The sequence below is a fragment of the Coregonus clupeaformis genome, chromosome 3 (assembly GCF_020615455.1).
Source record: "Coregonus clupeaformis isolate EN_2021a chromosome 3, ASM2061545v1, whole genome shotgun sequence".
NCBI lineage: Eukaryota > Metazoa > Chordata > Actinopteri > Salmoniformes > Salmonidae > Coregonus > Coregonus clupeaformis.
This window is the reverse complement of record NC_059194.1, coordinates 43246594-43534951: the sequence shown is the minus strand read 5'-3', so window position 1 is coordinate 43534951 and position 288358 is coordinate 43246594. Positions and strand designations below refer to the sequence as shown.

General features: G+C 43.7%; 2 protein-coding genes across 6 annotated transcripts; one reads left to right on the top strand and one right to left on the bottom strand.

Annotated features, from left to right (window-relative positions):
- The first annotated feature begins 7766 nt into the window (after nucleotides 1–7766).
- On the top strand, nucleotides 7767–24660 carry LOC121579074 (src substrate protein p85). 5 transcript variants are annotated; one of them, XM_041893348.2, is made up of 17 exons: nucleotides 7767–7903; nucleotides 9579–9662; nucleotides 9914–9987; nucleotides 10270–10399; nucleotides 11136–11246; nucleotides 11617–11671; nucleotides 12410–12520; nucleotides 14195–14305; nucleotides 16185–16295; nucleotides 18075–18185; nucleotides 20367–20422; nucleotides 20512–20581; nucleotides 20693–20955; nucleotides 21230–21244; nucleotides 21346–21496; nucleotides 22313–22381; nucleotides 22617–24660. In XM_041893348.2, the coding sequence occupies exons 2-17, from the start codon at nucleotides 9579–9581 to the stop codon at nucleotides 22751–22753; spliced, it is 1659 nt and encodes a 552-aa protein (XP_041749282.1). In that variant the 5' UTR covers nucleotides 7767–7903; the 3' UTR covers nucleotides 22754–24660. The 5 variants fall into 5 exon arrangements, with proteins under 5 accessions (XP_041749282.1, XP_041749277.1, XP_041749281.1 ...); XM_041893343.2 differs by lacking the exon at nucleotides 18075–18185; XM_041893347.1 differs by lacking the exon at nucleotides 18075–18185 and having other exon boundaries at nucleotides 21346–21519; nucleotides 22617–22707.
- A 27059-nt stretch (nucleotides 24661–51719) lies between these two features.
- LOC121580062 (SH3 and multiple ankyrin repeat domains protein 2-like) lies at nucleotides 51720–221550 on the bottom strand. Its single transcript, XM_045208952.1, has 23 exons — nucleotides 221347–221550; nucleotides 210039–210242; nucleotides 202666–202737; nucleotides 190109–190217; nucleotides 185397–185548; nucleotides 184774–184941; nucleotides 177367–177483; nucleotides 175426–175503; nucleotides 172078–172144; nucleotides 146408–146834; nucleotides 142050–142183; nucleotides 141065–141178; nucleotides 129738–129819; nucleotides 115687–115769; nucleotides 111203–111327; nucleotides 77307–77442; nucleotides 77007–77087; nucleotides 74660–74668; nucleotides 72865–72885; nucleotides 70670–70776; nucleotides 70405–70532; nucleotides 67287–69887; nucleotides 51720–53076 (listed from the first exon to the last, which is right to left on the bottom strand). The coding sequence occupies exons 1-23, from the start codon at nucleotides 221548–221550 to the stop codon at nucleotides 52533–52535; spliced, it is 5763 nt and encodes a 1920-aa protein (XP_045064887.1). The 3' UTR covers nucleotides 51720–52532.
- Nucleotides 221551–288358: the final 66808 nt, after the last annotated feature.

Below are 288358 nucleotides of genomic sequence, written 5' to 3'. Positions count from 1 at the left end.
CGTCTGCCCAACGGGGCCTGAACTGTCCGTCTGCCCAACGCCGTCTGAACTGCCCGTCTGCCCAACGGCGCCTGAACTGCCCGTCTGCCCAACGCCGTCTGAACTGTCCGTCTGCCAAGCGCCGCAGGAACTGCCCGTCTGTACTGAGCCTGCAAAGCCGCCCGTCTGCCATGAGCCTTCAGAGCCGTCCGCCAGACCGGAGCCGCTAGAGCTCTCCGCCAGACAGGAGCAGCCAGAGCCTTCCGCCAGACAGGATCAGCCAGAGCCTTCCGCCAGACAGGAGCAGCCAGAGCCTTCCGCCAGACAGGATCAGCCAGAGCCTTCCGCCAGACAGGATCAGCCAGAGCCTTCCGCCAGACAGGATCAGCCAGAGCCTTCCGCCAGACAGGATCAGCCAGAGCCTTCCGCCAGACAGGATCAGCCAGAGCCTTCTGCCAGACAGGATCAGCCAGAGCCTTCCGCCAGCCAGGATCCGCCAGAGCCGTCCAGCCAGGATCCGCCTGAGCCAGCCAGCCAGGATCTGCCCCTCAGTCCGGTGCTGCCCCTTAGTCAGGTACTGTCCCTTAGCCCGGTGCTGCCCCTTAGTCCGGTGCTGCCCCTTAGTCAGGTGCTGCCCCTTAGCCCGGTGCTGCCCCTTAGTCCGGTGCTGCCACTTAGTCCGGTGCTGCCCCTTAGTCAGGTGCTGTCCCTTAGTCCGGTGCTGCCTATTAAGCAGTTTGTGACTGTGGTGGGGTGGGGATCACGACCGGGGCCAGAGCCGCCACCGTGGACAGACGCCCACCCAGACCCTCCCCTAGTCTTTATGTTGGTGCGTCCGGGGTTCGCACCTTTAGGGGGGTACTGTCACGCTCTGGTTCCGGGACGTTGTGAATGAACCAGGGTGTGTTTGTTTTGTTGGGTATTTGTTGTGGGGTTGGTTGTAAGGGTGTATTCGGTTGGTTGTGTTTTGGGTGTGTTAATTGTGGTGTCGTGTGACTCCCAATCGGAGGTAACGAGTGTCAGCTGTCGGCTCGTTATCTCTGATTGGGAGCCATATTTATTCTGTCTGTGTTCTCATGTGGGTTGTGGGTTTTTGTTCCATGTTTCAGTCATTGCGACTGTGGACTTCACTTCGTCATTTGTTTGTTGTTTTTTCGTGGTTGCTTTAATAAATAAAGTAATCATGTTCACTCCACGCGCTGCGTATTGGTCCGCTCCTTTCGACGATCGTGACAGAAGGTCATAGCAGAATTGTTAAACTACAAGGATATATATTTTGACTAAGTCGATGTCCCAGGGACAGTTAGAAAAACATATGTCAATCCAACCCGATTGTGGTAAGATATATGGAAACAATGGTTAACATTGAGAGATTTATTTACCTCTAACTCTACAGTTCCCTTGTGTATGTGTGTGTATTTTTGATACTCACTCCCGTTGATTATAACCTTTTGATTGTAGATTTTAGCTATATTATGATTCATTATAATGACGTAGTTAATAGAAGTATAACCTTTATTATTATTTATTATAGTGATGAAATTTGATAAAACCTTTTGATAGAAGCTCAAAATGCTCAAAAAGCTAAAAAAATCTAATGCTTACTTTAAAATGCAATTATTATTATCACACAAGTAATAAAAGGATGGAATGTAAAGGAAATGTTACTTTGGTGTCATAAACAATCTTTGGTTCCTGCCTGTGTCTGGTCAAGATATGAGAGGGGGGCCGTCATGGCCCCCTCCAGAGGAACATCTGGCAGAACGCCCAGAATATATTCTTTAAGTTAAGATAGGAGACGGAGCCAGTCACATGTAGGAACCAATCCAATGAATCATGTTTATGTAGGTTTAGGTAGCCGTATATAAGGCTCTATGTACGGAACGCCCTTTTACAGCTCACCTCAGACCGGTACTTTATGCATCTAAGTTTGACTGTGACCTCTCCAGCTTGCTGACAATAAAGAGTTATTTCTTTAAGATTGACTTCCGAGTGTCCCTGTGTAAGAATTTCCACAACAAGCTCATCTTCGTCAACTGCAGTAAGTCCAGGTAGTGCTGGTGATGGAACGGACAGGTTATCTGCTTCTGCTTCGATTGCAATCAGAATGCGCTGCTGGAAAGGGGTCTAGTGGTTTGGTGTTTCTGGGTATGGGTTCTAGTGGGTTGGGTGGCTTGAGAGGTGCTTGGGGTCGGAGGTCTGGTAGCTTGAGTGGTGCTCAGGGTCAGCATAGGGTTACTCTGAAGACATAGGCTCTTCCCAGATAGCGACCTCGAGTGTTCACCTGTCCCGTTCTAGCTGGGTGTTTTCTACCTCTCCCTGCACCTGGCTGTCTTTGTCTGTCATATTCCCACTTGTGGGACGTGATTTTACAAATGAATGACATGATTGGGATAAAATGCCAGAGACAGTGGTTGCTGGCTGCAGTCTCACTCCTCTTTCTGTCCTCTGCCCTTTTCTCCTTTATGTTCTCTCTCTCTCTCTCTCTCTCTCTCTCTCTCTCTCTCTCTCTCTCTCTCTCTCTCTCTCTCTCTCTCTCTCTCTCTCTCTCTCTCTCACACACACACCCACACACAAACTAAGGTGGCAAGCTAGAAATGTGGTCTTTCTTAATTCTATAGCCTATTAACCAACCTGGCATGCAATATCGATCACCACATTCTTTTGGAGAGACTGGAAACCCAAATTGGTCTACACGGACAAGTTCTGGCCTGGTTTAGATCTTACCTGTCGGAAAGATATCAGTTTGTCTCTGTGAATGGTCTGTCCTCCGACAAATCAACTGTACATTTCGGTGTTCCTCAAGGTTCCGTTTTAGGACCACTATTGTTTTCACTATATATTTTACCTCTTGGGGATGTTATTCGAAAACATAATGTTAACTTTCACTGCTATGCGGATGACACACAGCTGTACATTTCAATGAAACATGGTGAAGCCCCCAAAATTGCCCTCGCTAGAAGCCTGTGTTTCAGACATAAGGAAGTGGATGGCTGAAAACTTTCTACTTTTAAACTCGGACAAAACAGAGATGCTTGTTCTAGGTCCCAAGAAACAAAGAGATCTTCTGTTAAATCTGACAATTCATCTTGATGGTTGTAAAGTCGTCTCAAATAAAACTGTGAAGGACCTCGGCGTTACTCTTGACCCTGATCTCTCTTTTGACGAACATATCAAGACTGTTTCAAGGACAGCTTTTTTCCATCTACGTAACATTGCAAAAATCAGAAATTTTCTGTCCAAAAATGATGCAGAAAAATTAATCCATGCATTTGTTACTTCTAGGTTAGACTACTGCAATGCTTCTACTTTCCAGCTACCCGGATAAAGCACTAAATAAACTTCAGTTAGTGCTAAATACGGCTGCTAGAATCCTGACTAGAACCAAGAAATTTGATCATATTACTCCAGTGCTAGCTTCCCTACACTGGCTTCCTGTTAAGGCAAGGGCTGATTTCAAGGTTTTACTGTTAACCTATAAAGCGTTACATGGGCTTGCTCCTACCTATCTTTCCGAGTTGGTCCTGCCGTACATACCAATACGCACGCTACGGTCACAAGACGCAGGCCTCCTAATTGTCCCTAGAATTTCTAAGCAAACAGCGGGAGGCAGGGCTTTCTCCTATAGATCTCCATTTTTATGGAACAGTTTGCCTACCCATGTGAGAGACGCAGACTCGGTCTCAACCTTTAAGTCTTTACTGAAGACTTATCTCTTCAGTAGGTCATATGATTGAGTGTAGTCTGGCCCAGGAGTGTGAAGGTGAACGGAAAGGCTCTGGAGCAACGAACAGCCCTTGCTGTCTCTGCCAGGCCGGTTCCCCTCTCTCCACTGGGGTTCTCTGCCTCTAACCCTGTTACAGGGGCTGAGTCACTGGCTTGCTGGTGCTCTTTCATGCCGTCCCTAGGAGGGGGTGCGTCACTTGAGTGGGTTGAGTTACTGACGTGATCTTCCTGTCTGGGTTGGCGCCCCCTTGGTTTGTGCTGTGGTGGAGACCTCTGTGGGCTATACTCGGCCTTGTCTCAGGATTGTAAGTTGGTGGTTGAGGATATCCCTCTGGTGGTGCGGGGGGCTGTGCTTTGGCAGAGTGGGTGGGGTTATATCCTTCCTGTTTGGCCCTGTCCGGGGTTTCTTCGGATGGGGCCACAGTGTCTCCCGGACCGCTCCTGTCTCAGCCTCCAGTATTTATGCTGCAGTAGTTTATGTGTCGGGGGCTGGGGTTAGTTGGTTATACCTGGAGTACTTCTCCTGTCTTATCCAGTGTCCTGTGTGAATTTAAGTATGCTCTCTCTAATTCTCTCGTTCTCTCTTTCTCTCTGAGAACCTGAGCCCTAGGACCATACGTCAGGACTACCGGGCATGCTGACACCTTGCTGTCCCCAGTCCGCCTGGCCTTGCTGCTATTCCAGTTTCAACTGTTCTGCCTGCGGTTACGAAACCCCTACCTGTCCCAGACCTGCTGTTTTCAACTCTTAATGATCGGCTATGAAAAGCCAACTGAGAGACCTGAGCCCTAGGACCATACGTCGGGACTACCGGCCGTGGTGACTCCTTGCTGTCCCCAGTCCGCCTGGCCTTGCTGCTATTCCAGTTTCAACTGTTCTGCCTGCGGTTATGGAACCCCTACCTGTCCCAGACCTGCTGTTTTCAACTCTTAATGATCGGCTATGAAAAGCCAACTGAGATTTATTCCTGATTATTATTTGACCATGCTTGTCACTTATGAACATTTTTGAACATCTTGGCATGGTTCTGTTATAATCTCCACCCGGCACAGCCAGAAGAGGACTGGCCACCCCTCATAGCCTGGTTCCTCTCTAGGTTTCTTCCTAGGTTTTGGCCTTTCTAGGGAGTTTTTCCTAGCCACCGTGCTTCTACACCTGCATTACTAGCTGTTTGGGGTTTTAGGCTGGGTTTCTGTACAGCACTTCGAGATATTAGCTGATGTAAGAAGGGCTATATAAAATAAAATTGATTGATTGATTGAATAAGCTGCAATAAGTTGCAATAAGTTTCCATGCTGCATTTTGGGAATTTTGGTCACAGTATACATCAGAAGTTGTATCGAATAGCGCGGGGTACCCTGACAGGGACAAAATGAGTCTCTCCCCCATGTTTTTGCATGATCACTTCTTCTTCTTCTTCTTCTTCTTCTATTTCTTATTCTCTGATATAATGGCACTAATTTAATGTGCATGCCGCCACCAACTGTACAGGTAATGAACTAGTTTTTTTTTTTTTACCATTGCGCAAAGGGAAAATAAATACAACATCATACAAATGACAAAAAATAGATTAATCAAAAAACCATCCCACACCTTCAGTCATAGTCCAATCCAAATCACACCCCTACACAGGCTCAGGAGCCTGGGAGGGGATCATCTTCAGTCAGTATTCCCCGCAATGTTTCAGCTGTTAATTCCTGAATACCCAATAACCTTGCAGCTGCAGATACAATTATGTCCAGCTTCTTGGACTTCTTGCTCATTCAGGCAGTACAATTAAATCCACCTTCTTCACTATCAATGTATCTGTATCCTTCAACTGATGAATGACATTCTGAATCTCAACTGGCTGCTGGGCATCCACTGCCATAGTTTCCTCAGCTCCACTCGCTCCTTCAACAATTTCCTGCGCCTCCATTTAGGAGACCTGCTGTACAGCCCAGATTCGTGCTACTTCAAACTCCTCCACCCTAGCAGGGCACTCCGGGAATTCAGCAACGTGATTTCCACCACAATTACAACACCGTAGATCATCACCTTCTTCACCAACATATTGCTTCCGTTGGCATAGACTTGATAAATGACCAAACCTTTCGCAATTCGACACTGCAAATGTTTATTCACAAATGCTCTCATGTATCCCAGCTTCACATGAGTAGGCAAATACTCTTCTTCAAACATCAGTAACATGATTGACTTTCCTCCTTTCTATCTGCTACACGGTTTAGGCGACGTGCTCCAACCACTCCTGGAATCTGTTTCGTCAGATAACTAGTCACAATGTCCAACGAGACTCTAGATATAACACCTTTTATCAGTGCTTTGCTCCGAAAAGCAAAACTCTCCTGATAGTTTATATAGCCACAATGCCTTCTCCTTCTCCTCTTTTGAGAAGTAGGAAATCAAAACAAAACCACTCCTGGTCACTCTGACTGGCTCTACCTTTCCTAATGCCTCCTTAACCATCTTCGTGACCTCAAATGGATCTCCCAGAAATACATCATTGTTGATGAATCACACTCCTACAAGAAACTGATGTTTGTTTACAACTTTCACTATTTTTGCTCAATTTTCCGTTGTAACCGTCTTCCATTCATTCTCACCAACTTTACTCAACGGCATGCCATCAACCAGCACTCCCCCTTCCGCCATCTTCTTCTTCTTCTTCTTCTTCTTCTTCTTCTTCTTCTTCTTCTTCTTCTGCTTCTTCTTCTTCTTCTTCTTCTGCTTCTTCTTCTTCTTCTTCTGCTTCTTCTTCTTCTTCTTCTTCTTCTTCTTCTTCTTCTTCTTCTTCTATGATATCATGGAGGTCTGCAAACAATCGTTTAAGTGCATGCCGCCACCTACTGTGCTGGAATGTACAATCAATCATGATCTGTCCAATTCTGTACTACCATGAAAATAAAATAAAAACCAAATAAATCCCTACTAACTTCTACCACACCCTCCCCTTCCCCCCCAAAACCCCTCCCCAACCCCCCTACCCCATTAAACTTTATCTATATTATGCTGAAACACTCCACCCTTAGGATTGTTCAGCATGTCAACAACCATTTCAACAGTAATATCAGTTACCCTCTTTTGCCGTCTCCACAATAACCTTCAACCTGGCATTTCTGCTTTCCACAACCCGAGTCGTATTGATAACCTTACCAATAAAAGCTATGAAGTCAACTTTGTTCATTATTAAAGTGTCCTTTGACACCGCACATTCATGAGCACAATATTTCTGAACAGGCCTCGAAACCATGCCAGGACCAGCAGAAACACCAGCCCCGACAGTAGGTCCACTTAGTAAAGGAACAGCCATGGAAGCTCCATCATTACACAATGTAGTTCCACCAATCTGTCTTACAGCCTCTGTATACGATACATCATGACTAATTCTATATCTCTGAGCCTCTTCACCCTCTCTCTGCACCTGGCATCCACCAAATGCTGCACTATGTTCCCCACCACATTTTCAACACTTCAACACCTTCAAATTGCTCCCACATTCACCATAATCATGTTCCCCTCCACACTTGGCACATCTTTTCCTTCCTTTCTTTGGTATTTAAAACACTGCAATGGGGATGGGACAAATTCTCTGACATTGAAACTAAGGAATCCTATCTGCACTTTTCCAGGCAAAACTTTCTCAAATCTCAGCAGCACTGATAGGCTTTCACTTCTTTGACCCTCTTTCCTACTGATCAACCTTTTGGCCTCAATCACGCTTCCTCCCTTCACATTTTCTTTAATATCATCCATGGACATAGATATAGGGACCCCAGTGATGACTCCCGTCAATCTAGCATAAGCACCAGGAACATGGCTTTTAATCTTCTGTCTATGATTGAGTCTTTGAATTAAGAGATGGAGATAAATCTGTTCAGTTTGAGTGTTTTTTGCAGCTCAGTAGGTGGAGGCAATACACCAATAGGTTCTAGTCTGCCATAAAAATAATTTTTTCCCAGTCGGAGCTCGTTTTTTCCCGAGCTCCCAGTTGTTCTGAACGCGGCAAACGCAGCAAAAGATGAGTCCTCTGTCTAGCTCTATGAGACTGCGTCACTCCCCAAGCAGGAAGTGGGATATTGGGAGAGCCGGAAGAGTTCGGGCCTAAAAGGAATGTTCCATCACACCCCGAGGACTGTCAAGAGCTGCATTATTTTCACATCTCAAATATATTTTTGACAACAGGGAATTTTCATAAAAAGTAAGTAATTTCGATAAACATGAAAGTATCTCTAACTACTACGCGCTCGATCGCTTTGCAGGATGGAATGCAGGCTGAATTGGCAGTCCGAGCTCGACTAGTGCCAGTGGCTAAATCATTTTCGAGACAAGGCAGAGCTAGCTAACTGGAACAGGAAATACAATTACTATGAACCTCTTCATGTTTAGTAGGTATAAATCTAGCTAGGCTTGAAATTCATTTCTGTAATTTTCTAATAGAAATATATCGTTCCCTTTTCTGATTCCACTGTTAAACCACTGCAAATTAAAATATGTCGCAAGGTTTGATAAAGATCAACAATCAAGAAAATGCAAAAACTGTAGCTTCTTTACAAGCTAGTTATGCCAGTGTTATTTGTTTGTAATCTCTCACATGTGCACTTGACAAGGCAGCACATTTGAATGGCTGTTGTTGCTGCATTGTCCCTGTGCAGTGGTCCAGTCCAACAGTCCAGTTAGCTACATTATGAAAACACAGCTGCTTGGAAAAACATTTCTAGCTAGCTAATTAAGCCAATTGTCTTGCATTTGTATCATGGACGTAGCTTTTCTAACTAAACACTAAATCTGGTGTGGCTGGCAGCCTTCAATACTATGACTACTCATCATCAATGTGCAATACAAGAGGGACTTTTGTGGTTAACTTGGAATAGCTTAAATGGATCGTTTAGCTGACAAAGTCAATGAGCACGTTTCTATGGGGTAGACGTCCGTGTGTAGTTGTGATGCTGGATGGCCAGATGGCTAACAAGAAACTGCGATGTGGGGAATCGTAAGTGGCTCGTTTAAGCTAGTTTCGTCTTGTTCTGGACTTGATACCATGTCTTATTTCCACGGGTTTGATGTCAATGCTATGGCTAAAATTCGCTAGCTAGCTAACCAACAATTGTAACTATGTATTTGAGAAAGAAGTGTTTATTGTGCAAATGTTTTCAATAAACATTGGAGATGAAATATCGTTTATATGTTGTCAACATTCTAAGCCAACCCCGTCTGTTTTGCCCCATAGTTGCGCACACGTCGGTTTTGTAGCTAAACAACCAACCCGTCAATGGTCGCACCTCTTTCTTATTTGATACGTTTTTTAAGGGGCTTTGTTATATATGGGGTGTGGTATGTATGTATGTCACAACAGCGCCAGACGGAAGACATCCTTTTGTTGTTGTTACAGAAAGAGTCCCATGTTGTAACGGGGTGCATCCTCCCTCCGTTTCCCCTCGGAATGAATGGAGCCACGTTGTGTACTAGCCGCTCATTGAACACAGAATCCACTCTTGTGCTGAGTTAGGCCTTAGTTAAAAGTTGCCCTTCTTGCTGAGACTTGGGTGCTGGATGATGGCCAAAGGCAGCCTCAAAAAATCCAAATACACCACAATAACCCCATCCCAGCTTTTTAAAGACTTCTTACTGGTTGATGATTATTAGGTTATTCAATTGTCTGCTCATGTTTTATGACATTCAGATGGGTTTCAGGTCCTATCAAATTCATAGGAAGATGCATGTTTGAATATTGATATACCAACGCAATGTTAGAAACTAATAGCTCACAGGAAATTTGGAGCGATCATTTCCGGCAGTCACATTATCTGACATAAGTAGCTAATTGTGTGTATGTTTGAGCATGCAAGCCAGTATAACAAGCGTATTCTCCCCAGATGTGGAAGGCAGCAGCAGGTCAGTCCGTTACCGTGGCGGTGGATGATGGAGGTGACGACTGGGAGACAGACCCAGACTTTGAGGTAAGTCAACCACGGTAATGAAGTCCCACTTTGGTTTCAGTCCAGAGCAATGGATGTTTTTCACCTGTTTCTGCTATTTCCTCTCATCTTATTAACACCTCACCATATCCTCTCCTCCCGTGCCCACTCTTTCTTTTACTATTCCTCCTCTTCCTCTCCATGTTCCTCTGCCCCCCCCCTTTTCCCTATTATATCTTCCTCTTTCCTCTCCTTCCCCACTGACCCCTTGCTCCTTGTTTCCGTGCTAACAGAATGACATTTCAGAGAAGGAGCAGCGGTGGGGGGCCAAGACGGTGGAAGGCTCCGGTCACCAGGAACACATTAAGTGAGTACCACTGCTGCCTTCATCATCCTTATCAACAACAGTTTTCATCATCAGCGTCAGTACCATTTCAAACATGATCATCTCAACGTCATTGTAATCATGATCTTCACATTGTCTACCTGTCTGATCATACGTCTTTGGTCATTTCATTATTCAGTTAACTTTTTTTGTTTGTTGACCTTTCATAAGGTTTTTGAGGATGGTCAGTGAAGCCCACAGTCATTCTTACCCCATTATTTCTCTCCCTCCTCCCCCTCTTTTCCCTCCTACCCCCCTCTCCAGTATCCACCAGCTGCGTGAGAACGTGTCGTCGGAGCACAGTGACCTGAGGCAGAAGGAGCAGGCCACCATGCCCAAGGCCTCGGACGGCTATGGGGGCAAGTTTGGAGTGCAGCAGGACCGCATGGACAAGGTGAGTGTTGACCATAGTAATAGAATTACTAGAATGGGAAATGCCCCTCAGGCCACAGCAATTTGATTATATTTTTATTATCTGTAGAAAAGCTGCTTATCCAATGATTCAAAGCCCAGGACCCAACAGCTGATCGATATTACAACAGTCTCCAGAGGGAGGGCGGGAACATTCTTTTGGAATGGAATTAGTTTAACCTGATCTGATTGGCATAACATTGGCAATTGCATTTCAGTCTTCTACTGATATGTTTACTTTTACACACACACAGGAATGTTGCCGTGCGTTGACAGGGATTTGTGGCAAAAGCAGCTGAGCTAATCATTGCTGTTTGAGTCTTGTGTTGTTATCCACAATGCTCTAGCCCTCTCTTAACTATCTCTCTCTCTCTCTCTGTTTGTGTGCACTGTTTTACCGTGTGTGCGTGTATATGTATGCATATGTGTGAAGAGGGTGTGACGGTGAGCAGGCAGTGGGCCATTTGACCCCCCTCACTCTGCCAGCACACTGGTCAGTGTGTTGTGAATGTTTTGACCCAGCACTGTTTACCCCACTGTGTCTGTGTGTGAGTCAGCTGTCAACACCTGATCAAAACCACTGCATACCCTGCAGTCAGCCTCACACTGTTTGCATTTATTCCCCTCTCTCTCCCTCTTTCTCTCTCTCTTTCCCTCTCTCCCTCTTTCTCTCGGTGTCCCTCGGTCTCTTTGACTCCCTCTCTCTCTCCCTCTCCAAGTCTGCGGTGGGCCATGAGTACCAGAGTAAGCTGTCCAAGCACTGCTCTCAGACGGACACATCCAAAGGCTTCGGGGGGAAGTTTGGAGTGCAGGACGACCGCGTCGACAAGGTATGCTCATCACGGTCACATTGGGCTCTCACGGTCAGGTCACATGGTCAGGAAAAAACTCCTGAGTCTACTCATGACTACACAGTGATTTTAGGTCTGAATGCTAACTTGACATCTGTATGATGTGGCATTTTGGGACATATCTCCCTTGTAAGATATAGTTTGAGGGACCCAATAGGAATACCCAATTTATAGGATGAATGAAAATAATAGAATTTGAGTAAGTGCCCATCTCTCAAGGTGTGTCATTTTGATGAGAATATTTGAATAGCAAGAAAAGATACTGGATGATGGTGCTGAGAAATGCTGCGTTCTCCTTTGGCTGGTGACTTTGCTAACATCAACATGGAGATCTCCTCTCCCTTTTCAGTCCGCCGTCGGGTTTGACTATGCCGGGAAGACTGAGAAACACGCGTCGCAGAAAGGTGATTTTACACGGTCTGTTAAAACGGGCAAACAACACAAGTTGAACAGTTCAATGTTTTGTAACTCTGGGTAGAAGTTGCACAATTTGCTCTGATCTAAGATCAGCTCACCATCCTTAGTCCCCACAAATCCTAACTGTATCCATCAGGGGGTAAAAGGCCAAACTGACGTGAGCATTCTGAATACACCCTAGTTGTTTCGACACTTCACATAGTTTCGAAGTTTCTGCTCTGTAGACCATCTGGATGTAATAGTATCTGGCCCAGCCAGACCTTTATGGTATAAGGATGGGTGTGAGTGGCATCCGATGCTGTGTGAGCGAGTAGGCTCCTGGCTCTTAGCTCTCAGTGCTCCCCACTCCAGCTGCACCCCCGTGATTCCGTGCTGTGACCACCATTGTTCCTTACCCCCCTCTAGTTGCTAGCGCTATGTGCCCAATCCCAAATGAACCCCTAGCTCCTACTGCGTAAGGCACTTGATCTAAAATGACTACATAGGTGTAAGCAAGATGACAACAGCTCCACCTTGCCCTCTGATAGGCTAGGTGGAAATGTACCCATATTGCTCACACCTATCCTATTAAACACTGAATCTGAATTTTACACCAGACCTACTGTACATTAAGTGCCTAGATGATATGGGCTAGGGGTTGATTTTGGATTGAGTATTCATCACTGCAGCCACCACTCCCTGCTTCATTCTTGACCTTTGACCCCTCCCCCTGCTTTGATGTGCAGACTACTCCACAGGGTTTGGGGGGAAATACGGGGTGCAGGCAGACCGCGTGGACAAGACTGCAATGGGCTTTGAATACCAGGGCAAAACTGAAAAACACGACTCCCAGAAAGGTTTGTGTAGCGAGTAAAACACACATCATTTGTACATGGGCACACCCACACATGCATTCGTGAGGAAAAAATATAGCGAAAGTTACGTCCGAGAAAGGTTTGTATAGCATATCATGAGTACACACACACACTGAGGGCAAAGTAGGGAAACACAGTCTGTCCTGGTGTCTCGCACACATATTCACACACACAGTATTTATGAAGGCAAAACCTGCTACAGAGTATGTATCATTGACTTGCTGCACCCCCCTACCCACACAAACACCCGCCCACGCTCTGTGTGTGTGTGCGTGCGCAGGTCAAAGCCAGCCACATTGATGACTGAGCTTTTTTTTTACTCCTTGATTACATTATTTTACAGCAGTGGTCAGCAACCCTGGTCCTGGAGAGCTACTGGGTCGATCCACCAATTCAGTGCCTTTTTTATTTCTCCTCATTTTAGCATTCTGTCATAAAGAACACATGTTAAACTTAATAACAAACAGGTTTTCCCATCTCAAGAGGTTACATAAAAAAATGACTATAGAAAGTGCCTATTAAGTGTCAAATAAAGTAACAGTGTTGACCGTAACAGGGTTGACGATTTCATCGTAAATCAGCCATGAATCCCTTTGTGACAGTGGGAATGGAAGCTTGTTATGTGCAACGGGGAGGGGCAATTGAATGCAAGCTTCACAAAAAACTATTCTGGCCTGGATGTGTAACAGGGTTGACATGACTATTGGATGTTTAGTGTTTCTATAAAAAATAAAACATTAATATGTGTGTGTGTATGTATATATATATATATATATAAAGAAATAGTTTCACCATATTCACGTAATGCCGTTAACCTTAAAATGAGAGACAGACGTACATTAACCACATGAAATAAATAATCTTCAGAAATGACTTTGTCAAAGCAACAATATAACTAGGGCTTTACAGTGATGGTGGAACTTGGGTAAAAAAAGTAATTACGTGAGTTGAAATCTTCCTAGAAGTGACACAGGGTTGACAGAGGGACATATCAAAATGCTGAATTTGGCACTTTAGCAAGCCTTTATTCATAAAAAAAAAAAGATTAATTGAAGCCATTATTCAAATAAAAAATTTTATTAATTGAATTTTCCATGTGGTCTATTTTAAAAGGCACTTCTAAATATAAGGCACATTTTTATATAACAAGCTTTTAAAAATCAATATTTGTGCCCAATTTCTACTTAAAATATTGAAGGGATGCAAAAGGCAGACATTTCGTGGAACAACCCTACAGGATGTGCAGGCTTTAGTTCCGGCCTAGATCTGACACACCTAATTCGGCTTATTAAGGTTTTGATGATATGTTGTTTTTTATTGCTGGGCTGGAACAAATACCTGCACGTCCTGTAGCTCTCCACAACCACGGTTGAAGCCCACCGGTTTACAGTGTTCTTGCTAAATATTAGGCTGCCAAAATCATGGCTTTGTTGTGCTTTAGCTTGATCAGCTGCTGTACAGTGTTTACTAAACATGGTTTTTGGACTGTATGACAGTGAATAACACTTGCCTGTGTATATAGGGTATAGAATGGGTATTCAGATGGGACTTTGACTGAACTCTGAATTCTCTGCCTTGGGGGGCAAGCCCAACAATTTTTTTCCTATGAATAACTATATCTGCTATTTTCCCAACCACTTTCCCGGGTATCACCAGATTACACCAAAGGTTTTGGCGGGAAGTTTGGAGTGGAGACGGACAAGGTGGACAAGAGCGCCTTGGGCTTTGAGTACCAGGGCAAAACAGAGAAGCACGAGTCTCAGAAAGGTGTATGTCCCTTTGTCTCTCACACACACACACACACACACACACACACAAGGCTTGGGCGGTATCCAGATTGTCATACCTTCATACCGACCTTGTGCAATACCGGGATATTCAGTATTACCGGCACTGAACACAAGGGGCGCTGTTTTCAAATCCCACTGATACTCTGTAATCCGAAAGGTTAGAAATGCTAATAAGTACATTTAAATCCCATAGACAATGCTAACTAAATGCTAACAAGCGCATTGCGAACATTGTATACAGTCTCTGACCTAAACAAAACAAGTAACAAAAAAATGCTGCTCACAGTTTGCTGCATGCACAAAACAAATATTAGACAGCAAGGCTCTTGATCCAGGAGGTGATTCTCTGCTGTTATTCTCCTTGATTTTGGAGGAAGGTAGTCAGTTAGGCAGATAGCGAACTAGCTACTAATTTAGCACATTAAATTTACAACTGCAGAGCATTTATCACATTTTAGACAGTTAACTTAATAGTTATAAGATATCTAGCTGGCAAACATTTAGTTATGAATTCCATACTGTAATTAGATCACCTGGAGCATGCTGCACAACAGTGAGTGATACACAAGGCTCCGGTCTCGTTGTTCTGTGCTTGTAAACAAACACCACGTGACTGTGGACTACTGGTAAGTTTCATAATGAAAAATGATGTGACAGGTAAAATGAAGAACGCAATCTTTATCTCCTAACATATTGCACAAGTTAACTGCAGATATTTACTTAAAAAGTAGCTACAAAATTAATTTATGAAAACACAAAAATAGATTAAATGGTATTGACAAACCATCCAGTGGTGTACCGCCCAAGCCTTATGCACACACACACACATTAACTTGTTTTTCTATCTATTGTGCAAGTGGGATGAGGAGAGACTGTGTGGGGCTGTAGATATCTGACAAACATGTACTATACCCCCTTCAGCTCTGATCAGACTTGTTTCTCTCTTCCAGGCTTTTCTCTACAGTGCCCCAAATATCCTACTAGCTAAATAGTTCTGCTTGTAGGATCTTGTTTTCAAGCTCTCCCGAAGGCCTGGAAACATGTTGCCTTATCATTAGCTTTCCCTCACTGATTACGCAATCCCAGGCTGAGTGTATCAGCAGGTATCAGAGGGAGGGAAAGGTAATCTTCCATTGTTACCCATACTGCACCAAGGCGGTGTTTACAGCCCAGGTGTTGGTCACATGATGGTTGAGATAGTGGCTCAGACACAGGTCCCAGAATCCCTACACAGTAGCCATTTTGTAGTGCAGAATGTTATCACATGTTATCCGGTATTGTACTGTATGCCAATCAGCCATTGGAATTATCCAGACTGAATTATCCAACTTCGGCCTACCTACATTGTACTTTTATTTGTATTTTACTTCCAATTTCATGATGTCCAATTGTGATCCAATTACGATCTTGTCTCATCGCTACAACTCCCCAACGGGCTCGGGAGAGGTGAAGGTCGAGTCATGTGTCCTCCGAAACATGACCTGCCAAACCGCGCTCCTTAACACCCAGGTTAAGCGGGAGGAAGCCAGCTGCACCAATGTGTCAGAGGAAACATTGTTCAACTGACGACAGCCTGCAGCCGCCCGGCCCGCCACAAGGAGTTGCTAGAGCGCAATGAGCCAAGTAAAGCCCCTCCGGCCAAACCCTCCCCTAACCCGGACGACGCTGGGCCAGTTGTGCACCGCCCTATGGGACTCCCGGTCACGGCTGGTTGTGACCCAGCCCGGGATCGAACCCGGGTCTGTAGTGACGCCTCAAGCACTATGATGCAGTGCCTTAGAACGCTGCGCCACTCGGGAGACACTTCCTACTTTGCACTTTAGTATCCATGCTGATATTCTCCGTGTCCTTCACAGATTACGTGAAGGGCTTTGGTGGCAAGTTTGGCGTGCAGACGGACAGACAGGACAAGTCGGCCTTGGGATGGGACCACCAGGAGAAACTGCAGCTCCACGAGTCGCAGAAAGGTACCCGTGTTTGACCTGTGTTTACATGCGTTTTATTCCACCTAACACCTAACCTTAGTAGCAGGAAAACGCTCACAGGAAATGTGTTCACATCCTAACCCACCCACCCAACATACTTTTTTTACTGATGTGGTTATTTTGTGGTTTTACTATTGAGTCATTGAGGTTAAAGTATTTCCTTTGTCTGGTGCCGTGGCATCTGCCACAGGCTCATAATAGAAGAAGTGAGACCAGACAGCGCTAGACAGAGGACTGATCAGTCTAGCGCTCAGGCTGGACTTACTGGACGTGCATAGCACCTTGGTTCTTTTGGTTTAAGTTGTTGACAAAGTTTTTCATTTGATGTGTGTTTTATGTACTGTAATTCTGTATGTTTCTATTCTGTGTGTGAATGCTTTTATATACTGTATGTAGTAAGTAAGGCACGATCGCTATGTGTGTGTGTGCGTACGTCTCTGTGTGTGTGTGTGTTTGGTCTGAGTGCGGCAGGACCCGTGTACTTGTTTAAATCTGTATGTAAAAGTCTGTTTGTGCCTATACAGTTGAAGTCTGAAGTTTACATACACCTTAGCCAAATACATTTAAACTCAGTTTTTCACAATTCCTGACATTTAATCCTAGTAAAAATTCCTTGTCTTAGGTCAGTTAGGATCACCACTTTATTTTAAGAATGTGAAAGTCAGAATAATAGTAGAGAATTATTTATTTCAGCTTTTATTTCTTTCATCACATTTCCAGTGGGTCAGAAGTTTACATACACTCAATTAGTAAAAAGTAAGATCTTTGTCCCCATGTGCAGTTGCAAACTGTAGTCTGGCTTTTTTATGGCGGTTTTGGAGCAGTAGCTTCTTCCTTGCTGAGCGGTCTTTCAGGTTATGTCGATATAGGACTCATTTTACTGTGGATATAGATACTTTTGTACCTGTTTCCTCCAGCATCTTTACAAGGTCATTTGCTGTTGTTCTGGGATTGATTTGCACTTTTCGCACCAAAGTACATTCATCTCTAGGAGACAGAACGCGTCTCCTTCCTGAGCGTTATGACGGCTGTGTGGTCCCATGGTGTTTATACTTACACGCTATTGTTTGTACAGATGAACGTGGTACCTTCAGGCGTTTGGAAATTGCTCCCAATGATGAACCAGACTTGTGGAGGTCTACAATTTTTTTTCTGAGGTCTTGGCTGATTTCTTTTGATTTTCCCATGATGTCAAGCAAAGAGGCACTGAGTTTGAAGGTAGACCTTGAAATACATCCACAGGTACACCTCCAATTGACTCAAATGATGTAAATTAGCCTATCAGAAGCTTCTAAAGCCATGACCATTTTCTGGAGTTTTCCAAGCTGTTTAAAGGCACAGTCAACTTAGTGTATGTAAACTTCTGACCCACTGAATTTGTGATACAGTGAATTATAAGTAATAATATAATAATATGCCATTTAGCAGACGCTTTTATCCAAAGCGACTTACAGTCATGTGTGCATACATTTTTATGTATGGGTGGTCCCGGGGATCGAAACCACTACCCTGGCGTTACAAGCGCCGTGCAATAATGAAATAATCTGTCTGTTGTGTCATGCACAAAGTAGATGTCCCAACCGACTTGCCAAAACTATAGTTTGTTAACAATACATTTGTGGAGTGGTTGAGTGGTTGAAAAACGAGTTTTAATGACTCCAACCTAAGTGTATGTAAACTTCCGACTTCAACTGTATATACTCTGTGTTTGTATGTGTGTGTCTATATTTGTATATGTTTGTGTGTATTGTATTGTTTCAGACTATAAGCGTGGGTTCGGAGGGCAGTATGGGGTAGAGCTGGAGAAGCAAGACCAGTGTGCCCTGGGTTATGAGCACAAGGAGAGGCTGGCCAAGCACGAGTCTCAGCAAGGCACAGCACCCACCGTCCCTCCTTTTCTTTCCAAAGTTTATTCTCCTCCCTTTTGCCCCACAACTGTTTTGGAATGTCTAAAGCGCCTTTGCCCTTTACCCGTCCCCCTTCAAAACATCACCCCTGCTGTACAAACCTACCCCCAGGGCCGGACGATATCGACAAAAATAGAAATTCATCACCAATAGCAATAATATACATTCATTCTTTCATTCATTCATTACCAGTCAAAAGTTTGGACACACCTACTCATTCCAGGGTTTTTCTTTATTTTTACTATTTTCTACACCGGTGCAAATTTGGACACATTTCCACCTATCTAATGTCCATTGCTCGTGTTTCTTGGCCCAAGCAGGTCTCTTCTTATTATTGGTGTCATTTAGTAGTGGTTTCTTTGCAGCAATTCGACCATGAAGGCCTGATTCACACAGTCCCCTCTGAACAGTTGATATTGAGATGTGTCTGTTACTTGAACTCTGTGAAGCATTTATTTGGGGTGCAATTTCTGAGGCTGGTAACTCTAATGAACATATCCTCTGCAGCAGAGGTAACTCTGGGTCTTCCATTCCTGTGGCAGTCCTCATGAGAGCCAGGTTCATCATAGTGCCTGATCAATTTTGCGACTGCACTTGAAGAAACTTTTGGTATTGACTGACCTTCGTGTCTTAAAGTATTGATGAACTGTTTCTCTTTGCTTATTTGAGCTGTTCTTGCCATAATATGGACTTGGTCTTTACCAAATAGGGCTATCTTATGTATACCCCCCTATCTATACCCCCCCTACCTTGTCACAACACAACTAATTGGCTCAAACGCATTAAGAAGGATATAAATTCCACAAGCCTAATGAGAGCTGTTCAATGGGGTTGAGGTCAGGGCTCTGTGCAGGCCAGTCAAGTTCTTCCACACCGATCTCAACAAACCATTTCTGTATGGACCTCGCTTTGTGCACGGGGGCATTGTCATGCTGAAATGGCTAAGGGCCTTCCCCAAATTGTTGCCACAAAGCTGGAAGCACAGAATTGTCAAGAATGTCTTTGTATGCTGTAGCGTTAAGATTTTCCTTCTCTGGAACTAAGGGGCCTAGCCTGAACTTTACAGTTGGCACTATGCATTGGGGCAGGTAGCGTTCTCCTGGAATCCTTCAAACCCAGATTCATCTGTCGGACTGCCAGTGATTCATCACTCCAAAGAACGCATTTCCACTGCTCCAGAGTCCAATGACGGCGAGCTTTACACCACTCCAGCCGACGCTTGGCATTGCGCATGGTGATATTAGGCTTGTGTGCGGCTGCTCGGCCATGGAAACCCATTTCACGAATCTCCCGACGAACAGTTATTGTGCTGACGTTGCTTCCAGAGGCAGTTTGGAACTCGGTAGTGAGGGTTGCAACCGAGGACAGACAATTTTTATGTGCTACGTGCTTCAGCACTCGGCGCTCCCGTTCTGTGAGCTTGTTTGGCCTACCATTTTACGGCTGAACCGTTGTTGCTCCTAGATGTTTCCACTTAATAACAGCACTTACAGTTGATCGGGGCAGCTCTAGCAGGGCAGAAATTTGACTTGTTGGAAAGGTGGCATCCTATGACGGTGCCATGTTGAAAGTCACTGAGCTCTTCAGTAAGGCCATTCTATGGCTAATGTTTGTCTATGAAGATTTCATGGTTGTGTGCTCGATTATATACACCTGTCAGCAATGAGTGTGGCTGAAATAGCCGAATCAACTAATTTGAAGGGATGTCCACATACTTTTGTGTGTATATTAGAAAGATAGAACGAACTTATAGGATCCTAGGATATAATTGGTATTATAAATACATTTAAATACATTCCTATTGTATGGTAACGCAACCATACATAAATCCAAGTTGGCTACAATGGCTACAGATTGTAGCCAACTTGTATTCCACGATATTCACGCTACAACTGCAAAATACTTATCAGTGCACATCTGTATCGCGATACCGACAAATACACAATGATCACCCAGCCCTACCCTTCCTCCATTGTCAGCATTTTTATTTTATTTGATGCTCTTTCACAGGTCTGCATGCCATGAGCTTCATTCGTTTTGTACTTTAACCCTTTCTTAAATTTAAGCGATAGTGATTCTTTAGGGAACTATCACTTGAATTTGTGAATTAAAGGCATACTAACTATTTATTCTCTGCTGTTTACAGACTACTCCCATGGGTTCGGAGGGAAGTTTGGCGTCCAGAAGGACAGAATGGATAAGGTACATTGTCTCTATACCTAATATCTGAAGACTGGGGATTTCTGATCTATTGTGTGTAGTTACACTCCTCCCTCTCATTTGAATGGCAGAGTGCAGGTAACTTTGAGGATGTGGAGAAACCAAGCCCTGCCTACCAGAGGACCAAGCCTGTGGAAACTGGTAAGTAACCACAAAACCAGCGTGTGTGTGTTAATGTGCGATATGTTTGTCAAGATCATTGCAAAATATGAATTTGAACCACTGGTTTTGATTATGATCCGCCCTCCCTAGCTGGCAGCAGCACGGGCAGCATCAAGGCCCGCTTCGAGAACATCGCCAAGCAGAAGGAGGAGGAGGACAAGAAGCGGGCGGAGGAGGAGAGAACCCGCCGCCAGGCCAAGGAGAAGCAGGAGCAAGAGGAGGCGCGGCGCAAGATAGAGGAGACGGCCAAGGCCAAGCCTGCCTCCCCGGCTCCTGAGCCCAGCCCTACCATTCGCCCTGCCCAGCAAGCCGCACCTTCGCCTGTAGCTGCAGCCGCCGACCCAGTTTACCAGGTGAATGACAACAGGTTCCACCAATCACTGCACTCCCCCCTGTTTGCTTAACACGCCTACATGCTCATCACTTTTTTTTGCCGGTAGTTAGTTTGCTGAGTAAAATATGGATGAGTACATCCTTCAAAAATGGATGAATCAATCCTTCATGCAGTTTAGTGACATTGGCGTGAACAAGGATGGTCTGATTTTATTCCAATGCCGCAGTCTTCTTCTCGCTTTTCCTTTGTGACTTTCCTTCCTTCTTACCATGCTTTCTGTGATGTTTTCATAGAGGAAGAAAAAGAAGGTAAAGTCCCCAAAATTGAAAAACATTCAGTTAAGGAGGAATTTGAATTGACCCAGGGAGCTATTATCTGACGGTGTTTCTCCCTCTGCTGGCTGAGTCAGGACTCTGGTGTGTACGAGGATCCTGCAGCAGCGGAGAATGGGGAGGAGCTGTACGAGGCGGAGCCTTTCTCCCGGCCCTCTGCCGAGCAGATGTATGAGGAGCCTCCCGCCCAGGAGGAAGCGCTATACCAGAATCCTGATGAGACAGGAGGTGAGAGAATGAGAGTGAACGAGGTGAGATGGGGAGGAGCAGGACATGCCATTTTCTGAGTCACTGTCCCCTCCTCTCCTTCATTGCACTGATCTGAAAGAACTGACCAGGTGAAAGCCAGCCTAATGAGAGCTTCTACCTTCTTGTTTTCACCTGTCAAGTATTTTCCAATCAATGCAAATTTAAGGGGAGAGGATGAGAAAAGAACATATTTTTAAGCAATTGAGATTGAGCCATTGGGAGAATCTTGATTGGGTCTGCTCAATTCCTTGCATCCTCTCCTCGATTACCTTTGACCTTTTTCAGAAGGAAGTGCGGAGGGGAATAGAGGAAACGTGGAAACAAATGCATGAAATGACTCTCCTTCTCCAGTAGCGCGTTTCAGGCAAATGACGTTTACAGAGGAGGAATCCCAAAATATGTGTAAAGTACTAAAAACAGGAGAGCTAGTGCCAGACATGTTATTGATCAAAAGATTACTAGAGTATTGTTTTTAATGGTGTGCATGTGTTCATCCTACGTGAAAACAACAGCTGATTCAAAGGGGGTGTGGCGGATTGCAACACTTTTCCCGATAGGATACACTGAAGTGTCCTCGGCCGGAAAAGGCTATCGAGGAGAGGCACAAACTCCTCCGTTCACCTATTAATGAATTGACACTCCCACATATGTGGACCACTTATCGGTTTCCGGGCCAAGAGGGCGAGGAGGACGGAGGAGTCAAGGAGAGGACCGAATGTTGCCCAATTGACAATCTCCCATTGTGTTTTGTCTTCCTGTGTCCTCTGTGAATGAACTGTGACCTTTTCCCTGCAGACGCCAAGACATATGAGTACGGGGAGGACTTGGGGGTAACCGCAGTGGCCCTGTATGACTACCAAGCAGGTGAGTGGGGGCAAGCCCTCTATAGTCTATACTTTGATCATCACATCTATCAAAACCCTCATTTTTAAGATCAATATCTCCTCATAATTACCCCAAAAATACAGTACTACAATAGATACAATATATAATACAATACTCAGACACATTCATGATATAAACAAACCCTTTTGACATTCTTTATAATATGAGGGCAGTGGAATGCAAAGTCAACTGATATGGAATGTCTGCCTTCCAGCTGGTGATGACGAGATCTCCTTCGACCCTGATGACATCATCACTAACATTGAGATGATTGACGAGGGCTGGTGGAGGGGCGTGTGCCGGGGTGCCTACGGCCTCTTCCCAGCCAATTACGTTGAGGTTCGGCAATGAGCCCGCCCACTACACCAAACTGTCTCTCCCCATCCCTCCATCACTTCTGATTCCTCTTTCTCTCGCGCTCCGTCATTCTATTGATCACGGTGCTTCTTTCAAATGTGCTGGACATTCTCAGGTCTTTCAGCTGTCACTGTCTGTCTTCCTTTCTCTCGCTCCTCTCCTTGGGAAGAGGCTTCAGCCTGATAAAGGACTCCGAATAAAAGAGTCACGGACAAACACTCACCCTGGCTCGGCTACGCAATAGAGCGAGATAAAGAGAGTGGGCGGGCGAACCCTGCTATGACAGAAAGGCCTTTCATTGTAAAGCAGGACATCCGAAAAATACTACTCCCATTCTAATAGCTAGTTAAATTCTTGGTTCTGTTAGCTGCCAGGAACTCTTGCTGCTTTGCCCCACTTGCACCTGTTAGTTAATTTACTTTAAATTGAAATATTCCCTCTGACATGTATTCAAACTTCCATGGTATCGATTGAGACCTGGCGGCTACAGTATCACTCGCAGTATAGATATTAAGATCACTAAGGATAGAGGTGACGTAGAAATGAACCCCAGGCTTTATGTGCGTATGGTGACGTTGTGGTCCTCTATTTATGACTGCTTAAAGTAACTTTTAGACCAAGTTTGGAACTAGCATGATGACAAACACAACTGGACATTTATTATGTTTTGATTAAATAATGCCACCTCCAGAAGTTGTTTGACATTGATTGGGGAACTAGCACTTTGGATCAGTTTGGTAATAGTACAGTACCAGTGGTGAATTGATTGGTGTGTAGCTGGTTCGGATTGAACTCTGACACGGTTTGAGCTGCAGTGATTTCTTTCTCTTTGGAACACTATTGTTTGCTTTAGTTAGCAGAGATCAGATAATGCTAAGAAACCCGAATCGGGATGGTTTTGAAGATGTGTTATTGAAAACAGTATTTTTGCCTGGGGTTACCCACATTTTTGGTGTAACGCCTGCATTTGCTTAATCATGGGGCCAATACGATCACCGTAGATGTTGTAAATCTCTGTTGCTTCTTCTAGTCTCCTCCTTTTCTCATTGTCATGAAAGAAGACACCAGAAAGCAGCAGAAGAAAATAAATGATGTAACTGTCTTTTTAATCACCCGCCCATAGTCCTGCGGTAGATCATGTCAGATAGGACGCTGAAAATAAATGATGTACAGAAATGTTTTTATGATGCTCTAACCCATCGCTGCGTGTTCGACGTAGACAAGACCTTTATATTTTTGTCGCAGGCGTGATGTCACGCTGCCTGTGACAGGAGTCTGTCACGTGTTCATGTACTGTATGTGTCATGTCTGCCGCGTGTTCATGTACTGTATATTATTATGTCTGGGGCCACATTGACATCCTTATCATGACCAACATGTGTACTGTTGACTGAAGTGATATTTATCTATAGGGGGCTATAAGTACTAAAATAATGCTCTGTAACAATATTGGGCTATAAGGGGATTCTGACTGTGGTCGTTTCTAAAACGCAGAGTGATTATTTTAACCGATGATAATCTCACCCCAACGTCACGGCGATCTAATGCAGTAGTGTAGCTTCAGTAGGTGTGGGTGAGTGGTGATGGGATCTCATCAAATAAATTATTTGGGGTTTTATAATAAAAAGTGACCTTTTTTATATTTGTTTATTTTTATCTGTACTTCTGCTTGCTCAAGTCACCACATTACCTGCTTGTTCTTTTTTTTGTAAGTAAATAGTTTCAAAAAACAATGTATGGATAGTGTTTTGGTTACTTTGATTAATTTTTACACCTGCTATGTACATCCTGAAATGAACAGCTTCTGTATAACAAATCCTCAACCTTATGAAGGTGCGTAACGGGCTTTGCAGGCGTGGTTCTCTTGCGCGCGCTGAATAAATGTAATTCAACCACTGAAACCGTCCCACTTGCCGGCCAACAGATTTTCTTGTGGAGTTTTCATTCAATAGTGTTTTCAGTACATTTATCTTAAGCCATTTTAAATGCGGTGTACCTTTTTTAGTTTGAATTTTGTCCACAGATTCAATAGAATATATATAGAGAGAATGGGTTCAGAATATTAGGGATCAATGAAAGGAAGCCATCAGAAAATATGCATATTCGTTGACGTTTACAGAGGAATCAATGTAATGAAATGGAATAATAATGTAGATCATGAGAAAGTATTCACCCCCTTTGGCATTTTTCCTATTTTGTTGCCTTACAACCTGGAATTAAAATTGATTTTGGGGGGGGGTTGGATCATTTAATTTACACAACATGCCTACCACTTTGAAGATGGAAAATATTTTTTCTTGTGAAACAAACAAGAAATAAGACAAAAACAGAACTTGAGCGTGCATAACCCCCCATCTAGCCACTGGAATGTTTGCCCATTCTTCAAGGCAAAACTGCTCCAGCTCCTTCAAGTTGGATGGGTTCCGCTGGTGTACAGCAATCTTTAAGTCATACCACAGATTCTCAATTGGATTGAGGTCTGGGCTTTGACTAGGCCATTCCAAGACATTTAAATGTTTCCCCTTAAACCACTCGAGTGTTGCTTTAGCAGTATGCTTAGGGTCATTGTCCTGCTGGAAGGTGAACCTCTGTCCCAGTCTCAAATCTCTGGAAGAATGACACAGGTTTCCCTCAAGAATGTCCCTGTATTTAGCGTCATCCATCATTCCTTCAATTCTGACCAGTTTCCCAGTCCCTGCCGATGAAAAACATCCCCACAGCATGACGCTGCCACCACCATGCTTCACTGTGGGGATGGTGTTCTCGGGGTGATGAGAGGTGTTGGGTTTGCGCCAGACATAGCGTTTTCCTTGATCTTCATGGAGCCACTTGCTTGGTGGTGCCCCTTGCTTAGTGGTGTTGCAGACTCTGGGGCCTTTCAGAACAGGTGTATATATATATATATACTGAGATCATGTGACGGATCATGTGACATTTAGATTGCACACAGGTGGACTTTATTTAACTAATTATGTGACTTCTGAAGGTAATTGGTTGCACCAGATCTTATTTAGGAGCTTCATAGCAAAGGGGGTGAATACATATGTATGCACCACTTTTCTGTTATTTATTTTTTAGAATTTTTTGAAACAACTTATTTTTTTCATTTCTCTTCACCAATTTGGACTATTTTGTGTATGTCCATTACATGAAATCCAAATAAAAATCAATTTAAATTACAGGTTGTAATGCAACAAAATAGGAAAAACGCCAAGGGGGATGAATACTTTTGCAAGGCACTGTATACCAACTGAAGGGAACAACAGTAGTTGAATGTGTTGTTATTAGGCCTACTGATGGTCGATACTGATAGTGGCTAATATTTTACTTGATAGAAATAAACAGTGGTGGAAAAAGTACCCAATTGTCATACTTGAGTAAAAGTAAAGATACCTTAATAGAAAATGACTCAGTGAAAGTCACCCAGTAAAATACTACTTACATTTTTACATTTACAGTCATCCTTATCCAGAGCGACTTACAGTTAGTGCATACATTATAATTTTTTTTATACTGGCCCCCCATGGGAATCGAACCCACAACCCTGGCGTTGCAACCGCCATGCTCTACCAACTGAGCTCCAGAAAATGGTCATGGCTTTAGAAGCTTCTGATAGGCTAATTGACATCATTTGAGTCAATTGGAGGTGTACCTGTGGATGTATTTCAAGGGCTACCTTCGCTTGACATGGGAATATCAAAAGCAATCAGCCAAGACCTCAGAAAAAAATTTGTAGACCTCCACAAGTCTGGTTCATCCTTGGGAGCAATTTCCAAATGCCTGAAGGTACCAAGTATAAACACCATGGGACCACGCAGCCGTCATACCGCTCAGGAAGGAGACGCGCTCTGTCTCCTAGAGATGAACGTACTTTGGTGCGAAAAGTGCAAGTAAATCCCAGAACAACAGCAAAGGACCTTGTGAAGATGCTGGAGGAAACAGGTACAAAAGTGTCTATGCCCACAGTAAAACGAGTCCTATATCGACATAATCTGAAAGGCCGCTCAGCAAGGAAGAAGCCACTGTTCCAAAACCGCCATAAAAAAGCCAGACTACGGTTTGCAACTGCACATGGGGACAAAGATTGTACTTTTTGGAGAAACGTCCTCTGGTCTGATGAAACAAAAATAGAACTGTTTGGCCATAATGACCATCGTTATGTTTGGAGGAAAAAGTGGGATGCTTGCAAGCAGAAGAACACCAGCCCAAACGTGAAGAACGGGGGTGGCAGCATCATGCTGTGGGGGTGCTTTGCTGCAGGAGGGACTGGTGCACTTCACAAAATAGATGGCATCATGAGGAAGGAAAATGATGTGGATATATTGAAGCAACGTCTCAAGACATCAGTCAGGAAGTTAAAGCTTGGTTGCAAATGGGCCTTCCAAATGGACAATGACCCCAAGCATACTTCCAAAGTTGTGGCAAAATGCCTTAAGGACAACAAAGTCAAGGTATTGGATTGGCCATCACAAAGCCCTGACCTCAATCCTATAGAAAACTTGTGGGCAGAACTGAAAAAGCGTGTGCGAGCAAGGAGGCCTACAAACGCTTTTTCAGTTCTGCCCACAAATGTTCTATAGGCTTGAGGTCAGGGCTTTGTGATGGCCACGAGTTATATTTTAGTAATTTAGCAGACGAGACATACAGTAGTGAGTGCATATATTTTTTCTTCATACTTGTCCCTGTGGGAATCAAACCCACAACCCTGGCGTTGCAAGCTCCATGCTCTACCAACTGAGCTACATGGGACTATACTATACTATTAGTGATTTTGTTTGAGGGTAAAATGAAGAGAGAAGATTCAAGTTCATGTCAAGTTTATTCAGCTATTGCTATACCATCAAGTTCTTAAAAGAACTCCAGCACAGAGAAGAGAAAGGAGCCTTGAATAATTAAACAATAAATAAACCTCAACATGAATTCAGGAATTAATTCAACTGTTTTTAATCTTGGCTGTACTAAAGACTTTGAAACCTTTTTTGTTAGAACAGACCATATGGGATTGATTTTAATTAATTAAATTATTATTTTATTTATGTTTTTTACACTGTTCAGAATGGTCAGAAAAGATTCATCACACTATACTGTAATAAGCATGCAGAGCTTGCTCCTCCTACCCTCCTTGATGTCCTTCACGTCATTATAATTGGTAGGCAAACATCATTAAACATCCATTCATACATTTCAAGTCCCTAAAAATAGATATCAACTTGGCAAGAGTCTATTGTTCTGCTAATAGCCCACAATGGGTGGATGGCTTCTTTTGTATTCCAATGTATTGAATGAATGTATTAATTAGGAATTTACCATTCTCATTCTTGGAGTGGAAACATTGTTTGCACAGTTCACAACCTGCTACACTTGTGAAAAACAAGTGTGTGAAAACATGTTTTCAAAATGCCTCCAACTCACATTGTAAAGTGGTGGGTGACGCGCTGATAGCCTGTTGCCTGCACTTGAATGGTGAATGGGAGACGTGCTTCAATTACCAGTTGAGAAATACAATTATGCTAATTATTCTATAGACCAATAAGCATCAATCAATCAAATTGTATTTATTTATAAAGCTTTTTACATCAGCAGATGTCACAAAGTGCTTATACAGAAACCCAGCCTAAAACCCCAAACAGCAAGCAATGCAGATGTAGAAGCACGGTGGCTAGGAAAAACTCCCTAGAAAGGCAGAAAGCAAGGAAGAGGAACCAGGCTCTGAGGGGTGGCTGCTTCTGGCTGTGCCGGGTGGAGATTATAACAGTACATGGTCATTAAAGGCCAGATTTTTCTCCAAGATGTTCAAACATTCATAGATAACCAGCAGGGTCAAATAATAATCACAGTGGTTGTAGAGGTTGCAACAGGTCAGTACATCAGGAGTAAATGTCACTTGGCTTTTCATAGCCGGGCATTTAGAGGTTGAAATAGCAGGTGCGGTAGAGAGAGAGAGTTGAAAACAGCAGGTCTGGGACAAGGTAGCACATCCGGTGAACAGGTCAGGGTTCCATAGCTACAGGCAGGAGAGTGGAAACTGGAGCAGCAGCACGACCAGGTGGACTGGGGACAGCAAGGAGTTATCAGGCCAGGTAGTCCTGAGGCATGCTTCTAGGGCTCAGGTCCTCTGGGATGGGAGGGAGAGAGGGAGAGCATGACAGTCAAATGTATTTACACCCAGAAATTAGAGCCAGAAATTGGGGGATTTTTGTAGGGTGAATTATTATATGGATTATAATAAATTGACATATCTGTAGGGGTTGTTGCATTTGTCATTGTATCTGGATGGCCAGATACAAATTAGTTTAGATCACCAATTTGCTATTATGAGGGTTTCGGCTGGCTATTGTCCAATTTAATGGCTCGTCAATGCGTGAACTGTGACCAATGTCCATCACTACTGTAAACCGAGAACTGTATTCTAAAAATAAAAACACAGCATCTACAGTGGTAGAAATATATTATTGAATTAGATGTTTTATTTTAAAAACTGTTTCAAAATGCATATGTTTGTTAGGCTACCGTGCAGTGTGCCAAAAACCAACAGGACAATGAGATGTTTACTGGAGCCTACATATACTGTATGCTTAATTCCTTAGATAAGGGAGAGCAGGCCATGTCCAGACTTTCTCGGCAACCTCAAGTACTCATTAACTTTGTCTTTAATGCTTTTTCGGGTTGCATCACTCATGGACAGAAACATCTGAGACACAGTATTCATGATGAATACTCTGAGGTTCACAGGTAAGCCAAATTTGCCTCGGGATCCATCCCAGTTGTGCCCACTCGTGGTATCACTTGTGGTGAGCAGTTCATCAAGTTCTGGTGTCAGAAGAAGAGGAATAGAAAGGTCAGGGTGAACCGACGACCTGACGAACCCGCCACAATTGTTGCCTCTGCCTGTCGGAGTTCCAGAGCTCACAGGTATGCCTGGCATGGATTGTGACTCCGTTATCTCGTCCCTCACCCTCTTCAGCGCGTCATTCTCCTGACTGACTCCGTATCGCCCGTATCTCTGGAACGGGTAGCACCATAGAAAGAAGCTGGCTTGCTGAAAACTATGTCCATTCCGTCTGTTCTCTTTGGTCTCAATGAAAACATTCTGAGATAAAAAGTATCATTTTTGAATGGTAACTGTGTTAATGGCAGAGTTTATGGTAGGGTGAGGAGTACTGGAAAGGGGTGACTCCAGGTTACAATAGGCCATAAGTATACAGCAGACCGCCCACTGTCTTCACTTTGCTTATGCTGTAGCACATACTGTAGCTATGATGATGAGCAATCTCTCTCAAATGCGGACAATGACCCAAAACACACTGCCGCCAGGGTTTGCATTGCAAATGAGGGCATAAACTGGGTCAAGACGCCAGCAGAGTAAGTAGACCTACAGTACAACACTTTTTCACAGCACATTACTCAACACTAGTGAGCCTCACCTCGCCTACGGTAGGCCTACACTACAGTATATCTACATGTAGGTCTCCTGATTTAAACCCGATCGAATTTGTTTGGCATCAACTGAAAACATTCATCCGTAACTTTGCCAAGCTTACGAGCAAAGATGAACGGGTGAAGGCCATCAAGACGTTTTGTCTTGAGAAACTCACGACACAACAATGCAACAAATACATTGATCATCTCAGCAGGGTTTTACCCGTGGTCGTGGATCTGGGGGGAAGTGCAACTACAGTTGAAATAAACATCTGCATTCTGAAAGTCTTTTTTATCATTATTTATTAACGAAAACATAAAGATGTTGATGAACAAATACTATATATGTGTCTTTCTTTTGGAAATATATAAATCATGACCTATTATAAGGTTGATTAGATTATTATGTGGATTATAATAAATGGACATATTTTTAGGGGGCTGATGCCATTTTTGTTAGGGCAAATAAGGTCTGTGATATTGATACATTGCTAACTTTAGTCTTGTATCAGGTGAACTGTTGTGTCTTCACATTTGGTCTGATAATTTCCCCATCATCTCCAAAGTGTTCTCTTTCAATTGCTACTTCAATATATATCATTCATTCGTTCAAGCATTATATTTATTTGAAAGAAAACGAAATAACACAGGGAGCCTTGAATAATGAAACAATAAATGAAAGGCAACACGTGAGTCTCGTGTTTATGCTGTATGTTCACAACCTCTGCGGGCGTTTGGAGTTGCCTACACAATTGAGCAAAATAATATTCTAATATTATTATTATTATTATTATTATTATTATTATTATTTTGTATTCCAATTTATTGGAAAGGCTGCTAAACCATTTCCACCTGGCCCACAGCGTACTTTCACTCCATGCTCCACCAGATGTTTATTTATATTGTTGTTATCTATTCGGTAGTAATAATAATAATAATAATAATAATAATAATAATAATAAAATAATAATAACATTCCACAAGTAAATGTAATAAATAAAACAAATCAATTCAATAGCTCAGGTCTGTATTTTGAGTTGTATTTTATATGTGCCTGCCTAGTAGCCAAGGCTATATGACTGCGCAATCAACTTGTTTATTTAGCAGACATCACTTCCTGCTTATATTCAGTCAACACATATATTTTAAGAATATCATGGAATATAACAGACCATTTTAGTTTCTCTTAGAAGAAAAACCTTACAGTGTAACAACAGTTTTAGTAAGTAATAAGCTACGGTCCAGTTAGAGCTTCTTCTGACAAAGTAGAAACAAAGAAAGTGTATTTCTTTCACGTGTGCGTGCGGGACAGAGGAATAGCAATTCTTACACTATTGTTCTAAATTCAATCACCCTGTTCTTCTTCATCCTCATCATTCAGTTAATTCAAATTCAATTTTGAAGTCATGGGCAATTATCCGTTTTTATTTGGTTTATATCGCCCATTCATTGACAGCATTACAGTTTTTCTCCATTGGTTTGGCTCATTTCTTGAAACAGAAATTACATTCTCAAAACTACATGGACAAACCTCCAAACCACTTGGCAATTGTTCACAACAGAATTGAATTTCTCATTCATTTCATCAAATTGCAAATGTCTAAGTACATGTCTCAATGTCTCAGTACATCTTTGCAAATGATTAAGTACAGGTAGCCTACATTTAGCACAATTTCCAAGTGAATAGATCTTGTTGATCTAAACTGATTGTTGATTCTCAGTCTAATGGTTGTTCGCTCCAAAACGTGTCAGCGTCATTTCATTGTATAAGTCATCACATGCACAATAGTCTGTTCAATTGTCAAAATTAGTCAAGAACATAATACCATGAATACCATATATGAATCCCTTGGAACATTTGATAAATTTATTACAGCAATTGACAGTCAGGTGAAACTAGAACTTGACTAACGAAGGAGGAGTTTCACACATCTCAGATGACCAATCAAACAGTATGTTTAGTTACCTGACAGGTGCTGTCCATGACTGTGAATGCTGCCAAACATGTATGTAAAGAGCTTGACCATGCAGGACCAGTACAATTTCTGAACATGGAGGCACCTGGCCAAGTAAATGAACAAGGGCAACTGCCTGCTCGAGGAAGAGGAAGAAGAAGAAGAGGAGGAGGAGGAGTAAGGGTGCGTGGTGGTGGAATAGGGGAAGAGGCCGAGGAGCACGAAGACACCATGCTGTCCCGGATGAAATTCGGGCCACAATTATAGACCATGTCATCAACCATGGCCTCACAATGGCGGAGGCAGGTCGCCGAGTGCAGCCTAATGTGCCTCGCTCAACAGTCTCCTCCATCATCCAAACCTTTCGCAGGGAAAACAGGTATGTAGTCAGTCAATGATGGAATTATATGTTGTATAGGACAGGACACTGTGCATAGAGCAAGAAATATATTTATTTACATATTTACCTATTCATTTAGTGTGTGTGTGTGATAGGCCTACAGTAATATCTTACCTCAATGGGATGTTATGATACTAAAAATGACAAGAAAAACATTGGAGAAAATAAACTATGGAATAGTTTATTTTCTACAGTATTGATGATACAGTTTACAGTAGTATTCCAGTCACTGTGCAGTGATGCATTAGAATTGTGGTAAAGTTACTGTAAGTAAAACAACAATACAATTACATAGGTAACTCATTCTGTAAGGAATACATAAGGTATACATTACGAATGGAGTGTTGTCCTTTGACTTCTATATCTAGGATTGGACGACAACCTTGCACAGGTGGCAGAGGAAAACTTCTCAATGAACAACAAGAACAAGAGATCTGTAACATGGTGATGGCAAATAATGCCATCACATTGAGACAGATCCGCGCTGCAATCCTACAAGACAATGCCATATTCCAAAATGTCAACTCTATAAGCATCTCCACAATAGACCGGATATTGAAGAAGCATCAGATGACAATGAAGCAAATTTACAGGGTACCATTTGAGAGGAACTCTGATAGAGTGAAAGAGCTGCGGTACCAGTATGTACATGTAAGTCAGTTACTGGTTGTCCATCATTATAACATTTTTACAATTAAGCAGTGGTTCCCAAACTTTTTTGGCTTCAGTACCCACTTTACCTGATTTGTGTATCCAGGTAATCCAGGTATGGAAGTATTTGATTTATCTGACTTCAACATTTCGCCTAAAAACTGCAGCTTACTGTATGATGCAATTATCATTATAATCCTTATTTTGAAGAATATAACATACAATAAGAAAAGGGGTCAAAGAGCTGCAATTAGTGCCTCCCATGTAAATCTATCTAATACTGTGGGTTTTACTGTAACATGTCAGTAAGTCTAGTCATTGATGATTTCCCCCTCCCCTTTCTGTCAAATACCCCCTGTAGTACCTCTGCATAGGGGTACATGTACCCCAGGTTTGGAACCACTGGAGTAGTGGCCAGTAGTATATTGAACTTGTGGAGAACATAGAACATTCCTATGTAATTGTCTGTAACTGTAGTGTATGACTCTTCTGTATGACTGATTTGATGTTTTCTTTTTTTACGCTATTGTAGAGAATAATGGCATTGGAAGGAAACGAGACCCATCACATCCTCGTGTTTGTGGATGAAGCTGGCTTCAACCTGGCCAAGGGCCGAAAGACGTGGCCGTAATATTATTGGCCACCGGGCCATGGTGGATGTCCCAGGCCAGCGAGGGGGCAATATAACTATGTGTGCTGCCATATCGGAGAATGGTGTGGCCACTCACATCCCCAGTCTTGGCCCATACAATACACAGAAGCTCCTCATCTTCTTGGACCGCCTTCATGTTGATTTGATCCCTGAAAATGAGAGCGGTCTCGTAGGGCCTCACCTACCACAATATGTCATTGTATGGGACAATGTGAATTTCCACCGTGGCCCGCTCATCAGGGCCTGGTTCACTACTCATCCAAGGATGGTCATGGTGTTCCTACCACCTTACTCTCCTTTCCTCAATCCTATTGAGGAGTATTTCTCCGCTTGGAGGTGGAGAGTGTATGAGCATCGGGCTCAAGATCAGAGGTCCCTGCTCCATGCAATGGACGCTGCGTGTGAGGATATTACAGGAGATCAGTGTAGGGGATGGTTGCGACATGCACGCCGTTTCTTCCCTCGTTGCATCGCAAGGGAGAATATACGCTGTGATGTGGACGAGAATCTGTGGCCAGACAGACAGCAGCGTGTGGATGGCCAGGAGGGTGAGGACAGCGACCAGTGAAGAACTGTTAGTTGTGAAACTCCAGCTTTATTTACAGCACTGTAGGCTGCATATAATTTTCATTGTTTTTTGTTTGTGTGTTTATATTACAGTATATTATGCTGTATACATTTTCTTTTTACTCTGATGTATGGAAGTTACTTTATGTGTGTGAATGATAATGGTTACAATTTCCTTGGCAGTATGAGTGCAATGTGTGATGTCAAACCTTGGAGGCTACTCTTACCCTAAAATCCTATTTATTTTTTTCAGTTTTATACACAATTGTATTCTGTTAGCTAGACAAAAAACAGTACAGTAACCATTGTCAATGAAGGACTGGGCTAAGACTGAAAGGTGGACATGAGGGATATTTCAATGGTCCTCTGCCATAGTGACAAAACATCTAAACATTTTGACTTGCAGTGCTTACACAATGCCAAAGGGACGAAGCATTTTGGGGGCACTGACTGTTTAAATGAGTAGGAAATTTAGTTTTGACACATGCGTGAACTGTTTTGGGAGAGGTATGAGCTTTTGCAGGTGAACCATGGTGTTGTGCCGAACCATCCACGTTATTTTGGCTAAAGCACCAAGAGTGTTGAGAACGTCCGGTCTGTTTCAAGAAATGAGCCAAAGCAATTGAGAAGGATCTTTGCCATTTTCGTGGCACTGACTCCTTATATGGGAAAGGAATTTAGTTTTGAAGCATGAGTGAACAGTTTTAGGAGAGATATGAGCTTTTGCAAGTGAGCTATAGTGTTGTGCTGAACTGTAAGACTGTTTTGCCAAATGATCTTAGAGTTTTGAGAATGTAATTTCTGTTTCAAGAAATGAGCCAAACCAATGGAGAAAAACTGTAATACAGGTAGAGACACATTAGCGCCTTGGGACTTAAAAGCACAATCAGCGCTCTAACTCCCCCTTGTGGTGGTCTGGAGCAATGAAGCAGTGACGCAGAGTAATGTACTAAACCACAAATTACCTCTAAATCCCACTGCATAATCTCAAAATGTTTAATTGAGGAATCACTGTACAGCGACAGAATTCAGAACATGGGCCATTCTTACAGTATTCTCCCTGTACACCAAGTCAGAACCGTAGGATAAATAAAGGGGGAATATAAGCAGACAATGAAAGCTCTTACAATATTATATGATTACATTTCTCTAAAACAGGCTATAGGCTACATGTGCACCAAGTCAGAACAGTAGGCTAAATAATGAGGGGGAAAGGGGCCAAATTATTAGGGTGAGGTACATGGGCTACTAACAGCTTACTACACAACATACACTTAGTATTTATTTCTTAGCTACAGTATACTGTACATATATCCCTGGAATATTACATAATTTATGCAGCAGCATACAATACATTTTTGGACTCATCTTGTTGTGCTGTGCGCCCTTGAACAGGAAGGTGGCGCGGCGGTCCATGTGGGCAAACTTTGTCATCAAAGTCTGGAATTCTCTGGATTTATGGTGCTTTCAGAACTCAGAAAAAAACAAGATCGAATCATGACGTCAGTGATCTTCAGGTTGGAGCTCTAGAAAGAGGCCCGAGTTCCCGACTTCCCGACTTGGAGTTGGATGACCATTCAAAACATATTTGTTGAATTTGCGATTTCCAACTTGTTGTGTAATGTTTAAGTCCAACGGTCGATGAGCACCGATACGTTTTATTTATAATTTCTCTTCATATGACAACCCTGGATTGTAAACTGTCATGGTCAAAGCATATTGATACAACAGTAGCTAGGATGGGGAGACGTATGTCCATAATGAAGCGCTGCTCTACCTTCTTAACAGCACTATCAACAAGGCAGGTCCTACAGGCCCTAGTTTTGTCACACCTGGACAACTGTTCAGTCGTGTGGTCAGGTGCCACAAAAAAGGACTTAGAAAAATTGCAATTGGCTCAGAACAGGGCAGCACGGCTGGCCCTTGGATTTACACAGAGAGCTAATATTAATAATGTGCATGTCAATCTCTCCTGGCTCAAAGTGGAGGAGAGAATGACTTCATCACTACTTGTATTTATGAGAGGTATTGACATGTTGAATGCACCGAGCTGTCTGTTTGAACTAATGGTGTACAGCTCGGACACCCATGCATACCCCACAAGACATGCCACCAGAGGTCTCTTCACAATCCACAAGTTCAGAACAGACTGTGGGAGGCGCACAGTACTACATAGAGCCATGACTACATGGAACTCTATTCCAGATCAAGTAACTAATGCCAGCAGTAAAATTAGATTAAAAAAACTGATAAAAATACACCATATGGAACAACGGGCACTGTGAAGCAACACAAACATAGACACGTGCATACACACACGTACACATGGATTTTTTGTTATAGATATGTGGTAGTAGAGTAGAGGCCTGAGGGAACACACTTAATATGTTGTGAAATCTGTTATGAATATATTGTAATGTTCTAAAAATGTATATGCCTTAATTTCGCTGGACCCCAGGAAGGGTTTTTGTCAAAAGAGTCAAAAATGTGGACACACCTACTCATTCCAGGGTTTTTCTTTATTTTTGCTATTTTCTACATTGTAGAATAATAGTGAAGACATCAAAACTATGAAATAACACATATGGAATCATGTAGTAACCAATTTTTTTTTAAACAAATCAAAATATATGTTATATTTGAGATTCTTCAATGTAGCCACCCTTTGCCTTGATGACAGCTTTGCACACTCTTGACATTCTCTCAACCAGCTTCATGAGGTAGTCACCTGGAATGCATTTCAATGAACATGTGTGCCTTCTTAAAAGTGAATTTGTGGAATTTCTTTCCTTCTTAATGCGTTTGAGCCAATCACTTGTGTTGTGACAAGGTGGGAGGGGGGTTACAGAAGATAGCCCTATTTAGTAAAAGTCCATATTATGGCAAGAACAGCTCAAATAAGCATAGAGAAACGACAATCCATCCTTACTTTAAGACATGAAGGTCAGTCAATACGGAAAATGTCAAGAACTTTGAAAGTTTCTTCAAATGCAGTCGCAAAAACCATCAAGCGCTATGATGAAACTGTCTCTCATGTGGACCACCACAGGAATGGAAGACCCAGAGTTACCTCTGCTGCAGAGGATATGTTAATTAGAGTTACCAGCCCAAATAAATGCTTCACAGAGTTCAAGTCACAGACACATCTCAACATCAACTGTTCAGAGGGGACTGTGTGAATCAGGCCTTCATGGTCGAATTCCTGCAAAGAAACCACTACTAATTCTTGTGCTTCTAGCTCCGACAGTGCAGTAATATCTAGCAAGTAATATCTAACATTTTCAGGACATATATCCAATACACACAAATCTAGTAAGGAATGGAATTTAAGAATATATACATATATGGACAAGCAATGACAGAGCGGCATGGACTAAGATACAGTAGAATATTATAGAATAGAATACAGTATATACATACGAGATGAGTAGTGCAAGATATGTAAACATTATTAAAGTGACTAGTGTTCCATTTCTTTGTGAGACGCGGTGTGGGTGAATGGATGATCTCTACATGTGTAGTTCCCACTATAAAGCATGGAGGAGGAGGTGTTATGGTGTGGGGGTGCTTTGCTGGTGACACTGTCTGTGATTTATTTAGAATTCAAGGCACACTTAGTTAAGACAGCTTAGTTCGACAATCATTTGTTTTTCAACAGGACAATGACCCAAAACACACCTCCAGGCTGTGTAAGGGCTATTTGACCAAGAAGGAGAGTGATGGAGTGCTGCATCAGATGACCTGGCCTCCACAATCACCCGACCTCAACCCAATTGAGATGGTGGGATGAGTTGGATCGCAGAGTGAAGGAAAAGCAGCCAACAAGTGCTCAGCATTTGTGGGAACTCCTTCAAGAGTGTTGGAAAAGCATTCCTCATGAAGCTGGTTGAGAGAATGCCAAGAGTGTGCAAAGCTGTCATCAAGGCAAAAGTGGCTACTTTGAAGAATCTCAAATATAAAATATATTTTGATTTGTTTAACATGTTTTTGGTTACTACATGATTCCATGTGTGTCATTTCATAGTTTTGATGTCTTCACTATTATTCTACAATGTAGAAAATAGTAAAAATAAAGAAAAACCCTTGAATGAGCAGGTGTGTTCCAGGTGACTACCTCATTAAGCTGGTTGAGAGAATGTCAAGAGTGTGCAAAGCTGTCATCAAGGCAAAAGTGGCTCCTTTGAAGAATCTCAAATATAACATATATTTTGATTTGTTTAACATGTTTTTGGTTACTACATGATTCCATGTGTGTCATTTCATAGTTTTGATGTCTTCACTATTATTCTACAATGTAGAAAATAGTAAAAATAAAGAAAAACCCTTGAATGAGCAGGTGTGTCCAAACTGGTACTGTATTCGGAAAGGATTCAGACCCCTTGACTTTTTCCACATTTTGTTATGTTACAGCCTTATTCTAAAATTGATTAAATAAATGTTTTTCCTCATCAATCTACATATAATACCCCATAATGACAAAGCGAAAACAGGTTTATAGAAATGTTTGCAAATTTTGAGAAAAAAACAAACAGAAATACCTTATTTACGTAAATATTCAGACCCTTTGCTATGAGACTCAAAACTGAGCTCAGGTGCATCCTGTTTCCATTGATCATCCTTAAAATGTTTCAACAACTTGATTGGAGTCCACCTGTGGTAAATTCAATTGATTGGACATGATTTGGAAAGGCACACACCTGTCTATATAAGGTCCCACAGTTGAAAGTGCATGTCAGAGCAAAAAACAAGCCATGAGGTCGAAGGAATTTTCCGTAGAGCTCCGAGACAGGATTGTGTCGAGGCACAGATCTGTGAAAGGGTACCAAAAAATGTCTGCAGCATTGAAGGTCCCTAAGAACACAGTGGCCTCCATCATTCTTAAATGGAAGACGTTTGGAACCACCAAGACTCTTCCTAGAGCTGGCCGCCAGACCAAACTGAGCAATCGGGGGAGAAGGGTCTTGGTCAGGGAGGTGACCAAGAACCCGATGGTCACTCTGGCAGAGCTCCAGAGTTCCTCTGTGGAGATGGGAAATATCTTCCAGAAGGACAACCATCTCTGCAGCAATCCACCAATGAGGCCTTTATGGTAGAGTGGCCAGACGGAAGCCACTCCTCACTAAAAGGCACATGACAGCCCGGTTGGAGTTTGCCAAAAGGCAACTAAGGGACTCAGACCATGAGAATTGAGGGAAAGATGAACTGAGCAAAGTACAGAGAGATCCTTGATAAAAACCTGATCCAGAGCGCTGAGGACCTCAGACTGGGGCGAAGGTTCACCTTCCAACAGGACAACGACCCTAAGCCCACAGCCAAGACAACGCAGGAGTGGCTTCGGGACAAGTCTCTGAATGTCCTTGAGTGGACAGCCAGAGCCCGGACTTGAAACCGATTGAACACCTCTGGATAGATCTGAAAATAGCTGTGCAGCGACACTCCCCATCCAACGTGACAGAGCTAGAGAGGATCTGCAGAGAAGAATTGGAGAAACTCCCCAAATACAGGTGTGCCAAGCTTGTAGCGTCATACCGAAGAAGACTCGAGGCTGTATTCGCTGCCAAAGGTGCTTCAACAAAGTACTGAGTAAAGGCTCTTAAGTTTTTTAATGTTTTTATAAAATGTGCAAAAATCTATAAAAAACTGTTTTTGCTTAGTCATTATGGGGTATTGTGCGTAGATTGATGAGGAAAACAAACAATTGAATCAATTTTAGAATAAGACTGTAAACATGACAAAATGTGTAAAAAGTCAACGGGTCAGAATACTTTCCGAATGCACTGTACATACACACACTCCGGACTCCGACATTTCTATATTTCTTAATTCCATTATTTTACTTTTGTATTTATTTGTGTGTAGTGATGTGTATTGTTAGATATTACTGCACTGTTGGAGCTAGGAACACAAGAATTTCACTACACCCGCTATAATATCTGCTAAATATGTGTATGCGACCAATAAAATGTGATTTGATTTTTATTTAAAGGTGGTGGAATTATTAGGGAATTAAGTCAATATGGAATATCTATAGATACACCTCCGCCACACCTTCATTTATTTGATCTCCACCCATTCTCACGCTTAAGTTCAAGGTAAGAATATGCATAGAGAGAAAAGCACATAAAGGAATTACGTTACATTTACGCACGCTTAGCTCGGGTCGGAATCAGGCCCTAGTGGCATTGTAGGCAATGTTTTAAGCAAACATTATTGTAGTTTGTATCAACATGTTGGCAGTATCAGTCTATTGAACGTCCAGTTTGCCAACAACTATTGAAAAACAGTGCTAGTGTAACTGAGTTGAATTGGTTAACCTCGCTCCTCAGCTTGCAATGCCACCACCCGTGCCATCAAATTGCTAGCTTTTCGGTGGCTTAGCTGGCTAAGGCGGTTGTCGAGAGGGTGTTCATGTGTAGTGAGAGGGTGTTCACGTGCAGTAGTAAGGGCTTGTGAGGAAGGAAGCTATACTCTTGAGCGGCAGCGTGACCCCCATTACAGTGGTGTCATGACTGGGATACCTTGTAGTGGACTCAGGAGGTGCCGCTCTTTTTCATGGTCCTGCGAGACGTATCCAAAGAAGCAAGATGCTTGAAACACAAACATAGGCACATCAGGAATTAAATTAATACAACCATAGTGCAATATTATATTTATTTCTTACAGTAACTTTTGGTTGCCATACAAGAAGTATTGAGGATTTGGGGGGAAGGAAGAGTGCAGTTACAAGGAACTTCTCTTTCTTTTTCATTTTAATAATTAGATAGTCGACTCTAAGTATGAGGAATTAGAACATAGAGAACATGAACACAAATATACACAAAAGAGCCGGAAACGTCTTAGTATTTATGTAGAATAAAACATTAAAATTAAAATTCAACCAAAGAAGAGAAAATAACAAAAGTATCCAAATACAGAGGGGAAAAAAGTATTTCATCCCCTGCTGATTTTGTACGTTTGCCCACTGACAAAGACATGATCAGTCTATAATTTAAATGGTAGGTTTATTTGAACAGTGAGAGACAGAATAACAACAAAAAAATACAGAAAAACGCATGTCAAAAATGTTATAAATTGATTTGCATTTTAATGAGGGATAAGTATTTGACCCCCTCTCAATCAGAAAGATTTCTGGCTCCCAGGTCTCTTTTATACAGGTAACGAGCTGAGATTAGGAGCACACTCTTAAAGGGAGTGCTCCTAATCTCAGTTTGTTACCTGTATAAAAGACACCTGTCCACAGAAGCAATCAATCAATCAGATTCCAAACTCTCCACCATGGCCAAGACCAAAGAGCTCTCCAAGGATGTCAGGGACAAGATTGTAGACCTACACAAGGCTGGAATGGGCTACAAGACCATCGCCAAGCAGCTTGGTGAGAAGGTGACAACAGTTGGTGCGATTATTCGCAAATGGAAGAAACACAAAATAACTAAATCACCCTCGGCCTGGAGCTCCATGCGAGATCTCACCTCGTGGAGTTGCAATGATCATGAGAACGGTGAGGAATCAGCCCAGAACTACACAGGAGGATCTTGTCAATGATCTCAAGGCAGCTGGGACCATAGTCACCAAGAAAACAATTGGTAACACACTACGCTGTAAAGGACTGAAATCCTGCAGCGCCCGCAAGGTCCCCCTGCTCAAGAAAGCACATATACAGGCCTGTATGAAGTTTGCCAATGAACATCTGAATGATTCAGAGGAGAACTGGGTGAAAGTGTTGTGGTCAGATGAGACCAAAATCGAGCTCTTTGCCATCAACTCAACTCACCGTGTTTGGAGGAGGAGGAATGCTGCCTATGACCCCAAGAACACCATCCCCACCATCAAACATGGAGGTGGAAACATTATGCTTTGGGGGTGTTTTTCTGCTAAGGGGACAGGACAACTTCACCACATCAAAAGGACGATGGACAGGGCCATGTACCGTCAAATCTTGGGTGAGAACCTCCTTCCCTCACCTAGGGCATTGAAAATGGGTTGTGGATGGCTATTCCAGCATGACAATGACCCAAAACACACGGCCAAGGCAACAAAGGAGTGGCTCAAGAAGAAGTACATTAAGGTCCTGGAGTGGCCTAGCCAGTCTCTAGACCTTCATCCCATAGAAAATCTGTGGAGGGAGCTGAAGGTTCGAGTTGCCAAACGTCAGCCTCGAAACCTTAATGACTTGGAGAAGATCTGCAAAGAGGAGTTGGACAAAATCCCTCCTGAGATGTGTGCAAACCTGATGGCCAACTACAAGAAACGTCTGACCTCTGTGATTGCCAACAAGGGTTTTGCCACCAAGTACTAAGTCATGTTTTGAAGAGGGGTCAAATACTTATTTCCCTCATTAAAATGCAAATCAATTTATAACATTTTTGACATGCATTTTTCTGGATTTATTTGTTGTTATTCTGTCTCTCACTGTTCAAATAAACCTACCATTAAAAGTATAGACTGATCATGTCTTTGTCAGTGGGCAAACGTACAAAATCAGCAGGGGATCAAATACTTTTTTCCCTCACTGTAGTTGCCGATGGGTAAGTGAAGGACTGTGTTGTGATGGTAGGGGGGATAGTGAGCCATGCCAGTCCTTATGTAGCATAGCCTTATAGTCACACAGTGATGATTAGTATAGCATCTTAATACTACTACACAGTTCTAAGATACCACATATAAATTATCTTAGTGATATGTTGTTTTTTCCATGAAGTCAACAGTCACAACTAGTCTTTTTACATTTCTATATACGTTCAGCATTAAAGTTTCATCGGGACAGTTTTCGATCCAGTGGACTGTGAGGTTATGTATTAATTTAAAGCGATTCAGTCATTTATACACACATTATACACAGACTAAGCGATTGGAATTGTCAAAAATTACAATATTCAAGATAGGCAGGTGATGGCCAGAGGATAGTATATAAAATATATTTTGATTGGACAAATGTCTTCTGTCCACTCCATCTATCAGTGTTCATAACATCAACAGGTGATACTATATCATGATAGATCATCTTAAAACTGGGATAAGCCACAACCAAGGAGATCCATTCAGTATAAATATTGCTTCTTAGTTTCCTCATAAATCTGATAATATTAATTTCTATTAATATATATTTATATATAATATAGTTGTTGTTGTTGTTGTTGTTGTTGTTCTTTCTTCACTTTTTGGCAAACCACACTTCAGAGTTGAACATTTTTGTCCAAATATCTTTTATAAAATTCCATATAATTCTATACAAATCATAAAAAATACTGTGCTTTTTTCTACGTCACTCTTTTGTTGTTTCTTTTAAAAGAAGTTATATTTAAAAATGAATGGATTATAGCAGCATTATAACTCCTGTAAGTCCTCTGTCAGGTTTTGGCCATGACTGTTCGGGTTTTGGTCACTAGATGTCCCCATTGCACCTTTTTTGTACCTTTTGTTTTTTCTTGATCTAATTATTGTTTGCACCTGTAGGTCATTCCCTTGTTAGTATTTAAACCCTGTGTGTTCCTCAGTTCCTTGCTCAGTGTTTGTAAGTTAGCACCCAGCCCCAGCCCAAGCCTTGTGTTATATGGATATTTCTCTGGTGGGATTTTTTACCACTTTGTGGAGTTTCTTTGTTTTTGGAGGTTTTCCTCTTTGTGCCTCTTGGCTTTATTTTTGGACATTGTGGATTTAGTTTCTTTGCCTGAGGATTTTGTTCTTTATTAAACCACCATCTCTAGTACTGCTGTGTCTGCCTCATCTTCTGGGTTCTGACAATTATTAGTGACTGTTTCTCGCACCGGGTCCTGACAGAAACACTGAGCCTTTATTATGAACCCAGAGGCAGCCAGTACCCAGGATCTTTTTTCCATGCTGTCCCACCATGAGGGGACTGTCCAACGCCACGAAGCTGCTCTGGTTCAGCAAGAGGCCTTAATGGCTAGACATTCTCAACTTCTGTCAGAGATGCTGACTTCCATAAAGCAGATTTTGGATCGACTTTCCCCGGCAACCGCTTCTGCTCCAGTTCATCCAATTCAAGGGCCCCTGGCAGTTAATCCCCTGGCTGAACCTCGTCTGCCGCCTCCCCAACGGTTCTCAGGGGATCCGAGTGTTTGTAAGGGGGTTTTTCACCCAATGTTCTCTCTCCTTTGAGCTGCAACCATCGTCGTTTCCCACCGACCGGTCCAAGATAGCATATATCATCACCCTGCTGTCGGAAAAGGCCCTAGCCTGGGCTACTGCTGTGTGGGATGCCCAAAGTCCCTGCTGTGCCAGCTACTCTACCTTTGCTGAAGAATTCAAGCGAGTGTTTCAAGGTCCTACCAACGGCCCTGACTCAGCCAAACAGCTCCTGACTCTCCGCCAAGGTCGGCGCAGCGTGACGGACTATGCCATCCAGTTCCGCACTGTGGCAGCAGCAAGTGGCTGGAACGACGAGGCGCTCACAGTGTGTTTTTGAAGGGTCTTTCTGACACCATCCAAGATGAACTGGCCACTCGGGAACCACCGGACAACCTCGAGTCCCTTATCAAGTTGGCTTCACGCATAGACCAGCGTCTGAGAGAGAGAGAACAAAACCATAGACCGCTCACCCTAGCTCCTATCGGTTCCAGCTCCGAGTCTCCACCTTTATCCTCGCTGGCTCCACCAGAACCCATGCAGGTTGGACGCATCTCCCAGGCTGAGAGAGACCGCCGGATGAGGGAGCGATGCTGTCTATATTGCGGCAAACCGGGCCATTTCCGCTCCACGTGTCCCGGGCTCCAGGGAAACGCACTCTCCCGTGCAGGCCTGGGAGGACTGTAACGGGAAACATAACCTCCTCCCATCCATCCAACTCCCGCCTGCTCATTCCAGTTACCCTTTCCTGGGACGACCACGAGTTTTCTCTTCAAGCCTTGGTAGACTCTGGAGCCGCAGGTAACTTCATGGATGGGATCTGGGCGAAGGAGAATGGCGTTCCTTCTGAACCTCTAAGTGACCCCATAAGGGTTACTACGTTGGATAGAAGTCCTTTGGGATCTGGACTTGTCACTCGTGCCACTACCCCCTTACGACTTTCAGTTTCCCAACACAAGGAAGTGATGAACTTTCATCTGATCGCCCGTTCCGAGTTTCCTCTCGTCCTTGGCTATCCCTGGCTTCACAGCCATAACCCTCACATCGACTGGTCTGTGGGCACTATCAAGCAGTGGGGTCCCACGTGCCAAGCCACTTGTATCTTCCCGAGTTCCCAGAGTTCTCCTTCCGAGTCTCTAGAATCCATCGACTTGTCCCGAGTTCCCGAGTGTTACCATGACCTCAAACTGGTATTTAGCAAACAGAGGGCCACCAAACTACCACCCCATAGACCTTACGATTGCACCATCGACCTGTTGCCAGGGACCTGCCCTCCCAGGGGTCGGATCTTGTCCCTTTCTCCTCCCGAACGAGCTGCTATGGATACCTACATCAAGGACGCTCTGACAGCAGGCCTCATGCGTCCATCTACCTCGCCCGGCGGGAGCAGGGTTTTTCTTTGTGGCCAAGAAAGACGGCGGATTACGACCTTGCATCGACTACCGGGGACTCAATGCCATAACCGTCCGTAACCGCTACCCGCTACCTCTTATGGCCACAGCCTTTGAGCTGCTCCAGGAAGCAGTTGTCTTCACTAAGCTTGACCTGCGGAACGCATACCATCTGGTGCGGATCAAACCCGGGGACGAGTGGAAGACCGCTTTCAACACGCCTACTGGTCACTACGAATACTCGGTGATGCCTTTCGGCCTGACCAACGCTCCGGCTGTGTTCCAAGCGCTCATAAACGATGTGCTTAGGGATATGCTTAACATCTTCGTGTTTGTGTACTTGGATGACATCCTCATCTTTTCGAGCTCCCTTCAAGAACACACTAAGCATGTCAGACAAGTGCTCAAACGCCTCCTAGACAGCCATTTGTACGTTAAGCCGGAGAAGTGTGAATTCCATTCCTCTCGAGTACAATTCCTGGGATTTATAGTGGAACCCGGACGAGTCCAGATGGACCCCAAGAAGGTAGAGGCGGTAGCGGATTGGCCCACCCCCAAGTCCGTTAAGGAAGTTCAACGTTTCCTGGGCTTCACCAACTTTTACCGCAAGTTCATCAAGAACTTCAGCTCGGTGGCAGCCCCTCTCTCGGCGGTAACCAAGGGTGGCAACACAAGGTTTCTGTGGGGAGGAGAAGCTGAGACGGCCTTCCAAGGACTCAAGCAGCGCATCCTCTCTGCTCCCATCCTGACACTACCAACGGCGGAGGAACCTTTTGTGGTGGAGGTAGACGCATCAGAGGTTGGGGTTGGAGCTGTCCTGTCTCAGAGGGGTGAAGACAAGAAGCTTCATCCTTGCGCCTTCTTCTCTCACCGGCTTACCCCGGCCGAGAGGAATTACGATGTGGGGGACCGTGAACTCCTAGCGGTTAAGATGGCATTGAAGGAATGGAGACACTGGCTCGAGGGGGCTTCTCAACCGTTTCAAGTGCTTACGGACCACAAGAATCTGGAGTATATCCAGCAGGCGAAGCGGTTGAACGCCAGACAGGCTCGATGGTCTCTTTTCTTCAGCCGATTTCAGTTTATCCTCACCTATAGACCCGGGTCGAAGAATCTCAAACCGGACGCCTTGTCACGAATCTACTCTCCTGCCATTCGAGAAGATACTGACAGGACTGTCCTTCCGGCCGCTAAGATCGTGGCTCCGATCTCGTGGCAAGTGGAGGATACCGTGAAACAAGCTCAAGCCATCGAACCGGGCCCTGGTGGAGGTCCTGCTAATCGGTTGTTTGTTCCCAAGGCAGCAAGGTCCCAAGTCCTTCGGTGGGGGCACTCCTCTCGCCTCACCTGTCACCCGGGCATAGGCCGCACCTTGGAGTTCATCCAGCGTAAGTTCTGGTGGCCCACCATGAAGGAAGACATTGCCACTTTCATCAAGGCCTGTTCCGTGTGCTGTCAGGGCAAATCTTCTCACCTTCGCCCTCAAGGACTCCTTCACCCTCTATCTATTCCCCACCGACCCTGGTCCCATATCTCATTGGACTTTATTACTGGCCTTCCTCCGTCCCATGGTAATACTACGATCCTAGTCATCATCGACAGGTTTTCTAAGGCGGCCAGGTTTGTTCCTTTGACCAAATTACCTTCTGCCAAGGAAACAGCTGAGTTGGTGATTAACCATGTGTTCCGAGTCTTTGGGATCCCGCAAGATATGGTTTCCGACAGAGGTCCCCAGTTCGCCTCAAGGTTTTGGAAGGCCTTCTGCCAACTCATAGGGGCCACGGCCAGTTTATCTTCCGGGTACCATCCGAGTCCAATGGCCAAACTGAGAGGATGAATCAGGAGCTGGAAACCACCCTCAGATGCATGGTTTCCAACAACCCGTCCACTTGGTCATCCTTCATTGTTTGGGCCGAGTACGCGCACAACACCTTGTGCTCCTCCTCCACTGGTATGTCCCCGCATGAGTGTCAGTTTGGCTATGCACCTCTATTGTTCCCGGACCAGGAGGCAGAAGTCAGAGTGCCTTCAGCCTCGAGGTTCATCAGACGCTGTCGGCTTACGTGGAAGAAGGCACGTCTTAATCTTCTGCGTTCCTCTCAGCAGTACCAACGACAAGCCAACAGAGGTCGCCGTCCCGGTCCTACCCTGTACCCCGGCCAGAGAGTATGGCTCTCAACTAAGAACCTACCGCTACGGGTGGAGTCTCGCAAGCTGTCCCAGAGGTTCATCGGTCCCTTTAAGATTGCCAGGAGAGTCAATCCCGTTACTTTTCGCCTGCACTTACCCAGATCCCTTAAGATCAATCCAACATTTCACATTTCTTTATTAAAACCTGTTGTTTTTTCTCCCCTTATTCCGGCAGGCAGACCTCCCCCTCCGCCCCGTGTCATCGGTGGCCAGTCGGCTTATACCGTCCACCGGATACTGGATTCCCGCCGGGTGCAGCGGTCCTGGCAGTATCTGGTGGACTGGGAAGGCTACGGTCCCGAGGAGCGCTCCTGGGTTCCTGCCAAGGACATACTGGACCCTGACCTCATTCGTCAGTTCAGGGCCCTCCACCCTGAGAAGGCTGGTAGGAACGTCAGGAGCCGTTCCTAGGAGGGGGATTCTGTCAGGTTTTGGCCATGACTGTTCGGGTTTTGGTCACTAGATGTCCCCATTGCACCTTTTTTGTACCTTTTGTTTTTTCTTGATCTAATTATTGTTTGCACCTGTAGGTCATTCCCTTGTTAGTATTTAAACCCTGTGTGTTCCTCAGTTCCTTGCTCAGTGTTTGTAAGTTAGCACCCAGCCCCAGCCCAAGCCTTGTGTTATATGGATATTTCTCTGGTGGGATTTTTTACCACTTTGTGGAGTTTCTTTGTTTTTGGAGGTTTTCCTCTTTGTGCCTCTTGGCTTTATTTTTGGACATTGTGGATTTAGTTTCTTTGCCTGAGGATTTTGTTCTTTATTAAACCACCATCTCTAGTACTGCTGTGTCTGCCTCATCTTCTGGGTTCTGACAATTATTAGTGACTGTTTCTCGCACCGGGTCCTGACATCCTCTCTTTCTGTCGGCCTGGTATTCCCTTTTTTTAATCATCCATTTGTCTTCCCTTCATCATCATACAGTTGCACTCAGGGACAGGGAGAGAGAGGAAGGAATCTCACCAAGGTAGCTTTTTTTTGTCCAACAGGAGACCCTAAATTGCAGACAATCCAAACAATCATGGTTATGTTCATAGAACATCACTGTGAACTGATAGAATCATGGAAATGTCTCGATTGACCACAAAATACTTTTCACTTTTTAGTGATATGGGTACAGTAGCATACATGGCTTCCACACTTCTCTTTGCAGTGCATTCTGGAGTAGTTCTAATCCATGTCAGAGGCAGAGAGGCCAGAAATGGGGCACTATGTAGAGGATAATGAGCTATCCAAAGATAAAACAGGGATAGAGTGACAAGGAAATAAGTTCTGAGGGTGGATGCAATGGTCATAGTCTTTCATAGAAATTCTCTCTCTAAACCTTTTAGAAATATTATACATATAATGATTCTATAGATATACTATTTTCTTTAAACCATTCCTTTATACACATTCAAAACAATAAATATATTCCATTTACTTAAAATCAATGCCACCAAACACTTCCTGGGTACTGACCTATCAGCAGTTCTCATAGTAACATTGGTGTAATGGTGTTTCATGAAAAGTGATGGGGACAATTGATGGGAGCTCTGATTGGAAGATATGCATGTTCTACCTGCTCATTGGTGTGAGAGCTTATCACTGGTGTTGAGAAAAGGACTCAGTAACACTTTACTTGAAGCCTGTAGTAATAATACTTTATAACTTTTTATAAGCAAGCCTTATAAAGGGTTATACCTGCAGGCTTAAGTAAAGTGTTACGGAGGACTCTCCCTCTCATTCTCAAATGAACAGGGACCAAATGCATAATCTAAAGCCTTTATCAGCTGGATCAAACCATACCCCTCTAATAGCTGCTCGGTCAGTGCTGCTGTCACACCTCTTTTCTTCCCTCTGGAAACATCAGTACAGGACTAACACCTCTTCTTGTCAATAATGACATCGGGCGATGCAAACACTGATTATACACAAACTTTGTAAACTTTCCTATAAATCTTTTTTAAATCCTCTTCGGTGATTGTGTGAATGTCTGGGTAGCAGATTTGAGTGAATTAATATTATTCCTAGTATTCTAGGCCCCTGCACTACACAGTATAGGTGAGCTGTCTAAAAACAAGCACACGGTCAACCACAGTGTCCTACGCTAACACAGATCACAAAGTAATGTCCGTTTTGCTCTCATCCTTTCAAAATGGTCGTCTTCAAATACTCGCCAAGAATCATTATGTCCCCCCAAAAAATCAACCCTCACCTATACCACAACAGCATACACTGGTATTAATATAGAAACAATGTTTGATCTGTGAAGGGAATCACTCAGTGATTAGAAATTATTAAAGATGGCTGAACAAAGAGGAGAAAGATGGCAATATTATGGAAGAAAAATGTGTTTCCCCAAGTTGTTGTGATAGGTGGATTATTTCTGTCATAGGCCTGAAGGGAAATTGGTGGGTTGGGGGGTAGGGAGTAGGGGGGTGGCATTCCACTCCTGTCAAGTGTGTGGAAGACGATGACAACACACATGACACCAACACTTAGGGCATATTCTATCAGATCCGCGCCAGCCAACACCCGCATAGTTTTGGCGGTGTCGGAGGTGGAACTGTGTTAGAGCTGTCAAGTCCACAAGCGGCTCCTGGCATTATACCTAAAGCGGACATTACCATTGGCTGCACGGAGTCGCATTAAGATAAATCCCATGCAGCCTTGTTTACAAGTTCGAACACTGGAATGTGAGATGCAATCCTCATTATTTTGTTTAATGATTTTCAATTTGAGCGTCATTATTTCTATATAGCATACAGTTTCTCTTTTTGAACTTCTAACATGAAAGGGACGGGTCTGGCTTCGTGACAATGATCACCGATTTGACAGCTCCAACACAGTTACACCTTCTACACCGCCAAAACATCAGCTATGCGGGTGTCGGCTAGCACGGGTTAACGCTTGATCTGATTGAATCTCCACCTTACACTCTCACTCATGTCTTTCTAAAACACCTTTAACAAACCTCCCACAGCGTGTGCATACAGTCGTGGTCAAAAGTTTTGAGAATGACACAAATATTGGTCTTCACAAAGTTTGCTGCTTCAGTGTTTTTAGATATTTTTGTCAGATGTTACTATGGTATACTGAAGTATAATTACAAGCATTCTATAAGTGTCAAAGGCTTTTATTGACAATTACATTAAGTTTATGCAAAGAGTCAATATTTGCAGTGTTGACCCTTCTTTTTCAAGACCTCTGCAATCCGCCCTGGCATGCTGTCAATTAACTTCTGGGCCACATCCTGACTGGTGGCAGTCCATTCTTGCATAATCAATGCTTGGAGTTTGTCAGAATTGACAAATAACAGAGGAAGAACAATGAGGAAGAACAATGATTTCACCCTCCTTTTAAAGCTTCCAGTCTGTTATTCTAACTCAATCAGCATGACAGAGAGATCTCCAGCCTTGTCCTCGTCAACACTCTCACCTGTGTTAATGAGAGAATCACTGACATGATGGCAGCTGGTCCTTTTGTGGCACGGCTGAAATGCAGTGGAAATGTTTTGGGGGGATTAAGTTCATTTTCATGGCAAAGAGGGACTTTGCAATTAATTGCAATTCATCTGATCACTCTTCATAACATTCTGGAGTATATGCAAATTGCCATCATAAAAACTGAGGCAGCAGACTTTGTGAAAATTAGTATTTGTGTCATTCTCAAACCTTTTGACCACGACTGTACACCTCACAAACATGTCTCTGACAAAACCCAAATCCACACACCTTCCACTGTGAACAGGGATGTGAAAGGGACAGTGGCGCCTGCTACAGTGGAGCCCCTCCAGCCATGCATTAGAGTGACCAACACATCGTCATGTTTCTCTCTCAGGAGAAGAAGGCCATCGCCGGATGTGTGTGTGGATTTGCTTGCAGCGAGTGATATGGTTTAGGATTCAGCTAAACATTTCGACAAAGGTTCTCGTTTCTAATGTTTTTCAAACGTCAGATGCGTTCATAAACATAACCCTTTTACTCTAGTGAATAAATATTCTCTGAAGAAACTCTAGCAAAGATAGAAAAGGAGCGCCAACCAGCTCAGCTGGTTTCAAACACCCACACTGGGGCAGCTTGAAAAAGTATTGAGTATTCCAAAGCGACTGGGAGTTGTAGTTTTGAGTATTCCAACAATGTCCGGGTTGGATGTTTGAGGGCTACGTTTCTAGAGTATTCCAAAGTGTGGTCTTTTGTGACATGAGCATCCCGAAAAAGATGCAGGATTTCTTCCACTCTTTCTCCATTCTGGATTCGGGAACGCCGCCTTTCTCCGGGCTATTCCCAGCAGTTCCTCCAGGATTCCAACATCCCCTGACACTCTGGAAGCAGAATGGGAACGATCAAACACAAACACAGAGGCGAGGCAGGAAGGGAGGAGTCAATGGCCGATTCCTAAATCGTCCCAGACTGTCCCAGACTGAGAAGGAGAACAGGTAGGAGAGAGAGTGTTCCAGATAAATCCACACCCCATGGCTTTATCTGTCCTGCAGCATTTTGAGGGCCCTCTCGATGTTCATGCGGTGGCCCACCCGCGTCACCCCCAGGTCAATCAGATCCTCTTTCTGCAGCGAGGGCAGGTGGGCGCCCTCGATCTCGTTGTCTAGGAAGGCGTCTTTATGCTCCGACAGATTCAGGCTGTCCAGCCAGTCGGCCACGTCCAGCTTGCTCCACAGCTCCACGGGCTTGGAGGCGAAGGGCTTGCCCGAGGCGGCTACGGCCTGCATTAGGGTGAGCGGCGAGGGGGAGCGCGAGCCACTGCACGAGGACCCTCCACCAAGGCTACCGCCCATGCTGCCGAAGCCACTCGCACTCCCCATGGGCGGGTTGGGCAGACCGAAGATGTCGCTGAGGCTGGGCGAGGCAGAGTGGGGTAAAGAGGAGGGGCAGGGGGGCGAGGAGAGGGACGAGGTGTCCGGGGGGCTGCAGAGGTGAGGGGGCAGGCTGGAAGGAGGGGTGCAGGAGGAGGGGGGCAGGCCAAAGGACACACTGGAGTTCCGCTGGCTTCCTGAGGCTGGAGAGCTGGAGAGAGCGAGAGAGAGAGAGAGAGAGAGAGAGAGTGAAAGAGAGAGAGAAAGAGAAAGAAAAAATAGAGGGAGAAAAGAGAGATCATGAGAACCTACCATTTGTACGGCACTGTGATGAACTATGGTATAGAGTGGCTGTACCAAACTAATCCAGACCATAATGACCAGAACATGGCAACCAAAGAGGACCATGGCAACCTAGAGAATCTTGGCCAGATAGAAACCTCCGGCAAGAAGCAGACTCCTCCCCCTCCACATGTGACTCACAACCCCCCAACTACAGCATATGTGTGTGGGTGTGTGTGTGTGTTCAGACCTGGCTGGTGTAAAATGGATGTAGTGTTCGCTGACCTTGACGTGTGGCAAACCTGCTGAGGCTTGGTGTGGAAGTGGGGATCGCCTAGAGCTTTCAAAATAAACACGAAGTTCATGAACATACAGTATTTTACTAATCTAAGCACAGAATTATAATGAAATACCTGAAAGAGCCACTAGGGTGCAGTGTTGTCAGTGGATTTTTACCTAAACCTTACTTTACTTCACTGGTATTTAACAGTCTCCTATGTACCAAGTAGGCGGTCCATATTTAGCCTTTTTCAAACACCTGAAAAAGCATTTTCCTGCAATCTAGAGCCATAATCATTATGCTTAATTTTTGGTAAAAAATATGTAAATTTTTCTGCATATCTAAGCATATCTCTTGAGCTGTCTGTATCCTCCTGACCGGTGGTCATTCTTTTAAAGAAACAGAATATTTTTTGCAAATGTATTAAAATGAAAAAATGAAATATGACATTTACAAAAGTATTCAGACCCTTTACTCAGTACTTTGTTGAAGCACCTTTGGCAGCATTTACAGCCTCGAGTCTTCTTGAGTATGACGCAACAAACTTCGCACACCTGTATTTGGGGAGTTTCTCCAATTCTTCTCTGCAGATCCTCTCAAGCTCTGTCAGGTTGGATGGGGAGTGTTGCTACACAGCTATTTTCAGGTCTCTCCAGTGATGTTCGATCGGGTTCAAGTCCGGGCTCTGGCTAGGCCACTCAAGAATATTCAGAGACTTGTCTCGAAGCCACTCCTGCGTTGTCTTGGCTGTGTGCTTAGGGTCGTTGTCCTGTTGGAAGGTGAACCTTCACCCCAGTCTGAGGTCCTGAGTGCTCTGGAGCAGTTTTTCATCAAGGATCTCTGTACTTTGCTCCATTCATCTTTCCCTCGATCCTTACTAGTCTCTCAGTCCCTGCCGCTGAAAAACATCCCCACAGCACGATGCTGCCACCAAAATGCTTCACCGTAGGGATGGTGCCAGGTTTCCTCCAGACGTGACGCTTGGCAATCAGGCCAAAGAGTTCAATCTTGGTCTCATCAGACTAGAGAATCTTGTTTCTCATGGTCTGAGAGTCCTTTAGGTGCCTTTTGGGAAACTCCAAGTGGGCTGTCATGTGCCTTTTACTGAGGAGTGGCTTCCGTCTGGCCACTCTACCATAAAGGCCTGATTGGTGGAGTGCTGCAGAGATGGTTGTCCTTCTGGAAGGTTCTCCCATCTCCACAGAGGAACTCTGGAGCTCTGTCAGAGTGACCATCAGGTTCTTGGTCACCTCCCTGACCAAGGCCCTTCACCCCCGATTGCTCAGTTTGGCCGGGCGGCCAGCTCTTGGAAGAGTCTTGATGGTTCCAAACTTCTTCCATTTAAGAATGATGGAGGCCACTGTGTTCTTGGGGACCTTCAATGCTGCAGAAATTTTGGTACCCTTCCCCAGATCTGAGCCTCGACACAATCCTGTCTCAGAGCTCTACGGACAGTTCTTTCGACCACATGGCTTGGTTTTTGCTCTGACATGCACGGTCAACTGTGGGACCTTATATAGACAGGTGTGTGCCTTTACAAATCATGTGCAATCAATTGAATTTACCACAGGTGGACTCCAATCAAGTTGTAGAAACATCTCAAGGATGATCCAGGCTCTGTCGCAGCCGGCCGCGACCGGGAGACTAATGGGCGGCGCACAATTGGCCCAGCGTCGTCCAGGGTAGGGGAGGGAATGGCCGGCAGGGATGTAGCTCAGTTGATAGAGCATGGCGTTTGCAACGCCAGGGTTGTGGGTTCGATTCCCACGGGGGGCCAGTATAAAAAATAAATAAATATATATATATATATATATATATATATATATATATGTATTCACTAACTGTAAGTCGCTCTGGATAAGAGCGTCTGCCAAATGACTAAAATGTAAATGTAAATGTAATGATCAGTGGAAACAGGATGCAACTGAGCTCAATTTCGAGTCTCATAGCAAAGGGTCTGAATTCTTATGTAAATAAGGTATTTCTGTTTTTATTTTTAATACATTTGCAAAAATGTCTAAAAACCTGTTTTTGCTCTGTCATTATGGGGTATTGTGTGTAGATTGATGAGGAAAATAATTAATTTAATCCATTTTAGAATACGTCTGTAACGTAACAAAATGTGGAAAAAGTAAATGGGTCTGAATACTTTCCCAATGCACTGTACACTAGACAACAGTAGTCGGCGCTGTGTTGAAGCCACCGTGCCTACATCTTGGCACTCCCTCATCATATTTTTTTTTTGAAGCTATAGAAATACATTTATTCATGTCTACATTCGTTTTGGACACATTTATTCTATTACAGACACCTTAATGCATACTTTTTAATTATATTATGGGAGCTAAACAGAAATAACATAGTAAACAATGAAAAAATATATTTACAAAAAATCCTTAAAGTATAGTTTTTGAGATTGCTAATGTTACTGTCCCCAGTACAGTGAGGGAAAAAAGTATTTGATCCCCTGCTGATTTTGTACGTTTGCCCCCTGACAAAGAAATGATCAGTCTATAATTTTAATGGTAGTGAGACACAGAATAACAAAACAAAAACCCATAAATATGCATGTCAAAAATGTTACAAATTGATTTGCATTTTAATGAGGGAAATAAGTATTTGACCCCCTCTCAATCAGAAAGATTTCTGGCTCTCAGGTGTCTTTTATACAGGTAACGAGCTGAGATTAGGAGCACACTCTTAAAGGGAGTGCTCCTAATATCAGCTTGTTACCTGTATAAAAGACACCTGTCCACAGAAGCAATCAATCAATCAGATTCCATACTCTCCACCATGGCCAAGACCAAAGACCTCTCCAAGGATGTCAGAGACAAGATTGTAGACCTACACAAGGCTGGAATGGGCTACAAGACCATAGCAAAGCAGCTTGGTGAGAAGGTGACAACAGGTGGTGCGATTATTCGCAAATGGAAGAAACACAAAAGAACTGTCAATCTCCCTCAGCCTGGGGCTCCATGCAAGATCTCACCTCGTGGAGTTGCAATGATCACGAGAACGGTGAGGAATCAGCTCCTACACAGGAGGATCTTGTCAATGATCTCAAGGCAGCTGGGACCATAGTCACCAAGAAAACAATTGGTAACACACTACGCCATGAAGGACTGAAATCCTGCAGCACCAGCAAGGTCCCCCTGCTCAAGAAAGCACATACAGTGGGGAAAAAAAGTATTTAGTCAGCCACCAACGGTGAGCAAAAATCCCAGAACCACACGGGGGGACCTAGTGAATGACCTGCAGAGAGCTGGGACCAAAGTAACAAAGCCTACCATCAGTAACACACTACGCCGCCAGGGACTCAAATCCTGCAGTGCAAGACGTGTCCCCCTGCTTAAGCCAGTACATGTCCAGGCCCGTCTGAAGTTTGCTAGAGTGCATTTGGATGATCCAGAAGAGGATTGGGAGAATGTCATATGGTCAGATGAAACCAAAATATAACTTTTTGGTAAAAACTCAACTCGTTGTGTTTGGAGGACAAAGAATGCTGAGTTGCATCCAAAGAACACCATACCTACTGTGAAGCATGGGGGTGGAAACATCATGCTTTGGGGCTGTTTTTCTGCAAAGGGACCAGGACGACTGATCCGTGTTAAGGAAAGAATGAATGGGGCCATGTATCGTGAGATTTTGAGTGAAAACCTCCTTCCATCAGCAAGGGCATTGAAGATGAAACGTGGCTGGGTCTTTCAGCATGACAATGATCCCAAACACACCGCCCGGGCAACGAAGGAGTGGCTTCGTAAGAAGCATTTCAAGGTCCTGGAGTGGCCTAGCCAGTCTCCAGATCTCAACCCCATAGAAAATCTTTGGAGGGAGTTGAAAGTCCGTGTTGCCCAGCGACAGCCCCAAAACATCACTGCTCTAGAGGAGATCTGCATGGAGGAATGGGCCAAAATGCCAGCAACAGTGTGTGAAAACCTTGTGAAGACTTACAGAAAACGTTTGACCTGTCTCATTGCCAACAAAGGGTATATAACAAAGTATTGAGAAACTTTTGTTATTGACCAAATACTTATTTTCCACCATAATTTTTTAATAAATTCATAAAAAATCCTACAATGTGATTTTCTGGATCTGATGAAAATTACAGGCCTCTCTCGTCATTTTAAGTGGGAGAACTTGCACAATTGGTGGCTGACTAAATACTTTTTTCCCCCACTGTATACATGGCTGTCTGAAGTTTGCCAATTAACATCTGAATGATTCAGAGGAGAACTGGGTGAAAGTGTTGTGGTCAGATGAGACCAAAATCGAGCTCTTTGGCATCAACTCAACTCAATTATCCTTTGGGGGTGTTTTTCTGCTAAGGGGACAGGACAACTTCACCGCATCAAAGGGACGATGGACAGGGCCATGTACCGTCAAATCTTGGGTGAGAACCTCCTTCCCTCAGCCAGGGCATTGAAAATGGGTCGTGGATGGGTATTCCAGCATGACAATGACCCAAAACACAAGGCCAAGGCAACAAAGGAGTGGCTCAAGAAGAAGCACATTAAGGTCCTCGAGTGGCCTAGCCAGTCTCCAGACCTTAATCCCATAGAAAATCTGTGGAGGGAGCTGAAGGTTTGAGTTGCCAAACGTCAGGCTCGAAACCTTAATGACTTGGAGAAGATCTGCAAAGAGGAGTGGGACAAAATCCCTCCTGAGATGTGTGCAAACCTGGTGGCCAACTGCAAGAAACGTCTGACCTCTGCGATTGCCAACAAGGGTTTTGCCACCAAGTACTAAGTCATGTTTTGCAGAGGGGTCAAATACTTATTTCCCTCATTAAAATGCAAATCAATTTATTACATTTTTTACATGCATTTTTTCTGGATTTATTTGTTGTTATTCTGTCTCTCACTGTTCAAATAAACCTACCATTAAAATTATAGACGGATCATGTCTTTGTCAGTGGGCAAACGTACAAAATCAGCAGGGGATCAAATACTTTTTCCCCCTCACTGTAATTTCGTCCTTGAAACAATTAATTGAAAAACTGTAGAATTCCCTTAATTCCTATGGATGACAGCTCCTTCTGGGGAGTGCCAATATGGCCGACCGGTGGCTTCAAAGCCTCTCAATGGCCAATACATAGCATCGGCAATCAAGGGTTTATATACATCATTGGTTAAAAAAAACACTGTCATTTGGATGTGGCTTATTTGACTGGGGAATTAATTTAAATTGAAATAAACCTATATCTCATGTGATTTTCACCATAGCATATTTCAGCTGGCATTTCCTCTAAGGTTCACAATACAGTATTTGTATTTGTATTTATTAGGGATCCGCATTAGCTGCTGTCAAGGCAGCAACTACTTTTCCTGGGGTCCAAACACATTAAGGCACTTACATCACACATAAAACAAAGGATAAAACAGTACATCATATAACATTATTACACCACTACCTATCTACAATACAAAATGTATAATACCACCATACAACAATATTACAATGTACTGTACGTGTGTGTAGAGTGCATGCGCTAGCGTTTGTGTGCGTGTGCGTGTGTCTGTACCTGTGTATGTGTGTCTCTTCACAGTACACACTGTTCCATAAGGTGTATTTTTATCTGTTTATTAAATCTGATTCTACTGCTTGCATCAGTTACCTGATGTGGAATAGAGTTCCATGTATTCATGGCTCTATGTAGTATTGTGCGCTTCCCATAGTCTGTTCTGGACTTGGGGATTGTGAAGAGACCTCTGGTGGCATGTCTTGTGGGGTATGCATTGGTGTGCTAGTGGTATAAACAGACAGCTCGGTGCATTCAGCTTGTCAACACTTCTTACAAAAATGAAGTCAATCTCTCCTCCACTCTCTCTCCACAGTCATGAGAGATTGACATGCGTATTATTAATGTTAGCTCTCTGTGTACATTTAAGGGCCAGCTGTGCTGCCCTGTTCTGAGCCAATTGTAATTTTCCTAAGTCCCTCTTTGTGGCACCTGACCACACGACTGAACAGTAGTCCATGTCCAACAAAACTAGGGCTTGTAGGACCTGCCTTGTTGATAGTGTTGTTAAGAAGGCAGAGTAGCGCTTTATTATGGACAGACTTCTCCCCATCTTAGCTACTGTTGTATCAACATGTTTTTACCATGACAGTTTACAATCCAGGGTGGCTCCATGCAGTTTAGTCACCTCAACTTGCTCAATTTCCACATTATAAGATTGAGTTGAGGTTTAGGATTTAGGGTTTAGTGAATGATTTGTCCAAAATACAATGCTTTTAGTTTTGGAAATATTTAGGACTATCTTATTCCTTGCCACCTATTCTGAAACTAACTGCAGCTCTTTGTTAAGTGTTGCAGTCATTTCAGTCGCTGTAGTAGCTGGCGTGTATATTGTTGAGTCATCCGCATACATAGACACACTGGCTTTACTCAAAGCCAGTGGCATGTCGTTAGTAAAGATTGAAAAAAGTAAGGGGCCTAGACAGTTGCCCTGGGGAATTCCTGATTCTACCTGGATTATGTTGGAGAGGCTTCCATTAAAGAACACCCTCTGTGTTCTGTTAGACAGGTAACTCTTTATCCACAATATAGCAGGGGGTGTAAAGGCATAACACATACATTTTTCCAGCACCAGACTATGATTGATAATGTCAAAAGCCACACTGAAGTCTAACAAAACAGTAACAGTAACAGTGACGAATTCTGTTTACGAGAAGAATGCCGACAACCAGGAACACACACGAACACACACACACACACACAATACATTGCATGTAGAAAAAAATACTCAGAGTGCACTGAGGCCGGAGGGAAGCTTGCAGCATTAAGTCCACAGAGCATGTCCTAATGTGATTCACTCTCTATCTCTGAGTGTGTGTGTGCGTGTTTAGAGAGTACATCTATGTGCATGCGTTCATACAAGTCTTTTGGTAGTTGAACTGTTCATAGAACAACAATGCAACATATCGAGGAAGAGGATTATACAGTATTTGAGGTCAGCTCAGCTGGGAATAATCATTATGAAGTGATTATTACTTTCATGTCCAGCAGTTAATTTCAGAAAAATACCATTTGACCATCTGGCTTCAGCATCACAGTATCCTCAACTCACAAAAAAATATACCTAACACAAACATGCAGTGGGCTTGAGACTCAACACAAGAGGGAGAGAAGACAGAACCTAGATCTGGTATGCAATCTAATGTAAATGTAACATTTTTACGAACAGTGTAGTGTGTAGTGTACATATCAGCCCCCCACGGACCACAGAGATTTGTGCAGCGTCAGATGGAGTGATGGATCGATGGGGAGATGGATGAAGAGGCGTATGGAGTGAGAGCAGGTACACACAGGGCAAACCCATCACCTCCCCCCAAAAACACACAAAACTATGCTCCATTCCATTCAGATTAACACCCTCATTCAATTCCCCCTCTAAACTTCCTTCTGTGGTTCCATACTGATTGGGCTCTGAAGGGCTGCAATGCCTGCTAATTCATCAACTAATATATGTGTAGAAGTCATTTAATATACTGTAATTACACTCCTAAGTATGGACAAAACCAGAAGACACAGCAGCCCTTGACGACCGGGTTGGTTGTCCCCTCTTTCCCTCGTACTATATGGATAACCCTGAGGGAAGTTAGGGAGGGGAAGTGAATTGGGCAAGGGCGTTATTTGGCCCAAATGGAATTGGGCCAATGTGAAAGCACTCAGTCCCTCCTCTGGACCTGTAGCACCATGGGTAAAACTTACAGCTTGTTTTTTCAGCACCAGCTTTTCCACAGGAAGTCATCGTGATGGAGTAAGGAGGATGGAGTGAGAGATTGAGTGAAACAGAGGACACATGAAAAGATGAGACACAACGACAAAACACATGGAGAGACACAATCACGCACGCACGCACACACACACACAGAAAGGGGAAAAAAGTGAGAAAGAAAATGTGACAAAATGCAGTGAAGAACGAACATACGTCCTTCTAAACTGACAACTCACGCCAATGTGATTCCCTGCTTGTGAAGATGGGAAACAAATAATTCACTTCACAGTCATAATTTCCTCTAACAGTCATAGTCTGGTCTATTTCACATATACTGTGCATGCCCCTGTACTGTATATGCCCAATGAATGCACTTGAGCAGCTTTGCATAATAAAAGTTGATGCTTCGTTATCTGACCCACTGATCCATTTCTAACAGATCAATACTTTGCTGTTGAACCTGTGATCACAATCAATACCATCAGGCTGACGAGGTAGGAGAGGGATGAGGGTGTCAATAGCCTACTGTGACAGAGCAAAACACACCCTTGACCACACACACGGGCACGCACACACACATGCAGACACACCACACACATATGCATGTGTGCGCTCATCGCGCACACACACCAAACATTATCCAGCAATGATACCAGAAATGATATTTTCTGACTTGCTTGCTTGCTTATCGAGTTTAGTGACCAAGCTATCACTCCAACCTTCCATATAACAGCCCAGAAGCTGAATGGTTTTACTGTGTATAAATGGCTCTGCTTTGACTGTGTCATTAGAGAGCATACACAGCATCATCTGAGCCATTTTCTACAGAGTTAGTACTGAATGCTTGAACTTATTAGTGCAGTGAAATGATATAAACATTTTTAGTTTGTACTTTGTACCCCTTTTTGTCCCCAATTTCGTGATATCCAATTGGTAGTTACAGTCTTGTCCCATCGCTGCAACTCTCGTACGGACTCGGGAGAGGCGAAGGTCGAGAGCCATGCGTACTCCGAAACACGACTCCACCAAGCCGCACTGCTTCTTGACCCACTGCTCGCTTAACCCGGAAGCCAGCATAATAATGTGTCGGAGGAAACACTGTACAGCTGGCGACCGAAGTCAGCGTGCATGCGCTCGGCTGCCACAAGGAGTCGCTAGAGCGCGATGGTACAAGGACATCCCAGCCGGCTCATGGGTCTCCCAGTCGCGGCCGGCTGCGACACAGCCTGGGATCGAACCCGGATCTGCAGTGCCTTAGACAGCTGTGCCACTTGGGAGGCCATAGTGCAGTGAATTTAACCATTATAGATATACTGTACTGTACACATGCATACACATACGAATGCACACACAAAAACAGTCAAGAGACTCTTTCTCCATCTCACCATACACCCTCACACATGCACGCCTGCATGCACTCACACACAGAATCACACACTTAGTCTCACAAACACTCCGATATGTTATGTAACCGTGGCCTAGTAAAGGAGGTTACACGTGATGTGAATGTGCACACTGTGATGACGCTGAACCCTACTGAGAGTTAGCCCCCAAGACCCTCCCCCCCCGACACTATAATCGGACTGACATCACTCCAGCGGGCCTCAAGGCTGCTCTCATCAACTCGTTGCTAGGCAACCCCTTTCATTCGCTGGCGCACTAATCTGTGAACCTAAAAGACGGGGATAAAATTGAAAGGTAAAAAAATGTACGAATGCTAAAAAGGAGGAAGTGCAAATCTAGGCTGGTTCTGCTGTGCTGAACGCTTAAGACGGAGAGAGACTGTTTCTTATGACCCTGTCGAAGTCAGAGAGAGAGAGGGGGAGAGAGAGAGAGAGAGAGAAGGGGGAGAGAAACTGAGACAAAAAGAAACAGACAGAGAGAGAGAGATACAGAGACATAAAGAGAGATGGAAGGCCCGAGAGAGAGACAGAGAGAGAGAAAGAGAGAGAGAGAGAGACAGAGAGAGAGAGACAGAGAGAGAGAAAAGAGAGAGAGAGAGAGAGAGAGAGAGAGAGAGAGAGAGAGAGAGAGAGAGAGATAATATAGGCCACCCTCTCTTTCATATCCATCTGCTCCATGTGCTCAGATACAGGGCACCTTGCCCCTTCTGCTACCTGCTCCCTCACACGCTTCCTCACCTCAACTGTTCTATATGATCTCTCTCCTTCCCTCAGGCTGTACTATGCAGTACAGTGCCACCTTTCCCTTTTACCTACAATATGTAGTGTATCGGTTTTCCATAAAACAAGTTTTTTGTTTTTTTTACTCAGGGAAACGGCACGTTGTCGCCTCTATCCAATCATGTGGACTCTGACTCAGTCAATATCATTGGTCCAACTTATTCCAATCAATCACCTTGAAATGGACAGAATATGCCAGTCCCAAACACCTAACTCTTCCCTGACCTCCAACCTTTCCTTAGCCCCTATCTCTTCTGTGTTTGCAGATCTGTGGGGAACCAGAAAGCTGTAAGCAATATAGCGGAAGGAAGCTCTGGTCAGTCCATTGGAGGGATAGCTGTAGTGTAAACCATCACCATATCATTTACTCATACCTAGTCCACAAACAGATCTGCAAACACTGGAGAAATATTAATATCCTGAAATAAATAAATAATCTCACTACAATACATTTTAATAGAAAGTTTGCAAAAATAGATAAGATCTTGCTACCATGGAAAGGACAATACCTGTCTATTTGTAGAAACATCACCCTGATTAACTCTTTAGTCATATCCCAGTACTTATGGCCCTGCCTACACCTAATGACTTGTTTTTTAAATTATATGAGCAAAATATATTCCACTTTATTTGGAACAGCAAGCCAGACAAAACTAAACAGGCCTATTTATATAATGAATATGAACTCGGAGAGCAGAAATGATTAAATATGAAAACATTGTACCTCTCACTAAAGGCTTCAGTCATACAAAAGCTATATTTAAATCCGAACTGGTTCTCTAGCAGATTAGTAAGAACGGCTTACCCCGTGTTTAAGAATCGCCCTTTTTCCCTTTATTCAGATTACAACCTCTCACTTTCGGTTATTTGAAAATGAAATCATCTCCAAAATATTGCTAGTTTTAAAACAAGCCATAGAAAGCTGGTTGCAATTTCCCTTTAATCCACCAGAAAAGAAAGAACAAATATTACAACAAATATTATGGTTAAACTCAAATAGACTAAATGATAAAAAAATCATTTTTGAATGAAAAAAGACAACTGTATAGTCTTTGTAAATTATATCATAAATAGGACTGGTGGAGTTATGTCACACATGCAGTTAGCAAAAATATATGGAAATGTCTGCTCTATCCAAAATTACAACCAACTGATTGCAGCATTACCGCAAAAAAGGAGGAGGCAAGTGGAAGGGGGAGAAGGTAAGGAACTTGTCTGTCGGCCCTGCATTAAACACCAAAATTGGTTAAAGAAAATGGTGATGAATAAAAATGTGTTCACTATTATTCTACAATGTAGAAAATAGTAAAAATAAAGAAAAACCCTGGAATGAGTAGGTGTGTTCAAACTTTTGACTGGTACTGTATATATACAAAACAATATATATGGGGGATTGGAAATGATGCAGACAATTACATTGATAGAAGCCACAGTCTATCTGCAATATTAAAGCTGATCTACCCCCTAAAAATAAAACTTGAATTTAAAATTAAAACACTGGAGAAGTAACTGCACTAGGCTGGGGGAGTGTTTTTTCAACCAGGTAGCTATATAGGCCACTCTCTCCCTTCTGGCTCTTTATTTATTTCACCTTTATTTAACCTTTATTTAACCAGGTAAGCCAGTTGAGAACAAGTTCTCATTTACAACTGCGACCTGGCCAAGATAAAGCAAAGCAGTGCGATAAAAACAACAACACAGAGTTACATATGGGGTAAAACAAAACATAAAGTCAAAAATACAACAGAAAATATATATACAGTGTGTGCAAATGTAGCAAGTTATGGAGGTAAGGCAATAAATAGGCCATAGTGCAAAATAATTACAATTAGTATTAACACTGGAATGATAGATGTGCAAGAGATGATGTGCAAATAGAGATACTGGGGTGCAAATGAGCAAAATAAATAACAATATGGGGATGAGGTAGTTGAGTGGGCTAATTTCAGATGGGCTGTGTACAGGTGCAGTGATCGGTAAGGTGCTCTGACAACTGATGCTTAAAGTTAGTGAGGGAGATAAGAGTCTCCAGCTTCAGACATTTTTGCAGTTCGTTCCAGTCATTGGCAGCAGAGAACTGGAAGGAAAGGCGGCCAAAGGAGGTGTTGGCTTTGGGGATGACCAGTGAGATATACCTGCTGGAGCACATACCATGGGTGGGTGCTGCTATGGTGACCAATGAGCTAAGATAAGGCGGGGATTTGCCTAGCAGTGATTTATAGATGGCCTGGAGCCAGTGGGTTTGGCGACTAATATGTAGTGAGGACCAGCCAACAAGAGCGTACAGGTCACAGTGGTGGGTAGTATATGGGGCTTTGGTGACAAAAACACATTCTCTAACACATTCCATAGTCAAACACTGAGGACTCTTTAATCTATTAGACCTAACAGCTCCCAGAAAGACCTCAACGCTACAGGGCACCCTCTTGTCTTATCTGTCATAATAAAAACCTATCACATGCCAATAAATAAATAAAGCTTCTTGAATTGAAATGTATTTTAATGGAATTCTCAGAGGCAACAGAAAAATATATTGTCTCTCTCTAGTCAGCAGGAAGCAGATTGTGCAGTCAACCTTTCTACCTGTTCTTGATTATGGGGATACTATTCAACAAGGTGCAGCTGCCTCTACTCTTAAACCTCTGGATGCCGATCCAATCGTTGATGACTTTGTTTTGTACAACACCCCTCATTTTGACGTCACCATTTGCTTCAATGATGGCAGTCTCAGACTGAATTATGTAGCAAACATAGAGTAGTGGAAGAATTCATTTTAAGTCGTCAGGCAACCATTTATTGTCAACACAAGTAGAGCAGAAACCCACCTCTAACCTCCTCTTAGAAATAGAGCAAAGAGCCAACCCCTCTTACTTAAATACTAACACCCCCTCCCATCCTCATCTTAATGAGATACAGACAGGGGGAAGAGGAGACAGAGATAAAGAGAAAGGAGGAGGACATATATATTTCTCTTTTTCCTCCCCTTTACACCTGAGCGATGAAGGATGGTCCATTTCATACAAAATGCATGTGACTCGTGAATAATTTAACATATTTTTTTATTCTTCATTATGAAAGAGGGAGGACAGTTTTAAAAAGCATGAGCTACCTGAAAGAATGCACACACACACACACACACGCACACACACACACACACACCAGGGTTGGGGTCAATTCGAAATGAAGGCTGTCAATTCAGGAAGCAAACTGAATTTATTAATTCATTGAAAAAATGACATCTATTTTCAATGACTTCTCAATAAAATGAAAATGAGAAGCTATTTATTTAAAGTTTTTCCATTTTTTATTTTAAATTCAAATCACTTTCGAATTGACTGCTTTCAATTAGAATTGACCACAACCCTGAGACGCAAACACAGTCTCATCACCTTGTTGTGATGTCTACTAAACACCTTCCCCTCTCAAATTGACAAAACAGGACATAGAACATCCAAGATAATGTAAAACTCAGCAGCATTCCACACCACGGCATGACCCTTGGCTGATTCTGCTGTGGAAGGCCTAGTATTTAGCACTACTAAGCCTACTACCACCATTACATCAACTACGGCATCAACCGTATTGGCAATGGCCAGAGCTCCAGCTGGCACAGCATGTTTATGCTCCCTCCTCAATAAGACCATTGACATCTCAGAGTCTTTCTGCCCATATGACAACTTGGCTAATGCCCCTTAATGGAGGTCCAACATAACATACACAATGCACGCATGACCTATGGCATGTTCCCAAATGACTATTGGTTGGTTGCGGTTTTAGAGGGAATATTTGATCAGTAAATGGATATATAAAAATAGAAAATATAGACATTCTAACATTCTTAATGCCCACAGTTTGGCTCTTTGGAGATGGAGGGTAGGGGTTTGTTTAAAGGTCAAAGGTTAGAGGTGTCAGCGTAAGTGCTAAAGGTCAAAGGTAAGGTAGATTTATGTGTTACCTGGTTCCAAAGCCGCCCCTGGCCCCTGTGGTGGGTGAGTCCAGGGAGTCCCCCGGTTTGGGCCGGTGCATCTGTGATAAGATGGAGCTCAGCTCGTTGATAACCGTGGCCTTGGGGTCGGGCGTGGGTGGGCTCCTTAGCTCCGGGGGTTCGCCCCACAGCTTGGACGACCGATGGGTGGGGGTCCAGGGGAGGTCCGGGGGGGACATGGACCCGGGTGGAGGGGGAGGGGGCGCCCCGAAGGAGTCCAGGGATTCCTCCATGAGGACGTCGTGGTAAAGTGCAGTGTTCTTGTTGATGACAGGCTTGTTTTTTGGCTTGGGGGGAACGGGTGGTCGGTCGTCAAGGTAAGCCTGGCCGTCAGTATAGACCATAGAAGTGTTCTCCTGGGCGTTGTTGTACCCACCCTCAGACGACAGTATAGAGATGCTGGAAACTGTGGAAACGGTGCTGGTAGTCTCCATATAGGGGTCTCCACTGCTGCGACTGTCTACCTCCTCGATGCCTGAGTCAGTGACACCTTGCTCAAAGCCACCATCGGGGGGTGGAGGGGGGTAGGAGGGTGGGGGCACGCAGTTGGACATCCCGCTCCCCCGTCTGAACTGGCCGACAGGGGGCGGGGCGTGGGTGTAGTAGGAAGGTGGATGTGGCCCCCTGGCCCCCATCCCGTTGCGTCTCTCTTGGTCCCGTTGCTTGAGCAACTCAGCGATGGTCGTTGCCTGGTCCTCAGGGATGTCGATGCTGTTGGCGAACTCCAGCGGCGGCGGCAGGGGCTCGGAGAAGACAAACTCCTCCACCTCCTCGATGTCCACCGAGACCAGTGGGGGAGGGGGCATGCGGAAGGGCAGCTTGACTGGCTCGTCCACCGATTCCCCAGCTGTGATGCTCTTCCCCCGCGGCACGGGGGGCAGGGGTTTGGTACTGTGGCTGTTGGTGGAGGGGTTTGGCTGGTTGGGGTCTCTCAGTTCGCTGGGGTTGCTGTTGTCCTGGGCTGGTGTGTTCTCCTGCCCCCTGTCGTCCCCCTCTGGGCTGTTTTTGGTGTGCACCATCAGCAGCCCGGCCGCTTTCTGCGGTTGTGACGTGTCCACAACGTCAATCTGTATGCTCTTCCCATCCTCCACCGCCTGCTGCCTCTCCTCCCTCGCTCCGTCCAACTCGTACTTCTGCTCCGTCATCTGCCTCCTAAGGCCCCCCCCTCTGCCTCGCCCCAGGGTTGTCGTGGAGGTGGCGAAGCCCGCCTCAATGCTGGAGCGGAGCTTGGTATCGATGAAGAGGGGCTGATTGAGGCCATGTTTGTGGGGGTTGGGGGGAAGGGACTGGGGGGCATCGCTCTTGGGACGTGGATGAGGTTGAGAAGGGGGTGGGGCTTGCGTCGCCATGGTCGTTTGCGTCTGCTCCTTCATGGCTCTGTCCCGGGCCGCCAGCGCCAGGGCGAGGGGCGAGTTAGGGTCCAGGGCCTTACCCGTGACGGGGTGCAGGTAGCCCCCTCCTCCGTTGGAGCTGTAGGTGGCCGGGAGACTGACGGGGCTGTCCAGGTTGGGGTACTGGCCGGTACGCGCGGTCAGGGGCTCCCTCACCACCTGGGCGGGCTCAGGGGTGTTGAAGTCTGTCACGTTACCCCCACGGTCACCGTCTTCTTGGGACCGCAGCAGGGTGGCGGCCGGTGGGGGCGCCATTATCCTCTGCAGGTGCTCGTCGTTGCTGAACATCCCCTCGTCGATGGACTTGGACTGGCGTAGGCGCGGGGCAGGGTCTCCCAAGTCCTCATCCTCCATGTCGGTGGAGAGGAAGCTGGGCGAGTTCCTCCGCGCCTCCAGCCTCTTCTCCCGGTCCCTCACTGCCCCTGCGATGGCAGCCGCAAAGGGGTTGTTGACAATGGGGTCTTCAGGCCTCAGCCCCCTGCCCCCTGCCCCAGGCGTTAATGTTGGGTGTTCGGGTGTGGTGGGCTCGATCTCCATACTGCTGCCCTGGCTGCTCTTTCCACTGCTACTGGTGGACGGCTCCTTGACGATGATGGTGGGGATGGGAATGGACGAGACGGTCCTCTCAGTGGGTGTGGTCGGCATGGAAACGGCACCTGAGTGCGGGGCGCAGCAGGTCTTCTCTGGGCTGTCCTCCACATTGGGCTGCTTGACCAGCATGCCCTTCCTCCTCGCTGGCTTGGCGGGCACGTACAGCGCCTTGTTGCCCACCTCCGAGTACGGGTTCTCGGGCACGGGCGCCCGTCCTCGGCTTCTACTATCGTACTGTTCTGAGCTCTGGCGGTGATAACCTCGCCTTAGCGTCCCTACATCTACCGTGCGGTTGCCTAGGGTAGTGGCGTTGGAACATTTTCCAGCGGAGTTGAGGGTGAGGCCCGGTCGGGTGGTGCCGTAGCCCCGTGGCGTGGGGGAGATGGAGGAAGAGTTGTAGGAGGAGGGGGGCGACGGGGGGGAGATGGCCGGGGGAGGGGGGATGTCCTCGGACGTGTCTGGCATGGAGAGGCTGCGGGTGAACTTGAGCGGGGGAGGGGTGAGGAGGGTCTTCTCCTCTTCTGTTATACCTGAGAGAGAGAGAAATAAAGAGAGAGAATGAGAGATGGACAGAGAGAGAAAGAGATATCTGTCAATTTTACATGTGTGATTCTATTCCATTTCACCTTTCTTATCGAGATACATTTTGGGGATAGTTCACTTAACTTTTTTTATTCTGTAATCAGTTTTAGGAAGTTGTCTATGGGTCAGGTGTGAGGATTGCCTTCTATGTTCCAGATATTACAAAGTATGCTCAAGCTACTGCATATACTGAAGTTACTAGCTACTGAAGCTAGTGCAGTCATAACACACAGACCTGCCTTTGGGCTACTATCGGCTCTGAGTGGCGTGATGAATTGGATGGACCATGAATAGAATTCGTTTCTATTAAATACTATTGCGTCATCATAGACTGTGGTTGCAGCGTATGGGTAATGGGTTATAATATTGTCGCCTCAGAGCACAATTTGGCAAGTGGATCACTCTAATTTCTCCATTATCACACTTAATGAAGCCAGTTACTCTCTGAAGTGAACTCTCTGGAAACGGTAATCATGGTAAAGTGGAGCCATACACTAGACACACACACACACACACACACACACACACCTATGGACTTCTGTCTCCTCATGGTGCCACCCTTGGCAAGTATGCCCAGGAATGCCCCCCCTCTAGGACTGCCTGGCACGGTGGGTGGTACCACTGCCACACCACCCTGGCGGTCGTACATGGACTGTAAACCAGAGTTGGGTAGGGTTAGAGTTTGACATATCCACAAAACAATAAGTATTGACCAATCCCGTACTGTACATTTCTTTAGATAGAAACGTCTGCTAAATGGCATATATTATATTGTGTGGAGTAACTCACATTCATGTCAGTAGGCGTGACCAAACAGCGGCTGGAGGGGCGTGGCTTAATGGTGGCCACCTTATTGTCCACGGCCTTCTGGGAAGGTGACACCTCGTCCACTTTATCTGCAAGACAAACCCCACCCCCTATGAGTGACAGGGTAAATAGGGCGGGACTTCATTAAGCCTAAAAATGTAATGGGTAAAATGCGTTCGCAAGCCAGTCATTTTCATGACCCCTTCCTCAATTTCTAAACTATACTGAGGCTGAAACTGAGAAAAAAGGAACACAATAAAATTAAATTAAAAAACATGTAATTTTGGGAAGAGGCCAGCCTTGGAAGCCGTGCAAGCCTTTAAGCTTATATTATGTAATATTTAGTTGTATTCGTTTTTGGAAAGCCTCCATGCATTTGGGGATGTTACTGTACTTAGAGTGACTTGAAAACATATCCTCTTCTTCTGACCATCTACACACAGAGGGAAAAGAGTGGATTCAGCCTTAACCAGGACTTATATTAGTAACAACCTCTAACACACACACACACGCACACACAGAGAAATGCGCACAAACACACACACACACACAGAATCATACAAACATATTCTTCTTCTATCTGCCCATGTTCTGAGGCAGGATGTGTATAGATTCTGTTTCCGATGCCACTTCAGTTAATGAAACCACTCTAAATTCATCCATACCCCATGCAATCTGTTATGCTGTCTAGATCCTGCTATATAACATCAATCTGTCCATTCATATGGGATTGAAGACTGCAGATTTATTCAGGATCAACAAAACAGATGGCATGAACTCATGTTTTTACAGACCAGGTTTGAGATGTGAAAACCTCTGACAAACTTTGATTTTGGGGTGAACTATCCCTTTAATAGTTCTTGAGTTACCTGAATAAACCAAAGTTCAAAGTTTCACCTATGTGACTATGCATATTTCAAACATAAGCAATGTTTGAAATACAATACCATGTTATCACGTTATTGAGTCTGTGATGCCCATTCAATATGCACAGAGATTAGACTGGAATAAAATAATGCATTCTCATTGGTGCAAACAACTCCATTCAATGACAAACCAATTTACTACTGTAAGTTACAGTACTTGTTGTCAGGGTTGGGGTCAAGTCCATTTAATTTCCAGTCAATTCGGGAAGTGCACTGATATTCCGAATTGGAATTTCGTTTACTTTCTGAATAGTCAGTCGGTATTCACGTAATAATCAGAAATTCCCCTCGACCACGGCCACAAATTGGGGTAAACCAACATTCTTTCCTATTGACCCCCATTGTAAAAGAGGCAACTTCGATGTTGATTTTTTGTTATACAGAAATAACAAAACATGCTGAAAAGCTGCTGTGTTGTTCAATGTACAGTACATGTAGCCAGGTCAAAAATCCCGACCTGCGGTTTCGCAATGCTCCCACTTGGGAAATAGAGAGTGGGAAATGTGGAGACGCGGTGTCCAAGTAGGCCACACGTAGCTATGTGTGCGGAAAACATTGAATCACAGGTAAGACATTTAACTTGTTTAGTACAGTCTGTATGTAACTCCACCCACTACTTGTAGCTGTATAGTCCGTTTGTTTGTGTTGTTGGTCTTGGCTAGCTTAATGTTCCGTTTGGTAGCTAGCTTGCACTAACTCACTCAAGTGGCTGCTAGCATCGTAATGAAAAGGTGCATGAGGGACGTTTTTCTAAGTAGTGAGAACGCTAGAGAGCAGGCAATGTTGAAAAGTAATCTTTAGACATGTTGTACTTTTCTTAAATGTAGTTTTGTAATTGACTAAAACAAGCAGACAACAAGAAAAATGTCATTTTTTTGCTGTGAGCCAATGGAGTAACCTAGGTATCCACAGGTTGTTTTCCTCACAGGCGGGCAGTATCACAACGTTCTAGCTAATACCGACTGGGTCTATTGACCGGAATTTTAATGGAACTGACACCAAACCCTGCTTGTTGTACCGACTTTATCATGCAAATGTTACCAGACAATGAATGACATACTGAGTAGGTATCTTTCTCAGGGGGAAAACACATTTGTAAATTATACAAAAACACTTTGTAAATATAATAACAAAATATTGTTAATACAGTCAATAAAACCAAGACACAAGTCAATGATTTGTGGGTTAGTGCTCAAGTCATCCATCCAACATACTGGACTTTGTGTGAAACATGCCTACGTAACTTACCACCTGTCTTTTTCCTTAGTGTGGCTTGGGAGGGATAGAGAAAGAGTGCTCTGTATTTGATATGTGTATTAGACACGGGTCTGATGAAAAGTACACTACATGGCCAAATGTTTGTGGACACCCCTTCAAATTAGTGGATTCGGCTATTTCAGCCACACCCGTTGCTGACAGGTGTATAAAATCGAGCACATAGCCATGCAATCTCCATAGACAAACGTTGGCAGTAGAATGGCCCGTACTGAAGAGCTCAGTGACTTTCAACGTGGCACCGTCATTGGATGCCACCTTTCCAACAAGTCAGTTCGTCAAACTTCTACCTTGTTAGAGCTGCCCCATGGGCAACTGTAAGTGCTGTTATTATGAAGTGGAAAAGTCTAGGAGCAACAACGGCTCAGCCGCGAAGTGGTAGGCCACACAAGCTCAAAGAACGGGACCGCTGAGTGCTGAAGCGCAATGCGCGTAAACATTTCTGTCCTCGGTTGCAACAGTTCCAAACTGCCTTTGAAAGCAACTTCAGCACAATAACTGTTCGTCGGGAGCTTCATGAAATGGGTTTCCATGGCCGAGCAGCCGCACACAAGCCTAAGATCACCATGCGCAATGCCAAGCGTCGGTTGGAGTGGTGTAAAGCTCGCCGCCATTGGACTCCGGAGCAGTGGAAACGCGTTATCTGGAGTGATGAATTACGCTTCACCATCTGGCAGTCCGACGGACGAATCTGGGTTTGGTGGATGCCAGGAGAACACTACCTGCCCAAATGCATAGTGCCAACGGTAAAGTTCGGTGGAGGAGGAATAATGGCCTGAGACTGTTTTTCATGTTTCGGGTTAGGCCCCTTAGTTCCAGTGAAGGAAAATCTTAACGCTACAGCATACAATGACATTCTAGACAATTCTGTGCCTTCAACTTTGTGGCAACAGTTTGGGGAAGGCCCTTTCCTGTTTCAGCATGACAATGCCCCTGTGCACAAAGCGAGGTCCATACAGAAATGGTTTGTCGAGATCGGTGTGGAAGAACTTGACTGGCCTGCACAGAGCCCTGACCTCAACCCCATCGAACACCTTTGGGATTAATTGGAATGCCGACTGCGAGCCAGGCCTAATCGTCCAACATCAGTGCCCAACCTCACTAATGCTCTTGTGGCTGAATGGAAGCAAGTCCCCGCAGCAATGTTCCAACATCTAGTGGAAAGCCTTCCCAGAAGAGTGGAGGCTGTTATAGCAGCAAAGGGGGGACCAACTCCATATTAATGCCCGTGATTATGGAATGAGATGTTCGACGAGCAGGTGTCCACATGCTTTTGGCCATATAGTGTATATTATATGCATGACAAGCATGTTATATGTGAATGTCAAGCAGCATTTTGTAAATGTAGTATTAGCATTTTGTAAATGTATATGCATGAAAAGCAAAATACCAAATTTGTAATGAGCAGCCATAGAGATAGTACTCTGACATGACAGCAATAAACAGCAAAATTAGTAGTAGAATTCATGCATGTGTCAACTGAGATCAGGGACGTACTGTACAATAGTGACATTGGCCTGACACGTTTCAGTTCAGCAAGAGCTCCCTCTCTCTCTCTCTCTCTTGCTCTCTCTTCACCTCTCCTCTTCTCTCTCTCTATCCCCAGCCGCTCCCCTGTCCCTTCATGTATCTGCTCCTCTCTTTCTCAATCTCTCTCTTCCTTTCCTCCCACTGTGTTCATTCAGTAGTGTTATTGATGTGTAAAGTGTTTCTCCTGTTTCCTACCTTGCACAGAGTGTTAATTTCGTCAACAATAACTATGAGGAAAGACACTTGTCAACTACCTATTTTCCTGACAAAAACTATGACAATAACGAGACGAGAGGCCCTAGAAAAAACTATGACAAGTTACTTTTCATTTTAGTCAATGAAAATGTGACGAGATGAGAATTCCACGTGAGACTAATGGACATTTATTTTGACATGAAGTTCAGTTTTATACTGTATGTTTTGTCCAATCCTAAGCATGCATGCATACAGAATATTTCATGCAATCCTCTCATTGGCAGAATTGACATCTTTCAGTTGCCCGGTCTGTTTGAGCTGATCTGCCCGGCTCTCCCACACAGCTCCCAGGCGGTCACTTCAGTCATTAGTCAATCTTTTGAAACTGATGCGAAGCAAGGACACTTGACTTGTAACCAACCTCCACTAGAAACAATGTTTACTCTCTCTTACTTTCATGTAGGCTATTTTTGCTTTGATCACATCAGAAGCTCTATTTTCCCATGTGCGCTGTTATTCATTCATCTGTGCTGCAGCTCTTGCGCCACGGTCCGCAAATGCGAGTTGCGGTTGCTTTTTTCCTATGGGAAAAACAAATACTAATTGTTGAATATTAGGAGTACAGTAATACTTCTGGCATTTTTGTAAAGCTCATTTTCCCCTTTTCAAGGAAACCGCTGTTATTTACCCCCTTGACAGTTATGATGGAGACAAAATCAGAGCTGTAAATTGTTAAACCTGTAGCCAAGGCTTTATAGCCTATATGGTTAATTATGAATGGCATTGGTTACAATCTGCCACAATATCAATGTTGCCAGCTAAGGTATATAAGGGGATAGTAGGCCTAGTTGGACACGACTATCTGAATGTGCACATGATGGAAGTTAGAGGTAGCCTAAATATTCACTATTTAAAAAGGTGCACTATGCCATTTCCTGGTTGCAAAAATTCTAATAGTTTGCCTAATTTCATTTTATGTGACAAAACAAGTATAGTGTAGAGAATCATTGTACCATCTATAACACTGTGAAATATATTTTCCATAACCAAAAATATTGTATTTTCAGCTGTTTGAAGCTGGTGTACAAAACCGAAAGTAAAAGACGCAAAAACTAAACTTAAGAACGGGAAGCATAGAAATAGCACACACAGAACAGATCTACTGCTTCATAGACTTGGTTTCAAAGCGAATGACAGATCTATATCTCAGTTTTCCATGTGAATTTGGTCGGGTAACCCAAATAGTTACATATTGCAGCTTTAATAGAGAAAAATGCACTGACTTATGTGACTAAAATGTCTGTGACTAAAACTACACTAAAATTGTCCCGAATTTAACTAATACTAACGAAGGATGAACTGACTAAAATGTGAAGGTATTTTAAGACTAAAACTACATCTAAAATAGCGGCCAAAATTAACACAGCAAGTTTCATCCCCATTCTCCCTCTCTCTGTTTCTCTCTCTCCCTATGCCCTGTCTTTCCTCCTGGTCTTCTCTCTCTCTCTTTTCTCTCTCCCTGGTTCCCTCCCATTTCCCCTGTCTGTTCCTCTCTCTTTCCTCCTCCTCCTCCTTTTCTTTCTCTGTCTCTCTTTCCCCTAGCTGAGTTAGCAGGGTGGTGCTATAGCGTAGCGTGCATCCCTAGCTGCCCACCAGGTCCTCCTCCTCTCACCAGTGTTCTAGAGCAACCTGTCTCAGAAGCGCTGACTGTTCCCTCTGTCAGAACACATTACCACCACACTGCACTCCCATTCCACACACGGGCCCTCAAATAAGATCTTAGGCCACCACACATTCACCCATACACACGTGCATACACACACACAAACGCAGACGCATATTCACACACGCAGATGCACGCTCTCACACACAGACACATACACACACACGCACACACAACCGTGTCTGTGTTTCTAACTCGAAGACACTAATGCAACTCTAATGGCATCTTTACAAATAGCCAGCTCCTCGTTTCCATGGTAGTTACGCAAAAAAAATCTGTGGAGGTATTTTCACAAACGACCACTCCTCATGCAATGATGCAGCAAATCACTGGGAGAAATCCGTAATAAATAATAGCAAAAACATGACAATCTAAAATAATACATGGTTAACATAATTAACAGCATGTCTTGGTTTAAACCAATGGGCTTGACACTACAGCTTAGCTTCACATGTTCAAAAAATGAATAAAACGTCAATGAATCAGCATGTTGAATTAGTTGAATATTAGATGTACTTCCCACACCAGTATGCAACATACTGTATGTTCAGCTCCACTCCTTACCTTTACTGATTCCCACTAAATAACAAACGAATAGGAACAGAAGGGAAAGATCGATAAGAGGGCGTGGTTAGAGAGGCTTGTGAGAGCCTATCAGATTGCTCCTTACCTAGTTCTTCCAATTCAGAGGTCATAGACTTGGAGCGCATAGACAGGGCGGTGGTGGGGGCTCTCTTTGGCGGTGGGGGGGCTAAGAGAAAGAGAGAGATGGAGAGACAGAGAGAGAGTGAGAGAGAGATAAAGAGAGAGAGAGAGAGAGACATAAAAAAGGAATTTGGCCTTATTGGCACATTTCAACACCCAAAATCCATTTAGCATTTTTGCATGAGCGTTGGTTGTTGGGGCAGCATTGTGCTACTACTGAGGTGGTGCGTACCTTTTTCTACCATAACGTGTAGGGGTGTAGTACCTTTTTTGCGTGCGGTATCCTCAGGGTCCATATTCCTGCTGACCGTTACCACTTTGATGATGAGGCTGTTCCCTGCATGACGGATCATGTTGACCACCTGCCTGTGGCCCACCTTCACCACATTCTCCTGGTTCACCTAACAACACACACAACACACACTCTTACAATACACATATTTATAAACTCAGCAAAAAAAGAAACATCCTCTCACTGTCAACTGCGTTTATTTTCAGCAAACTTAACATGTGTAAATATTTGTATGAACATCACAAGATTCAACAACTGAGACATAAACAGAACAAGTTCCACAGACATGTAACTAACAGAAATGGAATAATGTGTCCCTAAACAAAGGGGGGGGGGTCAAAATCAAAAGTAACAGTTAGTATCTGGTGTGGCCACCAGCTGCATTAAGTACTGCAGTGCATCTCCTCCTCATGGACTGCACCAGATTTGCCAGTTCTTGCTGTGAGATGTTACCCCACTATTCCACCAAGGCACCTGCAAGTTCACAGACATTTCTGGGGGGAATGGCCCTAGCCCTCACCCTCCGGTCCAACCGGTCCGAGACGTGTTCAATGGGATTGAGATCCGTGCTCTTCGCTGCCCATGGCAGAACACTGACATTCCTGTCTTGCAGGAAATCACGCACAGAATGAGCAGTATGGCTGGTGGCATTGTCATGCTGGAGGGTGATGTCAGGATGAGCCTGCAGGAAGGGTACCACATGAGGGAGGAGGATGTCTTCCCTGTAACGCACAGCGTTGAGATTGCCTGCAATGACAACAAGCTCAGTCCGATGATGCTGTGACACACTGCCCCAGACCATGACGGACCCTCCACCTCCAAATCGATCCCGCTCCAGAGTATAGGCCGCGGTGTAACGCTCATTCCTTCGACGATAAACGCAAATCCGACCATCACCCCTGGTGAGACAAAACCGTGACTCGTCAGTGAAGAGCACTTTTTGCCATTCCTGTCTGGTCCAGCGACGGTGGGTTTGTGCCCATAGGCAACGTTGTTGCCGGTGATGTCTGGTGAGGACCTGCCTTACAACAGGCCTACAAGCCCTCAGTCCAGCCTCTCTCAGCCTATTGCGGACAGTCGGAGCACTGATGGAGGGATTGTGCGTTCCTGGTGTAACTCGGGCAGTTGTTGTTGCCATCCTGTACCTGTCCCGCAGGTGTGATGTTCGGATGTACCGATCATGTGCAGGTGTTGTTACACGTGGTCTGCCACTGCGAGGACGATCAGCTGTACGTCCTGTCTCCCTGTAGCGCTGTCTTAGGTGTCTCACCTCTGCAGTCCTCATGCCTCCTTGCAGCATGCCTAAGGCATGTACACGCAGATGAGCAGGGACCCTGGGCATCTTTCTTTTGGTGTTTTTCAGAGTCAGTAGAAAGGCCTCTTTAGTGTCCTAAGTTTTCATAACTGTGACCTTAATTGCTTACCATCTGTAAGCTGTTAGTGTCTTAACGACCGTTCCACAGGTGCATGTTCATTAATTGTTTATGGTTCATTGAACAAGCATGGGAAACAGTGTTTAAACCCTTTACAATGAAGATCTATGAAGTTATTTGGATTTTTACTAATTATCTTTGAAAGACTGAGTTTATATCTGTGCTCTAACACACGCACACAACAGTATAACACAATACAGTTATGACAGTGTGAATTTGGTCTAGTAACCATGGAAACCTCATCAGAGAGAGAGAGAGAGAGAGAGAGAGAGAGAGAGAGAGAGAGAGAGAGAGAGAGAGAGAGAGAGAGAGAGAGAGAGAGAGAGAGAGAGAGAGAGAGAGAGAGAGAGAGAGAGAGAGAGAGAGAGAGAGAGAGAGAGAGAGAGAGAGAGAGAGAGAGAGAGAGAGAGAGAGAGAGAGAGAGAGAGAGAGAGAGAGAGAGAGAGAGAGAGAGAGAGAGAGAGAGAGAGAGAGAGAGAGAGAGAGAGAGAGAGAGAGAGAGAGAGAGAGAGAGAGAGAGAGAGAGAGAGAGAGAGAGAGAGAGAGAGAGAGAGAGAGAGAGAGAGAGAGAGAGAGAGAGAGAGAGAGAGAGAGAGAGAGAGAGAGAGAGAGAGAGAGAGAGAGAGAGAGAGAGAGAGAGAGAGAGAGAGAGAGAGAGAGAGAGAGAGAGAGAGAGAGAGAGAGAGAGAGAGAGAGAGAGAGAGAGAGAGAGAGAGAGAGAGAGAGAGAGAGAGAGAGAGAGAGAGAGAGAGAGAGAGAGAGAGATAGATAATCTGGGCCCTGCTCCTTTCAACTCTGCCAGACCAGGTAGACAACCATTATGACTGCAGAGAGACTGGGATAAAAAAAAAATATACAGTTAGGCATTTGCCCTACATATAGAGAGGAGGGGGAAAAGACAGTAGGGGAGAGAGTGAAGAGGAAGAAAGAGAGACGAGAGGGAGACTTAAGACAGGAGGATAGGAATAGAGGGAAGGAATCCCAGCAAACATGCCCACATTGGCACGATGTGGGCTAAAATATTGGCCCCATGTAGGCTGCCACCATTGGGCCAATGCGCCTTTGCGCATCAGCTCCACGTTGGCAACCAAGCCATTTGCTCAGTGTGGCCAACCCATATCTGGTGGTCAACCCTCACTTTAACTGAAATAAGCCCAAAATACACTGCTCAAAAAAATTAAGGGAACACTTAAACAACACATCCTAGATCTGAATGAATGAAATAATCTTATGAAATACCTTTTTCTTTACATAGTTGAATGTGCTGACAACAAAATCACACAAAAATTATCAATGGAAATCAAATGTATCAACCCATGGAGGTCTGGATTTGGAGTCACCCTCAAAATTAAAGTGGAAAACCACACTACAGGCTGATCCAACTTTGATGTAATGTCCTTAAAACAAGTCAAAATGATGCTCAGTAGTGTGTGTGGCCTCCACGTGCCTGTATGACCTCCCTACCATGCCTGGGCATGCTCCTGATGAGGTGGCGGATGGTCTCCTTAGGGATCTCCTCCCAGACCTGGACTAAAGCATCCGCCAACTCCTGGACAGTCTGTGGTGCAACGTGGCGTTGGTGGATGGAGCGAGACATGATGTCCCAGATGTGCTCAATTGGATTCAGGTCTGGGGAATGGGCGAGCCAGTCCATAGCATCAATGCCTTCCTCTTGCAGGAACTGCTGACAAACTCCAGCCACATGAGGTCTAGAATTGTCTTGCATTAGGAGGAACCCAGGGCCAACCGCACCAGCATATGGTCTCACAAGGGGTCTGAGGATCTCATCTCGGTACCTAATGGCAGTCAGGCTACCTCTGGCGAGCACATGGAGGGCTGTGTGGCCCCCCAAAGAAATGCCACCCCACACCATGACTGACCCACCACCAAACCGGTCATGCTGGAGGATGTTGCAGGCAGCAGAACGTTCTCCACGGCGTCGCCAGACTCTGTCACGTCTGTCACGTGCTCAGTGTGAACCTGCTTTCATCTGTGAAGAGCACAGGGCGCCAGTGGCGAATTTGCCAATCTTGGTGTTCTCTGGCAAATGCCAAACGTCCTGCACGGTGTTGGGCTGTAAGCACAACCCCCACCTGTGGACGTCGGGCCCTCATACCACCCTCATGGAGTCTGTTTCTGACCGTTTGAGCAGACACATGCACATTTGTGGCCTGCTGGAGGTCATTTTGCAGGGCTCTGGCAGTGCTCCTCCTGCTCCTCCTTGCACAAAGGTGGAGGTAGCGGTCATGCTGCTGGGTTGTTGCCCTCCTACGGCCTCCTCCACGTCTCCTAATGTACTGGCCTGTCTCCTGGTAGCGCCTCCATGCTCTGGACACTATGCTGACAGACACAGCATACCTTCTTGCCACAGCTCGCATTGATGTGCCATCCTGGATGAGCTGCACTACCTGAGCCACTTGTGTGGGTTGTAGACTCCGTCTCATGCTACCACTAGAGTGAAAGCACCGCCAGCATTCAAAAGTGACCAAAACATCAACCAGGAAGCATAGGAACTGAGAAGTGGTCTGTGGTCACCATCTGAAGAACCACTTCTTTATTGGGGGTGTCTTGCTAATTGCCTATAAGTTCCACCTGTTGTCTATTCCATTTGCACAACAGCATGTGACATTTATTGTCAATCAGTGTTGCTTCCTAAGTGGACAGTTTGATTTCACAGAAGTGTGATTGACTTGGAGTTACATTGTGTTGTTTAAGTGTTCCCTTTATTTTTTTGAGCAGTGTACATACCCACATTGGCACGATGTGGGCCCAATGCAGGCTAAATATTGGCCTTATGTATACTGCTCACTTTGGGCCAATGAGCTTTTGTCTATTTAATAGGAACTTATTTATTTAGAATTTGTTCATTACAATTTAATTCAATGCATAAATTGCATAATTTTCAAGCCTTAAAGGTATTTAGGGAATTTGATACATTGTATCAGAAAGACAACCAAGTTGTTACTATTATCCATTTTTACTGAAACTGTTGAGTTTTTAAAAATGTAAACAAATGGGGATCACACAATACTAAAACTGGAACGACATTCTCAGTAACGGTTGCACAAAAATAACTGTGTGCAACCACACCCCCCAGAATTTGAATGAGCGCCCGCCTCTAGCTGGGCTTGGTGTGGGCTATCCTGTGCTAGGCTTGGTCTGGGCTAGCTCCTGTTGGGCTTGGTGTGGGCTGGCCTGTGTAGGGCTGATATGGGCTAGCCTGGGTTTGGCTATTCTAGGCTAACCCGTGTCGGGCTGGTGTGAGCTTGGTGTGGGCTAACCCGCATTGGGCTTGGTGTGGGCTGGCCCATCTTGGGCTGGTGTGGGCTAGCCTGTGATGGGTTGGTGTACGCTATCCCTTGTTGGGCTGGTGTGGGCTGGCCTGTGTTGGGCTGATCTGGGCTAGCCCGTGTTGGGCTGGTTTGGGCTTGGTGTGGGCTACTGTGCCCACCTTGCCCATTGAATACCCACTTTGATGACACAGTGGTAGCAATACATGGTTATAACATCTACAGAAAAGACAGGAATGCCACTGGGGGTGGTGTTGCTGTCTATATTCAGTGCTGTCTATATTCAGTGCCACATTCCTGTAAAGCTTAGAGAGGATCTCATGTCAAATGCTGTTGAAGTAATATGGCTACAGGTTCACCTGCCTCACCTAAAGCACATTCTTGTGGGAAGCTGCTATAGACCACCAAGTGCTAACAGTCAGTATCTGAATAATATGTAAGAAATGCTTGATAATGTATGTGATATCAACAGAGAGGTATATTTTCTGGGTGACCTAAATATTGACTGGCTTTCATCAAGCTTCCGACTCAAGAAAAAGCTTCAAACTGTAACCAGTGCCTGCAACCTGGTTCAGGTTATCAGTCAACCTACCAGGGTATTTACAAACAGCCCAGGAATGAAATCATCCACATGTATTGATCACATCTTTACTAATGCTGCAGATATATGCTTTAAAGCAGTATCCAAATCCATGTAGTGATCACAATATAGTAGCCATATCTCGGAAAACCAAAGTTCCGAAGGCTGGGCCTAGTATAGAGCATAAGAAGCCATACAATATGTTTTGTATTGACTCCTGTGTTGATGATGTAAATCATATTTGCTGGTGTGTAATGAGGAGCAACCAAGATGCTGCACCTGACACATTTATAAAATTGCTTATTCCAGTTAGTAATAAGCATACACCCATTATGAAAATGAATGGATTAATAAGGATTTGAAAAATGGTATGGTTGTGAGGGAATGGCAAATAAGTCTGGCTGCACAACAGATTGGCAAAAGTACTGAAAATTGAGAAATCATGTGACAAAACTGAATAAAAAGAAGAAGCAACTACACTATGAAACAAAGATAAATGATATAAAGAATGATAGTAATAAGATTTCGAGCACCTTAAAATTAAATGTTGTGAAAAAAGGCAAACTCAGCTTCATCATTCATTGAATCAGATGGCTCATTCATCACAAAACCCACTGATATTGCCAAATACTTTTATGTTTTTTTAATAGGCAACATTAGCAAATTTAGGCATGGCATGCCAGCAACAAACACTGACCCTACACATCCAAGTATAACTGACCAAATTATGAAAGCTAAGCATTGTGTGTGGAAGAGGAGAAAAAAGTATTGTTAATAATTTTTTCAGGTTATTATTTTCGATATACAGAATAAACTAAATGGAAAATATTGACTTGTTGAGACCCCGACTGAGTCCCCCCGCCAAAAAAATTAAATAATATATTTTTATGTTTTAAATTGGTCCGCAGGCCTACAAAAGGGGCCGCCAGTTGCCTATCCCTGGCCTAGACTAACCAATTCTAAATGGAACTAGCAGTTCGCAAAGTAGCCAAGAGGAAAATAGACCGGACGCAATTATTTCAAAACTGCAGATCATTGTTAGAACACATACTGTATTTCCCTACTTCAATCAACCAGTGTATTTTGAATTTATGATAAAACTGACGTCATTTGTCAAGGAATGTAGCTTGTGTAGGATCCCATCAGTTAGGTACGTTTTGATAGGCATTTATTTCTGTAGGCCTAACGGGAGCTTGTGTACACACACATCACGCGTGTAGAGGGAGCGGTCGGAACGCAATACAGTGAGTGAGACACAGAGGGGAAAGGGAATTTAGGGAGAAGAACTGTGTAATGCTTGGCTTGGTTTCTTTTTCATCGCTTAAATGGAAAACTAGAATCAAAGCAAATGAACGTTGTCTTCAAGACAACATTTCTTTCTTTTTTGTAGACAAAATGTCACTTGCCCCAAATCACATTCCACTAAATAGTTTTACAGTATATAAAAAAAAAAAGTAATCTCTGGTTACAGATCTAGTTTTAATGTCCGTTTGAGTACTCGATTACTCATGCCCATCCCTAGCTGGGCCATTCTATTGTGTTGACCTTCCAATTCTAATCTCAAAATGGTATGTCCCCTATATCAGTCCACCGAATCCAAGCAGTCTTATCAGTCTACTCTGGCTTACCTGGAGTACACAGTGAGAGCATGCATCATTTACAAAGCAAAAAGACCAAGACGAATGGGTGCCCATGCTGCACGTTGTAAAAAATCTGAATGAAAACTACTCAGATGACATGACATCTCTGATGATATTTTTTCTGATTCTGAGTCTCAGGCACAAAAAAGCCAGAACGGTGCGCACTGAGCCAGTGCCCGCGCCACAACCAAATGAAACAGTGAGAGAGGAGAGAGGAAAGCTCCTGAGTGGCGTAGTGGTCTAAGGCACTGCATCGCAGTGCTAACTGTGCCACTAGAGATCCTGGTTCAAATCCAGGCTCTGTCACAGCCGGCCGCGACCGGGAGACTCATGGGCGGCGCACAATTGGCCCAGCGTTGTCCAGGGTAGGGGAGGGAATGGCCGGCAGGGATGTACCTCAGTTGATAGAGCATGGCGTTTGCAACGCCAGGGTTGTGGGTTCGATTCCCACGGGGGGCCAGTATAAAAAAAATGTATTCACTAACTGTAAGTCGCTCTGGATAAGAGCGTCTGCTAAATGACTAAAATGTAAATGTAAAAATGAAAGGACAGCACTGTTTGGATAGAACAAGCACAAAATGTAATCTCTGCGAGAGCAGACCCTACAACAGCATTTCTGTTATATTAATTATAAGTTTTGGTATTCTAATGTTACCTAAGACCTTCATAAACACAACCAAATGATTCTTTTTGCGATAGCATATCAGAATGACTGCTCAATAGCATGAAGGGGGGCCCCTTGAGGCACAGTCATTCTAGTGTAAAAGAAAACCGAACCATATATAATATAATATGCCATTTAGCAGACGCTTTTATCCAAAGCGACTTACAGTCATGCGTGCATGCATTTTTTTTTTGGTGTATGGGTGGTCCCGGGGATCGAACCCACTACCTTGGCGTTACAAGCGCCATGCTCTACCAGCTGAGCTACAGAGGACCACATAACCATAACAGTTTATCTTGGCCCATAGACTACTTTCAGAGTGAGGAACCATCTAACATTAAGTTCTAAAATCCTGTACTTGCCTTTAAGTCATCATTATGAGGAAGTTGGTTGTCCTGCAGGGAAGAACGGTTCATCTTTGAATGGGCTTGACCTAACACAGTCTATTCACACTAGTTTTATCTCCCTTATTACAGGAGCCAGGGGCATAGACCATAGTCAATGAGAGCGTACAGAAAAGCATACATACTACAGAACTGGCTTTAGATAACAAGTGAGGGATCAGTGTATGGGGGGGGGGGAGGAGGGGAGAGAGAGAGAGAGAGAATATATGAGTTTGTTATGTATGAGGGGCTACGGTTACTTGTTAAACCCATAGTGGAGGGGCTGTACATTTGTGGAAGATTACCCGCACAACCTCTTGTCTTGTGGTGTGTGTTTGTGTGTGTGCATATTCCCTTGATGAAATTGGGAACAGGGAGACTTCAAAGCAGGCTCATTAAACGTTACCTGCTCTCCAGAGTGCGTGAGTGCATCAGTGTATGTTTGAGTGTGTGTGTTTGTGTACCTAAGGGAGAGAAATTATGTGTGTGTAAATGTTTGGTGAGTACGCGTCGTGGCGTATTTGTTTGTGTATTTATGGTGAATCTTTCTGTGACTGAATGAGTGTGTTTGTAGTGATGACGCACAACTCCAGCTAGAATAATCTGGATTTTGATTAATCATGCTGCTGAGCACAGAGCTATCAAAGGTTGAGTACACTTTACACACACACACACTTTACACACACACAAACTGGATGGTTTCATGATGAGGGTGATGAGGGTGAATCTTTGTAGTTTCATTACATTATACATCAGGGTTCCATAACACATAATGGATTTTAATCAACGCTTTATAATTCTTACAGATTTGTACTTATTCATTAAAATGCATGATATCAGGTACAAAAGCAAAGACCATAGCTTCTGTAATGATAATACGTTAATGAACTATCAGCCAACATTTAAATGATCTATAATAAAAGAACAGGAGGCTGCTGAGGGGAGAATGGCTCATAATAATGGCCGGAACGGAGCAAATGGAATGGCATCAAACACCTGGAAACCATGTGTTTGATGTATTTGATCCTATTCCACCTATTCCGCTACAGTCATTAACACGAGCCCGTTCTCCCCAATTAAGGTACCACCAACCTCCTGTGAATAAAAGGTGTAGTGATACACAACAAACAAGGTTTGGACTGACGTGACATAACATCGGTCTACCCCGCCTTTATTTCCTTCCTCTGAGCACAGGGTTTCAGACCTGACCAATAAGGTTTGATTCGTGCGCTCTCTGCCGATGACCGAGTGTCTCTCTGGCGCACATGCTCAGAAGGCTTCTCCCTCTGCGTGCATCATTATCATCAGCATTATGCATGCAGGCCCAATGCGCCGACGGTTGCTGGATGACCGTTGCCCTGCGTAACCATTCTAAGTGGGAGTGCGGTGTTGCTGTATGAAAAAAGGGCAAGTACTATTTATTATTAAAGGGGTTGTGTTGACATTCTGGGTTTTTCGTCAATGGAGTGTTCACAAATGCACCCCTTTTTTTCTCTCGCAATACGACAGCCATCTTAAAATGTTATTATTACTCCAGGTTTTGACAGTGTGTGTTTTTGTTTTGGTGCCTTTTTGAAGAAGATGAAAGGAGTTCCCACAGCAGCAATGTGTTCATGCGGGATCTTGCTTGTATCTGTGTGACTAAATGATTTATGTGAGACGATCGTATCCACTCCCGATGCTATTTTAAGACTGTGTGTGTGTGTACTGTGTGTGAGCGCTCGCGCACGTGCATGCATGCATGTGTGTGTGACTCTCAGCTGTCTGATATTCCCTGAGAGCTACAGCATTGATCTGTGTAAAGGAAGGGGAGTGTAACTGAGGAGGGTGCATCCTGACCACATTTAAAACCACACCGCAACCACTAACAGTTACCCTGGGAGAGGTCAGTGGGTCAGAAGACTCTAGACCAGGATTGGGTTTCACAGAGATCAATACATTAGCCGGCTAACACTAATTTGAATATTAGTGAGGGAGTACCAAGTCTGGAATACCTGTACCATGCCAATTTTAAGTTAATAGCCATGTAGGGAGGGGATGAAAAGCTTCCAAACACAACCCTGTTTATGAAATCCCTATCTGGCAATAAACAGCATAACATCTTTGTCAACATCAACGCAACTAAGCCATTCCCACAACCCAGGTTCAAATGCTTTAGCTGAACCTCAGCTTGTGTCTAACAATGTTGTTGTCCAAACAGCCAAGACGTGACCCAATGCTAAGCGCTAAATACTAGATTCACCTGATTGTTTTCTTCATCTCTGATTCTCTCTGTGTGTGTGTGTGTGTGTGTGTGTGTGTGTGTGTGTGTGAGTTAACCTTTGTCGTCTCAATCTCCTCAGTAGTAGAGCTGCCTAAAGGAAAGGCTCCCCGCTGCTCCAGGTTCACCCTGGGTAACGAAGAGAACCTGTGTTCATTTCACACCCCTGTGCTTTGGCAGGGAAGCTACAAGCCCGCCTGATTGGCCCTCTAAATGGCGAGCGCAAACACACATCCTGTGTCACTTTGGGACATCTGTCTTGAGCTGGGACAGGCAGGAATTGTAAATGCTTTTTCCTGTTGATACTGTTTAAGTCATATTGTGTCTTGTTTTTTATACAGCATCTTCAACAGAATTTGAGCTTTAACAGAGCTCTTGTCTAAAGAGTCCAATATGACCTGATTTCCTGGAGTGTCTGTGTCATTTACGTCCTCAAACCTTACCACTAGGTTGGTAAAAGAAAAAGTACATTGTGTTGCAACTAAAACCCCATTTGCACGGGACTTGTATTACTATAGAACGTTGGTTATGTAATTATTACCCCAGCATGTTCGTTTTTCCAGTGGACGATTCAGACGGGATTAGTTTTACCAAACTGCCCCCTAGTAATTCTTATTTTTTTCTTATTCAAAATTGTGACTCGTTTCACAGTAGAAGCATTTGAACGTAAACATTTTTTAAAAATCTAAATATTATTTGTGGGGGGCAGAAATGCCTTCTGGAACATGTGAACTTTCATGTGCCTTAATAACAAATGTGTGTGCCATCTGTAAATACGAATTCAATTGTTAAATTACGAGCCTAGTTGGTTTAGCCACGGAAAAAGACAGGAACCTTCCTGCTACATTTACATTTTAGTCATTTAGCAGACGCTCTTATCCAGAGAGACTTACAGGAGCAATTAGGGTTAAGTGCCTTGCTCAAGGGCACATCGACACATTTTTCACCTAGTCGGCTTGGGGATTAGAACCAGCAACCTTTCGGTTACTGGCACAACGCTCTTAACCACTAAGCTACCTGCTAGCCATGATTGGCTGAGATAATGGATAGGCTAGACATGCCAAGAGATTAGTTCGAATTGGTCTGCAATGTAGCACGCTTCTGTCTAATGAGCTGCTCAGTATGTGTAGGTAATTATTTTTGAAAGATAGCTCTCCACTTTCTGGAGGACCGAGTTTTGAAATCAGTGGAATGCTTGGTGGAAGCAGAATATGATAGTTAAGGAAATTGAGAAAATGCAGGCGTTTGATTGCAAATGCGAAAAGAGAACACAGAAGGCTGTTGTATAAAACATCTGTCTCCGGATTACATCTTCAAACTAAGGGCAACCATGGCATCCGTGACAGAGGGAGAAGCGTTCATCCATGTACACGTGTAAGAGAGCCTATCTAGCTACATTTTCAGATATTATACGTTTCTAATTTTGTCAGAAAGTCGTTTTCATTGCAATTATAAGTGTACTGTTAGCTAGCTAGCTAACGTTAGCTGGCTGTTTGGCTCACTAGCTAACATTCCGTGTATGATCTGCGTAGTAATATTATTCATATCTCAGAGCCATTTCCATTGCTAGTTATAGCCTAATGTTAGCTAGATAGCTAACATTGAACATAGTTGGTTCGCTTTAGCTACCTGTAGATTCATGCATTATCTTGTTCCACCCCAATGGTGGAACAAGCTCCTCCACGACGCCAGGACAGCGGAGTCACTGACCACCTTCCGGAGACACTTGAAACCCTACCTCTTTAAAGAATACCTGGAATAGTATAAAGTAATCCTTCAACCCCCCTCACCCCCCCCCATAAAAAAATAAATAATAAGTTGAATGCACCAATTTGTAAGTCGCTCTGGATAAGAGCGTCTGCTAAATGATGTAAATGGGTAGTAACGTTATGGGTTGGGATTATGGTTAATTGTTTAGCCAGCTAGCTAGCTACATGTCTAAATAAAATACTCCACTATGCAAGTACCCATTTCACTGTACCGTTTACACCTTCTGTATCCTGTGTATGTGACAAATAAACTTAGATTTTATTTGTGTAGTGTGTGTTTACGTAAAGATGGTAATGTGAAGAACAACATGACCTGCACCAAAGTCAAATTAGGATATAACGTTAGGCCAACGAGACAGTGTCCAAGATCTAAAATTCTCCGGTAGAATGCCCTGCTTTTATTCCTTCACACTCTATTTTCTGTAATTAGCTAGCCATTAACTTGTAAATAGTGATCTTGTTGTGAGTTTATTTTCCTGTAATAATGAATGACAACTGTATACAGACATGTCAATAGATTTAGTATAACCAGCCTTTAGTCTTGAAATCTTTGGTTGTTTAGTACACAACCGTACTCTCTGTTTAGCACATGACCTCACGTGAATCCTTAAAGAGATGGGTGGGGCTAAGGCTTAAGAGGGTGTGAACGATGCTGAATGGGTGTAGACAAAGAAGAGCTCTCCAGTAGGTGTACCAAAACATTCAAGGGCCATTTTCTCAAAAGTGGGGTTACAAGTTTATCAACTTTCAAATCAGAATTACTTTCCCAATGTTCCTCAACTGTAGTGTATGATATACCATTTTCTAGCTCTGAGAATCAACTTTTATCCAATGTAAAAAACACAATTTCAAATTTAGCTACATAAGATCGAACCGGTCGGTCACAATTGACCGTTATAACGGAAACCTGGAGGCTGTTCCAGGCGTGAAGATATTTCAACTTGTCTAGGGATAACCTAATACTGGCTTTCAGTTTGGAGAAAGTCTAAATAATATCAATAAGAACTATTAACTGCATGCAGACATTTAATTAATTGACATATTTGGCAATTTATAAATTCATTGGCTCATTATCATTGGCTTAATCTTTTAAAAGAGAAGGCACTGGAAAAGTTTATATATGACAAAGTGTCATGAATGAGGCAATGGGCAAAAAACATAGCACTTAGTTTTAAGCATCAATTTGTTCCTATGTTATTACCCAAACTGCGTGCAGCACATGTTAAACTCTGTATGTCAAAAATATTTTCACGACTGTAAAAATGTCCCTTGTACTGTCAAATAATTGCCCCCCCCCACCCCCACCCTCATTGAATTAACAAAAAAAATATTATTAATACCAAAAATAACAATAACTGTAGCGACCTTGAGTTTCCTGTTTGGACCCCAGGAAGAGTAGCAGCTGCCTCAGCAGCAGCTAATTGGGGGATCCTAATAAATAGATGCTAAAATAAACGTGTACATCGACTTTACCACTTCACCATGCTTTTGTGGCACAGTCGATGCCACGCATGACTACGGGCCAGAAGGTAGATGGTTCACTGACCACAACGGACGAGCTCAATCTCCCTGCCTGTGTCATTACACTACAATCAGAGCTAGCTACAGACAATGATAAGCAAGGGTGAATTCAGATTCTCAACATTTTTATAAAATATATGCAATGAATTTTCCACCAACAGGTTCCTGTGCCAATGCTCCACACAACCAATAAGCAAAGCATAACTGCATACTGATTAGCGACTTCAGGCACTTCAACATCATGGTTTGCGTTTTCAACACCACAATCAAATAGAGTATGCCAATCTTGACAAAAAGAAAATACATCCCTCCTTACCTTGTACCCATTACAGAAGGCTTGGCTTGACATTCTCTGAATGTCATTAAGCTTTTTGGTGTTTTGTACCAGATGTCTCTTTCCATTCATCAAATGGACAGTTTGGATGCTGGAATTAGTGGAGTGGACGAACGTGCGCAGATAGCCTACAGAATACTTTTGAAGTAGCCTAATCAGATTAAAACATTGTGACTGGTTGTGTTTATGCCACACATAAAACTAAAAGGTAATAAATACATTTGCGAAACAACTCTAGGCTAAAGAATGGCCGGACCTCCTCAGCCATTGCACCAGCTGTCGTCATCGGCAATTATACGGTAAGAAACATAATGGTTCCCGGGGCAAAAACCCTGTGATATCCTGGAGCACGAGTACAGGACATTAAAAGGCTGCTTCCGACCGTTCTATGACAGCTGCCGGGAGCTGACGCTGTTGTAGTCCATGTGGGGTCAAACGACATTAGGAGGGCTAGCTCGGAACTTCTGAAAATGGATTTTAAAGAGCTGATTCTAGAACTGAAAGATTCCAAAAAGCGGCCAATTATTTCAGGACTGGTACCATCGTTGGGCCGCGGGTTTGAAAGATTCAGGCTACTGGCATTACACGTATGGCTGTCATCAAGGCAAACGGTGGCAATTTGAAGAATCTCAAATATAAAATATATTTTGATTTGTTTAACACTTTTTTGGTTACTACATGATTCCATATGTGTTATTTCATAGTTTTGATGTCTTCACTATTATTCTACAATTTAGAAAATAGTAAAAATAAAGAAAAACCCTTGAATTAGTAGGTGTTCTAAAACTTTTGACCGGTAGTGTACAGTGGGGGAAAAAAGTGTTTAGTCAGCCAACAATTGTGCAAGTTCTCCCACTTAAAAAGATGAGAGAGGCCTGTAATTTTCATCATAGGTACACATCAACTATGACAGACAAAATGAGGAAAAAAAATCCAGAAAATCACATTGTAGGATTTTTTATGAATTTATTTGCAAATTATGGTGGAAAATAAGTATTTGGTCAATAACAAAAGTTTCTCAATACTTTGTTATATACCCTTTGTTAGCAATGACACAGGTCAAACGTTTTCTGTAAGTCTTCACAAGGTTTTCACACACTGTTGCTGGTATTTTGGCCCATTCCTCCATGCAGATCTCCTCTAGAGCAGTGATGTTTTGGGGCTGTCGCTGGGCAACACAGACTTTCAACTCCTTCCAAAGATTTTCTATGGGGTTGAGATCTGGAGACTGGCTAGGCCACTCCAGGACCTTGAAATGCTTCTTACGAAGCCACTCCTTCGTTGCCCGGGAGGTGTGTTTGGGATCATTGTCATGCTGAAAGACCCAGCCACGTTTCATCTTCATTGCCCTTGCTGATGGAAGGAGGTTTTCACTCAAAATCTCACGATACATGGCCCCATTCATTCTTTCCTTTACACGGATCAGTCGTCCTGGTCCCTTTGCAGAAAAACAGCCCCAAAGCATGATGTTTCCACCCCCATGCTTCACAGTAGGTATGGTGCTCTTTGGATGCAACTCAGCATTCTTTGTCCTCCAAACACGACGAGTTGAGTTTTTACCAAAAAGTTATATTTTGGTTTCATCTGACCATATGACATTCTCCCAATCCTCTTCTGGATCATCCAAATGCAAACTTCAGACGGGCCTGGACATATATTGGCTTAAGCAGGGGGACACGTCTAGCACTGCAGGATTTGAGTCCCTGGCGGCGTAGTGTGTTACTGATTTTAGGCTTTGTTACTTTGGTCCCAGCTCTCTGCAGATCATTCACTAGGTCCCCCCGTGTGGTTCTGGGATTTTTGCTCACCGTTATTGTGATCATTTTGACCCCACGGGGTGAGATCTTGCGTGGAGCCCCAGATCGAGGGAGATTATCAGTGGTCTTGTATGTCTTCCATTTCCTAATAATTGCTCCCACAGTTGATTTATTCAAACCAAGCTGCTTACCTATTGCAGATTCAGTCTTCCCAGCCTGGTGCAGGTCTACAATTTTGTTTCTGGTGTCCTTTGACAGCTCTTTGGTCTTGGCCATAGTGGAGTTTGGAGTGTGACTGTTTGAGGTTGTGGACAGGTGTCTTTTATACTGATAACAAGTTCAAACAGGTGCCATTAATACAGGTAACGAGTGGAGGACAGAGGAGCCTCTTAAAGAAGAAGTTACAGGTCTATGAGAGCCAGAAATCTTGCTTGTTTGTAGGTGACCAAATACTTATTTTCCACCATAATTTGCAAATAAATTCATTAAAAATCCTACAATGTGATTTTCTGGATTTTTTTTCTTCTCATTTTGTCTGTCATAGTTGACGTGTACCTATGATGAAAATTACAGGCCTCTCTCATCTTTTTAAGTGGGAGAACTTGCACAATTTGTGGCTGACTAAATACTTTTTTCCCCCACTGTATATATGAAACATAAAGCTTTTTTTTCTTGAGTGGGCTTGATGAAAGCCAGTCAATATTTATATCACCCAGAAAATATACTGTTGATATCACACACGTTATTAAGCATTTCACACATGTTATCCAGATACTGACTGTTGGTGGTCTATAGCAGCTTCCCACCAGAATGGGTTTTAGGTGAGGCAGATGAACCTGTAGCCATATTACTTCAACAGTATTTATCATGAGATTCTCTCTAAGCTTTACAGGAATGTGGTTCTAAATATGAACGGCCACACCTCCACCTTTGGCATTTCTGTCTTTTCTGTAGATCTTATAACCATGTATTGCTACCACTGTATCATCAAAGGTATTATCTAACTGAGTTTCAGAGATTGTCACAATATGAATGTCATCTGTTACTAGCAAATTATTGATTTCATGAACCTTGTTTCTTAAGCTACATACGTTAACGTAGGCTATTTTTAACACTTTTCTGGGATGCTTGATTGTTTTCAAATCAAATCTATTTTTATTTGTCACATACACGTGTTTAGCATATGTTATAGCGGGTGTAGCGAAATGCTTGTGCTTCTAGCTCCGACGATGCAGTAATATCTAACAAGTAATTATCTCGGTCCCAGCATTGATGCACCTGTACTGACCTCGCCTTCTGAATGATAGCGGGGTGAACAGGCAGTGGCTCGGGTGGTTGATGTCCTTGATGATCTTTTTGGCCTTCCTGTGACATCGGGTGCTGTATGTGTTTTGGAGGGTGGGTAGTTTGCCCCCGGTACTGCGTTCGGCAAACCGCACCACCCTCTGGAGAGCCCTGCTGTTGTGGGCAGTGCAGTTGCCGTACCAGGCGGTGATACAGCCCGACAGGATGCTCTCAATTGTGCATCTGTAAAAGTTTGTGAGGGTTTAAGGTGCTAAGCCGAATTTCTTCAGCCTCCTGAGGTTGAAGAGGCTCTGTTGCGCCTTCTTCACCACACTCTGCGTGGGTGGACCATTTCAGTTTGTCGGTGATGTGTATGCCAAGGAACTTGAAGCTTTCCACCTTCTCCACTGCGGTCCCTGTTTCCTGAAGTCCACGATCATCTCCTTTGTTTTGTTGATGTTGAGTGAGAGGTTATTTTCCTGGCACCACACTCCCAAAGCCCTCACCTCCTCCCTGTAGGCAGTCTCGTCATTGTTGGTAATCAAGCCTACTACTGTTGTGTCGTCTGCAAACTTGATGATTGAGTTGGAGGCATGCTTGGCCACGCAGTCATGGGTGAACAGGGAGAACAGGAAGGGGCTGATAAAGAAATGTGTGAGTGAGATATCACTAAAATGTCACACCCTCATCTAAACTAATAATGTATGACTAATTAGTAGACTAGAGCTTAGAGAATTAATCAAATGTGTTTATATCCCAGCAAGAGTATAGACTGGTTCCCAAAACACACAGGGAAAGGGGAGTGAAAGGCTTGCAGGATATTGTGAGCAGGCGATAACTAAGGAATGCAGCCTATGATAAGAACGTGTGTGTGTGTGTGTGTGTGTGTGACCTGATGGTCAGGAGAGCAGTTTTCCAGTGGAAAACTACAGCCCGCCTAAAGAGGGGTGGGATTTGTCCTCTGACGTGTGCATATAGAAATATTGTACGACCATTTTGTTTCAGAACGTTCTCATGAATAAAGCCTGATGATTGTATGCTGGGTTGCTTGGTCTGATTATTAGAGATTTACAACCTCTGCGATACAGACTGAGTAATAAGTTCATTTTTGAAACATTGAGATAGAAATTCTCGTAACAGGGGCTGAGCATGCACCCTTGTGGGGCCCCAGTGTTGAGGATCAGCGAAGTGGAGATGTTGTTTCCTACCTTCACCACCTGCGGGCGGCCCTTCAGGAAGTCCAGGACCCAGTTGCACAGGGCAGGGTTCAGACCCAGGGCCTCGAGCTTAATGATGAGCTTGGAGGGTACTATGGTGTTGAATGCTGAGCTATAGTCAATGAACAGCATTCTTACATAGATATTTATCTTGTCCAGATGGGATAGGGCAGTGTGCAGTGTGATGGCGATTGCATCGTCTGTGGATCTATTGGGGCGGTAAGCAAATTGAAGTGGGTCTAGGGTGACAGGTAAGGTAGAGGTGATATGATCCTTGACTAGTCTCTCAAAGCACTTCATGATGACAGAGGTGAGTGCTATAGGGCGATAGTCATTTAGTTCAGTTACCTTTGCTTTCTTGGGTACAGGAACAATGGTGGCCATCTTGAAGCATGTGGGAACAGCAGACTGGGAAAGGGAGAGATTGAATATGTCCATAAACACACCAGCCAGCTGGTCTGCGCATGCTCTGAGGACGCGGCTAGGGATGCCGTCTGGGCCGGCAACCTTGCGGGGGTTAACATGTTTAAATGTCTTAATCACGTTGGCCATGGAGAAGGAGAGCCCACAGTCCTTGGTAGTGGGCCTCGTCAGTGGCACTGTGTTATCCTCAAAGCGGGCAAAGAAGGTGTTTAGCTTGTCTGGAAGCGAGACGTCGGTGTCGGCGACGTGGCTGGTTTTCCTTTTGTAGTTCGTGATTGTCTGTAGACCCTGCCACATACGTCTCGTGTCTGAGCCGTTGAATAGCGACTCCACTTTGTCTCTATACTGATGTTTTGCCAGTTTAATTGCCTTGCGGAGTGAGTAGCTACACTGTTTGTATTCTGCCATATTCCCAGTCACCTTGCCATGGTTGAATGCAGTGGTTCGCGCTTTCAGATTTACGCGAATGCTGCCATCTATCCACGGTTTCTGGTTAGGGTAGGTTTTAATAGTCACAGTGGGCACAACATCACCTATACACTTCCTGATAAACTCAGTCACTGTTTCAGTGTATTCGTCTAAATTATTTTCGGAAGCTACCCGGAACATATCCCAGTCCGCGTGATCAAAACAATCTTGAAGCATGGATTCCGATTGGTCAGACCAGCGTTGAATAGTCCTTCGCACGGGTACTTCCTGTTTGAGTTTCTGCCTATAGGAAGGGAGAAGCAAAATGGAGTCATGGTCAGATTTGCCGAAAGGAGGGCGGGGAGGGCCTGTTATAAGGGGGCCTATATTCGGAAGTTCGAATAGTAATGGTCGAGGATTTTGGCAGCGCGAGTACAGTCAATATGTTGATATTTCTTCAGCAGCCTAGTCCTCAAATTTGCTTTGTTAAAATCCCCAGCTACAATAAATGCAGCCTCATTTCATTGCTTTACTGGGAAGCTTAGCAGAAGTAGACATGCTCATGTTATTTATTTTAGTGCAGGGTGAACTGCACACAGTGGACATCCTACTAGGGCATACCACCTCAGTGCTAACAGTATAACTGTGGTTCATAGGCACATGATTACTGCATATAGATAGGGGGACATAAATTAGGTGATCCCATCCTCCTTATAAAATTAGCTTTTTTTCCAGAAGGTATCAAAATTGTCAATAAATGTTACACCCACAGAGCTGCAATAGTCTCGTAGCCATAGAGGGCTAAAAGTCTGCTGAAATGTTCAATGCCACGATTTAGGGAGGGCACAGGACCAGATATTATGGGGCGTTTGTTGGTGTCAATCAGTTCTTTAAAATCCATCTTAAGCTGTTCTGAGCTGCCCTTCATAATGGAATTGAATCCCACATGAACTATGAAAGACTACATTTCCTGATGCTGGTTTAAAATGTTTGGGAGCAGCTTATTGATGTCCTGTACTTGTGCTCTTGGATAGCACAATGTTTTTGCTCCAGGGACTGAGACATTTCTCACCATTGAACTGCCCAATACAATGGCTGGAGAAGGGGATGGAGAAATCTGCCTATTCCTACCCCTCACACAATTCGTTGAACCTTTCACAGGCCCACGAGAAGCAGGATAGCATACGCCCGCTGCTCCCAGCGATAGGTCCAGACCTCCCACAGCAGGCAGTGCCCGTCAGATCCAGAGAGAGGGAAAGGAGCCGAACTCGACGACAAAGCCGCTGCTGGAGTCAGCGTAGATGGAGTCAGCACAGCCGTCGCAGACACAGGCAATCCCAGCGATGAAGGCGCAGGTAGATCAGGCACCAGTGCGGCGAAGCTATTCCTTATGTCAATCTGCTCCAAACCTCTCGCAGACACTCCAATTCGCTTAGCAGCATGCCGCTGCTTTCGGTTTCCACGACTTGTGACATGGGACCAGCGCTGATTGGAACAATCCTCTTGCTGTTCTCCGTCTACTCCACTACAAGATGGAGGAGGAAAAGCAGATGGAGACAACTTCCTCTGCAGGCAAGTTCCAGGTAGCACAGGCCATTCGGATAGGGACAGATGACAAGGCGGGGATACATCCATCAGGCCCGAGCATCGTCCAGCCACAGGAGTTGAGAACGAGAAAGTTCCAATTTGCGTTTTCCCCATAAGTTCACACAGAATTGAAATTTGCTTGCTAAGGATAGCCACCTCATTCCTGAAATCCTCCACAAGCAAAAAACTGCCGCATTGGAACTCCAGATTGTCATATTGTCCTGGATAAGAGCGTAATAAACACAGTTTCTACAGCGCTGGAAACGTTTGTTAGCTATTCCAGGCGAAGCGGACTCCATTGCAATCCATCTAGCTAGCTGGCTAGTTGGTAGCAGGTGTTGACACAAACACTTATGAACAAAATCAAAATAAACAAAATAAAACTTCAGAAACAACAGGCCGAAATAACAGGTCGAAGTTCAGGAGGTTCCGATTTCGTGACAGGAGTTAAAAACGATTTAATGAAAACAATTTCATTAAAACAACAGACCGAGTGTAAACAGTACACTGATCTATGTGGAATAATGTGGAAATTGAGAAAGTTGAGGTGACTAAACTGCTTGGAGTAACCCTGGATTGTAAACTGTCATGGTCAAAACATGTTGACAACAGTAGCTAAGATGGGGAGAAGTCTGTCCATAATAAAGTGCTGCTCTGCCTTCTTAACAACACTATCAACAAGGCAGGTCCTACAGGCCCTAGTTTTGTCACACCTGGACTACTGTTCAGTCATGTGGTCAGGTGCCACAAAGAGGGACCTTGGAATATTACAATTGGCTCAGAACAGGGCGGCACGTTGGCCCTTAAATGTACACAGAGAGCTAACATTAATAATATAGATGTCAATCTCTCATGGCTCAAAGTGGAGGAGAGATTGACTCCATCACTACTTGTTTTTGTAAGAAGTGTTGACATGCTGAATGCACTGAGGTGTCTGTTTAAACTAGTAGCACAGAGCTTGGACACCCATGTATATGCCACAAGACATGCCACCAGAGGTCTCTTCACAATCCCCAAGTCCAGAACAGACTATGGGAGGCGCACATAGAGCCATGACTACATGGAACTCTATTCCACATCAGGTAACTGATGCAAGCAGTAGAATCATATAATAAAAAATTAACCATATGGAACAGCAGGGACTGTGAAGAGATACACACAGGTACAGACGTATGCATACGCACACACCTATATTGTAATATTTTTGTATGGTGGTATTATACATTTTGTATTGTAGATATGTAGTGGTGTAATAATGTTATATGATGCAGAAATGGAAACTCAAGTCTGAGACTCAGACTCGAGTCGCACTTAAGTCGCAAAGAAAATGACTTGCGACTTGACTTAGACTCTAGATGAGAGACTCGTGAACAATGCAAGTCAGTACTGGGATACGATTTTGTTGTGCATTCTGTCAGATAACATGGAACAGGCGGCATTGTAACACAGAGATAGTAGTTTAATACAGAGGGCTGAAAAGCGTTCTAGAACGGCTGCGTCAGTTGTACGTTACTGTAGTACTACAGCTAAACAATTGTAATCAGCAACAATGTCATCAGGTGGTGAGGCTTTCGTTATTAAATTTGGTTACAAGAACCTGCAGTATAATGCCAGTGGCAAAAAACGAAATGCTGTTTGCAAAACTTGTGGAATTAACATTAAAGATGCTGGTGCAACTACATCTAACTTCATTTGACATTTGAAAACTCACCGCTAAAGGTCAGTTAGGCTAGCTAGCTAACAACGTTACAATGTGGTTAGACTAATAATAGCCTGTTTAGCAGATGCCAGCTTGATATAGCTAGCTTTCTTGTGTGTCATCTTTTAGCTAACTGGAAATGTATTACTGTCGAATATTTCTCGAAAGGTTAAGAGGTGGGTTGTCAGATAGCTAGGCCTAGTTGTTAGCAGAGATTATTAAATTACATCTCAGCGCTATGCATATCACTATGGGATTTAATATACTTTCTGTTGTAGCCTGGTCCTAGGAAGTAACTTAGTATAAAACGAGAGTTCAAAGCATGCAACGTCTTGGACATTTCTGCTGAAAAATCCCATAGACCATACATATTTGTTTGTGTCCTTGTACTTCCATCTCAAGTCAGCAACAACTATCCATCATGTTGTTCATCTGTAGGTTCACTGAATTCTGCAAAGCAAAAGTGGCCAGCGCAGGGACAGAAGGACAGAGCAGCATTGACTCATTCTTGACCACCACAGGTGTCCATGTGTACAGCCAGGGCCACCCCAGGCAGAAGGCCATAACAGAAGCTATACTGCAAGACCTGATCATTTCCTGCAACCTGCCTATGTCCTTAGTGGACAACCCTCACTTTAGGCATTTAATGTCAGTGGTAGATGACAAATATAGACCAGTAAGTAGGCCCACGTTGACCAGGCGCCTGCATGACTTAACACTGAACAAAGAGGCTACAATCAAAATTGCCCTAGAGAAGACAGAATCAGTGTCTGTCACTGTAGATATATGGACTGACAGGACCATGAGGGGCTTCATGGGAGTAACAGCCCATTACATGGCCATGGACGAGAAAATTACTCCCAGACTGGAGGCAGTTCTGTTGAGCTGTGATAGATTCACAGGGTCACACACTGGGGAAAGAATCAGTGATACATTTGAAGTAATATGTGATAGTTTTGGCATAAAACATAAATGAGATTGTATCATATGTGATAACGCTGCAAATATGAAAAAGGCCTTCACAGTTTGTTTCCCCAAAGCAAGCAATGATCATGATGATGATGATGATGTGGATAACCCCAGCCTATGGGAAGAATTTGGTGAAGAGTACAATGCTGATGTTGAAGCTATCCAAACCAACTGCATGCAACAGCGCTTACAGTGCTTTGCCCATCCATTACAACTGGTGATTAGAGATGGACTAAAGGAAACAAAAATCATTAACAGTGTGTTGGCTAAGGTAACTAAACTTTGCAGCTTACTACATACAGTGGGGAAAAAAAGTATTTAGTCAGCCACCAATTGTGCAAGTTCTCCCACTTAAAAAGATGAGAGAGGCCTGTAATTTTCATCATAGGTACACGTCAACTATGACAGACAAAATGAGAAAAAAAAATCCAGAAAATCACATTGTAGGATTTTTAATGAATTTATTGGCATATGATGGTGGAAAATAAGTATTTGGTCAATAACAAAAGTTTCTCAATACTTTGTTATATACCCTTTGTTGGCAATGACACAGGTCAAACGTTTTCTGTAAGTCTTCACAAGGTTTTCACACACTGTTGCTGGTATTTTGGCCCATTCCTCCATGCAGATCTCCTCTAGAGCAGTGATGTTTTGGGGCTGTCGCTGGGCAACACAGACTTTCAACTCCCTCCAAAGATTTTCTATGGGGTTGAGATCTGGAGACTGGCTAGGCCACTCCAGGACCTTGAAATGCTTCTTACGAAGCCACTCCTTCGTTGCCCGGGCGGTGTGTTTGGGATCATTGTCATGCTGAATGACCCAGCCACGTTTCATCTTCAATGCCCTTGCTGATGGAAGGAGGGTTTCACTCAAAATCTCACGATACATGGCCCCATTCATTCTTTCCTTTACACGGATCAGTCGTCCTGGTCCCTTTGCAGAAAAACAGCCCCAAAGCATGATGTTTCCAACCCCATGCTTCACAGTAGGTATGGTGTTCTTTGGATGCAACTCAGCATTCTTTGTCCTCCAAACATGACGAGTTGAGTTTTTACCAAAAAGTTATATTTTGGTTTCATCTGACCATATGACATTCTCCCAATCCTCTTCTGGATCATCCAAATGCACTTCAGACGGGCCTGGACATGTACTGGCTTAAGCAGGGGGACACGTCTCGCACTGCAGGATTTGAGTCCCTGGCGGCGTAGTGTGTTACTGATGGTTGGCTTTGTTACTTTGGTCCCAGCTCTCTGCAGGTCATTCACTAGGTCCCCCGTGTGGTTCTGGGATTTTTGCTCACCGTTCTTGTGATCATTTTGACCCCACGGGGTGAGATCTTGCGTGGAGCCCCAGATCGAGGGAGATTATCAGTGGTCTTGTATGTCTTCCATTTCCTAATAATTGCTCCCACAGTTGATTTCTTCAAACCAAGCTGCTTACCTATTGCAGATTCAGTCTTCCCAGCCGGGTGCAGGTCTACAATTTTGTTTTTGGTGTCCTTTGACAGCTCTTTGGTCTTGGCCATTGTGAAGTTTGGAGTGTGACTGTTTGAGGTTGTGGACAGGTGTCTTTTATACTGATAATAAGTTCAAACAGGTGCCATTAATACAGGTAACGAATGGAGGACAGAGGAGCCTCTTAAAGAAGAAGTTACAGGTCTGTGAGAGCCAGAAATCTTGCTTGTTTGTAGGTGACCAAATACTTATTTTCCACCATAATTTGCAAATAAATTCATTAAAAATCCTACAATGGGATTTTCTGGATTTTTTTTTCTCAATTTGTCTGTCATAGTTGACGTGTACCTATGATGAAAATTACAGGCCTCTCTCATCTTTTTAAGTGGGAGAACTTGCACAATTGGTGGCTGACTAAATACTTTTTTTCCCCACTGTACTACCTGTGGTCTGAAAGAAGCATTTGAAGCTGAGTTCGGAGCCAATCGTAGTATCCCTGCTCCCTGCTGCTGCTCCTCCGGCTTGTTAAAGCAGTCACCAATCTGAATCAACAAAGCCTCAATACTCTACTTGAGGCCCAAGGACACAAGGAGCTCTGCTTATCACCAAGGGAATGGAGCCAGCTAATTGGAGCTAGTGAACATTTTGGACCCTTTTGTCCAGGCCACCAACCTTACTCAGGGGGAGAAAGTGGTGACTCTCAGTGCTGCCATTCCTTGTGTACTGTCACTCAACTATCATCTGCAAAGTATACTGAGCACAAGTCGTCACCTAGTCAGTCTAGTAAAAGCACTGCAGCAGTCCCTCAAACGCTGATTCCATGGGGATGAACAGGCAACAAAACTTCCATTTGGTGACAATGTATACATAATGGCTGCACTGCTGGACCCATCTTTCTGCCTGTTCTGGCTTGATCATGATGTCCTCATACCACATGAAGATAAAGCTGAATTGAAGGAGAGTCTGATTGGTAGGTACAATGCATTGCAACATGCAACATTTTTTCTATGCCACTTGCATTCAAATAATAATGATTTGTTTTCATGTATAATGTATCCTGTTATAATCTTGATTATATACATCATTTTATGAATTTTTTTCAGACCTTGTTTTGCTGAGGCACGGAAAGACACCGTTACGGAGAGCAGTAGTGGAGAAGAAGAATAACCACCTGCCAAACCCTCCAGACTGATCTCTGGCGACCGCAACAAGATCAGCAAGAAGTAAGGAGACATAAAGTCATCTGTCAGAGCAGAGATTATTCGCTACATTCAAGTATCTTCTGATGAAAATGAAGTTGATTGCTTGGATTTTTGGAGAATCCATGCGAAATACTTTCCAAGGCTCAAGCAGGTAGCAATGACAGTGTTGGCTGTGCCTGCCACCAGTGCCCCAGTGGAGAGAGTGTTTAGTCATGGAGGCCTCATCATGCGCCCTCATCATGCCAGGCTCAGTGCAAGAACGCTGACAGACTTGATCTTTCTGAAATGTAACCTGTCTGCAACAGAAATGTTCTCTGTCTTAGGGCACAGGATGTAATTTGCTACTTGTTACAGGAAATGGTGTTTCTGTTAAGTGTCCAGGTCAGTAAGTATATTCTAGGTATATAGAACACTTTAGTACTGCAGTTATTGAACAGTTGTCAGTCATTTTAGGTTACATTTATACTTGTCATTTATCTTCCCTCACCTCCAGATGTTCTGTTTGTGTGACAGAATGAAGTAAAATATAGACAATGTCTGCCACAAAATACCATGCACTTTAAAATGTTATGTTAGCTTTTTTTCATATCCGGTACAGTTACTTTTATTCATGTAAACTGTCTACATTTTAAAATGACATTTATTTTGATTTAAATAGTGCCTGATGTGCTTTCTTTCATACAAGTATGGACTAATGAAGGGAGTCTCTTCAAATCATTTACAAGGTTTATAGACCTAACCCACAGCAAGCAGAAAGCCATTGCCAAAAGGGACTTGTGACTTGACTTAGACTTGGCCCTAAAAGACTCTGTGCCTTCGCAGCAGCTAATGGGGATCCCTAATAAATACAAATACAAAATCATATTGACAAAGTTGGTGTGAAGATGGGAAGGGGTATGTCTGTTATAAAAATATGTAGTGCGTTTTTGACAAAAATCAACTGTACTAATTGTTCAGGCTCTGGTCCTGTCCCATCTTGATTACTGTCTGGTAATTTGGTCAAGTGCAGCAAAGAAAGACCTAGCAAAGCTGCAGCTGGCTCAAAACAGAGCACACCATGCCCTTACCTGCACATACAGAACCAACATCAACAACATGCATGCCAGTCTTTCCTGGTTGATGCGAGATTAACTGCTTCTCTTCTAGTTATTATGAGAAATATTACTGTGAGGAAAATTCCAGATTGTTCGCATAATTAAATAACATACAGCTCAGACACCCATACATACCCCACAAGACATGCCACCAGGGGTCTGTTCACAGTCCCCAAGTCCAAAACGAATTCACGGCAACGCACAGTATTATAGACAGAGCCATGATCGAATGGAACTCCCTTCCATCTCCAAGTACTCAAGCAAACAGCAAAATTCCCTAATTTATTTTTATAAAACAACATCTCATGGCACAATAGGGACTGTGAAATGACACACACAAACACTCTAACACACACAGTCTTCACACATTTTTCTTTAGTTGTATTGTTTGTATATCATTGTATTTTAAATTTGTGTGACTGTTCTAGTCTATCAGTGTTTTGTTACTTGTCGTGTTTTATGTTTTTGTGTGGACCCCAGGAAGAATAGCTGCTGCTTCGGCAAAAGCGAATGGGATTTTGAATAAACAAATAAACTCTCCCACCATGTGAAAATTACTGACATGGCAGATTCAGACGGGACTAAAATTACAAATGTGGTGTTTTGTGCTCGTGCATGTAATACATTACCTGACCACCCACAGTAAAACTAATCCCGGCCGAATAGGGCTATAGTGCCTTCTTCTAGCATTCTAAATCTCAAACATAGTCTGCTGAACACTGCATATCAATAGCTCTAAGTGGATGCAGCTTACAAGTTAACAGGTTGCAGTGCTAGCTATTCCAGACCCTCTAGCTATCATCACAATGCTGCTTGTCTGAGAGAAAATTGGCCACTCACTCAGGCATAATTGGGTCAAGGGCAATGGTTGTAATCCCATCAATATCACTGAGCACAGACCTGGGGGCTGTTGGGAAAGCATGGTTGACTGCTATATTAGCAGGGAACTGAGCTAGCTAGCAACGTAGCATTTTCACAGCGCTTCAACATCACAGACCAAAGCATTTATTATCAACGCGCTAAAATGGCGAAGACTTAGCTAGCTTTACTTGTTTGTTGTAACTAAGTGGGGAAAGAGCGTTAGCAGTCCACTGGTAGAATTATGGTATGGTAAGAGACTTTGTAATTTGTATCAGCTGTATTTGTGTAGCACTAGATAAGGACTGAGTTGACAGTAAGATGCTCAGAATATGCAGCAGTGGGGAAGAGATCTGACTGTCATGCACTCACACACACACACACACACACACACACACACACACACACACACACACACACACCTGGGGGTTGAGGGGAGCAGCTGCCTTTGCATACATACAGTGGTCACACACAGCACTCTCCTGACCCGGGAGAGAGGAGTGTTATATAACAGTCTTCCTCCCCATCTCTATATTTCTCGTCAAACACACACAGGCAGAGAGATACAGTAAGAACATCTGTGTACTGTACTGTACCATATTCAGTGTCCTGGATGCCAGAGATCTCCTTGAACTGCCATGGGTGAATTAGAGAGGAAGAGAGAGAGAGAGAGCGAGAAAGTGAAAGAGGGAGCTGCTATATTTGAGAAATGACTATGTACTGTAGCAATCTGCTAACGGTCTTGATCTGGGCTAACCACCCCAAGGTCCTCAAACTGCTGTGGCAGCCACTTGCAGTACAGTATACCCAAAATGCTTGGCTTGTATGGAGCGATTTCAGTGCCAACAGAAATTTTATTTTAATTCCATAATTTAAAATGTTGTATTAGGATATTGAATTTGAATTTAATATTTTTGAATTTGTATTGCACAAATTTAATCATTGAATTTATAAATTGAACTTGTATTTCATGATTTGAAACTAAATTGAATGAATATTGTATTCAGTTGTTACAGGAGGGGGTCTCAGTTCCGGAGCGACCCACTAGGTGTCATCCTCCGACAACCTTAGGCCCCTCCTCACTCACAGTCTGGACTAATCATTATCCTATTGGTGTCACCTGTGTCTACCTGTTCACCTGTGTATTTATGCCCTCACTTCCCTGTGTTCCCTTGCACTGTTTTCTCTGCTAGTTTCTCGATGCCAAACAGTACTAATCAGTGTATGATTGCGAGACGTATGTACAGGTACTTGAGAAGTGTTCTCCCTGTTTCATTGTTGTTTTTAGTCGTAGTTAGTATTTCGTATGTTTGCTGTCAGCCTGTTTATGGAGACCAATTTGCTCCTCCTTTATTTTATCGTGACAAGTCCGTTATTTTGTATCCTGGTTTTGGGACCACCATTAAAGATCTTTGTTTCACCATCTCTGCCTACTGTCTACTGTCTATCCTGCACCACACCTGGGTCACACCTCACACCAACCCTTACAGAAAACAGAGCCAATATGGACCCAGCGCCGGCAGCACAGTATCGTAGCACATTGGCAACGCAGGGAGCTATGCTGAACCAGCACGACCGCTGCCTGCAGCAGATCACAGAGAATCTCCACCAGCTGACGATCACCGTGCAGAGCCGGGTGGACACCCGACCAGCCCCAGCAGCCGGCGGAGCGGGAACCCAGCATACCACCTCCGGAGAGGTACGACGGATGTCCAGAGGGCTGCAGGGAATTCCTCACCCAGTGTTCCCTGGTATTCAGCCTACAACCCTCCTCCTTCCCAACGGAGCAGGGCCGGGTGGCCTACATTATCACTCTGTTGACGGGTCGGGCCCTTTCCTGGACTACCGGGGAGTGGGAGAGCCAAACTCTGGCGTGCCCCGACTCCTACCATTTCACCCGGGATCTATGCAAGGTGTTCGACACCTCTCGGGTGGTGTCGGGACACGAGGCCGGGAGGCGGATCACGGCCTGTGGGCAGGGTGACCGTTCGGTGGTGGACTACTCCGTGGAGTTCCGGACCCGGGCTCGATAGGCAGGATGGGCCCTGGTCGTCCTTTAAGCGCAGGGGCTATTGGAGGGTGATATGACGTGTTTTCACATTGTTGTAGGAACGAGGTTAAATTCATTAGATAGGTAACTCTTGGTGCCACAAAGTCTGAATAACAAGGATTCCGGGATGTCGAGGTAGCTCACTGGTGTTTATCTTAGAATGATTGATAGATGGAATATCTTGCCTGGGGTACAGGATGGTACCATCTCGGTTGGGAGGGTCCTCCAGTTATGGTTGCCAGATGTTGGTTAAAACTTGTTTATCTTAAAGTATATAAACTGAGAGATCTCTTTGTCTCTCATTCGGATAGTAAGATGCAACCTACATGCAGCTTGCTATGGTGATTCCGGTACCATATATGAAATACATGTATCAACTCTCTATCTAAGGGTTAAGTACCTTCTTGCATATTGAATTCCTTGATACCAGAGAACTCATCATAACAATTTGGCGTATACGAACAGGATACAGTTTACAGTCGAACCAACAGGTAAGCAGACATTCATTTTTTTTTATTATGTTAAAATCTGCTTATCTGTGGTAAAGCTGAGCTGTAAAGAACGTTTAAAATTCAATATTTTAGAGGGGGGGGAAGATGAGTGGTAGTCAAGTATGTAAAAAAATATGTAAGAGGAATATCGAATTAGACAATTAAATGGTGCTATGATTCAAAATAGGATGCGTTCAGATTAATGAGTAAAAACAACAAAGGATAAACGAGTAGGCACAAGAAATGCCTTGGCAGCAGCTAATGGGGATCCCTAATAAATAGAAATAGAAATACAGAGACTCAAACTCATGACCTCTGCCTCGCAAACCACCTTCCTAAAGCTATTCAACCCACCATGCTATTGCTATTGAAAAAGGCCTTCTTCAATTGTGCAGGGGGCGACACTTTAGGCTGAGGAGTGAGTTTCAAAGATCCACATTTGCTACACTAATACAAAACTTCAAGATCCAGCAAGGTTACTCATTAAAAGAGTACGGTTTGGTGATCCATGCTTCTGTGATGAGAACCTTGTCTGAGACTGGAAGACGTGTTAGTTTGACGTGGTCGTTTTAGTTAGAAATGTGTTACTGTTAGTTTCAAGTCTCCAGCAAGGGTACATTGGCTTCAGAAACCGCCAGAAGCTTCTGTTTACCACAGAGAGCATTTTATTCTATCTGTTCTCCTCTACCGTTCCTGGCTGGCAAAGTACCAGGATGTTGTCACTGGTTTTGAATCTGAATTTGGAGAACTGAATTTGAAAACTGAATCTGAATGCATCTGAGAAGTTGAATATTTGAAACTTTGATAAACTTGAAATGATCGTTTGTAAACTTGATTCACAGAAAATGAATGCAATATCTACCATATTGAAAATCAATATATAAATATTGAATTTGAATTGTCAAAAAAGTAATGTATGCAATATTCATTCAAATTAGTTTCAAATAATTAAATACAAGTTCAATTTATGAATTCAATGATTCAATTTGTGCATTACAAATTCAAAAATATTACATTCAAATTCAATATCCTAATACAAATTCTAAATTATGGAATTGAAATACAATTTCTGTTGGCATTGAAATCGCTCCATACTTTGGGCCATACACTCCACTTAACATTAGTAAGCCACTGGTTCCTAAGCCATAGTCTGTATAGACTGAATAGGCAAGAGACATTCAGCCTCTTGGAAGGAAATGGAAGTTCAATGAAAAATATATTTTGGCATTAACTGCCAAATCATTTTGGGGATTAAAAGTGTGTTTTGGTATATGGTGCATCCTGTTCAAGACTCTGGTTAAAATTAGTGCACTATAAAGGTAATAGGGTGCCATTTTGGATGCAGTCCAGCCCATCAGCTAAGGGCACAGTAATGCAGAGCAGCCTACTCCATATAGCAACTCGATTTTGGGGGAGGTTTGCCAAAAAACTGTAGTGTCTGAGGAACAACAGGTCAGACATAAACAGTGATCTAACAGCAAGGAGTCTCGCCATTACAGAGGAGAGGAGAGGAGAGGAGAGGAGAGGAGAGGAGAGGAGAGGAGAGGAGAGGAGAGGAGAGGAGAGGAGAGGAGAGGAGAGGAGAGGAGAGGAGAGGAGAGGAGAGGAGAGGAGAGGAGAGGAGGGGAGGAGATCCCTCATCTCCAAAAGCAGCTTGGTGAACTCTGCCCTTGTGAACTCTGCCTGCAGTAAAACTGCCACCTTTAACCTTTGACCCTGACAACGAGCAGGGCAAAGGTCACCTCAACAGAGACAGGCCAGAGACAGGTCATCCTACACTCTAACCCGCCAGAAACAACGTTCAATAACATTGACAGAACGCTTAGACAGATTTCACGCTTTATCACATCCAACAGTCACAGCCTGAGTGATTGATCCCTCCCACTCTGTCTCATCTCAATACAATTTAAAGCACATGATGAGAACAGTTAAAACAGCAGAGAGAACAACTATTTGTAATCATTGACAATATAGTAAGAAATATGAGAAGAACATGAAATGCATGTCAAATTCATCTCCCTCTCGTTCTCTCTCTTTTAATACAACACAGTAAGCAGTAAAGTCTTGAAATGTGTCCTTCTGCCTCCCAACTATAGGATATTTCCGTACAACACCAGGGTTGCAAAGTCTTGATCTTCTATTTCCTCCTTGGCCTGAAAAGGAGACCTCTCAATAACAACTTTTCAGAACCATGACTAGTTTAACCATGACTAAAAAGACCAAGGATGCTGTACCCACTAGGAACAGATTTCAGTTCAACGTCTAGTTTTGATTTACATTTGGTTGAGTTGTCAACTAAAGTGAATTCAACATATAATAATAAAAAATCACCACGTGATTGGATTTAGGTTAGAAGTTGGGTGGAAAAAATACGAAATGCCCTTACATTGATGACTTTTTGCAAATCCAATCAGTTTTCCACGTTTTCGCCACATCATCACATTGATTTTTGGGGTTGAAGTTATGTGGAAATAACATTGATTCAACCAGTTGTTGCCCAGTGGGTAGTCTGTGTTTATGATGCTGTAATAGAGAGATGAGGGGACAGTGTGTGTAACAGCTCTTGAGTGAGGAGAGAGAGATAGAGATGAAGGCAGAGAGTGAGGGAGAGATGCAGATAGATGCAGTTTTCTCTCAGAATTTGCTGCTCCATTTAGCAAGAGCCAAGACAAACCCCAACCACTGCACTGATTACAGTTGCACTGTTTGCACTCGTTACACACACATACTGTATGCACACAGGCCAACAGGGATTCACAACCATGTTCATAGCAATTCTCAAACAGCACCATAATAACCACTATCCCACAAAAGCAGAACACAAAAAGTACCCACAACAACAGTACTTCAGGTCTCAGGAAGGCCATGTTATTGTGTGATGCTAGCCTAAGCTGGCTATCACTACCTGGATGTAGCTTTTCCCACTACATCATTGGCTGTGACCCACCAAAAGCCTTTCACCACAAATAAACAAACCGATACTGGACACAATCACATGTTCATCTGCCACCAGACAGGGAACTACCCTTGACTTAGTGGTGGATCCTGTTTGGGAATCACTGGTCTGATCCAAAACCCCTCTAAAACTCAAAGCATTGAGCAGAAACAGGACAAGTGGTAACTACCTGGTATGAAAAGCTGCAAAGTCGGGCTTGTTGTACAACATTTAATTATAACATTATTATTACGTAATTATCATACTAGCGTGTCCTTTTTAAGTAAATACCAGGTAAATAGCGGTCTGTAAAATAAAGAGGGACCTAAGATCAAGTTGAACCAAAGATCAAGTGCCAACAGATATCCTCACCAATCAGCTCTCACTCATCCCAACATGGATCTCTACAACCAATCTCATTGCTTCTAGCAGCAGGAAGAAATAACTCTGTTTGGGACAGGAAGTGAATAGTAGTATGATACACACACAATCGCACAATAACACACATAATGCACCCACTCTCACATAAAAGCGCATACATGCACACACGCATGCACACACACTTACCTCGATGAGGAAGTCCCCGGTCCTAAGCCCCGCCTGCCAGGCCACTCCTCCCTCGTCCACTGACTCCAGGTATTGGAGGGCTGGGAAGGCAGGGGTGGGAGTAAACTCCTCGATGGGCGTGTCCGCTATGAGAGAGAGAGAGGGAGAGAGAGAGAGAGAGAGAGAGAGAGAAAAAAAAGTGTGTCACCTTATCCTGAACACCACTCCCCTCCTCAACCCTGAGCATATGGAGATCTAGCCCCATTTAATTTCTAGGGTGGGTGGGGAGAAATAATGACAGGATTTAGCATTGGCTTTGTGGTCAGCAGACAAACATACAAACAAACAAAACAAACACATCTGCGTGTCCACCAGACAGACAATCAGAGAGAATCCATTCATCACCAATAAACCCACAAAGTTCATTGCCAATTCAATAAGGTGGATGGCTGCAGACACTGTGCTGCTGTCGTAATGTCTATGAATAGCAGTGTGTGTGTCTAGACACAAGGTTTGCTCTGGTGGTAGGGGCAGTAAGATCTCTTTCTCCTATACTCCCATCTCTTTTGTCTACCCTGTCTCCCTCTCTTCACTCTTTTCCCCTGTCACCTTCTCTCTCTTTCTCTTCATCTATCTTTTCTCTTCTCCTCTCTTCCACCTTCCACTGGCCAGTGATATTCACATTGTGTCGTCGTGGCAGCCAGAAACCAATGGTGACAAGTGACACTTCTGATAAATCACCCTCTTACTGTAAGAGAGATGCTAGGCACTGTGCGTGTGTGTGTGTGTGCGTGCGTGTGTGTGTGCGCATGCGTGTGTGTGCATGTATGCGCAAGCATTCATTTGGTGATTTTATGTGAGAGTTGGTGCGTTGTGTGTCTGTGTGTTTTTGTGTGATTTTGTGTGTTTCCGTTGTGTGTGTGTTTGTGAGCATCGGAGTGTGTGTGTGAAGTGCACAGTGCCAGAGGATAAAGAGGGCTGGCTCAGTTCCCTTGGGTGATGGCAGTGTCAGAACAACTCTAGTACATTCAGCTTGTTGTTTTTTTAGGCTAAATTGCTCTACTCTCTCTCTTCCTCTCTCTGTCACTTTCTTCCTCTATTCCTGTCTCCCCCCCCTAAAAAACAAGGATGTCCAGACAGTAGAAAATGTACCTCTCGACAGTGCAGACCAATGAGAATATGCCACTGCGCAGCGTTTGACAGTGTGGATTATGACATGGCTGTAATCGTCATAGAAACCAAAACAGCTGCTCAGCGGGCTATTTTTAGACAGCATCACATGGGGGGTGGAATATCAAATGATGTGTGGACAATCGCACTAATGTCCTGACAACATGTCCTACACGCAGGCTGATATTGATGTGTGTGTGTGCATTTGCGAGTGTGTGCTCTAGAGTACAGGTTTTCACAGATCCACCTGGACCTGAATACCCGAGATCCAGAATTCTAAATAATGTCAAGGGTCTGGGTCAGATCTGATATGATATGATTGTCACAGGTCTCGGGTATGTGTATTTCTGACTGACTTGTCCGGAAGGACCTTATAGATCCGAACGTGACTGCTGCAGTAGAGAGAGAGAGAATGTTTATCATTTATCATTCTGCTCTTTGTTTTTCACCAGAGTGGCGCGTGTAGCAATTGTTGGCCAATCATAAGTCATCAAAGCGGCAATAGGCTACAGTCATAGAGCCTCCGAGTTAGGAGATATTAATCAATGGAAGATGCAATTAAAGTGATGGAATTCAAAGTTAAAGGAGAAGAATAGGCTACAATTACCAAGAGCCAACAGGTAGGCTGCTACTTTATATTCTGAATGGAGTTGTTGTTGTAACCCTGTAAGATGAGAAAGTGCTTGCAGCCTCAATTAGCCTAGCTTAACTAGATTCACCCGGTTTGATGCAGTCAAGACAGGTACTCAGAATCATATTGGATGATAAATAACTTAGCTATGGCAGCTATTAGTTTACTATAGCGCGTCGGCTTGGTTGGTTGCTGTCTATCCTTCCCTCCTCCCTGATCCCAGGTAGCCTACACACACAGCACGGCCCCTGCTAACGCATCACCTCTCTCTACCGCCTCTTCCTTGCGCTTTATCACCTCTGGTTAATAAAGTAGTTTAAAAATGGACTTTTCTGCTGCTTCTCTCACTCGGATCGGATCAGGTCGGGATCTGACCAGGTCTATATACGGAACAGGTCTAGTTGTCCTCGGGTCCGTTTGGAACAGGTCTCTATATTTAAAAAATGGAGTTATGCAAATAGTGTCCAGATGGGAAAGCCCCAGGTCCATTTCTGAACAGGTCCAACTATTTGGACCCATGAAGGCCTCTGTTCTAGAGAGAGGTGGACAGATGTGCTGTTAGTCTTTGTGTGTGTGTGTGGTTATGTTTTGAGTGTGAAGTGTTTACAACTTTCTATCCCTGTGTGTGTGTGTGTGTGTGTGTGTGTGTGTGTGTGTGTGTGTGTGTGTGTGTGTGTGTGTGTGTGTGTGTTTCTGCTTCTGTTATGATGGTGCCTGTCTGGCTAGACATTGACAGACAGACAGACAGACAGACAGACAGACAGACAGACAGACAGACAGAGAGAGACACACACACATATATACAGGTAAAAGTCAGTAAATTAGAATATTTTGAAAAACTTGATTTATTTCAGTAATTGCATTCAAAAGGTGTAACTTGTACATTATATTTATTCATTGCACACAGACTGATGCATTCAAATGTTTATTTCATTTAATTTTGATGATTTGAAGTGGCAACAAATGAAAATCCAAAATTCCGTGTGTCACAAAATTAGAATATTACTTAAGGCTAATACAAAAAAGGGATTTTTTAGAAATGTTGGCCAACTGAAAAGTATGAAAATGAAAAATATGAGCATGTACAATACTCAATACTTGGTTGGAGCTCCTTTTGCCTCAATTACTGCATTAATGCGGCGTGGCATGGAGTCGATGAGTTTCTGGCACTGCTCAGGTGTTATGAGAGCCCAGGTTGCTCTGATAGTGGCCTTCAACTCTTCTGCGTTGTTGGGTCTGGCATTCTGCATCTTCCTTTTCACAATACCCCACAGATTTTCTATGGGGCTAAGGTCAGGGGAGTTGGCTGGCCAATTTAGAACAGAAATACCATGGTCCGTAAACCAGGCACGGGTAGATTTTGCGCTGTGTGCAGGCGCCAAGTCCTGTTGGAACCTGAAATCTCCATCTCCATAGAGCAGGTCAGCAGCAGGAAGAATGAAGTGCTCTAAAACTTGCTGGTAGACGGCTGCGTTGACCCTGGATCTCAGGAAACAGAGTGGACCGACACCAGCAGATGACATGGCACCCCAAACCATCACTGATGGTGGAAACTTTACACTAGACTTCAGGCAACGTGGATCCTGTGCCTCTCCTGTCTTCCTCCAGACTCTGGGACCTCGATTTCCAAAGGAAATGCAAAATTTGCTTTCGTCAGAAAACATGACTTTAGACCACTCAGCAGCAGTCCAGCTCTTTTTTCCTTAGCCCAGGTGAGACGCTTTTGCGCTGTTTCTTGGTCAACAGTGGCTTGACACGAGGTATGCGGCAGTTGAAACCCATGTCTTTCAAGCGTCTCTTGGTGGTGGATCTTGAAGCCCTGACTCCAGCAGCTGTCCACTCCTTGTGAATCTCCCCCACATTTTTGAATGGGTTTTTTTCACAATCTTGACTAGGGCGCGGTGATCCCTATCGCTTGTACACTTTTTCTGACCACAGTTTTTCCTTCCCTTTGCCTCTCTATTAATGTGTTTGGACACAGAGCTCTGAGAACAGCCAGCCTCTTCTGCAATAACCTTTTGTGTCTTTCCCTCCTTGTGCAATGTGTCGATGGTCGCCTTTTGGACAGCTGTCAAATCTGAAGTCTTCCCCATGTTTGTGTAGGCTTCAGAACTGGACTGAGAGACCATTTAAAGCCCTTTGCAGGTGTTTTGAGTTAATCAGCTGATTATTTTGTGGCACCAGGTGTCTTCAAAATGTAACCCTTACACAATATTCTAATTTTGTGACACACGGAATTTTGGATTTTCATTTGTTGCCACTTCAAATCATCAAAATTAAATGAAATAAACATTTGAATGCATCAGTCTGTGTGCAATGAATAAATATAATGTACAAGTTACACCTTTTGAATGCAATTACTGAAATAAATCAAGTTTTTCAAAATATTCTAATTTACTGACTTTTACCTGTATACTCTCTCTCTCTCTCTCTCTCTCTCTCTATCTCTCTCTCATTCTCTAATAGAGACCTTGTCACCCTAAGTTGTTTACATTATACAGTAGGCTATAGGTGACTGACATACAGAGTGGAGGGGTTCCTGTGGTTACTTCAGGTGGGCAATACCATTTTAAGTTGTATCATATAGAGACAGAGATAAAATACATAGGCTGTTATTATCTTGTTTAATGTGCAGTGCCTACATATACAGTGGCCATGAGAAAGGGAGAAGGAGAAGGGGGGAGACACCAGGGTAGCCTCTTACCTTTGGCCCCTCGGAGCACGAAGCCGAAACCTTCATTCTCCTTCTTGGTCAAGACCACCGTCTTCTCGTCGACCACGCAGTCGCTGTGGAGAAAATGCCGCGCAAAGCGCCCGTTATTACAGCCCATCATCCGCAACATGGCCACAGCCGCCCGCCCCGAGTGCAGGTTCATCGCGGTAAACTACTCTGGGCAGCCCCCGACGGAAGGGCTCCTTGCCTCGGTCCCTTTTAGCTCAAATGAATTGCGCGACAACGCTGGCAGTGGCAGTCCGGCGCCCGCATCTCCAGAAAAGCCGCCGCCGCTCCTCTCCTCTGCCGCCGAAAACCACTCTGGGGAGCGACAAGTGGAGGCCAGAGCTGGCGACGAAGTCGAAGCGTGACGTCGGATAGAAGCAGCATTACCGACTAAATAAATGATGATGAAAGCGTGGCTTGGTGCGGAGGAGGGGGAGAGAAACGGAACGGAGGGTGGCAGGCAGTTAAAAGAGTCCTAGGCGAGGAGTGCGCGCAACGGATGAGAGAGCGAGAGAGAGATGGCAGTGCGCGGGCACAACGACAGGAGGCCATGCGTGAGTGATTGACCCTTTTACTCGAGTCGAGAGGTGGGTGTCCTCTGACTCAGTGGCGTGGGGTGGCGGTTGGTGACACAGAGAGGGACGCAGCCCGCATGCGCTTGCATGACATTTTTCATTAATGTAATCCAAGGCGACAGATGCGCTCAAGCAATGTGATGAGAGAAACAGAGAGGGAGGGAAAGTTATTCAGGTAATTATGTTGCTTTCAGTTTCATTGTTGTGGTTTTAAAATCACGGATGGGGCTTTGATACAGTTTTTATAAAATAGATTTTTGTTGGATCCTCTTTCCCCAGCCTGACTCCAAATGAGATTGGGCAGAAAGGTGGTAACTCCAACCAGTGCGCTCATACTCCAAAAACAGAACTCCACCACGTTAGTCACAACCACATTCAATCAGGCTATTCAATTCTCAGACATCTCTTCACCTCTATAACTTCCTGAAAAAAACAATATCTACAAGCAGCAATGACGTGGTCCAAGCAATACAGGCCCATCAACACCACCATAGGGCTACCAGCAATATTGCTATATACCTTTTAACTGCCACATTTGCTGCTTGAACATTTCAGTCTATATACTTAAGGCACATAGACTGTGTTACTAGTGTGGCATACTCATTTGCTAAAGTTTATCTGCCACAAGAGCTGGGATTAGGGGGGAATGAAAGGCATCTATTGAACTTTCACTTGGCAGTAAACACTTCCCCAATCTCCCTCATTTTATCCTTCCTTCACACCATGGCCCCCAAGAAGCTCTCTATGATGAGTGTGTGTGTGTATGTGTGTGTGTACTCTACCATTGCAAATGAGGGGGGGAAACAGTCAAATCCACCCAGACAATGGATGAGAAATTAGACACATTAAACAGGGATAGTGAAGGATGAGAGGAGAGATGGAGAGCTGCAACTGCCTTCCTAGCAACAGAGCAGCAAATGCAGAGTTCCCTTAGCAACGCAATCCATTTAGAAAAAAAGGACAACATACTGGTTATATTATAATACAACTTTCGATTTAAGACATGGAGTCCAGTGGTCAATTTACATTTTACATTTTAGTCATTTAGCAGACACTCTTATCCAGCGCGACTTACAGTTAGTGAGTGCATAAATTTTTTCATACTGGCCCCCCGTGGGAATCGAACCCACATCCCTGGCGTTGCAAGCGCCATGCTCTACCAACTGAGCTACACGGGGCCACGTGACATTAACTGCACCGTTATCACCTGAAGCATCGCCACTTTGTTGATCTAACAATGTCCTATGGTTTGACAGAGGAGAGTTTGCATGTTACCGATAGTCACCTTTATCCAACCACCTGAGTGACAATAACAGATACAAGTGTCAAAACGTGGACAATGTGGGGCCAGAGGATAAGGACGCAATAGTCCTGGTGATGTGAACACCGCACTAATTCAAATGTCTAACCACATGACCTACATTATCCTTTCTTGTTACAGGCTAGATATGTATACATATAGATATACACTGAGTATACAAAACATTAAGGACACCTGCTCATTCCATGACATAGACTGACCAGGTGAATCCAGGTGAAAGCTATGATCCCTTATTGATGTCACTTGTTTAATCCACTTGAATCAATGTAGATGAAGGGGAGGAGACAGGTTAAAGAAGGATTTTTAAGCCTTGAGACAATTGAGACATGGATTGTGTTTGTGTGCCATTCACAGGGTGAATGGGCAAGACAAAATATATACGTGCCTTTGAACGGGGTATGGTAGTAGGTGCCAGGCGCAAGAACTGCAACACTGCTGGGTTTTTCACGCTCAACAGTTTGCCATGTGCATCAAGAATGGTCCACCACCCAAAGGACATCCAGCCAACTTGATTGACACAACCGTGGGAAGCATTGGAGTCAACATGGGCCAGCATCCCTGTGGAACACTTTCGACAACTTGTAGAGTCCATTCCCCGACAAATTGAGGCTGTTCTGAGGGCAAAAGGGGGGTGGGGGGGTGCAACTCAATATTAGGAAGGTGTTCCTAATGTTTGGTATACTCAGTGTATACAGCTCTCGTTACAGGCTATTGCCGTTTTACTTTTGGTTCCTTTTGTTTTTCCTCTTTCCTGTCCCTGATGTTGACATTGACAACAATTCTAAGAAAGATTCCTTCCTCTGCCGGTCGACATTTGGCAACTTTTTCTCCCCCTGTGCCCGTCGGCCAGGAAAGTTCCTGGCTCATGTAAAATTAAATCACCTTCTGTCTGTTAAAAATCTATTATGAATCTTTAAAGAGAAAAAAGGGCCTTGATGTCTCTGCCTGAAAATAATTGAATTAGAAGTGGTTTTCTTAAGCCGTACTTCAACTTTGGATACAGATAATAGTAGCTTAGTAGTCAGGTTTGGATGTAATGACAGCTCATTGCTGAGTTATCTGTTATTATAGGCTATTCCGTGATGGCCACTTGCCACTATCAGTTGTTCGCCTTGACCTATGTAATACATACACACCTCCTGCATATTTACAGTGCATTCGGAAAGTATTCAGACCCCTTGACTTTTTCCACATTTTGTTACGTTACAGCCTTATTCTAAAATTGATTAACTTGTTTTTTTCCCTCATCAATCGACACACAACACCCCATAATGACAAAGCAAAAATAGGTTTTTAGATATTTTTTTGCAAATGTATTAAAAATAAACAAATCAAAAATTTCATTTACATAAGTATTCAGACCCTTTACTCAGCACTTTGTTGAAACATCTTTGGCAGCGATTATAGCCTTGAGTCGTCTTTGGTATGACGCTACAAGCTTGGCACACCTGTATTTGGGGAGTTTCTCACATTCTTCTCTGCAGATCCTCTCATGCTCTGTCAGGTTGGATGGGGAGGGTCGCTGCACAGCTGTTTTCAAGTCTCTCCAGAGATGTTCGATCAGGTTCAAGTCCGGGCTCTGGCTGGGCCACTCAAGGACATTCAGACTTGTCCCAAAGCCACTCCTGCGTTGTCTTGGCTGTGTGCTTAGGGTCGTGTCCTGTTGGAAGGTGAACCTTCCCCCAGTGTGAGGTCCTGAGCACTCTGAAGCAGGTTTTTATCAAGGATCTCTCTGTACTTTGCTCCATTCATCTTTCCCTCAACCCTGACAAGTCTCCCAGTCCCTGCCGCTGAAAAACATCCCCACAGCATGATGCTGCAACCACCATGCTTTACCGTAGGGATGGTGTCAGGTTTCCTACAGATGTGACGCTTGGCATTCAGGCCAAAGAGTTCAATCTTGGTTTCATCAGACCAGAGAATCTTGTTTCTCATGGTCTGAGCGTCCTTTTAGGTGCCTTTTGGCAAACTCCAAGCGGGCTGTCATGTGCCTTTTACTGAGGAGTGGCTTCCGTCTGACCACTCTACCAAAAAGGCCTGATTGGTGGATTGCTGCAGAGATGATTATTCATTTGGAAGGTTCTCCCATCTCCAGAGAGGAACTCTGGAGCGCTGTCAGAGTGACCATCGGGTTCTTGGTCACCTCCCTGACCAAGGCCCTTCTCCCCCGATTGCTCAGTTTGGCCAGGCGGCCAGCTCTAGGAAGAGTCTTGGTGGTTCCAAACTTCTTCCATTTAAAAATGATGGAGGCCACTGTGTTCTTGGGGACCTTCAATGCTGCAGAATTTCTTTGGTACCCTTCCCCAGATCTGTGCCTCGACACAATCCTGTCTCTGGGCTCTACGGACAACTCCTTCGACCTCATGGCTTTGTTTTTGCTTTGACATGCACTGTCAACTGTGGGACCTTTATATAGACAGGTGTGTGCCTTTACATGTCCAATCAATTGAATTTACCACAGGTGGACTCCAATCAAGTTGTAGAAACATCTCAACAATGATCAATGGAAACAGGGTGAACCTGACCTCAATTCCGAGTCAAATAGCAAAGGGTCTGAATACTTAAGGTATTTCTGTTTTTATTTTATTTAGAAAACCCTGTTTTCACTTTGTCATTATGGGGTGTTGTGTGTAGATTGATGAGGAAAAACATGATTTAATCAATTTTAGAATAAGGCTGTAACGTAACAAAATGTGGAAAAAGTCAAGGGGTCTGAATAATTTCCGAATGCACTGTATATCATCCAAAGGAAGGTGTGTGTGTGTGTATTATAGGGAAAGAGAGAGAAAGTGAGAGCGAGAGCGAGAGAGAGAGAGAGGATCGCGGTACTAAAAATAAAGGGAACACTTAAACAACACAATGTAACTCCAAGTCAATCACACTTCTGTGAAATCAAACTGTCCACTTAGGAAGCAACACTGATTGACAATACATTTCACATGCTGTTGTGCAAATGGAATAGACAACAGGTGAAAATTATAGGCAATTAGCAATACACCCCCAATAAAGGACAGGTTTTGCAGGTGGTGACCACAGACCACTTCTCAGTTCCTATGCTTCCTGGCTGATGTTTTGGTCACTTTTGAATGCTGGCGGTGCTTTCACTCTAGTGGTAGCATGAGACGGAGTCTACAACCCACACAAGTGGCTCAGGTAGTGCAGCTCATCCAGAATGGCACATCAATGCGAGCTGTGGCAAGAAGGTTTGCTGTGTCTGTCAGCGTAGTGTCCAGAGCATGGAGGCGCTACTAGGAGACAGGCCAGTACATCAGGAGATGTGGAGGAGGCCGTAGGAGGGCAACAACCCAGCAAGCAGCAGGACCGCTACCTCCGCCTTTGTGCAAGGAGGAGCAGGAGGAGCACTGCCAGAGCCCTGCAAAATGACCTCCAGCAGGCCACAAATGTGCATGTGTCTGCTCAAACGGTCAGAAACAGACTCCATGAGGGTGGTATGAGGGCCCGACGTCCACAGGTGGGGGTTGTGCTTACAGCCCAACACCGTGCAGGACGTTTGGCATTTGCCAGAGAACACCAAGATTGGCAAATTCGCCACTGGCGCCCTGTGCTCTTCACAGAGTCTGGAGACGCCGTGGAGAACGTTCTGCTGCCTGCAACATCCTCCAGCATGACCGGTTTGTGGTGTGGGGTGGCATTTCTTTGGGGGGCCTCCATGTGCTCGCCAGAGGTAGCCTGACTGCCATTAGGTACCGAGATGAGATCCTCAGACCCCTTGTGAGACCATATGCTGGTGCGGTTGGCCCTGGGTTCCTCCTAATGCAAGACAATGCTAGACTTCATGTGGCTGGAGTGTGTCAGCAGTTCCTGCAAGAGGAAGGCATTGATGCTATGGACTGGCCCGCCCGTTCCCCAGACCTGAATCCAATTGAGCACATCTGGGACATCATGTCTCGCTCCATCCACCAACGCCACGTTGCACCACAGACTGTCCAGGAGTTGGCGGATGCTTTAGTCCAGGTCTGGGAGGAGATCCCTCAGGAGACCATCCGCCACCTCATCAGGAGCATGTCCAGGCGTTGTAGGGAGGTCATAGAGGCACGTGGAGGCCACACACACTACTGAGCCTCAATTTGACTTGTTTTAAGGACATTACATCAAAGTTTGGTCAGCCTGTAGTGTGGTTTTCCACTTAAATTTTGAGGGTGACTCCAAATCCAGACCTCCATGGGTTGATACATTTGATTTCCATTGATCATTTTTGTGTGATTTTGTTGTCAGCACATTCAACTATGTAAAGAAAAAGGTATTTAATAAGATTATTTCATTCATTCAGATCTAGGATGTGTTCTTTTAGTGTTCCCTTTATTTTTTTGAGCAGTGTATAAGTCTATGTAACCACTTATTGATATGTTAAAACGTTTTTTGTCTGTCTTGCATTACACAGGTGGTCGCCTAAATTCACTGTGGTAGTTTACCAAGGCCAAATATACAGGCTAGCATACAAATTATTCATTAATAAGCCTATATCAATTAGCCTAACTTCTAATTTAGTCTATACATCTTTCTGACTTCACTGTTCCCTTCTTGTGCAATTCTCCGCTGGCATCTCTACAGACTCACTGGCCTGAGTGGCCTCTCTCACTCTGTCCTCTCTCTATTCCTTATTGCTCTTGAACGACTAGGCCAATAATGGACTAAAGGAGCCTAACGTTACTCCATATAGTCCAAGGACCTTACACGTTTAAAGGCAAATTGGCTCTGGCAGCCAAAACAGCCAAATACTCCATCTACACGTGAATCGATTCTCAATTGTGGTGCGGTTCTTTAAATGATAATGCCCTCGAAGCCAGTGTTAGTTGGGTATATTGGTACGGGTGTTGTTAGGCCAGAGACAAAGTCGAGGGCCAACAAACCGTGCCAATATATCCAACAAACACTGGCTTCGAGGGCATTATCACTTTTATACAAGGGTTACCAACATATTGAAATAATGATTGACATATTTTAATTAAAACATTATTTTTATTAATTTATTCATACTATTTCAAGATATAGTTCCGACACAAATCTAGGGTTGCTAGAGACGCGACCCAGTGATTCATTCTTTTTGTTCTGTATCTATAGACGTGACCCAGTCGTTCGTTCTAAATGTTCCATTGTCATATTGGCTGGCAACGTTCTTATCCCTTGCTTGCTAGCTAGCCAACTACGGCTAACTTACAGTCACGTCAAAGAATTCCGCCAGAATAACAGCAAAGTAGCTGCATTTGCATTTGTTTAAACTGTTTTCTAGTGATATTTATTTGGATACATCCATAACAATGAGCTAATGAGGCGCGATTTCGCCTGGCATAGAGAATGTGCTCACTCGTCAGCACACTTGTTCAGAGGAGCTAGCCAACAACACAGCTACAGTAACACAATCACTTCAAACTGAAGCTGGAAAGACTGCAAATTAGCTGTGTTTCGTTGTACCTTTTTTCAATTGACATTTTTTTTGTATATATCCATAAAAATGATGCCAGCTGATTCATGATTTCGACCGGCTGAGAAACGTTACCTGCCTGTCTGTCTCGTCCCGACTTCCGACACGTTCAATACCATGGGACAGCTGGAGATCGAATTTGAATATTGAAACAATGTTGCAAATGTCGGAGAGACAGACAGCAAGGTTTCTACAAATCTCCGCTGTTGAAAACTAAATGTAAGTCTACAAGAAATGTGAGATAATGTCTAGATGCTTTTTATAGTGGAGATCAAGTTTGTAAAGTGCCTGACTGGGTTGATGAGACAGTGGATTGCGCAGTCAGGTGGAACAGTGTAAATAGGCATTTTAACGTCATAGATTTAGCTGGTGGTAACTTGTGGAATAGACACCGGCTCGAATGCGGTTTTAACCAATCAGCATTCAGGATTAGACCCACCCATTGTATAAAGATACATAAAGCCCTCTACTTTCATATCACATCAAAATAATTTGACAAATGCAAAATATACACTTACTGTACACTGTTTTAACCGGGTTTTAACACAGTTGCAGCCAACAGTATTTGTCAGTGACAACACGTTTGTTGCATCTGTCTTCCGTTTACACACAGGGGTTCAGAGACACAGATAGCTAATTAGCACAGGTAGTAAACTTTGTCTTCCGTCTGTTTTCTGTAAACAAGCTCTGTAACATGGAAATATGGTGCATGTGGGAACCCTAACCCGATAAAGGTGTGTAGTAATTTAACCTTTTGTTTTTAGGAAATAATTATGAAAGATACTTTCCTTATGTTTCCATAACCGTACTGCAAGTGATGCATGTTTAGTATTTAGTATTTATTAGGATCCCCAATTAGCTGCTGCCGGGGCATAATATACATAAATATATATACACTGACTATAGAAAACGTTAGGAACATGCTCTTTTCATGACATAGATTGACCAGGTGAATCCAGGTGAAAGCTATGATCCCTTATTGACGTCACTTGTTAAATCCACTTAAATCAGTGTAGATGAAGGGGAGACAGGTTAAATGATTTGTAAGCCTTGAGACAATTGAAACATAGATTGTGTATGTGTGCCATTTAGAGGGTGAATGGGCATTCTTCTTAAGATAGCCAGGCGAGACAACCACATATCATTGTCGTATCCCAACCACATATCACATACATAATACAATACATAATACAATGCAAAATACAATACAAAATGCATAAACATTTCTGTGTGTCTCTTCACAGTCCCCGTTGTGCCGTAAGATGTTATTTGATCTGTTTTCTGAATCAGGTTTTATTGCTAGCTTGAGTTACCTGGTGTCGCAGAGAGTTCCATTTAGTCATGGCTCTATTTAATGCTGTGTGTTTCCCAGCCTCTGTTCTGGACCATGGGACTGTGAAGAGACCTCTGGTTGCATGTCTTGTGTGGTACCGATGAGTGTCCGAACTGTGTGCCAACTGCTTGAATAGACAGTTCGGTACCTTCTACATATCAACACCTCGCCCAAAGACCAATAGTCATGCAGTCAATCTCACCTCAATTTTAAGCCAGGAGAGATTGACATTTATGTCATTGACATTCACCCTCAGTGTACATCTAAGTGCAATATGTGCTGCTCTGTTTTGGACCAACTGCAATTTGCCTATGTCCTTCTTTGCCGCACATGACCACACAACTGGACAGTAGTCCAGATGTGACAAAACTAGGGCCTGTAGGACCTGTCTGGTTGAATGAGATATCAAGAAAGAAGAGCAACGCCTTATCATGGAAAGACCTCTTTCCATTTTAGTAACCATGGAGTCTGTATGTTTAGACCATGATAGCTTGGTATCTAGGGTGACACCCAGAACTTTAGTCTCTTCAACTTGCTCAATAGCCAAATTATTAAATAATAGATCCAGATGAGGTTTAGGGTTGAGCGAGTGATTTGTCCCAAAAATGATGCTTTTAGTTTTTGAGATATTTAGCAACAGCTAGTTACCAACGTGTTAACGTTTAGAGCAAGCGTATGTGCTCTTAACAAAACTCCCCTGGCCAGAAGTTACTATCTTCAATAGGCGCTAAAGGAAGTTAGCGTCTATGAATGGGCTATTCAACGACTAGTCTAGCCCAATGTGTGTCCAAGAATAGCAATATAGGCCTATAGTTTAGTCCGTAATATTTATTTAAATAAAAATATATACTTATTTAGGGCATTATTTTATTTTTTTGAGGAGAAGAAGCACTCTTGCTTGCTGAATATAAAATAGTCAACAAAATTGGCAATGAACTGGCGAGGAAGATTGAATGGCGAGAGCGTAGGCTACGTGTAGCTCTGGTGGGATGTGATCTGGTGTTGATAAATTGATACATTACATTATAAATGTAGCCTACACAGAACAGAGGGAAATCCATTCATTGATTCACACACCGAACCTGTGTCTTGCAGTGCACGGCCCGTCAGTGGCAAAACAGGTGTCCCATAGAACACTTTCTATTGGCCGAACCACAGGTTCCATAGGGGAGGCATATGTAAGCAGATGGGAAAGTTGGCTAGGATGGAATATAGGAAAACCTGCCAAAACAGTGAATGTAAACCGGGGGGGAAATGCACTTTATCCTCCACTGTAGTGTGCCCAATAAAAAAACTACACAACCCTCCCCAAAGCAAAGAAAAAAGTTATTATTTTGGTCCCCCACAGTAATTTTCGAACGGTCCCTTATGGGAGATATGCCTATATCATACTACATGATGTGAGTAGTGGTCTAAATGTATGTATTTTTATTTTATTTTATTTTACCTTTATTTAACTAGGCAAGTCAGTTAAGAACAAATTCTTATTTAAAATTACGGCCTACACCGGCCAAACCCGGACGACGCTGGGCCAATTGTGCGCCGCCCTATGGGACTCCCAATCATGGCCGGTTGTGATACAGCCTGGAATCGAACCAGGGGGTTCGAGATGCAGTGCCTTAGATGCAGTGCCTTAGACCGCTGCGCCACTCGGGATGGACTGTAATGGTCTAGCTATTTTTTATTTATTTTATTTCACCTTTATTTAACCAGGTAAGCCAGTTGAGAACAAGTTCTCATTTACAACTGCGACCTGGCCAAGATAAAGCAAAGCAGTGCGATAAAAACAACAACACAGAGTTACATATGGGGTAAAAAACATAAAGTCAAAAATACAACAGAAAATATATATACAGTGTGTGCAAATGTAGCAAGTTATGGAGGTAAGGCAATAAATAGGCTATAGTGCAAAATAATTACAATAGTATTAACACTGGAATGCTAGATGTGCAAGAGATTATGTGCAAATAGAGATACTGGGGTGCAAAAGAGCAAAATAAATAACAATATAGGGATGAGGTAGTTGGGTGGGCTAATTTCAGATGGGCTGTGTACAGGTGCAGTGATCGGTAAGGTGCTCTGACAACTGATGCTTAAAGTTAGTGAGGGAGATAAGAGTCTCCAGCTTCAGAGATTTTTGCAATTCGTTCCAGTCATTGGCAGCAGAGAACTGGAAGGAATGGCGGCCAAAGGAGGTGTTGGCTTTGGGAATGACCAGTGAGATATACCTGCTGGAGCGCAGACTACGGGTGGGTGCTGCTATGGTGACCAATGAGCTAAGATAAGGCGGGGATTTGCCTATCAGTGATTTATAGATGGCCTGGAGCCAGTGGGTTTGACGACGAACATGTAGTGAGGACCAGCCAACAAGAGCGTACAGGTCACAGTGGTGGGTAGCGTATGGGGCTTTGGAGACAAAACGGATGGCACTGTGATAGACTACATCCAATTTGCTGAGTAGAGTGTTGGAGGCTATTTTGTAAATGACATCGCCGAAGTCAAGGATCGGTAGGATAGTCAGTTTTACGAGGGCATGTTTGGCAGCATGAGTGAAGGAGGCTTTGTTGCGAAATAGGAAGCCGATTCTAGATTTAACTTTGGATTGGAGATTCTTTATGTGAGTCTGGAAGGAGAGTTTACAGTCTAACCAGACACCTAGGTATTTGTAGTTGTCCACATACTCTAGGTCAGACCCGTCAAGAGTGGTGATTCTAGTCGGGTGGGCGGGTGCCAGCAGCGTTCGATTGAAAAGCATGCATTTAGTTTTACTAGTGTTTAAGAGCAGTTGGAGGCTACTGAAGGAGTGTTGTATGGCATTGAAGCTCGTTTGGAGGTTTGTTAACACAGTGTCCAATGAAGGGCCAGATGTATACAAAATGGTGTCGTCTGCGTAGAGGTGGATCTGAGAGTCACCAGCAGCAAGAGCGACATCATTGATATACACTGAGAAAAGTGTCGGCCCAAGAATTGAACCCTGTGGCACCCCCATAGAGACTGCCATAGGTCCAGACAACAGGCCCTCCGATTTGACACACTGAACTCTATCTGAGAAGTAGTTGGTGAACCAGGCAAGGCAGTCATTTGAGAAACCAAGGCTATTTAGTCTGCCAATAAGAATGCGGTGGTTGACAGAGTCGAAAGCCTTGGCCAGGTCGATGAAGACGGCTGCACAGTACTGTCTATTATCAATCGCGGTTATAATATCGTTTAGGACCTTGAGCGTGGCGGAAGTGCACCCATGACCAGCTCGGAAACCGGATTGCATAGCGGAGAAGGTACGGTGGGATTCGAAATGGTCGGTGATCTGTTTGTTAACTTGGCTTTCAAATACTTTCGAAAGGCAGGGCAGGATGGATATAGGTCTGTAGCAGTTTGGATCTAGAGTGTCACCCCCTTTGAAGAGGGGGATGACCGCGGCAGCTTTCCAATCTCTGGGGATCTCAGACGTTATGAAAGAGAGGTTGAACAGACTAGTAATAGGGGTTGCGACAATTTCGGCGGCTAGTTTTAGAAAGAAAGGGTCCAGATTGTCTAGCCCAGCTGATTTGTAGGGGTCCAGATTTTGCAGCTCTTTCAAAACGTCAGCTGTCTGAATTTGTGTGAAGGAGAAGCGGGGGCGTGAGGCAAGTTTCAGCGGAGGGTGCAGAGTTGGTGGCCGGGGTAGTGGTAGCCAGATGGAAAGCATGGCCAGCTGTAGCAAAATGCTTGTTGAAATTCTCGATTATTGTGGATTTATCGGTGGTGATAGTGTTTCCTAGCCTCAGTGCAGTGGGCAACTGGGAGGAAGTGCTCTTATTCTCCATGGACTTTACAGTGTCCCAAAACTTTTTGGAGTTAGTGCTACAGGATGCAAATTTCTGTTTGAAAAAGTTTGCCTTTGCTTTCCTGACTGCTTGTGTATATTGGTTCCTAACTTCCCTGAAAAGTTGCATATCGCGGGGGCTATTTGATGCTAATGCAGTACGCCACAGGATGTTTTTGTGCTGGTCAAGGGCAGTCAAGTCTGAGGAGAACCAGGGGCTATATCGGTTCTTAGTTCTGTATTTTTTGAATGGGGCATGTTTATTTAAGATTGAGCTATAAAGGTCTATAACACTCTGTAGTGGTGTAATGGTCCATAATGGTCCGTGGTATGCATAGTGGTCGGGCACCACGCTGTGTAGCTGTATGCTTTGGTTTGACACCCTGCTAGCGTAGTTGCTCTCTGCTCTGGTCTGTGATTAGTTTGGACGGGTGCCTAATGAATACAAAGAGCCTTATCTGATGCTGGCCTGATCAAACACAGCTTAATGGTGTATAGCAGCATTCATATTCATGTACGGACAAGGGCATTTGTCTCAACCCGCTGGGTTGCTGCAGCTAAATGAGATTTGAACACAATGAAGAACACACCCTGAGTGACACGCTTGGCCCGGTGTGTGTTGTGTGTGTGTGTGTGCGCGCCTATTGAAACTGAGGGGTCACGTGCCATCAGTGCTCCCTGAAGATTAGGTGCATGATGCTTCTATGTGTGTGTGTGTGTGTGCAGTGGTATAAAGTACATAAGTAAAAATACTTTAAAGTACTACTTAAGTAGTTTTCTTGGGGTATCTGTACTTTACTTGTTTAGGAATGTAGTGAAGTAAAAGTAAAAGATGTAAAAAAATATAAATAGTAAAGTAATGTACTTTTTACTCCATACATTTTCCCTGACACCCATAAGTACTTGTTACATTTTGAATGCTTAGCATCACAGGAAAATGGTACAATTCACCCACTTATCAAGAGAACATCCCTAGTCATCCCTACTGCCTCTGATCTGGCGGACTCACTAAACACACATGCTTTGTTTGCAAATTATGTCTGAGTGTTAGAGTGTGCCCCTGGCTATCCATAAATTAAAAAAAACTAGAAAATGGTGTCGTCTAGTTTGCTTAATATAAGGAATTAGAAATTATTTATACTTTTACTTTTAATACTTAAGTATATTTGAGCAATTACATTTACTTTTGATACTTAAGTATATTTAAAACCAAACACTTTTAGACTTTTACTTTTACTCAAGTATTATTTTACTGGGTGACTTTCACTTTTACTTGAGTCACTTTCTATGAAGGTATCTTTACTTTTACTCTTACGTGTGTGTGGACTGTGAGGGAATTGCCTAGTGGTCAAATCCAACACCTTGGAAATGAAGCCTGTGACTGGGAGTGGATAAGACAACGGGAGAGAAGAAGAAGAGGAGAAAAATTTAACTTCAACTGAAAACTAGAGAAGAAACGAACCTCAAAACACTGCTCTGAGACACGCTACCACTTCACATAAACCTCCACGTATCACCCTGTGTGTTTGTGTGTTCTAGAACAGGCATCTGAGTAACCTTACCTGGAGGCGTCAAAGCTATCGTAGGACCCCACAGTGTAGTGTCGGAAGAGTTTCCTCCTGTCTGAGCGGTCAGCTCTTGTGTCTGTGGAAGAACAGGAGGACCAACAGTCATTGACCACATCAGTCACCGACCGCATGCATGGCTACAGAAATCAATTCATCAACACTAATAGAAATAGACAAACAACAGCAACATGCAAACTGTGAAACTCCTATACAAAAAAGTGCAGCTCTGCAATCCAATCAACTGTGCAAACAACCATAGACATATGGACACACTCCAGTTTTCATTCTAAGGGTACAAAACAAATTACAAATCGACCCCAACTCCTACCACCCTTAAGTAATAAATCAACTCAAGCAACCATCAAGTGCGTGTATGCACACACACACACATAGAGTTACCTCCAAAATGAAATTTCCTCCTGATAGAGCCAGTTTTTTCCATTTGCACGCCTAAATGTCTCTTCCCTCCTTCTCTCCCTCACTTTCTGTCTTTCACATACACCCTCTCTCTCTCACTCTCATTCTTTCAGACATCTCTTTCTCTGTCTGTCCCTCGCTCTTCCTCTTTCTCTCTCTCTCCCTCTCTCTCAGATGCAATCAGTGGCAAGCACATGCCTTGAATGTCCAGAAATGCCCAAATCCACAGTGTCTAGAGAAAAGCCTGAAAACCAGACAGGCAGTCCCACTGAGCGTTAAGGATAGAATCCGGGTTGAGCTCTATGCTTACTGCTGAGAGGAGAACATCATGTAAAGGAGAAGAGAGAGAATAAAGAGAGGAGGGAGGAGAAAGAGATAAATACTACATCACAACAGGCCCACTCCATAGCAACCACTGGTGTACAGTCTGGAGTTTGTTTCCATGACCACTGATCAATGGAAAAGGTACATGACGTGCATGTGTGGTCGCTGTGAAGGTTTCCTTAGTGTGTGTGTGTGTGTGTGTGTGTGTCTACATATCTGAATGTGTAGGTGTGCAGGGGGAGTGGTAGAGTAATTGAAGGGTGTGTGTGTATGCATGCGTGTGTGTGTGGAAGAGGGGGAATGGTTACTAATTTGCTTACAGTTCAATGTGAAAGGGGGTCTTCGTTGACCTCCATTTCCCTATTCTCTACTTTTCCTCCCCCATCCCTCCCTCCTTTGTTCCATCCCTCCTACTGACACTAATCTTACACAGTTTGGGGGAGTGGAAAGGACACAAAATGAGCAAGAGAAATTAAAGATTATTTATGAGTAATAAATCATCTTTGCAGGGCTTAAAGTATTTGAGGGATTACACAGCACGCCAACTATATGATTGAAGTTTTGCAACAAACAGAAACACAGACATGCCAATACCATATTTCATTGTCTTGCAAATGGAGGAGAAATTGAAAATACCCCACCCAAGAAATGTAAATAGAGAATAGAGAATAAGGACCTATGTCTGTGCGGCATTCTCCTTCTCAAAGAAACACCTGCGTGTGTGTGTGTGTGTCTTTCTCTCTCTTTTCCCCTCTCTTTCCACCCACCATGGCCAGGGGCGGACTTAGTGATTTGGATGCCCCCAGGCAGAGGCCAGTCTGAGTACCTGTCTTTTTACTAAAGAAATGTGTTAACTTAGGTCATTTTTCTTTCTTTCTTTTTCGTTTCTCTGCCCCGCTCTGAAAGCGTATCATTGCTGCAGCTAAATTTAAATGAAAGTCACGTTTGCAATCATATTGTGTGAAACAATGCACAGGAACTCTGTCAGGGTGGAATAGTCCTTTATTATTAACCAGTCTGTGGGTGATTAATGACACTTGTTAATAATATTATTTCTGGAGTTTAGATTATATATATATATATATATATATACAGTGAGGGAAAAAAGTATTTGATCCCCTGCTGATTTTGTACGTTTGCCCACTGACAAAGAAATGATCAGTCTATAATTTTAATGGTAGGTTTACTTGAACAGTGAGAGACAGAATAACAACCAAAAAATCCAGAAAACGCATGTCAAAAATGTTATATATTGATTTGCATTTTAATGAGGGAAATAAGTATTTGACCCCCTCTCAATCAGAAAGATTTCTGGCTCCCAGGTGTATTTTATACAGGTAACAAGCTGAGATTAGGAGCACACTCTTAAAGGGAGTGCTCCTAATCTCAGCTTGTTACCTGTATAAAAGACACCTGTCCACAGAAGCAATCAATCAATCAGATTCCAAACTCTCCACCATGGCCAAGACCAAAGAGCTCTCCAAGGATGTCAGGGACAAGATTGTAGACCTACACAAGGCTGGAATGGGCTACAAGACCATCGCCAAGCAGCTTGGTGAGAAGGTGACAACAGTTGGTGCGATTATTCGCAAATGGAAGAAACACAAAAGAACTGTCAACCTCCCTCGGCCTGGGGCTCCATGCAAGATCTCACCTCGTGGAGTTGCAATGATCATGAGAACGGTGAGGAATCAGCCCAGAACTACACGGGAGGATCTTGTCAATGATCTCAAGGCAGCTGGGACCATAGTCACCAAGAAAACAATTGGTAACACACTACGCCGTGAAGGACTGAAATACTGCAGCGCCCGCAAGGTCCCCCTGCTCAAGAAAGCACATATACAGGCCCGTCTGAAGTTTGCCAATGAACATCTGAATGATTCAGAGGAGAACTAGGTGAAAGTGTTGTGGTCAGATGAGACCAAATCGAGCTCTTTGGCATCAACTCAACTCGCCGTGTTTGGAGAAGGAGGAATGCTGCCTATGACCCCAAGAACACCATCCCCACCGTCAAACATGGAGGTGGAAACATTATGCTTTGGGGGTGTTTTTCTGCTAAGGGGACAGGACAACTTCACCACATCAAAGGGACGATGGACAGGGCCATGTACCGTCATATCTTGGGTGTGAACCTCCTTCCCTCAGCCAGGGCATTGAAAATGGGTCGTGGATGGGTATTCCAGCATGACAAAGACCCAAAACACACGGCCAAGGCAACAAAGGAGTGGCTCAAGAAGAAGCACATTAAGGTCCTGGAGTGGCCTAGCCAGTCTCCAGACCTTAACCCCATAGAAAATCTGTGGAGGGAGCTGAAGGTTCGAGTTGCCAAACGTCTGTCTCTAAACCTTAATGACTTGCAAAGAAGAGTGGGACAAAATCCCTCCTGAGATGTGTGCAAAACTGGTGGCCAACTACAAGAAACGTCTGACCTCTATGATTGCCAACAAGGGTTTTGCCACCAAGTACTAAATCATGTTTTGCAGAGGGGTCAAATACTTATTTCCCTCATTAAAATGCAAATCAATTCATAACATTTTTGACATGCGTTTTTCTGGATTTTTTTGTTGTTATTCTGTCTCTCACTGTTCAAATAAACCTACCATTAAAATGATAGACTGATCATGTCTTTGTCAGTGGGCAAACGTACAAAATCAGCAGGGGATCAAATACTTTTTTCCCTCACTGTATATATATATATATAAATAATTACTAATACTATTTGTTTAACACTTTTTTGGTTACTACATGATTCCATATGTGTTATTTCATAGTTTTGATGTCTTCACTATTATTCTATAATGTGGAAAATAGTAAAAAATAAAGAAAAACCCTTGAATGAGTAGGTGTTCTAAAACTTTTGACCGGTAGTGTATGTATCAAACCCCCCCCCCAACAATTGTTTACAGACAGATTATTTCACTTATAATTCACTGTATCACAATTCCAGTGAGTCAGAAGTTTACATACACTAAGTTGAATGTGCCTTTAAACAGCTTGGAAAATTCCAGAAAATGAAGTTCAAACAGGTGCCATTAATACAGGTAACGAGTGGAGGACAGAGGAGCCTCTTAAAGAAGAAGTTACAGGTCTGTGAGAGCCAGAAATCTTGCTTCTTTGTAGGTGACCAAATACTTATTTTCCACCATAATTTGCAAATAAATTCATTAAAAATCCTACAATGTGATTTTCTGGAGAAAAAAAATCTCAATTTGTCTGTCATAGTTGACGTGTACCTATGATGAAAATTACAGGCCTCTCTCATCTTTTTAAGTGGGAGAACTTGCACAATTGGTGGCTGACTAAATACTTTTTCCCCCACTGTATTTCAAGGCCTACCTTCAAACTCAGTGCCTCTTTGCTTGACATCATGGGAAAATCAAAAGAAATCAGCCAAGACCTAAGAAAATTAATTGTTGACCTCCACAAGTCTGGTTCATCCTTGGGAGCAATTTCCAAATGCCTGAAGGTACCACGTTCATCTGTACAAACAATACTACACAAATATAAACACCATGGGACCACATAGTCATCATACCGCTCAGGAAGGAGACACGTTCTGTCTCCTAGAGATGAACGAACTTTGGTGCGAAAAGTGCAAATCAATCCCAGAACAGCAAAGGACCTTGTGAAGATGCTGGAGGAAACAGGTACAAAAGTATCTATATCCACAGTAAAATGAGTCCTATATCGACATAACCTGAAAGGCCGCTCAGCAAGGAAGAAGCCACTGCTCCAAATACGCCATAAAAAAATGATGTGGATATATTGAAGCAACATCTCAAGACATCAGTCAGGAATTTAAAGCTTGGTCGCAAATGGGTCTTCCAAATGGATAATGACCCCAAGCATACTTCCAAAGTTGTGGCAAAATGGCTTAATGACAACAAAGTCAAGGTATTGGAGTGGCCATCACAAAGCCCTGACCTCAATCCTATAGAAAATTTGTGGGCAGAACTGAAAAACTGTGCGAGCAAGGAGGCCTACAAACCTGACTCAGTTACACCAGCTCTGTCAGGAGGAATGGGCCAAAATTCTCCCAACTTATTGTGGGAAGCTTGTGGAAGGTTACCCGGAACATTTGACCCAAGTTAAACAATTTAAAGGCAATGCTACCGAATACTAATTGAGTGTATGTAAACTTCTGACCCACTGGGAATGTGATGAAATAAATAAAAGCTGAAATAAATCATTCTCTCTACTATTATTCTGACATTTCACATTCTTAAAATAAAGTTGTGATCCTAACTGACCTAAGACAGGGAATTTTTACTAGGATTAAATGTCAGGAATTGTGAAAAACTGAGATTAAATGTATTTGGCTAAGGTGTATATAAACTTCCGACTTCAACTGTACCTGCTGGAGCGCATACTACGGGTGGGTGTTGCTATGGTGACCAATGAGCTAAGATAAGGTGGGGATTTGCCTAGCAGTGATTTATAGATGGCCTGGAGCCAGTGGGTTTGGTGACAAATATGTAGTGAGGGCCAGCCAACGAGAGCATACAGGTCACAATGGTGGGTAGTATATGGGGCTTTGGTGACAAAACGGATGGCACTGTGATAGACTACATCCAATTTGCTGAGTAGAGTGTTGGAGGCTATTTTGTAAATGACATCATCGAAGTCAAGGATCGGTAGGATAGTCAGTTTTACGAGGGCATGTTTGGCAGCATGAGTGAAGGAGGCTTTGTTGCGAAATAGGAAGCCGATTCTAGATTTAACTTTGGATTGGAGATGCTTAATGTGAGTCTGGAAGGAGAGTTTACGGTCTAACCAGACACCTAGGTATTTGTATTTGTCCACATATTCTAAGTCAGACCCGCCGAGAGTAGTGGTTCTAGTCGGTCGGGCGGGTGCAAGCAGCGTTCGATTGAAGAGCATGCATTTAGTTTTACTAGCGTTTAAGAGCAGTTGGGGGCTACGGACGGAGTGTTGTATGGCATTGAAGCTCATTTGGAGGTTTGTTAACACAGTGTCCAATGAAGGGCCAGATGTATACAAAATGGTGTCGTCTGCGTAGAGGTGGATCTGAGAGTCACCAGCAGCAAGAGTGACATCATTGATATACACAGAGCAGCGTTCGATTGAAGAGCATGCATTTAGTTTTACTTTCACAAAGCTTGTTTTTCCTTTGCTGCCAGAAAATAGTTGATTCCTTGTACTTTTCTCTCAGTATTGGACTATGGTGATACTAATTATGTGCAAGCCTCAAGCTCTACAGTGAAGGCTCTTGACTCTGTATCATGCAGCCGTTTGTTCTGTCACCAATCAGAGACGTCTAATTCACCATTGTGATCGCTACAGTGCTGTTGGGTGGACATCAATAGCAACACGCAGGCTCAAACACTGGTACATTCTTCTTTATAAGGCCATTTTAGGAAAACTGCCATTTTATCTATCCTCTTTTCTAGCTCGAAATGAAAACACATACAAGCTCAGATCTCAATCTTGTTTTATGCTAACAGTCCTGAAAATTTGAACCACGCATGGAAAAAGGTCCTTTCATTACTCAGCCCCCTGGTCTTGGAATTCCCTCCAAGCCAAACTAAAACTCCAGGTCCTGGTGTCCCTGGAGGAGTTCAAAGGAAAAATAGATGAACAGGTTGTTGAGACATGTAGTTGTTTCTAGTTCTCACCCGATGTCACTAGTTTGCATTGCCTTATGTACGGTAGCATGCTGTTTTACTTCACACACACCACACACATGCCTGCACGCACACACACACACATACACACACATACACTGTTTGTTTGCTGTTGTATTTGTGTTGTTGCCAGTGACTTCTGTCTGTGTTGTCCATTTTGTTTTACATTGTTTTTAGATATTTTATCCCAGCCCACATCCCCACAGGAAGGCCTTTGTCTCTTACCAGGCCGTCATTGTAAATATGAATTTGTTCTTAATTGACTTGCCTTGTTAAATAAAGATGTAAAAAATAAATATGCCAGGACCTTTCACAGAGTATGTTTGGTGGGAGACATTTAATGAATGTTTTTGCAATGTTTCCATGAAACGTGTCTAGAACATGAATATCTTATGTTCTGAGAACATGGCAACCATGTTCTGTGTAGGTTTGTTGGGACGTTGATGGAATATTGGCCTAACCATCAGAAAACTGGACAGATGAATGTTCTTGCAACATTCCCATGAAATGTGTCTAGAACATTAATATTTTACGTTTTGAGAAGATTGAGAGCATCCTGTTGGCTGTATCACCGCCTAGTATGGCAACTGCACCGCCCGCAAACGCAGGGCTCTCCAGAGGGTGGTGCGGTCTGCCCAATGCATTACCGGGGGAACACTGCCTGCCCTCCAGGACACCTACATCACCTGATGTCACAGGAAGGCCAAAAAGATCATCAAGGACATCAACCACCCGAGCCACGGCCTGTTCACCCCGCTATCATCCAGAAGGCAAGGCCAGTACATGTGCATCAAAGCTGGGACCGAGAGACTGAAAAACAGCTTCTATCTCAAGGCCATCAGACTGTTAAATAGCCATCACTTGCCGGCTACCACCCGGTTACTCAACCCTGCACCTTAGAGGCTGCTGCCCTATGTACATAGACATGGAATCACTGGTCACTTTAATAATGGAACACTAGTCACTTTAATAATGTTTACATACTGTATTCTACTGTGTTTTAGTCAATGCCACTCCGACATTGCTAGTCCCAATATTTATATATTTATATTCTTTTACTTTTAGATTTGTGTGTATTGTTGTGAATTGTTAGATACTACTGCACTGTTGGAGCTAGGAACACAAGCTTTTCGCTACACCTGCAATAACATCTGCTAAATATGTGTGTGTAAGCAATACAATTTGATTTGATTTGATTTGTTCTGCGCATGTTTGGTGGGGCGTTGATGGAATATTCTCCTAACCCACAGAAAACTGGACACATGAATGTTCTTGCAACATCCCATAAAACACGTCTAGAACATTGTTGTATATTCTGAGGACATTGTAACCACGTTCTAGATAAGTTCTGTTTGACATTAAGGGTATGTTCTCCTAATTTTAACACCAAAACATGCAAAAAAGATTCTCAGAAGGTTTTTGCTAACATAGATAGCATGTTCCTCTAACTAACGGAAAACTGGACACTCAAACGTTAGGGAACATTAAGGGTAACATTACAAAAAGATTCCCTCTCCCTAGAATTTTAAGCTGGGTAGTTACTGATTTGCCAATATAAAAACTGTCCTCTTTAAAAATAAAGAAGAGTACAAGTAAGTACATGTAAGTAAGGTAGACAATCAGACCAATATTCACACTTTCAAGTCCTGCTATCCATGCATTCGCAATGAACACGTGAGGGTTTGTGCTAGCTAGCTACTACCATACCGTGTTCCCCTTTTCTGACAGGCATTCTTGGGGGCAGCCCTAAGGTACTTCTGATCTGGTGATGTGTCTGCCCTGCCAAGAGCTCCAGGGCTGGGTCAGAAGGGGTGTCGGAGGGAGGGGGTGAGAACAGCCAGACAGGAAATAGGGGCATGCTGTGCCCCATCTGCCCCCTACTGCCCTATATATATATATATATATATATATATATATATATATATATATATATATATATATATATATATATATATATATATATATATGAGAGAGAGAGAGAATGCATTTTGTATTATGCAATTATGCCAACAAAGTAGAATTTAATTGAGAGAGAGACAGAGTGAATAAAATAAAACAACAGAGGAATATTGACATAGAGAGAGAGAGCGAGAGAGAGAGTAAGATGACAGAAAGTGAGGGTGGGCATAGAGAGAATAAATGGGCCAGTTGAAAGAGAGAGAGAGAAAGAGAGAAGGGGATGGAGCGTGATGTGTTCATTCCCCTGCAGCCCAGAGGACATCAGAGCACAGCTGAGTTAGCAGTGCAGCGTAGCGCTTAGCCTAGCCTAGCAGAGAGAAGAGAGAACAGAGAGACAGGGCCTGTTCATGTAGAGCACATGTAAGAGAGATACAGAGAGAGAGAGAGAGACAGAGAGAGATAGAGAGAGAGAGATAGATTGAGAGAGAGAGAGAGAGAGAGAGAGAGAGAGAGAGAGAGAGAGGCTAACACATGCTATCACTGCCTGCCTTCACCTCACTTCACCTTTAGCTAGTACATTTAGCCTACACTGAGTCTGAAAATCGGAATTGGACCGTTAGTGACCCTTTGCTATGGCTAACAGTAGTAGGATTGCAGGTTAGCTCTTGCTAAGACCATTCTAGTGCTATGGGTAGCACAAAACAGAGTAATGATTTCTATTATGTTTACCGAACTATGGTTAGCAACAATATCTGAGCTAGCACAGATAGAGTGATGGCTAATGTGGTTATTGACCAATAGCATGGGAATGGGAAGGAACACAAGCTAAGCCTCCAGAAATTATTATGGGTATCAGCAATAGGATGACAACCATGACATACACGAGTGATGTCACACTTATGTCAGGGTGCTAGCGTATAATACCCAGAAGTCCCCTTGATTTAAAGGTCATGAGGCAGATCATACTCTACAAAGCTGGCAAATATATCCGAAGGCCTTTGATGACACAGCAGTGAACACGCACACAGTAACATACTAGCTCAAAGCCCAGTAGCTGTACGTGGGTAAAATCACTGGGGAACTTATGTGTTGTGATAATTGTATTGTTTTCTCTATAACCTGTTAGTTAATACCAGTGGAGGCTGCTGAGGAGAGGACGGCTCATAATAATGGCTGGAATGGGGTCAATGGAATGGTATCAATCACGTGGTTTCCATGTGGTTGATGCCATTCCATTGACTCCATTACAGACATTATCAGCCTCCACTGGTTCATATGCCTTGCTACCGTGGAATATAGGCCTAAGGCCGAGACAATAAGAAGACAGTGGAAGTATAAATTCAACCACACCTTTGTTTCATCCCAATCAGAGAGCATCATAGCATATTGCATGTCGCAAACAGTTACATGACCTACAGCATAGTCCAGCAAGTTAATGTTTCCAACATTTCCGGACTACTAAACAACTATTGATTTAGAACCACTGAGAGTTACCGCGAGTCAAAAAGTAAACAGGAGCTGCCTCCACTATTCCAACACCATTTCAACTTCATCATCAAATCACCTACGCTTAGTCTAATACAGTGACAACTAAAAGATACCAAAAACAATTTAGTCCAATCAACATAAGCTAAATATGATGTGGCTGTCCATGGGACTGATTTGTGTGTGTGTGTCCGTGGCAGTAGAAAAAACATGTTGACTCACCCTACTTGTAGAGAAACGGCAATGACATCCTCCTCTCTTTCATGTTGCTGAAACGGTGTGACTGTCATACAGTTCACACTTTACGTTTTTGTTGTCCTAGGCTACCTGGCTAAAATGCTCGCTTGCTATCCTAACTTCCTTTCATGGGCAACGATACGCCAGGCCAGCTAGTTAACAATAGCCTATTACATCTAGCTAGCTACATTGAACTTCCCTCCTCTCAGGCCAGGTGCACAATGTATGTATTTATGGTTGGATCAGAATCGCCGTTATATTAATTGGCTAGTATGGAGAATTAAGTAAAACCACAAGTCCAAATCCCTATCTCCCTTAATTTAAAAAAAGAGATGATTTTAGCCACCAGAGGACAACAACACAACGAGATGCAACACTTCCAGTTTATCTTGTAAATGACGTTTTGCTTTTGATGTGATGTGGTTGGTGTGACCATGACAGTTTTTTTTTTTTGTGCACCAGGACCATTCACAGTTGAGATCACTCAGTTTAGCTCAACGCTGATTGGCTATTGTTTTATTTTTAAAATATAAAGGGAGGCCAAATGCTCGCTGGCTTCCCTTGCGTTCAATGCTATGGGCGGCAACAATATCATACTCTTTTTGACCAGACAGCATCAGATAGATGGGTTACACATAGAGAGACAGAGGGGCGCTGTTTTGCTCGCTCAGATGCTTTCTCCAGTGAGGTACATTCAGCCTCTTGCGAATTGATGGAAAATTATGAAACACAGAGACATGAAAGATCAAATATGTTTTTGTCTTTTTTTCTTGGTACTTTTTTTGGGGAAGCCTGGCTTCCTTTGGCATCCATGAATACACACCACTGTCAAAGCCCCATATGTCTGACATCTGACAGTGGGGCTTGAGAGGAGAGGAGGAGGAGGGGGGGGAGAGGGGAGAGAAGGAATGTGGGGGATCAGGCCTTCCCTCCATCCAACTCCCTCCCTTCTCCGTCTCTCCCTCTTTCTCTCCGTTCATCTTTCTTGTCAGTCTGGAAAGACCCCCTAGCCCCTGCACACCTTTGGTAGGCAAGTCAATTCTGATTGCTCCACCTAGTGTGTCAATTGGGCTTAGGAGACTTCCCTCCATATTCCTCCACATTACACCAATCCAATTTTTTTGGATCTGTACACACTAAACAGTCTCTGTGCTGAGCCCAATTATCTCCTGGGTGGAAAAGTGGGGCTCAGTGCCCTAGGATGCCAGCAGGGGGATCCATGGAGCAGAAATCATCCCTCCTCCTCCTCAGCGCTCCCCAACTCTCCTATTCCCCAAATCCCAAATATCTGGGTCAGCATGCTTAATGACTTACGCGTCCTCTCCTCGCTGGGCTTGGCAGGAATCTCCTCCACGCACTCCGCAGGAAACCAGCCCACCTGGCCCCGGGCACTGCCTTCCCAGAACCCCCCCTCTCCAATGCTCAGAACTGGAGCGAGGGGAGGGGGAGTTTGGTGAGAGAGAGAGAATCATTATACACAGCACATGTCCTGTAGTAAATGTCACTTGCGGATCGCATGGTACCTGTGTTTAAAGAGCTCGCCAGCTTGTTATCCTAAAAAACGGAAATTAATTACCTCTGGTTTGTTCAGCCATTCCAATGAATGCTGCTGCTACTCTCTGTTTATTATCTATGCATAGTCACTTTAACTCTACCTACATGTACATATTACCTCAATTACCTCGACTAACCTGTGCCCCCGCACATTGACTCTGTACCGGTACCCCCTGTATATAGCCTCGCTACTGTTATTTTACTGCTGCTCTTTTTTACTTATCTATTTTTTTACTTAACACTTTTTTTTTTTTTAACTGCATTGTTGGTTAAGGGCTTGTAAGTAAGCATTTCACTGTAAGGTCTACACCTGTTGTATTCGGCGCATGTGACAAATACAATTTGATTTGATTTGTTTTGAATGGGGTTTTGGGATAAACGCCAAAATAAGGTCTGAGGTTAACACAGGCTTAGGAGATCTTATACGTTTTGTTCTATGAGATAATATTAGCTAGTTAACATTACCTTTAAGAATTATGAAGCCTTTATGTGCTTGTTTTGAATACATAAATGCCCCCCCCCAATATGCTTTGGCCAACAAGCCATCGTGGAGTTACTACTTAGAAAAAGACGCCATTATTATTGCTCTCTATTAGTTTATTTCTCAAGGACCACATGCACAACATGTTGCACCAGATTGAGCTAATTTCCATCTGTGTCACAAATGTATCCAGTGGTAGAGCAGTGTTAAGCGTAATACAATTGTATTTGTATGTTCTTTCCTTAACACTCCCAAATGTCTCACCTTTAACCCTGTCGTTCTTGTAGAGTGTGATCTCTCCCTCGGCCTGTGGATGGTAGGCGTGGACCACCACAAAGTGCCTCCCTGGCACGGCACTGTACATCTTCCTCCGCTGGACCACCACCTCCACATTACCACTGGAGGGTGGGGACAGAGAGGTTGGAAGGAGGGAAGAGAGGAGAGGAGATGGAAGAGGGGGTGAGAGAGAAGAGGATATAGGACAGAAGAGGTAGATAGAGGAGTGCATAATAGTACATGCCACATTTGACAGAGTACCACAGTATACAGAGTATATATTATAAACTCTTAAGTTACACCGCTGTCCTTAACAGAACCAGGAGTGAGGAGAGTGGTACAGGAAGTGTCTGATTTATGGAGCTTGTAAATGGGGCAGGATGGAAGCTGGCCCACATACAGTATTGCTGATCCCTGCAGTGTCCTCTGGGTAGGGAGGAGAGGACACTGGGTTCACACAAGCAGAAAGACATCCCAACACAGGGAAGAGAGAGAGAGACTGTCCTTACCTTTCTGAGACGCAATTGATACATTTCCTACAGAAAGTCTCAGATCTTTCTTCTTCTTATTTTTTTGCGAGAGTACCCGCCACCACCCCGCCAGCATAACCAAAGGAGAAGAACAAGCACACATATACAGTGGGGAAAAAAAGTATTTAGTCAGCCACCAATTGTGCAAGTTCTCCCACTTAAAAAGATGAGAGAGGCCTGTAATTTTCATCATAGGTACACGTCAACTATGACAGACAAATTGAGAAAGAAGAATCCAGAAAATCACATTGTAGGATTTTTTATGAATTTATTTGCAAATTATGGTGGAAAATAAGTATTTGGTCACCTACAAACAAGCAAGATTTCTGGCTCTCACAGACCTGTAACTTCTTTAAGAGGCTCCTCTGTCCTCCACTCGTTACCTGTATTAATGGCACCTGTTTGAACTTGTTATCAGTATAAAAGACACCTGTCCACAACCTCAAACAGTCACACTCCAAACACCACTATAGCCAAGACCAAAGAGCTGTCAAAGGACACCAGAAACAAAATTGTAGACCTGCACCAGGCTGGAAAGACTGAATCTGCAATAGGTAAGCAGCTTGGTTTGAAGAAATCAACTGTGGGAGCAATTATTAGGAAATGGAAGGCATACAAGACCACTGATAATCTCCCTCGATCTGGGGCTCCACGCAAGATCTCACCCCGTGGGGTCAAAATGATCACAAGAACGATGAGCAAAAATCCCAGAACCACACAGGGGGACCTAGTGAATGACCTGCAGAGAGCTGGGACCAAAGTAACAAAGCCTACCATCAGTAACACACTACGCCTACAGGGACTCAAATCCTGCAGTGCAAGACGTGTCCCCCCTGCTTAAGCCAGTACATGTCCAGGCCCGTCTGAAGTTTGCTAGAGTGCATTTGGATGATCCAGAAGAGGATTGGGAGAATGTCATATGGTCAGATGAAACCAAAATATAACTTTTTGGTAAAAACTCAACTCGTCGTGTTTGGAGGACAAAGAATGCTGAGTTGCATCCAAAGAACACCATACCTACTGTGAAGCATGGGGGTGGAAACATCATGCTTTGGGGCTGTTTTTCTGCAAAGGGACCAGGACGACTGATCCGTGTAAAGGAAAGAATGAATGGGGCCATGTATCGTGAGATTTTGAGTGAAAACCTCCTTCCATCAGCAAGGGCATTGAAGATGAAACGTGGCTGGGTCTTTCAGCATGACAATGATCCCAAACACACCGCCCGGGCAACGAAGGAGTGGCTTCGTAAGAAGCATTTCAAGGTCCTGGAGTGGCCTAGCCAGTCTCCAGATCTCAACCCCATAGAAAATCTTTGGAGGGAGTTGAAAGTCCGTGTTGCCCAGCGACAGCCCCAAAACATCACTGCTCTAGAGGAGATCTGCATGGAGGAATGGGCCAAAATACCAGCAACAGTGTGTGAAAACCTTGTGAAGACTTACAGAAAACGTTTGACCTGTGTCATTGCCAACAAAGGGTATATAACAAAGTATTGAGACACTTTTGTTATTGACCAAATACTTATTTTCCACCATAATTTGCAAATAAATTCATTAGAAATCCTACAATGTGATTTTCTGGATTTTCTTTTCTCATTTTGTCTGTCATAGTTGACATGTACCTATGATGAAAATTACAGGCCTCTCTCATCTTTTTAAGTGGGAGAACTTGCACAATTGGTGGCTGACTAAATACTTTTTTTCCCCACTGTACATCTGCTTGAGTACAACTACAGATGAAACCACACGTTTACTACACTACTGAGATGGACCTAATGTTGTGTATCCATTGGTGTCTGGGTTGATCTGTTGGATATTTGTATTGGAGCTCCACTTGGTGGTAAGCCCCAGCAACAGCACCATGGTAAGTATTCAAACACAGCCATGCAGAGAGAAAGAGATAGTGAGAGGGTGGGATAGAATGAGAGTGATTGTGAGAGAGAGAGAGAGAGAGAGAGAGAGAGAGAGAGAGAGAGAGAGAGAGAGAGAGAGAGAGAGAGAGAGAGAGAGGGAGAGAAATAGGGAGGAGGCATTTAGGAGGAGTGGGAGGGGGGGAGAGAGAGAAGGTAAGTGGGTCACCGTCCTAAACACCACTCCTCTCCTAAACCCTGAGCCTATGGAGATCTAGCCCCATTCCAGATCTATACACACACACAAACACACACACATCTTTATTTTCTAAAGCAAAAAAGTCAGAGGAGAGAGGGAAAGGGAGAAGAGATAGAGGTGAGAGGATGGATGGAAAGATAGAGGGTTAACAAAAGGGGAGAGGAGAGGGAGAAGAGAAGTGAGGGAGGGAGTTGCTGAAAAAGGGGGAAAAGGTAGGATGGAGGGAGTGGGCAGAGGACAGAATAAAGGCGTCCGCATGCTTCCCAGCCGAACCAGTTTGGTAGAGTTCGTGCATATATTATGACGACATTTAGTGATGTTTTCATTAGTTTTGGACTTTGTTGATTTTTTTTTCCCGGCTGTTCGGGCACACAACATTTTTGCAGGAGGCAAGCCGAAGTTCGGAGCCGAAGTCTACGCCCCTTCGTCGGTGATTGGTCAACAGTAGGGATTCTTCAATAAAGTCTTTGTTGTCATTCAACGATAGACAACTAGTTTTCATGAGAAAAAAAAAACATTTGAAAAATACTGCACCAAACAGCTTAGTTAGATTGCGTGACTAAGATCTCTTTGGCAAAAACGTTAAAATTAATGACAGATTTCTTGAGTTATCTTTGTTTAATTCTGACTATTTTGAGGAACCGTATACTTGCTACAGCGTCTCAAAATGGACAAACAGTACTATTGCTGCTTTTTTCTCGTTTTTCAATCCAAGGTCTTTTAAGGGAGTATTGGAGCACAGTTGTTCGGTTTGTCTAGCTGATGCCTTAAGGCAGGGTTCTTCAATTCCAGTCCTGGAGGGCCAAAACACCTCTGTTTTTCCTCCTCTCCTTCTAATCAGGGGCTAATTCAGACCTGGGACACCAGGTGAGTGCAATTAACTACCAGGTAGAAATAAAAAACAGAAGTGTTTCGGCCCTCCAGGACCGGAATTGAAGAACCCTGCCTTAAGGGGTAAATGGAGGTGGAGGATGAACTGAGAGCGGAAAGGAGAGTATGATGGAATGAGTGGTAAGAGGGAAGAAATAGGAGGGAAAGGCTGATGGATGGAAGGAGAAGGGATTGAAGGAGATGAAGAAGTGGAGAGGACAAGAGGCAAGATGGACATGGGATTGGGAAGGATTTGGAGGGGAGGATGGAGATGAAGTGAAACTCCAATGTCCAACCCATCCTGGGTTGCAGTGTTAAACATCCATAGGAAAATGACATGGCTGTCAACATGTCATGGCAAATTACACACTTATTCCCTCATTCGACATTTCGCTTTCCCTTGTTTTCTCTCCTCCCTATATCCCCCTCTCTCCCATTGTTTCTCTTTGTCAAGCTCTTAATTGTTCTCTCTCTCTCTCTCTCTCTCTCTCTCTCTCTCTCTCTCTCTCTCTCTCTCTCTCTCTCTCTCTCTCTCTCTCTCTCTCTCTCGCTCTCTCCTTCCCAGTGACGGACAGAATGTGTGGATGAAAGACAGTGCCATATGTCTGTATTAATCTGTCAAGGAGGACAGGGAGCATGGCGTCTTAATCAGTACTGTGCAGATCTAAGGTTATGTCACCAGCAATATAAAGCCTTCAGTGTCTAATCCGCAGGGCGCATGCACGCACACACACACATACAGCCACACACATATGTACATACGCATGCATGCGTGTGTGTGGTGTGTGGGTAAAGTGTGTGCCTACATGTGTCTGTCTCTGCTGATTCTCCTCCTACTGACCTCGGTTGTCTGTGCTGCTGTGTCTGTACATGTGTCTGCGGGAGCGGCCTGCGGGCCTCCTCTCCCAGCCGGTTGAGGGACGGGGACCGACTCCGGGGGACCACCCCGACGCTGGTACTGCGGCACCCCTGGCCAATGGTCCTCACAGTGCCATTGGGGTTCCCCTGCATCTGCTGGAGCAGCTGTGGAGAGAGGCTACGGTGGGAAGTGGAGGTGGGGGGTCCAACCCCTCCGTGTTGGGGTCCGTGATGCTGGGGGGGTACCTGGGGCTGGGGCCAGTCTTGGGGGGGCCCCTGGCTCACCGTGAGGTTGTTGTCACTGTTGGAGCGCAGCAGGACCCGGGGGGCCGCCAGGGAGCTACCGCTGCTGCTGTTAGGGGGAGGGGCCCGACGCCGCTTGGAGTATTCCGGGGCCTCGTGGAAAGGCACTGGGTATGAGGGAGAGAAAGAAAGAGAAAGAGAGAGGGCCATTCATTGATTATCTGATAAACCAGTTCTGCCTGACCCTTACAAATAGGTGTCTGTGTCTGATGAGCCATTTCACTCTCTGTTCATGTCTTAGAGAGCTAGACTTTGTGGTGGAGAGACATGTGAGGAACAGAGTAGCACTCCTCCCTTTCCTTTCCTTCACATCTACTGATCTGGGACTAGCCTACCTGATAGGTAGAGAATGAAATGGAGAGCACTCCAAGAGATAACCTTCAATAATACATTTATTGCCCTGCGATTTTACTCACATTCGCACAAGCACACATGCAAGCATGTTCGTACTTACGCACTTACTTACTTAATAACACGCACACGGGACACACGGACACAGAATATCAATCACTACCTGTAGGGTGATGTGTCTGATTGATTTTCTTGATGGGAATCAGTCAATAACTATTTTCTTCCCCAAAGGTGTCCATCTATCCCTTATTGTAAAACAGTTGAAACACGCTTGCATGTACGTACACACACACACACACGATGGCCCTGGCTGGCCCTCTCATAGACATCCAAGTCATTATGATCCCAACATGATGATGATTATTATTGCACCGAAGTACAGCTGAGCTCCTCTGCCCCACCAGCAATGGTGTGATTGAACCATAATGGAGGGCCACGCTTATTTCCCAGTGGAGTTTCAGCATTAGAGTATAATATCACACTGACAAGCGTGCAACTGCAGCACTTTTGGCTCCACTCGCAAATAGAGCAGTGGAGGAAGTAGCAGGAAGGAGCCTGCAGTCGCACCAAAGACCCAACAACGCTTTCAATGTGAGAAGGTGATCAACAATAGAGATAGCATTAGCATTTGTTGTTAAACTTTGACTTACTGTAGTAGACTGGATGCTAGCATTATGATCACGGTGGCTAAGTGTCTTATAGGCATTCTATGCTAATAGCTACAGTACAGCTAGCCACAGGTTAGCCTAGCCTATAGTGCTAAAAGCCCTCACTTAGCCCTAGCCTCATCTAAGAGGGTTTCAATACATCATTGTCTGTGTCAGTGACAAAGTCCTAGACCATTTTCCCATCACATCACTTTCTCTCTCCTTCACCAGTGCGTAGAGATGAAGAGCGGCACTAATTGCTAATGAGCTAACATGCTAAGGTGCTGGCAGCTCTTCTGCCGATTAGGGGCTGGTGTTTGTGTGTGAGATATGAAGCAGCCTTTGATTGAGCGCACTGGACTAGACAACATGCGTTTCACACACACTGTGGGGGTTGATACGCACACCTGAGAGAGTGTGTGTGTGTTTGAGAGAGAGAGCAAGAGAGTATGTGCCAGCCAGGCTTTTGGCTTTAGCAGAGACTGGAGCCATCTTAATACACCTTCACGCTACCTAACAATAACCACTATCAAAATCACAACCACAGCCTGATCAATTCTAACTCAACCTCAACCAGGCCCACACTGCTTTACACACCACCTGACCACAACCACATCCTGTTTAATCACGAACACATACCCTGACCACAACCACACTTGAAGTAACACTTCACCATAAGAGTGTATACCCTGACCACAACCACACTCCCTGACCACAACCAGGACCACACTGCTATCTAACCACACCCCCAATGTTAACAAACCACATTCCAAACACTTACAGTAAACCATAAGAATGCCCAGCTGTTGTGTGGGGCATGAAGACAGTATCCTCGTGTGTGGGAGGATGCTGAATATGCTTGGTGTCACTGACATGATTACATTACACACAAAGGCTATGAATACACCTAAATCAAGACAAATAAAACACTACATTTTCTAAAAGAGATATTCAAATAGTAAAAACAATAATAAAATAACAGTGGATATGAGAGACTAATGCATTAAAATAAATAAACATAAATAAGATATATAATATGGGATAAAATAAATAAAACCGATATTATGACTAAAAACACCTTAAGTAAGGCTAAAAAGGTGTCTTAAGATCTTTTTTTAAAATGTCTACCGTTTCTGAGGCCCTCCGATCCTCCGGCAGGCTGTTCCAAAGGACAGAACCATAGTGGTTGAAGGTAGCCTCACCAAACGTTTTGGTTGTGACCTTTGGAACAACTAAAAGGCCAATGCCTAGCACAACTGAGGTGCACTGGATGTAAGAAAAGGGGGATACCTAGTCAGTTGTACAACTGAATGCATTCAACTGAAATGTGTCTTCCGCATATAACCCAACCCCTCTGAATCAGAGAGGTGTGTGGGGGGGGTTGCCTTAATTGAAATCATCGGTGCCCGGGGAACAGTGGGTTAGCTGCCTTGCTCAGGGGCAGAACTACAGATTTTTACCTTGTCAGCTCTGGGATTCAATCAAGGAACCTTTCAGTTACGGGCCAATGCTCCTAACTGCCAGGCAGCATGGAGTTCAAACTTTTCGACTCCTTTGATTGGTTCTATTGTACTGGGCAAACTAAATTTAAGTACTTGAAAGTATTTGCCATAGTTTGACCCAGGACTGACACTCTGACATACATGCAAGTATGCAGACATGTGCGTGTGCACATGCACACACATACACACACACACACACACACACACACACACACACACACACACACAGCTCTTAATTGTGCTCTCAATTGTGGCATGTAATAAGCACACATCAAATCTACCCTGGCAATACAAGGTAACGGTAGCTCCAACAATAACAGGCACAGGGGAAATATCTACCCCGGCAATAACAAGGTACGAGTAGCTCCACCGAGCTACACTACTCTCACGAATAAACAATCACCCACAAGGACAAGGGGGGCAGAGGGAACCCTTAAAAATAAAACAATTATAATAATAGGAACCAGGTGTGTGTAATTGACAAGACAAGACAAATGGAATGATGAGATATGGAGCAGCAGTGGCTAGAAGGCTGGTGACGACGAACACCGAAGCCTGCCCGAACAAGGAGGGGAGGCAGCCTCGGCGGAAGTCGTGACAGTTAGTCGAGGTAATTGAGGTAATATGTACATGTGGGTAGAGTTAAAGTGACTATGCATAGATAATAAACAGAGTAGCAGCAGCATAAAAGAGGGGGTGCAAATAGTCCGGGTAGCCATGATTAGCTGTTCAGGACTCTTATGGCTTTGGAGTAGAAGCTGTTAAGAAGACTTTTGGACCTAGACTTGGCGCTCCGGTACTGCTTGCCGTGTGGTAGCAGAGAGAACAGTCTATGACTAGGGAGGTGTTTAGTCCAAGGGTCCTTAGCTCAGTGATGTGCTTTGAGGGCACATTCCTCTGTAGGAATAGTGAACCAAGGGAAAGAAGTGTCTTATATAAGAGAGGAAAGCAATCAGTGTGATCTATATAATTCACTGCTGCTCTCTAATACTAAGAGAACAAAGGTCAAAGGGCAATGAGTGATCAGCTCTGGTCAGTGTCTTGCAACCAAGGGATTTTACTGTAGCCTACCAATGAACTTTGAAATAAAACAAAAAATGCAGTACTCATAGATCCATTTTGAGTACATCTCATTAAGAAATAGCCTGCCAGATGGAAGTAAAGGGTTAAGGGACCAACTGTTTTCACACACAGACAGATGGATCCATAATGCACCAGGCAGAGCCGTTTTGGTGACGTAAGTCATCCACTCATTTTGGTGGGTGTGTTTTCTTCCCCGTGGACCAGGGTAACGACAGATACACCGTGTGTCCTCTCGCTGGCTATAATCAACACACAGTAGTTGATTGGTGAAGGAGACTATAAATACCTTTTGTAGAAGACTGAATCATAACAATTTTTTTTGGAAACCACTCTAATGCGTGCCAACGTTTAATCTATGACAGAACCTATAATTTATCCTACATGTTAAAGAACCTCTAACCTAAAAAGAACTACACATGTAAAACCATATACTTTTATAAGTACTGCTAGTTTAAATCAGGATGACAATTGCATGCATGAATCCACAACGCACAGACCTAGCTATATTCCTCACATTCAAAAAAGACCGAAATGTAGAATTACTTTCTGGAGCAGATGAAATTATTGAAAGTGTGCCACACAGGGATAAAAATACCCCCTGAGAAAGTTGAAAGTGAACGCGCAGTAGCGAAGGAAGACAATGACGTCTAATTATGAGTCAAAAGCAAATAAAACTTGGACCCAGACGCGTAAAGGTGATAGACCTACCTTCCTTTTTTAAGGCATTGAGAAAAGACTTCATTTTCACCCCTTTCTATGTTACTCCAATGTTCACAATTTCTGCATAATCAGACTTTCACTGTGGTCACTGAAAAATGTAGCGGCAGGTACCATGGACAGCGACCGATGGAGCTTAGCGCGCGGGAAATCGGGTGCCAGATCGCAACGCACATGATCCCGCCTGGCAGACGTGCGAAAGCACTCTCTCTCTCTCTCTCTCTCTCTCTCTCTCTCTCTCTCTCTCTCTCTCTCTCTCTCTCTCTCTCTCAGGATCATGCGTACACGTTCTACTGTGTGGAAGACTAGTTGGACATGTAAGGATTTTAAGGTGAACTTGACATAATGTTTCATTGACTGATGTTGTTAATTCATTAAAACATAATTCCATATGATTTCAATCATTTTCTGACTGCACTCCTTTTGATTTGAACGAAACCTTTCATACATATTTGCCCATGGTGCAAGTAGCCAGAAAGTTACCTGAATGACAAAACATTCAGGAGATAGAGGTGCTCAAAGTTGACCCATTTTGCATACCTCATCCTACCATGAGACATCCATGTTTTCGTCACTGAAAAAGATAAGCGGTTGAGTTTGATATAATCTGAAAGCTTACAAACAGGGTTGTCAAACTATTCTGTGATTTCTTGAAAAAAAGGCTTGAATTTGTTTAGCTTGTTGTAGCTTAGACTCTATTTTACATAATCTGAAGTGTTTGTGTTGTGCCAGTCATCGGTTGAGACAAAGTATCCTCTCGAATACATGGTGGGTGTCATTTCAATCATAGAAATAGAATTCATAGAATGGACCTATCCCTTCAGACCCCTGCAATTTAGCGAGTACACCATTAACATTTAAATTGAATTGAAACTTCCAATTACTACCAGAAAGATGGCTGCCAGTCCACCCACTGTCAAATGTCAACTTGAATGGGAATGTCTGAATTATCCCTTTAAAACAAAAATATCAAAAACAACTTTCTATCACTGGATTCAAACATGCAACTTTTGGAACCAGAGGCAGATGCTTACTGGATGTCTATGAGTATCTGCTAGCATGCTTGTGCAACTACATTTAACTTCTGTCATACTGGACACAGAGACATAAACATGTAATCCACCAGTGCATCTGACTCTGGGGAAGTGGATAAAGGGCTTCATTGCCAAAATCCCAAAGTAGATAGATATTTGGTTTTAATGCAGACTGAATCCAGCTTCACGGAGATATGAGCTGACGAAGGTTAGCCTACCATGAGTTTTATAGCGCTTTCAAGGCAACTGGGAACTGAAAAATACGAGGTCAAATCATGACGTCAGTGACCTTTAGGTTGGAAAGTTGTAGATCTAGAAAGAGGCCTGAGTTCCCGAGTTGGAATTCTGAGTTGGATGACCATTCAAAACGATTGTTCCCAGTCGGAGCTCGTTTCTTTCAGAGTTCCCAGTTATCTTGAACGCACTGAAGTCTGAATTTCTGAGCTCCCAATTCCGAGTTCCAAGTTGTTTTGAATGCTCAGAGGGAGACGGCAGGGTATTCCCTTTGAGTCAGGAACCAAAACTCCTCCGTAGTGACCCGTGAATGCGTTGTCTGCAGCATTCGGTCACGTGACAGCTCAATCAGCTGTTCGATTTTACTTATCGGCAGGTCAACTGAGCCAGGATCACAGTCAACCGGATTGGAAAGTAGGTCCCAAAGTGCTCTTCCAAGTGTTGGACCTGAGCAGTCATCACTTGTTTGGGACACTTACTGATGCTGTAGTCTGTTGTTTTTTTTTGTTCATTCATTGTGAATGACAACAGTTCCTCTCTCAACGCGAAAAATATTTCCAACACTCCTCCTCGATAACCACCAAGCCTTGGTGTGAAATAGAACATTGACATGCTCTGATCCCATATCTCCACGTAGTTTTTGGGAATGTGGTTTGATGTAGTTTACAATCAAAGTTACCTGCTGCATTTTATATCCGAGTTCCGGCTCAGCTCTTTTGCCACCAGTTGCTCTCAGTGTATCATATACTGTAATGCGTCCATATGACAGAGGGAGACACATTCATAACTAGAGTGCAGAGGGCTGCCCGCTGTCCCACCATGGATGGAGCCCCATCTGTGCAAAAGCCCACCATTCGATCCCATATGGAATCTGTTTTTCGTCAATATAGCCACGCAGCAGACTGAACATCCCCTATGCCATTTCATCCTCGGGAATCGCATCCCCCGACATGTATAGCGAACAGCCCGACATGTAGAGCGAACAAAAGTCAATGCATGGGCATCTCGGCCCTCACAGCTAACGTCCATTTGGAGAGCATAAGCTGGGGAGTTTTTTAGTCCTTCAGTCAGTTTCCTCTTGATTGCTAGCAATAGCATAAATGATTTGTTTAACAGTGTTATCTGACAAAGGTATTGATGTGTTTCTGTGCCTCTGACTCCCCACAGATTGTTTTCACCATATCAATTGTAATAGCAAAGTCTCTGCAATAGTGTGTGATTTCATAACATAGCAGGCCTTGCCATTCACCATGGGAATGATTCAAGTGTAACGGTCAGGTGCAGCCTTTTCCCATGATCTAAGGGCGCTGTCTGGTTGAATTTGATCTTTTAGATTTGAATTACAATGCTTTTGAGATACAAAGACGATATTATAATATATATTATTTAGTATACAGTGAGGTAAAAAAGTATTTGATCCCCTGCTGATTTTGTACGTTTGCCCACTGACAAAGACATGATCAGTCTATAATTGTAATGGTAGGTTTATTTGAACAGTGAGAGACAGAATAACAACAAAAAATCCAGAAAAATGCCAAAAATGTCAAAAATGTTATACATTTATTTGCATTTTAATGAGGGAAATAAGTATTTGACCCCTCTGCAAAACATGACTTAGTACTTGGTGGCAAAACCCTTGTTGGCAATCACAGAGGTCAGACGTTTCATGTAGTTGGCCACCAGGTTTGCACACATCTCAGGAGGGATTTTGTCCCACTCTTCTTTGCAGATCTTCTCCAAGTCATTAAGGTTTCGAGGCTGACGTTTGGCAACTCAAACCTTCAGCTCCCTCCAAAGATTGTCTATGGGATTAAGGTCTGGAGACTGGCTAGGCCACTCCAGGACCTTAATGTGCTTCTTCTTGAGCCACTCCTTTGTTGCCTTGGCCATGTGTTTTGGGTCATTGTCATGCTGGAATAACCATTCACGACCCATTTTCAATGCCCTGGCTGAGGGAAGGAGGTTCTCACCCAAGATTTGACGGTACATGGCCCCGTCCATCGTCCCTTTGATGCTGTGAAGTTGTCCTGTCCCCTTAGCAAAAAAACACCCTCAAAGCATAATGTTTCCACCTCCATGTTTGACGGTGGGGGATGGTGTTCTTGGGGTCATAGGCAGCATTCCTCCTCCTCCAAACTACAATCTTGTCCCTGACATCCTTGGAGAGCTCTTTGGTCTTGGCCATGGTGGAGAGTTTGGAATCTGAATGATTGATTGCTTCTGTGGACAGGTGTCTTTTATACAGGTAACAAGCTGAGATTAGGAGCACTCCCTTTGTGCTCCTAATCGCAGCTCGTTACCTGTATAAAAGACACCTGGGAGCCAGAAATCTTTCTGATTGAGAGGGGGTCAAATACTTATTTCCCTCATTAAAATGCAAATCAATTTATAACATTTTTGACATGCGTTTTTCTGTATTTTTTTGTTGTTATTCTGTCTCTCACTGTTCAAATAAACCTACCATTAAAATTATAGACTGATAATTTCTTTGTCAGTGGGCAAATGTACAAAATCAGCAGGGGATCAAATACTTTTTTTCCCCTCACTGTATACTGTATATATTTTTATTTTTATTTTTCAGGATTTTGTCAATTCTCCCAAGTCCCCTACTTAAGGAACCACTGGATTAGGCTATTATAACAGTTAACATCCAGTCAAATGCACTCCAACAATTAGTAATGCCATTTAGATGTAAAAATAATAATAATCACTGAGTGAACATACACATGATTTCTGAGGAACCCATCTTCCCATAGAATACGCTAACAGCTGTATGGGAAACAAATCCTTAGTGTTGCTAAGCAACTCAAGCGGGATGTCTCTCTTCGTAGAATATCAAGCTTTGTTGAGGGCATCAATGAAATTCCTAACTGCAGGCCTTGTCTGTTGTTGATGCTCCAATGTAAGCTACTACAAAACGTATTTTGTTTGTACTGTGAAATGAAAACCTTCTGTCATAAGCAATACAAAAAACAATACCATACATTTTTGGCAGATTTCATTCACACAGGCAGTGCTGCTGGCAACACACCATAATGTGATATATATCCACATACTGTACTCTGACTACCTGTTTTCGGGCCCCTAATGCCTTATTGCTTTAGTAACCCAAATATAGGCCTATCGCAGAAGCACTGCAGTTATTTCCTTTTCACATAAGTATATATTTTTGTATATATTTTTTTCTTCAGGATTTTGGAAATTCTCCTGCGACTGCATTTTCATATCAGGCAACCCCACATGAGTATGCAGGCGAGTGAATAAACACACATGAGCGCACACACACACACACACAAACACACACACACACACGTATATCTTTCACTTCACTAAGTCTGACTTCCACTGAGCCCTTCTGCCAGGCACCCCTGACCTTTTTGCTAAACTCATGTCCTGCCATATTTTATATCTGTGTGTGCTCTGTTGTGTGTGTATGTCTCTTTCCATCATTACTGGCAATCATCCTCTGTGAGCTCAGGGTTAGCTGTAGCCAGCTAAGTGTGTGTGTGTGTGTGTGTCTTTGTGTGTATGTGTGTGCATGAGTTTAGTACGCACATTTCACCAGTGGTGTAAAGTACTTAAAAAAAAATACTTTAAAGTACTACTTAAGTAGTTTTGGGGGTATTTGTACTTTACTATTTATATTTTTGACTACTTTTACTTTAACCTTTTATTTATTTAACCTTTATTTTGACTGGGAAGACATAGAGACCTATAGTAGGTATCTTTTCCAAAGGTGCCCTGTATAATACTGTACAATATAAAAATACACACTATACACAAAAAATAATATACAAAAAATAATATACAGAAAATAGCCCTATTTGGTAAAAGACCAAGTCCATATTATGGCAAGAACAGCTCAAATAAGCAAAGAGAAATGACAGTCCATCATTACATTAAGACATGAAGGTAAGTCAATCCGGAATATGTGAAGAACTTTTAACGTTTCTTCAAGTGCAGTCGCAAAAACCATCAAGCGCTATGATGAGACTGAGGACCGCCACAGGAATGGAAGACCCAGAGTTACCTCTGCTGCAGAGGATAAGTTCACTAGAGTTACCAGCCTCAGAAATTGCATCCCAAATAAGTTATTCACAGAGTTCAAGTAACAGACACATCTCAACATCAACTGTTCAGAGGAGACTGCGTGAATCATGCCTTCATGGTCGAATTGCTGCAAAGAAACCACTACTAAAGGACACCAATAATAAGAAGAGACTTGCTTGGGCCAAGAAACATGAGCAATGGACATTTGACCGGTGGAAATCTGTCCTTTGGTCTGGAGTCCAAATTGATGATTTGTGGTTCCAACCGCTGTGTCTTTGTGAGACGCAGTGTAGGTGAACGGATGTTCTCCGCATGTGTAGTTCCCACCGTGAAGCATGGAGGAGGAGGTGTGATGGTGTGGGGGTGCTTTGCTGGTGACACTGTCTGTGAATTATTTAGAATTCAAGGCACACTTAACCAGAATGGCTACCACAGCATTCTGCATTTTCAACAGGACAATGACCCAATACACCTCCAGGCTGTGTAAGGACTATTTGGCCAAGAAGGAGAGTGATGGAGTGCTGCATTAGATGACCTGGCCTCCGCAATCCCCCGACCTCAACTCAATTGAGATGGTTTGGGATGAGTTGGACTGCAGAGTGAAGGAAAAGCAGCCAACAAGTGCTCAGCAAATGTGGGAACTCCTTCAAGACTGTTGGAAAAGCATTCCAGGTGAAGCTGGTTGAGAGAATGCCAAGAGTGTGCAAAGCTGTCATCAAGGCAAAGGGTGGCTACTTTGAAGAATCTCAAATATTAAATATATTTTGATTTGTTTAACACTTTTTTGGTTACTACATGATTCCATATGTGTTATTTCACAATGTAGAAAATAGTAAAAATTAAGAAAAACCCTGGAATGAGTAGGTGTGTCCAAACATTTGACTGGTACTGTGTGTGTGTGTGTGTGTGTGTGTGTGTGTGTGTGTGTGTATATATACAGTGGGGAAAAAAAGTATTTAGTCAGCCACCAATTGTGCAAGTTCTCCCACTTAAAAAGATGAGAGAGGCCTGTAATTTTCATCATAGGTACACGTCAACTATGACAGACAAATTGAGAAAAAAAAATCCTGAAAATCACATTGTAGGATTTTTTATGAATTTATTTGCAAATTATGGTGGAAAATAAGTATTTGGTCACCTACAAACAAGCAAGATTTCTGGCTCTCACAGACCTGTAACTTCTTCTTTAAGAGGCTCCTCTGTCCTCCACTCGTTACCTCTATTAATGTCACCTGTTTGAATTTGTTATCAGTATAAAAGACACCTGTCCACAACCTCAAACAGTCACACTCCAAACCCCACTATGGCCAAGACCAAAGAGCTGTCAAAGGACATCAGAAACAAAATTGTAGACCTGCACCAGGCTGGGAAGACTGAATCTGCAATAGGTAAGCAGCTTGGTTTGAAGAAATCAACTGTGGGAGCAATTATTAGGAAATGGAAGACATACAAGACCACTGATAATCTCCCTCGATCTGGGGCTCCACGCAAGATCTCACCCCGTGGGGTCAAAATGATCACAAGAACGGTGAGCAAAAATCCCAGAACCACACGGGGGCCCTAGTGAATGACCTGCAGAGAGCTGGGACCAAAGTAACAAAGCCTACCATCAGTAACACACTACGCCGCCAGGGACTCAAATTCTGCAGTGCCAGACGTGTCCCCCTGCTTAAGCCAGTACATGTCCAGGCCCGTCTGAAGTTTGCTAGAGTGCATTTGGATGATCCAGAAGAGGATTGGGAGAATGTCATATGGTCAGATGAAACCAAAATAGAACTTTTTGGTAAAAACTCAACTCGTCGTGTTTGGAGGACAAAGAATGCTGAGTTGCATCCAAAGAACACCATACCTACTGTGAAGCATGGGGGTGGAAACATCATGCTTTGGGGCTGTTTTTTCTGCAACGGGACCAGGACGACTGATCCGTGTAAAGGAAAGAATGAATGGGGCCATGTATCGTGAGATTTTGAGTGAAAACCTCCTTCCATCAGCAAGGGCATTGAAGATGAAACGTGGCTGGGTCTTTCAGCATGACAATGATCCCAAACACACCGCCCGGGCAACGAAGGAGTGGCTTCGTAAGAAGCATTTAAAGGTCCTGGAGTGGCCTAGCCAGTCTCCAGATCTCAACCCCATAGAAAATCTTTGGAGGGAGTTGAAAGTCCGTGTTGCCCATCGACAGCCCCAAAACATCACTGCTCTAGAGGAGATCTGCATGGAGGAATGGGCCAAAATACCAGCAACAGTGTGTGAAAACCTTGTGAAGACTTACAGAAAACTTTTGACCTGTGTCATTGCCAACAAAGGGTATATAACAAAGTATTGAGAAACGTTTGTTATTGACCAAATACTTATTTTCCACCATAATTTGCAAATAAATTCATTGAAATCCTACAATGTGATTTTCTGGAAAAAAATTCTCATTTTGTCTGTCATAGTTGATGTGTACCTATGATGAAAATTACAGGCCTCTCTCATCTTTTCAAGTTGGAGAACTTGCACAATTGGTGGCTGACTAAATACTTTTTTTTCCCCACTGTATATATATATATATATATATATATATATATATATATATATATATATATATATAACACAGTGGGGAGAACAAGTATTTGATACACTGCCGGTTTTGCAGGTTTTCCTACTTACAAAGCATGTAGAGGTCTGTAATTTTTATCATAGGTACACTTCAACTGTGATAGACGAAATCTAAAACAAAAATCCAGAAAATCACATTGTATGATTTTTAAGTAATTAATTTGCATTTTATTGCATGACATAAGTATTTGATCACCTACCAACCAGTAAGAGTTCCGGCTCTCACAGACCTGTTATTTTTTCTTTAAGAAGCCCTCCTGTTCTCCACTCATTACCTGTATTAACTGCACCTGTTTGAACTCGTTACGTGTATAAAAGACACCTGTCCACACACTCAATCAAACAGACTCCAACCTCTCTACAATGGCCAAGACCAGAGAGCTGTGTAAGGACATCAGGGATAAAATTGTAGACCTGCACAAGGCTGGGATGGGCTACAGGACAATAGGCAAGCAGCTTGGTGAGAAGGCAACAACTGTTGGCGCAATTATTAGAAAATGGAAGAAGTTCAAGATGACGGTCAATCACCCTCGGTCTGGGGCTCCAGGCAAGATCTCACCTCGTGGGGCATCAATGTTCATGAGGAAGGTGAGGGATCAGCCCAGAACTACACAGCAGGACCTGGTCAATGACCTGAAGAGAGCTGGGACCACAGTCTCAAAGAAAACCATTAGTAGCACACTACGCCGTCATGGATTAAAATCCTGCAGCGCACGCAAGGTCCCCCTGCTCAAGCCAGCGCATGTCCAGGCCCGTCTGAAGTTTGCCAATGACCATCTGGTGTTAGGCCTACTGCTGCTAGGTAGCTCTCTCTCTGCTCTCCCCCTCCCCTCTGTCTGTCCTTGATTGCAGGAGTGAAGTCTGGTGTGCGGGAGTCAGGGTTCCAGCTGCAGCTCATTCACCATAATCACCTCAGCCTTTAAGACCCGGTCAAACTTTCCACTCATCGTCAGATCATAGTCAAGACAACCATATATTTGGAACCTGACTCCTGCCTCCGCTTCACTCCTGCCACCACCATCCTGCTCTCCACTATCGGGCCTCTCCTTTGGACTCACCACGGACACTAGGACATTACGGTACCACACCTGCCCTGACCTGGATCTGTACCCTCCCTGTAACCTGGACTTGCTCTTCCCCATTTATTGGAAACCTGGACTATTGAACATTATAATAAACCTGTTAAAACTTCTCTGGCTTGGTGTACTTGTCTGCATTTGGGTTCTATCCAGTTAAATCATAACATCTGGATGATCCAGAGAAGGAATGGGAGAAGGTAATGTGGTCTGATGAGACAAAAATAGAGCTTTTTGGTCTAAACTCCACTCGCCGTGTTTGGAGGAAGAAGAAGGATGAGTACAACCCCAAGAACACCATCCCAACCGTGAATACATGGAGGTGGAAACATCATTCTTTGGGGATGCTTTTCTGCAAAGGGGACAGGACGACTGCACCGTATTGAGGGGAGGATGGATGGGGCCATGTATCGCGAGATCTTGGCCAACAACCTCCTTCCCTCAGTAAGAGCATTGAAGATGGGTCGTGGCTGGGTCTTCCAGCATGACAACGACCCGAAACACACAGCCAGGGCAACTAAGGAGTGGCTCCGTAAGAAGCATCTCAAGGTCCTGGAGTGGCCTAGCCAGTCTCCAGACCTGAACCCAATAGAAAATCCCCGGAGTACTAGCTGCCACCGTTGTATGTTTCTATGTTCGTTTGCTTTTGTCTGATTGTTGTACACCTGTGGTTAGTTAGCGTTGATTATGTGTCCTATAAGTTCTCGTTTTGTTAGTCATGTGTTGTGTGTTATTGCGCTTCTGTTTGGTGTTCTGTGCTACGTGTTTCCCTCCGTTGTCTAGGAGAGGGTTTTTCGCACATGTTAGTGCGCCTTTTGTTTGACGCCTGTGTGCGCCTTTATTTTGCCTCCGGGCTTGTTGAGCTCGTGTACTACGTGAATATTTCACTAAAGTCTTTTGGACTTAGTTTCTGCGTCCTGCGCTTGATTCCTGCACCACACCCACCTACAGCACCCCTGACAGAATAACACACCTTATAAATGGAATCAGCAGGAGCAACAGCCGCACCTGAGTCGCTGGAGGAGCATGTCCGCGGCCAGGATGACCAGATCAGACAACTGGGGACCGCTCTACAGGATGTCATCAACACCCTGCACCGATGGGAGTCCAGAGGGGTACCCACACCTCCACCTACCTTGCCACCACCATCGGTCGGTCCACCAGTCCCAGGTCCGGAACCCAGTGGGATTCGGCTCTCGCTCCGAGGGCGTATGACGGCACAGCTGCCGGGTGTCAGGGGTTCCTCCTGCAGGTGGAGCTCTACCTGGCCACTGTACACCCGGTGCCCTCGGGACACGAGACGTTTCCGCCCTCATCTCCTGTCTCACGGGCAAGGCGTTGGAATGGGCCAACGCCGAGTGGGAGGAGGATAGACGCCACCACCATCTCCTACGCGGAGTTCTCCCGTCGCTTCAAGGCCGTGTTCGACCATCCACCTGAGGGCAAAGCGGCGGGGAGCGTCTGTTCTACCTTAGACAGGGGAGGAGGAGCGCACAGGCGTTCGCACTGGAGTTCCGGACTCTAGCGGCAGACGCAGGGTGGAATGAACGGGCCCTCATCGATTATTTCTCGATGTAGCCTACGGGAGGACGTTCAACGTGAGTTGGCCTGCAGGGACACCAATTTCACCTTCGACCAGTTGGTCGACATGTCCATCCGTCTGGACACCCTGCTGGCCACCCGTGGAGCGTCCCAGTGGGGTCCGTCCATTCCACCCTCCAGCACCTCCGAGCCGAGCCCTATGGAGCTCGGGGTGCTGGGCGCTAGAGAAAGGAGGAGAAGGAGCCCGAGGGGGCCTGTCCCCTGCACCAATTGCGGTCGTGGAGGGCACACTGCGGCCAGGTGCTGGGGAGGGTCTCCAGGAGGAGGAGACAACAGGCCACGCACTGAGGAGCATTCCCAGGTGAGTAGACGCCCCACTTACCCAGAGCTCTCTGTTGCGCACTTTTGTATACCTGTTCGTTTTCCACAGGTTGCACCTCATTCCCAGCATAAGGCGCTAGTAGAGTCAGGCGCAGCTGGGAATTTTGTTGATCGGAAGTTTTGTTTAGATTTAGGGATTCCCCTCCTGCCTGTTGACAAGCCTTTTCCCGTTCATGCTTTAGATAGCCGCCCGTTGGGGTCGGGGTTGATTAGGGAAATCACAGCGCCACTTAGGATGTGTGCGCAAGGGGGTCATGAGGAGACTATACAGCTATATCTGATCGACTCTCCTGCGTACCCGGTGGTGCTGGGAATTCCCTGGTTAAGTACCCATAACCCTGCCATTTCGTGGCAACAGAGAGTTCTCAATGGGTGGTCTGCTCAGTGTGAGGGGCGATGTCTGGGTGTTTCCGTGGGGGCGACTTCGGTGGAAAGTCCAAACCAAGTGCCCGCATTGCACATTCCGCCTGAATATGGGGATTTGGCTATTGTGTTTAGTAAAGCTAGGGCGACGCAGTTGCCTCCTCCGAACAGGGGGATTGTGCGATAGACCTCCAGGCAGGAGCAGCGCTCCCACGGAGCCACGTGTATCCTTTGTCTCAAGAGGAGAGAAAAGCTATGGAGACTTACATAGCCGAATCTTTGAGACAGGGATACATATGGCCCTCCACTTCTCCTGCGTCCTCGAGCTTCTTTTTTGTGAAGAAAAAAGATGGAGGGTTGCGCCCGTGCATTGATTACCGTGGTCTCAATCAGATTACTGTGAAATACAGTTATCCACTCCCTCTGATTGCGACCATGACGGAGTCATTGCACGGCGCGCGGTTTTTCACAAAACTGGTTCTCAGGAGCGCGTATAACTTGGTGCGCATTAGGGAGGGCGACGAATGGAAAACAGCGTTTAGTACCACCTCGGGTCATTACGAGTATCTCGTCATGCCATACGGGTTGATGAATGCTCCGTCAGTCTTCCAATCCTTCGTGGATGAGATTTTCCGGGATATGCAGGGGCAAGGGGTGGTCGTGTACATAGATGACATTCTAGTGTACTCGTCTACCCGAGTCGAGCATGTAGCCCTGGTGCGTCGTGTATTGAGGAGGCTGTTGGAGCACGACCTGTATGTCAAGGCAGAGAAATGTCTGTTTTCCAGGAGTCGGTCTCCTTTTTGGGTTATCGGTTGTCCGCGTCGGGGGTGAAAATGGAGGTGGACCGTGTGTCAGCCGTGCGTAATTGGCAAACCCCAACCACTGTCAAAGAGGTGCAGCAGTTCTTGGGCTTTGTGAATTACTACCGGAGGTTTATCCGGGGTTTTGGACAGGTGGCAGCTCCCATTACGTCCCTTCTGAAAGGGGGTCCGGTGCGCCTGCAGTGGTCAGCTGAGGCGGACAGGGCTTTTGGGAGACTGAAGGACCTGTTTACGTCGGCTCCGGTGCTGGCGCATCCGGATCCCGCCTTACCCTTTCAGGTCGAGGTGGACGAGTCTGAGGCCGGTGTAGGGGCCGTACTCTCTCAACGGTCCGGCACGCCACCTAAACTCCGCCCCTGTGCTTTTTACTCTAAAAAGCTCAGCCCGGCGGAGCGAAATTATGACGTCGGGGACAGGGAGCTGTTAGCTGTAGTTCAGGCCCTTAAGGTGTGGAGGCATTGGCTTGAGGGGGCTCAACACCCTTTCCTCATTTTGACTGACCATCGGAACCTGGAGTACATCCGGGCAGCTAGGAGACTGAACCCTCGCCAGGCTCGGTGGAACATGTTTCTAACCCGGTTTGTATTTAAAATCACATACATCCCTGGGTCCCAGAACGGTAAGGCAGACGCCCTGTCCCGGCGGTATGACACAGAGGAGAGGTCCATTGAGCCCACTTCCATACTGCCAGAGTCTTGTCTAGTGGCACCGGTAGTGTGGAAGGTCGATGCTGAAATCGAGCGGGCGTTGCGTACCGACCCTAGCCCTCCACAGTGTCCGGTGGGTCGGACGTACGTTCCTCTCGAGGTTCGGGATCGACTTATTTATTGGGCTCACACGTCACCCTCCTCTGGACATCCAGGTATTGGCCGGACAGTGCACTGCCTTAGCGCTAAGTACTGGTGGCCAACGTTAGCCAGGGATGTGAGGGTTTATGTCTCCTCCTGTTCGGTGTGCGCCCAGTGTAAGGCGCCCAGACATCTGCCCAGGGGTAAGTTACAACCCCTGCCCGTTCCACAACGTCCCTGGTCTCACCTCTCGGTGGACTTTGTTACAGACCTTCCCCCCTCTCAGGGGAATACCACCATACTGGTCGTTGTGGATCGGTTCTCTAAAGCCTGTCGTCTTCTCCCAATGCCAGGTCTTCCCACTGCCTTGCAGACCGCTGAGGCACTATTCACCCACGTCTTCCGGCATTACGGGGTACCCGAGGATATAGTGTCTGATCGAGGTCCCCAGTTCACCTCCCGAGTCTGGAGAGCGTTCATGGAGCGCCTGGGGGTCTCGGTGAGCCATACCTCGGGGTACCATCCGGAGAGTAATGGGCAGGTAGAACGTGTAAACCAGGATGTGGGTAGGTTTCTGAGGTCGTATTGCCAGGGCCGGCCGGAGGAGTGGGTGAGGTATATTCCCTGGGCAGAGATGGCCCAGAATTCTCTTCGCCACTCCTCCACCAACCTAACCCCTTTCCAATGTGTGTTAGGTTACCAGCCGGTTCTGGCACCGTGGCATCAGAGCCAGATCGAGGCCCCTGCGGTGGATGAGTGGGTAAGGCGCTCGGAGGAGACGTGGAACGCTGCACATGTCCATCTGCAGCGGGCCATCCGTCGACAAAAAGCGAGCGCCGATCTCCACCGCAGTGAGGGGCCGGTGTACGCACCTGGAGATCGAGTCTGGCTCTCGACCAGAAAACTACCCCTCCGCCTGCCCTGCCGGAAGCTGGGTCGGCGGTTTGTAGGGCCCTTTAAAGTCCTGAGGAGATTGAACGAGGTGTGTTACAGGTTACTACTACCTATTGAGTATAAGAATATTAACCCCTCGTTCCATGTGTCTCTTCTCAGGCCGGTGGTAGCTGGTCCACTCCAGGAAGGTGAGATAGCAGAGACTCCTCCGCCCCCATTGGACATCGAGGGGGCTCCGGCGTACACAGTTCGGTCCATTTTGGATTCGAGACGTCGGATGGGGGGTCTCCAATATCTCGTGGAGTGGGAGGGGTACGGCCCGGAGGAGCGGTGCTGGGTGCCGAGGAGGGACATCCTAGACCCGTCTCTCCTGAATGAGTTCCACCGTAGTACCCCTACGCACCCTGCACCGCGTCCTCCTGGTCGTCCCCGAGGCCGGGGTCAAGTGGGGGGTACTGTCACGGAATCTGCCGAGGCTGCTCCTCCTCCTTGCTCGGGCAGGTTTCGGCGGTCGTCGTCCCCGGAGTACTAGCTGCCACCGTTGTATGTTTCTATGTTCGTTTGCTTTTGTCTGATTGTTGTACACCTGTGGTTAGTTAGCGTTGATTATGTGTCCTATAAGTTTTCGTTTTGTTAGTCATGTGTTGTGTGTTATTGCGCTTCTGTTTGGTGTTCTGTGCTACGTGTTTCCCTCCGTTGTCTAGGAGAGGGTTTTTCGCACATGTTAGTGCGCCTTTTGTTTGACGCCTGTGTGCGCCTTTATTTTGCCTCCGGGCTTGTTGAGCTCGTGTACTACGTGAATATTTCACTAAAGTCTTTTGGACATCGTTTCTGCGTCCTGCGCTTGATTCCTGCACCACACCCACCTACAGCACCCCTGACACAGATCAACAGTCGGGGAAATAGCATACATAATAGTATTATCCGCACATAGATTAAGTTTTCAAATTTTAACAGATTGACCAATGGTGTTTATATAAATAGTGAAGAGAACAGGTCCCAAAATCGACCCCTGTGATACACCTTTATGCACTTTAAGAAATTCAGACTTAACCCCATCAATCAAGATGGCCTGAGTTCTGTCACTAAGCGTAATAGTGCTATGTCCAGGCCGAAACCCTGATTTGGTTTATATTCTAAATACATTTTTCAGATAAAAAAATAGCAAAGTTGTACATTTACTAAGGATTCGAGAATCTTAGCTAGACAAGGAAGCCTTGAAATGGGGTGGTAATTATTAAGATCACTACTATCTGATTTCCATACTTCTGGAATATTTCCTGATAACAATGTTGAATAAAAATGGTGGGTTATTGAGCCAACAATGATGGGCGCTGCACACTTAAGCAGACCAGAATCCAATTGGTCGGCTCCTGTGGATTTCTTGTTGTCTATTGCTAGCAAAGCATCCAGGACCTCTTTTTCTATAAATAGCCTAAAAGAAAAGCTTTGACTATAATTTCTCTGATCATTCAGCAAGTTTCCCCTATCAGCATCCAGCCCAATGTCATTGTGAATAGGCTTAGAAGTTATTTCAAAGAGATAGCCCGCTGAAATAAAATGATGATTAAATGCATCAATAATGGAAACATTTTCCGTAATGAGGCCAGTGCCTGAATTAGTTTGTTGTGGCAGAGAGGAGGAAGTAGAACACTTCAGGGATTTGACAGTTTTCCCTGAATTTAACTGGGTTCCCATTACAATCTGAAAGAGCAGTTACAAAATAATCAGATTTAGCCTCACTACATTCCTAAAAAGTACTCGTTACATTTTTATGCTTAGCAGGACAGGAAAAGGGTCCAATTCACACACTTATTAAGAGAACATCCCTACTGTCTCTGATCTGGCCGACTCACTAAACACACACATGCTTCGTTTGTAAATTATGTCTGTGTTGGAGGGTGCCCCTGGATATCCATAAATTAAAAGAACAAGAAAATTGTGCTGTCTGGTTTGCTTAATATAAGGAATTTGAAATTATTTATTTTATGGCAAGTGCCATGCTCTACCAACTGAGCTACACGGGACCACGCACCTGGCCATCGGGAGAATTTGGGAAGGTTGTGGCTGTTTTTACTTTGCTTATTGTGGTGATTTTGTTAGAAGCAACATATCAGATTTTCTGCTAATCAAAAATATTCAATACCATGGATAGCGCTGTGGTTGATCAATTGTACGCAAAACGAAATCCGCCATAAATCATATGCCATTCTAAGGTAGGCTATATTTTACAGCGAACATTTATCTATTGCATTCATTACCATTCATTAGCATTAGTTAGCCCAAAAATATATGGTTAGCCTATTTCTAGCAAAAAAGTAAAATACACATTTTAATAAACATTTCGCTTTTAAATGTTTATTTAGTCACAGCACAAAATAAATTAAACGTGAACCTGGCTACATAAACATGGACTATATAAAAAAATGAAATAAACAAGTCATTATACTTTTTCCTTTATTACTTTTATTCAAGACAGAAAAACAACAAACATTTTCATAAAACGTACTTGTTCAATTTGAGTTAATCAAAAGAGACCTGTTTCTCGCAATATTTTTCAACATGAAAAATAGATTTGGTCAGAAACAGAGTAAATATAATTGTAGGTAGGCCTAACTGTAATTGAAGCTGACTGATTCTCAAGACCCAGCCAAACAAATGTAGAATAACATTCTAAACACAAACGCAAAATAACCTGGTAGGCATGCCCTGTAGCCAGTGGAGGCTGGTGGGAGGAGCTATAAGAGGAGGGGCTCATTGTAATGGCTGGAACGGAATTTTTGGAACGTTTTCTGCTGAAGTGGGCTCCCAAAAAGCACAGTGCACCAATGCTTCCCGTACTCAGGCGGTTTCTGATCTTCGTCACAAATTGACCACAGATTGAGAAGGCTCTCTCGGCCTCCATGGAGATGGCCTGGATCGTCGCGAGCACCTCAAACAGGTATCCCAGGTCAGTTTTGCCTTCGGCCTTGTTGGCAAAAGTTGGACCCAATTTTGTTACTGTATTAAATGCATTTTAAGTTTTCAGTATAAACAATGCATGCGCTTTGAATTAATGGCGACTTTGTGTAAGTAAATACGGTAGGCCGCACACACACACACACACACACACACACACACACCCTGAGCATTGATTATTGTTCATGCCGGTAGCAGAGCAGAGAAGGCCGTATTAAGACAGATTTAGACATTGCATATAATTTAACAGTTCCATTTCATGTCACGCTGATCATATAAATTATTTATTATAATTTACAATTATTTATCCTGGGAAAAGTGAATGAGTTTGGGTGGGAAATCCCAGTAAATCTCGGTAACCCCGTTCCCGCCATTAAACCCTAATCGACACCCACCACACCACACATGTTCCACCGCAGCAAACTAGGACACACAATGTCTCCCACAACACTTCTCAACTTTCCCCTCAACAGCAGGAAGTTAGCTCCCCTACTTCCTTTCATCTTCCTGCGGATGCCTGTTTTTAGTCTCCTCTAAATCCCATCACTATAGGGTGCTCTCTGACTGTCTCATCAAAAGCTGGGTAGAACAGGCTGCAGTGAACCGTGTGACCAGCTACTCAGAGCCACGCAGGCTGTGTTTGTTCTTTAATTAGGGAGACTGTATTAGCTAGTCAGTGACATTAAGACAAGGATGCATTACCATAGTACACTAAGGAGGAGACATAAGACTTATTTGAACTGCTATAAAGTGCCTTATTACATTACATCATGGCCCTGCACGAGTATGCCATGTTGTCGCTGAGCATTGGTTGAGTGGGTGTTTGGTTGTCTGTGTGTTTAGTTGAGTGTTTGTTTGGATGGCCATGTGTGTGCTAAGTTGAGTGTGTTGAATGTGTTGAGTGTGTGTGTGTGTGTGTGTGTGTGTGTGTGTGTGTGCGTGCACGTGTCTCTGTGTGCATGTGTGTGTATGACGCACAGATTGTGTATGTGTGTTTGATTTGGCCACCATGGCGGATTAGCACACTCTCGCAGCGTAAGGTCTAATACACACATTTGCCAATCATTCTTAAAGAGGCTTACCGACAGAATGGGGAAACACTGACTGGATTTAAGAAACAGATTTACTGGCCTATCTACCAAAGCAGAGTGTCTGGACACATTCACTCGCGACTAGTTACTAAAGCACTGATCGATTGGACACATTGCTCTACTTACTACCCCCTCTATCTCCCTATACCCCTCACCATATTTATTTGCCACCCCTCTCTGCTAAACTGCTCCTTGGGGTGCTGGGGTGCTGACCATGTTGCTGTGTCAGATTGATCTGAGGATATGGATGGGTGCTTAACTTTGTCCTAAATTAGTTCGTTTTTGGCATATCCCAACTCTCCCTGAGAAACCCTTGGAGAGTTGGGTCACAGCCAGGGTGCTCATTATCCAGTTACCCTGGAGCAATTAGGGTTAAGTGCCTTGCTCAAGGGCACATAGACAGATTCTTCACCTTGTCAGCTCGGGGATTCAAACTAGTTACCTTTCGGTTACTGGAACAGGAGTACTGTGTCAGTAAAAATACAAATTTCTGTGCAAATGGACAATAAAGTCCTATTCTATTCTATACTATTCTCTCTCTACTAGATCCCTCTCTATCGTTACTTACCCCCCCTATCTCCATCTACAGTATTACCCCTTTCCAACTACTTCTCTCTCTACAACATCTCTCCACCACCCCTATCTGCTTTATCTCCAATTATCCCCTCTCTATAACTTTCCTTCAAACTGGGAATTGAACCTCTGCCCAAAGTTCCCTTCCCATTTGGGGTATCGGCCAGATGCCATAGTCTTTTAATGATTAGCACACAGGCCCTGATGCCATGGTAACCTGGTTGCCGGTTCGGAGTGTGTTGCTTTCACGAGGAGCAAGAGTCAGCTGACTCAAAGAGATGAACACAGCGAGACTCACATGCACACGTGCAAACGAACACACAATCACACGCATGGCACACATTAATGGCGCTTCACTCAGATTTCGGTTCTGTGAGTGTATGTCGTGTACAGAACATGTGGATATTCCTAAGCCTCTCTGACTACATTACACACATCCCAATGCTATTCTCCTCTCATCACTCCCGCCATTACCTGGGTCATTACTATGGATGTAGGTTACACACACTTACGCACACACATACGCACACGCACGCACACGCGCACACACACACACTTGAGAATTCTTACTATAGGCTGAGCTAGAGAATGACGCCTCGTCCTTCGAGGAGCATAATTTCTGCTCTATCCATCCATAATTCATCCACTTTATTATTCATATATTATTCACTTTAGCCTTGTGTTCACTAACCCAGTCCAAGAACCTAAACATACATTATATGGCAATATAACCCATCCATCATAATCTATCCAACCCATATCTACTGCTTTGGTCTGATTCTCTGGTATATCCTATGGGTCTAATACAGAGATTGAATAACAGACTAGTTAACTGAATATTAGTGCTGGGACATACCATGTTAGTAATTCAATAATACACTTATTCATGAGAACCTTGAGTTGGGTTACAAGACCGGCTAGGCAGTGTCAGGGTTAGCTGAACTGCTCTGTGCTCTCTTGTACAGGATTAAATGCATGCCTGTCTTCTAATGAAACACACACACACAGAGGGAGAGAGAGAGAGAGAGAGAGAGAGAGAGAGAGAGAGAGAGAGAGAGAGAGAGAGAGAGAGAGAGAGAGAGAGAGAGAGAGAGAGAGAGAGAGAGAGAGAGAGAGAGAGAGAGAGAGAGAGAGAGAGAGAGAGAGACTATAAAGTCACTGACACTGTACATCACACATCTGGGAACAAGAAGGATGTAGGGAGAGAAGGTGTGTGAGTCTTAATGACGCATAGCTCTACTGACTCATTACTCTTTCTGGGCTAATGCTCTTTAGTGCACATTCTAAATAATGTACGCACACACACACACAATCAATTCTGTACCCATGCCAGGGTAATGCCTCAGCTCAGGCAGGATAGACAACTACCCACCATACCGCAGATACACAATTCTACCTGTATCCCAACATAGCAAGCTACCGCCCACCTGGAGCAGGCGAGAAGGGGACTAGGGATGGCTGGGCTGGGCAGGGCAGAGGGTAGGAGGGTAGAGGAGGTAGGAGGGTGGTGGTTGAGCTTCAGAGCACCCACCTTTCTCTGCTTTGCAACATGCAGAACCCATGGCCGATAATCCAGCAAAGAAAATATCCCATCACAAACTCAGTAAGGCGCGGCTGACAGTGAGCCGAAAGATAGAGATAGAAAGAGGTAGAGAGAGAGAGAAAGACAGAGAGAAATCAAAAGCAACGAGAACCGTAACAGAAGACAGTTATCCAGGCCTTTCCATTCCGCTAGCAAAAGCTAATGGTCAATGGCGGAGTTCGGGCGTGTCAGGCTCTCATGGCCCCACCGGAGTTGAGGTGTTACAGCGTCCCGGCTGAACGTGGGGAGCGGGATGGGGGGTCCGAGAGGGGGGAGCGGGAATGATGGCGGCAGATGTGAGAGACGCGGTGTAATCCTGCAGTGCTGCGTTTCATCTAGCTCTCCTAGCTCTCACTGCAGCTGTGAGGCCTGGGGAATCTCGCTCAGGGGGGGAAACAATTGCGGATTACATCTTTAGATTATTTTATTTATTTATCTATTCACTCTTTTTCTATTTATTTATTTCATTTTTATTTCATTTGTCTGGGGATGGTAATCCCTCCCGCTTAACCTTTTTCCCTCCATGTGAAATAGTTTAATTAAGAAAGATGATGCCGTTGTCGGGCAGTGGGGGGTGTGGGGTGCAGGGCAGATAAACCCACAGAGAAAAGCGAGAAAGTAGAAATCTGTTTTTAAATTCCTTTGGGAGAAGGAAACCATTTTTTCGGCGGGGACTTAGTAGAAAGTCTGTGAGGAAATCTCTCCCCCCCATTCTATCCCTCCCTAACCCTGCTCTCATATGCCACCTGAGGGATCCTGGATTCCCCAGTGTGATAGGGTAATCCCACGAAGGGAAGGGGGGTGGGGGGGTTGAACTGAATGTCAAATCCTGTCATGGTTCCCTAGCACCCACCCACGCACACAATCATACGCATGCACACCAACGTGCACAAACACACACTCACACATGCATGACGGAGAGCATACTTGCAGAAGGGCAGACGTACACATACAGACACAGGAAAAGATCAAGAACCTATTATCCAATAATATATCCATTTCAGACAGAGAAAAGTGGGAGGGGGGGTGGAAAAGAGGAGGGTAACCATGGTTACTCACCTATATCTGTCTCTTTGTGTTTCTTGACCAGTTCGGCCAGTTCAAAGTTCCCCGCGATGATGGCCACCTGTGAGAGGGAGAGAGAGGGGGGAGGTGGATCAGGGGAATCGCAATTTGAGGGCCACATTCTCTCTCTCTCTCTCTCTCTCTCTCTCTCTCTCTCTCTCTCTCTCTCTCTCTCTCTCTCTCTCTCTCTCTCTCTCTCCTTTTCTTTCCTCTCATCTTAATCTCCTCTCTCATCTTTCTTGTTCTCTCCTCTCTCTTCCCTTTCTCTTCATTACCATCACACTTCTCCTTCAGCAAGCAGCCATGACAGTGTTTAAGCCTTATGGCACCACAGCGCCACCATCAGCCGGTCAACATGTCAGCATGGGCAACTATGGGTTGGTGACAATAACGTAAGTCACCCCCAGTCTTACCCACTGGAGGAAAAAGCGCAATATCATAGTGTCTCCAGGGGGCAGGGGAGGTACACATAGTGTACAGTGAGAGGGACAGCGCTTTGATTCCATTACAGGAGAGCTCATTCCTGGGAGAGGGAGTAGGGAGGAGGAGGGGGGAGTAGGGAGGAGAGGGGGAGGAGGGAAGAGGAGGAGGAGGGAACATAACATGCCCTTGTGATAGGTATAACTCCAATTGCAGATCACTGGGTATCATAATTGAACACTGGTGAACTGAGAGCGAAAGCACTGTGAGGCGATGGAAGGTACAGAGTGAAGCCTACAGCTGAAGTGTACACTTTTAGAACCAAAAATGGTTATTCGGCTGTCCCCATAGGAGAACCCTTTAAAGAACCCCTTTTGGGTTCCATGTAGAGCCCTTTCCACAAGGGTTTTACATGGAACCCCAAAAAGTTCTACCTGGAACCAAAAAGGGTTCTCCTATGGGGACAACTGCAGAACCCTTTTGGAACCCTTTTTTCTAAGAGCCTAAAGACCACATCTAACCTACATGGCTGCAGTGTAGTGCACAGCCTTGTATAGGGGGAAACCACCCCACTCACACCTTCATTGCCACCCCCTCCTTCATGTTCCCAGAGCATAGGAATGCTGGGAATGACCCCTTGTTTCCATGAAGACAAATTGTTGTCTATGTTGGTGAATGAGGAGGAGGAGGAGGAGGAAGAGAAGGAGGTAGGGGAGGAGGAATGGGTGGAGAATTGTGCCTGAAGCTATATTTAACAACTCAGGGAGGAAATTAATTCTGATTCAAGATCAGGGAGAATCCTTAAAGGGCCAGGCACATAGGAGAATGTGAGTAGGGAAGATGGAGAAGACAGGAGGAGATTAGAAAGGAGGAATTGTTAGAGATACAGAGAGAGCAGAAATACTCTCTTTCCCTTCCCCTCGTTCTTGAATTTGCATATTCTTGTTTCTCATCATGAGTTTCTCAATACTGATAAACATCAGCCCGTACCCTGGGCTAAAGGGGTAGACTTTCGCTGAGAGACAGATAGCGATTGGAGCTTCAGTATAGAGTTGAACACTTCTGCATGTTTCACTGATTCCAGTGTTTCATCTCATTCCAGTTTCTTATTCCACATCCCACTGGGTACAGACGGTTCAACGTAATTTACATGAAATTATGTGGAAACAAAGTTGAATCAACCAGTGTGTACCCAGTGGGATTCCAGTCTCATCAGAATGCAACACAGTGAAATAAACTGACTCACCACAGGTGACAGAATGAAAGAGGGAGAGATGGAAAGAGAGAGAGAGAGAAAGAGAGAAGGTAAAAATAAATAGGAGAAAGGAAAGACAAGAAAGCAGAACATTTAAAAAGAAAGAGAGGAGAGAAAACGAGAGAAAATGTGAGAAATGAAAAGAGACAGAAGGAAGCTGAGGGAGAGGAAAGGAGAAAGAACGGTAATACTGAAGAAATAATCAAATAAGAGACTGACAAGGAGAGAGCGCGCAAGAGAGAGAAGAGAACATGAAAGGAGGAGGGAACTATAAAGACACTGACACATCACACCTGTGAACAAGGGAGCGAGAGAAGGAACAGGGGGAGTTAGAGAGTGATGTTGAAATAGGCAAATGCTGAATAGAAGAATCTTGTGAAACACCTACATGCAGAGTCTGGACCAACAGAGGAGGGGGAGGGATTTTGAGCTACTCAGCAGAGCTCTAATTGATGATCTCATTGTGCTGATGGGACTCTATTTTTAGCTACAGATACACAGGCGGTGCAGTGGAGACACACACTATCACATATTTCCACTCCATTGAACTCTGCCCCAATAAGTGACATTACTTGATTAATTAATTGGCAACATTGAGAGTGACACTTATATTCAGTTTCTGTGGTTCATTCGGGAATTGTACCAACAACCATGATATTGGGAGCACCTTGTTCTAACCCACTGAGCCATCCTCTGCTTGTGTCTTTTCCTTGTCTCCTCTAGATATTTCAAGTATAAAAGACCAGTGCGAGTGGAAAAGAATAGGAGACAATTAGACAAGTTAAACTTCTGGGACCAACCCCACTAATGAAAGCCAGAGTAATAATTAAGAGGGCCACTGAAGTGCCTGTGGGGGGACATCGAGGATCCGAGGACTGCCTTACATAAAAGCCTGCTTCAAAACGCTCCTTTGTGACTCAGACGCAGGAATCTCATTGGAATCAATAATGTCAGCTGCACTGCCTTCTGTGTATTCAAGCAATTACATATTATCTCTGCAAGACACACACAAACTATCTAGCTAACCCATGGACGTATGCAGCTTTGTAAGATGTCTACAACTGCATCACACACACACACAACTATGTAGCCTAGTAACAATGCCCATTCCCTTCAGCACCTGCTTTTCAGATGCAGATAAAGGAGAGGAGTCAAGTAGAGGAGCTAGGTAGAGGAAGCCACTTCAGACTATTGAGATGCATCCTTGGTATTACTTGGGACTTGAAACGTGTGTTTTTCTCAACAGAGTCCCATTCACGCTGCCATCTCTGACCCAGGTTTTACCTGCTGATAAGAAAACTTTCCCACAGCAGCACATGAAAGAAGTCTGAGACTGTACACATTCTCTCTCTCCATCTGAACCAATGTCATAATACTATGAGAGCATTAGTTGAATGTAGAAGGAACATTGGAGGACATTAAGCTGTTAGCTAACAGGCAGAAAATGGCCCTGACCTTTATCCTAGTTGACACGGTTACGATGGTGGTGATTATGGCCATTTCTGCTGACATTTTTATTCCCAGTCAGTGACTTACTGAAAACACATTCTGTATCTATTCTGTATATTGGATAAACTATGTAGCCCATGAAGGAATCAAACCCACAGCTCTGGTATGTCAGAACTACAGTAATGGTTTTGGATGAGAGGATGCATTACAGGTCTCACCTGGAAGGGACTCTGGCTGTTGTAGTTCTTCACCTCTTTTTCGGCTCCACGGACCAGCAGCACCCTGGCACAGTTATCCTGGGAAAATACAGGGAAGAACAGTAATCTGAGGAGCGGCTCTGAATTTGTTGGGAATTATCAATCTCTATTAGTCCCATGCTTCCCATACGACCCCCTGTATCACAAAGACTAGACAGAACACTTATACAGTAACCCCAAGAGTCCAGAAGCAAGTTTTTGATTACTTGAACCAGCAGTAAACAAGTAGAGTGGAAAAAGGCAATATAGGTCCTCCTTTGAACCCCTAGCTTTTAAAAACAAGAATTAGAGAGAGAGAGAGAGAGAGAGAGAGAGAGAGAGAGAGAGAGAGAGAGAGAGAGAGAGAGAGAGAGAATAAAATAGATATTGACAGAAACAGAGTGCCTGCTACCTATATGAAGGAAGATTATGTGTGAAGGAAAGAAAAATAGCTGTTGAACAGAAAGAGTGTGAAAGAGAGAGACAGCTAAATTGTCTGAATGTGCTGCACAACTCGCCCACAGAGTGCTCAACCACGCATGAATAGTATTGTATACAGAAACACACACATTAAAAACACACACACACACACAAACACACACACACAATCAATTCTGTACTCATGCCAGTTTGCAAAGTAACTAACATGAAGGATGTAAATTCTGGCATTTGTAGCATAATACGTTCTCTATATTTTGACACGTTCAGCAAACTAACAATCCCAGGTATTGGCATTTTAGAACCTCCATTTGCACTGAAGCTCATTTGGAAATAGACATGGATGACATGTAAACCTCCCTCTCTCTCTCATTCTGCCCGTCCTCTTTCTCTCCCACTGTCTCTCTCACTCTGCCCCCCTCCCCCATCTCTAATTGTAGCCCTGTCACAGGATAATACGACTTGAAGGTTTAAATACCAGGAGAACAGTGTATGTGTGTACAGACACTAACCTACAGAACATTAGGAGACATGGGGATTCCGCCTCCACAGTTTGCAGAAAAATCCCCAAATGTGAAAGGGATAGAGAGAAATAGAGAGAGGAAGAGACAGAGAGGAGGAGAGATACAAGATATGATAGAAGAACGTGTTCAAACATTTATTCGTTCCTGTTGGACTACTAAATGCAAAGTCAATTGTATCGTTATATGTACTATCCAGTGCAGTTGGGACAGCAGTCGGTTGTGAGTGAACGTATTATTGTCCTGTATGTTTTTAGTGTATGCAACATGTACTGACTGGTTTAAATGTGTATGATGTGAGAATGTATGTGTGTGATCCTTTTAATGGAAAGTGATGCCAAACAAAAATGTCCATCCTGGATGGACAATCAAGTTTTCATCTATTCTATTCTATTCTAGGCCATAGTGCTAATTGAGTCAGATGATTCTGAATAAGGATATTTTGGGAGAGCAGAGAAACAAGTGGGTTGAGATGTGAAAGGCTTTTCAAGCAAGAGAGGGGTCAGGACTCAAATTCATTTAAGAAATGCTATGATGTAAGATTTGATTTTGAATAGAATACATTTAGCTAATGAACATCTACACATTTGGAGCTGAGTGGTGGGAATGAGAGACAGACTTAACCCCTTGTCACTCATTCTCCACCCTTACTCACGATCCTCTCCTCCAATTTCTCTTAATTCTGGAAAAGCATTATGCTAACGAGAATAACTGCCGTTTAACTGTAATTTACTTCGATCTCATACGAACGGAACGAGAAGCAGATGTTTGTGTGTATGTGTGTGTAAGGTCAATGATGAGTGTTGGTGTGTTCAGTTCATTCACTCAGACACTTACAGACTTTAACAAGTAGAACAGGTTAACGGAGAGTCATCAGGGAGACCTCCAGGCCTACAAAGTCCGGGTGGAAGAAGGGCAGTTACACTTGTATGAATAAACACACGTGCGCACACACACAGCTCACCTGGTTGTAGAGAGCACAAATGTGCAGCGCTGTGTTCCCTGAGGCATTCTGTGCGCTCATGTCTGCCCCGTAGAACAGCAGATGCTCCAGGTGCTGGACATAGCCATTCCGACAAGCCTGCACACACGCACACACACACAAACACACACACACACGCACACACACACACACACACACAGAAAACAATAAATGTTTATTATAATTGATTATTTATTATATACAGTGCCTTGTGAAAGTCTACACACTGCTTTCACGGTTGTCACATTCTAAACCTATACATTTCTTTACTACAGACCTGCTGCACATTTTCAAAGTGAAAGAAAAGGTAAAGAACATTTCAAATGAAGATTGGGTATGTCTTCACACCCCAGAGTTAGTACTTGGTGGAAGCACCTTTGTCAGCAATTACAACTGTATATCATTTTTTATATGATTCTGGGAATCATAGCTTGACAGCAATTGATGATAAAAAGATTGTGGGGACTGTTTTGTGCGGCTTTTGACATTATCGATCATAGTCTGCTGCTGGAATGTGTTATGACTTTACAACCCCTGCTATATTGTGGATAAAGAGTTACCTGTCTAACAGGAATTCGCCAGAATCAGGAATTCACCAGGGCAGCTGTTTAGGCCCCTTACTTTTTTCAATCTTTACTAACGTGTGTCTATGTATGCAGATGACTCAACACTATACACGTCAGCTACCACAGCGACTGAAATGACTGCAACACTTAACAAAGAACTGCAGTTATGTGTTATGACTTTACAACCCCTGCTATATTGTGGATAAAGAGTTACCTGTCTAACAGGAATTCGCCAGAATCAGGAATTCACCAGGGCAGCTGTTTAGGCCCCTTACTTTTTTCAATCTTTACTAACGTGTGTCTATGTATGCAGATGACTCAACACTATACACGTCAGCTACCACAGCGACTGAAATGACTGCAACACTTAACAAAGAACTGCAGTTAGTTTCAGAATGGGTGGCAAGGAATAAGTTAGTCCTAAATATTTCAAAATCTAAAATCATTGTATTTGGGACAAATCATTCACTAAACCCTAAACCTCAACTAAATCTTGTAATGAATAATGTTGAAATTGAGCAAGTTGAGGTGACTGAACTGCCTGGAGTAACCCTGGATTGTAAACTGTCATGGTCAAAACATATTGATACAAGAGTAGCTTAGATGGAGAGAAGTCTGTCCACATTTATATATAAAACAATTGGAAATATCACATTTACATAAGTATCTCTCCTTTCCCAGATGTTTAGTTCATTTCATTCCGATCTCCTCTGCCTATCCCTGTTCTCTCCTCTCCGCACAGGCTACACAAACGCCTTACACCGCGTGGCTGCTGCCTCTCTAACCTGGTGGTCCCTGCACGCACCACACACCTGGAGTTCCAGGTCTCAGGCAGCCTCTGGAACTGCCGTTCTGCTGCCAACAAGGCTGACTTCATCCCAGCCTATGCTACCCTCCAGTCCCTCGACTTCCTGGCGCTGACGGAAACATGGATTACCACTGAAAACACTGCTACTCCTACTGCTCTCTCCTCGTCTGACCATGTGTTCTCGCATACCCCGGAGCATCTGGTCAGAGAGGTGGTGGCACAGGAATCCTCATCTCTCCCAAGTGGACATTCTCAATTTTTCCCCTAACCCATCTGTCTATCTCCTCATTTGAATTCCATGCTGTCACAGTCACTAGCCCATTTAAGCTTAATATCCTTGTCATCTATCGCCCTCCAGGTTCCCTTGGAGAGTTCATCAATGAGCTTGACGCCTTGATAAGTTCCTTTCCTGAGGATGGCTCACCCCTCACAGTTTTGGGGGATTTCAACCTCCCTATGTCTACATTTGACTCATTTCTCTCTGCCTCCTTCTTTCCACTCCTCTCCTCTTTTGACCTCACCCTCTCACCGTCCCCCCCTACTCACAAGGCAGGCAATACGCTTGACCTCATCTTTACTAGATGCTGCTCTTCTACTAATCTCACTGCAACTCCCCTCCATGTCTCCGACCACTACTTTGTATCCTTTTCTCTCTCGCTCTCCTCCAACACTACTCACTCTGCCCCTACAGAGATGGTAATGCGCCGCCGCAACCTTCGCTCTCTCTCTCCCACTACTCTCTCCTCTTCCATCCTATCATCTCTTCCCTCTGCTCAATCCTTCTCCCTCCAATCTCCTGATTCTGCCTCCTCAACCCTCCTCTCCTCCCTTTCTGCATCCTTTGACTCTCTGTGTCCCCTATCCTCCCGGCCGGCTCGGTCCTCCCCTCCTGCTCCGTGGCTTGATGACTCATTGCGAGCTCACAGAACAGAGCTCCGGGCAGCTGAGCGGAAATGGAAGAAAACTAGACTCCCTGCGGACCTGCCATCTTTTCACTCCCTCCTCTCTACATTTTCCTTATCTGTTTCTGCTGCTAAGGCCACTTTCTACCACTCTAAATTCCAAGCATCTGCCTCTAACTCTAGGAAGCTCTTTGCCACATTCTCCTCCCTGCTGAATCCCCCCTCCTCCCTCTCTGTGGATGACTTCGTCAACCACTTTGAAAAGAAGGTTGACGACATCCGATCCTCGTTTGTTAAGTCTAATGACACTGCTGGTCCTGCTCACACTGCCCTACCCTATGCTTTGACTTCTTTCTCCCCTCTCACTCCAGATAAAATCTTGCGACTTGTGACTACAGGCCGCCCAACAACCTGCCCGCTTGACCCCATCCCCTCCTCTCTTCTCCAGACCATCTCCGGTGACCTTCTCCCCTACCTCACCTCGCTGATCAACTCATCCTTGACCGCTGGCTATGTCCCTTCCGTCTTCAAGAGAGCGAGAGTTGCACCCCTTCTCAAAAAACCCAACACTTGATCCCTCTGATGTCAACAACTACAGACCAGTATCCCTTCTTTCTTTTCTTTCCAAAACTATTGAGCGTGCCGTCTTTAGCCAACTCTCTTGCTATCTCTCTCAGAATGACCTTCTTGATCCAAACCAGTCAGGTTTCAGGACTGGTCATTCAACTGAGACTGCTCTTCTCTGTGTCACGGAGGCTCTCCGCACTGCTAAAGCTAACTCTCTCTCCTCTGCTCTTGTCCTTCTAGACCTGTCTGCTGCCTTTGATACTGTGAACCATCAGATCCTCCTCTCCACCCTCTCCGAGCTGGGCATCTCCGGCGCGGCTCACTCTTGGATTGCGTCCTACCTGACCGGTCGCTCCTACCAAGTGGCGTGGCGAGAAGCTGTCTCCGCACCACGTGCTCTCACCACTGGTGTCCCCCAGGGCTCAGTTCTAGGCCCTCTCCTATTCTCGCTATACACCAAGTCACTTGGCTCTGTCATATCCTCACATGGCCTCTCCTATCATTGCTACGCTGACGATACACAACTAATCTTCTCCTTTCCCCCTTCTGATAACCAGGTGGCGAATCGCATCTCTGCATGTCTGGCAGACATATCAGTATGGATGACGGATCACCACCTCAAGCTGAACCTTGGCAAGACGGAGCTGCTCTTCCTCCCAGGGAAGGACTGCCCGTTCCATGATCTCGCCATCACGGTTGACAACTCCGTTGTGTCCTCCTCCCAGAGTGCGAAGAGCCTTGGCGTGACCCTGGACAACACCCTGTCGTTCTCCGCTAACATGAAGGCGGTGACCCGATCCTGCAGGTTCATACTCTACAACATTCGGAGAGTACGACCCTGCCTTACACAGGAAGCGGCACAGGTCCTAATCCAGGCACTTGTCATCTCCCGTCTGGATTACTGCAACTCGCTGTTGGCTGGGCTCCCTGCCTGTGCCATTAAACCCCTACAACTCATCCAGAATGCCGCAGCCCGTCTGGTGTTCAACCTTCCCAAGTTCTCTCACATCACCCCGCTCCTCCGCACACTCCACTGGCTTCCAGTTGAAGCTCGCATCTGTTACAAGTCCATGGTGCTTGCCTATGGAGCTGTGAGGGGAACGGCACCTCCGTACCTTCAGGCTCTGATCAGTCCCTACACCCAAACGAGGGCATTGCGTTCATCCACCTCTGGCCTGCTGGCTCCCTTCCTCTGCGGAAGCATAGTTCCCGCTCAGCCCAGTCAAAACTGTTCGCTGCTCTGGCACCCCAATGGTGGAACAAGCTCCCTCACGACGCCAGGACAGCGGAGTCACTCACCACCTTCCGGAGACATTTGAAACCCCACCTCTTTAAGGAATACCTAGGATAGGATAAAGTAATCCTTTTACCCCCCCCCACCCCCATAAAAAAAAAAAAAAAAAAAAAAACATGTAAAGTGGTTATCCCACTGGCTATAGGGTGAATGCACCAATTTGTAAGTCGCTCTGGATAAGAGCGTCTGCTAAATGACGTAAATGTAAATGTAAATGTATTCAGACCCTTTACTCATTATTTTGTTGAAGCACCTTTGGCAGCGATTACAGCCTCGAGTCTTCTTGGGTATGACGCTACAAGCTTGGCACACCTGTATTTGGGGAGTTTCTCTCATTTTTCTCTGCAGATCATTTCAAGCTCTGTCAGGTTGGATATGGAGCATTGCTGCACAGCTATTTTCAGGTCTCTCCAGAGATGTTCGATCGTTTCAAGTCCGGGCTCTGGCTGGGCTACTCAAGGACATTCAGACACTTGTCCCAAAGTCACTCTTGCATTGCCTTGGCTGTGTGCTTAGGGTTGTTGTCCTGTTGGAAGGTGAACCTTCGCACCAGTCTGAGGTCCTGAACGCTCTGGAGCAGGTTTTCATCAAGGATCTCTCTGTACATCCCCACAGCATGATGCTGCCACCACCATGCTTCACCGTAGGGAGGGTGCCAGGTTTCCTCCAGACGTGATGCTTGGCATTCAGGCCAAAGAGTTCCATCTTGGTTTTATCAGACCAGAGAATCTTGTTTCTCAAGGTCTGAGAGTCCTTTAGGTGCCTTTTGGCAAACTCCAAGCAGGTTGTCATGTGCCTTTTACTGAGGAGTGGCTTCCGTCTGGCCACTCTACCATTAAGGTCTGTATGGTGGAGTGCTGCATAGATGGTTGTACTTCTGGAAGGTTCTCCCATCTCCACAGAGGAAATCTGGAGCTCTGTAAGAGTGACCATCGGGTTATTGGTCACCTCCCTGACCAGGGTCCTTCTGCCCCGATTGCTCAGTTTTGCCGGGCGGCCAACTCTAGGAAGAGTCTTGGTGTTTCCAAACTTATTATATTTAAGAATGATGGAGGCCACTGTGTTCTTGGGGACCTTCAATGCTGCAGAAATGTTTTGGTACCCTTCTCCAGATCCTGTCTCGGAGCTCTACGGACAATTCCATCGACCTCATGGCTTGGTTTTTGCTCTGACATGCACTGTTAACTGTGGGACCTTATATAGACAGGTTTGTGCCTTTCCAAATCATGTCCAATCAATTGAATTTACCACAGGTGGACTCCAATCAAGTTGTAGAAAGATGCACCTGAGCTCAATTTTGAGCCTCATAGCAAAAGCTCTGAATACTTATGTAAATACGGTTTTCTGTTTAATAAATTAGCAAAAATGTCAAAAAACGTATTTTCACTTTGTCATTATGGGGTATTGTGTGTAGATTGATGAGGATATATATATTTTTAAATCAATTTGAGAATAAGACTGTAAAGTAACAAATTGTGGAAAAAGTGAAGGGGTCTGAATACTGTCCGAATGCACTGTATATTTTAGGCACTGTATTATTATTAAGCAGTAATGCCAGAGGGGGTGTGGTATATGGCCAATATACCACGTCTAAGGGCTGTTCTTATGCACGACTCAACGCAGTGCCAGGATACAGCCCTTAGCCGTGGTATGTGGTATATTGGTAATATACCACAAACACCCGAGGTTGCCTTATTGCTATTATAAACTGGTTACCAACGTAATTAGAGCAGTAAAAATACATGTTTTGTCATACCCTTGGTATACGGTCTGATATACCACAGCTTTCAGCCAATCAGCATTCAGGGCTCGAACCACCGGTTTATAATTATAAACAGATACCACGTGTATGACAAAAAAGTACTATTTACTGGTCTAATTATGTTGGTAACCAGTTTATAATTGCAATGTTTGTGGCTCTGTCGTAGCCGGCCGCGACCGGGAGACCCATGGGGCGGCGCACAATTGGCCCAGCGTCGTCCAGGGTAGGGGAGGGAATGGCCAGCAGGGATGTAGAGCATGGCGTTTGCAACGCCAGGGTTGTGGGTTCGATTCCCACGGGGGGCCAGTATGAAAAAATACAAAAATAATGTATGCACTCACTAACTGTAAGTCGCTCTGGATAAGAGCGTCTGCTAAATGACTAAAATGTCAATGTAAAAATGTATATGGCCAATATACCACGGCTAAGGACTGTATCCAGGCGCTCCGCATTGCGTCGTCCCTAAGAACAGTCCTTATCGTGGTATATTGGCCATATACCACACCCCCGAGATGCCTTATTGCTTAAATATACCACATATGATACACATGGTGAAACAAGCTATATAATAGTCTCCGCCTTCGCTTTGCACTAGATTCAGGCTGCAGTTACATGCCATGTCCGCTAGATGTCAGTGTGCTGCAGAGGAGGCAGCACAAAGGCCCAGGAGTTTAGGATATTACGTCCTTAGTTTGAACCCAGCCATCAGATGGAATAATCAGTTGTAGGGGGATGTAGTGAACAGATGTAGAAAGACACCAGTGCTAAATAAGGAAAGGAAAATGTATCAAAGTATAATTCGAAAACCTACACAGATCCAAAGTAATTCTGAGTATCAGGTTGACAGAGAGTGAGCGAAAGAGTCAGTGGGGGAGCGAGGGAGGAGAGAGCAAAGGAAGCAGAGGCATTTCCGTAGCCCATGGGCAAGGCTAGTTTTTGGAGGATGTAAATGCGTTTTGATGATAGTTAATTGATAGGCTAACCTAGAGGAGAGTTGTGTTTGATATGCTGACAGTGCCATGTTCTAGAGGAGAGACAGTACAGTACGTCAGGAAGAGTGACGTTACTGCTGGCTAGAGCTGATAGCAATCAGAGTAGAACAGGAAGGGAGAGGGTCTAGGAGAGCTATCAACCATCTGTACACACACACACACACACACACACACACACACATACACACACACACACACGCACACACACACACACACACGCACACACGCACACCAGAATGAGTGGTGAATTTGCTTGATTGAGTGCTGCAGGCATCCAAAAATTGTTCTCTCCTTAATCGGCTTAATCCACACTGAGTGTGAACAGTTGCCAAGCCACACGCCTGCAGGCATGGAAAAAGTATGTGTGTGTGTGTGAGTGTGTGTGTTCTCAGCCTATGTGTGTGTGCGTATGCCTGTGTGTGTGTTTTTCCTCAGCCTCTGTGTGTGTGTGTGTGTGTGTGTGTGTGTGTGTGTGTGTGTGTGTGTGTGTGTGTGTACCTGGTGGACTTCGTGCCAGCCGTTTTCGTCCTGGCAGCAGACAGTGGCGTGTTCATGTAGCAGCAACTCACAGCAGAATGGGTCTCCTCCCACCATGGCTGTGTGGTAGAGCGCTGTCAGACCCCGACTGTCCTTATAGTCTGGAGATGAACCAAGCTCCAACAGGGTCTGCAACACACATGCATACACACAGATGCATGCGCGCAGGCAGGCACACACACACGTTGACATTAGATTTAAAAAACAGATCAAAATACACCTTATGGAACAGCGGGGACTTTGAAGAGACACACACACAGGCACAAACACATTCATACACACACACGATAACATACGCACTATAGACACACGTAAACATGGATTTTGTGTTGTAGATATGTGGTAGTAGAACAGGGGCCTGAGGGCAAACACTTAATCTGTTGTGAATGGATTGTAATGTTTTTAAAATTGTATAAACTGCCTGAAGAGTAGCAGCTAATGTGGCTCCATAATAAATACAAATACAAATACAATCCTTATCAATGCAATGCATGGGTGACCGTAAGAGTAGCAGGGTTAATGTTGTGTGTGTTCATGTGCATGTGAGTACGCATGCGCGAGTGGGTGCGTGTGGGTGTCCGTACCATCAGAGTAACCTGGTTCTTGGACCTAGCAGCTTTGTGTAGGGCCGTCATGCCGTCTTTGGCCCTGAAGTCCAGGTGGGCCCCTCCATTCTTTAGTACCTTTAAAATCTCCACCACGTTATCCAGGTGGGACGCAAATGTCAGGGGGGTCTCTGTAGAATGACATAGATGGGATAGAGTGTAGATCATGGGTCTCAAACTTATTTTGTCTGGTGCCACATTCTGTTAGCCTGATCCACCATCCTGACTGCTGCACTCTCATTTCATTTCAGAATGTAAGCTTTCTCATTTGCGATGGTCGAACGAGGCTAACATTCTGTCTCTATCCATAATTTTTTCAACAATTATGATGTTCCCCAACGGTCTACAGTAGCTTTCATTTTGGTGATTGTGAATGGGCTGGACACAGTGAACAGACTGTTTGTGAGTCCTGTAGTAGAACACCACAGACAAATTAGAAGAGAACAGAGAAGAAAGGGACCAAAGATGGATCAGAGCACAGAATGGAACATAACACAGTCGGAATGGAACAGAAACAGAACAGAAAACAGACGAAATGGAACCATAAAGGAATTATAGGCCATAGAGGCAGTGGTGGAAAAAGTACACAATTGTCATACTTGAGTAAAAGTAAAGATAACTTAATAGAAAATAACTCAAGTAAATAGTAAAGTAAAGTACAGATACCCCCAAAAACTACTTAAGTAGTACTTTCAAGTATTTTTAATTAAGTACTTTACACCACTGCATAGAGGAACCACAACACAGACACAACAGACAACAGAACAGAAAAGAACAGCCAACAGAACAGATCAGAACAGCCAACAGAACAGAACAGAACAGGACAAGACAGAACAGACAAGAGAACAGACAACAGAACAGACAACAGCAACGACAAAAGAACAGACAACAGAACAGAACATAGAAAGGGAGAGAATAAGGTGCATCAATTAAACTCAGATCAGCGGTGATGGTAATAACACCATCCATTACTCTGTGCTTACACAGTCATATTTTCTCAGGAATCGAAGTGGTTCTCCCATCACTCTATTGTTCATCTTCGCTGTCAGTGTCATTCATCATCCAATCACCGCAGTCATATGGAATCCCATCAATTCATCCACACTCGGCCACTCATCCATCTACACTGATGTCTGTCCATTGGTCAATAAGTGGATTTATAATGGCAGTGGCAGTGACACATTGGTTAAAAGTCCAATGTAGCCCTTTTTATTCCTTTTTTCTCAACACCATTTCGGGTAACAATTAAGTGCCTTACTAACCACGTTTCCATCCAACCATTTCATGAGGATGAATTACCTGACGCATGAAAAAAGTCACGACCGGCCTGATGGAAACATGAAATACTGGTACAATTTCATATATGCCGACAGATCATTCGTTCCTTCGACATGGTGGGATCTTTTTGTGTCGGTAAAATGAATAACGCGAGAAATGGCGATGGAAAAACCTTTATGATCAAATATTTATATAATAACCATCATATCCAAGCTTCCTGCCATCCAGGACCTCTATACCAGGCGGTGTCAGAGGAAGGCCCTCAAAATTGTCAAAGACTCCAGCCACCCTAGTCATAGACAGTTCTCTCTGCTACCGCACGGCAAGCGGTACCGGAGTGCCAAGTCTAGGTCCAAAAGACTTCTCAACAGCTTCTACCCCCAAGCCATAAGACTCCTGAAAGAGCTAATCATGGCTACCCGGACTATTTGCACTGCCCCCCCACCCCATCCTTTTTACGCTGCTGCTGCTCTGTTAATTATTTATGCATAGTCACTTTAACTCTACCCACATGTACATATTACCTCAACTACCTCAACTAGCCGGTGCCCCCGCACATTGCAACGGTACCCCCCTGTATATATAGCCTCCCTACTGTTATTTTAATTTACTTCTGCTCTTTTTTTCTCAACACTTTTTTTGTTGTTGTTTTATTTTTACTTTTTTTGTTAAAAATAAATGCACTGTTGGTTAAGGGCTGTAAGTAAGCATTTCACTGTAATGTCTGCACCTGTTGTATTCGGCGCATGTGACCAATAAAATTTGATTTGATTTGATTTGATATCGAAGTAAACTTGGAGTCACGCGATGATTTGTTGTGTGGTCCTCTCACTACAACACGGGAAAGCACAGAGTTTAAAAGACTACAGATTACATAAATTATGATGAACTTCACAGGATGGTGAATGTGCAAGGTGATGAGCTTGATGCTCCTTTCCAATAAATATTGATAGTCTTATTCTGGTGACATGATGATCAATACTTGGCTGCCTTTTGACAAATACAAATAATATCGCTTTTATAATAATCTCATAATGTAGGTAGCCTCCCTGCACTGTATCTGCGAGCTGTTGGCTAAAGCGCACGTGCCAAGACCAGAGTGGGCACATTTGCTATATAATGCAACAGTTTTTGTGACAAAACCATCAGTAGAGTTGAAAATGTGATGGAAACCCATTTAACTTGTATTTTTCATTCGGTACATGGGAATTTACCCAAAAAGGTATTTCTATGTGCACTACTATGCGCACCGTCTTTTATCTGCAAAAAATATCTGTTTGATGGAAACACATCTCTGGTGGGAAATGCGCATATTGTTTTATACAAATTTGTTCATATTTGTGTGAAAATCTGTTGCAAATTGGATCGAAACCTGTGATTGTTTTCAATTAAAATGGTCAAAAAGAGACAAAAATAGCTTCTTAGCAAAGAGCAATTTCTCAAGCAAGAATTTAACTAGGACTGTCTGGGAGTGGTCTGAGTGGGGAGGGGTTTGGAAGAGGTTTGGAAATCTCTGTCTTATTGGTCTATTAAACAAATTTGATTTCACCAGGCAGGCCAAAACTCCCTCCCACCAAAACAGGCAGAAATTTCAGGCAGTCTTTTCAAATAGCTCTTACACTACAAGGGGCATTATCATCTTTTTCACAATTTCACAGTATTGTTCCAACCTCATAGTGTGGAAATATATATAAAACACAGGAAAATCTTGTTTTTGAATGCACGTGGCCTTTAACATACTCTACTGTATTATTAAAAGACCTGAACAATATAGAAAAAAAAAAACATATAGCAGGCTTTGACCATGTTCTACTGTACAGCGTTATAAGGTTATTATGAATGATACTGCAACATGGCTAAGTGTGTTCATTTAAAGGGGAAATCTGCAATTCAATCAACAACAAAGTGTGTTTTGGTAAACAGCGGAGGAATGGCTGGAGAAATGTAACCACTCTCAAATGAATGGACAGAGCTATGGATGCAAGGTCTGACCATCCATGAGATCAAAATGATAGTTTAAACATGTCATAATAGTAAACAGTGTTTGTTTACAATTACATTCTTTACAAACAATGGAGTAAAACAGGCTTATATTGTGGCTTCTGATGGGGTACGACAGTAAACTCATGAGGCATTTCTATGTTATATTCTTCAAGAATCAATGGCTATATATCATTCATTCAAAAGTCAAAAAATGGATGTAGCAATCACACATTGCACCTTTAAGACAGGCATACAAAGATACCAATTCCTCTGTGAGATCTTGAAATGAATTCAATGAATTCAAATGAATATGGAATAGAAAATAGTTGTATGAGACACAGAGGGAGGGGGCATGGTAGGGGGTGAATGGGCGTCTGGGCGACACAGTGGGTGGAAATCTTCGGGATCAGTTTGTGTCGACCTACATCTGAGCCCCATGTAATTGTGATATAATTAGCTTGGGATTTAGAACAGAACATGCGTGTGCGTATGCCTATGTCCATGTCTGTGTATGTACTTCTACAGCCAAAATCAATGGTGAGCCAGAGCTCTATAATTGAGCGCTATTCTACAAGCTGCCCTTATCCCTCAATCTCCCAGCAACAAGGCGTAATCTACCAATACTACTTATATTCCATAAATACCCCTTCAATTACCCTGCTACGAGCCCTAACACCCTTAGGTACTTCTTTATTAGCCTTAACTGAAAGGCTGCATTTTTATCCAGCATGTCCAGTACTTTATTCACACAATGCTGACTGTGTCCCCAGCTCTTAAAATGCCGTAATACCTCTAACTAACTAACTCATTATATTATTTAGAACCCTTACAGCCCTAATACCCATAATAGCTGCACAGATTGCCTTAAAACCTCAACTAACCCCCCCCCTTAGCCCCCAAATTTCCTCCTGCGTTTGTTAATTGATGCTCAGAGCATTGGAGTACATTCTGGCAGTACATAATGCCAGTTCAATGATGCTTCCTAGGAGAAGGAGTACACTGGGTTGGAATGATAGCGAACATAGTTTGCGAAGTTCTAAAAGAGCATAAGAAATAGCAATCTCAAACAGATTTTTCTGAGCTCTGTATGTTCATCTCTGCTCCCTCTTACCCTCTTCTTATCCCCTGTTGCTAACTCTGTGTACACCCCACAGGGAGGCTTATGGCCACTCTCCCCTACGCTAATGATACGGATCTCTGAGTAGAGTTGAGTAGAGTTGCCATTGATCTGTGTGTTAATTTAAAAATCAATGGGATTGATCAGGGGCTAGGTTGTGCTGCCTTGGTAGTGGGTGGGAGAAATTATCAGACAGGATTTAAATGTGAGGAGCCACGGGGGTATTTCTCAGCAGTATCTATCTTGTTAGCACTGTGATTATGTCAAACCACCTGTGTTCATGATGTGTGTTTGTGCATGTGTGTAGTATTACCACCGGTCTCTGTATCCTGATAGTTGGGGTCCAGCCCTCTCTCCAGCAGCCTAGAGACTTTCTCCACCTGATGGTGCTGGATGAGGTCCATAAACTTCCTCAAGTTGGCCTGGAGATGGAGAGCGAGAAAAAAAGTGGAGTTAGAGAGAGAGAGAGAGAGAGAGAGAGAGAGAAAAAAAGTGGAGTTAGAGAGAGAGAGAGAGAGAGAGAGAGAGAGAGAGAGAGAGAGAGAGAGAGAGAGAGAGAGAGAGAGAGAGAGAGAGAGAGAGAGAGAGAGAGAGAGAGAGAGAGACTATAAAGAGAGAGAGTGTGTGTGAGAATGTCAGAGAGATGGAGGGGAGAAGGTTAGAAAAAAGAGAGAAGGAGAGAGAAAGAGGGACAGAAGAGGGGGGAGAGAGGACAATAGAGAGAGAGAGAGAGAGAGAGAGAGAGAGAGAGAGAGAGAGAGAGAGATAGATTGAATGATTGGGGTGTGCTGATTGGAGCATGAAGTGCACGGTGGGATGAGTGTCCTCGTCTGAGTTCCAGGCCAGATATAAATAGATACGAGAACAGCTCCCTAAACACTATAGGAAGAGAGGAGAGGAGGAAAGGAGGAGGAGGAGAGAGGAGAAGAGGATGATGATAGAAAAGAGGGAGGAGGGAGGAGGGAGGGAGGGAGGGGTGATGGGGCGGACAGGGTGAGGGAGAGAAGGAGGGGAAAAAAAGAAGAATCTTTGAAGAGATGGAGGTAGAGAGAGAGAGAAATGTAGGGAGGAGGAAAGAGCAGAACATAGTAGAGGGTGGACCTGTATACACCTACATATGCTCCATCACAGAGTAAATCTATATGTGTCAGAAATAGAGTACATGGAACTGTACACCAGTATAGAAACCAGCATGTGTTCACTTCCCACCCTCTCTTTTTTCACTCTCCCTTCGTTTTCCGTCAGATACTGCTCTCTCAATTCAGTGATGTTATATTGGCACAAAATACAAAGGTGTGCAGCCTTAGCATAAATTCATTTATAATGACATAATTAGAAAGGAATATGACACACCATCAAGTTACTTTTATCATTTACTAATTATGATTATATATGATGTATTCATCATTTTTTCCTCATACAGTCAGTGAACATTTACCAGGGACAGATATGCAAAGTGCGTATTTTGTGTGCTTATGTGTGTTCGTGCATGTGTGAGCATATGCACAATGATCCAGGTAAACTGGGCACAGGTGAGAAATGAAATATACAGTGGCTTGCGAAAGTATTCACCCCCCTTGGCATTTTTCCTATTTTGTTGCCTTACAACCTGGAATTAAAATAGATTTTTCAGGGGTTTGTATCATTTCATTTACACAACTTGCCTACCACTTTGAAGATGCAAATTATTTTCTTTTGTGAAACAAACATGAAATAAGACAAAAAAACAGAAAACTTAAGCGTGCATAACTATTCACCCCCCAAAGTCAATACTTTGTAGAGCCACCTTATGCAGCAATTACAGCTGCAAGCCTCTTGGGGTATGTCTCTATAAGCTTGGCACATCTAGCCACTGGGATTTTTGCCCATTCTTCAAGGCAAAACTGCTCCAGCTCCTTCAAGTTGGATGGGTTCTGCTGGTGTACAGCAATCTTTAAGTTATTCCACAGATTCTAAATTGGATTGAGGTCTGGGCTTTGACTAGGCCATTCCAATACATTTAAATGTTTCCCCTTAAACCACTCAAGTGTTGCTTTAGCAGTATGCTTAGGGTCATTGTCCTGCTGGAAGGTGAACCTCCGTCCCAGTCTCAAATCTCTGGAAGAATGAAACAGGTTTCCCTCAAGAATTTCCCTGTATTTAGCGCCATCCATCATTCCTTCAATTCTGACCAGTTTCCCAGTCCCTGCCGATGAAAAACATGGTGGTGGATGGTGTTCTTGGGGTGATGAGAGGTGTTGGGTTTGCGCCAGACATAGCGTTTTCCTTGATGGCCAAAAAGCTCAATTTTAGTCTCATCTGACCAGAGTACCTTCTTCCTTATGTTTGGGAGTCTCCCACATGCCTTTTGGCGAAGACCAAACGTGTTTGCTTATTTTTTTCTTAAACAATGGCTTTTTTCTGGCCACTCTTCTGTAAAGCCTAGCTCTGTGGAGTGTACGGCTTAAAGTGTCCTATGGGCAGATACTCCAATCTCCGCTGTGGAGCTTTTCAGCTCCTTCAGGGTTATCTTTGGTCTCTTTGTTGCCTCTCTGATTAATGCCCTCCTTAATGCCCGCCTGGTCTGTGAGTTTTGGTGGGCGGCCCTCTCTTGGCAGGTTTGTTGTGGTGCCATATTCTTTCCATTTTTTAATAATGGATTTAATGGTGCTCCGTGGGATGTTCAAAGTTTCTGATATTTTTTTATAACCCAACCTGATCTGTACTTACATTTCTCCACAACTTTGTCTCTTTTGAGAGCTCCTTGGTCTTCATGGTGCCGCTTGCTTGGTGGTGCCCCTTGCTTAGTGGTGTTGCAGACTCTGGGGTCTTTCAGAACAGGTGTATATATACTGAGATCATGTGACAGATCATGTGACAATTAGATTGCACACAGGTGGAATTTATTTAACTAATTACGTGACTTCTGAAGGTAATTGATTGCACCAGATCTTATTTAGGGGCTTCATAGCAAAGGGGGTGAATACATACGCACGCACCACTTTTCCGTTATTTATTTTTCAGAATTTTTTGAAACAAGTAATTTTTTTCATTTCACTTCACCAATTTGGACTATTTTGTGTATGTCCATTACATGAAATCCAAATAAAAATCCATTTAAATTACATGTTGTAATGCAACAAAATAGGAAAAATGCCAAGGGGGATGAATACTTTTGCAAGGCACTGTACGTCCATTGAATAATTTACAGGCCAATTCCACCTTTGCCACAGCATCCTGACTCAACTCGCCAACAGATAATGGACCTCAATTACGAACCTGTCTCTCACACTTCCTCCAAAGCTTGTTGGCCTAATAGACTTGCTGTATAATGACATCCACGACCCTGTTTTACATCTTAGATTTATATTCATGTTTTTGGGGCTTCCTTCCACCTGCTACCGGTTCAATTTCAGACTGCTGCAAAACTCTGTGTGATTGAGTGTGGTTATAAGGTGTGAAATGCCAGGGTTGGATGTGGCATTTAAAAGGTACGAGACAGGTAAATTTCCCTCAATGTGTCTCTCTGACTCCAACAGGATCTCTCTCTCTCTCTGTCTCTCTCTGTCTCTCTCTGTCTCTCTCTGTCTCTCTCTCTCTCTCTCTCTCTGTCTCTCTCTCTCTCTCTCTCTCTCTCTCTCTCTCTCTCTCTCTCTCTCTCTCTCTCTCTCTCTGATCAATAATATAATAATACTTTTAGCAGAAATGTTTATTTTCAATTTATAATCTGTAGAAACAATGAGAATAGAAGGGTTCAAAACTTTTGTGAAACATCACAGTACAGTTGAAAAATATATGGCAAATAGAAATCCAATATGGATGGTGTTAAGGGATAGATGGGAGGTGTTGAATGGAGCTGAAGGATGGGACTAATAAAAACAACTAATAACAACAAGATAACTAGTGTAAGACATGCTGTGTCCATAAAAAGTATATAGGTTATATATTGTGAGCTTTTGTGAAAGAGCACAGCTAGAAAGATATGGCATATAGAAGCATACCAGATGGACATCATGAAAATGATCGGAGGAAGTTCAGGAGTAAAAACAAACAAAATATAATTATTGACTGTGTCCATAAAATGTATATAGTATGTATAAGTAGTGTGTATGTATGTGTGCATATATATATATGTGTATGTATGTATATATATATATATATATATATATATATATATATATATATATGCGAGAATAAAAAAACATATGGGGTATTGGAAGTGATGCAGACAATTACATTGATGGAAGTTACAATCTATCTGCAATATTAAAGCTGATCTACCCCCTAAACATTTTAATTAAATATAAAAAAAGGCACTGTTTGTTTTAGTGGTACCCACTGTTTTTATTTTCAAAGTTAGGGAGGAAGAGGACAGAGGTTTAGTTTCCTGGGGTTTTGAACGGTGAGGTGTGAGCGATGACTTCGCAGCCTAGCGCGGAGGAGACGCTGTCGTTACGGCATGGATTCAGGTGTGTTCCTAAGAATGGAATTAAGGTGGAGGAGGTTCTGCTCGCGGTCGGCGAACAGGTAGGAGCTGAATTTATACATTCCGCATCCAGAATGAACAAAGCTGTGGTTGTGTTCATGAAAAGAGCAAATTTGGTGGGTCAACGTGCAGGGGGCCATGAGACGCAGGCAGCAGAGGCTGGACCTAGTCATGCGACAGATGGTAGTGTAGCTAAGGCTGGGCCTAGTCATGCTACAGATGGTGGGGTAGATGAGGCTGGGTCTAGTCATGCTATAGAAGGTGGTGTAGGTGAGGCTGGGTCTAGTCATGCTATGGATGGTGGTATAGCTGAGGCTGGGTCTAGTCATGCTATAGATGGTGGTGTAGATGAGGCTGGGCTTAGTCAGGTTATACTAGTGGATGAGGAGAGTATAGTGGGGAAGGGTAAGCGACTGGGGGGGTGGAGGAGGGGATCAATCGTCGTCGGGTGAGGTTGTGTCTCTCTGGCGGGAGGTAAGCTTGGCTTATATGGCTTATATACATAGTTTGGGCTTTGTCGAGTAAAGCTTAAACTATGTATTTAGATTGTAGTTAGGTATTGTAGGTAGTTATCGTGGGTTGTTGTATGTAATTATTGTAGGTTAGTATTGTATTCGGCTGAGCCCGGTGAAGCACGAAGCTAGCTAACCCACTACCTGGACTAGCTAGCGGGTAGCTACTGGTAACTATTAGCAACTGTGGATAGTTGTTTCACGCCTGAGAGTACCTGTAATTACGCCAGCTAGCTGCCTACAATAATTACATACAATAATGCCTACCATTCAGCAGTTTTTCTAACCTCATTGTCTGAAGCGTTAACGTTAGGTAGTAAGTGGCTACTGTGCTTGAAATTTAGCTAGCTTGTTGCTACCTGGATAGCTACTAAACAATAGCTGGAACGACCTGGCGAACAGACGCAAACTGGCTGAGTTAATTCAGTGGCTAGCTTTGCACTTGGCTAGCTAACAGTAGCTGCTAGGGGTAAGTTACAACCTACATTTGTGTTTTGTTTTTACATACTGGTAGCCAGAGTCGTTCAAGGGATTTCGGGACATGGGTGACTAGTTAACGTTAGCTTGGCTCTCTCTGTGTGTTCGTGCCGTGGGAGGAGGGGTTTCTTCGTTGTCTGAAAGCAATGGCTAGCTAGTATGCTAACTATTCTAGCTAACTAACTGGCTGAATAAGTTGACGACGGACTCGCTCAAGCTGTCGGGACTAACCCACAACGTTAGACACGGACACAAATGATCTGCTTGGCGTGTTGACACACTGGTGGTTTGTTGTGGCCGAGTATTGGTGCTAAACCGTGTTGTTGGAGTCCGGCATGATAGTTGGCTGTGGCGTCATATGACTAGGTGCCCTGGACGATTTTCACGGAAGAATACTGTACCAAGTTAGCTAGCTGAATAAACTAAGTTAGTCTATTCCTAGAAAACATTGAACCGCTGTAGTTTACAACAATTATAGTTTCTGAGGTGGAAGTTGGGAGAGTTATATTTGGGTGTTTCAGTGAAACGTAAGTGAGGGAGGCCCCGCTCTCTCCTTTCCCAGATGTTTAGTTCATTTCATTCCGATCTCCTTTGCATTATTGTAGCCATTTTCTGTAGCCTGTCAACTATGCCTCTGTCTATCCCTGTTCTCTCCTCTCCGCAAAGGCTATACAAACGCCTCACACCGCGTGGCTGCTGCCTCTCTAACCTGGTGGTCCCTGCATGCACCACCCACGTGGAGTTCCAGGTCTCAGGCAGCCTCAGGAACTGCTGTTCTGCTGCCAACAAGGCAGAGTTCATCTCAGCCTATGCTACCTTCCAGTCCCTCGACTTCTTGGCGCTGACGGAAACATGGATTACCACTGAAAACACTGCTACTCCTACTGCTCTCTCCTCGTCTGACCATGTGTTCTCGCATACCCCGAGAGCATCTGGTCAGCGGGTGGTGGCACAGGAATCCTCATCTCTCCCAAGTGGACATTCTCTCTTTTTCCCCTGACCCATCTGTCTATCTCCTCATTTGAATTCCATGCTGTCACAGTCACTAGCCCATTCAAGCTTAACATCCTTGTCATTTATCGCCCTCCAGGTTCCCTTGGAGAGTTCATCAATGAGCTTGACGCCTTGATAAGTTCCTTTCCTGAGGATGGCTCACCCCTCACAGTTCTGGGTGACTTCAACCTCCCTACGTCTACCTTTGACTCATTTCTCTCTGCCTCCTTCTTTCCACTCCTCTCCTATTTTGACCTCACCCTCTCACCGTCCCCCCCTACTCACAAGGCAGGCAATACGCTTGACCTCATCTTTACTAGATGCTGTTCTTCTACTAATCTCACTGCAACTCCCCTCCATGTCTCCGACCACTACTTTGTATCCTTTTCTCTCTCGCTCTCCTCCAACACTACTCACTCTGCCCCTACTCAGATGGTAATGCGCCGTCGCAACCTTCGCTCTCTCTCTCCCGCTACTCTCTCCTCTTCCATCCTATCATCTCTTCCCTCTGCTCAATCCTTCTCCCTCCAATCTCCTGATTCTGCCTCTCCAACCCTCCTCTCCTCCCTTTCTGCATCCTTTGAATCTCTATGTCCCCTATCCTCCCGGCCGGCTCGGTCCTCCCCTCCTGCTCCGTGGCTTGATGACTCATTGCGAGCTCACAGAACAGGGCTCCGGGCAGCCGAGCGGAAATTGAGGAAAACTAGACTCCCTGCGGACCTGGCATCTTTTCACTCCGTCCTCTCTACATCTGTTTCTGCTGCTAAAGCCACTTTCTACCACTCTAAATTCCAAGCGTCTGCCTCTAACCCTAGGAAGCTCTTTGCCACCTTCTCCTCCCCCCTCCCTCTCTGTGGATGACTTCGTCAACCATTTTGAAAAGAAGGTTGACGACATCCAATCCTCGTTTGTTAAGTCTAATGACACTGCTGGTCCTACTCACACTGCCCTACCCTATACTTTGACTTCTTTCTCCCCTCTCTCTCCAGATAAAATCTTGCGACTTGTGACGGCCGGCCGCCCAACAACCTGCCCGCTTGACCCTATCCCCTCCTCTCTTCTCCAGACCATCTCCGCTGATCTTCTCCTTTACCTCACCTTGCTCATCAACTCATCCTTGACCACTGGCTATGTCCCTTCCGTCTTCAAGAGAGTGAGAGTTGCACCCCTTCTCAAAAAACCAACACTTGATCCCTCTGATGTCAACAACTACAGACCAGTATCCCTTCTTTCTTTTCTCTCCAAAACTCTTGAGCGTGCCGTCTCTAGCCAACTCTCTTGCTATCTCTCTCAGAATGACCTTCTTGATCCAAACCAGTCAGGTTTCAAGACTGGTCATTCAACTGAGACTGCTCTTCTCTGTGTCACGGAGGCTCTCCGCACTGCTAAAGCTAACTCTCTCTCCTCTGCTCTTGTCCTTCTAGACATGTCTGCTGCTTTTGATATTGTGAACCATCAGATCCTCCTCTCTACCCTCTCGGAGTTGGGCATCTCCGGCGCGGCTCACTCTTGGATTGCATCCTACCTGACCGGTCGCTCCTACCAAGTGGCGTGGCGAGAATCTGTCTCCGCACCACGTGCTCTAACCACTGGTGTCCCCCAGGGCTCAGTTCTAGGCCCTCTCCTATTCTCGCTATACACCAAGTCACTTGGCTCTGTCATATCCTCACATGGCCTCTCCTATCATTGCTACGCAGACAACACACAGCTAATCTTCTCCTTTCCCCCTTCTGATAACCAGGTGGCGAATCGCATCTCTGCATGTCTGGCAGACATATCAGTGTGGATGACGGATCACCACCTCAAGCTGAACCTCGGCAAGACAGAGCTTCTCTTCCTCCCGGGGAAGGACTGCCCGTTCCATGATCTCGCCATCACGGTTGACAGCTCCGTTGTGTCCTCCTCCCAGAGTGCGAAGAACCTTGGCGTGACCCTGGACAACACCCTGTCATTCTCCGCTAACATCAAAGCGGTGACCCGATCCTGTAGGTTCATGCTCTACAACATTCGGAGAGTACGACCCTGCCTTACACAGGAAGCGGCACAGGTCCTAATCCAGGCACTTGTCATCTCCCGTCTGGATTACTGCAAGTCGCTGTTGGCTGGGCTCCCTGCCTGTGCCATTAAACCCCTACAACTCATCCAGAATGCCGCAGACCGTCTGGTGTTCAACCTTCCCAAGTTCTCTCACGTCACCCCGCTCCTCCGCACACTCCACTGGCTTCTAGTTGAAGCTTGCATCTGCTACAAGACCATGGTGCTTGCCTACGGAGCAGTGAGGGGAACGGCACCTCCGTACCTTGAGGCTCTGATCAGTCCCTACACCCAAACGAGGGCATTGCGTTCATCCACCTCTGGAATGCTGGCCCCCCTACCTCTGCGGAAGCACAGTTCCCGCTCAGCCCAGTCAAAACTGTTTGCTGCTCTGGCACCCCAATGGTGGAACAAGCTCCCTCATGACACCAGGACAGCGGAGTCACTCACCACCTTCCGGAGTCACTTGAAACCCCACCTCTTTAAGGAATACCTGGGATAGGATAAAGTAATCCTGTGTTGGTTGTGGGAGTGTGTTGGACAGGCATAGCAGTGTCAGCATATGCAGATGACGTTTCTGTGATGGTCAGGGATGGTCAGGATATGCAGGCACTAGAGAATAGTCTAAAGGTGTACGAGGGAGCTTCGTCAGCTAAGGTAAACTGGGGCAAGAGCAAAGCTATGTTATGTGGGGCATGTGGGGAAAGGGCCCCTCCTCTGCTTCCAGGGGGTTTGCAGTGGGGTTGTGAAGGGCTTAACATTTTGGGGGTGTACCTGGGCTCGGAGAGGTGGGTCAGGAGGAACTGGGAGGGGCTGTCACAGGCAGTGGTGTCAAGACTGGCCAGGTGGAGGTGGCTCCTGTCCCAGGTGTCATATAGAGGGAGGGTGCTGATAATCAACAACCTGGTGGCATCTTCCCTGTGGCATAAACTGGCTGTCCTCAACATCAATCAGATTCCAAACTCTCCACCATGGCCAAGACCAAAGAGCTCTCCAAGGATGTCAGGGACAAGATTGTAGACCTACACAAGGCTAGAATGGGCTACAAGACCACCGCCAAGCAGCTTGGTAAGAAGGTGACAACAGTTGGTGCGATTATTCGCAAATGGAAGAAACACAAAATAACTGTCAAAATCCCTCTGCCTGGGGCTCCATGCAAGATTTCACCTTGTGGAGTTGCAATGATCATGAGAACAGTGAAGAATTAGCCCAGAACTACACGGGAGGATCTTGTCAATGATCTCAAGGCAGCTGGGACCATAGTCACCAAGAAAACAATTGGTAACACACTACGCCGTGAAGGACTGAAATCCTGCAGCGCCCGCAAGGTCCCCCTGCTCAAGAAAGCACATATACATGCCCGTCTGAAGTTTGCCAATGAACATCTGAATGATTCAGAGGAGAACTGGGTGAAAGTGTTGTGGTCAGATGAGACCAAAATCGAGCTCTTTGGCATCAACTCAACTCACCGTGTTTGGAGGAGGAGGAATGCTGCCTATGACCCCAAGAACACCATCCCCACCGTCAAACATGGAGGTGGAAACATTATGCTTTGGGGGTGTTTTTCTGCTAAGGGGACAGGACAACTTCACCGCATCAAAGGGACGATGGACGGGGCCATGTACCGTAAAATCTTGGGTGAGAACCTCCTTCCCTCAGCCAGGGCATTGAAAATGGGTCGTGGATGGGTATTCCAGCATGACAATGACCCAAAACACACGGCCAAGGCAACAAAGGAGTGGCTCAAGAAGAAGCACATTAAGGTCCTGGAGTGGCCTAGCCAGTCTCCAGACCTTAATCCCATAGAAAATCTGTGGAGGGAGCTGAAGGTTCGAGTTGCCAAACGTCAGGCTCGAAACCTTAATGACTTGGAGAAGATCTGCAAAGAGGAGTGGGACAAAATCCCTCCTGAGATGTGTGCAAACCTGGTGGCCAACTACAAGAAACGTCTGACCTCTGTGATTGCCAACAAGGGTTTTGCCACCAAGTACTAAGTCATGTTTTGCAGAGGGGTCAAATACTTATTTCCCTCATTAAAATGTAAATCAATTTATAACATTTTTGACATGCGTTTTTCTGGATTTTTTTGTTGTTATTCTGTCTCTCACTGTTCAAATAAACCTACCATTAAAATTATAGACTGATCATGTCTTTGTCAGTGGGCAAACGCACAAAATCAGCAGGGGATCAAATACTTTTTTCCCTCACTGTATATGTCCGTAAATGAAGGAGGACAGGGCCTGGTGGAACGCAGGGTGGCTGCATTCCGACTAAAGGCGGCGCAGAGACTGCTGTACCATACTGATGTCGGATGGAGGGAGCCAGCATGCGCGCTGCTGAGGAGAGCTGGCGGATTAGGGTTGGACCGGCAGCTATTCCTCATGAGGCTGGAGGGGCTGAGTACAGCAGGTCTCTCTGATTTTTACTCTGCGGTGCTGAGGGCCTGGCAGCTACTAAGGCCCACACGAGAAGGGGGTGTGGAGCCTGGGCTGTGGGTGTGGGAGGAGCCTATCTTCCATAACCCAGCCATCCTTTTGAGATCGGTTCAGTCGGCCACCCTGAAGAGGAGACTGATGGCAGTGGGATTACTAAGGCTGGGTGACCTGCGACTGCTGGGAGAGGAGGGGTGGAAAACCCCAGAAGTCCTAGCACAACAAACAGGACTAACATCTCTTAGGCTGCTGGAGATATTCCTTGGGGAAGTCCAGGAGGTACTGTCTGAGCCGGTAAAGGGGGTGTTTGAGTGGCCAAAGGGGGAGGGGCCACCAATGTTTCCGCCACTGCATGTGACGGCAGAGACTGGGGACTGGCAAGGGGGTCTGGAGGACTTGTTAGAATTTAACACTCCGAGCCTGGGGAAGTTTGAAGGGGTAGGAGGTAAAGCCCTCTACAACCTCTGCGTTAAGGTAAGGAACATCAGGAGCCTAACAGGAGTGAAGGCACATCAGTGGCAGGGGGTATGTGGGGCGGAGAGTATGGTGGGTTTTAGATGGAGGGGGCTCTACAAACTTCCAGTACCAAAGAGGTCAGGGGACCTCCAGTGGCGGGTTTTACATGGAGCCATGGCCACTAACAGCTGGTTGGCACGGGTTGAACCGGGAGTCGGACAGGGGTGTCCTTTCTGTGTCATGAGTGAAACTGTGATTCATGTGTTTTCTGTGTGCGCCAGGTTAATGCCTTTAATGTCTCTGTTGGAATGTCTGTGTGAAAGGTTGGGGGTGGAGTTTACTGTCGGGATGTTTATAATGGGGTACAGGTATTCAAATAAGGAAAAGGCTAAATGTGTGATGTTGAATTTTCTGTTTGCTCAGGCAAAGTTAGCTATTTGGATAACAAGGAGGAACCGGGTCAAAGGTGGAGGGATAACAGACCCTTTACTATTATTTAATGAGATGGTCTCTGCGCGCCTTAGGGTGGAATTTGAGTTCTATAAAATTATAAAAAGTGTGGAGATGTTTCAAGAGATATGGTGTGTTGGGGGGGATGTCTGTATAGCTGGGGAAGATGGTCTGGATATACGGTTGTAGAAGTGGTGAGGTTTGGGTTATTGTGATGTGTGGTGTTGTTTTTGTATCGTGGGGTATAGGGAAAGGTGAGTATGCAGTACAGGGGATATTGGTAATTTTTATTTTGTATTTTAGGGGGTGGGGGGGGGTGAGGTTTAAAAAAAAGTATCTCTCTCTCTCTCTCTCTCTCTCTCACACACACACACACACACACACACACACACACACACACACCCCATTAGGGGTGAGCTGCTCCAGTCCTAACCCAGAAATGTCACCTGTCAGGAGAAAAAGAGAGAGAGAGCACAGGTGTACTGGTCCCCCACAACAAGGGCTCTTAGAGCCACACACCTCGACACCCATACCCTAACACAGTGGTTTTCAATTCCAGACATGGGCCTTCCCGGGCTGCACATTTTTGCTCCAGCCCAACACTATCAAACCTAATAGTTTATTCTGAAAACTGAGTGCGTACTGTAGGTGGCACTAATTTAACTCTATGCAGTACATGATTGAATTACACAAGGGTTTTATGATCAGTTGAATAAGTTAATGGTGCCATCAGGCTCTCTCCATATCACCATCTCTTCGCCTCCTTGACTCTTATGGAAAGTAAAGAGTAGACATGCAGACAGGAGGGTAGAGATAGACTGCAGAGGCTTACAGTGATAACAGCTGACATAGCTCAAGATGTTTGTGTGTCTGTGTGTTGACAGTGAGATCAAGTGAGATCAAGTGAGATCAAGTGACACTCCAGCATCTCTGTTTCTCCCAACAGTGTGTGTGTGTGTGTGTGTGTTTGTGTGCATGAGTGCGTGCATGTGTTCAGTGAGACCCCAGCTGGTTGTTAGGAGAGAGTGTAAAGTTTGTTGACACCACTCACCTTGGTGTGAAGTTTGGCAATCTGCTTCTCTTCCACATGGGGATGCCTGTAGACTCGGCTCTTGTAGCGGAACTGTGGAAAAGAAGATAGAGAAAAAATTGGATTTGGGTCAGTCGGTTATGTATGACATGGTGTCATGTAGCAATGACAGTTGTTCTTATTGGATGAGAAGGTAATTGTCTCCCTAGAGATGCCCATGCTAATTGGTCAAGACTCGGGAGTAAAACTCTTTCAAAAATTGATTGGCTAAAACAACGCGTCTAGAGGAGTGGCGCCTTTATCGATTGGCTGAGGGATACTGCAACAAAAAAGCTGTGATGAGTGTGATGGAAGGAGTCAGGCGCAGGAGGGTAATCACCAAATACAGAGTTTATTCCTTCGTTACACAAAATACGCTGGAATAGCGACAAACGAAACAGGCACAGGGGAAACTATCTACCCTGGCAATACACTGTAACGGTATCTCCATACAATACATAGGCACAGGGGAAATATCTACCCTGGCAACAAAATGGTACGAGTAGCTCCACCGAGCTACACTACTCTCACATTCAAACAATCACCCACAAGGACAAGGGGGCAGAGGGAACACTTATACACAGACTAATGAGGGGATTAGAACCAGGTGTGTGTGATTGACAAGACAAGACAAATGTGATGATGATAATTGGGGCGGCAGTGGTTAGTAAGCCGGTGACGACGATCACTGAAGCCTGCCCAAACAAGGAGGGGATTCAGCCTCGGTGGAAGTCGTGACAAAAGCTCTGGTACTGATTGGCTCACATAATTGGAATAAGATGCTTATAACATTAGAGTTGTGGGTTTGATTGATCCACACGGACCAATTATTCTGTTTTATTGATTGGTTGAGGGGTACAGCACCCCATCTCTAACAATCAAACAACTTTACTCATTGGCTGAGGAGTACTGGCCTTGGAGGTTGCCGCACAATCGTCCTCTACCCTGTTTCCAACCCAGGGGGATCCTACCTCGGGTTCAGATCTTCAGCGCTCCCCCCTCATCGGACCGTGAGGGTGTCTGAGACTTCGTCAGCCACGATAGATTCTACGGCTGACTCGGTTCATCGGGCCCAACCTCCCATCGGTCCTCGAGGTGTCTCCTAAACCACTCGAGACGAAAAACGTCCGGTCTTCCTCGGCCATTTCACCAGCTGTCATCATCGGCAGCTCTATGGTGAGAAACATCGCGGTTCCCAGGGCAAAAACCCTGTGCTATCCTGGAGCATGAGTACAGGACATTACAAGGCTGCTTCCTACCGTTCTACGACAGATGCCAGGGGCTGACGCTGTTGTAGTCCATGTGGGGTCAAACGACATTAGGAGGATTAGCTCGGAACTGCTAAAACTGGATTTGAAAGATTCTATCACTGAAAGACTCAAAACGCGGTCGATTACCATCGCTGGGCCGCGGTTGCAAAGGATTCAGCAGGCTACTGGCATTACACATCTGGCTAAAAGACTACTGTTGCTCTGCTGGCATAACTTTTAAAGATAACTTTGACACATTTTGGAAACAGAAGATGCTCTACGGACCATCCTAATCATCTTGGTGCACGCATTTCAAGGCCGTGTGGAGACAATGACTTATCAGTGGCAAACCCTGCACAGATAATCCTTATCATTGTGTTGCTGAGTTGTCGTAGTGCTGCTGAAAATGTACATTGTTCAAGGGGTGTTGTAAATCATTATGTAAGTGACCTAATGTATGTTCCTCTAATTCTCCTGAATGCCTCTGTCAATCCAATAGCTATTGTCAGCAGTAATCATGTGCCTATGAACCTGAATTATACTGTTAGCACTGAGGCGGTTTGCCCTAGTAGGAAGCCCACTGTGTGCAGTTCACCCTCCACTATCAGCTCAAACATAAATATCACTGTCTGATAAGCCTCAGAGTAAAGCAATAAAACAATCAAGAATCCCAGAAAAGTGCTAAAAATAGCCCACATTAACATATGTAGCCTAAGAAACAAGATTCATGAGACTATTTTCCGGCCCTTCCTTTCACACCACCTGATACAGAGGTCCTGGATGGCAGGGAGCTCGGCCCCAGTGATGTACTGGGCTGTCCACAACACCCTCTGTTGCGCCATGCGATCGAGGGTGGTGCTATTGCCATACCAAGCAGTGATGCAGCCAGTCAATATGCTCTCAATGGTACAGCTGTAGAACATTTTGAGGATTTAAAGGCCCATGCCAAACCTATTCAACCTCCTGACACGTGTGGGCCATTTTAAGTTCTTAGTGATTTGGACACCGAGGAACTTGAACCTCTCAACCTGGTCCATTGCAGCCTTGTCGATGTGGAAGGGGGCCAGCTCCTTGGTCTTACTGACGTTGAGGCAGAAGTTGTTGTTCCAGCCCCACAATGCCAGGTCACTGACCTCATCCCTGTAGGCTGTCTCATCGTGTTCAGGCCTCGTGTCATAAGCAAACTTGATGGCGTTGGAGTCATGCGTGGCCAGGCAGTTGTGGGTTAACAGGGAGCACAGGAGGGGACTAAGCACACAACCCTGTGGGGCCCCCCTGTTGAGGGTCAGCGTGGTGGTGTTGATGTTGCCTACCTTCACCACCTGGGGTCGGCCCATCAGGAAGTCATTCAGACTCATATTCCTGTAGAGTTTAGACAGGATCTCATGTCAAATATTGTTGAAGTAATATGGCTACAGGTTCACCTGCCTCACCTAAAGCCTATTATTGTGGGAAGTTGCTATAGACCACCAAGTGCTAACAGTCATTATCTGGATAATATGTGTGAACTGCTTGATAATGTATGTGATATGAATAGAGGTATGTTTTCTGGATGACCTAAATATTGATTGGCTTTCATCAAGCTGTCCACTCAAGAAAAACCTTCAAAATGTAACCAGTGCCTGCAACCTGGTTCAGGTTATCAGTCAACCTACAAGCGTATTTACAAAAAGCACAGGAATGAAATCATCCACATATATTGATCACATCTTTACTAATGCTGCAGAAATCTGCTTTAAAGCAGTATCCAAATCCATTGGATGTAGTGATCAAAATATAGTAGCCATATCTAGGAAAACCAAAGTTCCAAAGTCTGGCCCTAATATAGTGTATAAGAGGTCATACTTGAAGTTATACAGCGCATTCGGAAAGTATTCAAACCGCTTGACCTTTTCCACATTTTGTTACGTTATGGCCTTATTCTAAAATGGATGAAATTAATGTTTTTCCTCATCAATCTACACACAATATCCCATAATGACAAAGTGAAAACAGGTTTTTAGATATTTTTGCATCCTGAGATGTTTCTACAACTTCATTGGAGTCCACCTGTGGTAAATTCAATTAATTGGACATGATTTGGAAAGGCACACACCTGTATATACACAGTGAGGGAAAAAAGTATTTGATCCCCTGCTGATTTTGTACGTTTGCCCACTGACAAAGAAATGATCAGTCAATAATTGTAATGGTAGGTTTATTTGAACAGTGAGAGACAGAATAACAACAAACAAATCCAGAAAAACGCATGTCAAAAATGTTATAAATTGATTTGCATTTTAATTAGGGAAATAAGTATTTGATCCCCTCTCAATCAGAAAGATTCCTGGCTCCCAGGTGTCTTTTATACAGGTAACGAGCTGAGATTAGGAGCACACTCTTAAAGGGAGTGCTCCTAATCTCAGTTTGTTACCTGTATAAAAGACACCTGTCCACAGAAGCAATCAATCAATCAATCAGATTCCAAACTCTCCACCATGGCCAAGACCAAAGCGCTCTCCAAGGATGTCAGGGACAAGATTGTAGACCTACACAAGGCTGGAATGGGCTACAAGACCATCGCCAAGCAGCTTGGTGAGAAGGTGACAACAGTTGGTGCAATTATAAGCAAATGGAAGAAACAGAAAATAACTGTCAATCTCCCTCGGCCTGGGGCTCCATGCAAGATCTCACCTCGTGGAGTTGCAATGATCATGAGAACGGTGAGGAATCAGCCCAGAACTACAAGGGAGGATCTTGTCAATGATCTCAAGGCAGCTGGGACCATAGTCACCAAGAAAACAATTGGTAACACACTACGCCGTGAAGGACTGAAATCCTGCAGCGCCCGCAAGGTCCCCCTGCTCAAGAAAGCACATATACAGGGCCGTCTGAAGTTTGCCAATGAACATCTGAATTATTCAGAGGAGAACTGGGTGAAAGTGTTGTGGTCAGATGAGATCAAATTAGAGCTCTTTGGCATCAACTCAACTCGCCGTGTTTGGAGGAGGAGGAATGCTGCCTATGATCTCAAGAACACCATCCCCACCGTCAAACATGGAGGTGGAAACATTATGCTTTGGGGGTGTTTTTCTGCTAAGGGGACAGGACAACTTCACCGCATCAAAGGGACGATGGACGGCGCCATGTACCGTCAAATCTTGGGTGAGAACCTCCTTCCCTCAGCCAGGGCATTGAAAATGGGTCGTGGATGGGTATTCCAGCATGAGCCACAACAAAGGAGTGGCTCAAGAAGAAGCACATTAAGGTCTCCAGGCCTTAATCACATAGAAAATCTGTGGAGGGAGCTGAAGGTTCGAGTTGCCAAACGTCAGCCTCAAAACCCTAATGACTTGGAGAAGATCTGCAAAGAGGAGTGGGACAAAATCCCTCCTGAGATGTGTGCAAACCTCTGTGATTGCCAACAAGGGTTTTGCCACCAAGTACTAAGTTATGTTTTGCAGAGGGGTCAAATACTTATTTCCCTCATTAAAATGCAAATCAATTTATAAAATTTTTGACATGCATTTTTCTGTATTTTTTCGTGTTATTCTGTCTCTCACTGTTCAAATAAACCTACCATTAAAATTATAGACTGATCATGTCTTTGTCAGTGGGCAAACATACAAAATCAGCAGGGGATCAAATACCTTTTTCCCTCACTGTAAGGTCCCACAGTTGACAGTACATGTCAGAGCAAAAACCAAACCATGAAGTCGAAAGAATTGTCTGTAGAGCTCCGACACAGGATTGTGTCGAGGCACAGATCTGGGGAAGGCTACCAAAACATTTCTGCAGCATTGAAGGTCCCCAAGAACATAATGGAAGAAGTTTGGAACCACCAAGACTCTTCCTAGAGCTGGCTGCCCGGCCAAACTGAGCCATCGGGGGAGAAGGGCCTTGGTCAGGGAGGTGACCAAGAACCTGATGTTCACTCTGACAGAGCTCTATAGTTCCTCTGTGGAGATGGGAAAACCTTCCAGAAGGACAACCATCTCGGCAGCACTCCACCAATCAGGCCTTTGTGGTAGAGTGGCCAGACGGAAGCCACTCCTCAGTAAAAGGCACATGACAGCCCGCTTGGAGTTTGCCAAAAGGCACCTAAAGACTCTCAGACCATGAGAAACAAGATTCTCTGGTCTGATGAAACCAACATTGAACTCTTTGGCCTGAATGCCAAGTGTCACGTCTGGAGAAAACCTGGCACCATCCCTACGGTGAAGCATGGTGGTGCCAGCATCATGCTGTGGGGATGTTTTTCAGCGGCAGGGACTGGGAGACTAGTCATGATCGAGGAAAAGATGAACGGAGCAAAGTACAAATAGATCCTTGATGAAAACCTGCTCCAGAGCACTCAGGACCTCCGACGGGGGCGAAGGTTGACCTTCATGAAACAAAGATACATGATATAAAGAATGACAATAAAAAGCTTTGGAGCACCTTAAATGACATTTTGGGCAAAAGGGCAAATTCCGCTTTTATTGGCAAGATTAGCAAAGTTAGGCATGACATACAAACAACAAATTGACGGTATTTGACGGTATTTGATGTTTTTGAATAATACAAGTTATAAATTTGCTTCATGAGTAGTGCGTGACCCTAGGGTGGCAACACATACATTCTAATTGATTTCAATGGGTCTTTCTCCATTCTGATAGTTTTATACTTTTCAATTCAACTTCAACCAAAAATAATGTTCAGCATTGTCATCAATTTCTGCATTTACTGTACTCATTTAAGATCCTTTCCACACTGCCACGTAGGGCTGCACAATATGGGCAAACAATCTAGGCCTTATTTTTAACCAAATGTTGCAATTTTGATTTTACTTGCGATTTAGAGCAAAACACTTGGGTGAATTTTTGGACTCATGGATATAGAATGATTATTTTAATTATTTAGTTAGAATATAATAGTGGGCACTTTGAATATTGTAATGTTTGACATGAAAACGAATGAAAATGCCAGGGAGGAGTTATTGTGACAGGGTAGGAACCAAAGTGTTTCCTAGGGGACACTATAATCCTTTGGCTACATTGAATGTTTTCTCTTAGCTACTTCATGTAGCTAGCATATTCATGTTTTGCACATTCTTCTTTGATTTAGAAGATACTGTTGCACAAACAACATGTTGATTTAGGTCTACACCATCACTGGTATTATCAGGCAGTATAGCTAATTCCGTTTGCTCTGACTCAGTACATTTATTAGCTAGCTAGCTAGCCAGCTAACTAGCGATTAGCATTAACGGCTAACAAGATTTAGGCCCAACTTGCTAAGACAAACTAGATGTTTGCAGATGTAAGAAACACAAACAAATCGTTTAGTTAGGGAACGCTAGTGGATTTATATTAAGAAGCAATGTGAAAACAGCATTGTTGTCATCAACATTGTTGCATGTGCAGCATTCACCATGCAGACTGAATGCAAGTGTCTCATGGTCGATGAACAACAAAGCGGAAAGCTGTAGAAAGGATGACTCAAGTAGCGAAGTAAACTATAAAAATGGACGTTATACACAGAGTAGCCCATTTAACAAACCAAACATTCAAATACCGTTATAGAAGGTAAAGTAAAAACCGAAACCGGTCCATGCATCAATACCAGTATATCGTAAAATACGGTATACCGCCCAGCCCTAAACTCTCCTGGCTCAAAGTAGAGGAGAGATTGACTGCATCACTACTTGTCTTTGTGAGAGGTATTGACATGTTAAAATAAACTAACTGTCTGTTTGTACGACTAGCGCACAGCTTGGACACACATGCATACTCCACAAGACAAGCTACCAGGGGTCTCGTCACAGTGCCCAAGTCCAGGATAGACTCTGGGAAATGCACAGTACTACACAGAGCCATGACTACATGGAACTCTATTCCACATCAAGTAACTCATGCAAGCAATAAAATCAGACTTTAAAAAACGGATAAAACTACACCTTATGGAACAACGAGGACTGCAAAGATACTAACACACTTCTTTTACACACACGTACATTTTTTATATTGTTGTGTGGTGATATTATACTGCATTGGCAGCAGCTATTGGGGATCCATAATAAATACATATACAAATACCACACCTTTTTAAATACGTAACAACTTCAGAGATTGGCTGGCACTCTACCTCCAGAGACGGAACTCCTTTGCTAATTGGCTGTGGGTATTCCATGAGGAGGCGTTCCTCGTCCAGGAACTTCCCGTCTCGTCCGTTCATGGCGGGCTGGAAGAGGCCGTAGTTCAGCACATCCTTCAGACTCTGGCTCAACGTGCACAGGATCCTCTGCTTGGCAACCCACACGGTCGCATTGGGGTTGAACCGCATACATTTCTGTGTGAGGGGTTTGGGTTGGGGTTGGGAATAGGGGTGTTGAAAGGGGTAGGGTTAGAGAGGGGGGAAAGAGAGAATCATGGTAAAAAAAAAAATTGTTCGAAGACTTTCAGTTGTAGGCCAAGAGCCTGGGCTTGAGCATTACCCACGCAAAACCGTAACCAACATTTCCTTTACAAACACTTACAAAAAATTACACATTGGCTTCCTTACCCTGTAAGCAGTCTATGGACAAGGTATGACAGCAATCCATGCTTTGGTTTAGTTCCCCTGGCACTGTTTCCACATGCTAAAATGTTAGCATTTGTGGCACAAATCCCATTCAAGTCATGGGACTGATCTTAGCATTTCTTACTCATCATGTCCAAATCACCCGAAAGTATCTACAATTGATTGTTAAGTTCAACAAAGTCACTTATAAATGATTTGAAAAAATGCTAATATCGTAACTTGAATTGGATTTGTGCCACAAATGCTAAAACGTTAGCATATGGAAACAGTGCCAGGGAAACTAAACAAAAGCATGGATTGCTGTCATACCTTGTCCATAGACTGCTTACAGAGTAAGGAAACCAACATCTTTTTTGTAATTTGGGTGAACTATCCCTTTAAAAAACATTGCCCATACAAACACTTACCCATACAAACACATTTCCCACATCTTCTCTAAGTGCCACACAGCCTCAGCTATGGCACGGGTACAGCATGACTCAGTCACACCACACCACCCCACTGACCCCCTCTCCTGCACCCAGCCAGATTACCTCCGAGCTGGACAAACAAACAATACAGCAGCATCCGCCAGACCTGGCTGAATCAGAGAGGATTATGGGCCACGGGCCGTGGCATTCAGTGTTTGTGTGTGTGTATGTGTGTTTACCTCCGGATCTGCTGCTCAGCTGGTGATAGTGGACCTGTGCCTGTGATAAAGACTGAGGTTGATGAACACGCTCTGAACTCTACCCATAATCCTCCCTGGCTGGCAGCGAGGAGGTGAGGAGGAGATGCAGGGATGGAGGGAAGGATAGAGGTGTACAGGAACAGATGTCTGGCATCTGTCTGCGGAGAGATAATGGGCTGTTTCCGCCTGGCTGGGGACCATCCCAACAGTATAGTAGGTTACTTTGCTAGTACATCTCCCATCATGTTACATTATGCTCCAGCTTTATCATGAGTGCATCTCAGAACAGTAAATAGAAAGGTTAAGTTTCAGGAGAAACTTTATGAAGTGTGGTCCTGTGTGGCTCAGTTGGTAGAGCATGGTGCTTGCAATGCCAGGGTTGTGGGTTAGATTCCCACGAGAGACCAGTATGAAAATGTATGAACGCAGTACTGAAAGTCGCTCTGGATAAAATAAATGTAATGAAATAGAACAGTGAGGTTTCAGGAGAAACTTTATGATTATAGTGAAGTAGCTATTCGAAGCCTCTCTGACTGTGAAATGGGTTTGAAGTGCAACCCCAGCAGGGGTGGTATAGGGAAACAGAATAGAAGAGAAAGAAAAAACTGAGGCTGTTTGTCACTGGGGAATACATCAACATACATGTAATCCTCTCTTCAATTCAAAGGGCTTTATTGGGATGGGAAACATATGTTTATATTGCCAAAGCAAGTGAAATAGATAATTAACAAAAGTTTCAAAGGAATAGAGACAATTCAAATGTCATATTATGGCTATATACATTGTTGTAATGATGGGAAAAGGGAAAATAAATATGGGTTGTTTTTACAATGTTGTTTGTTCTTAACTGATTCTCTCTCTCTCTCTCTCTCTCTCTCTCTCTCTCTCTCTCTCTCTCTCTCTCTCTCTCTCTCTCTCTCTCTCTCTCTCTCTCTCTCTCTCTCTCTCTCTCTCGCTCTCTCTCTCGCTCTCTCTCTCTCTCTCTCTCTCTCTCACATACATATATATATAACATACACACAGCCCACTGGTGTTACAACTAGTCACCAAGCGGTAAACCGAGCTAATAAAATCATCCAGTGCAGTCACAAGCCCATGCTAGTATAATGAGTATATGATGACTCAAAATGAATGAATTGTAATTCAACCTAATACGTTATTTTAATATATAAGAGAGAGGAGGAACAGTTAATCCCAGTACTTTGATTTATTCAATACTATAGAGTAAACAACCGCCTCATTTCAGAAGCTCTTATGTGGGTGGTCTTGTACTGTACTGCGTAATTTGTGTGTGTGTGTGTCTTGTACTGTGGGGAACGTGTTGAATTATTAAACCATGTTAGTTTTCCTAGTGGATTGTGTGACACATCATGTTATTAATCACCACAGCTGACCACTCAGTGGTGATGAATATGGAATTATGGTCATTAGCACATACATGTGTGATCACACATGAACACACACAAGTGAACATACACGCACACAAACAAACACACGCACGCATGTGCACGCTTGCGCGCGCACACACACCTTTCCCTCTACGTTCTGTACTAAAGCCCAAGTTAATTACATCACAATTACATCAGGTTCAGATGTAGATCAACACAAATTGACCCCGAACATTTCCACCCACTGTGCGGCCCACTCACCTCCTCTCTATACCTATCCCTAACCATAGGGAGTCATAACCATTCCATATTTCAACAACATGTTTCCCATTTATAGTACATACATGGAGTGAGCAGAGAGATAGAGAAAAATATAAAGAGGGGAGACAAAGAAACAGTTAAGATTCCAAAGAGAAAGAGAGACTGACAAAGAAAAAGTGAGAGATGGACATACTGTAAAAGCAAGAGAGAGTAGTGGAGGGACAGAATTAACTGTTGTTCATTGCAGCTGTTACCTCTCTCCCTCCCTCCCTTCCTCCCTCCCTCCCTCCCTCTCTCCCTCCAATAATGGCTTTATTGGCATGGGAAACGTGTTTACATTGCCAAAGCAAGTGAAATACACAATAAACAAAAGTGAGAAGATGCAAAACATTAACCAAAAAATATTTGAATTGAACAGTAAATATTGCACTCAAAAAGGATATAAAAATATAAAGACATTCAAATATTGGTGGTATTTACAATGTTGTTAGTGTTCCACTGGTGTGCTGTGAATGCACACTGCAGTATTTTGCCTAACAGATATGGGAGTTTATCAATGTTTGATTTTGAAATTCTTTGTGTGTCTGTGTGATTTGTGGGAAATATGTATCTCTAATGTGGTCATACATTTGGCAGGAGGTTAGGAAGTGCAGCTCAGTTTCCACCTCATTTTGTGGGCAGTGGGCACATAGCCTGTCTTCTCTCGAGAGCCAGGTCTGCTGTGTGACCCTATCATGTGACGACCTCTCTCAATAGCAAGGCTATGCTCACTGGTTGATTCTTTCCAGTGTGTCAAATAGTTAACTTTTAGCTTTCTCGTAATTTGGTTGGTTCTAATTGTGATGCTGTCCTGGGGCTCTGTGGGGTCTGTTTGTGTTTGTGAACAGAGCCCCAGAACCAGCTGTCTGAGAGGACTGTTCTCTAGGTTCATCTCTCTGAGGGCTTTGTGGTGGAATGTGTGGGTATCGCTTCCTTTTAGGTGGTTGCAGAATTTAACAGCTCTTTTTTGGATAACTAGCAGGTATAGTTCCAATTCAGCTCTGCGTACATTATTTGGGGTTTTGCGTTGTACACAAAGTATATTTTTGCAGGATTCTGCATGCAGTCTCAATTGGGTGTTTGTCCCATTTTGTGAATTATTGGTTGGTGAGTGGACCCCAGATCTCACAACCATAGAGGGCAATGGGTTCTATAGCTGACTGAAGTATTTTTTGCCAGATCCTAATTGGGATGTCGAGTTTTATGTTTCTTTTGATGGCGTAGGCTCTTCTTGCCTTGTCTCTTTGATCGTTCACAGTCTCCTGGAAGTTACAGTGGGGGAAAAAAGTATTTAGTCAGCCACCAATTGTGCAAGTTCTCCCACTTAAAAAGATGAGAGAGGCCTGTAATTTTCATCATAGGTACACGTCAACTATGACAGACAAAATTAGGAAAAAAATTCCAGAAAATCACATTGTAGGATTTTTAATGAATTTATTTGCAAATTATGGTGGAAAATAAGTATTTGGTCAATAACAAAAGTTTCTCAATACTTTGTTATATACCCTTTGTTGGCAATGACACAGGTCAAACGTTTTCTGTAAGTCTTCACAAGGTTTTCACACACTGTTGCTGGTATTTTGGCCCATTCCTCCATGCAGATCTCCTCTAGAGCAGTGATGTTTTGGGGCTGTCGCTGGGCAACACGGACTTTCAACTCCCTCCAAAGATTTTCTATGGGGTTGAGATCTGGAGACTGGCTAGGCCACTCCAGGACCTTGAAATGCTTCTTACGAAGCCACTCCTTCGTTGCCCAGGCGGTGTGTTTGGGATCATTGTCATGCTGAAAGACCCAGCCACGTTTCATCTTCAATGCCCTTGCTGATGGAAGGAGGTTTTCACTGAAAATCTCAGGATACATGGCCCCATTCATTCTTTCCTTTACACGGATCAGTCGTCCTGGTCCCTTTGCAGAAAAACAGCCCCAAAGCATGATGTTTCCACCCCCATGCTTCACAGTAGGTATGGTGTTCTTTGGATGCAACTCAGCATTCTTTGTCCTCCAAACACGACGAGTTGAGTTTTTACCAAAAAGTTATATTTTGGTTTCATCTGACCATATGACATTCTCCCAATCCTCTTCTGGATCATCCAAATGCACTCTAGCAAACTTCAGACGGGCCTGGACATGTACTGGCTTAAGCAGGGGGACACGTCTGGCACTGCAGGATTTGAGTCCCTGGCGGCGTAGACTGTTACTGATGGTAGGCTTTGTTACTTTGGTCCCAGCTCTCTGCAGGTCATTCACTAGGTCCCCCCATGTGGTTCTGGGATTTTTGCTCACCGTTCTTGTGATCATTTTGACCCCACGGGGTGAGATCTTGCGTGGAGCCCCAGATCGAGGGAGATTATCAGTGGTCTTGTATGTCTTCCATTTCCTAATAATTGCTCCCACAGTTGATTTCTTCAAACCAAGCTGCTTACCTATTGCAGATTCAGTCTTCCCAGCCTGGTGCAGGTCTACAATTTTGTTTCTGGTGTCCTTTGACAGCTCTTTGGTCTTGGCCATAGTGGAGTTTGGAGTGTGACTGTTTGAGGTTGTGGACAGGTGTCTTTTATACTGATAACAAGTTCAAACAGGTGCCATTAATACAGGTAACGGGTGTAGGACAGAGGAGCCTCTTAAAGAAGAAGTTACAGGTCTGTGAGAGCCAGAAATCTTGCTTGTTTGTAGGTGACCAAATACTTATTTTCCACCATAATCTGCAAATAAATTCATAAAAAATCCTACAATGTGATTTTCTGGATTTTTTTTCTCTCAATTTGTCTGTCATAGTTGACGTGTACCTATGATGAAAATTACAGGCCTCTCTCATCTTTTTAAGTGGGAGAACTTGCACAATTGGTGGCTGACTAAATACTTCTTTCCCCCACTGTACTAATGCTACAATCTTAGGGTTTGACTCGGGTTACTTTCTTGTTTATATTTGATTTCATGTGACTGTAATGCCTTTGTTTGTTTGATTGAGTGGGTGTTTGGATATATTTAGCTTTCGCCTCTACGGAGGTTCATGGACGTTGGAATATTTTGGCATTCGTGTTTGTGGGGTGCATTCCCTGCTTTGGTCTTAGTGGTCGCGCTGCGCCTGAGTATCCTATTTTACTCCTTGTGGTTGTGGACACAGTTGCGCGGTGCGGCTGCAGGAGCGTGGCGTGGAGCGCGCCCCTAACACAACCCATGGTCGAAGTCTTGACTAACAGAAGCATTTTATTTGGCTATCTGCGTTTGTTAAAGCCAATGGAGGATGTAACTGATCGACTATTAAGTGACACTGTTAATATTTGAGTTTAAACAATTTTAAACTGGCGTTGTAAATAATTATGTTAATAATTGGGAGCCCTCTTGTGTAGGGTAAGTTAAGTGGCAGATGGTTAAAAGGGAGTTTGACCTTATTTGGGGACGCCTGCAGTCCACCCTAGAGGCAGTGTTATTTTGTACTGGGTTTATTTTGTTGTGTTATTTTGAGGGTTTTATGTCAGAGGGGGTGGGGGGACGTTGTTTGCCTTCATTAACCATTTGATTGTTACATATTCTACTTCAACAGTATTCTGTCTAACTTTTCGGTACATGCTTTTTCTTTTGTCACAGGATATGATTGGTGGTCTTATACATGTTTTTAATCTCTATTCCAGTTATAATTTTGGAATCTCAATTTTTAATGACTGACAATTCAGATATTGGGGTGGGAGTTGGGGGGTCAGCTATTAGGTTTACAAGCTGGAACGTCAAGGCAATGAACTGCCCGGCTAAACGGGCTAGAGTATTTGCTCATCTTAAGAATTTAAAAACTGATATACACTGCTCAAAAAAATAAAGGGAACACTTAAACAACACAAGGTAACTCCAAGTCAATCACACTTCTGTGAAATCAAACTGTCCACTTAGGAAGCAACACTGATTGACAATACATTTCACATGCTGTTGTGCAAATGGAATAGACAACAGGTGGAAATTATAGGCAATTAGCAAGACACCCCCAATAAAGGACTGGTTTTGCAGGTGGTGACCACAGACCACAGGGGGTCAAATACTTATTTCCCTCATTAAAATGCAAATCAATTTATAACATTAATGACCTTTATATTGATGGCACCTTTTCCAATTTCGAAGACCTCGCTATCAAGTTTTTTCGCACTCAAAGCCCAACCTTTCCAATTCTATCACCAGGATCGGGTCTGGATGCCCTTTTGAAAACACCTTTTCAACTAAAGGGACTCATATCCCGTAATTTTGAGATAATCATGTCCCTTGATAACCCATCACTCAATAAAATCTGATCTGAATGGGAAAGGGAAGTTAGTGGAGAGATCTCTGATGAAGTCTGGAATGCTACCTTACTTAGGGTAAATGGAAGCTCCTCTTGTGCCCGGCTCAGCCTTATACAGTTTAAGGTACTTCACCGTATCCATTTCAGTAAGGCCAGATTGTCCAAATTCTACCCAAATATTGATGGTACATCTGACAGGTGTAAAGGCTCCTTGGGGGACTTGACCCACATGTTCTGGGCCTGTCCCTGTCTGGCAGATTATTGGTCCACTATATCTAAAACCCTTTCTGAAGCATTTGATATAAAGTTGCAGCCTAGTGCAGAAATTGCTATTTTTGGAGTACCAAACAACAATCCTTCTCTGACCAATTGACAGCTGGATGCCATTGCCTTTGCCTCCCTGTTAGCCCGCAGAAGGATTGTATTGGATTGGAAATCTATCAATCCTCCCTTAGCCTCTCTTTGGCGCAAAGATCTGATGCTGTTCCTAAAATTAGAAAAGTATATCATCCGAGGGTCAACCAACTCATTCTATTCCACCTGGGACCCGATGATATCCTATTTTGAACAGCTCCAAACACTTCCTCCAGATTAGTACTCTTGGCCCCACCCCCACCCCTTGAGATTACTGCTATAGACCTATAAAATCACCTAATCACCTGAAATTGTTAGGCTATTACATTTTTGCTTGTATTGAAGTAACATTGATGTATACTTTTGTTTTGTTTTCTGACATGTAAACTCAATGACTTTTGCTTTCTTTTTAAATGTGTTTGGAGGGGGGCAGAAAGGGGAAATAATGTACAATGTCTTTAAATGTTATCTTTCATTCATTGTGAATAAAAATATATAAAAAAAGAATAAAAAATATGCCACATTAAATTAAATATTTGTTTTGATCAAATAACATGGAAAACAACCACTTTGTGTGCAATATTAATTTACCATACTTACAAATCACTTAATGTAAATGTACATCATTGTATTGTACATATTCAGACCCCTTGACCTTTTCCACATTTTGTTACGTTACAGCATTATTCTAAAATCGATTAAATGTATTTTTTTCCTCATCAATCTACACACAATACCCCATAATAACAAACCAAAAACAGGTTTTTAGATATTTTTGCAAATATCTTCAAAATAAAAAAACGGAAATATCACATTTACATGAGTATTCAGACCCTTTACTCAGTATTTTGTTGAAGTACCTTCGGCAGCGATTACAGCCTTGAGTCTTCTTGCGTATGACGCTACAATCTTTGTATCCAGTTCTGTGCCTCAACACAATCCTGTCTCGGAGCTCTCCGGACAATTCCTTTGACCTCAGAGCTTCGATTTTGCACTGTCAACTGTGGGACCTTATATAGACAGGTGTGTGCCTTTCCAAATCATGGCCAATCAATTGAATTTACCACAGGTGGACTCCAATCAAGTTGTAGAAAGATCTCAAGGATGATCAATGGAAACAGGATGCACCTGAGCTCAATTTCGAGTCTCATAGCAAAGGGTCTGAATACTTATGTAAATAAGGTATTTTTGGTTTTTATTTTTAATTAATTTGCAACAATTTCTACAAACCTGTTTTCGCTTTGTCGTTATGGGGTATTGTGTGTAGATTGCTGAGAAAAATGTTTTATTGAATCAATTTTAGAATAAGGCTGTAACGCAACACAATGTGGAAAAAGTCAAGGGGACTGAATATTTTCTGAAGGCACTGTATGCATGGATGTGTAGGTTAAGAATGTGTTGTTGGCATGTCATGCCTAAGTTTGCTAGTCTTGCCAATAAAAAAATAATTAAAGTAGTTGGCAATATCAAGGGGTTTTGTGATGAATGAGCCATCTGATTCAATGAATGATGGGGCCGAGTTCGCCTTTTTGCTCAACATTTCTTTTAAGGTGCTCCAAAGCTTTTTATTAGCATTCTTTATATCATTTATCTTTATTTCATATCACATTTTCTTATTTTACTTCAGTTTAGTCACATGAGTTCTCAATTTACAGTACGTTTGCCAATCGGTTGTGCAGCCAGACTTATTTGCCATTCATTTTGCCTTATCCCTCTCAACCAGACCAATGTCTCTTTTGGGTAAATCCTTTTGAATTAAATTACTTTTTGACAGCACACCTTTTGATTTGAACGAAACCGTCCATACATATTTGCCCATTGTAAAAGTGCTCAGAAAGTTTTTTTGAACCTGAATGCCAAAACTTTCAAGAGATAAAGGTGCTCAACGTTGACCTATTTTGCAAACCCCGCAATACCATAAGACATCCATGTCTTCATGACTGGAAAAGACAAATGGTTGAGACTGATATCATTTAAAAGCTTACAAATAGGGTTGTCAAACTATCTTCATTAAAAAATTTTCATGTCCTTTTTATTTTTTTCTTAAACGTCAATTATCTAAAAACGGGCAAAATGTGCATATGTTGTAGCTTAAACCCTATTTGACATCATTTGAGGTTTTTGTGTTGTGCGCACCATCAGTTGAGACACAACATGCTTTTGAATACAAGGGTGGGTGTCATGTTTTGGCTGATAAATGTACTAAAATGACATCCACCCTGTATTCAAGAGCATGTTGTGTCTCAACCAATGGCGGGCACAACACAAAAACCTCAGATGATGTAAAGTAGGGTCTAAGCTACAACATATGCGAATATGAAAAAAATCCAAGTTTACTTATTTTTAGATAATTGACGTTAAATGTTTAAAAAATCATAACTTTTTTTTATGACAATTTGTTTGACAACCCTGTTGGTAAGCTTTTAAATGATATCAAACTCAACAGTTTATATTTTCCAGTGATGAAAAATGTGTAAACTTTGAGCACCTTTATCTCCTGAAGTTTTGGGCATTCAGGTCCAAAAAGTCAATTCTGACCACTTCTTACATGTATGGATTATGTTTTTTTTATCAAAAGGGAAGCTATCAAAAAGAGATTGCATTCAAATGGAATTCAAAAGCAGCAAATACAGTACACAATAAGGATTTAGTGATACAATTACATAAATCAAAAGTGGGAGCACAAGAAACACAAAAATACAAAAACACAACTATAATTAAGCAGATAATAAGCAGAACTGGTTTCAAATGCTATTTGAAATCTTTAAAATACTTTTAGTGTTTGCTTTAACCTGCCTGGAGTGACAGATGGGCAGGGTTTATAGTTTTGCAGCTATTCTATTGGCTCCATTTCACCAGGCACGGTCAGTCAATCCCAGCTCAAGTATTTTATTTTATTTATTTATTTATTTTGGTGTTGGCTTTGTTTTATTGACACAGCCTCATAAATATTCATGTTTGTATGATTTTTTCATTTCAGCTGTAAACTCAGCCAACCAGGGGCATGAGGAGAATTCTCAATATTGTTCACTTTTGAACAGAGGCACTCACATTGATAATGAAATAAACAAATCCAAGTCATTCATTTTAAACTGTGTGTATGTCTCTAGTCTTCTACAAGCAAACCCATTTTTGTTTGTTTTTAAACCATGCTTGGAGTGCATCCTGAATGAAGTGATGTGTCCCAGCTACTCAGTGCTATTCAGCAGACACAACGGCCCACAAAACAGAACAGCTCCACTTTTTATTTTGTCCTGTGACAGCTGATTTTAATATACATGTACAGTTCTGGGGAAGGATACCAAAACACCTCCGCAGCATTGAAGCTCAAGTATTTGAAATGATTCCAAATAGTATTTGAACCCAGGTCTGGTAATAAGAGAGGAATGCATGTCCCCATTCATTTGCGAGATACACACTCCCCACTGCCTTATCTTTTCTATTACGAAACGAGGGTTAATAGAAGCTTCCCCTAGAGGAAAAGGTCTATACATCAACGCCCACAGATCGTTCACACAGCATGTGTTCTCCGACAGGCAAAAGGATGCAACACAGCCAGCTTAATAAATGTCCAGAGCTGGCTTAAATCAAAGGCATTATACCAAAGGGAAATGAGAGAAAAATAGAGGATGTTAACAAGTGTAATCTAAGACTTCATCATTTGAACTTCTTTTGCAAGCCAGACATTAAACCCTATGAGTTAGTCTATACGTCTAGGATGAAACAGTTCTATCCTTTAAAAAAAAAAAAATGGGTGTAAAAAAACCCTCCAAAGGTAACCCATAAATTGGCACATCAAACAATAGGGTCTTTCTGACTCATACAAACATACAACTCCTTCGCACGTTCCTGAGTAAACCTAGGCAAGCATACACACACACACACACACTCACTGTCTGCTGCAGGTCGGGGATGAGGATGCGGATGACCAGGGAGTGAGTGTGTATGTCGTCCATGCGTCTGGGGGCCGGCTCGGCGGTGGCTCTTATGGTCTCATAGATAGTCTCCTCACGGGAGCTGTCGGAGGCGGAGTCCTCGGAGTAGTCAGAACAACTCTGGGCCATCTCATCCTCACTGGACGTGGGACTCCTGGGCATAGTCAGTAGGCCGGACGAATTCAGCTATGGAGGAGCAGAAAACGATGAGTAAACAACTTAGAAAAAACTACTTTGAGACGAATCCTAAATTCCACTTGTCAAATGTTCACTTCGTCTCTCTCCCATTGACATCAATGCATGGCTAAGTGAAAATCCGACGTTAGAATTCGCCCCTTGTAGAAGATAAGCTCTAATAATGATCTATGTAGCCATATAGTCATGTTCATGATGTGCTTATAATCAAATGAAATTACCGTGAAATGCTTACTTACAAGCCCTTAACCAACAATGCGTTCAAGAAATAGAGTTAAAATAAATATTTACTTAATAAACTAAACTAAAGTAAAAAATAAAATAAAAAGTAACACAATAAAATAACAATAACGAGGCTATATACAGGGGGTACCGGTACTGAGTCAATGTACAGGTTATAAATGTGCAATGTATGTATGTACTTAATAGAATAGAGATTATACTGTAGACTGGGCTGATTGTACTTTTCTCTCACTTTAAAGTGGTCTAGTACAAATATGATTCAGCCAGTCAAGATTCAGATTCAGGGCAGTTCTCTCAATATTTACATTTTACATTTACATTTTAGTCATTTAGCAGACGCTCTTATCCAGAGCGACTTACAATATTAGGCTACTGGGCAGATTGTACAATTCTCTCAGGTCAAAGTGGCCTACTAACAAAAATTACTTGACATACCTAAACAATGGCTAGTCAACCTTTCAGAAAATGACCATAGTAAGATTATACAATACATTACATTTTATTTTACAGTACAGGCAAGCAACATACAAAGACATCATCAGATGTCTCATTCAACATGGCACTGTATGTTAAAAAAGCAATGACATGTGAACTAAGAAAGTATGTCTCTATCCTGTCAATAAATGCTTTTTGACACTTGCGGGGCACAATTGTTATCTGTGTTCCATAAGGATTGATGTGAGGGCATTAGGCTGTGTTTAGACAGGCAGCCCAATTGCAATCTTTTTTCCACTATTTGGTATTTTGACCAATCACATCAGATCTTTTCACATCAGATCTTTATCAGAGCTGATCTGATTGGTCAAAAGACCAATTATTGGAAAAAAATATCAGAATTGGGCTAGCTATCCAAACACAGGAGTGACACACTCCTCATCAACCCTCTACATTTCTCTTCCGTTTCTCATTTCAGTGAAATAGGAGACAAGTGCTTAGCCCTGATCGAGGAATCTCTTCTCTCTTCACTCTCAAAACCAATAAAACATTGCTGAAACATTGTCTGACGGTTGTATGGATGGAATCAGACAGGTAAACATACTCTTTCCATGGGCAACATCTGTGACATCCATCATTCTGATGACTTCAAATATTTTTATTTGTGTTGATATTGTACAGATGTGGAACGCTATCAAATAAATTGGTACAATATGGCTTTAGGCACCAGAGTTTGATAGCTGGCATTTTGAGATGACCATTTAGTTTTCTGTCTTTGTATTGCACTTCACCAAAGAGGGTTGTGGCTAGAGTAGAGCTATGGACCAGAAGTTGCATGTTCGAGTCGCGCCGTGGACAATTGTAGCATTTTATCTTACCCTACCCCTTTTCCTAACCTTAACCTAATTATCCTAACCTGCTACATTAATTATCCTAACCTGCTACGTTAGTTCTCATTACCTGCTACGTAAAGTCACCTCTGTCCATAGCTGCAGTCCAAAACCCACAAAGAGGGATCTTTCTCCCATTTTCTTTCTCACTCCCCCTCTCTCTTTTGCTTTCTCTCTAGCCACGACACAGATCCCATATGACTTAGATGGGCAGGAAATATGCGGGCAATTAGTGACACATTTTTCTCTACTGCTCAATGGTTTAGCACAAACACTGTCTCGTACACACAGTCACAGGTATCCAGGAAATGAACCAGTCTGGCCTAATACTCCACTCAGTGTAACCACTCCTTTGACCATATGGTTATTATATAATAATAATATACCATTTAGCAGACGCTTTTATCCAAAGCGACTTACAGTCATGTGTGCATACATTTTTACGTATGGGTGGTCCCGGGGATCGAACCCACTACCCTGGCGTTACAAGCGCCATGCTCTACCAGCTGAGCTACAGAGGACCACCATTATATTACAGCTTATCCCATTAACCTTAATAAAACAAATGACACAGTCACTCACTCACTCTCACACACACTCACATACTGATTCATTAGACAGTTAAGACGTCAAACCCATTACAATAATCACCAGAGAAAATAACAATCCATTTATAATTCCTGATCTCCAATGGTAATCAGCACTCATTGTTTAAACATCGGCTAAAAAATAAAACAAATAAACCGTCAAGCCCTTCCTTTAAGTCTTCTCATCTCGTGACGCAGAAAGGAAGATAATTAATCATACAATTAGCATGTGAACGTTAATACTGTGTAGTGGAAACTAGCTTTTGGAGGTGATCTAAAAGATCAGTGTCATTGAGTTCCTCTTGTAGAGTACTTCTTTGGCACTGACGAGAGTTCTAATGTAGTATCGACTGAATTAAATCAGTTTCAAGAGACTGCACTGCGATCAATTTGAGCTTTTCTCGGTCCAATTGACCTGATTCTGGATCAGTAGTCTGTAACTGTTAGCTATCTCATTTTCAGGACATGATTCAATATATTATATAATATAATATAATACTGGGTGGCAGGTAGCCTAGTGGTTAAGAGCGTTTGGCCAGTAACTGAAAGGTTGCTGGTACGAGTCCCTGAGCCAACTAGGTTAAAAACCTGTCAATGTGCCCTTGAGCAAGGCATTTAACCATACTTGCTCCTGTAAATCGCACTTTAACCATGTGTTATTGTGTGTGGAGGTAAAGGAGATGTTTTTACTTCTAACAGACACTTACTGTTGTACAAGTCTCTTTGGCCAGAGCCCAAGCCCAGACAAGCCCAGTCTCCTATGAGCCGGAGGTTCCCGAACTGTGTGTCCCTGTTACAGATGGTGTTACTATAGTGACCAGAGGCTTGTCAATAACACAGCATACATGAACAAGTAAACACAAGTCAATGTAGGGTAATATGACTGTGTTGTTGAATGATGACATGTACAACGATGAATCATTACAAGTAGTATAAGCACCCGATGGCTAGTACATTAGTCTGGTCCCAGATCTATTTGTGCTGTCTTGCAAACTCCTTTATGGTCATCTATTCTATGTGTATAACAATGGCCATTATGAGATTAAGTAAAACAAAACTCAATGTTTCTTTGGGAGGGAAAAAAACCCTCACATATCACCTACACTATAGTGTTTGAAAGCCCAAGGAGAAAGAGCAACGTTTTGCTAACCTTCAAAAATCTTTCCTCTCGGGGGGTTGCTAGAGGCGCAATGTGCGACTGACGTGTATTCCGTTTGCTCTCGCTGTATTCTTTAAATGTATGTGAATTTTACAGTAAAACCATATTTATTTTCAAATATTACTTTGGTGATCCCTTTCTGAAGTACCCAAGACTACTTTATTTCCAAATGTTAGAATGACGACGAAACATACTGTAAGACCAAAAACCTGACCTTGAGAAAAGTCAGCCTACAAGGCCCAGTTTCATCACCGCCCTCTCCTGAGCCTGACAGCCAGGAGACTCGCGCCTTGCCTGGGGATGCAGCTCTACCTGGGAGCGATGAAATTAACGTTCGAGGCCATCAAGTTACTACGCTTGGAGATAGTTGAAATGAAAACAGATATAGTTGCTACGATTGAGGCCGGAAATCAAGAGGTTTCTGAAACATTCAAAGCTGATTGAACTACTCTTAGAAACGAAACAAAGCCTGTTATCGCATCGCTCAAAACAACAACAGAGTTCTAACATTCCAATTGCTGCGCTGGAGACCCCCGCTACCAGTGTCTCCGACCTGACTACCTCTCTGGAGGCCAACGTGAAATGCCTGACTGCGGATCTGAGAAAAGGTGCAGGAGAGCTGTGTAAGCTTAGAGTAAATTGAATCAGCACAAATGCCTCGAGCCTTTGGATAGTAAGTAAGTAACCTACTTGTGGTATAACTGTGTTCAGTTATAACTATAACTATACCCTTTCTGTATTGTTTAAAAGTTGGCGAACCCACTGTCATTTGATATGATTGAATGTTTTGATCATTTAGTTTGCTTGCCTTAAAAGCATTCAGTCACTTTTATTTCCTTTTATTAAGGGTTTATGTAATTCCTTTGTTTACATACTGTCTCATTGACCTAACAAGAGTTTGTTTACATAGTCTCATTGACCTAACAAGAGTTTGTTTACATAGTCTCATTGACCTAACAAGAGTTTGTTTACATAGTCTCATTGACCTAACAAGAGTTTGTTTACATAGTCTCATTGACCTAACAAGAGTTTGTTTACATAGTCTCATTGACCTAACAAGAGTTTGTTTACATAGTCTCATTGACCTAACAAGAGTTTGTTTACATAGTCTCATTGACCTAACAAGAGTTTGTTTACATAGTCTCATTGACCTAACAAGAGTTTGTTTACATAGTCTCATTGACCTAACAAGAGTTTGTTTACATAGTCTCATTGACCTAACAAGAGTTTGTTTACATAGTCTCATTGACCCAAAAATATTTTGGGTTATTTGTTCCATCTCATCCTTTTTCTTGACAGTAAAAATCCAAATCAAATCAAATTATATTGGTTACATGCGCATGTAATACCCTTGCTAAAACTAAGTATAGAGTTTATTTGTTATAATTAATTGGTATTAGATTTAAAAGGTGATCGAATTGCTCCTGATTTGTAATGTCGCTAATGCATTTATTTTGAAGCAAGGTTTCAAAAATGTACAAGTGAATAGGTTGGTTTACTTTTAAGCTTAAGTTTCCCATGTATCTTGTTAAAGTGTTGACCAATGAGGTAGCTTGTTAAGTTGTGGCCAATGGGAGAGTGGACTGGTTGCTGGGAAAGAAAAGAGAGGGAAAGGTTGAAAGAAGAGAGAGGAGAGACGTTAGTGGGGTTGGTGAAGGAAACGACTAAAGGAAACAATAGAGAGAACAAAACCATACCTACAGAGTTTTGAAGGGAAATCCTGATTTTATTTCTATAAGAGAGTGTTATTATTTTGTTAAGAAAGACCTAGTGGAGACTGAAGCTGCCTTCGCTTTGTGGAGACATTCGACATCCTAGAGGTTAGCCTAGCATCGAGAATTGCTTGTGACGATCAACGAGTTCGGGTTTCCACGGGATGTCTGTTGCTGCTACGGAGTACTGGCTGCATTGATAGCTGTGGATCTTGTGAGGACATCTGCACGGAACTGCTATACTTTGCTGAGGCATTATCTACGAGTAATGAGTAACTACAAATGTGGGGTGGACTTTGGGACTTTATGTATGTCGTAATTTTTTTTTTAGCTCCAACGCGTGCCCAGGGTTTAAGCAAGCTTGCAAGTAATTTGGACATGGGTTGTGGAAAAATCATTGGGGTTTATTATTTTTATTTATTTTTATTTTTATGTGGTACATTGAAAATGTGATAATATAGATCTTGAACCTTATGTCTGTTGTATTGGTGGAGTCATTTACTGTTTCAGTTTCATTTAATGCATTGGAAGGCATATCCTTATAATAATAACCAAGTCTATAATAATTTAACTGAAGTTTATACCCTATTTGTCATTCACCCTAGCGAGTTTACAATAGGGATTCTAATTGGAGATGTCCTTCTCACCTAATATCCCATGCTGTTCAGATATTCTAAGTAAGGTAATATCATGAGAGTCAAATTCGAGCCTGGTGAGAAGGTTACACGCAGAATACAACAGGTGTAAACTTTACAGTTAAATGCTTATTTACGAGTCCATTCCCAACAGTGCATAGTTAAAAAGACAAATATTTGCTAAATAAAAAAGGAAATAGTAACACAAAAAACAACAATAAAGAGGCTACATATACAATATACAGTACCGAGTCAATGTGCAGGGGTACGAGGTAGTTGAGGTAATTGAGGTAATACAGTATGTACATGTGGGTAGGGGTAAAAGTGACTAGGCAAACAGAGTAGCAGCAGTGTACAGTATGTAAAGTGTGTCCATTTGTGAGTGTGTATGTGTGTGTGTTTTGTGTGTGTGAGCATATGTAGTGTGTGTGTATGTGTGTGTGTGTGTGTGTGTTGGAGTGTCAGTGTAGTACATATGAGTGTGTGGGTAGAGTCTAGTGAGTGTGCATAGAGCCAGTTCAAGGGAGTCAGTGCAAAACAACTAAGATAAATCAATAAATAATAAAGGGGGTCATTATAAATAGTCCAGGTTGCCATTTTATTAACTGTTCATCAGTCTTATGGCTTGGAGGTAGAAGCTGGTCAGGTGCCTTTTGGTCACAGACTTGGCGCTTCGGTACCACTTGCAGAGAAAACAGTCTATGAATTGGGTGGCTGGAGTCTTTGACCATTTTTTACGGCCTTCCTCTGACCCCTCCTGGTATAGAGGTCCTGGATGGCAGGGAGTTCGGCCCTGATGTACTGGGCCTTACGCACTAACCTCTGCAGCGCCTTGCGTCGAAATCCGAGCATTTGCCATTCCAAGCGGTGATGCAGCCAATCAAGTTGCTCTCAATGGTACAGCTGTAGAACTTTTTGAGGATCTGAGGGCCCATGCCAAATCTTTTCAGCCTCCTGAGGGGGAAGAGACGATGTCGTGCCCTCTTCACGACTGTGTTGGACCATGATAGGTCCTTAGTGATGTGGACACAGAAGAACTTGAAGCTCTCGACCCGCTCTATTACAGCCCCGTTGATGTGAATGGGGGCGTGTTCGGCCCTCCGTTTCCTGTAGTCCACGATAATAATTGTCTTGCCCATATTGAGGGAGAGGTTGTTGTCCTGGCACCACATTGCCAGGTCTCTGACCTACTCCCTATACGCTGTCTCATCGTCGTTTGTGATCAGGCCTACCACCATTGTGTCGTCAGAAAACTTAATGATGGTGTTGGAGTCGTGCTTGGCCACACAGTCGTGGGTGAACAGGGAGTACAGGAGGGGACTGAGCATGCACCCCTGAGGGGCTCCCGTCAGCGTGGCGGATGTGTTTTGCCTACCCTCACCACCTGGGGGCAGCCCATAATGAAGTCCAGGATCCAGTTGCAGAGGGAAGTGTTCAGTCCTAGGGTCCTTAACTTAGTGATGAGCTTGGACGGCACTATGGTGTTGGATGCTGAGCTGTAGTCAATGAACAGCATTCTCACGTAAGTGTTCCTTTTGTCTAGGTGGGAAAGGGCAGTGTGGAGTGCAATAGAGATTGTGTCATCTGTGGATCTGTTGGGGCGGTATGCGAATTGGATTGGGTACCAGGGTTTCTGGGATGATGGTGTTGATGTGAGCCATGACCAGCCTTTCAAAGCATTTCATGGCTACAGACGTGAGTGCTACGGGGCGGTAGTCATTTAGACAGGTTACCTTGGCATTTGTAGGCACAGGAACTATTGTGGTTTGCTAGAAACAAATAATCTGTATATTAAAGACTGGGTCAGGTTTGATCCTGGTAATCCATCTAGCCCTGCGGCCTTGTGAATGTTAACCTGTTTAAAGGTCTTACTCACATCAGCTACGGCGAGTGTGATCATACAGTCATCTGGAGCAGCTGGTGCTCTCATGCATGGTTCAGTGTTGCTTGCCTCGAAGCGAGCATAGAAAGCATTTAGCTCGTCTGGTAGGCTTTCGTCACTGCGCAGCTCTCGGCTGGGTTTCCCTTTGTAATCCGTGTTAGTTTGCAAACCCTGACACATCTGTGGCGCGTCAGAGCCGGTGTAGTAGGATTTGATATTAGTCCTGTATTGGCGTTTAGCCTGTTTGATGGTTCGTCAGAGGGCGTAGCGGGATTTCTTATAAGCATCCGGATTAGTGTCCTGCTCCTTGAAAGCTGTTGCTTGTAATCCATGGCTTCTGGTTTGGATTTGTACGTATGGTCACTGTGGGGACAACGTCGTCAATGCACTTATTAATGAGGCCGGGGACTGATGTGGTAAACTCCTCAATGCCATCGGATGAATCCTGGAACATATTCCAGTCTGTGCTAGCAAAACAGTTCTGTAGTTTAGCATTCGTATTGAGCGTGTCACTAGTACTTCCTGTTTGAGTTTTTGCTTGTAAGCAGGAGGATAGAGTTATGATCCGATTTGCCAAATGGAGGGCGGGGGAGAGCTTTGTATGCATTTCTGTATGTGGAGAAAAGGTGATATAGAGTTTTTATCCCTTTAGTTGTACAGGTGACATTCTGGTAGAAATGAGGTAAAATCGATTGCAGTTTTCCTGCATTAAAATCACCATCCACTAGGAGCTCCGCCTCTGAAGCGCTGCCTTGTCTTGTTTGCTTATGACCCTATACAGCTCGTTGAGTGTGGTCTTAGTAACAGCATCGGTTTGTAGTGGTAAATAGACAGCTACGAAAAATACAGATGAAAACTCTCTTGGTAAATAGTATAGTCTACAGCTTATCATGAGGTTTGCTAATGTTAGAGATCACGCACCAGCTGTTGTTAATAAAGAGACACCACCGCTGATCTTAACGGACTCTGCTGTTCTGTCCTGCCGATGCATAGAAAAACCAGCTGGATTTATATGATCCATTTCCTTAACTCCGAGAAGCATAGTATATTACAGTTCTAAATATGCCAAAGCTACGTTTTTATGTTTGTTCTTTACTTCAATGGTGTACATCTTGAACGTAATTTATACCAAGCAAACTTTCAATGTTGCACAGAAATGGTTTTGGCTGTACTTTGACACAATGTCCAACTAGTTTGATTTTGGTAATTTTACTAGAGAGTGAATTGTTTAGTTTTAATGTTGTCATTCTCTCCTTTTTTTCAGTTTATTTTTCCATACTTGTTCCAAGTTATCTTACATAATTATTCTGAGACAAGTTATCCTGGGGTTTTTGGGTATTCATTGCTTTTTCACTCTGTGCTCTAATGACAGGGATGTATAACGGGGGTGCTCAGGGTGGCCAAAATAATACCACCAAGAACATTTAATGGAATGTCAAAGGGGCTGTGACGATCGTCCTATGATCTCCGTTACATCATCTAAAGACATGCCTTGTATCAATAATCAGACACTGCAAACGGTTAATGCTTTATGAAAAGCACATATACAGTACCAGTTAAAAGTTTGGACACACCTACTCATTCCAGGGTTTTTCTTTATTTTACTATTTTCAAAATTGTAGAATAATAGTGAAGACATCAAAACTATGAAATAACACATATGGAATCATGCAGTAACCAAAAAAAGTGTTAAACAAATGAAATTAGATTTTATTTTGTATATTATTTTATGTAGCCACCCTTTGCCTTGATGACAGCTTTGCACACTCTTGGCATTCTCTCAACCAGTTTCATGAGGTAGTCACCTGCAATGCATTTCAAATAACAGGTGTGCCTTGTTAAAAGTTAATTTGTGGAATTTCTTTCCTTCTTAATGTGTTTGAGCCAATCAGTTGTGCTGTGACAAGGTAGGGGTGGTATACAGAAGATAGCTCTATTTGTTAAAAGACAGAGTCCATATTATGGCAAGGACAGCTCAAATAAGCAAAGAGAAATGACAGTCCATAATTACTTTAAGACATGAAGGTCAGTCAATACGGAAAATGTCAAGAACTTTGAAAGTGCAGTCGCAAAAACCATCAAGCGCTATGATGAAACTGGCTCTCATGAGGACAGCCACAGGAATGGAAGACCCAGAGTTACCTCTGCTGCAGAGGTTAAGATCACTAGAGTTACCAGCCTCAGAAATTGCAGCCCAAATAAATACTTCACAGAGTTCAAGTAACATCATCAACATCAACTGTTCAGAGGAGACTGTGTGAATCAGGCCTTCATGGTCGAATTGCTGCAAAGAAACCACTACTAAAGGACACCAATAAGAAGAAGAGACTTGCTTGGGACAAGAAACACAAGCAATGGACAATAGACAGGTGGAAATATTTCCTTTGGTCTGATGAGTCCAAATTTGAGATTTTTGGTTCCAACCACCGTGTCTTTGTGAGACGCAGAGTAGGTGAATGGATGATCTCTGCATGTGTGGTTCCCACCGTGAAGCATGGAGGAGGAGGTGTGAAGGTGTGGGGGTGCTTTGCTGGTGACACCAAGAAGGAGAGTGATGGAGTGCTGCATCAGATGACCTGGCCTCCACAATCACCTGACCTCAACCCAATTGAGATGGTTTGGGATGAGTTGGACCGCAGAGTGAAGGAAAAGCATCCAACAAGTGCTCAGCATATGTGGGAACTCCTTCAACTCCTTCATTCCAGATGACTACCTCATGAAGCTGGTTGAGAGAATGCAAAGCCGTCATCAAGGCAAAGGATGGCTACTTTGAAGAATCTAAAATATAACACATCTTTTGATTTGTTTAACACTTTTTTGGTTACTACATGATTCCATATATGTTATTTCATAGTTTTGATGTCTACACTTTTATTCTACAATGTAGAAAATAGTAAAAAATAAAGAAAAACCCTTGAATGAGTAGGTGTGTCCAATCTTTGACTGGTACTGTATTTATTAATGGTATATCGTGGGGTTAGCAATGTCCTTTTGGTAAATTATTACCTGGTATTTGATTGTAGAGGGTTATCTGTTAATTTCCTGGTCAGAGAGTTGACGGGCAATGGGAAGCGCTCAAGTGCGCATTATTTATTCAGTGTATGGGGATAGCGGAAGTTTCGTATCCCGGGTGAACGTACATATCCCAGATTGTATATATGCTAAGCATGGTTGCACCGTTATTGATATGTGTGCTCAAGGTTATTAATGTGTGTGTAGCATCTGAAGACGTTTAGATGTTAATTCATGAATGTTAATTGAAAAGGATGTAAAAGGGCTTCTTCCCATTGGTCAGATGCATGATGGGTATTGGTATTTAAACGCTGTCATTTCTATGTTTGAGAGACAGATCGGGACAAGACACAGTAAGATCGGCATGCTGCCGAGTATAGGAATGATTGAAGCCTGGCTTTTTGTTTGAGTTGATTAGGCCTACTTTTTGTTCATTGTATTTTTTATTTTTTTAGTCATTTAGCAGACGCTCTTATCCAGAGCAACTTACAGTTAGTGAGTGCATACATTTTTCATACTGGCCCCCCGTGGGAATCGAACCCACAACCCTGGCGTTGCAAACGCCATGCTCTACCAACTGAGCTACACAGGGCCTGTTTACTTGTTTTGTAAATACTTGTACAGTCCCCGGCTATATTAATTCTTAATTCTTCACCTGCTAATAGAAAGCCTTACTTTGGCAAGAAAAAACACCTTCTGCCTCCTGTTCCAATCCAACCGCATGGTCAAACTCACAAATGGTGTCAGAAGTTCCGGAAAACCCTGTCACAGTGAGTGCAGGCAAATTCTACTAGATTGAGGTTGGCAACGTGACAGAGGAGTTGCAGGAAGCGGCTAATTACTGGTGGTGCTGGCTAAACGCCGAGGACTACCTGATCTGGGCGGATGCTAAGCTTGTGGAGTGCATCATCAAGGACTTCCCACAGCCGTGGCAGCGCTGGGCTGATGCCTACCCAGCCAGTAATCCATTGGCGAGGCTGGGCCAGGTGGAGCGGTTCCTAGTGGAGGTGCTGGAGGTCGACCTACCATTAGAGGGGGCTGTCCCTGAGCCGGAGGCTGTTCCGATGTCCGAGTTGCCCTCTTGGTCTTCTCCTGAGTGGGAGAAGACCAAGTTCCCTTTACCGCTGTCCACTCCTGGAGGAGAGAATGAGCTTTCCCTTTCTACTGGGGAGGTCCCTGATCTACCTGTCCCTGGTCTACCTGTCCATGATCTACTGCTCCCTGCTGAGTCCGAGCTTTCTGCATGTGAGTGATTTGAGAATGTTTTGGTCCAGTGGATGGTCAGTCTTTGTGGCCATGACAGTCTGTGAATGTGAGAGTGGTTGCATTTCTCCACCCCACCCCTCGGCTGATTATAAGAACAGGGATGGGGTTTGTTCTTGTTTGAACTACAGATTGCCCTTTGTACCTTTTTGCCCGGTGTGTATTTAACATGTCTAAAGAATGGTATCTTTATAGTTTTTTAAATTAGTTTTTGAGTATTACTTATATTGTCTATATTGTGTTGTCTAATTGTGTGTGATGTGATTTGTGTGCAAACTGAATAAACAGAGTAAAAAAAAGTTTAAAAAAAAAATCCCTCTCACCATTCTTGCCTCAGGACCACCCCCCCCCCAAATAATAAATATCAGTGAGTTTTGTGATGAATGACCCATCTGATTCAATGAATGATGGAGCTGAGTTTGCCTTTTTGCCCAACATTTTATTTAAGGTGCTCCCAAAGCATTTTACTATCATTCTTTATATCATTTATCTTTGTTTCATAGTATAGTTTCTTCTTCTTTTTATTCAGTTTAGTCACATGAATTCTCAATTTACATTTACGGTTGTGCAGCCAAACTTATTTGCCATTTATTTTGCCTCATCCCTCTCAACCATGCAATTTGTCAATTCCTGATCAATTCAAGGGGATTTAACAGTTCTTCCCATTATTTTCTTAATGGGTGCATGCTTATTAGTAACTGGAATAAGCAATTCCGTAAATGTTTTAAGTGCAGCGTCTGGTTGCTCCTCATTACACACCACAGACCTGCAAATATTATTTAAATCATCAACATAGGAATCACTACAAAATGTATTGTATGACCTCTTATACACTATATTAAGCCCAGACTTTGGAACTTTGGTTTTCCTTTATATGGCTATTACATTTTGATCACTACATCCAATGGATTTAGATACTGCTTTAAAGTAAATTTCTGCAGCATTAGTCAAATGTGATCAATACATGTTGATGATTTCATTCCTGTGCTGTTTGTAACTACCCTGGTAGGTTGAATGATAACCTGAACCAGATTGCAGGCACTGGTTACAGTCTGAAGCTTTTTCTTGAGTGGGCAGCTTGATGAAAGCCAGTCAATATTGAAATCACAGAGAAATTATAACTCTCTGTTGATATCACATACATTATCAAGCACTTCACACATATTATCCAGATACTGACTATCAGCACTTGGTGGTTTGTAGCAGCTTCCCACAAGAATGGGCTTTAGGTGAGGCAGATTAACCTGTAGCCATATTACTTCAACAGTATTTAACACGAGACCTTCTCTAAGCTTTACTGGAATGTGGTTCTGAATATAGACCACAACACCACCTCAATTGGCATTTCTGTATTTTCTGTAGATGTTATAACCATGTATTGCTACCACTGTATCTTCAAAGGTATTATCTAAGTGCGATTCAGAGATAGTAATAGATTACATTCATATTCTGACTATCAAGTCATTGATTTCATGAACCTTGTTTCTTAGGCTACATATGTTAATGTGGGCTATTTTTAGCACTTTTCTGGGATTTTTGTTGTTTTTATTGCTTTATTTGGAAGCGTATCAGAAGTAGGCATGCTCATGTCATTTATGTTTGAGCTGATAGTGCAGCACACAGTGGACTTCCTACTAGGGCACACCACCTCAGTGCTAACATTATAACTCTGGTTCATAGGCACATGATTACTGTATACAATAGCTGTAGGATCCACAGAGGCATTCAGGGCAGAGTCAGAAGTGTAAAACTGCTTTACAAATACATCACAAAGTTATGTTTAGTTTATTATAAATGTTATGTATTCAACTAATATTTTATGTGTTGAATACAGTCGTGGTCAAAAGTTTTGAGAATAACACAAATACTAATTTTCACAAAGTCTGCTGCCTCAGTTTTGATGATGGCAATTTGCATATACTCCAGAAAGTCATGAGTGATCAGATGAATTGCAATTAATTGCAAAGTCCCTCTTTGCTATGAAAATGAACTTAATCCCAAAAAACATTTCCACTGCATTTCAGCCCTGCCACAAAAGGACCAGCTGCCATCATGTCAGTGATTATCTCGTTAACACAGGTGACAGCGTTGACGAGGACAAGGCTGGAGATCACTCTGTCATGCTGATTGAGTTATAATAACAGACTGGAAGCTTTAAAAGGAGGGTGGTGCTTAAAATCATTGTTCTTCCTCTATTAACCATGGTTAAATGCAAGGAAACACGTGCCGTCATCATTGCTTTGAACAAAAAGGGCACCACCAGTGCAGAGCTTGCTCAGGAATGGCATAAGGCAGGTGTGAGTGCATCTGCACGCACAGTGAGGCGAAGACTTTTGGAGGATGGCCAGGTGTCAAGAAGGGCAGCAAAGAAGCCACTTCTCTCCAGGAAAAACATCAGGGACAGACTGATATTCTGCAAAAGGTACAGGGATTGGACTGCTGAGGACTGGGGTAAAGTCATTTTCTCTGATGAATCCCCTTTCCGATTGTTTGGGGCATCCGGAAAACACCTTGTCCAGAGAAGACAAGGTGAGCGCTACCATCAGTCCTGTGTCATGCCAACAGTAAAGCATCCTGAGACCATTCATGTGTCGGGTTGCTTCTCAGCCAAGGGAGTGGGCTCACTCACAATTTTGCCTAAGAACACAGCCATGAATAAAGAATGGTACCAACACATCCTCCGAGAGCAACTTCTCCCAACCATCCAAGAACAGTTGGGTGATGAACAATGCCTTTTCCAGCATGATGGAGCACCTTGCCATAAGGCAAAAGTGATAACTAAGTGGCTTGGGGAACAAAACATCGACATTTTGGGTCCATGGCCAGGAAACTCCCCAGACCTTAATCCCAATGAGAACTTGCGGTGGACAAACAAAAACCCACAAATTCTGACAAAGAATGGGCTGCCATCAGTCAGGATGTGGCCCAGAAGTTAATTGACAGCATGCCAGGGCGGATTGCAGAGGTTTTGAAAAAGAAGGGTCAACACTGCAAATATTGACTCTTTGCATAAACGTAATGTAATTGTCAATAAAAGCCTTTGACACTTATGGAATGCTCGTAATTATTATTCAGTATACCATAGTAACATCTGACAAAAATATCTCATAACACTGAAGCACTGAAGACCAATACGTGTCATTCTCAAAACGTTTGACCACGACTGTACTAGCCTAGCCTAAAAACACCAAAAGAGCACACAGAGGCAAAGTGGCAAGGAAAAACTCTCTAGAGAAGACCATTGACCATTACATAACCATGTAATGGTCAATGGTTTACTCTAGATAGTTTTTCCCTTGCCACAACCAAAGATTAACCACAGAGTGACCAATCAACTACATATGTGTCCTATGTCCCACTAGGCGAGACCTGGGGATGAATCAATCCATTTGCTCCAATTGAGCCATTGCACACAATTGCCACGCATCCAAAGAGCAACCACAAGGTAGAAAAGAGAGGGGAATATGATTTGGACAACAGGGGAGATAGTGTGTGGACTAGATGTTTTTCAAAACCAAGAAAGTGGAAACATCACTTTGTATTCCTCTCATATCCGTTCTGCTGGTAAATGGTCCTTATGCTCAGTGGAGTAGTCTGTTAGAGTGTGTTAACTTGGTTGAACTGGTGAATGGTCCGTAAAGTGCATTTTCACATTTTACAGCCTGCAAAGTGCATTTTCATAATTTTTCTCACTTAGCACAAAGATAATGTAAGCATTCAGTTATTCAAATTGCCACCATGATTTGAAAGATTGTTTGGAAGTGCGTTGTACTGACTAATGATGTGCTCTGAAGGGTGAATGTTGTGGTAAGATTAGCATGAAGACACTTCCTGTCTGAATGCTAATTTGGATAGGTTTTTACTTCCCCTTACTTATTACAAACCCTACATACACCCACACGTGTCTATATGAACAAATTTAATAGGTATAAGTAGGGCTGTGGACGGTCACGAAATTTAATCAGCCGGTGATTGTCAAGCAAATAACTGTAGGCCTCACGGTAATTAACCGTTAATTAACATAAACACATTTAGCATCTCCTGGCTTCCACACAGCCTACAAGCCACTGATGCAGACCTTTTGGAAAATCTACATTTAAAAAAGTCTAATAAATCCATGTAATATAGCCTACACCTTCACAATAAATCCATTATTTATTTTAGACAGGTCTAAAGAAACATGATATGAAGAAAATGTAGTCTATTTCAGAAGAACAGAATAGCATACTCTGAGTTGTCCTTATGTTAGGTCCTGATGTGGCTATGCCAAATGGCTGTGGGCTACACTCGTTCATTTAGCAGACAAGATTTGCTTAGAATTCCATGGCATTATTTTATATTATTTTATAGTATGAAGAATACAATACAATATAAATATTTTCTCCAAACGATTTGAGGGAGTGCGCACATGTGGCTATTCTGTGTTGAGCAGTTAACAAAGAAATAGGTACTCCTGTATGCTTAATTTAGAGTGATTAATGTAACTTTAGTTGTTCTACAAACGGTGGGCTATATGTTTTCATTTTTAATACATTTTAAGGCTGCATGATGCGACTCTAATGATGATTTGTAATAAGTTGCTTGAAAGGCATGAGCTCTGCTTTGTTTTCTGCGCAGGCTGTATACACTTCATTAGTCTCTCATTCACAATTTGACAAGCACTTGATAATGCCTTGAATTTCACTGCGGCATCCCCTTTGTGGCCATAATGTCTGCTAAATGACTAAAATGTAAATGTAAATGTATAATGCACCCTAAAAATATATATGCCTTTGTTGTGCCCTTCTCCCTGAGTGCTGCGCTCTCTCCATCACGTGATCGGGTCTTTCTCACAGGCTACAAGTGAACACGGTTACGAAAACCCTACCTGTCCCAGACCTGCTGTTTTCAACTCTTAATGATCGGCTATGAAAAGCCAACTGAGAGACCTGAGCCCTAGGACCATACGTCGGGACTACCGGCCGTGGTGACTCCTTGCTGTCCCCAGTCCGCCTGGCCTTGCTGCTATTCCAGTTTCAACTGTTCTGCCTGCGGTTATGGAACCCCTACCTGTCCCAGACCTGCTGTTTTCAACTCTTAATGATCGGCTATGAAAAGCCAACTGAGATTTATTCCTGATTATTATTTGACCATGCTTGTCACTTATGAACATTTTTGAACATCTTGGCATGGTTCTGTTATAATCTCCACCCGGCACAGCCAGAAGAGGACTGGCCACCCCTCATAGCCTGGTTCCTCTCTAGGTTTCTTCCTAGGTTTTGGCCTTTCTAGGGAGTTTTTCCTAGCCACCGTGCTTCTACACCTGCATTACTAGCTGTTTGGGGTTTTAGGCTGGGTTTCTGTACAGCACTTCGAGATATTAGCTGATGTAAGAAGGGCTATATAAAAAAAAAAAAATTGATTGAACACAGACACATGGGGACGCAACTGCGGGTGTCTCCAATTCCGAGGTGCAAATTGAAGATATTGGAAGAACTGTCCACATTTACTTTTCGTCAGCCAAGACGATGAGTAGGCCTAACGAACAGCAAAAGCACTAGCCTATGTTAATCTACTACCCCCCATAGTACAAAAGTCAACCTATTCTATTCTGTGTGATAAATAAATATTCCAAACATAGTCTGGGACAGTTGTGGGATGCAACAGATCCCAAATTAATACAACCACTAGCATAAAAAAAAATGTTGCTGACACAACAGATCAGAACATTTAGCTTAACATTTTCATAAACTATAAGGCTATTTCTTCACATTATAACCGCAGCAATGCACACATGGCAGTAGGCTATAAGCGGGAATGTTCCATTAGCGGGAAAACACCATTATCAAAAGAGACCGCAAATGCAATTATGCATGTAATGCTTTTATTATAAAGGCTCATTTTTATGGTGAAAATGATCTTCTCCAAACTTGAAACTCGCGCTCTGCTTATGTATGCCAGTTAGACTCTAAACCCCTTGTAAAGCGGATGAATGTGCTTCATTTTAATACGTTTTTTGGCCACTTTAGTTGTGGCATGGGTCCTCAGATCCTCAAAAAGTCCTACAGCTGCACCATCAAGAACATCCTGACTGGTTGCATCAACGCCTGGTATGGCAACTGCTTGGCCTCCGACCGCAAGGCACTACAGAGGGTAGTGCGTATGGCCCAGTACATCACTGGGGCAAAGCTTCCTGCCATCCACAACCTCTATACCAGGCGGTGTCAGAGGAAGGCCCTAAAAATTGTCAAAGACTCCAGCCACCCTAGTCATAGACGCACGGCAAGCGGTACCGAAGCGCCAAGTCTAGGTCCAAAAGGCTTCTTAACAGCTTCTACCCCCAAGCCATAAGACTCCTGAACAGCTAATCAAATGGCTACCCAGACTATTTGCATTGATCCCCCATTCTGTTTTCTCATGCAATTGCATAGCCTATAGAAATGTTGCGCAACATGAGCTCATGGGCTCTCAGTATTCGATTTTCAATTACATTTGCATTGATGTCAGAGTGATTAGAGGGACAATAGAGTGCTGAGTTCCAGGCAGTTAGCCAGTTTGGTAGGCTACTAATGACCATGAGCAGCATCAGAGCTTGGAGAAGCCTAGTTACCGTGGAAATGTACTGCCTTCATTACTTGTGACCGATGGCGTATTGCAAGCAATACGATAAGCAATACGATAAGCACATTGCTCTGTTGGTGGTCATCTGTTGTTTGACCTTCATTGTTTAGATCTATTATTTGAAGAGACTATATGTTTGTTACTCTACACTAGTTTTAAAAGCTCATCATGTTGACCTCACATTGACTCCCAAGCCCAACTACCTTGCTAAAGATACTACAACCTAACTGTGGTCCTTGCCAGCATGCCAGGAGCAGCCAGAGGCTTTGTGAAAGAGGATCTAATGATGAGAGATTCTTGTAACCTCTCTCTTGGTAACCGGCAGTCTGACTCACAACCGTCTCATTTCCAAAGCACTTTAGACTGTTAGGAGTGTGTTTTTTCCCACTCTGCCTTCCGTATAGCTTCTCATGCATATTCAGCAAGCACTGGATCTAGGCTCCAGATATTGGTGATAGGCAGAACTGGGTTGTATGTCCATTATTGAAACATTGCATGAAAATATGGCATTTCTTCATAGATATAGAAGGTCCCAGTGAGTAATGTATTTGTGTGTTCATGGCTTTTACATGCCCTGTACAGATGTGAAGTCTCGTAGTGTAAGGGAAGGGGTGTATTTGGTTGAAGACAAATACAGTACATGTATTGACACTTGATTGAGAATTCAACAAACATGAATTAACCTAAATGAGAGATAAAATAAGGTAATACTTTATTTGGATAGTCCCAAGTAGATGGTTTGTAGATGTTCAGTAGATGTTAAATAACTGTCAACAACATTAAAATGTATTATCCACTAACCCCAGCCCTAACCCTTATCCTAACCCTAAACTTAACCCTTACCCTAACCCTAGCCCTAAACCTTACCTTAGCCCTTACCCTAACCCCTATTCTAAACCTAACTGTAACCTTAGCAAGCATTTGCTTATCAATAGCTAGTTTGTTGATAGTATGACCATCTGTAGATCATCTATATGGAACTATCCAAATAAAGTGTGACCTTAAATAATGTTTCAAACCCTATATTTAAGCCACAATGCGTAAGATTCCCAGCCGTTCATTGGTAACTTAAACTAATTTACCCCTTCATTTTCAAAGAATAACTTTTAAACACCTGATTTATTAGCAGCATCTGACACTCCTGAGGGGTATATCACAAACCAGGATCAATGAGTTAGCTAATATCGCTAAAAACTCTCAAACCTCTTTATTTCCTTTTTTTTATTTAATTTTTTATGTTGTTTTTGTTTGTTTCATTGGGTTTTTGTTTTTTCCCTGTTTTGTTTAGTTGCTCAGGGGTATGAAATCTTTCATATTTTATTCAGGATTATTGACAAGTTTATTGTTCCAAACATGGAACTGTAATGCCTCTAAGAATAGTCTGGTGTGTGTGTGTGTCAGTGGAGGCACCTCAGGGGAGGACCATCCTACTCAGTGAAATTCAGATAACATTTAAATAATGAAACATAAAAAGTTATTATTTATAGATAAAACTATACTAAATATATTCACGTCACCAAATACCTGATTAAAACGCAATGAAGGTCTACAGTAGTCTGAACAGCACCCTCTAGGGTAGCACCATGGTATAGCCGGAGGACAGCTATTTTACATCATACTCTGGCTGCGATTTTTTTTACATTTTAGCAGACGCTCTTATCCAGAGCGACTTACAGGAGCAATTAGGGTTAAGTGCCTTGCTCAAGGGCACAGACAGATTTTTCACCTAGTCAGCTCAGGGATTAGAACCAGCGACCTTTCAGTTACTGGCACAATGCTCTTAACCACTAAGCTACCTGCCGCCAATACAATACAATACTAAGGAGGCTTGTGGTTCTCACTCCCTTCCATAGACTTACACAGTAATTATGATGGCTTGGGGAGGACGTCCTCATACCAAAGTAAAAATATCAGATCTGTTACAGTAGGAACTAACATCTTGTCGATCCAATCAAAGGAGCAGAAAATGAACCTACTACTACGCATGTGTGATTTAGAAGCGTGGTAAAGTAAAATGTGCAAAACACACTTTTTGCCTATGGCTGCTCGCTGCGCTTTGCTACCACTGAAAAAAATAAGGAAGATTTCCCATTATTTCGTTTTCGTAAAAGACCCAAAGAACGGAGGCAGTGGGAGAACCTATTCAATAATGCCAAGAGTGTCCAAAGCTGTCATCAAGGCAAAGGGTGGCTATTTGAAGAATCTCAAATATAAAATATATTTTGATTTAACACTTTTTTGGTTACTACATGATTCCATATGTGTAGGGTTCCCAGCAATAACACACCTGATTCAACTTATCAAACCTAATGAGTTGATAATCAAGTGTGCTATTGCTGGGCAGGAACAGAAGTCTGCTCACCCAGTAGATCAGGGATCAGTGGAGCAAGGTTGGCCACTGTTTTTTTGTTGTTGTTCACCTGAAATTATGCTTTAGTAATAATAGCCTGTTATTATCCATTGTTGTTTAGACTAATCTTTACATATGAGTTAGCTTATTTGTACATTTTAAAGTGATGAAGTGTTGATTCTTTGAAGTGTTTAAATGTGTTTTCATTGTTAAACTATTTTCCAAAATGAACTAGTGTCAATGTTGATTAATCACAGATCACAATCCTGCAATAAAGAGGGGAAAGGGTGATAACATTATCACTTATGTGTTGGATGCTTAGTCTAACTGCACATCTTTGTGGTGTTTGTCTTCACAGTACAATCCTGTCCTGCCCTGAGTGGAAGAGTTTAGCTCTTCTCCAACACCATCCATCCATGATGAACCTGTCCTGCACACTGCTACTACATTTACATTTTAGTCATTTAGCAGACGCTCTTATCCAGAGCGACTTACAGTTAGTGAATACATATATTTTTTTTATACTGGCCCCCCGTGGGAATTGAACCCACAACCCTGGTGTTGCAAACACCATGCTCTATCAACTGAGCTACATCCCTGCCGGCCATTCCCTCCCCTACCCTGGGCCAATTGTGCGCTGCCCATGAGTCTCCCGGTCGCGGCCGGCTGCGACAGAGCCTGGAATCGAACCAGGATCTCTAGTGGCACAGTTAGCACTGCAGTGCCTTAGACCACTGCGCCACTACCTAGACGAACTGGCCTTGTCCCATTCCCCATAATATTTTACTATTAATGCCTTAAATAAATGTTTTAGGTAAAAATCATTTGTCTTAGACAATTTTTCAAACGAGATTTGCCGTCTTTGCCGTCCATGCCTGTACGGTGAGTCTCCCATCCTCCTAAATGCTTCAAGTCACCAGCCTCCACTGATGTGTGTATGTGTGTGAACATGTTTTCCTACCTTATCAGGACCACAATGTGTGTGTGTGTGTGTGTGCATGCTTACGACTGTCAGTCAAAACTCAGGGAATGTCCAATGCAACATGTGTCACACCATGCCCTGTACACATTGTACAAAACATTAGGAACACTTGCTCTTTCCATGACATAGACTGACCAGGTGAATCCAGGTGAAAGCTATGATCCCTTCTTGATGTCACCTGTCAAATCCACTTCAAATTAGTGTAGATGAAGGGGAGGAGACAGGTTAAAGAAGGATCTTTAAGCCTTGAGACAATTGAGACATGTATTGTGTATGTGTGCCATTAAGAGAGTGAAGACAAATTATTTGAGTGCCGTTGAACAGGACATGGTAGTAGGTGCAAGACACACCAATTTGAATTCAAGAACTGCAATGCTGCTGGGTTTTTCACATTCAACAGTTTCCCCTGTATATCAATAATGGTCCACTACCCAAAGGACATCCAGCCAACTTGACACAAGTTGGGAAGCATTGGAGTCAACATGGGCCAGCATCCCTGTGAAACGCTTTCGACACCTTGTAGAGTGCATGTCCCAACGAATTGAGGCTGTTCTGAGGGCAAAAGGTGTTCCTAATGTTTTGTACACTCAGTATATGTTTCCAAGACTACTAAGGAGTCTCTCTCTCTCTCTCTCTCTCTCTCTCTCTCTCTCTCTCTCTCTCTCTCTCTCTCTCTCTCTCTCTCTCTCTCTCTCTCTCTCTCTCTCTCTCTCTCTCTCTCTCTCTCTCTCTCTCTCTCTCTCTCTGAGTGTGTACAGAAGGAGGAGAAGCAGGGGCCTCTTATGTACATCTGCCGTCTATCCTCTCCGCTGTGAAGGCAATAATTAATTTTTGATTACTGTCATCCACTGTGGGAGCTTCTTCAAACACAGCCTCTGCAATGGACGAAAACAGTGTGTTGTTTGTGTGTGTTCGCGTCTTGCAAAGCCAGCACTGCTATCTGTAAAGGAAGTCAGCAACCCATCTCCCATTTTGACTTCTATATATGAAATCACCAACGTATTCATGCATTTGATTCAAGACTCTAAAAGGTAAATTCCTATCACCCTGAAATTAACGCACACACGAAATTAACACGCGCACGCACGCAGGCACACACACACACAGCGGTGTGATGCTGACTCTTACCCAGCCTTGTCTCCTGTCTGAAACATCATCTAGCAGGGACATCATGCCCTTCACCATCCCCCCTGCCTGGCACAATCAGTGTGCATAGAGAGCCAGGGATGAGCAGTGTGGGCGCCCTACCACAACAAGGACAGGGGCGAGGAGGGGGGTTAAGGGATGGAGTGGATGGGATGAGGGGAAAGAAGGAGGGAATGATGAGGCAGAAGGGGGTCTGTGCACTTGAGTAATAAGTAATAAGGACGCAGCATGATCTGGAGTTTTCTGAACTTTTTAACTAGGATGAAAGTAAAGAAATCAGTGGTGTAAAGTACTTAAGTAAAAATACTTTAAAGTACTACTTAAGTAGTTTTGGGGGGTATCTGTACTATTTATATTTTTGTCTACTTTTACTTCACTACATTCCTAAAGAAAATAATGTAGTTTTTAATTCATACATTTTCCCTGACACCCAAAAGTACTCATTACATTTTGAATGCTTGGCAGGACAGGAAAATGGTCCAATTCACACACTTGTCAAGAGAACATCCCCGGTGTTCCCTACTGCATCTGATCTGGCGGACGCACTAAACACAAATGCTTTGCTTGTAAATTATGTCTGCGTGTTGGACTGTGTCCCTGGCAATCACTAAATAAAAAACACAAGAAAATGGTGCCGTCTGGTTTCCTTAATATAAGGAATTTGAAATGATTCATACTTTTACTTTTGATACTTAAGTATATTTGAGCAATTACATTTACTTTTGATACTTAAGTATATTTAAATCAAAATACTTTTAGACTTTTACTCAAGTAGTATTTTACTGGGTGACTCACTTTTACTTATTTTCTATTAAGGTATCTTTACTTTTACTCAAGTATGACAATTGGGTACTTTTCCCACCACTTAAAGAAATACAACCCTCCTTCTCTGCAACAGCTGAACATCCTAGCCCCTCCTGCAACTTCCCTCACATTCTTGCCCTAGCATTTTATCAACTGGCTACTTTTTGCTTTTGTTTGACAGACCACCACCTCTGTCCATAAAACTCTTGGAATGTAGTGTGTGTGTGTGCACATGCGTGTGTGCTTGTGTGTGTCTGTCTGTCAGTGTGTGTTCACCCCACAACACCACTTCTTGCATCCCTAACTTTATAGGGAAACCCTGAACTACAATGTGGGAGTCAAGTAAAATCCTCCCAAGGAGTAGGAGGAGGACACATTCATGGTGGACATGGCTTGTAAAGTTACCACCAAGCCAGAACACAAAATCCCATGTTGAAGCTTCATTCTGCGAGAAGTGCACTGAAATCGGGTCTGAAAGATACTCAGACATGAAGCTGGGTTCTTGCCTTTCTCTGAGGTGAAGAGGGAAAAACAGCACTCAATGCACTAAATAATCATATCATTTCTGCTACATTATAAATGGGACCAGTAATATTAAATGGAGAAAGATAATCTACATTTCAACAACTGCTATGCCTCCTCAACGGTTATTGAGATTCAGCCGGCACACTCCAGTCTTTGTCCTTAAGGAAGACTAGTATAAACAGAGAGGTACATTAATTAAGATATGATGAATCATCTCACATCTCACTAATCACTGCATTAGGGATTATGTTGTGTTACGTGTTGTTGGATAAGATGCTGAGGTATGTCGTGTGTGTGTGTGTGTGTGTGTGTGTGCACGAGCGTGCGTGTGTGCGTGTCCAGTCACTGTTACTGACTGGACACAAATGGATGTTAGAGAATGGGAAACATTGTTTAATTTTTACGTCAGATCGTAACCAGCTTCAAAACAAAGGCTTGGAGAGGGAGTGGCATTGCCAAGGGTAGGTCGGAGGGCTGGGCAAAAGCACGCTGTAAGAGTCGGGACTGGGTAAGAGTCACAATCACACTCTACAAATTGCCATATTTTTTATACAATCAGGGCCAAGCCTTCAATACATGTAAAAAAATTAATATATATATATATATATAGTTGAAGTCGGAAGTTTACATACACCTTAGCCAAATACATTTAAACTCAGTTTTTCACAATTCCTGACATTTAATCCTAGTAAAAATTCCCTGTTTTAGGTCAGTTAGGATCACCACTTTATTTTAAGAATGTGAAATGTCAGAATAATAGTAGAGAGAATAATTTATTTCAGCTTTTATTTCTTTCATCACATTCCCAGTGATTCAGAAGTTTACATACACTCAATTTCTAATTGGTAGCATTGCCTTCCACAAGCTTCCCACAATAAGTTGGGTGAATTTTGGCCCATTTCTCCTGACAGAGCTGGTGTAACTGAGTCAGGTTAGTAGGCCTCCATGTAGGATTGAGGTCAGGGCTTTGTGATGGCCACTCCAATACCTTGACCTTGTTGTCCTTAAGCCATTTTGCCACAACTTTGGAAGTATGCTTGGGGTCATTGTTCATTTGGAAGACCCATTTGCGACCAAGCATTAACTTCCTGACTGATGTCTTGAGATGTTGCTTCAATATATCCACATCATTTTCCTTCCTCATGATGCCATCTATTTTGTGAAGTGCACCAGTCTCTCCTGCAACAAAGCACCTCCACAGCATGATGCTGCCATCCCCGTGCTTCACGGTGGGGATGGTGTTCTTCGGCTTGCAAGTCCCCCTTTTTCCTCCACACATAACGATGGTCATTATGGCCAAACAGTTCTATTTTTGTTTAATCAAATACAATTTTATTTGCCACATCTGCAATTCAACAGGTGTAGACATTACAGTGAAATGCTTACTTACAAGCCCTTAACCAACAATGCAAAGTAAAACAAACAAAAAAGTTTTAAGCAAAAAAAATAAAAGCAAATAACTAAAGAGCAGCAGTAAAATAAAATAACAGTAAGGAGGCTATATACAGGGGGGTACCGGTGCAGAGTCAATGTGTGGGGGGCACCGGCTAGTCGAGGTAATATGTACATGTGTGTAGTTAAAGTGACTATGCATAAATAATAAACATAGTAGCAGCAGAGTAAAAAAGGGGGACGGGGTGCGGGTGGGAGGGCAGTGCAAATTGACCGGGTAGCCATGATTAGCTGTTCAGGAGTCTTATGGCTTGGGGGTAGAAGCTGTTGAGAAGCATTTTGGACCTAGACTTGGCGCTCCGGTACCGCTTGCCGTGCGTTAGCAGAGAGAACAGTCTATGACTAGGGTGGCTGGAGTCTTTGACAATTTTGAGGGCTTTCCTCTGACAGAGGACATTTCTCTAAAAAGTAGGATCTTTGTCCCCATGTGCAGTTGCAAACCGTAGTCTGGCTTTTTTTATGGCGGTTTTGGAGCAGTGGCTTCGTCCTTGCTGAGCGGCCTTTCAGGTTATGTCGATATAGGACTCGTTTTACTGTGGATATACAGTGGGGGAAAAAAGTATTTAGTCAGCCACCAATTGTGCAAGTTCTCCCACTTAAAAAGATGAGAGAGGCCTGTAATTTTCATCATAGGTACACGTCAACTATGACAGACAAATTGAGACATTGTAGGATTTTTAATTTATTTATTTGCAAATTATGGTGGAAAATAATTATTTGGTCACCTACAAACAAGCAAGATTTCTAGCTCTCACAGACCTGTAACTTCTTCTTTAAGAGGCTCCTCTGTCCTCCACTCGTTACCTGTATTAATGGCACCTGTTTGAACTTGTTATCAGTATAAAAGACACCTGTCCACAACCTCAAACAGTCACACTCCAAACTCCACTATGGCCAAGACCAAAGAGCTGTCAAAGGACACCAGAAACAAAATTGTAGACCTGCACCAGGCTGGGAAGACTGAATCTGCAATAGGTAAGCAGCTTGGTTTGAAGAAATCAACTGTGGGAGCAATTATTAGGAAATGGAAGACATACAAGACCACTGATAATCTCCCTCGATCTGGGGCTCCACGCAAGATCTCACCCCGTGGGGTCAAAATGATCACAAGAACGGTGAGCAAAAATCCCAGAACCACACGGGGGGACCTAGTGAATGACCTGCAGAGAGCTGGGACCAAAGTAACAAAGCCTACCATCAGTAACACACTACGCCGCCAGGGACTCAAATCCTGCAGTGCCAGATGTGTCCCCCTGCTTAAGCCAGTACATGTCCAGGCCCGTCTGAAGTTTGCTAGAGTGCATTGGGAGAATGTCATATGGTCAGATGAAACCAAAATATAACTTTTTGGTAAAAACTCAACTCGTCGTGTTTGGAGGACAAAGAATGCTGAGTTGCATCCAAAGAACACCATACCTACTGTGAAGCATGGGGGTGGAAACATCATGCTTTGGGGCTGCAAAGGGACCAGGACGACTGATCCGTGTAAAGGAAAGAATGAATGGGGCCATGTATCGTGAGATTGGCCTCCCGAGTGGCGCAGTGGTCTAAGGCACTGCATCGCAGTACTAGCTGTGCCACTAGAGATCCTGGTTCGAATCCAGGCTCTGTCGTAGCCGGCCGCGACCGGGAGACCCATGGGGCGGCGCACAATTGGCCCAGCGTCATCCAGGGTAGGGGAGGGAATGGCCGGCAGGGATGTAGCTCAGTTGGTAGAGCATGGCGTTTGCAACGCCAGGGTTGTGGGTTCGATTCCCACAGGGGGCCAGTATGGAAAAAAATTATTTAAAAAAATGTATGCACTCAATAACTGTAAGTCGCTCTGGATAAGAGCGTCTGCTAAATGACTAAAATGTAAATGTAAATTTTGAGTGAAAACCTCCTTCCATCAGCAAGGGCATTGAAGATGAAACGTGGCTGGGTCTTTCAGCATGACAATGATCCCAAACACACTGCCCGGGCAACGAAGGAGTGGCTTCGTAAGAAGCATTTCAAGGTCCTGAAGTGGCCTAGCCAGTCTCCAGATCTCAACCCCATAGAAAATCTTTGGAGGGAGTTGAAAGTCTGTGTTGCCCAGCGACAGCCCCAAAACATCACTGCTCTAGAGGAGATCTGCATGGAGGAATGGGCCAAAATACCAGCAACAGTGTGTGAAAACCTTGTGAAGACTTACAGAAAACGTTTGACCTGTGTCATTGCCAACAAAGGGTATATAACAAAGTATTGAGAAACTTTTGTTATTGACCAAATACTTATTTTCCACCATAATTTGCAAATAAATTCATTAAAAATCCTACAATGTGATTTTCTGGATTTCTTTTCCTCATTTTGTCTGTCATAGTTGACGTGTACCTATGATGAAAATTACAGGCCTCTCTCATCTTTTTAAGTGGGAGAACTTGCACAATTGGTGGCTGACTAAATACTTTTTTCCCCCACTGTATATAATTTTGTACCTGTTTCCTCCAGCACCTTCACAAGGTCCTTTGCTGTAGTTCTGGGATTGAGTTGCACTTTTCGCACCAAAGTACGTTCATCTCTAGGAGACAGAACGCGTCTCCTTCCTGAGCGGTATGACGGCTGCGTGGTCCCATGGTGTTTATACTTGCGTACTATTGTTTGTACTGATGAACGTGGTACCTTCAGGCGTTTGGAAATTGCTCCCAAGGATGAACCAGACTTGTGAAGGTCTACAAAAAAGATTCTGAGGTCTTGGCTGATTTCTTTTGATTTTCCCATGATGTCAAGCAAAGAGGCACTGAGTTTGAAGGTAGGCCTTGAAATACATCCACAGGTACACCTCCAATTGACTCAAATGATGTCAATTAGCCTATCAGAAGCTTCTAAAGCCATGACATCATTTTCTGGAATTTTCCAAGCTGTTTAAAGGCAGCTTAGTGTATGTAAACTTCTGACCCACTGGAATTGTGATACAGTGAATTATAAGTGAAATAATCTGTCTGTAAACAATTGTTGGAAAAATTACTTGTCATGCACAAAGTAGATGTCCTAACCGACTTGCCAAAACTATAGTTTGTTAACAAGACATTGGTGGAGTGGTTGAAAAACTAGTTTTAATGACTCCAACCTAACTGTATGTAAACTTCCGACTTCAACTGTATCTATAATGTTTCCTGATCTTTTTTTATATCTCTCAGATATAGGAGAGACACTTCAGAACAAACTTCCTTTTGATCTTTTCTGGGGACTATATGTTGTTCCATGTAGTGAATCTGTTATTCAATGTGTTTGTATGGGTTAATAGCAGTAAGGCCAAAAATAATTTCAGCAAATAATTGTTTTATATATTTTTTGGAATACTTTAAGGGGTCTTAAAATTCAAAATCAAATAGCTAAATGAACCTTGGTATGACCTTCTTAAAACAATCCCACATAGCTTAGTAGAACCCCCCCCTGCTTAGGCAGGGCTTAGACTCTGATGTGTTGTTTAATTAAATCCATGAATATTAAACCTCTTAAAGTAATGTCCAGTCATTAACTAAAATTGATAATAATGGTTGTAATGTACATACTGGAGATGTCATTTTATGTAGAAAAAAGGGGAAAACTTGCAACACAGTCATGCTTGATGTTGTACAAAGTAACACTGTGTTTAACATTTTAGTCATTTAGCAGACGCTCTTATCCAGAGCGACTTACAGTTAGTGAGTGCATACATTTTCATACTGGCCCCCCGTGGGAAACGAACCCACAACCCTGGCGTTGCAAGCGCCATGCTCTACCATCTGAGCTACAGGGGACTTTAAACCATCATAACAGTTACAAACATAACAAAGTGTACTCCAGAAACTACAAAAAGCGCTTTCTCATTGTGTATACAGTTTAGAGCATCAAGTGACTCTATGAATGTTATTTTTTAAGTAGATGCTAAGAATGGCATGCCTTTGTAAAAAAAAAAAGACGTTTGAATCTAGTAAACTTTGTCATTCTCAGACTTTAAATTTACATCCCTCTCCTCAGTCTTCTGTTGCTAGGTTATGGGAAGACTGCAGGGGTCATAGATCAAGTCTGTGTGACCTTTACAGAGAAAATGAAAGGAAACACGCCTGCAAATATAATAATGCACACACTTGCACGCACACACATAAGCACACCAGTGGAGGCTCCTCAGAGCAGGAAGGGGAGGACTCTCCTCCTCAGTGAAAAATAAAAATGGTGAAACATAAAAAAGTGATCCTTTTTAGATATTAGCTGTTCTCTGGTGCTACCCTACAGAGTGCTGTTGAGGCTACTGTAAACCTTCATTGCAAAACAGTTTGTTGGCATCAATTATTTAGTGAATATATTTAGTGTAGTTTTTCTGTCCTCCTCTGGGTACATTGACTTCAATACAAAACCTAGGAGGCTCGTGGTTCTCACCCCCTTCCATAGACTTACACAGTAATTATTACAACTTCTGGAGGATGTCCTCCAACCTATCAGAGCTCTTGCAGCATGAACTGACACGTTGTCCACCCAATCAAAGGATCAGAGAATGAATCTAGTACTGAAAGCATAAGATGCAGCTAGCTAGCACTGCAGTGCAGTGCATAAAATGTACGCTTCCTCATAAAACTTTAGACATCTGTGGCATTGTGTTGTGTGACAAAACTGCACATTTTAGAGTGGCCTTTTATTGTCCCCAGCACAAGGTGCACCTGTGTAATGATCATGCTGTTTAATCAGCTTCTTGATATGCCACACCTGTCAGGTGGATGGATTATTTTGGCAAAGGAAAAATGCTCACTAACAGGGATGTAAACAAATTTGTGCACAACATTTGAGAGAAATAAGCTTTTTGTGCATATGGAACATTTCTGGGATCTTTTATTTCAGCTCATGAAGCATGGGACCAACACCTTACATGTTTATATTTTTGTTCAGTATAATTTATTGCCACCGTGGCTGCCGGTGTAACTGCTAAACTGCTTGCTATCTGTACATTGTCCTGCATGATTGTAGTGGGTTTACTAACGTGTTAGTTCTAGTAGCTACAGTATGTTGTTGACTTAACATTAGCTGATATGGTGACAACGATGTAGGCTGCAGGTAGCGGTTAGCAGTTATGATAGGTAGGTTTGCTTTGGAAAGGTTTTTTCACCTGGTCACAGACAGCTGATGTGTTGTGCACTGAAGTCCACAAGCAAAGGCAAAAGGTGAGAGGAGGAGAGCATGTAGATGCGAGAAGGAATTATACAACAATCTGGCTGCTATAAAAGTGAACTGTGTTTGCGTGTGATCAGCGGTGTATTCATTCCGCCGATTCTGTTGAAAAGTGTTTCTTAAAAGGAAGCAAATGAAACGAAACGGGGATTAACATACCTGAATTTGTCCAATAGAAACTATTGTTTGCAACTGTTGGACTAATGATTACACCCTAGATCAGCTAGATGCAGGCAAGATTGTGCATGGCGGTATTGAATGTGTCAATGTCTGTCACCTTGATTATTACATTTTCTCTTGACCTGTGCACCTACGTTGTAAACTTTAATTCATAGGCAAGGTTGCAGCAACGTCGTGATAGGTATAGGGATAATTTGAGTCTCGTGTAGTAAGTAGCCTAAACCTATCGATAATACATTGAGCTGGGTGAATGGAATATGAATGACAGTCATCCTTTATGCTGTAATAGAAATAAGGTCATGCCCATAAATAATCGTCCTCCCTCATCTTAAACGGCACCGACCGCCACTGATGCACATGAACAGACAAGTTTCTCTAGTGTGCCATAATTTCCGTTTTGATTATCAATCACCTAACCATTTGTTTATACCCTCTAAATATTGATCCTCCTCTTCCCTATTACATTCCTGTACTTAACGAGAGTCTCTCCCTCTCTCCCTTTTTTTTGTGTCATTTAGCAGACGCTCTTATCCAGAGCAACTTACAGTTAGTGAGTGCATACATTATTTTTTTATTTTTCACACTGACCCCCCGTGGGAATCGAACCCACAACCCTGGCGTTGCAAACACCATGCTCTACCAACTGAGCTACATCCCTGCCGGACATTCCCTCCCCTACCCTGGACCAATTGTGCGCCGCCGCATGGACCTCCCGGTCGCGGCCGGCTACGACAGAGCCTGGATTCGAACCAGGATCTCTAGTGGCACAGCTAGCACTGCGATGCAGTGCCTTAGACCACTGCACCACTCGGGAGATACCTCTGGGCTGATAATACACTCCAATTAGAGGAGGTAGCTCTAATCCATAGATAGAAAGCGAGAGAGAGCGAGAGAGCGAGAGAGCGTTTAGGCATTCAGAAACAGAGAGAGAGAGACAAACCATTGTTCAAACCTCCTGTATTCTCTCCCCTTGCTATTTTATCAATGTAGCCCTCTCTATCCATTAACACCTTCATAGTAAACAGACCATCCATAAGCCAACTCCTCAGGTTAGCATTTTACCATGGGAATGCTAATGACATGAGTCAAGCTGCCACTGGCTACATACACATTCAAATAGGTTTGACTGCACATAACAAAGTGCCCGAGACCAAAAATTCGAGCTTTAGTTGTATGGCTCAGACAGGTTATCAATTCACCTCTGTCACATACACGTAGACATCAATCATATGACACACAAATGTACACATCAATCGTATGACACCCATATGTACACATCAATCATATGACACAGATGTACATTCAATCTATTATACTATATGATACACAGGTTGTCATCCATATAAGATCCCTCCTTGCCCAAAGACGTCATACAACCATTACACAACATGGAATCTGATTGATATTTGATTGAGTTGTCGACTGAAATAGGCCCTACTACCATCACACCTCTCTTACTACCATCACACCTCTCCTACTACCATCACACCTCTCCTACTACCATCACACCTCTCTTACTACCATCACACCTCTCCACCACTTTGCTACATGGTTGCAAGGAGAGCGGGTTTAGACAAAAGAGCAGAGTCCAAAGATAATCTCAATAAAAGCATGAGTCTTTAACAAGACCTCTGTCAAAGGAGTAGAGAGGTCACGCTGAAGTGTGTCTCCAGACTAAGTAAATGACAGGGAGTAAGCAAGTGTGAACAGAAATAAAGGATTTATTTAATTGTCCAAAGTAACCTTTTTTCGGGTGAGTGTTCTCAGGGTCGTTAGCATGTCCTGGCTGTGTTCGACTGACACGGGGATCGTTGTTGGGTCCTGCCGTTGCTTAAGTGACAGAGGTTGTTAGTCTTGTTAAAGCAGAAATTGGCTGGAATTTTACATGTTACCTAAATGTAATTCTGGAAGGGGTCCCAAACAACACACGCACGCACACACACACACACACACATCAAAGCAGCTGTCATTGTGAAATCGCTTCTTCGAGGGTTGTTTTGAATGAGTAAGCCTATTAGATATCTCTATGCTAGTAAGATGGCCGCTGTGTGCTCTGAATGTGAAATCTAATTTGTTTAGAAGGGTGAGAACACTTTTAGTTCGAGAACAACTTGGGATAAACAAGAGAGATAGGCACTTGTGTGCTTTATTACAGTAGGTTCAAGTAGGTCATTTCAGTAACAGAGGTAGTACCTGTTTAGTATAGTAAATCATTTATATAATCATTATCAATAGAAGTTAAACTATTCAGTATGCTTTATCTGAACCTAAATCTGGAGGAATGATGGTCAAGGAGAGTATCCAGACAGAGCCAACAGATTAAAAAGCCGAGACCGGAACAAATTTAGCCACTAACCATGATCCCACAGGGGCAGTGAGAGTGATTTGGCAGAGCGAAAGCGGCTCTCTGGACTGGACATAACCTCTCCTCATCCCCCTCTCGTTCTCTCTTGGCCAGTCCGAAACAAGCCCCTTTTCAGCTAGCCCCCTACCCATTTGGTGCTCACAGATCAGAGGGGACTGAGTAGCTACAGTGCTATGAAAAAGTATTTGACCCCTTTCTAATTTTCTCTACTTTTGCATCTTTGTGATACTGAATGTTATCAGATCTTCAACCAAAACCTAATATTAGATAAAGGGAACATAAGTGAACAAATAACACAACAATTACATATTTATTTCATAAACAAAGTTATGCAACACCCAATTCCCCTGTGTGAAAAAGTAATTGCCCCCTTACACTCAAAAACTGGTTGTGCCACCTTTAGCTGCAATGACTCCAACCAAATCCTGTAGTTGTTGATCAGTCTCTCACGTCGCTGTGGAGGAATTTTGGCCCACTCTTCCATGCAGAACTGTTTTAACTCAGTAACGTGTGGGTTTTCAAGCATGAACTGCTCGTTTCAAGTCCTGCCACAACATCTCAATTGGGATTAGGTCTGGACTTTGACTAGTCCAATTTGTGGCTTTTTAGCAATTTTCATGTAGACTTGATTGTGTGTTTTGGATCATTGTCTTGCTGCATGACCCAGCTGCGGATGGTCTGACATTCTCCTGTAGAATTCTCTGATACAGAGCAGAATTCATGGTTCCTTCTATTAAGGCAAGTCGTCCAGGTCCTGAGGCAGCAAAGCATCCCCAAAACATCACGCCACCACCACAATGCTTGACCTTTGGTATGAGGTTCTTACTGTGGAATGCAGAGTTCGGTTTTCGCCAGGCATTACTGGAACCATACGTAAAAATGTATGCACACATGACTGTAAGTCGCTTTGGATAAAAGCGTCTGCTAAATGGCATATTATTATGTTATTAATCAAGTCTACATGAAAATTGCTAAAAAGCAACAAATTGCAAGTTTTGGAATGGCCTAGTCAAAGTCCAGACCTAATAACAATTGAGATGTTGTGGCAGGACTTGAAACGAGCAGTTCATGCTTGAAAACCCACACGTCACAATTACTTTTTCACACAGGGGAATTGGGTGTTGCATAACTTTGTTTATGAAATAAATGAAATAAATATGTAATTGTTGTGTTATTTGTTCACTTATGTTCCCTTTATCTAATATTAGGTTTTGGTTGAAGATCTGATAACATTCAGTATCACAAATATGCAAAAGTAGAGAAAATTAGAAAGGGGGCAAATACTTTTTTCATAGCACTGTATAAGTACTGTTGTAAAGCTGTCAGTCGACCGAAAAATATTTGTTGATTAATCGGTAGATTCATGGAATGAACTGTCTTCAAACCAGGTCCCTTTCTCTCTTTCTCTTCTCATCTTCACCCTTCCATTTTACTTTCACTTGTTATCGCTCCCTTTATCCTCTTTTTCATTATTTCTCTCGCAGACATCATCAAACGCTCATTCTCTCTCCTAATGTCTCAGTATCATGCCTTGCTCCCTTTCTCCCTCTCCCTCTGTCTCTCAGCCTCTCTTCACAACCTTCCAATTTCTCTCCCTTTCTTTTTCACTGTAACATGTGAAGGCAAATAGGCCAGCACACAGTGGAGCACTTTCTCCAAATTGAGAGGTGTCTAAATGGAGTGTATTAGTCCTCGTAAAAAGGCTGCCCTCCTACAGAAGACCGAAATACAAATTGGAACACCCTCACAGACCCAGAATTTCAGTTCTGTGTCTGCTACGATAACTAGCTAGCTAGCTAGCTACTTGGCTTATCACCTTGAGAAAGGGATGTGTCAGACAAGCATCTTCTCAAACATAGCAGTGAAAGGGGTGCTGAAAGCCTATTGGCTTCCAAACAGCCAATGAGGTGAAGCCATGGCCATGATGGTCTGAGAGTTTCAGTCAAAAAACAAAGCGTCCCAATCCCAAATGGACCCCTAAACCCTACGCCCTATGCACTTGTGGAGATCTGAGAGGATTTGACAGGCGCAATCTTGTCCTCTGATAGGTTGAAGTTTCACCATGTTGCTTATACCAATCCAATCCTCTCACTGTAGCTCTCCACAAGTGCATAGGGCGTAGGATTAAGGGGTCTACATTGCCTTGCAAAAGTATTCATCCCCCTTGGCATTTTTCCTATTTTGTTGCATTACAACCTGTAATTTAAATGGATTTTTATTTGGATTGCATGTAATGGACATAATTGGTGAAGTGAAATGAAAAAAATAACTTGTTTCAAAAAATTTACGGAAAAGTGGTGCGTGCATATCTATTCAACCCCATTTGATATGAAGCTAGCTAGCCATCTTAAAACAATTCCATATGTTATATTAGTAAAACCCCCTCTCCTAAAAGCTTAGACTTTTACAGGTTAATAGCAGGACACTTTAAAGTCCATTATCCCTATGCAGAGTACGTATTAGGCTGTTTGAGAAGGTTTGAATCCCAAGCAACCTGCCTATACATTGTTGGAAGTACAATAGACCAACATACAGTGGGAAAAAAAGTATTTATTTAGCCACCAATTGTGCAAGTTCTCCCACTTAAAAAGATGAGAGAGGCCTGTAATTTTCATCATAGGTACACGTCAACTATGACAGACAAAATTAGAAGAAAAAAATCCAGAAAATCACATTGTAGGATTTTTAATGAATTTATTTGCAAATTATGGTGGAAAATAAGTATTTCAATACTTTGTTATATACCCTTTGTTGGCAATGACACAGGTCAAATGTTTTCTGTAAGTCTTCACAAGGTTTTCACACACTGTTGCTGGTATTTTGGCCCATTCCTCCATGCAGATCTCCTCTAGAGCAGTGATGTTTTGGGGCTATCGCTGTGCAACACGGACTTTCAACTCCCTCCAAAGATTTTCTATGGGGTTGAGATCTGGAGACTGGCTAGGCCACTCCAGGACCTTGAAATGCTTCTTACAAAGCCACTCCTTCGTTGCCCGGGCGGTGTGTTTGGGATCATTGTCATGCTGAAAGACCCAGCCACGTTTCATCTTCAATGCCCTTGCTGATGGAAGGAGGTTTTCACTCAAAATCTCACGATACATGGCCCCATTCATTATTTCCTTTACACGGATCAGTCGTCCTGGTCCCTTTGCAGAAAAACAGCCCTAAAGCATGATGTTTCCACCCCCATGCTTCACAGTAGGTATGGTGTTCTTTGGATGCAACTCAGCATTCTTTGTCCTCCAAACACGACGAGTTGAGTTTTTACCAAAAAGTTCTATTTTGGTTTCATCTGACCATATGACATTCTCCCAATCCTCTTCTGGATCATCCAAATGCACTCTAGCAAACTTCAGACGGGCCTGGACATGTACTGGCTTAAGCTGGGGGACACGTCTCGTACTGCAGGATTTGAGTCCCTGGCGGCGTAGTGTGTTACTGATGGTAGGCTTTGTTACTTTGGTCCCAGCTCTCTGCAGGTCATTCACTAGGTCCCCCCGTGTGGTTCTGGGATTTTTGCTAACCGTTCTTGTGATCATTTTGACCCCACGGGGTGAGATCTTGCGTGGAGCCCCAGATCGAGGGAGATTATCAGTGGTCTTGTATGTCTTCCATTTCCTAATAATTGCTCCCACAGTTGATTTCTTCAAACCAAGCTGCTTACCTATTGCAGATTCAGTCTTCCCAGCCTGGTGCAGGTCTACAATTTTGTTTCTGGTGTCCTTTGACAGCTCTTTGGTCTTGGCCACCATAATTTGCAAATAAATTCATTAAAAATCCTACAATGTGATTTACTGGATTTTTCCCCCTCAATTTGTCTGTCATAGTTGACGTGTACCTATGATGAAAATTACAGGCCTCTCTCATCTTTTTAAGTGGGAGAACTTGCACAATTGGTGGCTGACTAAATACTTTTTTCCCCCACTGTAGCTACTGTAGTAGGTCAAAGTTGTGTGTTGGAAAAGCTTGGTAAAGCATGAGTGAAGTAGGCATTGTGGTGCTTGTGAATTACCTTTTTCGGCTTCAGACGAATGCCTACTTCTCACTTAAAACAGTTAATTTTTTTTATCCCATGTTTTTTACACCGAAAGGTGATTATACAACATTATAATATAGCATAACACAGCAATAAAAGTAAAAGTACAATCCGCCATTAAGCAGTGTGTCTCTGGGCTGTACCGTAGGGATGGCCATACCATAAGGATACAATAGGGATGGCTTGCATCTCACAGATGAGGGCACCGACGACCTCCGATGAGCAATCAAACATGAAAAAGGACAATATAGGATTAGGATCGAATCCTACTACACCGGCTCCGATGCTTGTCGGATGTGGAAGGGCTTGCAAACCATTACAGACTACGAAGGGAAATCAAGTTGCCCAGTGACGCAGACCTCCCAGACGAGCTAAATGGTTGCATCTAGGCAAACAACACTGAGCCATGCATGAGAGCCCCTGCTGTCCCGGACGACTGTGTGATCTCGCTCACCGTGGCCGATTAGAGTAAGGCTTTTAAACAGATTAATACTCATAAGGCCACTGGGCCAGACGGAATACCAGGGCACGTTCTCAGAGCATGCGCAGACCAGCTGGCAAGTGTCTTCACAGACATTTTCAACCTCTTATTGTCTGTAATCCCAACATGTTTCAAGCAGGCCACCATTGTCCCTGTTCCCAAGAAGGCAACCTGCCTAAATGACTATTGTCCCATTGCACTCACATCTGTAACCATGAAATGCTTTGAAAGGCTGGTCAAAGCACACATCAACACCATCATCCCAGACACCATAGACCCACTGCAATTCGTATACCACCCCAACAGATCCACAGATGACACAATCTCTATTGCACTCCACACTTCTCTCTCCCATTTGGACAAGAGGAATACCTATGTGAGAATGATGATCATTGACTATAGCTCAGCGTTGCAACACCATAGTCCCCTCCAAGTTCATAGCCAAGCTCGGGACCCTGGGACTGAACACCTCCCTCTGCAGCTGAATCCTGGACTGCCTGACGGGGCGCCCCCCAGTGGTGAGGGTAGGCAACAACACATCCGCCACACTGACCCTAAACACGGGGGCCCCTCAGGGGTGTGTGCTTAGTCCCCTCCTGTACTCCCTGTTCACCCATGACTGCGTGGCCACGCACGACTCCAACACCATCATCAAGCTTGCTGATGACACGACGGTGGTAGGCCTGATTACCGACGATGATGAGACAGCCTACAGGGAGGAGTTCAGAGACCTGGCAGTGTGGTGCCAGGACAACAACCTCTCCCTCAAAGTCAGCAAGACAAAGGAGCTGATCGTGGACTACAGGAAATGGAGGGGAAAGCGTGCCCCCATCCACATCAATGGGGCTGTAGTGGAGCAGGTCGAGAGTCCACATCACTAAGGACTTAACATGGTCCTCTCAAACCAGCACAGTCATGAAGAAGGCACCCCCTCAGGAGGTTGAAAAGATTTGGTATAGCCCTCAGATCTTCAAAAAGTTTGACAGCTGCACCATTGAGAGCATCTTGACTAGCTGCATCCCTGCTTGGTATGGCAACTGCACCACCCTCAATCGCAAGGAGCTACAGAGGGTGGTGCAGACTGCCCAGTATATCACTGGGGCCGAGTTCCCTGCCATCCAGGACCTCTATACTAAGCGGTGTCAGAGGAAGGCCGATAAATTGTCAGACTCCAGCCACCCAAGCCATAGCTCTCTCTGCTACTGCACAGCAAGCGGTCCCGGAGTGCCACATCTGGGACCAACAGGGTCCTAAAAAGCTTATTCCCTGTAGCCATAAGACTGCTAAATAGTTACTCAAATGGCGACACAGACTATTTGCATTGATCCTTTTTTGTACTGACTCTATGCACACTCACTGGACTCCACCCACACACTCACACACTGACACTCCAACACACACATACACTACATGACCAAAAGTATGTGGACACCTGCTCATCGAACATCTCATTCCAAAATCATGGGCATTAATATGGAGTTGATTTCCCCCTTGCTGCTGTAACAGCCTCCACTCTTCTGGGAAGGCTTTCCACTAGATGTTGGAACATTTCTGTGGGGACTTGCTTCCATTCAGCTACCAGAGCATGATGTTGGCCGATTAGGTCTGGATCGCAGTCTGCATTCCAATTCATCCCAAAGGTGTTCGATGGGGTTGAGGTCAGGGCTCTGTGCAGGCCAGTCAAGTTCTTCCACACTGATCTCGACAAACCATTTCTGTATGGACCTCGCTTTCTGCAAGGGGGAATTGCATGCTGAAACAGGAAAGGGCCTTCCCCAAATTGTTACCACGAAGTTGGAAGCACTGAATCATCTAGAATGGCATTGTATGCTGTAGTGTTAAGATTTCCCTTCACTGGAACAAAGGGGCCTAGCCCGAACCATGAAAAACAGCTCCAGACCATTGTTGCTCCTCCACCAAACTTTACAGTTGGCACTATGCATTGAGGCAGGTAGCGTTCTCCTGGCATCTGCCAAACCCAGATTCGCCCGTTTCCACTGCTCCTGAGTCCAATGGCGGCGAGCTTTACACCACTCCAGCCGATGTTTGGCATTGCGCATGGTGATCTTAGGCTTGTGTGCGGCTACTCAGCCATGGAAAACCATTTCATGAAGCTCCCGACAAACAGTTATTGTGCTGACGTTGCTTCCAGAGGCAGTTTGGAACTCGGTAGTGAATGTTGCAACCGAGGACAGATGATTTTTACGTGCTACGCGCTTCAGCACTTGGCGGTCCCGTTCTGTGAGCTTGTGTGGCCTACTACTTCGCGGCTGAGCCGTTGTTGCTCCTAGACGTTTCCACTTCAAAATAACAGCACTTAAAGTTGACCGGGGCAGCTCTAGCAGGGCATAAATTTGATGAACTGACTTGTTGGAAAGCTGGCATTGTATGACGGTGCCACTTTGAAAGTCACTGAGCTCTTCAGTAAGGCCATTATACTGCCAATGTTTGTCTATGGAGATTGCATTGCTGTGTGCTCGATTTTATACATCTGTCAGCAACGGGTGTGGCTGAAATAGCCAAATCCACTAATTTGAAGGGGTGTCCACATACATTTGTATATATAGTGTATACACACATACACACACACACACACTACTCTGTTTATTATCTATCCTGATTGCCTAGTCACTTTACCATGTACATATCTACCTCAACTAACTTCTACCCCTGCACATTGACTAGGTACTGGTACTCCCTGTACATACAGTGGGGAGAACAAGTATTTGATACACTGCCGATTTTGCAGGTTTTCCTACTTACAAAGCATGTAGAGGTCTGTAATTTTTATCATAGGTACACTTCAACTGTGAGAGACGGAATCTAAAACAAAAATCCAGAAAATCACATTGTATGATTTTTAAGTAATTAATTTGCATTTTATTGCATGACATAAGTATTTGATACATCAGAAAAGCAGAACTTAATATTTGGTACAGAAACCTTTGTTTGCAATTACAGAGATCATACGTGTCCTGTAGGTCTTGACCAGGTTTGCACACACTGCAGCAGGGATTTTGGTCCACTCCTCCATACAGACCTTCTCCAGATCCTTCAGGTTTCGGGGCTGTCGCTGGGCAATACTGTAACGATCCCGGCAGTCTGAGTCGGGTCCTGTCTGGTGACTAGTTTTTCTGTTCGTGATCTCCAGTTTCCCGAGGGTTCGGGAACGCTCCGGGGAGCTCTCTTGATTTCCGCACCTGCATCCCATCAGCAATCTGCACACCTGGTCCTGATCATCACCCTTCTTAGGCTCTGGCCTAACATCCATTCCCTGCCGGATCGTTAGCCATGAACAGTAGGTTTACCAGAGTATCAGTCTTAGAGCCTAGCGTTAGTTTTGTTGTTTTTGCACCTTGTTGGTTTGTTGCTTACTTACCCCCCGTTTTGTTCCATCTGCAGTCACCCGTCCGGAACCTTCATCCAACCTCTGCCTGGTGGTCGGCGGCTGCCGACCCAGGATGGGATCAACCACTGCACCCCCCAACAACTAATCAACGCCGCCCGCTCTGTTCCCTGGATTATTCAGCATCACTCTTGAATTTGTAATAAACACTCACCTTCGTTTCAACTTACCTTGTCCTGGTCTGCTTCTGGGTTCTGGCTTAGCAACTCGTGACAGAACGATCCGGCCAGTAATGAACCCAGCGGACCTGGACTCTGTTCGCCATGCCATTACCCATCAGGAGAAGATGTTGGGCCATCATAGCACGGTACTACAGGAGATCGCGTTGTCAGTTCGGAACCTTTCTACCGGTCTGACGGAGGTCCAGAACCAACGCAAGTTTCCGGTGGAGGATCCACTACCGGTTTCACCCATCTCGCCTGCCGCTTCTGGAGCTGTGTCCTTCCGTGAGCCCAAGGTTCCGACGCCGGATAAATATGAGGGGGAGCTGGGAAGATGCCGTTCCTTCCTTATGCAGTGTGGATTAGTGTTCGATCTACAGCCCTACTCTTATGCCACAGACAAGGCTAGGATAGCCTTTGTGATTGCGTTGCTGCGTGGTCGAGCGCTGGAGTGGGCTTCAGCCGTTTGGGAACGACAAGACCCTGCATGGCTTCATACCAGGGGTTCACGGCCGAGATGAGGAAGCTCTTCGACCATTCCGTCCGAGGGAGGGACGCAGCTAGGCGCCTGTTTTCGCTTCACCAAGGAACTCGCAGCGTGGCCGACTTCGTGATCGAGTTCAAGACGTTGGCTGTGGAGAGTGGGTGGAACGAGGAGTCTCTGCAAGCGGCCTTTTACCAGGGTCTGTCGGAGCAGCTCAAGGATGAGTTGATCTCCTATCCGGAGCCTAGTGACCTGGACAGCTTGGTAGCCTTGTCTATTCGGGTGGATAATCGAGTCCGAGAGCGAAGGAGGGAGAAGCAATGGGGTCCGTCCAATCGATCAGCTTCTCAGTTCCCAGTCGGGTCGGGTGGTGGACCAGAACACGTCGATCATTCTCCACCACAAAGGATTAGTGGAGAGGTCCTCTCTCCCGATTCTGAACCCATGCAAGTGGGGCGGCACGGGTTAACCAAGGAGGAGCGTCAACATAGACGTAAGACCAACTGCTGCCTCTACTGTGGTAGCTCGGGACATTACATCTCCACTTGTTCCCGGCGGTCGTCAAACTGCCCGGCTCGCTAAAGTTGGGAGGACTTTTAGCGAGCCAGTTTCTAACCTCTCAGTACCTCTGTCAGACCCCGCTTCCCGGCTACCCTTGTGAACAGGAATCAGAGCTTAGCGATTAACGCTTTTATCGATTCAGGTGCCGATGGAAGCTTTCTTGATGCCGAGTTGGTGGAACAGCTGGGGCTTTCCAAGGAGCAATTGCCGGAAGCCATTAAGCGACCACTCTGAACGGCAGTAGTCTGGCACGTATCACGATGAGGACTGAACCGGTTAAGATGCGGTTGTCGGGGAATCATTCTGAGATGATTTCATTCTTCATTCTGCCGTCTTCCCATGTTCCTCTGGTCCTTGGATACCCCTGGCTGAAGGAACACAATCCCACGTTCGATTGGGTGACGGGCAAGGTAACGAGTTGGAGCCTTGATTGTCATGCTAACTGTCTCAAGACTGCCTGCCCCCATTCGGTTCCCAGTCAGGTGATTGAGGCTAAACCCCCCAGATTTGTCCCTGGTTCCCGAGACATATCACGATTTGGGGAAGTTTTCAGTAAGCAGAAGGCTCTGTCACTCCCTCCCCACCGACCATATGATTGTGCCATCAACCTGTTCCCTGGAGCTGTCTACCCCAAGGGAAGGTTATACAGTATCTCCCGACCTGAACGTGAGGCTTTGGAGACCTACATCAAGGAGTCCCTAGCTGCTGGTCTCGTTCGTCCCTCGTCATCACCCCTGGGGGCAGGATTCTTCTTTGTGGGTAAGAAGGATGGCTCTCTTCGACCGTGTATTGATTATCGGGGGTTGAATGACATCACGGTCAAGAACAAGTACCCCCTGCCCTTGATGAGTTCTGCCTTCGACTCCTTACAGGGTGCTACGGTGTTCACCAAGCTAGACCCACGCAATGCGTATCACATGGTCCGGATCAGAGAGAGGGACGAGTGGTTGACGGGTTTCAATACACCGATGGGTCACTTCGGTATCAGGTGATGCCGTTTGGACTGACCAATGCTCCAGCGGTATTCCAGAGTATGGTGAACGACGTCCTGAGAGATATGATCGGTCTCTTTGTGTTTGTTTACCTGGATGACATTCTGATCTTCTCGAAGGAACCTTCCGACCACGTCCAGCATGTCCGGCAGGTTCTGCAGCGATTGTTGGAGAATCGCCTGTTCGTGAAGGCCGAGAAGTGCGAGTTTCACGCCCACACGACATCCTTTCTCGGGTACATCATCTCCAGGGGAGAGATTAGGATGGACCAGGAGAAGGTTAGAGCGGTTCTGGAATGGGCCCAGCCCGGTACGAGATTGCAGCTCCAGAGATTTTTGGGGTTTGCGAATTTCTACCGCAGATTCATCCGGGATTACAGCCGTGTGGCCGCTCCGTTAACTGCCTTGACTTCCAGTATCAGGACCTTCAAGTGGAATCCGGAGGCGGATCGAGCGTTTCTGGATTTGAAGAGGCGATTCACCAACGCACCGATTCTCTCTCAACCGACACGGCCCGTCAGTTCGTCGTTGAAGTGGACGCGTCTGATGTGGGAGTTGGCGCCATCCTGTCGCAGCGATGCTCCACGGACAGTAAACTCCATCCCTGCGCCTACTACTCTGTCGCCTTTCGCCTGCGGAGAGGAATTACGATGTGGGTAACCGGGAGCTTCTCGCGGTGAAACTTGCCTTGGAGGAGTGGCGCCACTGGTTGGAGGGGGCGGAGCAACCGTTTATTGTCTGGACTGACCACAAGAATCTTGCTTACGTGCAATCGGCTAAACGTCTCAACTCCCGTCCAGGCCAGGTGGGCGTTGTTTTTCGGACGATTCAAGTTTTCCCTGACGTTCCGACCTGGATCTAAGAACGGCAAGGCGGACGCCTTGTCCCGGATGTTCTCCAAGACGGAGGAGAGTGGGTCCAAGACCGAGACAATTCTCCCCGGAACTGCGTCGTGGGAGCAGTTATGTGGAAGATTGAGGAGGAGGTGCTGGCGGCCCTTCGGACTCAGCCCGGTCCCGGTAACGGTCCACCCGGTCGGTTGTTTGTGCCTGAGTCGGTTCGTCCTGCTGTCCTCAAATGGTCCCACGCCAGCAAGATGGCTTGTCACCCTGGCGTGGCTCGGACAATGGCGTTTCTTCGCAGACGTTTTTGGTGGCCTGCCATGGCCGAGGATACTCGGGGTTTTGTTGCTGCCTGTCCAGTGTGTGCGCAGAATAAGAGTACCAATCGGCCCAGCTCTGGACTACTTCACCCCCTTCCTATTCCCCGCGACCATGGTCGCATCTGGCCCTGGACTTCGTCACTGGGTTGCCCGCTTCTGAGGGGAACACGGTCGTTCTGACTATCGTGGACAGATTCAGCAAGTTCGCCCACTTTGTGCCAATTGCCAAGCTTCCCTCTGCCTCGGAGACGTCCGAGATCCTGGTTAGGGAGGTTTTCAGGGTCCACGGTTTGCCCAGTGATATCGTTTCCGACCGTGGCCCTCAGTTTACCTCTGCTGTCTGGAAGTCCTTCTGTTTGGCCATTGGAGCTACAGTCAGTCTCACATCGGGTTTTCACCCCCAATCCAATGGTCAGGCGGAGAGAGCCAACCAGAAGATGGAATCCACGCTACGCTGCCTGGTCTCTTCCAACCCCACCTCCTGGGTCTCTCAGTTGCCTTGGGTTGAGTATGCCCACAATACTCTCCCTACATCTGCCACTGGGATGTCTCCCTTCCAGTGCCTGTATGGCTACCAACCTCCCCTGTTCCCTTCTCAGGAGAAGGAGCTCTCAGTGCCTTCTGTTCAGGCCCATATTCGTCGTTGCCACCGGACCTGGCATCGGGCCAGAAAGGCACTCCTTAGAGTTTCGGACCGGTATCAGCTCCAGGCGAATCGTCGCCGGATCCCCGCTCCCACCTATTCCATCGGAGATAGGGTCTGGTTGGCCACACGGGATCTTCCGTTACGGACTGAGTCTAGGAAGTTGTTACCGAAGTTCATTGGTCCGTTTGTGGTGGAGAAGGTGATCAATCCGGTGGCAGTTCGACTCAAACTCCCGAGGACGCTCAGAGTCCATCCCACCTTTCATGTCTCCTGCCTCAAGCCTGTTTTCCTCAGTCCTCTGTTGCCTCCCCCGCCTCCTCCTCCTCCTCCTCGGATGATCGGAGGTGGTCCTGCCTACACGGTGCGTCGCATCATGGATTCCAGACGGCGGGGCCGGGGTTTCCAGTATCTCGTGGACTGGGAGGGGTATGGTCCTGAAGAGAGGAGTTGGATTCCGCGGCGACAGGTCCTAGATGCTGACCTCATCAGTGACTTCTACCGCCTCCATCCTGGCGCTCCGGGAGTCCGCCCGGTGGCGTTCGGCCGGAGGGGGGTACTGTAACGATCCCGGCAGTCTGAGTCGGGTCCTGTCTGGTGACTAGTTTTTCTGTTCGTGATCTCCAGTTTCCCGAGGGTTCGGGAACGCTCCGGGGAGCTCTCTTGATTTCCGCACCTGCATCCCATCAGCAATCTGCACACCTGGTCCTGATCATCACCCTTCTTAGGCTCTGGCCTAACATCCATTCCCTGCCGGATCGTTAGCCATGAACAGTAGGTTTACCAGAGTATCAGTCTTAGAGCCTAGCGTTAGTTTTGTTGTTTTTGCACCTTGTTGGTTTGTTGCTTACTTACCCCCGTTTTGTTCCATCTGCAGTCACCCGTCCGGAACCTTCATCCAACCTCTGCCTGGTGGTCGGCGGCTGCCGACCCAGGATGGGATCAACCACTGCACCCCCAACAACTAATCAACGCCGCCCGCTCTGTTCCCTGGATTATTCAGCATCACTCTTGAATTTGTAATAAACACTCACCTTCGTTTCAACTTACCTTGTCCTGGTCTGCTTCTGGGTTCTGGCTTAGCAACTCGTGACAAATACAGACTTTCAGCTCCATCCAAAGATTTTCTATTGGGTTCAGGTCTGGAGACTGGCTAGGCCACTCCAGGACCTTGAGATGCTTCTTACGGAGCCACTCCTTAGTTGCCCTGGCTGTGTGTTTCGGGTCGTTGTCTTGCTGGAAGACCCAGCCACGACCCATCTTCAATGCTCTTAATGAGGGAAGGAGGTTGTTGGCCAAGATCTCGTGATACATGGCCCCATCCATCCTCCCCTCAATACGGTGCAGTCGTCCTGTCCCCTTTGCAGAAAAGCATCCCCAAAGAATGATGTTTCCACCTCCATGCTTCACGGTTGGGATGGTGTTCTTGGGGTTGTACTCATCCTTCTTCTTCCTCCAAACACGGCGAGTGGAGTTTAGACCAAAAAGCTCTATTTTTGTCTCATCAGACAACATGACCTTCTCCCATTCATCCTCTGGATCATCCAGATGGTCATTGGCAAACTTCAGACGGGCCTGGACATGCGCTGACTTGAGCAGGGGGACCTTGCGTGCGTGCAGGATTTTAATCTATGGCGGCGTCGTGTGTTACTAATGGTTTTCTTTGAGACTGTGGTCCCAGCACTCTTCAGGTCATTGACCAGGTCCTGCCATGTAGTTCTGGGATGATCCCTCACCTTCCTCATGATCATTGATGCCCCACGAGGTGAGATCTTGCATGGAGCCCCAGACCGAGAGTGATTGACTGTCATCTTGAAATTCTTCAATTTTCTAATAATTGCGCCAACAGTTGTTGCCTTCTCACCAAGCTGCTTGCCTATTGTCCTGTAGCCCATCCCAGCCTTGTGCAGGTCTACAATTTTATCCCTGATGTCCTTACACAGCTCTCTGGTCTTGGCCATTGTGGAGAGGTTGGAGTCTGTTTGATTGAGTGTGTGGACAGGTGTCTTTTATACAGGTAACGAGTTCAAACAGATGCAGTTAATACAGGTAATGAGTGGAGAACAGGAGGGCTTCTTAAAGAAAAACTAACAGGTCTGTGAGAGCCGGAATTCTTACTGGTTGGTAGGTGATCAAATACTTATGTCATGCAATAAAATGCAAATTAATTACTTAAAAATCATACAATGTGATTTTCTGGATTTTTGTTTTAGATTCCGTCTCTCACAGTTGAAGTGTACCTATGATAAAAATTACAGACCTCTACATGCTTTGTAAGTAGGAAAACCTGCAAAATCGGCAGTGTATCAAATACTTGTTCTCCCCACTGTATATTTACATGACATTTTAGTCATTTACCAGACACTCTTATCCTGAGTGACTTACAGGTGCCTTGTTTAATGGAACTTCAAAAGATTTTTTAACTAGTTGGCTCGAGGATTCGAACCAGCAACCTTTCGATTAGTGGCCCAACACTCCTAACTGCTAGGCTACCTGCTGTTAGTGTTATTATGTATTGTATTTTCATTTATTACTTTTTAACTCTGCGTTGTTGGGCAAGGGTTCGCAAGTAAGCATTTCATGGTAAAGTCTACAATTGTTGTATTTGGTGCATGTGACAAATAACATTTGATTTGACTTGACTTTGAGAGTTTGAGAGCTGGTCTCTGCACCGTTTTCTCCTCCGTTGTAGCAAGACGAGCACAGTACTAGTACACATCACACTCCCTGTCCCTTGCCACTCAATGATGTTCAACAAACCCAAAGGCTCTAAATTAAAATAATCAGACACCGTAGATGTGTGTGCACTCTGGTGTGTGTGTGTCAAAACTATACATGAAAGAGGATGGTCAAAAACATTTCTGGCAGTCTGGTCCTAGCTGTGGCACTGATCGGTCAGTGCCAACAAGACCCGCCGTACCAAACCAGCAGCGTCTGTGCCGATCAAGCTGACTGCACTACTGCCTACTCCTGAAGCCAGGGCACTCGATTCCTCATTCTCTCACTCCTCTTTCTCATTTTCTCTCCTTCTCCACCCCCCCCACCCCCCTCTGTTCTCCCTGCAGAGAAAGCTCAGGTGGGCAAATAGCCCCTCTCTGATAGCATCTCTGGCAGACAGGCAGATTCATCATGACCAGACTTGGAGAGATGACTGGGGACCTGAGGGCTTATGATGCCATCTGGACAATGACCACCGCCAGACACTTTCAGTCCTCTCTTCTGTCAGATATAGAGAAAATAAAAAAATAAAAATAAAAATGTACCTCTTCAGTGGCTGCTGTCATTGTCAACCCAACACACACACCACTGCCCCCCCTTATATATCTCACCACTGATAAGATAGAAAAGCCAGTATCTGTGGCAGCATCTCAACCACCACCCGCCTGCTCTGATAATCGAGACGCGACAAAAGCCAAGAGGTCACTGATAAACAAATGTCACACCTCGTCTCCCGTTCTTGCCGCATGCAAAGCCTTCTGGGAAACATCATCACAGCGAGCAAACCATCAATTTCTCGGTTTGCCTCCGAAGTAACAAAGGACGACAAACCTGCCTTTTGTGCATTTTCGGGAAAAAAGCACTGGCAGATTTCTGAGTGTTGATACACACCACAGCCTCTGAATGGTTTCCCCACTGAGGTCTTATTCTGTGGGTGGTGAGAAAGAGAGAAAGGGTGAGAGCTTCTCAAATGAGTATAATCATCACCCCTTATCTCCAAATGGCTTTTGTTGTGTATAATTTCCCCTGGAGATCTATTAAGCCAGGCAGAGCAGGGGCATTCAACACATACTCCCTGAGGGAAATTGAAAAATGTAAATATCCGCAATGAACACAATCCATTGTCAGAGTGGTAATGATAAGAAAACAGTGATTATTTGTTATCATTGTATTGATATGAGGCCTCAAGCAATAATTACCAAGTGTGGGGGATATCGGATGTATGTCAGATTGAAAACATACCATTCGTTAATGAGGAAGGTGCCTTCTGATTGCGCCTCAAGCTATTCCGCATCTGTGGTTTTGCTATAATTAGCTGAGCGACTCAATTAGTTAATTGCTAATGAATGGTACAGTAAGTTGTTAATAAACAATCCCTGTCAACATACTTTGAAATTGAAATGTGAAATCTTAAGGCATATTAAATGAAACTATTTAATTTAACCATTGTAATGATGTCATGTTATAGGATTGTGAGGACAGAGGAAGAGTTAAGAGATGAGTGGTTTGGGGCCATGAAGTCTACATTCCATTATGTCAAGGTAGATTAGTGATGTTTAGGATAGCATGAGTGATGTTTAGTATAGTGACTTGGGGTAAAGAGTGATGAACATCAAAGACAGGGAGTGCCCATGGAGACTTGACAGATGTATTCCAGGAAGAGGGTAATAAAGGGTATATAAGGTAGAGTTTCTTCTTTGTTCAAGTTAGTTCAACTGACGAAGGGCAAAGCTATGTCCGTTGGTTAGATGAACCCACGAGCTCGTAATTCAATAAATACTTGGTATGAAATCTCCACAGAATGTCTAAGTATATCCTTGCATCCTTGATTCTTTGACACCCGAGAAACTCATCATAACAGATTGGCGTCTAAACGAACAGGATGCAGTTCACAGCTCAACTAACAGGTAAGCAGACTTTAATTTTTTTAATTATGTCAAAATCTGCTTATCTGTGGTAAAGCTGAACTGTAACGAACTTTAAAATTCAATATTTTGAAGGGGACGATGAGTGGTATTGAATTATGTAAAGGGATGTAAGGAGGAATATTAAAATTGCACAATGACATGATGCTATGATTCAAAACAAGGCGTGTTAACAGTAATTAGCATAAATTGGTAAAGAGAGACTGATGTGTTGTATCATCATGGGAGTAAATTAGGTTATGAAGCTCTGATGTGTTGTATCATCATAGGAGATAAATAGATGAAGCTCTGATGTGTTGTATCATTATAGGAGTAAATAGGTAAAGAGAGAAATAGGTTACGGACCTTTTTGATGTGGTAAAAATGGCATTAAATAAGAAGATAATTAGACAAATGAATTACTCAAAATGGCTAGGAGAGGGAGCCAATGACAAGTAACATATTGAATCATAGCACCAAAAACGACAAATAGGAACTACATTTTAATACATTATCAGAAGTGGATATTTGATGCAAGTGTTTAATTACTAACATTGAATGTTACTAGCATTGCATGAAATAATAATAGTGATAGGTAAGCATAGAGGTGATAATGAATATCCTCAGGAGAGTAGTTAAAAGGGGTAAATAGAGCTTGATGTTATTTTAGAGAGTAGTGGAAAGTCTGTGTTTTCTGAGACAGGAGTGTCCTTGGAAATTACAGTATGTTTTTTTGGTTCCTCTGAGAGAATGAAGGAGAGGCTGATTTGGGTTGAATGAGGATTGTTAAACTAACTAAATTATTATTAGATGTGAGTATCTAGAAGTTTTTAACGTTCTATATGGAGTTGTGACGATGTGGAAATATTAATGACAAAATCATAATTAGAGTGTCATGTTTGTATTAAACTTGCTCATCCGAACGTAGACGTATGTAATGGGTGGGAAAGTAATTCATATGGGTTTATACGGTTGTTGGATCATGTGATAGTGGAATAAACTGACCATAAGTAATGTTGTTATAGACGTAATGTATAATATAGTACAAAGCCAATATAGGGTTCAATTGAACTAATTATCATGGTAGAGCTAACATAGTGAAGTGATGGAACTTCATTTTATATCAGAGGTTAAGATGAGAAATCATTTATTTATCATTTCAATGGCATGGAGTAACAATCTGCATTTATGAGTGTAAATTCCACTGCTGATGATGTGTTGATTGAATGGGTACGACGGAGTATTTGGTTTGGTGATGTTGAATGTATGATTTGAAGCGTGTGTGGACTCTTGTAGCTCGGTTGGTGGAGAATGGTGCTTGCAACGCCAGGGTTGTGTGTTCGATTCCCAAGGGGGGCTAGTATAAGTATAAAAAATGTATGAGCTCACTAATTGTGGGTCGCTCAGGATAGGAGCGTCTGCTAAATGACTAAACTGTAAAAATGTTAATGGGTATGGAGAGAAGAGTGCGTGGTAGTAATTTTTTGGGCACTGAATAAGGTTTTGCTAGATTAAACGAGTGAGAATGGTGGAATATGTCTATAAATAAATTGGATCGTGATAAATGGATTTCAATATATGACGGTAAACTACAGCAAGTGTTTGGTGTTACTTGTAGCCTACTTAGAAAGGATAGTTGACTAGATCTCATTCATTCTGATAATGGCGGAGTGATGGTTTCATTGCGTGGCTTTTTTAGTTGATTACAAGAGAAATAGGATATCGTTTACGATGCATGGAGAAGTGAATGTCTTATATCGTAATAGATCAACTGAACTAAACATGACGTTACTACGGCAATTTAGGATGGTTAATGTTGTTAAGTTCGTTTTTAAACCCTATGATAGAGGTAAATGCAGAACGCTGTTTGAAAGTGTGTTTTATTAGGTCTGCTAGTAAAAATGGAAGAATTTCCATTTTTGTCTGCGGGTGTTAACCATTGGGGCTTGCTGAAACGTGAGAGCGCTGTAAGGGGCATTATGGGTTACGTTAGGTGTACAAGGATCGCGTATTTTGTAGGAAGTCATTGGGGGTTGAATGTTTGGTGAAATGGCTAGCTAGTTAGCGGTGAGAGCTAGTGCGGTTTTCATTAGGTGACGTCACTTGCTCTATGAACTGGAAGTAGTTGCTTTGCAAGGATCGCAGATTTTGTATGGTGTGCCGATGGTGAATGTTGTCGATATGTGTAGAGGGTCCCTGGTTCAAACCCAGAGAGGGATAGAAAGCAAAACTTTTACATTGTGGATATTGACATAGATTAATAGGTGACTTGATAAACATTTTGTGAAAGGGATTGTCTTACCGACACATAGTAAATAGTATAACATAGTAATTAAAGTTGCATCTCTTTGAATTGGATGTTTTATTTGTTTTGACTATAACTTCACAATAATTTGTCATCTGTTGAGGTACCGTTATAAGGAAAATTAGCGGTAGAGTATGATAGATATTGTAGAGGGTTTAAAAAGTAAGTAAGTTAATTGGATGATGAGACAGGTTGACTTGATGTTGAATTGGTGTAGAAGTAATTCTTTCTATTTAGGTGAATGAGAATATGTTATTAGGTAGTATTGCTTTGTGGAGACGATTTACTAATGAAGAACATGTCTAGATAGTTGAATAAGGAACGATATTTGATAATTGATCATTCGTATTATGACATTATATAGTTTGTTTAAACAGCGGTGAGTTATGACGATGGTTCATTACTTCTGATAACGATAGGTTGTTTATAGATATGTTGAACGATGGGAGATAGTTGTTGCTGTTGGCCTGATGGATTAAGTGGATATCTTTTTGTGGGTTTTGGATGATGAAACAATAGGTTTATATTTTAAAAACATAAATGCAACAGTTTGCGATGATTAAATTACTAGAAAGGGGTTATAGGTTTATAGTGGAAGGTGTAGTTAACTTAATGAAACGTGTTATTATCTAGTGTCTTCTATGTGGGAGTTTTTATTTCCAGGATTGATGTAAGTATCCTATAGCATTATGATAAAGGGAGAATAGGAGACAACGTAGCGAACAAATTTTAAATAGATGCCTGGGATAAAATATCAAGTCTTACACAAAGTAAGTGAGGGTATTGGCTAATGAATGAAATATGACATTTAAAGGGGTGACAGGAACAATGGCAAAGGAAATTGATTGTATTTTGTTGTTGATTATGTAAAAGATAATGGATTAGTTGATATGGGATCAAAATGAGCAGATGTAGGGGTTCAATAATCATGGTGAGATTTAAAGAGGATATGATCTGAAGGGTAATCAATTCAACATAATCAATGTAAACTCAGAGGAATTTTTAGTGGTTTTAATTTTTGAAAGGTTTTATATAATATTTTTATGGAGTAGTTATGAGGAATTAGTTTGATATAAACGATTATTGATGAGATAGGACTGTGGATATATGTATCATGTTTTGTGGGTACTTACCATCTTTGGATTACTGATTGTAAATGAATGTTAACGATATGTATACTTTCTCTTCCAGGAAAATGGGGATTGCTTTATATCTCATTGGGATGTTTCAAAAGTCTGTAGGCTAGGTGGAACAGTTAGTAAAAGTCAGTAGTCTTATTTTAGGTTGTCATAGGGAGCTACCAAATTAAACAAGGCCTGGTCAATTTTGTTTTATTTGTTTTCCAAATGGGTTTTTCAAATAAAAACACAACACAACTAGTATGATGTTTATAAAGGGTTGTTATTTTGAGTGTTATGAGTTTCAACAGGTAAAAGGTGATATGTCTTAAAGGAGCACACAGTGAATTTTTTGAAGTTTAAATTTTTTGACTGAGTTTTGGGTATACATGATTTCTTATGAGAATAGATGTCATGAGGATTTAATCTACACTTGGGGTACATAACATTTATGAAAGGGTTTGAATGTTGGTAATGATTAGTATACTATTGGATGGATCAATTCATTGAATGATTGCAATGACCTCTGCAATCTGTCCTGGCTTTATGGTGTGGCTTGATCACCCGCACTGTAAATACTAGAGGCATGATGAATTGGGGGGTTAGTTATGATAAGGGTAATTGTGAAGAAGATTAAAATGTTGTAATAATATACAGTGGGGAAAAAAAGTATTTAGTCAGCCACCAATTGTGCAAGTTCTCCCACTTAAAAAGATGAGAGGCCTGTAATTTTCATCATAGGTACACGTCAACTATGACAGACAAAATGAGAAAAAAATGTTTTTAATGAATTTATTTGCAAATTATGGTGGAAAATAAATATTTGGTCAATAACAAAAGTTTCTCAATACTTTGTTATATACCCTTTGTTGGCAATGACACAGGTCAAACGTTTTCTGTATGTCTTCACAAGGTTTTCACACACTGTTGCTGGTATTTTGGCCCATTCCTCCATGCAGATCTCCTCTAGAGCAGTGATGTTTTGGGGCTGTCGCTGGGCAACACGGACTTTCAACTCCCTCCAAATATTTTCTATGGGGTTGAGATCTGGAGACTGGCTAGGCCATTCCAGGACCTTGAAATGCTTCTTACGAAGCCACTCCTTCGTTGCCCGGGCGGTGTGTTTGGGATCATTGTCATGCTGAAAGACCCAGCCACGTTTCATCTTCAATGCCCTTGCTGATGGAAGGAGGTTTTCACTCAAAATCTCACGATACATGGCCCCATTCATTCTTTCCTTTACACGGATCAGTCGTCCTGGTCCCTTTGCAGATAAACAGCCCCAAAGCATGATGTTTCCACCCCCATGCTTCACAGTAGGTATGGTGTTCTTTGGATGCAACTCAGCATTCTTTGTCCTCCAAACACGAGGAGTTGAGTTTTTACCAAAAAGTTCTATTTTGGTTTCATCTGACCATATGACATTCTCCCAATCCTCTTCTGGATCATCCAAATGCACTCTAGCAAACTTCAGACGGGCCTGGACATGTACTGGCTTAAGCAGGGGGACACGTCTTGCACTGCAGGATTTGAGTCCCTGGCGGCGTAGTGTGTTACTGATGGTAGGCTTTGTTACTTTGGTCCCAGCTCTCTGCAGGTCATTCACTAGGTCCCCCCGTGTGGTTCTGGGATTTTTGTGATCATTTTGACCCCCACGGGGTGAGATCTTGCATGGAGCCCCCAGATCGAGGGAGATTATCAGTGGTCTTGTATGTCTTCCATTTCCTAATAATTGCTCCCACAGTTGATTTCTTCAAACCAAGCTGCTTACATATTGCAGATTCAGTCTTCCCAGCCTGGTGCAGGTCTACAATTTTGTTTCTGGTGTCCTTTGACAGCTCTTTGGTCTTGGCCATAGTGGAGTTTGGAGTGTGACTGTTTGAGGTTGTGGACAGGTGTCTTTTATACTGATAATAAGTTCAAACAGGTGCCATTAATACATGTAACGAGTGGAGGACAGAGGAGCCTCTTAAAGAAGAAGTTACAGGTCTGTGAGAGCCAGAAATCTTGCTTGTTTGTAGGTGACCAAATACTTATTTTCCACCATAATTTGCAAATAAATTCATTAAAAATCCTACAATGTGATTTTCTGGAATAAACATTCTCAATTTGTCTGTCATAGTTGACGTGTACCTATGATGAAAATTACAGGCCTCTCTCATCTTTTTAAGTGGGAGAACTTGCACAATTGGTGGCTGACTAAATACTTTTTTCCCCCACTGTATATATATATATATATATATATATATAAGAATAAGGTTTTGACTACATAGATTATTAGCATGAATATATAGTAGTTAATTATGTGTTTCTTTTACTCAGAGTGAGTTTATAGAGGTTTGAGAGGTTTGATATCACATAAGATAGATGACTGAGAATGTATTCCTTTGTTGATTAAATAAATGAAGAATCAAGTTGGATTCTGGTATGAAAGGTTGAAGGGGTCAATTCTCAGTTATCTAGCATAGTTTAGGATCTAGTCAGAGATGTATGTACTACTGATTGGAGAATATTGTATTTTATATAAAGTTATATGTGAATTGTTGGGGTTAAGTCTTACTTACCACCCAAAAATGTTTTTGATTGTAATGATGTCATGTTATAGGATTGTGAGGACAGAGGAAGAGTTAAGATATGAGTGGTTTGGGGCCATGAAGTCTACATTCCATTATGTCAAGGTAGATTAGTGATGTTTAGGATAGCATGAGTGATGTTTAGTATAGTGACTTGGGGTAAAGAGTGATGAACATCAAAGACAGGGAGTGCCCATGGAGACTTGACAGATGTATTCCAGGAAGAGGGTAATAAAGGGTATATAAGGTAGAGTTTCTTCTTTGTTCAAGTTAGTTCAACTGACGAAGGGCAAAGCTATGTCCGTTGGTTAGATGAACCCACGAGCTCGTGATTCAATAAATACTTGGTATGAAATCTCCACAGAATGTCTAAGTATATCCTTGCATCCTTGATTCTTTGACACCCGAGAAACTCATCATAACAACCATCCTGTCAGTTGCATAGTGAAACAGTGCAGAGTTCCCTTCTTCACGACAGCGAGATATGGAAAGCTTGTCACACAGTGTGGGGATTCCTGAACTTGTAGTGTCAGCCTGACATTATCTTTACCAATTGGAGGATAAGAAAACACTAGTGATAGGGGAAAATGTTTTTTATAGTTACATATCACAATATTATCTTTGGACTATATAGAGCTCGCCAGCTTGTAGTCCTAAAAACCGGAAATGAGTTACCTCTGGGTCGTTTAGCCATTCCTATAGGGAAAATGACTTGGGAAGAATAGGATTTTGGGATGAACACCGAAAATAAGGTCGGAGGTTAACACAGGCTTAGGAGATCTTAAATATTTTGTTCTATGAGATAATAACAATCAGTTAACATGACCTTTATGAATTATGAATGTGCTTTGTTCTTTTTTTTTATTACATAAATGCTTCAAAATTCAAAAAAGTGACGTTAGCTGATGATGATTTTCTCATAGAACAAAACGTATAAGATCTCCTGAGCCTGTGTTTACCACAGACCTTATTTTCGGCGTTTATCCAAAACCCCCACTAATTTCCCAACAGGCTTTCTCCAACGAACCATGGTGGAGTTAGTTCCTACAAAAAGAAGCCAATACTATTTATCTCTATTATATTTGAATGAAGTATCGATTTATACACACACACACACATATGTATATATTATACTACATATAATAAGCAGACATATGGTAAGCAATATGTTCAGAACATCAAATCGAAATAAAATCGCAGTATCGAATCGCAACAGATATAGAATCGTGACAACCGCAATACATATCGTATTAGCACCTAAGTATCGTGATAATATCATATTGTGAGGTCCCTGGCAATTCCCAGCCCTAGAAAATAGTTGAGCTAACGATTAGGGTAAACAACTTCTACCTTATTCCCAGAATGTTCTGACAGTTGGGTGTCTTAGGATACCACCAGACAAAGTAAAGTGAAAGATGACAGTCATCTAAGGAGACTTGGATTCTCTTATCCACCCACCCACAGAAGGGAAGACAGCAGTGTGGGAGGTTAGAGTACCCTTCCCCCACCTCAACCGTTCCACCCTCATCCTGTTCCACTGAAACGAACTAGCCTCCCTAGATCAAACGATGTGATCGTCTTTGGATCGATATCTGTCGCCTTGGCCACCACGGACCCGGCAACCATCTCCTGGGAGGACTCACTGGGGCAGGCAACCCTGCAAGCATATGTGTGTGTGTTTGTGTGTTTTAGATTGTGTGTGATTGAGAGAAGTGGTTGTGTGTGTGTGTATATAGCAGTGTGTGTGTGTGTGTGTATAGCAGTGTGTGTTTGTGTAGCAGTGTTTTGGCCTCTCCCCAGGGTGAGCAGAAACAGTAGCTCATTAGGCATAATTGGCTTCTTAAAAGCCCTCTGACTCATTATAATGGCTGCTTTTGGGGGTCTGGGGGAATTTCTGTCATTCTCTCTGCTCACACACCGTCTTATTTCACATCATGGCAACACTAGATCTATGCTCCTAGGTCTCGGAGTTGCACACAAAGCTTTCCTCATTCCTCTGAGCCTGTGGTGAAATTGACAGTGCTTATATTACAGTATGTGGAACACATACACACACACACACAACTATCAATACTCCAGCGAGACAAGAGGATATATGAATTATGAATCCACTCACGGAAAAAAACAGGAAAATGGGTCACTGTGCATCAAAGTGCAGTACGTTGTTTCCGCCAACAGTCAGAACGTATATAGGCCGTGTAGTATGGTAGCCTACTATAGTAGTGTATAGTAGTCCAGATGGGTGGCTCTAGGACCACTAGAGTAAAGAAAACATTAAGAAAGTAGGAGTTAATAGAAAAGAACGTGTGTGGGGGAAATTCCACAGCAAGAGACTAACACTGAGACACATTTTTCACTTTAAAATGTAAACAAAACCCTATGATTGCAAACCATACAACACTATGCACAAGGACTTTAACAATTACCACAAAAAAACATTTAAAAAACATTTACTTGAAGAACAGTGCAGATACAAAGTTTGGTAACAGAATGACGGTTTGTGCTGTTTGTGCTGTCATTCTGTTAGCAAAGCCTGTGTGTCTATGTATGCTGATGACTCAACACTATATACATCAGCTACCACAGCGACTGAAATGACAGCAACACTTAACAAAGAGCTGCAGTTAGTTTCAGAATGGGTGGCAAGCAATAAGTTAGTCCTAAATATTTCAAAAACTAAAAGCATTGTATTTGGGACAAATCATTCACTAAACCCTAAACCTCAACTAAATCTTGTAATGAATAATGTTGAAATTGAGCAAGTTGAGGAGACTAAACGGCTTGGAGTAACCCTGGATTGTAAACTGTCATAGTAAAAACATATTGATGCAACAGTAGCTAATAAAGCGCTGCTCTGCCTTCTTAACAACGCTTTTAACAAGACAGGTCCTACAAGCCCTAGTATTGTCGCCCCTGGACTACTGTCTAGTCGTGTGGTCAGGTGCCTTGGCCCAGAACAAGGCAGCAGGGCTGGCCCTTAAATGTACACAGAGAGCTAACATTAATAATATACATGTCAATCTCTCCTGGCTAGTACAGGAGAGATTGACTTCATCACTACTTGTTTTTGTGAGAAGTATTGACATGTTGAATGCACCGAGCTGTCCGTTTAAACTATTAGCACACAGCTCAGACACCCATGCATACCCCAGAAGACATGCCACCAGAGGACTCTTCACAATCCCCAAGTCCAGAACAGATTATAGGAGGCGCACAGTATTACATAGAGCCATGACTACATGGAACTCTATTCCACTTCAAGTAACTTATGCAAGCAGTAAAATCTGATTTTAAAAAACAGATAAAAATGCATTGTATGGAACAGTGGGGACTGTGAAGAGACACACACACATGCACAGACACACTCAACGCACACACACATAATAACATACGCACTATACACACAGGTACACAATATACACAAAAGTATGTGGACACCCATTCAAATGAGTGGTTTCAGCTATTTCAGCCACACCCGTTGCTGACAGGTGTATAAAATCGAAAACACAGCCATGCAATCTCCATAGAGAGACATTGGCAGTAGAATGGCCTTACTGAAGAGCTCAGTGACTTTCAACGTGGCACCATCATACGATGCCACCTTTCCAACAAGTCAGTTTGTAAAATTTCTGCCCTGCTAGAGCTGCCCCGGTCAACTGTAAGTGCTGTTATTGTGAAGTGGAAATGTCTAGGAGCAACAACGGCTCAGCCGCAAAGTGGTAGGCCACACAAGCTCACAGATCAGTACCACCGAGTGCTGAAGCAAGCCAGGCCTAATCGCCCAACATCAGTGCCCGACCTCACTAATGCTCTTGTGGCTGAATGGAAGCAAGTCCCCACAGCAATATTCCAATGTCTAGTGGAAAGCCTTCCCAAAAGAGTGAAGGCTGTTATAGCAGCAAAGGGGGGACCAACTCCATATTATTTCACATGATTTTGGATGTTCAACGAGCAGGTTTCCACATACTTTTGTTCATGTAGTGAATGTGGTAGTAGAGTAGTGGCCTGAGGGTACACACTTAATTTGTTGTGAAGTCTGTTGTGAAATGTAATTAAATGTTTTTAATTGTATATAAGTGCCTTCATTTTTCTGGACACCAGAAAGAGTAGCTGATGCCTTGGCAGCAGCTAATGGGGATCCATAACAAAAAATAAATATATTTAAAAAATATCTTCACTTTCTTTCTTTCTCACTCCTGAACTGAAGTTGTTCTCCATGTCTTTTATTTCCTTTTCCTCCTGTTCAATCTCTCTCTCATCCCTCCTCCCCCTTCTTCACTAGGCCATAGAGACCCTGCTGTCAAACTTTGCTGCCTGCTATCTCATATCTTAGCAGCCATCTACAGCGACACTAAAGACGTACACGGGATAACCATTCAATGAATAAATATGTAGTCCATCAGAAACATTCTTGTGAGAACTAGAGAACAACATGTATTTAGTCTTGCCCGCATTAAGTAGGACCTGTTCTTTTCACTATTTATTTAAATGCTATTGGTCAATTTAAAACTCATACTTAATGCGAGCAAAACTAAATACATGTTGTTTTCAAGTTCTCGTAAGATTGTCTCAAATGGATTACATCTTTACTCATCGGATGGTTCTATAATCGAATTAGTTCCTGCATACAAATACCTTGGTATTTGGATTGACAATGATTTATTGTTTAAAAAACATATGACTGAGCTTGTTAAGAAACTAAGATTTAAAGAGGGCTTTTTTGACAGAAACAGATCTTGTCTCTCTCTAGTCAGCAGGAAGCAGATTGTGCAGTCAACCTTTCTACCTGTTCTTGATTGAGGTGATACTATTGATCAAAGTGCAGCTGCCTCTACTCTTAAAGCCTTGGATGCTGTTTTTCACAGGGCCCTTTGTTTTATCACAGGAGACAGTTTTTTATTACTCATCACTGTATACTTTGCCAAAAGGTTGGCTGGATCTCTTTGAAGTCACATAGATCACACCATTACGCTCTTTTTGTTTACAAAGCCCTACTCCACAAACTTCCGACTTACCTAACATCACTGTTAAGATTTAATATGACAAGTTACCAAACCTGTTCACAGGGTTGTTTAACTCTGGAGACTCCTTTGGTGTCTAGAGTTAGGTAAATCAGCCTTTAATTTCCTTGCACCTTACATGTGGAATGATCTACAATACACTTTAAAATTTGAGGAATTGGTGCCTCTAGGGCATTTCAGACGGTTGTAAGGGGACCTTTTTACTGAAGAATGTGTCTGTTTTTTATTATTGTGTTTTGCTTTTTTTGTATTGATGTGTATAATAACGTGTATTATGAAGGTGTAGTTTAATGTGTTGATTGTATTTTGATGTGTATTGTGGTGCTATACAGGGCTCATCTGGAAAATAGACCTTGGTCTCAGCATTGACTCCCTGTCTAAATAAAGGTACAAGTTATAAACCAACCAGGGCTTTTAGTAAGGTCACAATGTCAGATTGCGAATTGGATGAAAAATGGTGAAAAATGCACAATTTTGGGGTGGAATCTTCAACATAGAAATGCTACTAAAAATAATTTACAGAAACTCGTTACAGTCATGATTCACTAAATTATATTTTGAAAGCAAAATATTTTAAGCATAGGTTTTCTTTTCAGTCTCCTACATTTCCACTGAATGATGATCTCTGTAAGGATTTATTTCCTAATAATAATAATGTAAAATTAATTTACAGAAAGACCTGTGTGAAGGCCAATTTACAGAAGAGGAACTTTTTGAGGCAATTAAATATTTTCAGTCTGGTAAAACCCCAGGGCTTGATGGTATACCAGTAGAGGTATATCAGACCTTTTTTGATGTACTCAAATATCCATTATTAGCATGTTATAATTATGCCTATAAAAATGGTAGACTTTCAGGTACTCAACAAGAAGGTCTGATTTCATTACTACTAAAACAGGACCCAGGTGGTAAGTATAAAGATCCAGTCCATTAAAAAAAACGGAAGGCCTCTTACACTTCAACGTTTTGATGCGAAAATCCTGGCGAAATGCATAGCACATAGATTTTACCCCCGTTTTCTCATCGCCGCAACAGGCTCGGGAGAGGCATGCGTCCTCCAAAACATGACCCGCCTAACCGTGCTCCTTAACACGCGCCAGCCAGCCGCACCAATTTGTCGGAGGAAACAGTGTTCAACTGGCAACCGGGGTCAGCCTGCAGGCACCCAGCCCGCCTCAAGCAGTTGCTAGAGCGCAATTAGCCTAGTAAAGCCCCACCGGCCAAACCCTACCCTATCCCAGACGACGCTGGGCCAATTTTGCACCGTCCTATGGTACTCCCGGCCACAGCCAGTTGTGGCACAGACCAGAAATGAACCCGGGTCTGTAGTAATGCCTCTAGCACTGCGATGCAGTGCCTTAGACCGCTGCGCCACTCGGGATGCCAATAGAAAAGGTTTTACCAGATATTGTTAATCCTGATCAGACAGTTTTTTACATGGACAATATATTGGAGATAATATACGACAATTACTTGAATAAATTGAACATTATGAAACATCAAAGATACCAGGCCTGGTCTTTTTTGAAAAGGCGTTTGATAAAGTACGACTAGAATTTATATATAAATGCCTGGATTACTTTAATTTAGGTGAATCTCTTATACAATGGGTTACAGTTACAGTTGAAGTCGGAAGTTTACATACACCTTAGCCAAATACATTTAAACTCAGTTTCACAATTCCTGACATTTAATCCTAGTAAAAATTCCCTGTCTTAGGTCAGTTAGGATCACCACTTTATTTTAAGAATGTGAAATGTCAGAATAATAGTAGAGAGAATGATTTATTTCAGCTTTTATGTATTTCATCACATTCCCAGTGGGTCAGAAGTTTACATACACTCAATTAGTATTTGGTAGCATTGCCTTTAAATTGTTTAACTTGGGCCAAATGTTTCGGGTAGCCTTCCACAAGCTTCCCACAATAAGTTGGGTGAATTTTGGCCCATTCCTCCTGACAGAGCTGGTGTAACTGAGTCAGGTTTGTAGGCCTCCTTGCTCGAAAATGCTTTTTCAGTTCTGCCCTCAAATTTTCTATAGGATTGAGGTCAGGGCTTTGTGATCACCACTCCAATACCTTCACTTTGTTGTCCTTAAGCCATTTTGCCACAACTTTGGAAGTATGCTTGGGGTCATTGTCCATTTGGAAGACCCATTTGCAACCAAGCTTTAACTTCCTGACTGATGTCTTGAGATGTTGCTTCAACATATCCACATAATTTTCCTTCCTCATGATGCCATCTATTTTGTGAAGTGCACCAGTCCCTCCTGCAGCAAAGCACCCCACAGCATGATGCTGCCACCCCCGTGCTTCATGGTTGGGATGGTGTTCTTCGTCTTGCAAGTCCCCCTTTTTCCTCCAAACATAAAGATGGTCATTATGGCCAAACAGTTCTATTTTTGTTTCATCAGACCAGAGGACATTTTTCCAAAAAGTACGATCTTTGTCTCCATGTGCAGTTGCAAACCGTAGTCTGGCTTTTTTATGGCGGTTTTGGATCAGTGGCTTCTTCCTTGCTGAGCGGCCTTTCAGGTTATGTCGATATAGGACTCGTTTTACTGTGGATATAGATACTTTTGTACCTGTTTCCTCCAGCATCTTCACAAGGTCCTTTGCTGTTGTTCTGGGATTGATTTGCACTTTTCGCACCAAAGTACGTTCATCTCTAGGAGACAGAACGCGTCTCCTTCCCGAGCGGTAAGATGGCTGCGTGGTCCCATGGTGTTTATACTTGCGTACTATTGTTTGTACAGATGAACGTGGTACCTTCAGGCGTTTGGAAATTGCTCCCAAGGATGAACCAGACTTGTGGAGGTCTACAATTATGGCTGATTTCTTTTGATTTTCCCATGATGTCAAGCAAAGAGGCACTGAGTTTGAAGGTAGGCCTTGAAATACATCCACAGGTACACCTCCAATTGACTCAAATGATGTCAATTAGCCTATCAGAAGCTTCTAAAGCCATGACATCATTTTCTGGAATTTTCTAAACTGTTTAAAGGCACAGTCAACTTAGTGTATTAAACTTCTGACCTACTGGAATTGTGATACAGTGAATTATAAGTGAAATAATCTGTCTGTAAACAATTGTTGGAAAAATTACTTGTGTCATGCACAAAGTAAATGTCCTAACCGACTTGCCAAAACTATAGTTTGTTAACAAGAAATTTGTGGAGTGGTTGAAAAACAAGTTTTAATGACTCCAACCTAAGTGTATGTAAACTTCCGACTTCAACTGTATGTACAGCAACCCAAGATGTAAAATAGTAAATAATGGAAAAAAAAGCGTTGATCTTTTAAGAGGAGTAAAACCAGGCTGTCCGTTGTCTACATATCTATTTATTATGGCCATTGAAATGCTAGCTATTAAAATTAGATCCAACAAGAACATCAAGGGGATAGAAATCCAGGGGATAAAAAGTGTCAATGTATGCCGATGACTCAGGTTTTTTCTTGCACAGTCTCATTGACTAAAAGCTAATTATGACAAGTGTACCATATTACGTATTGGATTGTTAAAAGACAGTGTTTACACTACCTTGTAGTTGACCAATAAACTGGGCGGATGGTGAAGTAGACACACTCAAAAAATATGTATTCACATTTCAATTAACATAAATGAGCTTACTACAATCAATTTCAATAGTAAGTTTACAAAAATAGATACAATTCTGCAAACATGGAGAGGTAAATACTGTCTATTTATGGGAAAATCACATTGATTAACTCTTTGGTCCTATCACAGTTTACTTACTTACTAATGGCGCTGCCTACTCCAGACGACTCATTTTTTAAATCACATGAGCAAAACATATTTAATTTTATTTCAAATGCTAAGCCAGACAAAATTAAACGTGCCTATTTAAGAGAGCGAGAGTTACACCCCTCCTCAAAAAACCTACACTCGATCCTCCGATGTCAACAACTACAGACCAGTATCCCTTCTTTCTTTTCTCTCAAACTCTCGAGCGTGCCGTCTCTAGCCAACTCTCCTGCTATCTCTCAGAATGACCTTCTTGATCCAAACCAGTCAGGTTTCAAGACTGGTCATTCAACTGAGACTGCTCTTCTCTGTGTCACGGAGGCTCTCCGCACTGCTAAAGCTAACTCTCTCTCCTCTGCTCTTATCCTTCTAGACCTATCTGCTGCCTTTGATACTGTGAACCATCAGATCCTCCTCTCCACCCTCTCCGAGTTGGGTATCTCCGGCGCTGCTCACTCCTGGATTGCGTCCTACCTGACAGGCCGCTCCTACCAGGTGGCGTGGCGAGAATCTGTCTCCGCACCACGTGCTCTCACCACTGGTGTCCCCCAGGGCTCAGTTCTAGGCCCTCTCCTATTCTCTCTATACACCAAGTCACTTGGCTCTGTCATATCCTCACATGGTCTCTCCTATCATTGCTACGCAGACGACACACAATTAACTTTCTCCTTTCCCCCTTCTGATAAGCAGATGGCGAATCGCATCTCTGCATGTCTGGTAGACATATCAGTGTGGATGTCGGATCACCACCTCAAGCTGAACCTCGGCAAGACGGAGCTGCTCTTCCTCCCGGGGAAGGACTGCCCGCTCTATGATCTCGCCATCACGGTTGACAACTCCATTGTGTCCTCCTCCCAGAGTGCAAAGAACCTTGGCGTGACCCTGGACAACACCCTGTCGTTCTCCGCTAACATCAAAGCGGTGACCCGATCCTGCAGGTTCATGCTCTACAAGATTTGCAGAGTACGACCCTACCTTACACAGAAAGCGGCACAGGTCCTAATCCAGGCACTTGTCATCTCCCGTCTGGATTACTGGAACTCGCTGTTGGTTGGGCTCCCTGCCTGTGCCATTAAACCCCTACAACTTAACCAGAACGCTGCAGACCGTCTGGTGTTCAACCTTCCCAAGTTCTCTCATGTCACCCTGGCTTCACCACTGGCTTCCAGTTGAGGCTCGCATCTACTACAAGACCATGGTGCTTGCCTACGGAGCTGTGAGGGGAACGGCACCTCCTTACCTTTAGGCTCTGATCAGACCCTACACCCAAACGAAGGGCACTACGTTCATCAACCTCTGGCCTGCTAGCCCCCTACCTCTACGGAAGCACAGTTCCTGCTCAGCCCAGTCAAAGCTATTCGCTGCTCTGGCACCCCAATGGTGTAACAAGCTCCCCCACGACAGCGGTGTCACTGACCACCTTCCGGAGACACTTGAAACCCTACCTCTTTAAGGAATACCTGGAATAGTATAAAAGTAATCCTTCTACCCCTGAAATTTTGTTTACATCATTTACATTTTAGTCATTTAGCAGATGCTCTTATCCAGAGCGACATACAGTTAGTGAGTGCATAAATTATTATTTTTATTTTTCATACTGGCCCCTGTGGGAATCGAACCCACAACCCTGGCGTTGCAAACGCCATGCTCTACCAACTGAGCTTCATCCCTGCCGGCCATTCCCTCCCCTACCCTGGGCCAATTGTGCACCGCCCCATGGGTCTCCCGGTCACGGCCGGCTACGACAGAGCCTGGATTCGAACCAGGATCTCTAGCAGCACAGCTAGCAGTGCCTTAGACCACTGCGCCACTCGATAATTTAATGTATTGCCCTTTCTTAAACAAGCAATACAAAGCTGGTGACAATTTCAGTTTTATCCTACAGAAAAGATAGAACAAATATTACAACAAATGTTATGGTTAAACTCAAATATACTGATTCTTTTTTTTTTTATCTTTATGGATAAAAAAAAAAAGTATGATATTTATTAATGATATTATGAATAGAAACGACAGAGTTATGTCACATATGCAGCTATCGAAAATATATGGGAATGTCTGC

Excerpts from the sequence above, each read along its gene's own strand:
- LOC121579074 (XM_041893348.2), top strand. The coding sequence starts at position 9,579 with ATGTGGAAGGCAGCAGCAGGTCAGTCCGTTACCGTGGCGGTGGATGAT. Across the intron at positions 10,400-11,135 it reads AGCAGGACCGCATGGACAAG|TCTGCGGTGGGCCATGAGTA; the intron begins GTGAGTGTTGAC and ends TCCCTCTCCAAG. Across the intron at positions 20,423-20,511 it reads AGAAGGACAGAATGGATAAG|AGTGCAGGTAACTTTGAGGA; the intron begins GTACATTGTCTC and ends TTTGAATGGCAG.
- LOC121580062 (XM_045208952.1), bottom strand. The coding sequence starts at position 221,550 with ATGCCCAGGAGTCCCACGTCCAGTGAGGATGAGATGGCCCAGAGTTGT. Across the intron at positions 141,179-142,049 it reads CAAGAACGACAGGGTTAAAG|TTCTGAGCATTGGAGAGGGG; the intron begins GTGAGACATTTG and ends CCCTCGCTCCAG. Across the intron at positions 77,443-111,202 it reads CCGGGGACTTCCTCATCGAG|GTGAACCAGGAGAATGTGGT; the intron begins GTAAGTGTGTGT and ends GTGTGTTGTTAG.